This window comes from Leptinotarsa decemlineata, unplaced genomic scaffold (genome assembly GCF_025532065.1).
Source record: "Leptinotarsa decemlineata unplaced genomic scaffold, Ldec_3_MD MMD2_P_RNA_scaffold_2, whole genome shotgun sequence".
NCBI classification, from domain to species: Eukaryota; Metazoa; Arthropoda; class Insecta; order Coleoptera; family Chrysomelidae; genus Leptinotarsa; species Leptinotarsa decemlineata.
In genome coordinates this window covers 22,688,571-22,976,928 of record NW_027412529.1, presented here as the reverse complement: position 1 = coordinate 22,976,928, position 288,358 = coordinate 22,688,571, and the positions used below count along the sequence as shown (strand labels likewise).

The window sequence follows — 288,358 nt, the reverse complement described above, 5'->3', positions numbered from 1 at the left end:
CAGACACTGTGTTATCATTAGGGCTGGGTTCAATGGTACTGTCATATGTATTTTCCGATCTTATAGGCAAAGTAGGATTAGGGCATGTTCTGATAAAAGATGAATTTCTTCTCAAAATCCTACCAAATTCATCCCTCACAAGATACGACCTAGGAGCACTACATTTCCCTACTATCTCCCCTTGTTGCCAATTCCTACACTTTTCCTTTTTGAAAATTATACTCTCTCCCACCTGAAACCCATTTCTGAACTTTGCACTAGAATTGTACTTTTTGAAATTTTTTTCTCTATGAGTTACAATATTTTTCAAGTCAATCATAGGTTTTTCAGCTAATATATTTGACGTCACAGGCAAGGTTGTACGCAACAATCTGTTGTTCAATAACTCTGTTGGAGATAAATTTAGGCCAGTCAAAGGGGTTGTCCTGTAGTCTAAAAGTGCTAAATAAATATCAGTATCATTCTCAGAGCACTTCTTCAACATGCTTTTACATATCCCAACTGCACGTTCTGCTAGTCCATTAGATTTTGGATATCTTGGACTACTTGTTGTTAATGTGAAATCCCATTTTTTTGAGAATGTTTTGAATTCTATGCTGTTGTAGGGTACATTATCTGCAATAACTGTTTCAGGAATTCCAAAAGTAGAAAAAATTTGCTTAAAATGTTTAACAACTTCTTGCGCACTTTTATACTTCAGAGAACACATTTCTATCCAATTACTAAAGTAATCAACTACAATCAAATAATCGCACCCACCATATGTGAAAATATCAGAAGCAACTTTATTAAAAGGTAAGTTGGGTCTATTATGAGGCATTAACGGTTCTTTAACATTATTACGAGAATATTTCAAACATGCTGAGCATTTAGAAATAAATTTCTGTATATCTGTTGACATATTAGGCCAATAGAAAATTTTTCTGGCTCTACTTTTAGTTTTTTCAATACCTAAATGTGCAATATGTAGTTTCTCTAACATTGAATATCTCAAAGATATTGGTACCACAAGTTTATGATCTAAGAAAAGTAGATCATGTTTTGTGTGTAACGAATTTTGTATCTTGAAAAACCTTAATAATTCTGCATTATCAGGAAATTCTGATTTGAGTGGCCAACCCTCATTACAAAATGTTATTATCAAACTCAATGTAGGATCATTTTGTGTAGCATTCTTTAACTTTGTTAAAGTACTATTACTGATAGGAAGTTCTATTTCAACACTGTGAACAGTAAAATTAGTATTTGTTTGTTTAATTTTTTTAGAATTTTCTTTTAAGAAACTTCTGGATAACAAATCCGCTATGTACATGTATTTTCCTGGTAAATATTCAACATCAAAATTATATTTTAATAGTCTTAGTTTGAGTCTTTGAAGACGACCAGATACTTTATAAAAATCTTTTTTACAGATCGACACTAACGGCCGATGATCAGTGTTGATTAATATTTTTCTTCCATATATAAAATTATGGAATTTTTCAACAGAAAAACAAATAGCCAGTAACTCTTTATCAATTTGAGGATATCGAGTTTCTGTTTCTGTCATTGCTCGTGAACAAAAAGCCACGGGTTTTCCTCTTTGTAGTAGACACCCACCAAGTCCATTTTTACTTGCATCAGTCTGTATAACTATTGGATGTGCTGAATCAAATATCTGTAACTGTGGAATTTCTGTAATAAATTTTTTAATATCATTCAATATTCGTGTATGATTATCAGTCCAAGTAAAAGTCATATTTTTCTTAATAAGCTCTCTAAGTGGGTATATTAAATTAGACAAATTAGGGATGTATTTTGTTAAATAATTAAGCATGCCTAGTATGCGAAGCAGTTCTTTTTTATCATTAGGTGTTTGTATATTCAACACAGCTTGAATGTAATCATTGTCAGGAGAGACACCTGTAGAAGAGAATATTTGTCCTAGATATTTTACTTCCTGTACTTTATACTGAACTTTATCTTTATTAAATTTGATGCCAAACTTTTTCGCACGTTTTACTAATCACTCAATACAGCGTCGTGTTCTTCAACAGAAGCACCACCTATTACTAGATCATCAAAATAAATGCCTATATTGAGATCCCCAAATATTTTTTCTATTGTCCTTTGAAACACTTCTGGACTGATTTTGAGACCAAAAGGGAGTCTTCGAAAACAAAATTTACCAAAAGGTGTTAAAAAACATGTATATTTCATGCTTTCTCTCTCCAACGGTATTTGATAAAATCCCTCTTTTAAATCAAAGACTGTGTATATTGTTTTTCCTTTCAATTTTGATGCTAAATCTTCTAATGTTGGAATTGGAAATTGATCAGGAATAATATTTTTATTCAAGTGTAATGGATCTAGACAAATTCTTAAAGCACCACTTGGTTTCTCTATTATTACTATATTATTTACCCACTCTGTTGGCTCTTCAATTTTCTCAATTATCCCTCGTTTCACTAAATCTTCTAAAGTACCTTTTAATTTATTTTTAACAGTCTCAGGTATTCTTCTGCAACCACTAACATGAGGTTCAGCATTTTCTTTTAATATGATTTTATACTGAAAAGGTATCTTGCCTGTGCCTTCAAATAATTCTAAATTTTTATTAATAAAAGTATTTTTATCATCTACACTTCCTAATTCATCAATTCTTTGTATTAAATTCATTTTGATACATGCTTTCAATCCTAAAATAGGTACACTCATTGTTTCTACAAGATATACTTTGACATTGTACCGAGCCCCTTTTACAATGCACTGTACAATAGCATATCCTAAACATTTTACTTCTACTTTACCATATGTAATTATTGAAACACCTCTATCAATTATTTCATCCCTATCCAATCCCAGTTTTTCATAAGTGCAAATTGACATGCAATTACAATCAGCACCAGTATCTAACTTGAAATTTACAGTTTGTTTATTAATTATCACAGGGATACTCCAAACAGTTTTACTTCCATCTTTCACTTCCTGTACATTATCAACAAATATTTCAATACTGTCAATAAAAGTTAAATCTTCATCACTACTTTCCTTTTTATTTAATGAACCTTCTCTCGCTTCATGTACATTTCTGTTATTGTATGGATTACGAGTTGAGATGGAAGGCTGTTTGAACTTTCCCTTGTTTGATTGTCCTGACTTATTTTGATAACCTATGGCAAAGTGATTAGGTTTTGAACATAAATTACAAATTTTCCCAAAAGCTGGACAGTTTTTTGGTCCATGTGTACGACCACATTTCAAACACTCATAATGATTTTTATTATTATTATTAAACTTAGTACTAACCTGTGCACTTTTTGACCTACCACTTTTATTGTTCATTCTACTTTTATTTTGTATAAAGTCTACTTCTTTATCATTTTTCAGCTCCTTCACTTGTCTTTTACTAATTTCCGCACCTCTGCAAATCTCCTCAGCTTTTTCAAGTGTTAAATGTGAATGTTGCAGTAACCTTTCTTGTACAGACAGCTCCTGTATTCCACTCACTATCTTATCTCTAATTAACGATTTCTCCAAGTCACCAAAATTACATGAAGAAGCTAGTACTTTTATATCAGTAATGTAACTGTCAAAATTTTCCCCTTCGTCTTGCACACGGGTGAAAAACTTGTATCGTTCAAACGTTTCATTTTTAAGTGGCTTACAGTAATCTTTGAAAGCTTTTATTACATCTTCATAATTCTGCCTGCTTTCTTCTGTCATTTCAAAAGTTTGAAATTTGATTTGAGCCTCTTCGCCTGCTAGGTTTAGAAAAATTGCTATCTTAGTTTTCTCATCTTTATCAATCAGACCTGTTGCCCTCAGATATATATCCAGACTTCTTAAGAAGACATCAAAGTTTTTGTGCATATTCTTGTCGAATACCAAACTTTTTGGAGGTTTGAAACTTCCACTGTAATTATCCATTTTACAGCAGTACTCACGCTTTGGTCAAGATATTATATTAATTTGATCCAAAGTCCCATTAACCTGACACCATGTTATGTTCTTTGTCTTATTACCTTGTTCATTTTACATTCAAACTTCATTTAGAATTATTATTTATTTTATTGAGGCTCATTTTACACACGTGCCTGCAGGTTAGTTGTGTCACCTGTCTGTTCCCCATGGAACATCTAATATATTTTGTACTTGATTATAATAAAATAAATGACATATGTAACACTTGGAACTTCTCGTAAACCATATAGAGCCCTTTTTAATCTCAACGAGTTATACTTCTTGGCAATTTTGACACCTTCTGGAATATTAATATAAACATCAATGTCTAGATTTCCATTGAGAAAGGCAGTGGGAATATCTAGTTGTTTAATTTCCCAATTGTTTTGTAAGGCATAAGTAATAAATAATCTTATTGTTGAGTAGCAACTAATCTTGCTTTCTTTTGATCATTCTGTTTTGTTGTAAAAACACATTTTGTGTCTATCGCTCTTTTTTGTGATGATAATATCGCTGGCACCCAAGTTCCATGTTTTTCATGAGCTAATAACTCTTTGGTCACAGTATTTCTGTATACAGTAGTTTCACTCAGCGTCGGTCCTTTTGATGTCGGTGTCCAGGAGTTTCATTTTTTATAATGATGACGTATTTGACACTAATGACATTTCTCCCTACTACAATCTCAACCAAAGCGTGTATACACTGCTCAACATAAAAACTATTCATATAAACTGCTCAAAAAAAAAACAGTCTATGAAAACCATGTTGGGCACCTGAGAAAATTGTACAAATGATAATTTTGCATTTGTGTAATATTGAAGTAACCCAGATCATTTGGGCAATGATGAACTAAGTTTCAAGTAGATTTTAAAAATTCATGGAATCGGCAGATGTTCATATTCGAATGTGACAAAATATATTTTCATTTCAACAAGAAAAAAGACAAGATAAAGAATGTGTTTTGTTATTCATGAACCATGGTACGAATCCATGCGAAATTTCTTTGTAGTGATTTTTGGGGCCAAATATAGCATATTCATTTATTGATTGGAGAATTCAAGATGGCGGACGAGTTTGCCGATTCGATTATATTAAGGACCAATTATTAAAAATATTCCTAATCGAATTCATCACTCAAGATTAAGGAATCTGTAGAGCCTATTCTTTCTGAATTATGTAGTTACTATTCAGGACTTGAAGAAGTAAAAAAGTAATTAAGTATGTAGTGTTCAATCATACAAAAATAATTTTTTTGTAAGTATGTACTAACTATAAATGTATGTGAGAGTTTTCGGAGTCGGAAGTTATGAATTATTTACACTGTAAGATAATAATTTGTTTTGCTGCTTCCAGCTTTTATCCAAGTAAAAATTGATAATAAAATCACTGACAAGTCCAAATGCATTTTGACTATACCATTATATATGTTTTCCGACAGAAAACAACTACTTCTTTAGCTAATAACTCGACATATATTGACAAATGTTGATATTTGAATCTATACAAGTCTAGATGTCTAATCAACCCCGAATAGTTGCTGCGTAGATTAAAAACAGTTATTCTAAATGAAACATGTCCTATTAGTCAGCAACTTCTTATATAATGTAAATTTGACTATCAAAAATACCTTACGACTGTTAACCTTTCGGAATCCAAGTCGCCTCAGACATAATTGCAAAGATTCTCACTTTGAAGAAACAACTTTGCAAGAGCTCACTAGGACAAATAGTGGGACTTCGCCTGATTCGAACAAGGAACCAACTGCGAACCGTTTTGAAGTGTTCCTCATCAGTGCAGACCATGCTATCACAGTTGTATACACACAGGGACTCGTTATTCCTCCTAGAGAGCTCTTGCACAGTACCATGGTTCATGAATAACAAAACTCGTTCTTCATCTTGTCTTTTTTCTTGTTGAAATTAAAGTATATTTTGTCACATCCGATCCCATGAATTTTTAAAATCTACTTGAAACATAGTTCATCATTGTCGAAATGATCTGGGTTACTTGAATATTACACAAATGCAAAATTATCATTTGTACAATTTTCTTAGGTGCCCAACATGGATTTCATCGACTGTATTTTTTTGAGCAGTTTATATGAATATTTGTTATGTTGAGCAGTGTTTAAACGCTTTGATTGCATGCCTGTCTTAAACTCGTCGTTTGCGCAGACCTAAGACATCGACGCGTGGGTCTGCGCGTAGGAAAATTCAAACCACAAATCAGCCTTTATGAAATTACTGTATACAAAATACTGTGCTTTGGTTACGGCACTCTTCCAGTCACTTGATTTTATTGCCTCTCTATAATCTTTTGGAATCTCTGTCGAGAGATATGCATAGTACATTTCATAATCTGCAAATTTTGAGGGTAACTTTATTTTTCTTCTACTTTTGTTTTCAGGAGTATCCTCTTGAGCCTCCTCATTTGTCTCATCTTCTGCTTTATCTTTTCTTATGTCCATTTCATTTTTCTGTAGGTCTTTCTCATTATTTTCGATCCCATAAATTATGTTATTTTCATCAAATCTAACATCCCTTGACACAATTATTTGATCAGTCTGTGGATTCCATAATCTGTAACCATTTTGACTGTATCCCACCATTCTCGCAGGAACGGCTCTTGCTTCTAGTTTGTCGCCTGTGTTTGGGATATTGAGTGCCCAAGCTTTACTACCAAAAATTCTTAATTAACTTAAATTGGTTTTTCCTAGGAATACTTCTGCTGGAACATCCTCTTTTACTGTCGATGTGGGAGACCTGTTGAGTTGGTACGCAGCAGTTCGTATAGCTTCACCCCACAGATTTTTTGGTAGGTTAGTTTCTGCCAGCATAGTTCTGACTTTGTCTAGCAAGGTTCTATCCAACCTTTCACTCACTCTATTTTGTTGAGGAGTGTAAGGGAGGGTGTATTCCAATTGTATATCCTTTTGGATACAGAAATTCTTCAATTCAGCACTTGTATACTCTCCTTCATTATCCATTCTTATTCTTTGTCTTTAATTCTCTAATGTATTTCATTAAGTTGAACTTTCACTCTTCCTTTTTAGTAAATATACTGTAGTGAAGTGGGAATAGTCATCAATTATTGTTTGAAAATATTTTTCATTATTGTTTGTTGTTCTTATTGAACCTCCTACATCTGAGTATATCAACACTCCAATTACTTTTGACCTTGATAGTTGTTTATTTTTGAAAGATTGTCTAGTGGCTTTTCCTTCTCGGCATGGACTGCATACTTTCTTGGAAGTTGGTAAGTTCATTTTCTTCATATAAGCCTCTGAAATATGTCCTAGTCTCTTATGCCAAATATCTCCAGTTGTGAACAAATTACATACATTTTCTGGTAAACTGAGACTTGCATTAGTATTAGTCCTACTTTTGGTTTTGATTGTAGCCTTTTCATGTTCAAAAAAATCTCATTACCTTTTCATTTATCTTCTTGACCGACATAAATCATTACTCAAATATGGTACAATCATTGCCACAATATCAATTTTCAAATTTTTGTATCCAACCGTTAGTTTGCCTTTTATTGTCTCTGTCAGAAAATTTCCATTTGCTACTCTGATTTTTATTTCCCTTTCTAGACTCTGCAGATCTGTCATATATTTTTCCATTTCTTTAGTCACTAGATGTTCCGTTGCTCCACTTTCAAGTATGAAATCTATTCTTGAACCATTACTCATCATACAAGTTTCAGGATTGAAAACCTCAGTTAAAAATATAATTTCCTCCTCTGTTTTACTTGTTTCTCCATCGGTTGCATAATTGGCTTGCCTAGTTGAACCTTTATGAAAATAACGCCCTCGACTCCTTCTGTAATTGCCACGAAAACTTCCTCTTTTCATGTCATCTTTCTTGGGACAGTCTCTCAGGAAATGAGAGCCTCCATATCCATAACATCTCACACTGTCATGGAACTTCTTATTGTAAAATACCGCCTCTTGGTTGTTAGTATTCTTGCAATCTGGTTGTGTGTCTTTATACTTCAATTCTGCACCTAAAAGTCTACCTTTTACAAATTCCAATGTAATACTTGTTGTAACTGTCTCAATGACTGTGATGACAGTATCATATTTTTCAGGCATGGTTAGCAGTACATAGCATACTTTTGTCATCTTCATCCAATTATGCTCCTGCCGCTTCAAGTTCTCTCAATAAACTTTCTACCTGCATGAAGTGTTATTGTAATTCATTGCTGGTACACTTCAGTTTAAACAACTTTTTCATATTTAATATATAGCTTTGACAAAGTACTTTTGCATTCAAACACATTCTTCAGAAATTGTAACATTTCTCGAGATGTCTGTGCATCCTTGACATATTCTAAATACTTATCAGTCATACATTGCACAATTAAGCTTTTGCCTTGGTATCATTTTTGTCGTGATCCGCCTTTTTAGTTGCATCTAGTTTGTCATAATCTTGCTTTTCCACTGTCAATATATTCTTGACTGCTTCTTTCTCAAGTAAAATTTCTACACGAAATTTCCAATTGGAGTAATTTGTACTACTCAATTGAGGAAATGGTAAAAACGACGACATATTCTGTAAGAAGACTCCAACACTTCACTAATCTTTATTGACCTCAAAGTCTGTTTCTCTTTTCTTCCTTGTGGTTTAATAATTCTTCTATATTTCGGCGTGAATATATTTCTAGCAGCTTAAATCAGGATCTGGAAGTCCTGGGCCCATAACCTCTTGAATTATTATTTTTATACTTTAGGAAGAAAACTGGGGCAGATTAAAAGACATGTACAAAATAACAGATTATATAAATTTGAAAGGGTTATATTTTTAGGAGTGATTAATTTTTGGGAAAGAAAGTTTTTGGCTTTCTACTACTCCATCTGATACAAAAAATGGATGAGAGAATCTTCCAAAGAAAGGAAGGAAGTAATCAATTTGAAAATAAGTAACTCTATACATGGATGTGTAGATCATGCAAAGAAGTAACTTTCAGACACAAACTGAAAGAAAGTCCTCCTGAAACAGCTACTTTCATATAAACATTGAATTACACGAAAGAAAAAAAATTCTTTCGAAACAAATACTTCTATATGAACACTGAATTATATCGATATACAAACTGAATAGAGAAAAGTATCTTCTGTATAATTCAGTGTTCATATAGAAGTATTTGTTTCGAAAGAATTTTTTTTCTTTCGTGTAATTCAATGTTTATATGAAAGTAGCTGTTTCAGGAGGACTTTCTTTCAGTTTGTGTCTGAAAGTTACTTCTTTGCATGATCTACACATCCATGTATAGAGTTACTTATTTTCAAATTGATTACTTCCTTCCTTTCTTTGGAAGATTCTCTCATCCATTTTTTTGTATCAGATGGAGTAGTAGAAAGCCAAAAACTTTCTTTCCCAAAGATTATATAAAGTTCAACAAAAATGGCATATTACGCTCTATTAGATTATCACGTACGTTATGGAATACCTTTTTGGGGAATATGTAACTCAACACTTCTCAATGAAGTGCTCATTCTACAAAAAAGGTCATTACACACTACATTATTCCAGATCAGACCCCGTAAGTAATACAGTAACACAATACTTACAATCCTAGCATTATTGATTCTGGTGTTGGTCTGCTTGGTAAATAAATTTAAATAAAAATTTGCCCGAACTCCTAATCATTATGCTACCCGCAGCAATAGGCACATACTGAAACTCCCATTACCTACCTACTGAAAATCTCACATGATACTCTATTTTTTATATTGCAGGCAAGATATTTATTCACCCATCAGTTGATATTAGGACGGTGAATTGACTGAAACTCAGTTCAGAAAAACTATTAAAAAATCTGAGAGAGCCTACTACTCGTTGCAGGAATTCTTCCATTCATTGCGGTAACTGTGCCACAAACCACCTACTAGTAAGTAGTTTGTGAAATGTGCACACAATGTTTTATATTTCAGGTAGGCAGCTAACTATTTCCATGTTATCGCATTTGCTGTGAAGTGTCTGTGTCAGGTGACGCCGAATCACCTGGTTACCAACGAACAGTATTGTTTACAGCTCACGCGTTTTTTTTAAACTTACATTTAAAGTTCTTGACAATATTGAAGATGCTGCAAAAAGAGCTTCAATTGAATTGTTACCAAAAAAAATCAGCTCAGCAGTACGACATCGCATATTCTAATTTTCTTAGCTGGTGTAGACTTAAAAACGTCGAAGGAAATTTCAGCGGAACCTTCTTCTTAGCCTATCTAAAGGAGGAATCAAAAATATGGAACTCTTCAACTTTGTGGAGCAAGTTTTCAATGATAAGGTCAAGTGCGCTCGTTAAAAATGGTGTTAAATATTTCAAGGTAATAGTATTCTTAAAGCGGAAAAATGAAAGTTATAGGTCCAAAAATTCTTAGGTTTGAACAAGTCCAGAGGTTTATAAATGAGACGCCAGATGAAAAATATTTGAGGATGAAAGTTGCTACTATTTTCGGAATATATGAAGCCTGCCGGCGTTTCCTAATATACCTAATTAATAACCAGTCTGTGCCAAGCTTATTGATAAATCATCTGAAAAGAGAACTTTTAACAGGTGATGATCGACTGTATTGCCAAACATGCGTGAAACTAACTGACTGATAATAACACTTATGATCTTCAAACATGACTCAACCTCTAACGTAAGCACTAAACTCTTACGAAGTTTCGAAATAGATGAACACTTCAATCTAGCAGACCACTATTGTAATATTCATGCAGTCATTATTCACTGTGGTTTTGGCGTTGAATTTGGTCATTACTACGCCTTGGTCAAAGACGAAACGGACTGGTTTAAGTTTGACGATAGTCATGTCACGAAGTGTTCTGGCGATGCTTTGAATCTATTGGAGCCTCTGGACACACCCTACATTTTGTTTTATAAGAGAGGTGACATTGTTAGATCAAGATCTTCAGATGATGTGGTGTTGCAGGTTTTTCCGGGTTTTCCTGCAGCTGAAAAAGCAAATGCGCCACTGGAATCAATGAAGTCGCTCCGGAGCGCCAATTAATTTTTATTGTTGTTTTATAATTTCATAATTTGTATATGTATATACATTTGTAACAGAATTTAATTTTATCTATATCTATTGTTCATGATAAAACTTCCTTGAAAATTGAATAATTATGTTTTGTTTATTACTATTTGGTCGGAAAAAATCGTGTTGAAAATGCTTTTAATGCCACTTTTAATGACAATTGTACAAAAATTTCTATTTTTAGCTCATTGTGCATTTTGAAAACATCAGTATATATTGAATTCTAGTCATAATTGTTCTCTGAGAAGTTTTCAAAATTGATCCTGTATAGGGGGTCATTTTTTGTAAGATTAGATGTATCTGTTGAATGTTATGTACCTATATGTTGCTTTGAAATTTGAAAATGAGAAAACTCTTGACAAATGTCCAATGATGATGCCACTAAAGTTTTGCTCTACTCCAAAACATATGGTATTGGCTCATTTTCATGACCACGGATGGGATTGAATACCAGAGCCTTTTTCCCCCGAAAGTTTTTTCCTTATGATAAATCTGCAAATGAATCTGCTATTCAAATGCTCATACAAAAATATTCACCCATCCATTTTTTAAAATTGGAATTAATTAATATTAAAATTATTGAGAAAGAAAAAAATTAGATGATCAACTTTCATATTTATAAGTTAGTTCTTGAACTTTTTGACAAACATTCACTGGTTAACCCGCGATCGCTCTCGTTGTTAGATTTTATCTAACATTTTCATATTTTCCCCGGTTACAAAGTCACGAGAGGTCATTTGGCAACAAGGCATTGGGAATGCCACGCCCATACAATATAGGACAAATCCCTGAAATGTATACATGATGATGATTCACGGTGGATGGCACATTAGACGTTTCTGGTGAACCAGACAACGGATCACTTTGAAAATTTAATGGAGGGCATATTCGGACATTCTCTAGCCAACTAAAATATTTTCGACAATGCGGTGTTGCCGCTTCTATTAGAAAGCAGTAGCAACTTTGATTTTTCAAATGGAACACTCTGTATATAATATTATTTTTGGAATCTCCAACAATTGCCCGACAACTTTTCTTGATATTTCCCTATACCTATCTGTTACCGTTTTCGAAATAAAAATTAATTTCAATTTTTTTCTTCGAAAATCATGACTTCTAAAAATGCCGATACCTTTTAGTTAAGAAGTACTATGATATCGAAATTTGGTTTGGAGTTAGGTGATACTTGGACACTTCCCACACGTCAGCCTAATCTCCGTTACTTCAATACAGGGTGGTAAAAAATACAGTTTTTTCGTTTGCTTGAAAAAGTTGCTGAAATTTGATTATTTGAAATGGAACACCCTGTATATTATTGAAAATTCGAAAAGCTGCTGAAATTTGCTTTCTTTCTATGTATATCATACCTATACCTAACTAGTCAAGTTTCGGACTTATGAACATTTATTTGTGAAAATGTCCCTTCAGAATGGTATTTCCATTCGGTATTTGGTAAGCAGGCCATGATTACTATTTGACAGTAGCGTTGTGACATTCTCCTAATAATATCGACATTTTCGTCACTTCAGAAGTTGCAAATACCTTCAAAACGATGGAACAAAACTATTCAAACGAAGTTCTTATGAATTTGTTTATTATTTTTGGACAGTATGACAAAATTATCAGCAGAACATGTAGAAAGTTCAATGAAATGTATCCGAATCTACCGCCAATGAACCTCAAGAAATTCATACGAATTCAGAACAATTTCAATGCATTTGGATCAACTTTAAAAGCACCAAGAAACTTGCCTCGACCCGTAACTTTCGAAGACAACCAGATTAATGTCTTAGCATATTTTCACGCATTTCCCGAGTCATCGATAAGAAGTGCTGAAGAAGATTTGGGTATAAAATATTCATCGGTTCAAAGAATCTTGCGAAGACATAAAATGCATGATTATAAATTCACCAAAATTCAAGCAATGAAGCCTCAAGATCCTCCAACAGAGAGTAGAATTTTGTGAAATGTTGTTGACACGCATTCAAGAAGATCCACTTTTTTTAAATAAAATTATTTGGACTGATGAATCGAAATTTTCGAGAGAAGGGATTTTCAATAGAAAAAATCGTCATTATTGGTCCAGTGAAAATCCTCACGTCACAAAAGAAGCCGGATTTCAAGAAAAATTTAGTTTTAATGTCTTCTGCATGTTGATGGACAACAAATTGAGGTACGTGATATACGAGGAGTCATTAACATCCAGAAGCTACCTGAATATTTTGGAGAATACTGTAGACAGTTTCGTGGATAATCTGCCACTCGAAGATTATCGAAACTGTTGGTACCAACTAGACGGAGCTCCTGCACATTGCACAAGAGAAGTGAGCGCAGAACTGGATAGACTATTTGACGATCGGTGGATGAGGCGCTTGGGAATTGGCATGCGAGATCACCCGATCTTAATCCATTAGATTTTTATTTGGGGGGAATGTTTAAAGAAAAAGTTTACAAAATACCCGTGCGTTCGAGAGATGAATTGTTAGAAAGGATTGTCCAAACATTTGAAGATTTGGATCCCAATGAAATCAGATCTGCCACCACGAAAGCAGTCAACACCCGCATTTTAAAGTGCTTGGAAGTGAACGGCCAGCGATTCCATTGTTTTACTTTTTTATAATTATTCATATCAATATTTCCAATTTCAAGTTTCTTGGTGCTTTTTTAAAGTTTATCCAAACATATTGAAATTGTTCTGAATTCGTATAAATTTTTTGAGGTTCATTGGCGGTAGATTCGGATACATTTCATTGAACTTTCTACATGTTCTGCTGATAATTTTGTCACACTGTCCAAAAATAATAAACAAATTCATAAGAACTTCGTTTGAATAGTTTTGTTCCATCGTTTTGAAGGTATTTGCAACTTCTGAAGTGACGAAAATGTCGATATTATTAGGAGAATGTCACAACGCTACTGTCAAATAGTAATCATGGCCTGCTTACCAAATACCGAATGGAAATACCATTCTGAAGGGACATTTTCACAAATAAATGTTCATAAGTCCGAAACTTGACTAGTTAGGTATAGGTATGATATACATAGAAAGAAATCAAATTTCAGCAGCTTTCCGAATTTTCAATAATATACAGGGTGTTCCATTTAAAATAATCAAATTTCAGCAACTTTTTCAAGCAAACGAAAAAACTGTATTTTTTTTACCACCCTGTATTGAAGTAACGGAGATTAGGCTGACGTGTGGGAAGTGTCCAAGTATCACCTAACTCCAAACCAAATTTCGATATCATAGTACTTCTTAACTAAAAGATATCGGCATTTTTAGAAGTCATGATTTTCGAAGAAAAAAATTGAAATTAATTTTTATTTCGAAAACGGTAACAGATAGGTATAGGGAAATATCAAGAAAAGTTGTCGGGCAATTGTTGGAGATTCCAAAAATAATACTTTGAAAAATCAAAGTTGCTACTGCTTTCTAATAGAAGCGGCAACACCGCATTGTCGAAAATATTTTGGTTAGCTAGAGAATGTCCGAATATGCCCTTCATCAAATTTTCAAAGTGATCCGTTGTCTGGTTCACCAGAAACGTCTAATGTGCCATCCACCGTGAATCAGCCTCTATAGGATGCCGGTACTTGGGCGTTTGCTGCAGTGTGATTGTGACATCATAGTCAGCAATGTTAGAAGAAATCTAACACGCGAGTGATCACGCTGTCGTAAATCATTAGTTTGTTAGAAAATATCTAACTACGCGAGTGGTTGGCTTGGTCGAAATATACCATTAAATGTCTTTCAAGATGTCTTATGAAGAGGAACAAAGACGACTATTGGCATTATGGGAGGTTTCAGAGCTGGATGACAATTCGCCGAGTGTGATATGTGACGTTTCAGATGAAGACGCATTATCCGAACATAGTGACCATGAAACCGACACGGAGCAGTCTGATCTTGAAGAGTTATCAGAAAGTTCTGACCATGTAGAAACCATGTACCACTGAAGTTGCTTCCTTTCTATCAAAAGATGGTGAAACAAAGTGGCTGAAACACAAAACTAGAGTAAATTCAAAAGCGCGCTTCAAAAACATTGTTACCAAATTACCCGGAGTCAAAAATATCGCCAAACATTCAAAAACCAACATAGATACTATCAAATTATTTTTTCCCGATGAAATAATCAGCCATATTTTTGAATGCACTAATATGCAATTTGGAATGATGAAGGCATCATATCAACGCGATAGATATTGTTTGCCTGCCGATTTTGATGAAATAAATTCATTTATAGGGGTACTTTGTTTAGCAGGAGTTAAACGAGCTCAACATTTGAATACAGATGAATTGTGGAATACTGATAGTACCGCCCCAGAGTTTTTTGCAGCGGTTTTATCTGAGCATCGTTTTCATACTCTTATCCAGGCAATTCGATTTGATGACAAAACTACGAGAGAAGAAAGAGCAAAAGATGATAATTTGGCACCTGTACGTTACTTGTTCGATTCATTTGTGGAAAAATGTATCCAAAATTACAGTGTTGGTGAATATTTAACCATAGACGAAATGCTAGAAGCATTCAGAGGTCGCTGCCGTTTTAGGCAATATATTGCCAATAAACCGGCAAAATACGGTATAAAGATTTATGCGGCTGTAGATGCTCGAATGTTCTACACACATAATCTGGAAGTTTATGCTGGAAAACAACCAAATGGGCCTTACCAGTTAGCCAACGATGCAGCAAGTGTTGTCAAACGACTTTTGAAACATTGTAGTGGAAGCGGCAGAAACGTTACAGTTGATAATTACTTCACATCAATCCCTCTAGCAAAAGATCTTCTAGAACATCATAAAATTACTTTGGTGGGAACCCTAAGGAAGAATAAAAGGGAAATTCCACCCATATTTTTCAATACTAAAATTCGTAAGGAAAAAATTAGTATGTTCGCTTATGGACAAAATTCAAACCGCTGTATGCTGATATCCTATATACCAAAGCGCCATAAAAATGTTTTGATGTTATCAACCTTCCATGATGACGATGAAATTGATTTGGATACAGGAGATCAACAAAAACCTGCGGTAATTACCTTCTATAATCTTACTAAGGGGGCTGTCGACGTAGTTGATACAATGAAAACGGAATATTGTGTTACGAGGGTCAGTAACATTAACACTATTTTGCTCCTTGTTGAACATTGGGGGCATAAATTCCCAAATAATTTATACCGCTAATACAAACAAAATAATTCCACGACGTGTTTTTCTCACAGAATTGGCCAAACAACTAACCAAACCCCACTTACTAAAGCGAGCCAGAATACAAACTCTTTCAATTCCGTTTCGTCAAAAAATTAAAAATGTCCTTGATAAGCATGAAACTGCTGGTGGTAACAAAAGAGACGTGCTGGCAGTAGAACCAGGACCTAAACCCAGATGTTATTTTTGTCCTCTACGGAAAAATAGGTTTACAAACCATCATTGCAACGTGTGCTCGAAGCCTATTTGTAAGGAACATACTGGATCAACAATCATGTCATGTCAAGGGTGTGTTGTACTGCAAGATGAGTAGAAGTGAGAACTGCAAAGCGACACCATTTCCTATGAAATTTGCTTTTCGGAATGGATTTATATATTTTCTATTATATTCATATTGTAGAAATTCCTTTAAATAAATATCTTTTCTCAATATGCCCAGGATAATATAATTTCCCCATCCTTATCCAATTAATAGTCAAAAATAGATTTATTTATTTGAAATCGCTTTATTTGTCATTAGCTTATGATAAATTCGGAATGTTAGATAAAATCTAACACGCGAGTAACGACGTAATATTTCGTAACGCGAGTGATCGCGGGTTAAAACTGTCAAAATATCTAGGAAGAAAGCACCTTGGATTACAGATAACCTTAAACTCATGATGTTCAAACTCAGAGATGAAGCTCTTTCTAGATTTGAACAAACCAAGTCACCTCATCACTGGGTATACTACAAAGAGTTGAGGAATCTCACAAATCGAACGGTAAATCTCGAGAAGAAGGCATATCTTAACTATTGCCTTTCGAAAAGTAAACAATTGTGGAAAGAACTAGCTAAGCTCAATGTTTATAAGAAAAAAAGTCAGAATACAATTCCTGAATACCTCTCGGATGTTGAAAAAATCAACGTGGGTTGGGCTACCTATCGGGCGCGTCCCCAGGTGGCGGATAGGGGAACGGCCAGGGGACTGGAGGTCCTATCCGGGAAGCCAATTTGGCCTAACGGACGGGGTTGACGGACTCCTGGTCAGTGGCAGAAATAAGTAGGGTGAGGGGAACTGAAACCCCCCAAAAGCCCTGCAAAACATGCCACCGCGGACCAGCCTACCCAAGCTAAGATGTAAGGAATCGTGTCGACAGCTGAATGGCCGCAGGGTTATATGCGGTTACGAACGATCCCCTTGAGGAACCGGGCGAAACCTCATTGTAACTAGCCTTCCTCTGGTAATGCGGGGCTCTGCTAGAGGTGACCAACCCTTCCCTTGCTACTCGTGGGAACATACATGGACACTAAAGGAAAGAACAAAAAACCAACCAATCCCGAGGCTGGACAGCAATGCTCACCTCAATTTAGGGCGGGGGCTGGGGATGAACAGAAATGCTCACCCCAAGCTACCGCTCAGAAAGAGGCTGGACATAGCAGACCACCTCGCGATGCAATGCAAAGGCCAAGGCGTAAGCGAATCAGCGGCGCCGAGGCCAAGAGGAGGAAGAGAGCGAAAGAGGCAGAAGTGGCAGCAACTATGAGTGCACCCTCCACCTCCTCCACTCCATCCTCAACAACAAGGGCATCTCTTGCGGAGGGCGCCAAGAGCTCCGCCTTGAAAAAAGGCAAGGAACCGGCTGCCACCGCAGGAAAGCGCCCTCACGCGAGTACCTCCACGGAGGGAACCCCAAGAAGGTTGAAGAAGCTGCGCAGCGACAGAAATGTCGCTGCACCTTCCAAAACCTTCGTGGAGGCCGCCTTGAGACACCTCAAGGTAGCCATCATAGATGAGACTAACCCGTACGGTAAGGTTACCGCAGAACGAGAGAGTCTCATCAAAAAACAACTGTTGGAGGAGCTGGACAAGATCATCTTCTCCGCCTCCAGCAACAACAGCAAACCGCCCACGTTCAAGTCGTGGACATACTCCGGTGAAATCATCAGAGTGGTCTGCGATGACGACGTGACGTTAGAGTGGCTGAAGAAAGCCACAATGAATATCAAGCCATGGGAGGAGGCATCACTTGCGGTCGTCAGTGTGGATAAGCTCCCGAAGCTTACCAAAGCCTCACTCTGGATCCCGGAGGACGTCCACAAGACGACATCCGGTGAAAAGGAGAGGGTGCTGGGTCGGCTAAAGGCGCAGAATCCTGACCTGAAGGTAGCAAGATGGTGCACCTTCCATCATGAGGTTAAGATGAACCCACAAGGACACCTCTTCGTCTTCGGGATCGGAGAAGATGATATGGCTGTCCTGAAGAAGAAGTCGATGAGGTTAAGCTACGCGTTTACCTCACTGACTATTAGGGCAACAGTAAAAGAAACAGAGGGTACCTCGGAAGACCCTAGGTCCTTGGGAGTTGAACCACCTAAAGTGGATATTGACCCCAAGGCCACCATGGGTCCCGAAAAGGAAATCGAAGCATCTGAACAGATGACATTCGATGACCTGACGGAGGAGGCACCCAAAAACAGCGAGGCCACCTCCCCCTTAGCAGGGGAGCAGATGGACCTCTAAAGGTAACTTTGTATCCAACAACTGTCTCATGGGCAAGGACGTTGGAAAAAAAGTAAAAATAATACAATGCAACCTCCAACACAAAAAGGCGGCAACGGCAACACTATGTCGCCACCTTGATGTATTGGAGGAGGCAATAGCTTTGATCCAGGAGCCCTGGATAATAAAGACCAAAATTACTGGTTTCAGTAGTTTAACTGGTCAAATTTTCAGCTTACCAAGCAACCAGCAACCTAGGACGGCTGTCTACGTTCCTAGGAAATACAGAGCGTTTCTGATGGCACAATTCAGCACCTCAGATCTCACTGCGGTCAAAGTTGAATGTCCAGTTGGGAAAGGCAAATATATGGCGTTGATAATCGCATCGGTGTACCTCCCTTCAGATGCAGCCACCCTACCACCGACCAGAGAAATGGAAGTACTAGTGGACCACTGCCTCAATCAGAGAGTGGAGCTCATATTGGGTTGCGACTCAAACTCTCACCACGTGAGCTGGGGCAGCCAGGATATCAACGCCCGAGGTAAGTCACTATACGAATATATAATACAGAAAGATCTAACAATCTTGAACAGAGGCACGGAGCCAACATTTATTAATGCCCGTAGCCAAACGTTAATAGATATCACGCTCACGACAGCCGAAATATCAAACAAAATCCAAGACTGGCAAGTCTCGGACCATATCTCTATGTCAGACCACCGCTGGCTGACCTATACGATAAGCCAGGATCTCAGGACTACTGTAAAATCCCGTGACCCGAAGAGGACGGATGTAGCTCTCTACAATCGACTCTTAAGAGGAGCTCTGCGGGAAACAGAGGTCCTGACTCCTGGCAACAATGAAGAACTGGAAAGGTACACAGTATCTATCCACAACAATATAGACACTGCCTATAAGGAATCCTGTCCAATGAGGATGGTTCAAACGCATGGCACAACCAACACATGGTGGTGCCCTGAATTGGAACACCTCAGGAGGACATCGAGAACGACCTTTAACAAGGCAAAACGTACAAGACTCGAAGAGGACTGGGTTATATATCAAGCCAACCTCAGAGAGTTTAAAAAAGTCTGCAGGCGAAAACAAAGAGAAGCCTGGAGAGCCTATTGTGAGGCAGTCGAAGATTTTCCACTAGCTTCTAGGCTACAGAAGGCACTCTCAAATGACCACCATAAGACTATTGGCATCCTGACGAGGGAAAATGGCGACAAAGCCGCCAACCTCCAGGAGAGTGCTGAGATTCTTATGGAAACTCACTTCCCAGGTTCTGTCTTTCCTGGAACGGCGAACTGGACGGATGTATCAATAACACCCTCACAATATGACTGGCAATATGCTAGTACAGTAATTGATGAGGACAAAATAAGATGGGCTATATCGAGCTTTTCCCCCTTCAAGTCACCAGGGCCTGACGGTATAAGACCAGCCCTACTTCAGTGGGGACTGGACACTCTTATGCCACACCTGGTTGGAATATTCAGAGCCTCTCTAGCTCTGAGGTATATTCCCAGTAAGTGGAGAGAAGTAAGAGTAGTATTTATACCCAAACCAGGTAGGATGGACTACACCCTACCAAAAGCATTCCGACCAATTAGTCTCACATCGTTTTTCTTAAAAACCATGGAGAGGCTATGTGAGCGGTACATAAGAGATGAAGTACTTGTTAACAACCCACTTCATCCAAATCAGCATGCATATACCCCGGGAAGGTCTACTGATTCGGCCCTTCACCATGTGGTTGGCAGAATCGAGAGATCATTGGACAACAAAGAATCCACCCTAGGTATATTCATAGATATTGAGGGAGCGTTTGATAAAACAACCTTTCCAACAATTACCCAGCAACTACACTCCAGGAATGTACCCCTGGTAGTAGGAGAATGGATACTCCAGATGCTCTCTAGCAGAGCAATTAGTATTAATGTAGAAGACATCACAGTTAAAGGACTGGTTATGAGGGGATGTCCACAGGGAGGGGTCTTATCACCCCTTCTCTGGAACATAGTTCTGGATACCCTAATTAATCACCTTAACAAAAATGGATTCTACACAATTGCATACGCAGATGACATAGTTATCTTGCAGACCGGCAAATTTGTAAACACACTGTGCGATAGAGCGCAGGATGGGCTCAAATTGATAGAAACATGGTGTAAGGAACACTCACTGTCGATCAATCCCAAGAAGACTGAGATGGTCCTTTTCACCAGGAAAAGAAGTTTAACGGGCTTAAAACCTCCCGAAATCTTCAAAAGCCAACTAAACTTCTCTGAAGAGGTGAAATACCTTGGTATTATCCTCGACAAGAAGCTAACATGGAACTCTCATCTACAGAGTAGAGCAAAAAGAGCATACGTGGCTTATGAGCAATGTCGGAGGACAGTGGGACGCGCATGGGGTCTTTCACCCCGTGTAGTCGCCTGGATCTACACTGCAATAATAAGACCAATGTTAACGTATGGAGCCATTGCATGGGGACCGAAAGTTCTACAAGCAACGGCCATCCAAAAATTATATCAAATACAGCGACTGGCTTGTTTAAACATCACAGGAGCCATGAGAACAACACCAACCGCGGCAATGGAAGTAATCACGGGTCTGACCCCTCTGGATCTGTTCGTTAAGGAGGTTGCGTTAATGGCCATGTTACGATTGCACACGGCTGGTGTAAACCTAGAAGTAGAAATGGGTCGATTGAGGCTGGGCCTGTGGCGGGAAGCGCTTACTGCGCAACCTCTGCTGCAGGCAACAAGTGATGCAATTGAACCCAGGTTTGTGTTTAATAAACCCTACAAAATACAAATTAAGCAGAACACAGAGTCAGATGCTACAAATGCAATACGGATTTATACAGATGGCTCAAAAACCAAAGAAGGTTCAGGATGTGGAGTGTACTCCAGATCACTAAGCCTAAGGATCAAATGGGGAATGGGAAGAAATACCAGCGTGGTCCAAACAGAACTGGCTGGTATCTCAATCGCCACAAAAGAAATAACCAAGAAAAGAATTTCGGGCAAAAACATAACAATCTGCACTGATAGCAGACAAGCACTATTAGCCTTGAACAGACACCGTGTTACTTCAGGGCTAGCACTAGAGTGCCACCAAGATTTAGCCAAAGCCTCGGTAGATAATAACATTATCCTGAGGTGGATTAAAGGGCACGAAAGGAGTAAAGGTAATCGCATTGCCGACTCTTTAGCCAAGGAAGCGGCTGGACTAAGAATTTTAGGACCAAGTGGCACCCACGGCCTGATGACTTCGACAATTGCGGAACTAGTCAAATGTTACACCCATGCTCAATCTTTAAAGAGATGGGATGAAATCAAAGGATGTAATCTTGCCAGGATCACTTTGGGCGACCCTGGGAAGCTGGCGCCGAAGAAATATCTGGCGATGACCAGGAAAAATCTACGCCTTACAGTAGGATTTCTGACTGGCCACTGTCAGCTAAGGAAACACCTACATAATATGGGGCTAGTGGACACACCTCTATGCAGGATGTGTGAACAGGAAGATGAGACTGTCAGGCATGTCCTGTGTGAGTGCCCGGAGTTATCGTCAATAAGAGAGTGTGTGTTCGGCGAGTCTTGGCCTACACCTGCCGATATAAAGGAGATGTCTCCCAGCGACCTGTTCACCTTCCTGGAAAGGACAGGATGGACGACGACCTAGGAGGACAACTCCTTGGGAGGATGTACAATGGGTCACATGTGGCCTAAGTGCGTGGGCTTACACTCACCCTCCCTACTCTACAGATACAGATACAGAACTATTGCCTTTCGAAAAGTAAACAATTGTGGAAAGAACTAGCTAAGCTCAATGTTTATAAGAAAAAAAGTCAGAATACAATTCCTGAATACCTCTCGGATGTTGAAAAAATCAACCACTTTTTCGGCGATATTGTTAATAGCCTGATGCTGACACAATAAATCATTTTTTGAGCTCGAAGCTGAATAACCAAAAATTCAAATTTCATGAAACTAACGAGAATGAAATTCACACCATTCTGTTAGGTATTATATGTAATGCTGTTGGACCTGATAATATCAGCATACAAATCTTATTATATTGTTGTCCAATTATTTTACCTCACATATGCCACTTATTCAATGACTGTATTCAAAAAAATATTTATCCAACAATCTGGAAACATTCGCATATTATTCCGTTAGCCAAAATAAGCAGAGAGTCTGACTGACCTTCCCCCAATTAGTAATTTGTGTGCCATATCTAAAGCATTTGAAAAATTTGTAAACTTGCAGATACGTAACTAGGTACTTGACTCATTTCAATATACTACCTACATGTCAATCAGGGTTCCGGCCAAAGCCCAGCTGCATAACAGCTCTTTTGAAAGTTGTTGATGATTTACATTGTTCTGTCGACAATAATGAACTTTGTCCTCTAGTATTGCTGGACTACTCTAAAGCATTTGATCGTATTAACCACTCTCTACTTCTGGCAATACTGAAGTACCTGGGTTTTGCCCCTAGCGTGGTCACCCTGCTTGTAAATTATCTGCTGAACCGTTCTCAGTGTATCATACTCAATAACCAAAAATCGAATACCCTCAAAATAAATAATGGGGTCCCTCAAGGATCGATTTTAGGTCCCCTTTTCTTTGTTTAATATACTTCTCAGTTCTCACACTGCCTTCTTCACACTTCCATGCATTGTTACGTCGACGATACACAGTTGTATTTACAATTCGATGAAAATTCACTCAATATTGCGCTAGAACAAATGAGTCATGGTCTGCACTCTCTGATAACTGAATCAAGTAAATATTGTCTCTCTGTAAACCCATCTAAATCTTGTGTCATGCTCTTCGGTAGGCCAAATGCAAAGAATCTTTGCAGCGAGTTGATTAACATTTCGATGGGGTTCAATTACCAAAAAGTGACGTCACGAAAAATTCAGGCCTTTATCTCGATCATTCTCTGCGTTTCACTACACATGTTTCTCAGATTCTTAAGAAGGGTTATATGAATCTAATATTAGTATACTCGACTAAAAATCATTTGAGCAAAAAATGAAATATTACTCTGCGACACACTGGTACTATTTCATGCCAACTATTCCGATACTGTTTATGGTCCAGAACTCTTGAAATCTGACAGGCAGAGACTTCAAAAACTGCAGAATTCGTCCATAAGACTCGTCACAGGCGTAAGGAGACGTGAGCATGTGTCTCAATACTTGGAACAACTCGGCTGAACATGGATGCTAGGCGCACATTGCATTTTGCTAGTTTATTCCATAAGGTCAAATTCACTGTAAAACCTGCTTACCTATTCACGAAACTGTGCTTTAGAACCGATATACATAATCTAAATTTGAGATTTGAACATCTTTTGACTGCACTTAAACATAAAACTTCTCTTTTTGGAAGATCTTTTTCTTATAACACTGCACGCTCATTTAATCGGCTACCCATTGAATGAATCCGGTTCTCTTCTTTTATAACATTGATCAGTTGACACCTATACACAATATGTTTTTATCATAAATATGTAGAAATCATCAAATTTATCATTATGTCTGTGACATGATTTTTCACATATAAAACATAAAATTCTCATTTATTCATTTTATGCCTCTCTTTTCTGTGTTTCTTTCTTTTTCTTCTGCTTATCTCCCTTCTTTTCTTTTTTTTTCTATTTTACATTAAGTTTGATTGCAAATAATGTATATTAATATAAGTTATCTCTTAGTGGTTGGATGGAAGAGCAATTTCTGCCTTGATTTATCATGCGCAGACGTTGAATTCTGCCATTTGTTAGGTTAGATTAGTATCTCTTGTTCTTGTACTGAGTAACCTTTCAATAAAAGCATTTATAATTATAATTATTATTAAAATATTGTTATCACAGTAATCGTTACCTGCTGCTGTCTTTAGCATCATGCGGTCACGAGTTTCTTATCAACGGTTGATATAGAACCGATAGCAATTTGTAAAACGAATGTGTTCCTTGTAAAAACGGCGATGTCCAACATTACTTACCTTTCAGTAATAAATCAAAGAATGTAAACTTCCTCGGCCGGAGAGAACTGTGTCAGAGCTATTTCCTGTTTTTTGGCCATGGTCTGCAAGTTTTTATACCTGATGTTTCTCAACACAGAAACTACAATGTTCGAATTTGTCTCCGGTTTTATATCAGCATTGGTTGGCAGGGCTTCGTTTCTCTTGATTGAATTAAATAACCTTGTTTGTGTACAATCAAGCACAGGTAGCAAGATTTTATTGATGTTCAGTGCCTCTTCCTTTCAATTGAAATTATCCCTATATTTCTGAATTTCTATTTACTTTTTATCGCTTGAATAGCGATTTTGGGTTTTATAGAGTATTTGTGTATCTTCAAATCAGATAATGTCAGTGCCTTCTTTGAAAACATGTTCAGATACAGCCGATTTGTCCGAGACGACAACTTCTTTTCGTAGTTCCAATGTAGACCGGCCCGCAGCTATAAGGGGTCCGGTATACCTACCCCGAGTGTCGCTAATGTCTCTCTGGGGTCCTTAGCTGATTTGAGACTCTCCGATAGTTATCGTTGGCCTGAATAATGATTTTCTTGTCGTGTTTCTCTAAAATAATTTCAGTGGTTCTTTTTAATTTCAATTATTTGGAAACTCAACCACTCTACAAATTACTGTCAGTTTTACTATACCTCTGATGATACCAAACGACTGCAGAAAAAGTCTGTGCTATAATCGCTATAACTATTCAACCATTCACACATTTCAGCTGACTTTTGGAACACATCCTTGGGCAAAATTTTCCCGCCATTAAAAGTTGCCTATTGTTTGTGTGCAATATGGTGCCGAAGCGGTGAAGCCGATAAATTTCCAGAAATCAAAAATATAAACTGTTGTTTCTCCAATACACCAATTGGAAACTACTTAAACAATATTCTTGTGAAGAATGAGGATTTTCTATTAAATTTGTTATATCAATATCAAAAATATGGAAGGCAAAAGCAGAGAACAAAACTCTAATTTCAGGTAGGTTTATGATTTACGTCATAAGTGATAATACTGAAAAGGATACTTTTGATTTAACAAATTATTTCCAATCTGACATTTTGCATCATGGCATCAACAACATACAAGGGTTTATAACTGATAAAGAATCAGTAAATTGCATTCCAAATTGAAATAGTCAAAACAACTAACAAACCCAAAAGAGCTGGCCCTGATTCACTTTTCTTTAAAGATCTGGTCATCTTTTTCGTTTTTTTATTTTGAGGGAGTATAACGTCTTTAGTGGAGGGATTCCTTCTACGCATTTCCATTTGACTCTTGCCACTCAAAAAATGTTTACTTCTCAAGAAAATAGTTCTGAAATTCTCGATAGAGGACATTTATTTAGCAAGGTATTATTTGTTCCAATGAAGACAGTGCCATTTGTTTCAAAAGTACCTACCTATTTTAACTAGTACAGACCCATTCTTCTACATTTTACTTGGTAACCAATGTAAGTTGAAAGTAAACACCAAGTTTTGGAGCAGGAATTTCTCTCAACAAGCTGAAATACAAGTTGTCAGTGGTTAGTCTTGGGCAAGTTGTGGTGTGTGAGTGTTAAATAAGGATGATTTGTGTTTTTGTGACATTCATTTTGATTCATCACTTACTATACCAAAATGCAAATTGGTTTATCACGGTTTTAGTTTGTGTTCGTAGAATGTAGAATCGGCGTATTGAAGTATTGAAGTATTCTTTGGGTTGTGGGTGCATCGTGGACAAAAATAGAAGAAGGAGACTCAACCGAGTCTTGGGGGACTCCAGGGGGTTAGGGGGTTGGAAAGACAGGTATTCACTTTGATTCAGATTTGCTGGTTGGAGAGATAAGAGACAATTAGCCTGATAAAATAAAGAGGGAGGTTTATTTGTAGAAGTTTCCAGATAAGGCCCGCATGCTAGACCTTATGTGCGAACGTAGCGATTCACGTTGGATTGGAATTGCTGGAGATAGACAGTCCCTTCCTCCAAGATATCGACTACTTGAATTCAGGTTCATTTCATCGAGGGTGGTGTGATGAGGTTCATAACATAAGTTTGGAGCAGTTATAATATAAATGCTGATCTTTTAATGTATATATGGTATATAATCACGCTATTATGACATATTTGAAGTTTAAGGTTACTCAAAGTAATAATCTTACTAAAGGTTCAACTGGTATTCATAGTGAATTTTATTAGTTCAGACTTCCATTATCTAATATGTACTATGATTTGAAAACTATATGAAAGAACAAATGAAATTAAAATGAATAGCTAAAATATCAAATATATTGAACACTTTTAAACAAATGTATTCATAGGCATGGAACTCGTCCTCCAGTTCTCCACATTTCTTGCTACATACATATCATTAATTGGAAATCTTGTTTTTTGAATTTTGTTCCCAAAAAGTCAATACACATTGCAAATACAATCAAATCCTGATTTGAAGAATTTATAACGTATTTTTCTACATGATGAATATAAAATAACTGCTGTTTTCTAAAGAAGGTGATTATCACAGCAGCGACAAAGCCCAGTCATGGAGACACTTCACATTTATGCATTTTTTCCTTCAAGTGCTGTACGATGGAACAGTATTGTATGCAGTTTACTTTATAGCTGTCAACCATTACCAACATGAATGATAATAGAAATAAGGTCAATGAGTTATGGTGTGTTATGGTTTCTTTTGAGTTTTAAAAGTTATATAAATTTAAGCAAATAAATACCAACAAAACCCAATTTAAGTCTGTCGTATTTGATAAGTAAATTATACAATGTACTTTACATTGATAATCAATCAATTTCTATTTGCATGCAATCTTTTGAATAATGTGCAAGATGATAACATTGGCTCTGGCCCAGATGAAAAATTACTCTTGTCCAACTATAGAAGTTGCCTCAAATGCGAAAACACTCCAGAATTCATGGCGGTTGCACAAAGTGGGTGACAGAACTACATGTTAAAATCAGCTTGGGGGCGATTGCATATGATCGTATGTGTGTTGTGTCAAGGGCGCTCGCGTAAGTACGTACGTGCGTGTGTGTGGCTGGGTATTTTTTAGCACTTATCCTCAACCAATTGAGCTGAAATTTTAGTTTGAATGACAACTCATGATTCAACTGAAATCATTCTGCCCCAGATGGAGGACTAGTTTTTTGAGCATTCTTAAGGAATGGGAAGAATGCAACAAATAATCCCATATAGCGTTCCACCCAAGATGGCGGACTACAATATGGGTATCAAATGAAAGATTTGCTAATTTTTTTTTTTTTTTCATAAACTACACCTTACGATTTGATCTCCACAAACTCCAATCGAAAAGTGTAGTTTATGAAATTACTATGGATCTTCATCAAGTAACGGATGAATCAATCAGAAAACTCTAAATACAATATGGCGGACCGCTCAAGATTGTGAACTAGTTTTTTTATGCACTTTCATAATATTTGTATCAAATTGAAAAGTTTGCTGAAAGAATATGAAAAACGAGATAACTTCATCCTATATTCAATATGGCGGACTCCCAAAGATGGTAGACTAGGTTCTTTTATGCACCTCCATGATATGGGTTTCAAAAGAAAAGGTTTAAGCGTTTAAAAATACAAAATGTCAGAAAACAAAATGACTGCTATATCAATTTTAGGGTCATAATTCTGCAAAGGTTAGGAATAGGTTGGTGGTGTTCAAACAAATGCTGTAAAGATGCATTGAATGAAATAAACAAACTGAGGAATATGTTCAGTGATAACTGAAAAATAAAAAATGAATCAAACGTAAAAGTCATGTTTAAAAAATGCTGTTATTAACATGCTCTAAAGTTTTACATGATATAAAAGCTTATCGTGAGATTTACCTGTGCAGATAAATAAACAAGCACCATTGAAATTAGGTTGGACTGAACGACTCTATTCGAATAAAATGATTTTTCTACCATCACACATTACTCTTACTAATATGTCACTATATAGTTCATTTCTCAATAAAACATGTTGTTTTTCCAGGGGGCTCTTAATCAATCTGATTATTTTTAAATCAGAATTCTCAGAGAATTATGTTTTGTAGCATCATGAACAGTTGCAAATCTACAAACAGTTACTTCCGGAGTTTTCCATGGGGCCATATTGTTCAACCCTTAGTATTTAACATTTTTGTTAATAATATCGAAAATTGATTTAATAATTGTCAATTCCGATGTGTGCCTACGGTCTAAAGCTCCATTAACAATCAGAATCTCATTGAAAAATCTTTAAAGATTCCATTTTGATGCGTTATACCAATAGCTTTTTTCATAATGTGAATAAATGATATCTATAGTCAATAGGACATTTGATACGTCATATATAGAAGACAAAAAACATGGAGTTCTTTCATTAGACCTGAAGAGAGCATTTTATACTGTGAACCATAAAGTTCGTTTAAAAATGATGTATGTTATATGTCTATATGGGCGACATAATTAATTAAAAAAATATGCGGGGTACCGCAAGGGTCAATAATAGGACCTGTTTTTTATTTTTTATAAATTTCAATTCGTTGGCTACAGTAAATGTATTTGGTAAATTACAAATATTTGCTGATGACACCATTTCAAATTGCTATGAAAAAAGTGCACAAGAAATTGAAATCGATATTTCAAAAGACCTTAATCGTATTTATATTGAAAGGGGTATATTTTTAGGAGATATTCATTTTGGGAAAGAAAGGTTTTGGCTTTCTACTCCATCGTTACACAAAAAAAATGTGAGAACCTTCCACATATAGGAAGAACGCAATTGATTTCTAACTCCCTTCAAAGATGTATAGATCATGAAAAGAAGTGACTTTCAGACACAAACTGGAAGAAAAACGCCCTCTCGAAAAAACTACTTTCATATAAACATTGAATTAAACGAAATAAAAAATACTTTTGAAACAACTAATTTCATATGAACATTGAATTATACAAAAAACACTTTTTCCTATTTAGGTTTTACTCCAAACATTCGTTATGTAGTTGATTCAGATATCATTCACAGGAATGCTACGTATACGAAAGGTAATACGAAAAAAGGTAATATTTCACTAACATGAAACACTGTCATCCTCAATGGCGGACATTGATGTTTCGGAATAAGACACTTGTCTTTTTGCCATTTCAGCACCAAACTGTATAATGTTACAAAATAAAGCACTCAATCAATTAATAAAATTACGACCTTGTCACGAATGAGTTTAATCTACTTATGTCGTCGATGACATTACGTACTGTCATCGATGTAATGAGTAGGTTAAACTCATTCATGATACCTATAAGGTATCTACTTGTCTATCTCTATCAAGAAAAACAACTATGCCATATATTTTTCAGTAGCAACTCCTTAGTGACTCCTATGCACTTGACTTGATTTCAGTTTTATCATTGAGTAGATAAAGACCTTTCTGATGACAATTGTTTGAGTACAAGATTCACTTTTGTGTAAATCTCAATTACAAATTTGTTTCTGGAAAAACTGGCCTCTTCTGTAATTCCCGTCTAGATGTATCAGTTTTTGTTGCTCGAAGTAGGTACCAACTTTCTTTGAATTGTCCCCAAAACCCCGACTAGTTTTCAACATGTCCATCGGATTTCTTCAGCTTCATTCAATTAGTCCATTTGATCTTCGGGACCTTTCGTACTAGGAATTTCAGGTCAATAAGTAAGACCCCGTTAATGCTTAGCTTCAACAAGTTTTAACTTTCATGGGAATGGGGACCACAGCTTTTTAAGAAAAATCCATGTCAACAGATTTTTTCCGTGTATCATAAAAGTGACATTCACTTTTAAATTGTACAGTTTGACTTTATACTCCAGATCCATTTCGTTTCTTTCCATATTTGCCAATGAAGATGAATTCTTGATCTGCTTGCCTGAAGGGAAATATATCTCCCAACTAATTCAATTAGTATAAAAAATCTTCCTTTTGATTTTAGTGTGCCTACCTTGAAAATTGGTACAATATCTGTTTAAGAACTGATGACATTACAAGATATCAAGTTTGGACAAAATGTACGTACAAAGGTATCATTTTTAGTACTTTCTGGTAAGAGAGACAATAGTGTTACATCACTCGTTTGATAGGTACCGCAATTCTCCATACAACACAGACGCGATTCAACTCGAACTCAACGACAACACACACACACATATTATATATATATATGTATATATATATATATATATATATATATATATATATATATATATATATATATATATATATATATATATATATGTATATATAGTTTAATTGTCATTTGGCCAAGGTATTAGTAATATGTTTTGTTCACAGATATAACCATCACTCTAAAACTTCAAGAAGTACACATCGAAAATTTGATCCCAAATGTCAAGAAGCAACCCCAGAAATGCTTCGAATAGAAATAGACAATATTTTTAAAGAGTTCTTGGATAATCCAGATGCTAACGAATATATATTTTCTGCAAATCTCAACAACTTGCAGAGGAAGTATATCCACAATAAAGCTCAAAAACTGAATATTATTTCCAAATCTTTCGGGAAAGAGCCAGATAGAAAGTTACATTTGAAAAAGAGAGGTAAACAGTTGTCTAATCAATCATTTCTTCTCACACCAAGTCCAAATTCACAAAAGTTTTTACGCGATTTTGTACAAGCTCCTGCACCTTCATATCAAGAAATGGAAAATAATGTTAGAACATTATATAGGGATAAGATCGTTGGTAAGTTAATCAACTCACCTGCTGAGATCCCTCGTCAGCTGATGATTTCTGAAAATATTGAGCATATCAGATCAAATCTTCCAATTTTTGAGAAAAAACATACAATCATAGAAACTATCAGGAATAACCGAGTAGTGATTATTTCTTCTGAAACGGGTTCAGGAAAAACAACACAAGTTCCACAATTCATTATGGAAGACATGGCAGAAATGAGACAGCCATGTAAAATTATTTGCACTCAACCTAGAAGGATATCAACAATAACAGCTGCTGAACGAGTGTCTTTTGAGAGAAGTGATAAAGTTGGTGGTTCTGTAGGATATCATATTAAACTGGAACAGAAATACGGTTTGCAGACTAATTTGATATATTGTACCACAGGGGTATTTTTGAGGAACTTGATGAGTGGGCATGATGGATTGAAAAATATAACTCATATCATCTTAGACGAAGTTCACGAGAGGGATAAATTGTCTGATTTTCTTTTAATATGTTTAAAACAAGCTGTCAGCAAATACACTAACCTTAAAATTATTTTGATGTCTGCAACAGTTGATGTTAACAAATTTTTGGATTACTTTGGAGAAGGAAGAGTGCTTACTATTCCTGGACGTCTGTATATAATTGAAACCATGTTTCTAGAGAATATTCTTGTTTTAACCAAATACATGTCACAGAAGATGAAAGCATTTCTAAAAAAAGAAAAAGACAAAAAATCAGTTGCTTTGTATTCTGTAGAATCTGAAGTTGCCGGTAAAGAAGAAAATTTACTAGTAGATGATGCACTTGAGGAATATATGAATTTTAGTGAAAACTATGATTACCGAATTCACTATGAGGAAGCGACTGCTCAATTAAGCATGTATTATTTGTCTGAGGGAGTATCTGTTGATTATCAACACTCTGAAAATGGTAGAACAGCTTTGATGATTGCTGCATTTCTTGCCGATAAAGAATTCATTAGCAGATTGTGCAACATGGGTAAGTACCTTCAATTAAAATTTGAACAGTGTCAATATTGTAGAAAATATTTAGCAAATATTTTAAAAGATAAAAAGATCTAAAATTGCTTTAATATGATATAAGTATAGATCTAAAGTTGCTTTAATATGATATAAGTATTGCTTGAAAAGTAATTCGCAATTGTTTGTATAATAGGTTTGACAATATTTGTACAATATTCAGAAAAATATGATGAACAAATTCTTATCATTTATTGAAAACTTATTGATATTAGCTGCGATGTTTGTGGTTTTGAATCTCCCACCTTACAGAGTCCTGCTTTGTGTCCTACTGCACATTTACAAAGATGTTATTTTATGTTTGATATGACAGTTCTCTTCTGTAAGTTCAAGTAATGCCTATTGTATGTGTAATAGTTGTAATCCACCATGACGAAATAAGAGTTATGCCTATTGTATGTGTAATAGTTGTAATCCACCATGACGGAATAAGAGTTATTGAAAGAAAGTCATTTTTGGTGGACGAAAATCAGTTTTTTATCGACCTCTTTTGGGTATTTTCACCTTCCACGATCCGAAAAATGAAATTAAAATGAAAAACTTTATACAGGTGTAGAAAGGGTAAACTTGTTAGTTTACCCCGATAAGTTACGGCCTAAAACCAAAGTATTTTTCACAAAAAAAAGTTCTATTTTTGTGATATTTATTAATTTATACACTGAACAAAAAACTTGCATCCATTTTTGTCAGGGATAACCAGAACCACCTCAACTTACAGTTGAGTCATTTGAAATTTGAAATTTTTTATTTAAACCTTGCATAATTCTCATCAAATCATTTAGTGTAGATCCTTAGGCATACAAATACATTTATTTTCCACTGAGAATATGAGTCTCATTTAATTTATAAAGTAAAAAATTGAAACAAAACGTTAATATTGCAACAAAACTTTACTGAAGTGAATAAATATACTTGGTGAAAATCATAATTCACCTATTAAAAAATAACAAGAATAATTTCTGTTCAATTCTATTAATTGCTGGTTGACAGTTGATCCCCTCCAATTTCATAAGGAATATTGGCATTATTTAAGTATGAAAACACTAGAAATGATTGATCTTCGTTCTTTTATTCTCCTGGTTGAACATTCTTTCGCTCTATTGAATGGTATCATCACTTTTCAAATCTTCTTCAGCATGAATTTGAAATATATATCTACAGTATGAAGAATTGCATCCCTCCAACAGATCGTTTTCACTGTTATTTTATTAGGCATTAGAACCCCAACTAATACAGTTCTTCAAGAGGAGGAACCACTCTGGCATTGAACATATGCTGTTCCACCTTGTCTTCGTGTCAAAAAGTAATTGAGAGTTTTTTTTTGGAGAACACAAAATATCTTCATAATTTTTCACACTTTGGTAATTATATGGCGGGCCGAGCAGGTTGTTCGCCGCCAGCTCCCATAGAAAACGAAAATTTTACTTGTAAACATTGCTCGAAAAAAGTAGTAAACAAAGTGAAGTGTATCAATGTAATGACTACTTCCATCCAAAGTGTCTCAAGCAATCTAGTGACCAAAAAAAGCGGATGAATAGATAAACAAGCCGATGACCTACTTTATTTATCTGAAGAAGACTTCCTGAGAGAGGAAAATAAATTACTTAGGCAAATTTCTGCTGATAAGGAATCCATTATTGCAGACAAAAATTGCATTTTTGGAAGAAAAATCAATTAAAGACAGACCAACCCAAACCATAAAACAGTATAACAATTCCAACAAAAAATGAAGAATCCATTAAAGAAAAACAAATCCCTCAATAAAAAACAAAATAAATAACCAGGAAAACACATTCAACAACATATGGATGAATTAGACATTGTGAGAAATCACAACATACAGGGCGTCACAATAAACAAATCTAAAATTGAAAATAAGCCACAAACTGAAAATGAAACAAATGCTCTAGAAAATGAACAAAGGAGGTTTATGGCAGATATTATTCATTTAAATGATGATAATAAGAACAGTTAAGGTTTTCAAGAGGCGACACAGGAGTTGTGAAAATAAGAGTAAAATAAAAATCGACAGTGTTGAAGGTGTTTGTTTGAAGGTGATTGACAATGTTTCGTGATGAGTTTCACTAGTTCGGACTTCCATTGTCTATTATAATTAAAATGATTTGAAATCCCTGAAACAAGTAAAAAAGAATAATTAAAAAGAATAGTTGAAAATAACAATTATATTAAGCAACAATAAACCTGAAATGAAATGATAGTGAAATAACCTACAAGTAAAAATATAATAATTGAATAAATAAAAATTAAAGGAATGCAAAAAGAAAATAATAAAAATGAAAAAGTGTAGAGATTCCAAGTCACGTTAGTTCACGACGTTTCGATTGTTGGTATCTACAATCGTCTTCGGGTGATGACTGAAAGTGTTGAAGGTGATTAACACTGGCTATTCATAACCAAAGTACCCGATAATATAAAGGAAGAAAATATAGAAGCAGAAACAGAACAATTATCAGAAAACCATGTAATTGAAATAAAAAACTACGGACACTAAGTACAAGTAAATATAGGTTTTGAGCTATTCAACTTCAGGAGAGGCAATCATCTCCTTGAGAAACAAAATACAAAAAACAGAAATTCAAACCAGCCTGTTACTTTTTTAGAAGGAAATCAGACACAAAGTATTCCCAGGTAAAAAAAAATCTAATGCATCAAAATGTTCAAGTTTAGGAAATAGCATCAACCAACGTGATGCATAAGGTCAAATCAAATCAAAATATGCTTTAATACCAAAGATCTGAACATCTTATTGGCAAAGTCATCAGTGTGAAAGTAGCCACGAGTTCTAGCCATGGAGACCCCATTATCAGCGGTTCCAAAAATGAGTATCCATTTCGTGGCAAGCAATGACTTTACTCAATGACCGCAAAGAAAAATCCACAATTCCTTCACATCATACGTGAGTGGGGATTTTTTTCTTCGAATATATTCATTGAAGCATACAGAACAAAACCCCTATGTTGAAATATTTTGTCGCGGATAAAATCAACCCCCACTCCCTATATAATAATTTTTAAAGAAAAATCCATAATTTCTTCAAATATTTTGTAGATGAGGATTCTTTTCTTAAAATGTATTTAATTTGGCATACAGAATAAGTCCCGTATGTTGAAATATTTTGTCGGGCAGAAACGCAACCCCCACGCACCCTTATTTGTTTTCAAAATTAAATTCAATAACTACATCAAAATATTCGTGGATGGGAATTTTTTTGCATAATTACATACTATGAGAGGTGCTGAATGAGACTTATATCTCAAAATATTTTGCCGGGCAGAAAAACTACCCGCACACACCCTTTTATGTTTTCTAAATTAAATTCAATAACTCCATTAAAATATTCGTGGATGGGGATTTTTTTGCATAACTACATACTATGAGAGGTGCTGAATGAGACCTATATCTCAAAATATTTTGCCGGGTAGAAAAATTACCCCCACACACCCTTATATGTTTTCAAAATTAAATTCAATAACTCCATTAAAATATTCGATGATGGGGATTTTTTTGCATAACTACATACTATGAGAGGTGTTGAATGAGACCTATATCTCAAAATATTTCGCCGGGCAGAAACGCAACCCCCACGCACCCTTATTTGTTTTCAAAACTAAATTCAATAACTGCATCAAAATATTAGAGGATTGTTTTTTTTTTGCATAATAACATACTATGAGAGGTGCTGAATGAGACCTATGTCTCAAAATATTTTGTCGGGCAGAAAAACTACCCCCACACACCCTTTTACGTTTTCAAAATTAAATTCAATAACTCCATCACAGTATTCGTGGATGGGGATTTTTTTTCATAATTACATACTATAAGAGGTACTGAATAAGACCTATATCTCAAAATATTTTGCTGGGCAGAAACGCAACCCCCACGCACCCTTATTTGTTTTCAAAACCAAATTCAATAACTACATTAAAATATTCGTGGATGTGGATTTTTTTGCATAACTACATACTACGAGAGGTGTTGAATGAGACCTATATCTCAAAATATTTTGCCGGGCAGAAACGCAACCCCCACGCACCCTTATTTGTTTTCAAAATTAAATTCGATAACTCCATCAAAATATTCGTGGATGGGATTTTTTTTGCATAATTACATACTATGAGAGGTGCTGAATGAGACTTATATCTCAAAATATTTTGCCGGGTAGAAAAACTACCCCCACACACCCTTATATGTTTTCAAAATTAAATTAAATAACTCCATTAAAATATTCGTGGATGGGGATTTTTTTGTATAACTACATACTATGAGAGGTGTTGAATGAGACCTATATCTCAAAATATTTTGCCGGGTAGAAAAACTACCCCCACGCACCCTTATTTGTTTTCAAAACTAAATTCAATAACTCCATCAAAATATTAGAGGATGGTTTTTTTTTTGCATAATAACATACTATGAGAGGTGCTGAATGAGACCTATGTCTCAAAATATTTTGTCGGGCAGAAAAACTATCCCCACACACCCTTATATGTTTTCAAAATTAAATTCAATAACTTCATTAAAATATTCGTGGATGTGGATTTTTTTGCATAACTACATACTATGAGAGGTATTGAATGAGACCTATATCTCAAAATATTTTGCCGGGCAGAAACGCAACCCCCACGCACCCTTATTTGTTTTCAAAATTAAATTCAATAACTCCATCAAAATATTCGTGGATGGGAATTTTTTTGCATAATTACATACTATGAGAGGTGCTGAATGAGACTTAAATCTCAAAATATTTTGCCGGGCAGAAAAACTAGCCCCACACACCCTTTTATATTTTCAAAATTAAATTCAATAACTCCATCAAAATATTAGAGGATGGACTATGAGAGGTGCTGAATGAGACCTATGTCTCAAAATATTTTGTCGGGCAGAAAAACTACCCGCACACACCCTTATATGTTTTCTAAATTAAATTCAATAACTCCATTAAAATATTCGTGGATGGGGATTTTTTTGCATAACTACATACTATGAGAGGTGCTGGATGAGACCTATATCTCAAAATATTTTGCCGGGTAGAAAAATTACCCTTATATGTTTTCAAAATCAAATTCAATAACTCCATTAAAATATTCGATGATGGGGATTTTTTTGCATAACTACATACTATGAGAGGTGTTGAATGAGACCTATGTCTCAAAATATTTTGCCGGGCAGAAACGCAACCCCCACGCACCCTTATTTATTTTCAAAACTAAATTCAATAACTCCATTAAAATATTAGAGGATGGGTTTTTTTGCATAATAACATACTATGAGAGGTGCTGAATGAGACCTATGTCTCAAAATATTTTGTCGGGCAGAAAAACTACCCCCACACACCCTTTTATGTTTTCAAAATTAAATTCAATAACTATATCACAATATTCGTGGATGGGTATTTTTTTTCATAATTACATACTATGAGTGGTACTGAATAAGACTTATATCTCAAAATATTTTGCTGGGCAGAAACGCAACCCCCACACACCCTTATTTGTTTTCAAAACCAAATTCAATAACTACATTAAAATCTTCGTGGTTGTGGATTTTTTTGCATAACTACATACTATGAGAGGTGTTGAATGAGACCTATATCTCAAAATATTTTGCCGGGCAGAAACGCAACCCCCACGCACTCTTATTTGTTTTCAAAATTAAACTCAATAACTCCATCAAAATATTCGTGGATGGGATTTTTTTTTGCATAATTACATACTAACCCGCACACACCCTTTTATGTTTTCAAAATTAAATTTAATAACTCCATCAAAATATCAAGATGGAGTAGTAGAAAGCCAAAAACTTTCTTTCCTAAAAATTAATCACTCCTAAAAATATATCCCCTTCAATTCAAATAAATCTTTCTCTTTTGAATAGTTATTCATTATTCATAACTAACTCTCAGGACACATTTGACATTCGCAGACAAAATATTCCATAATATTCCATTATGTAAACTTTGGAGAGGACGAAATAAATGAAATTATTGAAAATAACCAGAAAGTGAATCCTGTTCTAGACTTTTTTGAAAATGGCCTCGTAAAAAACTCAAAATATTATAATAAATGCGGTGAATACGGAAATTATGTCGTAGCTAAGTACAAGAAAATTTTTCAGCAGAGTTACGATTTAACGATTTCAAAACTTTATATGGAAGGCAATGGTTAACAGATTTCGCAATGAATTACTGCTTATCGGCTTTGTATAAACAACACCCTCTTGAATCCATTTTATTATTTACAACAAATGAAACTTACTCCATAATGCATTGCGGCAATGAATTAGAATCTACTTTTTATGAAGAACTACCTGAAATAAAAGATAATTTAAAAATTATTCTTCCAATAATAATTGGTACTCTTCTAAATCGCGACCATTGGGTCTTAGCTTTAGCCGATTTGGAAACTAAACAGTTTACATATATTGATCCCAGATATAATAATATTTCGAATGAGGCCGACCTATATAGAGAAAAATTCCAAATTTTTATTCAAAATTATGTAAAAATCACGAACAAATGTTTACCACTTGAAATGTGTAAGTTGAAAACTGAAAGTATAGCTCATATCAAACAAAGAGATGGATATAACTGCGGGGTATATGTATTGTATTTTTTCAGTCAAATATTGAAAAATGATTCTTTGATGAAGCCAAACAATATGGATTTATTCAGGAATGATCTGATGAGAATAGTTTTAGAAAATGCAGACTTGAATCAAAAAGATTTGTGTCTAATATGTGGATTTACCATTGCACAAACTCTGAACACCAATTTCAAAATATGTCACAGATATTTTCACAACTCTTGTGTCAGTTTTAAAAACCATAAATGTTTACTGTGCCATATTTTTCTTACTGCCACATAATCAATCAATTTCAAGTTCAAGTGAATCTATAACAATAATACTCGTAGAAAGATACACACTTTGAATTCATTTTGATCCTGAGATGCTTTTCATTTTCTATTGTTTACACAAGGTGTCATTATATAAGTCTTGTCATTTCTAATTTTTCCCTTATGATTTCACCATACATTACAGTCTATACTTTTAACGAAGAAGCTAAAAGTTAATTTTGTTAAATATTATAATATATAATATTATTTATGCGTTGAGTTATATATAAGAGTTTCATTTAATTTATTATCTGAAGTTACGTTATTTTTATATTTCATTTTTGTTATATTTATTGTGGAATAGGCCTACTGGGGAAACCACAAAGAAAAATTTTTACTTTATGATTTCACCATTCATTAGAGTCTATAATTTTAACGAAGAAGCTTAAAGTTACTTTTGTTAAATATTATAATATATAATATTATTTATATGTTAAGTTATATATTCAAGAGTTTTATTTAATTTATTATCTGAAGTTACGTTATTTTTATATTTTATTTTTGTTATTTTCATTGTGGAAAAGGCCTACTGGGGAAACCACAAAGAAAAAAAACGCGTCTGTCACTCTACCTCTATTTGGGTATTTTTTTTTGCCCGACGAAATATTTCGAGACAGGTCTCATTCAGCACCTCTCATAGTACGTAGTTATGCAAAAAAAATCGCCATCCACGAATATTTTAATGTAGTTATTGAATTTAGTTTTGAAAACAAATAAGGGTGCGTGGGGGTAGTTTTTCTGCCCGACAAAATATTTTGAGACATAGACATAGGTCTCATTTAGCACTTCTTATAGTATGTTATTATGCAAAAAAATCCCCATCCACGAATATTTTAATGGAGTTATTGAATTTAATTTTGAAAATATAAAAGGGTGTGTGGGGGTAGTTTTTCTGCCCGGCATATATATTTTGAGATATAGGTCTCATTCAGCACCTCTCATAGTATGTTATTATGCAAAAAACCCCATCCTCTAATATTTTGATGGAGTTATTGAATTCAGTTTTGAAAACAAATAAGAGTGCGTGGGGGTTGCGTTTCTGCCCGGCAAAATATTTTGAGATATAGGTCTCATTCAACACCTCTCATAGTATGTAGTTATGCAAAAAAATCCCCATCCACGAATATTTTAATGGAGTTATTGAATTTAATTTAGAAAGCATAAAAGGGTGTGAGGGTGTCGTTTTTCTGCCCGACAAAATATTTTGAGACATAGGTCTCATTCAGCACCTCTCATAGTATGCTATTATGCAAAAAAAAATCCCCATCCTCTAGTATTTTGATGGAGTTATTGATCTTACTTTTGAAAACAAATAAGGGTGCGTGGGGGTTGCGTTTCTGCCCGGCAAATTATTTTGAGATATAGGTCTCATTCAGCACCTCTCATAGTATGTAATTATGAAAAAAAATCCCCATCCACGAATATTTTAATGTAGTTATTGAATTTAATTTTGAAAACATATAAGGGTGTGTGGGGGTAGTTTTTCTGCCCGACAAAATATTTTGAGACATAGGTCTCATTCAGCACCTCTCATAGTATGCTATTATGCAAAAAAAATCCCCATCCTCTAATATTTTGATGGAGTTATTGATCTTACTTTTGAAAACAAATAAGGGTGCGTGGGGGTTGCGTTTCTGCCCGGCAAAATATTTTGAGATATAGGTCTCATTCAGCACCTCTCATAGTATGTAATCATGCAAAAAAAAATCCCCATCCACGAATATTTTAATATAGTTATTTAATTTAGTTTTGAAAACAAATAAGGGTGCGTGGGGGTAGTTTTTCTGCCCAACAAAATATTTTGAGACATAGGTCTCATTCAGCACCTCTCATAGTATGCTATTATGCAAAAAAAATCCCCATCCTCTAATATTTTGATGGAGTTATTGATCTTACTTTTGAAAACAAATAGGGGTGCGTGGGGGTTGCGTTTCTGCCCGGCAAATTATTTTGAGATATAGGTCTCATTCAGCACCTCTCATAGTATGTAATTATGAAAAAAAATCCCCATCCACGAATATTTTAATGTAGTTATTGAATTTAGTTTTGAAAACAAATAAGGGTGCGTTGGGGTAGTTTTTCTGCCCGACAAAATATTCTGAGATATAGGTCTCATTCAGCACGTCTCAGAGTATGTAATTATGGAAAAAAATCTCCATCCACGAATGTTGTGATGGAGTTATTGAATTTAATTTTGAAAACATAAAAGGGTGTATGGGGGTACTTTTTCTGCCCGGCAAAATATTCTGAGATATAGGTCTCATTCAGCACCTTTCATAGTATGTAATCATGCAAAAAAAAATCCCCATCCACGAATATTCTGATGGATTTATTGAAGTTTACAGTTGTGTGAAGATAGGTTTTTTGCCTGGCAAAATATTATGAGATACAGGTCAGATCCTCTCATTAATATAATGAATCAATATTCATTTCTCGAAGAACATTTTGCAGTGAATTTTCACTAATTATTGGAAATAGTCGTAGCTGTTCTCCAATTTACAACACATTTTGGATGCCGCTGACGCCGTGTGCAGTAGGCTCACGCTACAAACTCGTGGCTGACTTCACATTCGTGGCAAAGTCTAGTAAAGTAAAACGTGTATATGGGACAATAAATCAACAAATATAAACTATAAAATAATGCTTAGAAACAAGAGCAGAGCATATGGACAGAACAAAAAATTAAGCCCAGCTGAACAGGTTCAAATATAAGTACATGAATATATGAATATTAAGTAAATGTAAATGAAATAATACTAATAAATGTCATTTATTGGTGAATACCAAAGGGCCATCGACCAAAGTCCTTCAGCCAGTGTACAATTTTTAAATATTTGCAGTGATTTTTACATATGCTTACATACTAGATACATAATATACACTAAATGTAAATATATAATGCTACGTAATGAACATTGACAGTCATTTCATGTTGATTTCAATAACTTGTTTACTCACAGCTACATGCCAATTACTCGATAGAGCCTTGGTAGAATTCGTTCACACTATAATAGGGCCTCCTAATAAGGAATTCTTTTACTTTCTTTCTGAATTTCTTTTCATTATATATTCGCCTTAAATTAATGGGAAGGTGATTAAATAACTTCTTGCTATTGAAAATAATGAATTTTGTGTAAGGGCTAGAGTAGGAGTTGGAAGGGAAACGAAGTAAGACTGACATGTATTATAAGTTGAGGTGGTATCGAATTGATTTTTATATTTTTTGTGGATAAGACACACTGTTTCCGAAATAAAAAGACATACTAAGGTCAGAATTTTTTGCTTCACAAATAATGGGCTGCATGAATCCTTGTAGCTAGCCTTGCATAAATATTTGATGGATCTTTTTTGTAGAGAGAATACCATATTGAAACGAAATTGTGCACAATTTCCCCAGAAACAAATTCCATAACGTAAATAGGACTCAATTTGTGCAAAATAAACTGATCTTGTAATAGTAGTGTCTAACTCTCTTGCAACAACTCTCACTGCATGACATCCTGCTGCTAGTCTTCTACATAAGTAGTCGACATGGGAATAAAATTTTAGATTTTCATCAATGAAGAGCCCTAAAAATTTGTTTTTCTTCAAATTTTCAATTTTTACATTTTCCAAGTATACTTCCCCTATGTTACACCTAAACGTGACATTTGTTTTGTCGATGTTGAATGATAAAAGATTGGAATCACACCACTTTTTCACCTTTCTTATGTCGACGATGATTTGATCAAGTAAATTTCGACAAACTGAACGTCTTAGCTAAAAACTATGTGTTTGAGTGCTCCAGTGCAGCCTACAAAATTGGTGAAACAAAGTTCAATATAGTTTGCATCTGCAGGTCCCCATCAAGTGAAGTTAAATTATTTATAACTAAATTTCAGAGCAGTCACTCTTTCTCTTACAAGCAATACCTGTAGACTTCAGAAATCTGTTAGCTACTTATAATTCCATTTCAACCATCAACAAACCAACAAGGGTTACTCCATTCAATTTCCTGCCTAAATAACATAATTACGAAACTCCAAGGTGATAAAAAGGGGATAGTTATTGAAACAGGTATATCTGATCACTCAGGGCAAGTGTTGTTATGTGACTTTAACAAAACCCAATCAATAACAAAAGTTCAGAGACGATATTATGATTCCAAATCAATAAGTGAATTTTGTACAAAAGCTTTCTCAAATTTCAGTAAAACTTTCAATTTTCACTTTGATCTACAATTTAAAACACATAAACACCAGAAAAGTATTGAAAATAAAATTTTCAATTCTTGGATTTATCTAAAGCCTTCGATTGCATAGATCATGACATTTTATTATGGAAACTCTATAAATATGGAATTCGTGGAAAATCTTGCGACTGGTTCAATTCATATTGAATTCATATTCCAATATTATTTATTATATTTATCAACAATATTATTGAGGTTATAGCAGACATAAACACTGCTCACATGATCAATTATGCTGATGGTATCAACCTTCTATTAATAGGCACGAACTTACCTGATATTATAAAAAAGTGTGGCAAAATAATAGAACAATTCAAATATTATTTTTTAGAGAATAAGTTAGTTCTGAACAAATTGTATAATGTTCAAAATCAATAACAATATATAGAAACACCACAAAACATTATTATGCACAATCAAAAAATCATTTGCAATACTTCAGTGAAGTTTCTAGGCATATACATTGATGACACTTTAAGTTGGCTAGTTAGATAGACTATTCTCGGTAACATACTCCATGACAGTTCTAAAAAAATGTTGATCTTGAAGCACTAGTTACAGTATATTATGCGAATTTTTACTCCACTATGAGGCGGGATAATCATCTGGGGCTCATGTCATGGGTTGAATAGAGTTTTCCTATGCCAAAAAAAATTATTAGAATAATCTGCAATATGAATACAGGATATTCCTGCAGAGGAGCTTTTAAGATCAACAAACTACTTACTGTGTCAGCAATCTATAACTGTCTGTAACATTTTGAACTCATATTTCCCTATATTTTTTCTTCTTTATCATGCATAATTTCTTATTTCATAGACATATATGGATTTGTTGACGTTAATGTTAGTTGGCATCATTGGTGAAATTAAAGAAAAAATGAGTTTTCTCTTGATATTAATTTTAATACATTATTTTGCAGGTGCGAATTTACATTTAAGGTGCAATATAGGAAAAACAGCATTTGATTATGCTAGTGATAATCCGGAAATACTTGGACTATTAAACTACATAAAAAGTAGAAGAGAAAATGATAGTAGTAGAACCGATACGAATAAGGAGGCAGAGATTTTATTACAGTTATATGATAAAAACACTCCTGATGATTTAATAGATTATGAGCTCATAGTTACATTGATTGGAAATATACATAACAGTAAACAAGAAGGGTCAATTTTGGTATTTCTTCCCGGATATGATGATATACTGATCTGTAGTGATAGGATAAGGGGATCATCTCTGTCACATGATACATACAAAATTTTTTTCCTACACAGTTCAATGAATATTAGAGATCAGCAAGACGTGTTCAAGAAGTTACATCAGAAGCGAAAAATTATTTTATCAACCAACATTGCCGAAACTAGTATTACGATAGATGATGTGGTCTTTGTTATTGACACTGGTAAAGCAAAGGAGAAATGTTATGATTCAGTGAGTAAAATACTTTCTTTACAATATTATTTATATATATCATTGTTATTGACATGATTTTTTTTTGATAACATGAAGAATTGTTCTCTCTTGTTTAGTGGGAAAGTAATTATAAAACAAAAAGAAGAAATAATTTCAATTCCTAATATTTTTACTTTTGTAAACATTTGAAAAATGTATCAAAATTTTATAAGAAATTTCACAAGATAGAATTGACAAAAGGTAGATTGAAAGAGCAAACATGTAGATACTCATTCAAATAAGGACGATGACATCTACCTCTATGGATAAGCCATCTGTGGGATGGATCTACAATTGTCGAATATCAAAGATAATCTGAAAGTAGGAACAGAAGGAACAGGAATAACAAGAAAGAAGAAAAGAACGGGGAGAACAAGAGAGAGATAAATAGAATTACACTATATTGCCTGAAGAATAATCATTCTTATCGACAAAGCTTATCTACTTATGTTAACTATCTGAATAATTCAAAATAAGGCATATAACAATTTACAATTTATTTATTCATTAACGAGTAACACCCAATTAAGTTTAAGAGATTTCACAATAAGTTATACGAATACAACAAATAATTACATCTAACTTACTTGCTAAAAGTAAAACTAATTTATTAACAAAGAATAACAGTGAGAAAATAAATTTACTGAATTGAAATAATAATTAAATAAATGAATGATTAAGATATGGAAAATTCAATAATTGAGGATGTTTATGTTTATATTTATTACCATTTATAATTTATTTCTGAGCGAGCGTAATGCAAACTTAAATTTTGTTTCGTTCAATGAAAAGAAGTCCAGATCGACTTTATTACCACCAATAACAACACTAGACAGGGGAGAATGTTTACCGTAGTTACAACGATGAAAATCTATTGCAAATGTTTCTGTATTCCTTGTACTTCTAGAAGGAAATTGTAAAACAATTTGTGCTAGCAACGCAGGGCAGTTAATAAGAGAATTCAATAAGTGGAATAAGAGTTTCAAGTCAGTTTCCACTCTACGACTACTTATTTTCATTATATCTGCAACCCTACGAATATCATCTAATGAATGGTCCTTCAAGGGCATTTTTAACTTGAACGCCAAAAATGTAAGAAATTTGTTTTGTACTCGTTCAATGTTAAGTGCAGGACTTTCATAGGTGGGTGACCAAATGGAACTGCAATAATCTAAGACTGATCTTACCAGGGTGAAATACAGCATTTTTATACATTCAATATTAGAGAAGTTCTTGGAAGTACGACAAATGAAGCCTAGCATTTTTGTTGCTTTGTTTATAAAATAATTATAATGTAGGTGAAAATTCAGTTTTTTATCCATCACTACTCCTAAATCAGTTATAAATTCGACACGTGTTGAAAGTTCTCCCGATATGTAGTAATCATAGTTTACAGGTGTATGTACTCGATAGTACGTCATACATTTACATTTATTCACGTTGAGTTTCATATCATTTTGTGAACACCATTCACTAAATCTGTTTGTAATACTAAGCAATCATCTGGTGTTTGAATTGTCTTAAACATTTTGAAATCATATGCAAAAAGTAAGATGTTAGTATATTTTAAGTTAACTCTGATATCATTAATAAAAATGTTGAAAAGAACCGGCCCTAGATGGCTTCCTTGTGGTACACCTGATAAAACATTAATTTCGTGAGATATGAATTCCTTGACTTTCACATATTGAGATCTGTTACTTACTAATATAGCTTATCAGCGATTCCAATAGTTTTCCACAAAATCCAATTGCTTTCAATTTCTCACATAAAATTGAATGGTTCACTGTGTCAAATGCTTTGGAAAAGCCAGTATAGATGACATCTACTTGATGTTTCTCCTCCAAAGCATTCAACACATACGGTGAAAATAACAGTAGGTTGAAAGTTGTTGATCTGCCTTTGGTAAAGCCATGTTGTTCATCTATAAGAACTTGATTAACTGAATCTTTGATTTTGTCACATACTGTGGACTCAAGCACTTTGGGTGTAGCACTGATAATACTTATTGGGCGATAATTCTGTATATTAGCTTTATCACCAGATTTATGAATAGGTGTTATGAAGCTTGATTTCCAATAAAGAGGAAATATACCAAATTTCAGAGAAGAGAAAAGCGCTAATAATGGTTTTGCAAGTGTAAATTGGCAGTTTCTCAATAAAATATTTGGTATTCCATCCGGACCAGGACCTTTATTAATGTTTAATTCCCCTAGCTTGGTTAGAATTGTTCCCAGACTAATGGTGCAGTTACTTATGTGGAGGGTATTATCGTAACTAATTTCTGGTATATTAGTCAGCTCATTAGGTTTATAAATAGATTGAAATTCTATAGCAAAATTATTTACAATATCATTACAATTTTCAAAATACTGATCACCCAAATACATATTTTCGGGCAGACCAGGATTTTTTCTTTTATTATTAATAAAATTCCAAAACTGTTTAAGGTTTCCTGTTGTATTTATATTTTATTCAGTGGTTCGTACAAAATTATCATAATTGTGTTTACTTAGTTCATTGCATTGTCTTTTAAGGTTGGAAAATATCAAAAAATCATCCCAATTTTGACTTTTTTTAAACCTCTTGTGTGCTATTTTCTTTTTTGTTAAGTATATTAAGTCACTTGAAAACCAATGAGGAAACTTTGATTTTCTAAATCGCACAACGTGAATAAAATTTTGCATACCATAAAACAGCACCTTGTAAAAATTATCAACTGCCTTATCTATGTCAGTTATATTACCCCATATTTCGTCCCAGTTTATTCCGGCCAAGTAATAATTTAAACCTATATAGTCTCCTTTTTCAAAATTGTATCTAAAACTATTAAAAGTTATTCTGCATGGACATTTTCAAAATTGACAACTATATTTAGAGCTGGGTGGTATGCATCACAAGGTAATAGTACATCATTTGACAATTCCACGGTGGCACTTTCATTTTCATTTGAAAAAATCAAATACAAAATACAGCCATAACAGTTTTTAATTGTGTTCATTTGAGAGAAATTATTAAGAGCAAAGTTATCTGCTATGGTTTGTGCCATATTACTTATAGTTATATTTGTGGAAGTGATACACACCCCCAACTCATCATTATACCAATCCACAATCCACATTATACACAACACATATTAGTCAATAATAAATAAAGGTACATCAAATACGATACCACATTAGACCAGGATAATTACACTAACTCCAAGTGACTTTAAATCCGATTTGAAATGTTTAAGTGAAAAAGTCAGCAGTACAATAATATGGCCTCTCACTTAGTGAAGGTTTCAGTGCTTTTTTAAAAACTATTGACCTATTTTTTTTCTGATTGATTCGGCCTTTATTTGATGAAGATCCATAGAAATTTCAAAAACTACAACTCACGATTTGATCTCCACAAACTTTGTGGAGATCAAATCGTGGAGATCGAATCGTGAGGTGTAGTTTTTGAAATTATTGAGCTATTAATTTTCCTTATCTCCATTATATATAGTAGAACCTTTTATTAGATTTGTGGTTGGAATAGGTAATATAATATTTTCAATCTGAAGAGTACTATATTTCGTTTGGTTGACTTTAAAGCTGTTAATATGTTTTCTGATTGGTTATGCGGTTTCCAATATGAATAAAGCTATTTACATGTAGCGATTATGTCGCCTTTCATGAAATTATCGAGAACGGAATGGCCTTTTACATTGCATGGATTCCAGGACATTTGAACATTGACGGCAATAAAAAAGCATTCCTAACATAACATAGCTATAAAACATTCCCTCATAGCGATAGAAGGCATCTACAATCATATGAATATAATAATAATAATAATATTTTATTTGAAATAGGAACATCCTAATTTACATACATTTATAATATTTGTAATTAGTAATAAAAGTACTTAATGCTAAACATAGATTGCTAAAATATAAAAATACATCTATAGTGTCGCAATCATCAGATATTGAAATATACACATATTATACTCATGTACTAGTACCCTCAGTAAACATGAGCAACACAACCCACTCACACACATGCCTTCCATAATTCATCTTTTTACATGTACAATGGTGAAATTCATTTAGACGAATTTAGAAAGTGTTTAGAGACGGTGAATTTTTCACTTCATTTGAGAGGTTATTGAAATCATTTAAGCCCTTGAAGAATAAGATTTTCATTGAGCTTACATTTCGAGTTTGTGCTATAAGGAAATTGTTCACGTTTTTTGTAGGATAAGTGTGGATCTTATTATTATATGTAATAAATGAACTAAGATAACTTGGGACTAACTTTTTTGTTATTTTATAAATGAACACCATTGTCGTGAAAAACAGGCGTTTATTTACAATATACCAGTTCAAAGTTCTTAACATCAGATCAATTGAAACATATTTATTGCATTGCAGAATGATTCTCATACCCCTATTTTGAAGTTTTGTAAAGTCATTAAACAGTTTTTGTCCAACAGGTAGAGTAAGCTAGCACAATAATCACAATAATCGTCCTATAGAATGGTAATTTTGGAAAAGAGATACATGTTATGGGATACTCTAGATAGAAAGAATAGCTTTTTTGATATTTTTTACAGATGTAATCGCTGTGACTTCTAAAACATAGTCTATCATCTATCATAAAACATAGATATTTAAATTCCTTAACCCATTCCAGATTTTCACCTTCTATTTTTAGGTGTAAATGTTGGTAGTTTTTTTTTTAATTTGTATTTTGTACTCATGATGATTGCCTTTGTTTTCTTTGAATTCAATTTAATCTTATTAGTTTTCAAAAATGATTTGAATGAGTTTAAAACATGGTTTAGTCTCGTTACTGTTTCAACTAGGTCAATACCATAACATGTTATTAAAGTATTGTCCTCAAAAAGGTTAAGGAAATCATAGCCTCTTACAAAATTGATATCATTCAGGTAAATAATGAATAGGAGAGGCCCCAAAACACTGCGAACAGAACACTGCTTAACTGTATCACATCTTTTTCGAATAGGATGTAGACAAAACTTATACTGTGATTGTGTACAAGTGGAAAACCTTAATCATTTGATTCTGGAATGCCCAATCGATTTGTTGTCCTGATATGGATTTATTCAAAAAATTCTTCAAAATTGGTGTGAAGTAGCATAAGAGCATAGGCTTTCATGGCTGGAGTCACGATTAGCGAATCGCGCCTCGATAGACAGTATTTTTGTTCTGGTGCGGGAAAAGTGTTTTCAATAGATTCATAACAAATCTAATCTATACATTATCACTAATAAATATCTTTGTAAGAAGTATAATCATAAAAATAGTTTCCCAATAACAGAATAAATATCGGATTTTCCGGAATCACTTTGAGTGAGAACGCCGTATGAATGGTTATAACAAAAAAATCGCCGAAGACTAGCAAATTGCTTTTTATTCTTATTCCGAGTTCGAATATGGAATTGAACAAAATAGTTGCTTTGCAGTGAAAAACAGGATTCGTCCTGTCTTTCACTGCAACGCAACTATTTTGTTTTATCTATTGTTTTACAATATATGCAAAAATAAATTTAGATAGGCAATATTGTGAAATTAATTTTTATATAGCTGAAAATTGTTTTATATACAGCTATAACAGTTAAACATATATTGTAAAATAATAGATAAGGCAAAATTGTAAAATTAATTTAGATTGGTATACCTGTATGGGTGGTACACCTGGATGGTTTACCTAAATGGGATATCTATATAGCATAATAGCGTTAGCTTCGTGTTAGTTTCCAGTTTAATCTTCCTCTTTGAAGATGATCACTTGGTGATCGAAACACGTGTCGAGGTGTTAAAAATAACGATTTGGTGTTGGAAAGAAAAACTCCAGTAATATTCATTACCACACCAAAGGTTCCAAATTGTGCATCATAAGTAAAAAAAGTATGTAAAAAATTTTAGATTTTGAAAATTTGAGATTTAAACTAGTATGTAGCCAGACAATGAACATTACATATAAAGATTTCAGTATCATATGTTAAGTAAAATTTAAATAGATAATGAAGTATAGGTACATATATACATTAAATTATTATTAAAACAGTGATATTTGGTTTCATTACAGATACAAATACCCTGGTGAACAATTAAAAACAATAAATGAAAAAACAATAAATGATAGCCAATAATGTCTCAAATAATTCCACATAACTATACAATTTATATTCTATTACTTTTTTTAAAATTCTTTGAGTGCTCTTTTGTATGGTATACAAAAGAGTATATACCAAAGAGTATATACAAAAGAGTATATACCATACAAAACTCGCCGAAGGCGAGTTTTGTATGGTATATGCGAGTTTATTAATAACCATTACATGAGAGTTGCATACGCTATTTTTTCTAAACCCGATAAATAATGAAAAACTATAAATATTTGTATTGAACACATTTACAGTAATTAACTCATATTTTTTTTAAAAACACAAACTTAATGGTATTATCATGGATATATGAAAACTATAAAGATTCTAATTATATTTATATTGAATATAACAACTGTAATTAATCTGATCTTTTAAAAATATTGGAGTCGATAGTATTCTTTCTATATCGCTATTTTCAGACATTTTGATAATATAGGTAGGTAATATGAAAACTGATTTTGACAAATAAAGCAATTAGTTACTTAGGTTAGAATCTAGGACAAACAAAGGAACAGGATTCTTGATTGAACAATTATGGGTTTCTATTGGTTGATAATCTGTATCGTTATGAAAAATCTGTATCATTATGAAACGGATTATGGTCATATAAGTGTATTGTTAGAGTACGGGTGTAGAAAAAAATAATTATGACGTACAATAATCAAAGTGTGGTTGAATAATGGCATTGTAAACTGTTACTTTGGACTGCATTGACAAATTTTGTGCTATTCTACTGAAAAAATATAGTTTTTTCGATATTTCTTTATGTATATATTCAAAGTGATTGTCAAAATTTAAAAAATTATCCAATTGAAAACCAAGGTATTTGACTGATGACACAACTTCAATTTTTTAGTTATCGATGTTGAGGTTTATATCATTGATATCTAGAGAACTGTATTCATATTTCGTGGTGAATATAATTGCTTTTTTTTGTTACGTTTAACTCCAATTTGTTAGTGCATAAATACTCATTTACCGCTCCTAAAATCCTATCCATTTTATGAATATAGCTCTATCTAAATTCATATCGCTACACATCATCAGCAAATAGGTTTATGAACTCAGATTCAATATCGTTCAAATATAAAACAAAAAGAAGTGGGCCCAGAACGCTACCTTGGAAAACACCTACATCAATCTCTTTTTCATTTGATAATGCATCTTTGAAACGGACTTTCTGTTTTCTATTGTTTAAATAATCACTGAACCATTCTAACACCTTTCCATCAATCCCATACTGAGCCAATTTCAACAACATAATTTCTATATCAATTGTCTCAAAAGCTCTTTTCAAGTATAAAAATACAGCAATAACATATTTCTGGTTATCCAAGTTAGTTTTAATATTACATATTGTGAGCTGTAATGCTGTTTCCCATGAGAAGTTTTTACGGAAACCCAATTGATTATCTATCAAAATTGAACTTTTAGTGAAGTGATGTAATAACTGATCATATACAGCAACTTCCAGAATTTTTTCAATTGGGGCCAAAGTATTAATGGGTCGAAATTCACTGGCTTTATTGGTGTTTGCTATTTTTGGAATAGGAATAACAGTATTGCTTTTCAATTTATATGGTATTTTTCCTTTATATAAAGGTGTATTAATTAAGTTTAGAATAATATGACCGATGGTTTCGAAGACCTCTTTGATCATTTTACAGTTCAGCGTTTAATATATGGAGAATTTATTGTCTAGGTTACTAACTATTTTCTGCAAATCTCTCATAGAGAGCATTTCGAAGTTTTCGAATTTACAATATAAATTATTGTTTACATTGTGCCAACTTTCAGTAATGCTAATACTTTGTATAATATCATTAATACTATGAACAAATTAACCCATAGCTTAAGTACTAATCCTTGGACTATGATGATTATTGAGAAAAATTGATATCCTTCAAATTTCTATTCATTTTATAAATAGCTTCATTCAGATTTCCATTATCAACTCCCAAATTACCTGGAAAAATAGATAAATTTACATGCGATGAAAAATGTTGATGTTATTCAGTTAGATAATGAGCATTTTCATAATACACATTAGAATATTCACTTGAAGTTAGACGTTTGAATTTGACAATTCGTTTTATTTTCAGTATAATAAAGTATCATCTTTGCAAACACGCTGGATATCCCAAGCTTGTGCCAAGCAACGAATGGGTAGAGCTGGACGAACTCAGCCGGGAATGTGTTTCAGGTTATATTCGAGACAGAGATACGAGAACATGGATGAGGAAAAAATCCCAGAAATTCTTCGAGTTTCTCTTGAAGTAAGTTACTTGATTATTATGATATAGTAATATGAATACTCTATTAACTCCTAAATACACAACTATACTACTAGAGAAAATAATACGTTTCATCTCCCTAATTGGGGCAAACTCAATAAAATCGATATTCTATAAAGGATTTGATAACCTGCAACAGAAATTTTACACATTGAATGTTACTGGAGTTTCATCCCAACACCAAACCGTTATTTTTAACACCTCGACACATGTTTCAATCACCAAGAGATCATCTCTAAGAGGAAGATTAAACTGATTAATCTTGATGATTGAAACACGTGTCGAGGTGTTCAGAATAATGATTTGGTGTTGGGAAGAAACTCCAGTAATATTCATTATTACACTAAAGGTTCCAAACAGTTCGTTACATATTGAACAAAATTTCATTGAATTGAAAGACTATTGATAGATCAATTAATAAAATATATTAACTCTTGTTCCACTAACATTTTTTTATTATTATTACTTTCTATTATTCATCAGTCATTTTTTCAAACATTTCCACGAACAAAATTTTAGTGAAACAAATAAAACATATTGTATAATCTGATACCAGTCAATTTGGTTTCTGTCATATTCGTATTTCATGCAGGATGGTTCATTAATTTACGTAACATTTTCATTATTTTAACTCATTTTGCCATTAAGTTTCATATCATTTTCATTATACCTCATAATACCCTTTACCTTACCTTCAATTACAAATCTTCATTAAGCAATCAAATCACAATTCAGTGGTGTATCATACTTGATATAAAATCTTTATTGAACTTATATAACTTTGTTACAAAATTATAGACCTGTTACCTTTGGAAGTTTTATTTCTCATTTTTCATGCTGATCTCCTTCCACGTAACAATGGCTAATCCATCAATTTATTAACACGATTTTAGACCAGGTGAATGAACATCAACCGTACTTTATAATTTTTATAATTATTTCATGAGATATATTAAAGCAGAACAGGGTCCTGTTGAAATTTTTGTGATTTGAGCAGGGCATTCGACTGTGTTAATTTCTCAATTCTCTTACATATACTGGGACAATATGATATTAGAGGTGTTGCAAATAATTGGCTTGTATCTGTTCTGAATAATCGGAGACAATATGTGTCAATTATTTCAGCCACTGAAAATGATACGAAACAGATCTCTGAAAGTCTGCTGGTGACAATGGGAATACTGTAGGATTCACTTCGAGACCAGTATTATTCATTTTGTATATCAATGCTTTCAGTAATTTAGTTACGGGGATGATATTAGTTTGCTTATATCTCACACAAATCCACAAGTTCTCATGGAAAAGTGTTCAGATTTATCATTCAATGTTTACAAAATCAAATTGAATACCAGTGTAAACCCAGTAAAGTGTTTGGGTCTATATATTGATGAGTCAATGAATTTCAGGACTCACCGAGAGAAGTTAACATCAAAATTGTACAGTTTGGATACATATTTAAAAATGAGACAGGTGTTACACAAGAATCAAGAGATCAGATTATATCATGCTCAAATTGTTAGTTTCTTAGGATATGCCAAATGTTCAGATTAGAAAGAAATTTGAGACAGAAATATAATTAGAAAATGTGTTGTTACTGGAATTGTGAGAAACCAAATAATAATAGCCTTTATCACCCAACAGCCATTTACAGGGTTAACTAAGTATGTTAAAAAAGTAATATAGGTACTTATAACTCTACACAGTTACAATCTGAGAAAATGAATAACAAAATAAAATAAAAAAAAACTATACCAGAAAATTAAAAATTTCTCATGAAAAACTGAGATGCAATTACAACAAGGGAATAAAAATTGATATCACATAAATTTGAAATTAAATTGGAAATAAATTTGAAATTGAAATTATTGCAAATGCTAAAGATAGGTGACTTGAGGTACAAATTGGTTCTGGCCAGTTGGCTGTAAAAAGTTTTTGTACTTCTAGTTCTAAAATGAGGCACACATAAATTTATAAGAGATAATACATACATAGCATCCACATTGTTATGCAGTAATTTATTTAGAAAAATTAAACCAGCAAATTTTCTGTGTAATTCAAGACCTCCAATATTGAATGTTATGGTAAGAGATTCGAATGGAAAACCTCTTATCAGCATAGATACCATAAGATTTGAAGTAAATAAACTTAAGAAAACGACATTAAACTTTTTTAATTAATGTATTATAGCAGTTGTGTTGTGGTATTGGCCGCGGTGGTAGTGCGCCTGGCACTGGTGCGCCCGACTCACGATCAGAAAAACGTGGGTTTGATTCCCGCCTCGACCAGATATTTTTCTCGAGAGAATTTATCTGGTTGAAGCTGGGATGATTCTGCAACCGTGTTAGGAATCACACGTTAAAAGTTGAGACCTTGTTAGTCCTTAACTCCCACAAGTTTCCCAACTTCTGAGAGTTGTTTGTATGGGGAACGGAAAACAGATTTTAAACAGTTGTAGAATGGAGACCATAGACCAGAGCCATATTCTAATTTTAACACTAAATAAGCTACATAAAGAGTAATTAGAGCAGATATATTTAAAAAAGATCTACAATTGCTAACTACAAAGCCATAAACTCTCAATGCTTCACTTACTTTCGATCTAATGTAACAATTGCATTTATTTTGAAATATTTCCAATTCCACATAACAAATCCGAGAATTCTATATGACTCCTTGATAATATTTAGCCAGTGTTTATTGACTTACAGTTTGTTTGAAAGATAACCCTTTATTTTTAACAATGTTTACTGTATGTATGTGGTGTGTTCGTGCGTGTGTGTGTGCTTGCGTGTTCGTGCTTGCGTGCGCATGCTTCCGTGCGCGCTTTATTAGTTTCAGTAATTTAACTGATCTTCATTTGACATGTTCGTGGTTAATGATACTAACAGTTTCACCAATAATCTCAAACAGTACAATATTTATAGTAGTTTTTTATAATACACACGCACGTAAACTCACACTCGCACCCCAGCACCCGCCTACTGACATTGTCACATCAAATGAAATTAATTTTGACTTTCTACTTTTCAGGAATTATGCTTACATACAAAAGTTTTAGCCCCCGAGGGAATGAATATTCATAATTTCCTGATGATGGCCCCTGATCCACCTTCTGCTAATTCGATCAAGGTGGCGATAGAGAATCTACAGTTCCTTGGCGCACTTGACAAAGAGGAGGATCTGACAATACTTGGTGGATATTTGGCCAAATTAACAATAGAACCTCATCTGGGAAAAATGTTGATTTATTCTGTAATATTCAGATGCATCGAACCTATTTTAACTTTAACTGCATCCATGACACATAAGTAAGATTATAAATTATACAATCATAATCATAATACCATAACTTTTTAGAGATCCCTTTCAATTACCAGCACAAGCAAATTTAAGAAGTAATGCTACTGAGAGAAGGCGTGAACTTACAGATGGTGTAATGAGTGATCATTTACTGTATTTGTCAGTGTTCCGAATGTGGCAGGTTAGTATTTCATAATATATATATATATATATATATATATATATATATATATATATATATATATAATCCGGCACTATTAAAAATCGTAAGGTGCTTGATTATTGGAATGTTCGGATTATTATTATAAATTTTAACCGAAGTATGCGCTTGTCCAGCCCTATCCCCTGAAGCCCCGACACATTCAGGAGGGCACGCCAGCATTATCAACCGACGATCATTGATCATTGGGTCCGAGAATTATGTGCCCTGAGCAAGTGCAGTGAGCCAAGAATGACAGCCTGCTGCATCTAGTAGAGTAGAGTAGAGAGGGCATTATTCCACCAAGGACTCCAATAATCAGAACAACCATCTTGACAGACTGGTCTGGATAGAGTCTGCGGAGTTCGAAGAGAAAATCTCGATATTTTATCCGTTTCTCTTCCTCTTTTTGGACGATATTCATCTCGCCAGGAGCTGAAAACTCCACGACAAATATCGTCTTGCTCTGGTGGTCGAGAAGGACTTCATCAGGCTTATTAGCTTGTATGAGCCTGAGGGTGGGGAACGAGTAGTTCCAATAAATTCGGGACTTCTCGTTCCCCACAACGGATTCAATATCCCCCCGAAGCGTAGGGCAATACCGGTGTCTCGTCAATACCGTAAGAGTGCCGTAGATGGTAATATAGCAATCTGAGGGCCGTCAGTTTTTTGGAAGTTGTAACGTATGATTTCTTCTGCTTCTGTCATTTTTTCCATGTCAAAAGATATTTTGAGAGCTAAATGATCAGATCCTAGGTCGGTGTTACCTCTACTTCTATAATATTTGATATAGTGTTATATTTGAATACATCTGGAGTTGTCTCGCTGTTGTTTGGCATAATAAATGTTGGAGGAGTTTCCCATTTTTGAAAAGGAATATTTTCCAGGAAGATATTGAGCAGTCTCTTCTTCATCCTATTGTTGACATTGAAATCTCCGATAATGATATATTTATAGAGACATGCTTTTTTAAAAATGGCCTCTTCAATACGAGCTGATGGATGTATGTACACTAAAAAAATGTGCAGTTTATCATCTAAGAAGGGGATTGTGAAGAGTATGCATTCATTTAAATGATTGTTTATGGCTGGAGGATTCGCGCGTCTGGCTTTTAGTCGGGGATGTGTTTCGACTAGAGTACCCCCTCTGGTCCGGTTATGTAATTGATTACTATATAGCTATATAACTGACCAGTCTCTGTATGATGTGTTTGAGTCATCTTTGGTCTTTGCTTTCACAAACAATGAGTAATCAATATTATCATTCTCAATATAGTTGAAAATGATGTGTTTTCTGTATGAGTAGCTGTTTATGTTGCAATATAGCAGATTAACTATTTTGGATGTGCTGGGTATTATTGTTGATTGGTTCTGTTGGAGAGATGGAGCCTTCAGATCCAAGATTGGTAAACACGGTGACCAGAAAAGACAGCTGTGGTATCTACATTGAAATTGTTTACAAATCTGTTTCATTTAGTTCTGTCTATTAGTGTTTATCGGGTTGTTCAGTTCATTGACATATGAGTTGATGATTAAGTCATGAACTGGTAGGGCTTGATGAATTCTGCAGTTTTTCTTGTCTTCTGGTATTTCATGAGATTTTTTTGTTGATAGATTTAATTTGTATATTAGGTACACTTGGAATCGGTGCGGTGGGTCTCATCGGGCATTTAAATGACCACATTTGATGTTCCTCGGAACCACATCCTGAACATTTCGGTGATAAGGTGGAGATACACTGGTTCTCTGGATGTAAACCCCGGCATTTGGGACATTTTGATTGGGTGTTACAGGTTTCTGTTGAATGAGAGGAGGAAAGGCATTTGTTGCAAGGTTTTAGAGTTGGAGGGGGAAGTTTACTTGCATAAACTGGATAGTATCGAAGTTTGTATTAGAATCCATCTTTCAGTAGGGTTTCAAATGTAGTGAGTGATCCACTGATGATTCTTATAAGTGATGTTGGTAATCCGGTTTGTCTGGAGATGATTGTTCTGCAAAATCTGTGCTCAAGTTCGTTGTTATTCAGATGGTTGCTTATATTTTCTTCGTTCTATGCCACATATAACAACAAAGTAGCTTTCTGTTTGTGAGGCTGATTTGGGGGCTGTAGAATTAGGTTGAGTTTATCTGAAATTGCTTATCTTCTTGAACAATACAAGTCTTTCAAGAGTATCTGTAACTATCTTCAAATCATTATTTGTTTTGAGAATGAATCCTTTCTGTGTTCTAATTATTTCATCAGTAACCTGAGGAAATAGTTTTTCCCGCATGTTACATGTTCTGGAAATACCCTGTATCTGCAGATAGAAAAGAAAGTGTGCTGGTATTTTTTATGGGTAATTTCTTTCATCAATGGTGAGAAGTTTTTGTATTGTTGGTTTTTTGGATTGGAATGAATTCTATTATCTGTTGTTTTCATGGATGTTGAGGGATTGGAATTAGTACAGTTGGGTGAACCCAACATAATTCGTTGGATTTCTTCTGGATTTAGATGACTTCGTTTGGAGGCACTTTCCAGGCGTCTTATTGGTTTTTGTTTATGCATCACTTTTCTCCATTGTCCATCATCCTGAATTTCCATTTCACTATAATATTCCTCTGTTTTGATATCCATAGTTTAGTTCTATATAATCACATGTACTAACTAGCAGGAGCAAAATAGGTGTTTACTCTTTGCTTGATAAATGTGAACTGAAACATTCAATTTTACAAAAAAATGAAAGTTTGTACACAAAAGTGTATGCATTACTACCCCTGTTTTCTATAGAAATAGAAAATGTGTGCAGAGGTATTTGAGGTACATGAAATTGCTTCAGTTGAATCACCAGTAGGAAAATCTGAAGTCAACCAGTTATGATTGGCTCACTCCAAGGCGTGTATTCACCCTTTGAAGCTTGATACCAAACAATTGTTGGACTAAGTAGGGATGAACTATGATGTCTAAGGCCTTCTCACAATTCACTGTCATTTGAATCATCATATGCAGAGACTCTGTCTGTCGGAAGACAGTGTTTGTCGCCTCTGCTTGGAAAATGATGAAACAGCAGAGCACATACTTTGTGCCTGCCCTGCTGGGGACCGAATCAGGTTTTTAGAGTTCGGCAGAGCCATATTCTTACCATCTGACCTGAAAGACCACTCACCATACAAACTAATTGGCTTTGTTAAAAAGCTGGGTTCGATTGGTCGAGTGTAAATAAGTGTGAGCCACAATAAACCCTTGCGGGTTGCGGTGGAGGGTCGAATAAACCCATTCACTTTTGACCTAACCTAACCAACCAGTTATGTGAAACCCACATTTTTTGCAACATTTTCAAAGAATGGAAAGTTTTTTACAAGACATTCCGTTGAAAAATATTTAAAACATGTTTTTATACATGGTAGCTTAAAACTTACTGGTACATTAAACTATTCTACAATATATTGTATATAACAATAGGTAATAACAAAACTTATCATATAAATGATAAAATCTAGTTAACCATGCAGATTTAAAAAACAATTGGATACAATACAACTTCTAGGAAAACAGAATATTGACATTTTATGTCAAAATTGAATTAGATAAATGATGAATTTTAGCAAAACAGGTAGATTTAGAGCACAATTAATACAATATTATTTCTAAACATGTTAATTATTAACATTTTATGAGAACAAGTTCAATAATGGTGAATGAATAACTTCCTGTTAGTCATTTGAAAAAATTATTTTTTGCATTTATTGACTTCCAAGTTTAATTTTTGTTATTTATTTTCTCTGTGCCAAAATTAATCATTTATCTAATAAGTTCTGTCATTTCCTGCTGTTATATAAAAAAGTATTGTAATATTTGTGGTATAAGCACCATATACATAGATTTTTCCATTGGATCACGATATATTGCCAACAAAATTAGATCATCTTGGTTCCAACACAAATCTATTGCACTTCTTTGAATTGTATCTCAGTAATCGCTGTCAATATTTGAAATATCTAGGCCATATGGCATGATTTTTATTTCAATAGTGGCGCTCCACAGAAAAATAATTTAACCCCACTTCTCTTCTCACTGCTATTTCAGTGACGTTGAAAATGTACTAGCAACATTCCTCAATTGCGAACTACTATAGAATGATAAAGACTGTTCAACAGATTGGTTTGAAAGAATTAAATTATCCCTCAACATACAGAAGTGTTATTATTTTAGTTATACATTGAAAACCAAATTTGTGGATTACAGTTATTCAATCAAACATAACGAGTTGAATCAATTTAAGCTTTTCAACTCACAAAATTGTATCAACAGCAAAAGAAATGCTGGGATTGATTTTCAGAAGCTGTATTTCAATAATGGGAAAAGTTTTACTGTTCTACTTCAGCCTTTCTCGACTTTTTTTTAGGCAGCTGGGAAAAAAAGCAAAATTTTCAAGGACTCCCTTGACAAGAAAAACACTAATAAATTTCGGATAATTCACTTTGGTATTACAAATGAAAAAAGTCGAAAAAATGTTTTTAGTGTATTAGACAGTAGAGGATGTCTTTTTATAGTTGTATGTGGTTGAGAATAGCGGTAAATGTTTCGGTGCTTCTTCTGATATATCCTTATGATATTACTTTATTTCTACCCAAAAATTTGATAAAGGGGATTCTTTCAAATTATATTTTTCAAAGAAAACAGAAAGATATACAGACAGATTACAAAAATACGGAACTCAGATCTCAGCTTTAATGAAATTCCATATTGAACTATGTCGACCAGCAACACTGTTTTTGATTTTTCTGGCATTTTTTCAGCAGCTAACGTTTCCCTATGAGTGAAGCAATGATGCCGGATAATAGATGGATTAATATTTTTCACATGCCATTGAAATTTTACTCGTGAACCAGACATAGTCTGGGCTCCATCAGTCTTAACTGCCACATATTTATTTCGCATAATTTTATGAGTGGATGTAAAATTAATACTTGAATATTGGTTTACCTGTAATGTACGGAGGCATTCAGAACAATAACTCCTCAATTATGCTCTCGTTGTGTTCGTAACGAACATATACAAACAAGATGATGCCACAAATGCATTGCTGAAGTCAACTGTCCCTGACAGAGAGACGAAGACACGTTCCCTAATGAAGACGCTATCTATGTGATCGTTTGGTGTAGGATTACGATTACTTTGTTTTTGGGTTCTATTTTCATACACTTGCCTTGCACTTAAAGCTGCGGTAACTCGTTTGCTGGTAGATCTTGAATCTTTGCTTTGCAACTTATCATCTTGGGGAACCACCTTCATTTTTGAGATATTCGTGGATTGGGCCTTCTGTCGATCTCATAGATGGCATCTTCGTAAAGGGAGATGTTATCACCTCTACATCTATACTATTACAAAAGTGAAAGTTTGTGAGGATGGATGTATGTATGTTGGTGTCTCTTTCACACCTAAACGACTGAACGGATTTAGATGAAACTTAACATAAATACAGCTTTTACATCAAAATAACATATAAGCTACGATTTACAAAGGTTCTGTGTAATTTTGGTCATGATATAACGATAAGTATTAAGTAAGTCACAAAAATTCTTGATCCGTGAGAGCTATCTTGGCGTGCGCTGTATAACTGTTGGAGTTAAAGCTTGTCAAATGTAGGAAGAGTTTTCTGAATTCCGTTATGGCTCCGCCCACTAGACCTGCATTCGTTAGAAGACAGTGACAGTGAGAGAGATATATTTCCCAATTCTCTTCCTAGATTTGACAAGCTGTACATGCAGATAATGTACCCTAAGACTGTTTATCTTGAATAGTTCTAAAAAAAAGTCAGCAATAGCATATATCTACCTCTTATGTAGTAGCCACTATATGCAAAAAAACTGAGTCATAAATACAATTGAATTGGACACTTTTTTTACAATGCAAAATTTAGAGTATCTGTTAAATTCTTATAAAAATTTATACAATTTTCGTTTTAAGTATTTAATATAGATGAACTTTGTCTTTTACACTAAGTAATTTGGACAAATCGTTTGAAAGTTATCACGATAAATTTAACTTGACGCAACGCAGTAAGGCATTACGCGTCACGTCTACTGTAAGATGACGGTAGACGATGTGCTGGGGTAGAGGGGCGGTTCGAGCAATGAAGCGCCATCGCCGAGAACGCGGGCAGACCCGTAAAGGTAGACGTCGTTGACGGTTGTGTTAGTTTTGCGAATTTCTTTATAGGTAACATAATTCGATTCTCGAAGCTATTCATTACTCAGTGCAGTTATATTTTTTCAGTTACTGTATTTTTGAAGTAAAAATATAAATAACTATCTGTTGCAAGCTCTTATATTAACGTACAGCCGAAACTACTGAACCTAGAATCTTGAAATATGTAGGTAGGTTCTTTTATAGCGTAAATAAGCATCAAGAAAGGCAGTCAGGAATTTCCACCTCCAGGGGGGAAAAATAGGGGTTCCAAGATTGTATTGAATTTCTTCAGTTCTAAAGTTGGAAATCTAAAGTTTTGGGTTAAAAAAATATTGTAACTATTTGTTTAAAATGGTCTGTCACGAAACTAATGTGACAAACTAAATTCTATGCGGGCAAAAACTAGTATGCAATAAAGTTTACATTATTGGTAACTTCGTTCTCTCATCTTATTGAGGATATTATAATCTGCTCGCGCTAACGTTTCAACATTTTTGGCATTTCATTATTTCTCTTCTTCGCTGTTCTATTCTGTGTGTTGACTTAGTTCTTTTTTCGCCATTCATATTTCAAAGTCGAAAATCTTTCATCAGCTTTGTCTAAACCGGAGTCATTTGGTTTCAACCAGATTTTCTATGTCACAATCACTCAAAAAACGTAATTTCGTATTTTTCTCATTCCGACTTATATCCATAGCAGCACCAAACTCAACATGCACTACTCATGTGAGACACGCGGACGTAATTGATGGACGCGGGCGGTACGGTAGGGAAAAAGGGACCGCGCCCCGATTGCACTTGATAGTCTCGCACCCTGCCTCCTTGCTTGGATCCCAGGTCATATGGAAATAGTGGGTAATGAGATTTCAGATAGATTGGCAAACACTAGAAGAAGTTTAATTGTATCCTTTAAAATGATTTATTACCAATTATCGGTCGGTAGCCGGTCGGTTCGACGTGGCTGCTTTGTTCACTTACTCAAATTGACCGCCGTGTTGGTCGCTGGTTCAAGCCCCAGGTTGAACAAGCGATTTTCACTTACTATATAATAATCTTGATTTGAAATAGGAAAATCATAATTTACATACATTTCTAATATTTTTGTTACAAATTTGTTACATATTGGAATTATTCAAAAAATATATGACAAACATTGGATGAATACATTCTAAAGTTGATCAATAAGATGAGCATGATAATATCTCAAGAAAGAAAATTGTATCTACAGGTAACAAACACATAATACATATCATACTTGTTCCGTCTTCACCTCCATTTTTTTTTTGTGTTCATATAATTAAGAGATATTGTGTTTGTCTGATTATTTTTTCCCATATTTTTTTTTCTCATTATCGTGAGAACGACTGTGCGTTCCATGTGCGGAGAAGGCTGGCTCGCAGAGAAGTGAACAGATGCCTTTTTGAATCGGTTGTCAACGGCTCGATAAGTGATCTACCTCGATAATAATAATTTCGCTCTACAAGTGCAAGACTTCGATAATAATAGTAATTCATATAAACACTTGTGTTTATGCCCAGTTTCCTCTCTAAGAAAAGGAATTCAATCAACGTTGGATCTGGATGCAGAACGATTCCAAGGTAGGAAAACACAGTCTCGTGTAATAAATTCTCATCATTATTCTCTGGCCATTGAAAGGCAACTTTATAAAACCGGTCAAACACTCTTTGAGATAGCGAACTCCTATTTTTTTACGGTCCATTTATCAAATACAAAACATGGTCCATTACGAACCGGATACTTTCGTTTCGTTGTGAAAGGAGTTTTTGTCTGCTTTTATATAGTTTTTCTCATATACTCAGACAAACACATCCATTTTCAGATTCTCATTTTCGATAATCAAATTATATCCAACTAGAGATTTTGAATTTTTTTTTATTGACCATCGTCTCGTTTAAAGATAGAAAAACAGAGTTGTTTTTATCTGTTCAGCTGCCGATCGTATAGAATCGTTTCGTACTCCAACGATTTGCTTTTGAACCCATTCGAATATTTTCTCTCCAAGAATATAATTCGCAGATTCTCTTCAACAAACATTTTCTATTTTGTTGAACGTATTCTACATACTCCACTCGGGAGTTTTATAGTGAATATATCTTATTTCAATTACAGTGACCGGCACAAAATATTTATTCGTGAGTGGTCGAATGCTCTGACAAAGATATATTTTTTTTTCTCATCAATTAGTTCCGGTTGATTACTGATATTTTCATATACGGGGTATTATCAGAATACAATACTATTCGTACTTCATCGAATATCGTTTTGGTATTTTAGAAAAATTTATTCAATTGATTGTTGAAATGTCGAATGCAAACAAAATAAAACAGTTTCAAGATTTACAACAAATGTCCATAGATCGCATGGGTGATTTAGTTGTAATAGCCGAAATGGCTCAAACTAATTCAGATTTACACAACCAATTCAAAGCTCGGTATTCTCATTGTGGGAGTATCTATGAAGAATTTGAAAAATATAATTCAACCCTCGTTCCACTTCTCATTTCGCCTGAAACTTATGACAACGAAGAAATGAAAAAGTTGTCAAAGAGTTTTTATCAGAACTATTATACAGTTAAATCAATTTATTCCCAGTTATTTGAATCAGGTAACACTGTAAATTCTCATACTCCAACTAAGAGTAATGTCAAGTTGCCAAAAATAGATCTTGTCAAATTTGACGGAAATCCTAGAATGTGGAAAACTTTTGTAGACCTGTTCAATAGTGTAGTGCATGAAAATTCCACTTTAACGAATATAGAAAAATTAAATTATTTGACAACATCTCTTTCTGGTTCACCATTAATTACCGTTAAAGCTATTCCCGCAACTGATGCAAATTATATTGTTGCATATAACACTCTCCTCAAAAAGTATGAGAATCAAAGGGTATTAGCTAATGCTCATTATAACGAATTAGAAAATGCTTTGAAAATTCCAGAAAACAATAAAACCTCAAATAATCTTCGAATACTTCTAGATACTTTCACAGAAAATATCGCAGCATTAAAAAATCTCGGTTTTCCAACAGAGCAATGGAGTTTTAGATAGATAGATAGATAGATTTATTGATCTCTTCGAATCATTTACATGACATGAGATAAGTCTAATAACCGTGTTCGGTTGCGAATCAGGATAAAATTACAATATATCTTAATAAAAAACGAAAAATACACCTAAAAATACTAACAATACAATAATACAATACATATTTTTTAAAAGTTCGTACATGTAGAGTTGGGAATAAAATGCCTGGTGCTATGTAGGGGATGAGAATATGTTATTTCATTTTAGTAATTGTTCAGTAAACTCTGTTAGGTAATAAAAACAATTGTCAATCAAAAATGATTTCAAGGTGGATTTGAATTTGCCTATATTTTCATTTGCTTTTATTTCATCTGGTAGCAGGTTATAGAAATATCCTCCTGCATAGAGTGGAGATTTTTTCAGGTGCAGACGGTTGAATTTGCTTAAGTGGACATTGTTTTTGTTTCGAGTGTTGTATTGGTGGACATCACTATTTTTTGAAACTTATTTTTGTGCTGGTGGGTATAATTTAATAGCTTGTAGAGGTAAATGCTTGTACAAGTCATCAAGCTATTTGTCCTAAAAGTCTCTCTACATGATTCCCTATAGTCCAAGTTGAATATCAGGCGAATAAATCGCTTTTGCAGAATGAATACTCTCGTTATCTCGGTCGCCCTGCCCCTCACGATTATGTTGCAGCTGATCGCTGAGTAGACTAAGGCATAGTATAAGTTAATCAGCTGACATCGGTAAAAATTCGATTTCAGACTATTCATCGCGAAGTAAAGTTTATTCAATTTTTTACATAGGCCGTCAATTTGTTTGTTGAAGTTCAATTTATGATCAAGTTCTATTCCAAGAAATTTGGTGCATTTGGATGAGTAAATTATAGTGTTAGTGCTAGTTAATAGTTTTAAATTGTTTTCATTCTTCAGCGGTGCAGTAAATTCGATCATCACAGTTTTTTTCTCGTTTATAATAAGATGGTTTCTTTTGCACCATTGTGCGAAGTTACTCATGACTGCTTGTGTTGACATTTCCGGCTCAGATAGGCCATCAGCTGCAACTATAATTGTTGTGTCGTCTGCGTAAATGAATACGCGTCCATGATTTATATATGAGGGTAAGTCGTTCACATATAGTAGGAATAAAAGTGAGCCTAACACCCCTCCTTGAGGGGTACCAATGAAGGTATCGAATTCACTAGAAAACTCATCCTCAATCTGAACCTTGAGTTTCCTGCCCGTCATATAAGATTGGATCCATGACTGGATTGGTCCTCTGATGCCCATCGCTTCTAATTTAATTTTTAGATATTCAGGGTTGATTGTATCGAAGGCGCGAGTCAGATCGAAGAAGATTCCTGCCACATATTTGTTCTGGTCGATATTTTCGTGGATGTATTGTGTCAGTTCTATTGAAGCGGTTTCTATCGAGTAATTGCGGCGGAAGCCTTGTTGGGATGGGGTTATTATATTATTTTGATTGAGGTAGTTGATTATCTGATTATACACGGCTGTTTCAATGATTTTGGAAAAGCAGCTAAGTATACATATCATCCTATAGTTTTCGACAGATTGGGGATCATCCTTTTTGAACACAGGGATGGTCTTGGTAGTTTTTAATTTATTTGGAAACACACCTTGGGTGACAGATAAGTTAGTGATCTCAGATAATTGAATGAAGATTTTATCAACACATTCTTCTAGTACAATAGCTGGTATTTCATCAATTCCTACAGAGTATTTCTTTTTCATTGTTAGTATTATTTGTTTTATTTCATGTTCGTTGACTGGCGCAAAAAAACATAGATTTTGCGCTTCGTATGTCGTTAGTTGTACACATATTTCTTGGTAAATTGAGGCTTTGTATGGTGTTACTGACAGAATTTGCGAAAAAATCCTCAAAGTGGTTTACTATATCGGTATTCTTTGTCAAGTTCGTCCCATTCACAGTAAGGGTGATTTCTTTTTTCTGATTGATCCTGCCCATTTTTTCATTAACTAATCTCCAGAGAGATTTGGCTTTATTATTTGATTTGTTAATTAAGTCAGAGTGATATTGTTTTTTTTCTTTGCAAATTTTTATATCCAGAGATTTTTTTACATTTTTATAATGTTCTGATATAGTAGGGTCATTAACTCTTTTCTTAAGCCAGTTCAGATCTCTCAGCTGTCTTAGTTCGGAATGTAGTTCTGCAGAAAAGGGTATTTTTCCTGGTTTTAATTGTTTTTGTAATATTATTTGTTTTGGGAATGCTTTGTCAAAACACCACTGGAAGTTCACCATGAAGTTATTGAATATGCTGTCAACATCTACTTCATGGGGATTTTCTGTCATTGTATTTTCATAAAGGTTTTTGAATCGGGCAAGAGTTTGTTTGTTAATTTTCCTTTGTACAATGTTTTGTTCCCTTCGGTCTGGTGTTTTTTCCGAAGACCAAGACATGAGTTGTGCTAGATGATCAGAGGCGCCCAGGCAGGTTAGTTTACAAAAGATATTTTCAATATTACTTACGATATAATCTAGTCCGCTAGAGCATGTTTTATTACCATATTGCGCAACACGTGTTGGTCCATCATATGGTAGTTTCAGATTGTACATTTCAAATATATCAAAGAGTTGTTTTTTATATTGACAATTCCCCATGAAATTTATATTGAAGTCACCACAGAGAATGATGTATGTGTACTTAGCTGTTACGTAATTCAAGGTACTGCTCAATTTGTCAAGGAAGGCTTGTGGGTCTGAGTCTATTGATGAACTACGGTATAGGGTGATGATACATGTACTTTTTTGGATGCTAATAGCCGAACAGTCAAAGTGAAGTTCCGAGGATGAGTCCACTAGACATTGGATATTGGCACAATTCTTGCTGATTTCGGATTTAGCAAATATTGCTGTGCCCCCATGTGTAATTTTCGTCCTACAGTAACTAGAGATAAGTTGGTAGCCTGATATGATGGTGGATCTCATTTGATCTTCGCTCATCCAGTGCTCGGATATACAGAGGAAGCTTGGGTCGTGGTTGTTACAGAATAATTCTAGAATGTTAATTTTGTTTGCTAAGCTTTGACTATTCAGATGAACTAGCTTAAATTTAAGTGTGTTTCTTATCTTGTCATGGTAATCCTGGGTGAGGCTGGATTCCGAAAATTTTCGGTGGTTTGTTTGCACTGGTTTTTTCGGGATTGGTGGCTTCGTGGATTGTCCAGAAATCGCTGCCCTAGTTTGAAGTTGAAGCGGTCGAAGTGTATGTTTCTATTCAATATGCTTATGAGACGATTGGATTCAGACACCGCTTCTCGATTCGAATTATATCATGGATCTAATGACATCCCAACCTTCGATAAGCTTCATGACTTTGTATCAAATCAATGTGATGCTTTAGATAGAGCTGCTGAATGCCAACAGAAAAAGGTGGTATCCCAGAAATTTGAAATGAAAACCCGACCCTCTCATCATTTTCCAACCCATTCTCCTCGAAGGTCTTTCCACGTTCAAGTCAGAAATACATCTTGTCCTGTGTGTAATGCTGACCATCGGATATATAAGTGCCCTCAGTTTTTGTCGATGCCTACTCGTGATAGGTTCAAGCTAGTAAAAACGCGCAAATGGTGTGTCAATTGTCTAGGTTCGGAGCATGCAATCAGAGAATGTTCCTCGAAGTCCCAATGTTTGAACTGTGGACAATTGCATCACACATTGTTGCATTTTGGTGAATCTTCCTTCTCCAAAAATCGACCTTATCAAGCCGAAAATATAGCAAGTCCATTCCGTTCGACAGAAAACTCCCAAACTCAAAATCCCAATGATGTAACTGCATCTAATTTAGTAAACACTCAAACAAATATTTCTTCTCAATCGCCCATAAGTATTCAACCTTCAACTTCATTTTTCACTCATGCAGTTGAAATAAATCATACACCTCCTCATTCACTTTCGTCTCAAATCCCAAATACAACAGTTCTTTTGGCGACTGTGCAAATTGAGGTTCTGGATTCTAGAGGTTCATATCAAAAAATGCGTTCCTTGCTTGATACAGGATCGAAAATAAATATAATAAGTCAAAAATGTTTTAATCGTTTGCGATTACATAACCAGAAACAAAATGTTTCCCTCTCTATCCTCGGCATAAACTATATGATTGTCTCTGCATCCAAAGCTGTCCCCCTTCAAATCCGCCCTCGTAACAGTTCCAAACCCACTCTCAAACTGAATGCCGTTATAATGCCCAAAGTTTGTAATAATATGCCTAGTTATACAATTGATATCAAGTCATGGTCACACATATCAAACTTGAGGCTTGCCGATCCTCAATTCCACATATCCAGTGAAGTTGATCTTCTTCTAGGTGCTGATATGTGCTCTCTTATTTTCGAAAATGGCCATATTCGTGGTAATGATAAGCAACCCAGTGCACTTCATACAATTTTCGGTTGGATTCTAATGGGAACACTATCATCTCCTGACTCTCATTCAAGAACCTCCCTACATTGTAGTTGTGATTCTCCTCTCGACTTCTCTCTCAGGCGCTTCTGGGAAATTGAAGAGGTTCCTAGAATTCTTACTTCAACACCAGAAGACACTCTTTGTGAGAATCTTTTTATCAAAACCGTTTCTAGAACCCCCTCTGGCAGATATGTGGTATCGCTTCCGTTTAAAACTTCTGAGCCGTTATTTTCTGGCTCTCGCGAAGTTGCTTTCCGGAGATTTCTCTCCCTTGAACGTAGATTATATCAGAATCCCTCTTTGCATGAGAAATATCGCAACTTCATGCAGGATTATCTCTCTCAAAATCACATGAGTCTTGATACGACCCCTTCAGATAACTCCGATAGCTACTTTATACCACATCATTGTGTAATTCGACCAGAAAGCACAAGTACCAAACTCAGAGTGGTATTTGATGCATCTGCGAAAACACCAGATGGCATTTCTCTGAATGATACATTGTTGACAGGACCAAAACTTCAAAGAGACTTAGTTACTCTTCTGTTGAACTTCAGAATGCACCCAATATCTTTTATGGTAGATATTCGTCAGATGTTTCGTCAAACTCTGCTCTCAGAAAATCATAGAAGATATCAAAAAATCCTCTGGAGATTCTTGTCGGACCAACCTGTCCAGGAGTATCTTCTGAATACCATAACTTATGGAGTGAGCTCTGCTCCATTCTTAGCTATCAGAACTCTCCATCAACTAATTCATGACGAAGGCTCAAATTTTCCCTTGGCCACTGAGGCGATAATAAACTCATCCTACGTTGATGATATCGTCACAAGTTGTGAGTCTTTACAACAAGCCCAAACTCTGAAATACCAACTCATTAATCTACTTAAACGAGGAGGATTCGAACTCCATAAATGGAGTAGTAATCATCCATCTCTTCTCTCTACTGGAGATCCCGTAATTTCCACTTCTCTTGATCTCGATAATAGCTCAACTGTCAAAGTCTTAGGCTTGCAATGGAACTCCTCTGCTGACTGTTTTTCTTTCAGTATTTTTTCCCAAAATGTTCCATGCTCTAAAAGAAATATCCTTTCTGAACTCGCTCGGATTTTTGATCCCCTTGGGTTTCTGAGCCCCCTCACTCTATCAGCTAAAAAACTCATTCAACGCCTGTGGACTCTTGGACTGAGTTGGGACGAATCTCCACCCCCCGATATCATAGACCTCTGGTGTCGATTTAAAAAGGAACTCCCAATTCTCTCAAAAATAAATATTCCAAGACATTTGTCTCTGTCATCAATGACGTCATGTACCCTGCACGGTTTTAGTGATGCCAGTGAACATGGTTACACTGCTGTTATATATTGTAGATCTGTCGCTTTCGATTGTATTCGAGTACAGCTAATTTGTGCCAAATCGAAAGTTTCTCCTTTGAAAACTCTATCCATTCCGAAACTCGAGCTATGTGCCGCTACCCTTTTATCTGATCTTTTTTCCTTCGTCTTCCCTATTTTTGAAAGGCATTTTCACATTGAAAAAATTCTCGCTTGGACTGATTCCTTAACAACCCTCTGTTGGATTCGCTCTTCCCCCCACAGGTGGAAAACTTTCGTGAGCAATCGAGTCAGTCGAATCCACGAGAAATTACCTCCCGAGATATGTTATTATGTACCATCCGAGCAAAACCCTGCTGACTGTTCCTCTCGTGGACTGTTTCCAGCCCAGATTGTAGAGCATTCCCTATGGTGGGCGGGGCCTTCCTGGCTTCTCGAACATCCTTCATTGTGGCCTTCTTTGTCAATCCCCTCTGAATTAAAGGCTGACTGTCTCACAGAAGAAAGAAAGGTGGCTCTGTTCACCCAAAAGGACGATAATAACGACTTTTTCGACACATTGTTGCAAAATTCTTGTTCCTTTCCTAAATTACGAAGAATTCTTGGCTATATTCATCGTTTCATTGAAAACTGCCGTGTCCCTCATTCCCAGCGAAATTTCTTGTACCTCACTTACATGGAGACTCACCAAGCCTCATTGTCACTGATTAAATATGTCCAGAGTCAAGTATTCCATTCAGAAATATCCTCACTTCTGAGTGGAAAATTATTACCAAAATCTTTTCGCAAATTAAATCCCTTTCTCGATATCAATGGGATTCTGAGAGTTGGCGGTAGGCTCACTCACTCACAACTTTCATATGATAAACGTCATCCGATATTACTCCCCAGTCATCACAGACTCACCGATTTGATTATCGAAAGTACCCATCGCCAATATCTTCATCCTGGTTTTCAGATGACTCACTTTCTTCTACTTCAGAAATATTGGATTATCTCTGTTAAGAGGTCCATTCGCAAAATACTTTCAAAGTGTCTCAGTTGCTGGAGACAAAATCCAATTTCGTTCAGTCCTCCGATGGGCAATCTCCCTTCACTACGTGTTTCTCAGGTTAAACCCTTCTCTTGTGTGGGTGTCGATTTTGGCGGACCTTATGCTATATCTATTGGTAGATACCGAGGTTCAAAAACACAGAAGGCTTACATTTGTCTTTTTGTGTGCTTTGCCACCAAAGCACTACATTTGGAATTAGTAACCGACCTGTCTTCTGAAACATTTTTGGCAGCTCTAAGACGATTCATTTCTCGACGCGGTAGAGTCTCAAAAATATACAGTGACAACGGAACTAATTTTGTTGGAGCATCCCGTATACTCAAAACTTTAAAGGGGTTAGCTCATCGGGAGGATATTGAATGGCACTCTATTCCACCCTCCAGTCCCCACTTTGGCGGTTTATGGGAGGCGGGAATAAAATCGGTAAAATCACATATATCAAGAGTTGTTGGAGAGCAAATTCTCACGTATGAGGAATTTAACACGCTTCTCATACAAATTGAATCGCTTTTGAATTCGAGACCAATCTGTCCAACAAGTACAGACCCCAATGACATTTCGGTCCTCACTCCAGGTCACTTTCTGACATTGGAGCCATTGAATTCTCCTCCTGATGACAACCTCTCAAATTTGAAGCTTAGCCATTTGTCTCGCTGGCAGTTAATTCAGCGCTTGCACCAAGACTTCTGGTCTCGATGGAGTAAAGAATATCTCCATACACTATACCAGCGAGGCAAGTGGACAGATCCAATTGTCAATATTAAAATTGGCACCCTGGTCTTGATAAAGCACGATTCGCTACCACCTTCCCGCTGGCAGCTTGGCCGTTTCTTAGATATTCACCCAGGTACTGACGGTGTAGTACGGGTGGTAACTGTAAAAAACCCTCAAGGAGTGTTTAAGCGATCAGTGGTAAAGATTTGTCCTTTGCCACTATCCGAATCGTTATAGTAAAATGCTTCTGCATTTTAGGTGGGCGGTTATGTTCCGTCTTCACTTCCATTTTTTTTTTGATGTTTTGATGAGTTTTTATTGAGAACTTTCTATAAAATACAGATTAAACATTAATGGAAGTCTAGAACACTACACAAACTACTTAGTTTCATACATACAAATAAAACGAGAAGATATTTGAACAAATAAACGTGAAACATTCTTGATATTAAAAAATTTTGTGAACATAAGTAACAAATAAACATGAACAAGTAAGCATAAGTAAGCAAGTAATCATTTATTGAGAATTGACAACGTTTCCATTTCTTGCAAAAATATGCTCCATTCGTTCTTGAACTTTAACTATTTCTAGATCTGGGCGTTTAGTGTGGGCATACTTCAATTCTAACGCGATTTTATACGCTTTCAATGCATCATCAAATTTTTTTCTTGAAACATTTTGTCTCCATAATTACAATAATATTCGATGGACTCAGTGATTTCCTTAATATCAGCATCGTGAAGTTCTCTGAAGCATAGCAAACACAGTCTCGGTCTTCTAGTACGTGTTATGGAAAATATGAAATCACATTTGAAAGTCTTGCAGGGAACCTTTATAACTGTTTCCAAACTTGAAGCCATAGGCCATCTCTCTAAGAATGGTACGCAAGCACATTTGAAATAAAAGTCCGTCAATAGGGTGTGCTGCCTATCTTGCAGTTTCATGAATAAGTAGTTTGGGCTATAATTATCATAAATCACTTCTCCAGCCTTTATTGGTTTTATGGTTCTCACTAACATTCTTGCTTTATCATTGTACCGGATGATACTTGGTTCACATGCATGATTGAAAAGTGCAAGAGCAGGAAATATTCCAATTCCAATAGTTTCGATTAGCTGTGTCCTTTCCTCGGCACTCTTGCAGAAAAGGTTGTAATTAACATGTTTCAGTTGATTTATACAACGTATGTTACAAGTAATCAACTGGCAATGCCTGAGTAAGAGTCGTCCAATAAAGAGTTCTTCGTCACGCAGAACTTTGGCATCTGTTTCAAAAGAAAAAAAGTTTGTTTTTTTTTAAGATTCGGAGCAAATATATTGCATCATTTTGATATTTCTCATCAAATAATATTTGATCGGCATTTCGATGCAAGAATATTATATTATCATAATCATCAAAACAATAAACTTCATTTTTAGTTAAACCTCGGTAACGCGAATCTAAGTTGACCAACAATTTATCTTTTTGCTCAGCAAAAAATTTGAATCCTCTCTGAGTGAAAATTCTTAAGGACATTAACTTATCTAAACTGCCGATGAGGGTTGGATAAACTAGACATTCAGTTTTATGGAATGATGCTTCTGCTTGTTTCTTACAGTCATTGCTACAGAAGACAACATTTGTGCATGTTGTGTTTTAGTTTTCAGGATTATAGTTGATAAGGGGAGTCACTAGAGCACGTTAAATATTTTTCTTATTATAACTTTCAGGCAAGAACAAACCCCTGATTAGAAGAACGATATAATTTCGTTAATGGTGAATATTACCAGATATTCTCCCTCCCACCTTATGTAATAAGATGAAAACATTGAAAACAAATTTCTTCAGTTCGTTTTTGAACATGTTCAGAGATGGGCTAGTTTTGCATTTGGTAATTTGTTGAACCGATCAAAATCCTTGAAAAACAAAGAATTCATGGTATTTTTGTTCTGTTTATATATAAATTATTATTATTTCGAGTGAAGTGGTGGTGAAAATTATGATGAAAGACAATGTACTCTTCGAAATAAGATGGTCCAAAATTGTTCAATATTTTGTATACAAAAATCATCGTGAAATATAAGTGGGAAGTGGATTGCCAATTTAAAACATTAAGCATAGTAGTAATAGGGGTATCTCTACGGCTCTTTAAAATGATCTTCATACCATGATTCTGAAGTTTTTGGAATTGAGACAATTTATTCTGATTGAATAGAAAGAGGAACAGTAGTCAAAGTGTGGCTAAACAATTGACTTGTAAACTGTGATACTTGATTCGGTTGAAAGATTACTGGCAATTCTAGAGAAAAAGAATAATTTTTTGAACTTTTTTTATGAATATACTCAAAATGTTCATCAAATGATAGAGTGTTATCCATCAGGAATATCGTCCAACCCGTGTTAGGAATCACACGTTAAAAGGTAAGACCTCTTCAGTCCTTAGCTCGCTTCTGAGGGTTGTCGTTCGTAGGGGTGGGACAGCTGGTTAACGGAAAACAGACAGACAGATATTAAAAAAACATATTTCATGTCAATTTGAACAGGAATGGAAAATGGATATAACGAATTGGAATACGTTTTATAGTAAAATACAAGATTACTTTCCTATAGTATCTTGGTTTGCCAGCTTTCCGTTTATCGATAAGAGACCTATAACTACCATTATTAGAATGCGAACAGGACATAATTTATCATTATGTCATTTGTGTCCAATAGGAGTAAGGGACAAGCTATTGTGTATTTGCGGACAAGTAGGTACTGTTGAACACATGATTTTCGATTACTCTCCTAATTTTAACCTGCATATGGATATTCACTCCGAGTTGATTGAATGTACCTCTTTCATAGGTCCACTATCTTTCATCACTATTCTTAGAAATTAGACACACTGGGTTTCTTTATCTATCATCAGAGGTATTATATCGGTTGTCTAATGTCTAGATTCCAAAATAGAGGTCCGCGGAACGTCAGAGTCCATAGAAGGGACACAGGGGTTCTGCGCTCTCTATCGGGATCTAAATACCTTGCAATTGTTAAAAAAGCTATTTTAGTTCTGCTTCCATTCGTGACGATGCATGACTGGATTTTCAGCTTACGCTTATACAAAACATAAATACAGAAAGAGACTGGATGCAGCTTTAGATCTTCGCATCAAACTGTTGAACATAAAGCCTAATTTTAGTACTATTAAAAAAAATATGTTAGAAAGTTTCATTCTTCACATTGAATAAAATAATCATTATAAGGTAACAAATGATTATTTTTCATTTATATATTTTTTTCTACGAGTCCTATTCAAGCTACTAGATGACGTGAAGTTTCAACAAATGTTATAGTCCCTCATTACCTCAGTTATTGACAGTCACTATACTGGCAAGCGATTCAATTGTTTCTTTACCAATATATGATTTATGTTATTCAGACAAAATAACGTTATATTGTGAGTAGATGGTCTCTCCGGTATCAGGTATCCGGTATCAGTATATCAATTTTGTAAGATACTGGTATTTGTTTCATACAAAAATAAAGTAATTTTTCAAAAAGTGACTTGAAAAAGTGAATATAACAATAACATTTTTGAATTTTCGAGGTATAACCCCATACGAGACAACAGAACTCCACAGAAGTTCATTCTTACGCCTAACAAGTGCCAACAACTTATCAGGAAGTTTCGAATTTGGTCAACCATGTCTCACATAAGAGAATATTTGCGCATTTCTACTAATAGCATATCTAATTTCTTTATACGTTGTAGTTAGGAATTCTTGTACATAATGAAGATAAAAAATATCATTGAATGGATCCTGTTTGAAATATTTTAGTGGCAACTTTGACAACACATCTGCTACATTATTTTCTGATTTTACGTACCTAATATCGAAATCATATGCTTACAAAAAAATGAATCCATCTTTGGAAGTATATTCACTGCAATGAGTGAATTCCTCTTTTTTATAAAAAAAATGCTTATTATTGGCTTGTTATCGGATACGAGAGTGAAATGGCAGGAAATTTGGATATTCCCATTTGGATAGCAAGAGTTTTCTTATCCAAGTGACCGTATTGCTTTTCTGCATCCGTTAATATTCGCAATGCAAACGCAAATGGACTGGTTAATTTTTTTTCATTTTAGTGATTGATCACCGTTGCTAGACCATAACTTGTATCTACATAAGGTAAAGTTTTCTTTCGGGATCATAGCACAACCAAACTTCCTGTTACAATTTCCTATTTTGTTTGTAAAAATGCATTTTGACAATCCACGCTCCAAAGGAATTTTCTATTTTTTAAATAAAGTATATTATGGGTGGGAAATTCGGGCAGTATTAGGTTTGAATTTTATATAAAATATGACCGTCTTTAAAAAGGATTTCAGTTCCGTTACATTTTTGGGTGCTGCTGCGCGATTGATGGCCTCAATATTTTTTTCTGAATTGGGCAGACTTTGTTCATCAATTCCATCTCCTAAATACTCTATTTTGTCTTGGAAAAATATACATACGTCACTGTTCATTTGTACAATTTTCTTTCTGTGAAATTTACTACACATTTGAGGTAAATGTTCTTTTATATCACATGTGTACACATATAGTGACAAAAATTACACTTGTCTCGTGATGTTGACCACCACAAACCTTTCAGAAACATCTATTCTTGGTCCACGTACTGCTACTCCCTCAATTTGGTCCCGGTCCTTGTTCGTTTTCCAATCTTCTATTCACACTTGGGTAACCCCTGGAAATTCCGGTACCGGAAATGAAGGACATAATTATTTCGTCATTATCAGTGTTCAGTTCAATTTAGATCTTGAAGGAACCGTGTCATGACGGAACAATCGGTTTAGTTTCAATAAACGGACACTTAAGAGAGTTTTAGATATAGAATTGTTCAGGTACCTCGCCGATATAAGCCTAACTTGCTTGAAGGATATCAGGCGGTTATGCAATCCCGTACGAAGTCTAAAGCTAACCTCATTTAAAAGGCTTACGAAAAGGCTACTATTGCCACCTCAATAAATTAACAGCAATATGATAGGTAGATACGATGGCTACAATGTAACAGTCTCCTGATCAAAACTAAAACTCATTTCAGAATATAGCTGTAAATTACAGCTATATAACTGAAATTTCGCCTTTGAATAACTTTGACTATAGTTCTTAAATAATATTCATAAATATTACTTTGATTTTTTTAGGAAGATAGCTACAAAGGAAAAGTTCAAACATTTTGTGAAAAATATTTCATAAGTCAATCTACCATGAATTCCATTTTGGCGACGAGGAGTCAGTTGTTGGGACAACTAAGATCAGCTAGATTTATACATCAATCTAATTCACTTGATGTGTACAATCAAAATGCACATTGTTGGCCATTAATCAAGGCCATAATCTGCACAGGATGCTATCCAAACCTAGCATATCCACTTCATCAGAATTTAGCTACAAGGTAACATTTCAAAGTTCATAGTGACACGATTGAAATATATTTTCTTTTTAATATATAAAGATTAAGATATTCAGATTCAGATGACAGTAACCTGTAGGTATGTTAGATCAATCACAAATAATCTCCAGTTTAATGAATAACTAGTTTCCAGTAACAAAAACAAAATTTAGCCAACATTCTTCAATGAGATCCATACAAAATAATCAAGTTTAGTACTACAACTTATTTATTTTTATAACTGCTCGCATTTTGTTTGTTTCAATAGAATTGTTGAAATAATACTCCAAATACAGTAATACAATTAAATTTCTGTATTGCTTCCTTGTTAATATATTCTTGAATATATCCACACTGATTGGTCTCCTTATTGTTTGTATCAGATTGAGAACATCGAAATCGTTCAGCACAAATTTATCAGGTATATAGCATTTAAAAAACGCTTAACTGGCACTTACCCTTATGTCGAAATATTTTCACAATTAAATCTTTAATCACTTGAAAAACGAAGACTCATCTTCGATCTTAACATTCTTCACAAACTGTTTTTAGGTAACATCAATTATCCTGAACTTTTGAGAGAGTTTGGGTTAAGTATTTCTGTAGAACAGACTAGAAATGTGTGACTTTTTCATTTAGCCATCTGTCACATTAATTATAACTTTCATGCTCTGGTTTACAGAATACAGGAATCATAGGATTTTTATAGCATTTTATCATTTACATTTTAGGAGAGGATAACTTTTGAGAAGAAAAGTTTTTGGTCTTCTATTTCTCCATCTTGACACAAAAAATATGGGAATCTTCCAAAAGGAAGGAATCAATTTCAAAAAATTAACTAAATACATAGATGTGGAGATCATGTTAAGAAGTAACTTTCAGACACATTTCTACACAATATATTGTGTAGAAATCCTGTGAATGATATCTGATTTGATTCCATCACGAATGTTTGGAATACAAACGGAATAGAGAAAAGTGTTTTTTGTATAATTCAGTGTTCATATAAAAGTTATTTGTTTCGAAAGTATTTTTCTTTTGTGTAATTCAATGTTTATATAAAAATAGCTATTTCGAGAGGGCTTTTTCTTCGAGTTTGTGTCTGAAAGTTACTTCTTTACATGATCTACGCATCTTCGTATTCCCACATTGTTTGTATCAAGATGGGGAATTAGAAGGTAAAATACTTTCTTTCCCAAAAATCATTTACATCTTCTGAAAAAAACAAATGAAACATTTTGATGACTCGGTAGGTACTTTTTAGCACTAGCACTTTTTAACTAATAGTACCAGTTATCATCAATTCTCATTTAGGCAATGAAAGACATATAAAAAACCTAGTGAACTACCTTAAAGATATTTTTTAGCCAATAGGGGACATCCTTGAGATCGTTACTTCTTGGAGCGTACATCTTTATGATATCTGGAAGGCATCTTTGTGCGGTTTGTGAATGAAGGATGCATCAAAGAACGATGGCTACAACGTGTTCAAAAATTTGTTGGTAGAAATCCTTATAGAGAACAACTCAAAAGCAAAGTGTTGCGTCGTGAGATAGAAAAAAGAAGGCTCTCAAATCTACGAAAAAAATGAAGATTTCAGAAAGAATTGTTATTAGAAATGTTCAAATAAACTCACCTAACAAGATAGCCTTCACTCTCAGAAACCAAGACTAATTCATTTCAACGGTGATAGTCTCAAGATACAGAGTGTTGTGAAAAGTATTTACAAAATGTTTAAAAAAATTTGTATTTCATTGTGGGTTGAAAAGATCACCATCACTTATTTACTTTTATTACCATAGAGTTGTTGAAAATATTCTTCATTATCATAATAATCACTTAAAATAGATTAAACTGTACAAAAGGGCTTAATAAATTTCTCTCATTTTTAATAAGTGACTTCACTTTAACTAGTGGACTATTTTGTAACGAATTTCAATGGCAATTATGCGCAAATGTAATGTTCAGAGGTGAATAAAACATTTTTGGGTTTAATCAGATTTTCTCTTTTTTTTTCAAAATATGTTATAAAAATAAAAAGTAGTTAACATTATTTTTGGAATAACCATGCAATCTTATAATTTTCAAAGTGTTTTTCTGAAGGAATTTGATTATATAAAGCAATATACATCATTTTATGAATAAAAACTCAACTTTGATAAGCTATGGTTGTAAAACTTTTATGCAGAACATTTTTCAATAACTTCACATTGATTAATTTTCTAACTTAATTTTTTTCAGATCTGAGAAAAAAGTTCATATTCAAGCTGTTAGTTCCTGCTCTAACAAAACGATAAACACATGGCTTGTTTATGATGAAATTATTAAGCATCGGAATGCTCTGATAATAAGAGGAGTGTCTGCAGTAACAACAATGACAGTAAGTAATTTGAAATATTTGTTGTTCATTTCGTTACTTATTCATTTAATGGGATAACCTACTTCACAATATATTATAACATTGAAAGCTAAATACATTTCAATTAACTTAAACTATTACTGAAGAATAACAATTTACAACACAACACATAACAAAGACGTAACTTCAGCTATATCTAAATCAATAATACACTGATATATTGAATGCCATTTTCTTAAGTGTCTACACATAAACACATCATATACAAATACATACAAGCATACCTAATATATACATATGTGGAAAGAAATATATGTACATACGATTCCCAATGCATTCTGGATTATGATAATATAGAGAGTCAAAACATAAAAACGTAATTAGGATTCTAACAATGATGGTTATCTACTTCCAATATGAGCAAAAGCCAAATTAAAATCTGTTTTTCCGTTAACCAGTTGTTTTTTGAAATAATAATACTCGCCTTTATTGTTTTCTAGATGTAGTTACATACAAATATTTACATAAATTACAGAGCTAGTTGCTGATATAACAAAAGGTGAAGTACAACTCAGTTAGCACAAGTACTATTTAGTTGTTCTTCCACTCAACCTCAAAAAGATTCTACATAAGCTAAGACAAAAAGGAAGTAATACATTAAAAAAAAATTGCGATTGTTCAAATATTTATTAAGATGCTGGAGAAGACGTCCATTACTCAGACTTATTCTGGTTTCATAATGATGAAAAATGTATAGGGTTGAGCAGTTTATACTTAAAGTTGGCAGAAGGAGTTTGAATCTTTTCCATAAAACATAAAAAATTCAGTTTTAAAACTAGGTGGAGTAAGAGTACCGTTAAATCTGACGTTCAGATTATGTACATCACTACGAAAAGTGATTTTTCTGTACAGATAAGGCGGCGTTCTGGTTTGTATAATTTTGTTATATAAATTAGCAGAATTTAATATTCGTCTATTTTCCATTGTGATCCAACCCGTAACTTATGGGATATTCTTTGATATTTCCTAATTCCGTGAATGAGCCGTAGACGCGAGTTTTGTACTTTCTGTATCTTCTGAGCATACTGTTTGGTTAAACATGGACCATATGGGATATTCTTTGATATTTCCTAATTCCGTGAATGAGCCGTAGACACGAGTTTTGTACTTTCTGTATCCTCTGAGCATACTGTTTGGATAAACATGGACCATATAAAGTATCCGAGTAGTTGAAGCGCGAATAAACCAGTGCATCACGGAGAATTATTTTCTTTCGTCTGTTTCGCGAGTACATGTCTGTGTCCATAAATAAGTTTCAACAAAGAATATTGCCAGTTGTATTTGTTTGTTTATATGTTTCTCAAACCGCAAGTCAGAGTCGATTATAACTCCACGATTATCATCGTGATTATAAGAGATTCACTTGTTTTCTGGCAATTCTTTTTTGATCCGAAAAGGATGATATTCGATTTAGTGGCATTTAGTAGTAGACAGTGATCTCTTGCCAACTTAACAAATGACTTGAGATCATTGTTAATAAGTGTACATGTGTTTGCTATACCTTGGGGAAGAAAGCTGTGATAGAGTTGAGTGTCATCAGCATAAAGGTGAAACTTACAGTGTTGTAGACTACACATGTTTGATGAATAAATTGTAAACAATAGTGGACCCAATATTGAACCCTGTGGCACATCTGACTTAAGTTTTAGATAGTTTGAATAAATTCCACCCTGGCACACTTTTTGTTCCCTGTTTTTCATGTAACATTCAAGAATTCTGATAGCACTACCCGATAATCTCATATAGTTTAAAATGGCGAGAAGTAGATCATAGTTTAGAGTGTCAAAAGCTCGACTAAAATCAAGAAGCACAAGTACAGAACAAAGACCCTCATCTGTAGCCCTAATAATGACGTCCACGATGTGCAGCAGAGCAGTGCCTCAGCTATGACCTTTGCGAAACCCAGATTGTACTTCCGGAAGTAGAGAAAACCGAGAGAAATTATTTCTCAGCTGTTCTTCAAATGCTCATTCAAAAATGTTTGATAAGTGGGTAAGACACTAATTGCACGCAGATCCTTATATTCAGTTGGATTAGATTTTATGGGCAATACTCTCACCACTGCTCTCCCCCACATCGCTGGAAATACACTATGGGTTAAACAAAAATTCACTATGTGGGTGAAATATTGCACTATATATTTTAGTTAATTTAATGTTTATATCATCACAACCTTTATCATTTGATTTTATGTTACATATAATTTTATTTACGGATAATTCATTTATTTCCTGGAAAGCAAAATCCGGTTCAACACGATGGTTTTCCTTGTAAAAAGTTATTTTTTTTATTGGTGATGTTCACTTTCTCCGAAGAATTTGTTTTATTTTCTGGCATTTCTTGATAATCTTTAGGTAAAAGCTTGTGATACTTCATGCCTCCATTTATTCTACAAGACTGTCTATTTCTGCATTACATATTTTGATGATTAGTTTTGAGGTAGGAAAACACAATTTATTATTTGTCGTCTTATACCTTCTGGTTTCTAAGTCATCGTCATTGAATTTCTGACAATTTTTCAATGTGTTAGCCCCTCTAGTGCAATAAGGATATGGATTGGTTGAATTTATGTTTGATGTCGATTTTTGTGAAGATTTTTGGATTTTTTTCTTTCCAGGTTGATAGTCATGAATATTTTCATCTGTGACTCGTGGACTGCTAAAAAATTAAGCAGCTGAGGCAATGTTTAACAACCAACTAGCAAAAACTTTCAAACCTTAATAGTGTCTGGTAGCTTTTAAATCATTTCTTTTATAAATTGTGGGTTTTCTAGATTTCAGATATTCACAATCAACAGATTAAAGATTAAACAATTGAAACTGGACATCGTACTTGACAGAAACAAAACTTCCATTAAAACTTTTGAACTTCCGAGAGTCACATATCAAAACAATGACGAATTTGTTTTCATCTATTTGCATCAGTAAGGTGAAATTTTTGATAAGCAATATTTTCAGACACTTCAGTTAGTCGCTATATATCGCAGTCAATCAGTAATATGATATCCCCTTCAATGCTTTGGTAATCTGTCATCAACATTTTCATGTTCGGTGGATTTTATGCAACGGTTGCTCTATCAGTCTGAGAAAGAGATAGAAAGAGCAATTTCTCAAAGTCTAAGCTTGAATTTGAAACGGCCCACCGTCGAAACCTTCGTTTTGTTTTTATCTCATTGATGATGCCTTCGCAAAGAGAATTGTTATCGCCACTACTCACTCAAGGTTGTCTGTCTTATAAAATAAGTCCCAACGTTCTATCCTTAATCCGATGATGACACTTATTGCATGTTGAATTGGTTCTGCCTGGTATTAGATCATAGGCTTAACGTTTTTGGGCTCTAGTATCATTTATCAAAAGGTTGATTAATTTTAACAGTTCATTCGAAATATGGATGGCTTATATAGTAATAATATATGTCCGTGACCTAGTTGAAACACATTCAGCCAAAGACCCACATAAAAACCATAGAGATTACTTAACTACCTCTGCATGACCCTCGCGTGCCCCCTGAAGTCGGAAACTGAGGGTTTAATCATTGCCTGTCGGCTTAGTTGGACGCATGCATAAGTCAGTTATTCTTGGTTCATTGTGCCTAGTCAGAGCACAAGATTTTTTGACTAAACGATTACTCACTTCACGGTGCGAGAAGTGGTCATTAGTTGATGATGCCCGCGCCCAACGAATGTATTGGAGTTTAGGGTCCGTTTGAGGCCACCTTTTGGGTATAAAAAAATAATAATCTTTATTAATTAGTTAAAAATTATGACTGTATATATGAATGAATATAATGAATGTATATATGAATGAATATAATGAATGTATATATACATCAACTGAAAATCAACAAAAATCAAAATTAATGAAAACTACCGGTGTGAAGATAGTAGTATACTAAATCTCCGGAAACGAGTATAATATCTATGAAATAGCTTATACATATGTTAAACAAGCTTGAACAAGTCAGGAGGATGACATCTACCCTTATGAAAACACTGTCTATGGCATCGACAAAGATTTCCACCCTAAAAAGATAACGAGGTTCCCCAAGGCGTTAAGTTGCAAAACCAATATTCGACATCGACCGCCGCGCTGACAAAATTCATCCCCTGTCTTTTACTGCAAGGCAAATAGTTGAAAATCAACGCATTAATGGTTCAACACCAGACAGCGCTGTTTTGGCACGCCATTGGTCTCATCTGGTTTTCAACTAGTTACCTTGCAGTGAAAGACAGATGACAAATCTCGTCGACGGTCGATGTTGACGATTATCTTTGCACCTGAACGCATTGGGGAGCCTAGTCTGTCTTTGATATTTCAGAATTGAGTCCTCTGTCGATCCCATACATGGCGTCTTCATAAGGGGAGATGCAATCGTCCTTACTTGGGATTAGCGGATGTTGATTTCAGCCCTTTTAATAAACAATACTTTTTCTATATGAGAAAAATATTGTAGCATCACTAAATTTTTACCGAATACCAACAACTGAACCTTGTTCATTTCTCATTGCAAAATTTGGTGTTCTGAGAGTTTTTGTTGGGAGTGTTGAAATCCCTTGGCAGTCGTAATATTTAATTTCAAGTCATACAAGAATTACCTGAGAATATTGTGTGAGAATTTAGTAATACTAGAAGAATGCTCTCTTTGGAAAATTTGACTTCAAACTGTGGGGGTGGGAATTACCAACTCAAGTCCCTCCGGAGGGTCGAAGTTTTCCAATGGAAGAGGAAGATTAAAGTGCTTCCTCTCGGAAGATGATCACTTGGTGATTGAAACACGTGTCGAGGTGTTAAAAATAACGGTTTGGTGCTGGGATAAATCTCCAGTAATATTCATTACTACACCAAAGGTTCCAAACAGTGCATCACAAGTACATAGAAGAATTATCAAAGAATATTCTGCCACCCCAAATCTTCGCCATTGGAAAATAAACTAGATTAAGTTTGAGATATTTTGTGATGCTATAACATTTTTTTCATATAGAAAAATCTCATTGATGATGCCTTCGCAAAGAGAATCGTTATCCCCACTACTCATTCAAGGTTGTCTGTCTTAGAATAAAATAAGTTCCAACGCTCTATCCTTGATCCGATCTAGTACGCTGATGACACTTATTGCATGTCGAATTGATTCAGCCTGGTATTAGATCATAGGCTTAACGTTTTTGGGCTCTAGTATCAATTATCAGAAGCTTAATCAAATTTAACAGTTCATTTGAAATATGAATGGCTTATAATAATAATAACATAAGTCGGATACCTAGTTGAAACTCATTCAGCCAAAGACCCACATGAAAACCATAGAGATTACTTAACTACCTTTGCAAATTCTAGGATTAGCTGATGCATGACCCTCGCGTTCCCCTTGAAGTCGGAAACTGAGGGGTTAATCATTGCCTGTCGGCTTGGCCGGATACATGCAGTAGTCAGTTATTCTTGGTTTTTGTGTCTAGTCAGAGCATAAGACATATTCTAACATCACTAAATTTTCACCGAATACCAACAACTGAACCTTGTTCATTTCTCATTGCAAAATTTGGTGTTCCGAGAGTTTTTGTTGGGAGTGTTGAAATCCCATGGCAGTCGTAATATTTAATTTCAAATCATACAAGAATTACCTGAGAATATTGTGTGAGAATTTAGTAATGCTAGAAGAATGCTTTCTTTGGAAAATTTGACTTCAAACTGTGGGGGTGGGAATTACCAACTCAAGTCCCCCTGGAGAGTCGAAATTTTCCAATGGAAGAGGAAGATTGAACTGCTTCCTCTTGAAGATGATCACTTGGTTATTGAAAATAACGGTTTGGTGCTGGGATAAATCTCCAGTAATATTCATTATTACACCAAAGGTTCCAAACAATGCATCACAAGGACATAGAAGAATTATCAAAGAATATTCTGCCACCCCAAATCTCCGCGAGCAGTCAAAAATTTTCATTGGAAAATAAACTAGATTCAGTTTGAAGTATTTTGTGATGCTATAACATTTTAGAAAAACGAATGTTTGTGAGGGTTGCAGTTAACACCCCTTAGTCGGGCAGTTTTGATTCTTCATTTCAAATTCTACATATCCCTTCCAGCAGGTTGAAATTTTCCGATGAAAATAACGGGGAATTTTTTGGGATTCTTTAAAACTTTTGTGATGCGAAGATTTTCTTTCTCTCGGAAATACTGCTTTCATTAATTATAATTATATTTTTCCATTCACAATCATATGTGAAAATACTGCTTTGCAATGTAAAATTCACGTTCTGCATTCTATAGATAAGTAAATCAATATTACACTTGTGCGCCAGGCGTTCAGGCGTTTCCAAAGATTGAGTCTACTGCCTTCAGACTGATAAAAAAACTTATGAAGCTGCAATGGAGGGTACGAATAAAACCAACAACATTGAAACACGCTGGATGTGAATATAATTTTTAGATGAAATAAGAAACGATTGGAAAGTTTATGGCCATATATGAGGATTTGATAAGAGTCATATTGTCAGATTTGGTTGAATTGATTTTTGAATTTAAATGAATATGCAGAACTTTTATTTTGAGGTGAAATTTTAAAGCTACTTGCAGAGAACTGATCTGAGAACTATGTTTAGAAAAATGAAAACAAAATTACTTGAGTTGTTGAAAAAAAAATCTGACATTGTTTTTTTTTAGGTTGCCCTTGTATGTGGAATTGACTCTGTGAGTCCACTAGCGAATATGCTTAACATTGATGATTGGATTGAATTTGAATTTCCTGATCATACTGCAATATATCTCAGGAATGCTATAGAATATTTAGTTGCAACAGTGTTACGGAATCCCCCTCATAATTTTAGTGCTCATGAAAACCGGGTTGTTGAAACACTCAGAAAGGTGTTGGAAGAAGAGGAGTTATTGGCAGATTTGAAATTTCCAGACCAAATTGGTGAAAAACCAAAATTCTTTTTTCCGCAAAATGACTTTATACACAGTTCTAAACATAATACTTGGAAGGGTCCAAAATTTAATCAGAAAATATCCAATCATAGCCCAAAAAAAAATTATGGGATGCATAGGAGTAAGCAATATATGGAAAATTCAAACAAAGTTCTGCACTATAATCAGCAATCAGATCGTTCATTAATCTCTAATTCTAACAGAAATTTTAATGCAGGACAAAAGTTATTGAGTGCTTTGCGGAATGGTTTGTCAGCCGGATGTAGTTATGAAGAATCAACATTGGATTTTCCATCCAACAGCCGAATTTCTTTCGAGAGAGAACAAAATTTCAATTTGGAGAGGGATAAGATATTTATATTAGTACGACCCAAAGAAAAGGAAAATGTACATATAGCTCAGAACACCTCCAAGTGGATATTTTCTCCTCAAACCGAGAAAAAAGTGTTGAATTTCAGCAGGGTAAGTTGCTAGAGAATTCATACATTTTCAAATTTTTATTTATTTTAATGAAGTCAACTTCTTGCCAGTTTACTCAGGCTCAGTTTCAACAATAATTCATTGAATCCAAAACCAGCACTTTTTACAATTGACTGAAATGCAATAATCCTCTCGACGCGCGTGAATAAGTTTACTTCATTTCCTGAAGATGGTTGGTGAAAAGCACGTGTAGAAGAGTTGCATTTCTGGCGACTGGGAATAGTGCTTGATTTGGATTCATTCTACAACAGAGGTTCCGGTTTTACCTTATAAAAATTCGTTAATCTCGGATTTTATTTTTAGCCGAAATTTTAATGACAATAAAAGGGGTTTGATGTTTCACCAGATTCAAAGACATTCGCTTAACTATTCTAGGATTATCTAAATTTGATATGTGTCATTTTCAATTCTAATTTCTGAATCAAATAGTATATTACAAATTAAAGACAGGTAAATTGTATTCTGTACACCAAAAATAGATTCAGTCGGTTATAGTTACGGAGTAATCTAGTTCAAAGAAAATAATAAAAATGAAACAGTGTATTTCTTTTTAAAAGTTTCATGCATCCATCTACATTCAGTGGTTTGATTAAACCTGTAAAACTACTATGAGAATATAATGGAACATGCTTAGTTAGTGATAAGTAGGCTGAATTGAAAAATGAAAACTATAGATCAACCGCAAATATTTATTTCAAATAAAGAATCGACTTTGAATTTAATGCAAACTCCTCTGATTTTAGAGAGATTAATTGATGAAACTAATTATTTTCCTTCATTTTCATTATTTTATTATCAATATATGTTTTCAAAAAGGATTTGAAGCTTTAATAACTTCTACTCATTACATGCGAGCGTTTTTGATAGCATCATCTTCATTGCTCTACTTAAACTGAACGTTTTATGTTCCTGGTTGTTTTTTTATATGGTGGGTGAAAGTTATGTTTGTTTTGTATGGCGTGTGTTGCGAGGTTTGATTAATATGTTATTGGGTTTATGTATGCTTTTTTGTGCTTGTTGTATCTTTGGATCAGTTTTTTCTTGGTTTGGCCGATATAGAATTTGTTGCAGTCCGACCATTGAATGTTGTACTCTCCGTTTAGGTTTTTGTCTTCTTCTTTTTCATAGCTGTTTATTTTTGGTGTTATTTTCGTGTTCACCTTGTAAGTGATGTCGATGTTCAAGGGTTTGAAGATGTTTGTTAACTTTTTGGTTTGATGACCTATGTATGTGCAGTCATTCGTTGTGTTGTTTTATCTGTTGGAGTAGCTTGATCTTTGTTCTGTATTTTTTGTTCGACTCTATTTTCTAATTCATCTATTGTCTTTTGGGTGTATCCGTTCTCGTTTGCTATTTGGTATATACTTTTTCTTTCCTTATTTCGGGCAAGTGGTATCCTTAGCATTCTGTATATAAATCCGTTATAGGCAGCCATTTTGTGTGATGGTGGGCGGTTTGAACTTGCGGGTATGGTTGAGCTTGTTTGTATTTGAACCATATGGTTTCATTCCACTCCATAACTAGCTTGGCGTTACTTTTTTCCCTACTGATGGATTGCTTCTTGCATACTGTTTGTTGCATACGCAGAGTATAAGAGCATATCTTCCAAATTCTTTTCCTAATATTATCGTTCCAGCGTTTTCAATTAATGTCCTTACAATTATCTTAGCGAAGTTTTAACAAATCTGTATGATAGAACTGATCGATATTTGATGTAAATTCATTATAATCTATTGAAAAAAAACATTTTAATGTGAGGTTTTCAAGTGTTTCGCTATAAGATAGCATCTTCTGGCGTCACATTAGGCCAAACGCGGTTTTGTAAACTCAAGTGAAAATTTCACATTAAAATGTATTTTTTGAATACGTTAACAAATTTGTATTGAAATATTTAGTTGCATAGAAATAAAAATCTTTGAACTTTTCGAAAATTTCTTCTAGCTTCTTTTTCTTCTAGCTATAAATGTTGAAATATTCAGTTATAAAAAAAGAAAACTTCCATAAAAAAGAATTAAAAAAATCAATAAATATCAAAGAAACCACTTTGAGAAAAAAATTCATAATTTTTTTTTTCGTATTGGTATAATAACTATATTAATTTCAGGAACGGAATTCAGTATATTTACTTTTTACTGCAAATCAAACCAAAGCCTTCCAGGGAATGGCCAAATTTTTACATATGATGAATGAACAATATGGAAAACCTACTGCTGTAATAGAATGGATTTTCAAAACAGATTTACCTCACATTAATGTAAAGTAAGTAAAGAAAGTGAAATGAATTCATTCACACATTTTTATTAGCTAATCAAACTCCTTTACTTATCCTTGGATATCAGGTGAAGCAGACTTATTGAAAACTTTTTATGAGACAAGAATAAAAATTATAGAACTTTAACTCACTTGGGCTAACCTATTGTAAATATTTAAAATTCCTTCTAGAATAAAGGTGTGTGACTAATATTGTTAGAGTATGAAATGGTTGCAAATTGAAATCAATTTATTATTTTAGCTCTAGAAAGTTCTGTCGCAGTTTTTGTAAAACCTAGTATAGTGTACTTACTGTATTAGTATTTTTTAAATTTTCGTTTACCAAACGAGGTCTGATATGGAAGTTATCTGTTAATTTATAACCTGAGAACCCAGGAAAGAGTAGAAATTGTAAACACTTAAAGTGAGTCAATGTTCAGTTGAAGATATCTTTGCCATGTGGAGATTGTTTTGAAAATGTCAAGCTGCTCATTACCACCTTCAGTTGAAGATGACTAATATTCTGGTCTGTAGAGACGACTTCTTAAATTGTCTGAAATTCAAGATAGGAATATGCTTTTGAGTCAGCAGTGATTTTGCACAGTAATAAGAGGAGAGCCTGAAAGCCTCAGTTTGTTATTTTCGAATAATGAACAAACGGCAGTTAAAATTATTTCTAATTCCCAACGGCCTGTGCTTCGATTTTTAGTGTTAATTGAAAACTTACCAGACTACCTACTCTATGAAAACACCAAGTTTACTATAATACTCAGTGTTCTCCTAGCAAGTAATCCTGACCCTTCTGACAGGTACATGCCAGGTTACAACTGAATTTCACATACTTGTGGCTGAAATAGTCCTCATATGTTTTTTTCAGACAATTAGCTGATTTAATCTTCAAAGTATTCAGAATGAGCACTTATGAAAACATGGTAGAACCAAACAGTCGACCCTATTTAAAGAAAGCTGTTCCTTTAAAGCTGTTTATCGTTAGTTCTTGAATTCATACTTGGAAACATAGACACTATGTAGAAGTTGGAGGCATAAATAAACTCCATATCTAGCATTAGATACCCTCTATTCAGAAATTACGTTTCATTCAGGTAGTTGATTACTGGTTTTGTTTTCCTGGTTTCTCGGCAGTAGCATGAAAATCCAAAATACCCTCTATAACTGTTTTCTTTCCCATTTTTCATTAAGTTGCTCTCTTTATGTGAAAGTAACATTTTATTTTTTGATAGGCATTTGCTAAATCCCTACAACTGGAATAAACCCATTTATGATGGACTGGACGGTCAGTTGGTACAAAGAAGTGTGGCTGAGGAATTCTTCAGAATTTACCAAGGCATTAATAGTAGATTTACTAATGGATGTAGAATAAGATGAAAGTAATTCGTTATTATCATTATCCTATTTTCTTATAAACGGTTTTGTCCAATCTATCAATTAATACAATTATTTATTACAACCATTTTTGAATTTTTTTGTAAATATAAAATAATTTATTAAATATTATTATACATTCTGTTTCCTGTAAATAGTATCACAGAATGCATTGAATATAACAATTATTTATTCTGATTATTTTTCTTGTAAATATAAATTAATTTGTCTAATATGTTTCATGTAAATACTATTATAATATCTACTGTGAATAATATTTAAAAGTTTATTGAATTATCTTTATTGAATTACCATAAATTATTTATGTTTGATCCATTTGTCATTTCTATTGTATGATTGTAACAATAGGAAGTCGAAATGTGATAGGTATTTTCGTAGTTTGTAATTCCTTGAAAATTGTTACGAATATGCCTATCATAAATAATGAACTGTACTATCAGTTCTCAGTGTGATAACAAAATTTCAAAATATTCATTTCCCAGTCCGCCACCTATTGTGAATGCATTGAGTATTAGAAATAATTGATAAACGATATATGTATTTTCTGCTAAGAATCGCACCTCAAAGGGGTATCTGTTCATAGTGGGACAATTGGTTAATGAAAAAACACATGTATTTTTATTTTTTCAACCTATAAAACGTATTTAATTGAATATAGTTATCTCACTGGGAATTGGGCTGAAATGTATTTATTTTACATATGTTTTCTTCTGAATTAACTGATTTTGCTTTACCGTTTGTTATGAAAACTGCATAGAGACGGAAAGCGATTTCTCATTCAGTGGCTGGCGTCAAAGTTTGACTTTGAAATAGGCCTTTAATGATATCTTAGTTATTTTTTTATATTCGTGGTTTGAATTTTTTGTGAATCACATAGTAGGTACTTTTACTGAATCTATTTAAATTTGTATTTTATAAAATTTTGTATGGAGTTATTTGAAAACAGTTATAATCTCTTGAGATTTAATATGTTTGTATATTTATATAGAACTATCAATCTCAAACATCATAAACAAATTATTACTGTTATATTAGTTTTGACTGATGATGGAATGTATATTGAAATATTATTTTAATTGATTTAGTTACAATATCACTGTTCGTTATATGAGACAGGCAGAAATTTGTATCAATTAGTTATCTGTAATCACATCATCAAATTGTTTCATTGAAATATATACCCATTATGTACTGTTTTTACAAGAGATTTTTTGTTTTATTAATTTTCCCAGCTGCTTGTTGAATGATGATAAGATGGCCAACTGATTCAAATTAATTCATCAAATCAAGAAATATATTTGAAACAATGATAAAAATAAAATAAAAACAAAAAAAATTAATTGGCAATTATAATGAATTCCTGTATTATTCAATTTTTTTTTATCACAGATAGTTTAGAATTCAGACATACAATGGTAATGACAGAGATGATGTAGAGCAATATTCCATGCACTAACTCTGGCTAAAATAATAAAGAAACTGATGATAACTGACTTTCTAAAAAAGAATAAAATGATTTAATAAAATCAGCATGGTTTTCAAAAAAAGTCTATTGATGCAATCTTCTCATTTCTACATGAATTGTATATTGACTGTATAATCGACACTCATCTGAAAACCAAATGACCCTACGAAGAGCATCACAAATTCAACAACCACCAACTCTACAACTGCTGACACCTTTCACAACTAATGTTATACCTTACCTTAGAAGATAAGACGAATTGGAAATAGATATTATGTTAGAACTCTTTAAAAACCAAAAAATACAAAAACACAGAAGAAAAAGCAAATAATTGCATTTATAAGATACTTTGTTTTTGTGGTGAAAGGTATATTGGTGAAACTTCAAGACCATTTAAAGTGCGCGAAAATTAACTTCGAGATTACATCTAAAATGGACAATTACCAGGATCAAAACAGTACAATTACCGAGTTGTTCTCAAGATTTTAATGTAATGAATGAATGTTTATTGACATAAATATGGTACAGGTACAAGTTAAAGTTGAAAACACTTCAATGAACATATATAAAACCACAGAAACTATCTGGGCAATAGTTTTTACGTGGTGAGGCAATCGAAGAATAAAATAAAATCAATAGTTATATCTAAACTTATCTAACGAACGAAAGCCCACTGAAAAAATTTCAGTAGATGTTATATATAATGGTTCAATGATTAACAAAAAAGAAAATAAGAAACTGTGCACAACTGTGGCATCACAATCAATGTATGCAATTGGTTAATTTTCAATCGAGAATTGTCAATTAATTCATGAATCTCCCCTCTTGGCCTGATCATTAAATAACTTTTAACTTCAGTCTTAAACCTTTTGAGTGTATTTTCATTTTTCACTTTATCTGGCAAGGTGTATAATTTAGTCCTTAAGTACAAATAACTTCTCTGTCTGATGTATTTGTTCATAATTGGTTTAACATAATTTTGTTTATTTCTGGTTTCATAGACGTGTGCGACATTGTAATGCACCTCTATTTGAGTGTTGTCTTATATTGACTTGCCTATAATATATATGTCGAATATGTAATACTTTCGCTTCGACAAAAAGTTGATCGGTGGGATACCTATGGTTTTTATTCAGTAGTAATTTCAAAAATGTATTTAGCAAGGTTTGTATTGCATTATAGTGTGGTCTTGAAACACCTCAGATGTGATTCTATCAAACTGTGATAGACTATTACTCTTTCTTTTTTATTCAAGAATTCAACAATTTTTTTAAACCTATACAGGGCTTTTCATGATGAGCGTTAATTAGCCGTTTCTGGCAAACTATTCAACGGATCAACCTGAAAATTCCACAGTATGCATAAGTCAATATGACCTACATGCCTAAAAGATTTTAGAGGAAGCGGCGTTGTCGCTTCTACTATAAAGTAGCGGCTTCTTTGATTTTTCAAATGAAACACCTCGTATATATATATATATATATATATATATATATATATATATATATATATATATATATATATATATATATATATATATATATATATATATATATATATATATATATATATATATATATATATATATATATATATATATATATATCATATTATGATTCATTATCATTTTGTCAACAAATTCATATACTATTTCCCTATACCTATCTATTACCGTTTAGAAGATATAAATTAATTTCGATATTTTTTTTACCAAACATGAACTTTTATAATGCTGATAATCTTGAACTCTCTTGCACTAAAACGATCAAATTTGAAATGGAGTGGAGTGATACTATGATGATCTTCACTCCGAGTCATATATTCATTTGCCTCATACAGGGTCTTCAAAAAATTCAGATACTTTGATCTCATGAAAAAATGAGTGGAACTCAATTTTTTCAAATGGAACACCCTGTATATTTCAACAATTTTTGAGCTCTACATCCAATTTTAGAGTAACTTTGTTCAGATAATACTATTTCTATTTTGAACCGTTTTCGAGATAAACTGTTTCAAACGGAAATTGACATGGTTTACTTGTTCATCACTCATTTTTGTAAAACAGATTTCGTTTGATGTTTCTCAATTAGTCACAGATAATACAATGAAAAGATAATTATTAAAATACTCCTCAACCATCGAATGAAACTTCTCTTCAAACAATAGTTTTATTAACGTTGAAACACGAACTGAAAATAATAAACCCATAAATTAATGAGTTAATTTAATCATCGGTGTATTTCAGAATATGCTCAAACACATCTCCACCCCTACTTAAACAAACATGTAATCTCTTCAAAAGATTGTCATGTGTAGCGCTTTTGATCAAGTCTGGAGTCAAACTATTGAAAGCAGTTGTAACTCTCGATTTCATATCATCCATCGTTGTTATTGGAGTAGAGTAAACCATATTTTTAATGAAACCCCACACGAAATAATCTAATGGATTGCCATCTGGTGTTCTTGGAGGCCAACGGAAAGGTCCATTATTACCAATCCATCTGTCTTCGAAGATTTCGGTTAAAGCTTCGCTGACTGAATGAGAATTATGGGGTGGAGCACCATCCATTTGGTACCATACACGTTCTCTTCCTGGTCTATTATTTAAAATCATTTGAATTCCATTCCTCAGTAAATCTTCATATTTTGATGCATTCAAATTATCATCATAAAACTCGATATAAAAAATTGACACATTCTTTATGGCACAAAATACATTGAATTGCCATCTTTCTTGAAAACCCCTTTGGCAGACAACATAGGGATTTTCTGGCGCCCAATAATGACTGTTGTGTCTATTGAAAACTCTATTTTTTGTGAACTTGATCTCATCTGTCCATATGATATTGTCAAGGAAATGTTCATCATCTTGAGTCTTGACAAGTAACCATTCAAAGAATTCCACTCTACGAGGTAAATCAGTGTCTTTCAAATGTTGGACACAGTAGAACTTATAGGGATGCCATTTATGTTTATTAAGAATTCGACAAATTGTCACGTAGGGTACACCTATCTCCCTTTCAGCCTCGTGCAGAGAAGCTTTGGAAATGCATGAAAGTATCCCAAAACTGTTATACCATTGTCATCATTATCCACTTTAGTCTTCTTACGAATGATTTTTGGACGGAAGGTTCCATTCAACCTACAGTTTTTTAAAAGTCGATTTATCACATTATTATTCGGCTTCGGAAGTTGTGGATATCTTTTTATTGCACTCACCATAAATTATTAATAAATTCAAATCTTCATTACTGTAACCTAATTTTGACATTATTCTATTATAATTGGTAGCTATCACAATCAGTCAAAACCACCAACGAAAGTCTGACGTTAAATAATTGGTTTATTTATTTTTCCAAAGCACACTATTAAAAAATATTAACGTGTATTGTTGTATGTTAGAGACCAATATCTCAATGTATACAAATTGTAACTTTTTCTAAGGTAGGTACATACCAATTTCGAATTGACTGATCTGAGACAGTTAAAAAACTGGACCAAAAAGAAATATTACTAAGTATAAAAAAATGTTGAATATCCAAAATAAGTGATGAATTCAAAAAAACGAGCAAGAAAATCACGTCAGTTTCCGTTAAAAAACAGTTTATCTCGAAAACGGTTCAAAATAGAAATAGTATTATCTGAACAAAGTTACTCTAAAATTGGATGTAGAGCTCAAAAATTGTTGAAATATACAGGGTGTTCCATTTGAAAAAATTGAGTTCCACTCATTTTTTCATGAGATCAAAGTATCTGCATTTTTTGAAGACCCTGTATGAGGCAAATGAATATATGACTCGGAGTGAAGATCCTCATAGTATCACTCCACTCCATTTCAAATTTGATCGTTTTAGTGCAAGAGAGTTCAAGATTATCAGCATTTATTAAAGTTCATGTTTGGTAAAAAAAATATCGAAATTAATTTATATCTTCTAAACGTTAATAGATAGGTATAGGGAAATAGTATATGAATTTGTTGACAAAGTGATAATGAATCATAATATGATATTATATATGGGGTGTTCCATTTGAAAAATCAAAGAAGCCGCTACTTTATAATAGAAGCGACAACGCTGCTTCGTCTGAAATATTTTAAGCGTGTAGGTCATATTGATTAATGCATACTCTGAAATTTTCAGGTTGATCCGTTAAATAGTTTGTCAGAAACGGCTAATTAACGCTGTTCAATCGCTTTCCGAATCGGAAGGGCGAAATCCCGGCCTTGTGGTTCGGAAGATTGAACGGCGGGTACACAAGATGGAGGCTAAGATCACATCGGCGAGAAAACACGCGTCTCGCATCCAATGTGTGATGAATTGATGCAAGTTTTCTATTTTGGGAAACTAATAATATCTTTTCAGATCGAGAATATCAGTGATTTTTTTTTGAAATTATTCGGCAAAAACTAAAATTGTCGATTTTGGTTATTTGACTCTACCGCTTCCATTTCGAATTATATAAAAAAATAGATAATTAGGTACTTTAAATACTGCTTCATCTCAAACAGTTTGAGGCGCACTCTCAAACAGTTTGAGGAGTGCCTAGAAGATGACAGTACTACCAACTGTCGAAAGCGCTCGCAGATAATTAATAGAAGATATAAAGCTTCAAATCCTTTGAAGCTTTGAAGAATATATATATATATATATATATATATATATATATATATATATATATATATATATATATATATATATATATATATATATATATATATACACCTACCACCTGAATGGAGTTGGCCAAAGTGATATACACTGTCCGCCACTCGCGATGGAACACCCCATTTTTACGGTAAAACATATGAGGGGGCAAAATAGGTTCAAAATTCCTTCAGATTCGTGATCAAGACTACCAACTTACTACGATTACACTTTTTACCTGGAAAAATTTCAGTCCTGAAAAATCCGAATTTGTCTCTTCTTCGAAGTACTACTTTCAAAATCACATTTTCAATTAAAAAACAAAACAATCAATTTCAAATGATTTAACTGTTGACAATTTTATATTTACGTGCCTTCTATGAAGTTTCCCTCCAATCGAACACATTTTTCTATGCCCCTTCTATTATTTCCTACAACTCTTCTCAGTTCTCTAGGTGTGATTTCTCTACACGCTTGTATAATTCTCGCACGGAGATCTTTCTTATTTGTTGGCCTATCCTTATAAACTTTATTTTTCAAGTTTCCCCATAAATAAAAATCCAGTGGAGTTAAATCTGGGGATCGTGGTGGCCATACTACGAGAGGGCTATTGGGTCTTATCCATTTCATATCCTTGTTATGCCTTGTTATTACAAAGGTAGTTCTTCCAACACATCGGAAAATGCATTTTCGAGAAAATCAACGAATAGTCGTCCGTTTAAATTTTGATCGAAAAAAAATGGCCCGATAATATTTTCGTTCAGGATACCACAGCGCACATTAACTTTCTGAGATATTTGGTCTCTACAATTCACCACCCAATTTGGATTTCGTTCAGCCCAAAACCACATGTTCTGGGAAGATACAACACCATTCGTGGTGAAGGTAGCCTCATCACTGTATAAGATATACTTTAAGAAATTCCTGTCATTGAGATAATTTCCCTGCATCCATAAACAATACTCCATACGGAAGATTTAATCTCCTTCGTGCAAAGTATGTAAAAATTTGGGTTTGAACGCATGCATTTTATGCCTCTTTAAATACCTCCATATTTTGCTGCGGCTCATATTGAGTTGAAGCGATAAGTTTCTCAAACTACTTCTAGGATCAGCTTGATGAGCCGCCAATATCATATCATCATCCTGTCCTTTGTTACTTGGCCGGTGCTCACGAATAGATTATATATTTTATGTACAGTTCCAGGGTGTACAGCTACCTCTAGCGGGTGTCTTCTATTAAATTCAGCGGCCGCTTCACGATAAGACCTCACCCCTTCACCAACAATTAAAACAATTTAAATTTTTGCTTGAAGTGACAGACGTGCCATGTTGAACTTTGTCAATCAAAATGAGCTGATATCAGTTAAAATGGGAACTTCAGAAATATTAAAATATGAACAGGAACTCACGAACAGAAAACAACTGGAACACAGGAACAATATCCAACACAAATACAGGAACAATAAACACAATGGGAACAAAAACACGGCAGAAACAATAGGAACAACGGCGATTCAAAGAACAACAATACTAGAAATAACAAATGCTATGAAAACTGGTCAATCCCTTCAAATGATTTCAGACAACAATTCAGCAAGTAGGTAAAATACCTACCTGTTCACCGAGTGCGATTTTTTCTTTAAAAATTAACATTTGTTTCGGTGTTGCAATGAGTATGAAGATTAATTTTGTTTCGGATGGTAAAATGTTACCTCGATATTTTGATAAAGGACCCCGCACATTTCTTATGAGAAATGGCTTGCCTTGAATTCTGCCGAAATTTTGATATGTTGTAGTTATTGATGTGCTGATTGAAAGTGTCCACAGCCAAAGCTCAAAATTGTACAGTTTTCGAGATGTGAACCTTTGAATATAGATTTTTTCCATTTTTTGCAGTTTTTGCTCATCAATCGAGATGTCTCACTTCTGGTTGGGATAGAATTTGAATGTTCAGCAACCAGAATTCGTTTTACGAGTAATCTTCTTCAGTTATAATAGATGCCGCCATCGATAATTTTTCATACACTGCTTCACACTATCTCGATAATCTGAGAATGTGATGCTGTGATATTTTTCTCAGATAGGCTCAAAATGGATGATAGTATCTCACAGCATCTGTATCTTCCATACTTGAGAGTACTCTTCAGATAGAATGAAGGGGTTCAGGTATTGGAAGCGAACTATTTTGCGCCGTAATATGTTTTACCGTAAAAATGGGGTGTTCCATCGCGAGTGGCGGACAGTGTATATCACTTTGGCCAACCCCATTCAGGTGGTAGGTGCATTTTGAGCATTTCCATCAGTCCTGAGAGTTTCATCGTTCCATCTCGAATATTAACAGATACCTTAACGTAAACTCCCACCATCATCCAGCACAAACCAACTCCATCTTGAATTTCCGCATTTATAGATCTACCAACCTCGCACACCAACACAGCAAACCAAAAAAGTAGATACCTCAACGCAAACTCCCACCAACATCCAGCATAAACCAACTCCGTCTTGAATTGCCTCATTCATAGATCTATCAACCTCGCAGACCAACACAACAAACCGCAAGAGCTAGCCCAACTCAAATTAGCTCTCCATCAAAATGGATTCACAGATCATCAAATTGACAGATCCATCGCCGTCAACAAACTTCTCCGTCCAGTCCCAAAGATCCAAAAGATAATAACGTTCCCCACAAAGCTTTTCTTCCCTACGTTAAAGGTGTAACTGACAAAATTGTCCGAATTCTCAAAAAATACGACATAAAAACGATATTCACCGCCAACAATCAAATTTCCCCATTCCTCCGTTCTCCCAAGGACAAAATTGTCAATGAATCCTATGGTATATATGAAATTCATTGCTCCGATTGCGATTGAATATATGTAGGCCAGACCAACAGACGTGTGACAAGTAGGGTATACGAACATCAACTTGCTGTCCGAAAGTCAGACCCATCCTCAGCCCAGTCCAAACATCATCAAGAGACAGGACACAACATAGACTTTGCGAACACCATCGCCACAGCGAAAACATTACAAACTAGCTCCATGCTTGCTGTGTTCAGCTCTAAGTTCGCACTGGTCACTTTGCTGTTCGGGGCCTCAGTTATTTTCAGGCATCTGGCATGACAATAATGACTTTCATGCTTGTGGTAGTCACTGCGAATCATCTCGTTTGTTAGGGCAGTTGGGAGGTTTTTCAATTTCGATTGCTTCCCGAATTATCCTGGCCTGAAGATTTTTCTCCATAGCAATGGTCTTGGTGTTTTCGAAACTTGTTGTGTGGCCTGTTTCCTGGTGGTGTTTGAAGAGAGATGATGCTGGGTCTGATTTGCGAACAGCCAGTTCATGTTCATAGGCTTGTTGGCAATTATTTTGTTGGTGTGGCCTATGTAAGTTCTGGGACAGTTAGAACATGGTATTTCGTATATGCCTTGTGCTTCATTACGTATAGTGTCCTTGGGTGTTCTTAAAATAGCGGAGATTTGGTTGTTAGCTGTAAATATTGTCTTTACGAATGTTTCTTCAGAATTCGGCTCACTTTGTCAGTAACTCCATGGATGTAGAGGAGAAAAGCTTTCGCCTGGTTGGTTTGTTCCTCGGGTAACTGATGGGGTGGGGTTTGTGTTTGCTGTCGTTGGATGGATCTTTGTATTTGGGAGACGGGATAGTCGGGGATAGTCGTTTTGGTGAAGGGCGGCTTTGAGTTCGTATAGTTCCCTGGATTTGTTATGGTTGTCAGTGAGTCTTATAAAACGATGTATGAGGGAATTCAAAACGGAATTCAGCTGGGCAGGATGATGATGGGACTTAGCATTGAGGTAGCGGTTAGTATGGGTAGGTTTTCGGTAGACCGTGTGTGAGATGGAATTGTTGTATTTTCTGATGAGAATATTCAAGAAAAGGCGTGTTCTTTTCAACTTCCATTGTGAACTTTAGGTCGGGGTGTGAGGAGTTGATGTGGTTCAGGAATGCATGACGATCTTCGGATCCATGGAACTCTACGAATTCAAAGCCGACCTTCACCAAAACGACTATCCCACTCATCAAATACAAAGATCCATCTTACAACAGCAAACACAAACCTCATCCCACGAGTTACCCGAGGAACAGACCAATCAGACAAACGCTTTTCTCCCCTACATCCATGTAGTTGTAACGCTCGATCACGCTACGGTGTTGGGTAGTCACTGTGACAGCCCAAGAATTCGGCTCCGGCTAACTGAGTGAAGACGGGAGTGGGGGGAAGTATGCAGGTTAAATTTTAATTGTGGGCGCCAGGTAATTTACCCCTTCCGAATGCTTGTCTGAACCCTGTTCCTAAATTACCAAATGAACTTAAACACATCTGTCACAAAAAATAATTGGCATAATCGACTGAATTATCATCAATAAGAAAAAAAAAATACCTAATGATCTGGTTTATTATGAATACTTCACGAAAACATCATATTATTTTTGAGTATATAAATTCATATCAATAAATAATATTTATGTACATACAATTTGTATTTGGAGTTGAAATATTATTAGTCACAATCAATTGTGGTAGAAATTAATGTAGGTTTCAAGATAACCAAAATAAACCATAAATAACCCCAAAATTAAACAGCCGCTAGCTTTGGATCCAGAGCGAAAGGCGCGTTTCACGTATGTCAAACATAAAATAAAATCATCAGTATGAAACTAATTTCTACCCCTTTGTACAATATATTGTCTATATATAAAAGTATTATGGCAAGTGGCGAGAAAAGAAATATTAAAAAAAAAACGACGAATCATTCACTGTCTACTTGCGTGGCTTGATATATCCTGAAGTGCCAAACTCAAGGTTGAAACCCCTGACTTCACTGAATTCAGGGAAAAAAACAAAGTCCTTCTTCTATAATTTTCCCACTATTGAGTGAACAGCTCTCATTCAGATTCGGCTAACGGATGTTCCAAATGAAAGAAAAATGCAACTTCCGCACTGCCCCATAAAACCCTAGGAAGAATTCAAAGAGTTAGAATTTCTCCCATTTGAATAAAACCAAATGCATTTAGATACAAAAAAAAGAAAATTTCCACTGGCCGTTAAAAATAATCGTTGCATGAATATTTTTTTTCCAATACACCATTACAAAATAATATAAACATAATGAATTGTTTTTTTTTTTCCACCAGGACAACAGAAGTGCTGATTCAATTCTTTAAAAAAAAATTCGATGTTCCTTTCATTTTTATTTTACGAAATTCTGTGCTTTCCATGAAATCTGGCAACCTCGCAGTGAAATATTTAACGAAACTACTCATTTAAGTAATTTCAACGTGACTAAACTCAATAATGAAAATAAAGCTGAATAATCATTTGGTAAAAAAAACAACACATTTCAGCTTACCGGTATAAGCTGAAAAACTGAGGAAAGAAAACATTAATTGTCGCCAATATTGTTCACCTTCCTTCCCTAGATTCTAAAATAAATATTCTCGGATGAAGTTTCATGTAAAAAAAATAAACTATTCAATTGAATTACCGGTCGAATGTTTTCCCTGAACGGTAAATATGATGAGAATTTAAAAAAACTAATACATATTTCGCTAGTGATTTCGATCGGAAGGTCAGGACAAAATCTATGCAGATAACGAATGAAACAAAAAGCAATTAAAAAAACATTCGGAGGACTGCAGAAATCGTGAAATTAATTATTTACCAATCAACTTCGTAGCTACCAATTCTGATAAATAAAATTCACCTTTTGATGGAAAATAATTTCCTCCGAAATTAATTAGCAACCTCTTCCTAGCTAAAAAAAATTCTAACATAAATATTAATTGAAATTTCAACCCACTAACCGAATTTATTTTAAAATTACGAATAACCCGAATGAATTGTTTCCGATTCATTAAAAAAATATATATAACCTTTGTGATTATTCTCACATGTAAAAATAAAGAAAATAAATTTACCACAAGCTCGTGAAAGTCAAACAAGTATACGTTTATTATGATATATACAGAAGGAAGAACCATAATGAAACCTACCTTCAAGTTTCGGAAGGGTTTTCCAAAAATCCCAATCGGAATTTTATTTCACAATCTTTTGGGCAATGTCTTCAATTTTTCCAGTAAATTATCAACCGATTGTATGGTGAACACCAACTGAAGAAAGTTATGAAACGATAACAGGTTCTATAAGAGGAAGGAAAAGTACATAAGTTGAAGGTACAAAATGGCGATGCTGAAAAGTCGGGGAAAATTTGGTGCCACTTACGTGAAGTTCTTTTATCCTCCAAAGAGAGTGAAAGGCCAATTTACATCAAATGCTATACCCAAGCAAGCAAAACTAGGCACGGTTTTCACTAAGTGAAGACCCTCAGAAATAATCCTCAAAGAGATGTTTCTACAAACAAATTTTCCAGGCGGGTCTTCTTAGAACATTCACCAAGCAACCTCAAAAATGGAATCCGTAGGATAATCATATTGAAACGGAATAATATGAATTCCAGCGCATGACCATACGTCATGGACAGGTGTGATGAACCAATGGGCCCTCGAATAGAGCTGTTTCAGAATATCCAAATCATTTAAATGCATTTTCCAAACTGGAACAATCTACTGAACGATTGGAAAAGCAGGGATGAATAATATGGGGAATATTTCCTCTCAGAGACAATTCCGCTAAGATATTCAAAATATAATATGAAATAAAATATCAACATTCCTTCAGGGATACGGTAGTTGATCTTTGATTATGACCTTGACTACTAGGTGTGTTGCAAGTATGAAAATATATTTTCATAGGGATCGGTTCTACAAAAAAAACTTAAAATGTGCAAGATTTCGCCAATAGGATGCCGAAATATACTTAAAAAGAGTTTGAGAGGGATATTTAAAGATTGGAGCAGGGTGGTACATCACACTCCATCTACATTGAAAGTACTTCAATAACAATTGGAAAGGTACTGTCTATTAATTTAATGAAAGTAAACAACAATAGTTCAAATCTGTAATCTCACGGCCCACCAGTTTACAAACGAAAAGGAGAGAGGGACCTACGGGTGTTTGAAAATTGTTATTCTGACGTTTACGAATGATTATACCATGTGGAACAAAATGGTACCGTTACAACACCCCCCTTACCTGAAGAAAATTTAGTCCGCTAAATTTTCTCCAGCACTAGCTGACTTCAGATCCTTAGCGTTCCATATACCCTTATAGTTCCCCTGCTCATCTCGCAGCTCATAGGTCCATGGTGACACTCTTTTATTTATATAAAATGGACCAATGAATTTAGGTGCAAGTTTTGCAGAATAAAATTTCTCAGCATTCGATAAAACAAAGTTTTTCCTGAAGACTAGCTGATTAGGAAGGAACTCTTCGTTTCTCCGTCGAAGATTATATTTCTTCATGTTTCTTCTGGCCGCTGCCGCCAACCTTTCTTCTACTTCTTTGAATAATTGCTGGAATCCTTCGCTTCTTGTTTCGGAAGAAACTGCCGGATCACTCAGCATACTTAGCCTTTGATGATGTTCCCCATTCAAGATCATACCTCTTCCAAAATTCACGAAGTACGGTGAATGGCCAATCGTCTCGTGCTTTGCTGTCCTCAGTGCGCAGGCAATTTTGGCGATGTTTTTATCCCAACTGCGGTGGTTATCCGATACATAGACTGCAAGCAATGTCTTCAAATTCCGATTCACTCTTTCCGTAGGGTTTGCCTGGGGATGGTAATGAGCATTATACCTAATTTTAACTCCATATTCTTCAGCCAATTTCCGGAATTTACTCGATTTGAACTGAGGCCCATTGTCGCAAAGAATTAGACGTGGCACTCCGTACACCAAGAACACCTCCTCTTCAATTTTTTTCATAATACCATCTGCAGAAGATGACCTCAGAGGAAATACCAAGGAGTACTTACTGTAATAATCACTGACTACAAGAATGAATTTATTTCCTTTATTGGATCTTGGTAATGGCCCCATAATATCTGTGGATATCATCTCCCAAGGCCTCCTCACGGATGGTTGTGCTGTCATTAAACCATTTGGGCCCCGTAAGTCTGGCTTGTGTAACGCACAAGTATTACAGTTCCTAATATATTTAGATACATCGTATCTCATTTTGGGCCAATAATATTTGTCACTGATGCGGTTGTAAGTTTTATAATTGCCCATATGACCAGCAGTGGGCTCGTCATGGGCCTCTTCAAGGACTTCTTTCCGATTTTCTTTAGGGACCACCAGCTTCCATTCATCACCATTGTCACCTAATCCTTTTATTGGTACCTTCACATACTTGAAAATTTTATTGTCTGCAATTCTCCAGTGGGGAAATTTAAGTGGATTTGCAGCTATCTTCTTCTTCATTGTCAGCCACCAGGGATCTTTAACTCTGTCTTCCTGAATCTCCAAGGCATCTATGACCGGAACAGCTCGTGATAATGCATCTGGGACGATATTCTCTTTACCTTTCCGATGAACAATTTTGAAATCGTATTGTTGCATCCTCACCGCCCATCTTGCCAACCTTCCGGTGGGATCCTTCAAATTCTGCAACCAAACAAGTGAATAATGGTCTGTTACCACCGTAAAACGTACACCTTCCAAGTAAGGACGCAGCTTTTCCACGGCCCATAAGACAGCCAAGCACTCTCTTTCCGTTGTGGAAAAGTTACGCTCTTGTTTTGTGAGTGAGCGACTAAGGTAACAAATAACTCTTTCCTCGCCTTCTAGACCCTGTGTTAGAACGGCACCAATACCATACGCAGATGCATCGGTTTGAAGAATAAAAGGAAGATCATAGTCAGGACAGTTCAGAACAGGTGCTGATATTAAACACTCCTTAATTTTCCGGAATGACTCCTCGCATGTACTAGTCCAATCAAACTTTTTCCCCTTCCTCAGTAGAGCGGTGATCGGAGAAATGACTGTGGCAAAATCAGGTATAAACTTTCTGTACCAGGAGAACGTACCGATAACTCTTCTGACGTCTTTAACTGACTGAGGAGAAGGTAGTCGTATCATAGCACTCACCTTATCGGGATCGACGTGTAACCCATTTCTGTCGACCACATAACCTAAGTACTTCATCTGAGGCCGGCAAAATTGACACTTTTCAATGCTTATAGTTAAGTTAGCTTCGCGAAGTCTCCTGAAGACTTCCTCCAGCACGGATAGATGCTTTTCGAAGGTTTGAGTAACGACTACCACATCATCTAGGTAGACGAATACATGAGGTTCCAATTCTGGACCAAGGACAGAGTCAATAAGTCTTTGCCAGGTAGCGGGGCTATTATGAAGACCAAATGGCATACGCTCAAACTGAAACAATCCTCTCCCAGGAACTGTGAACGCAGTGTATGGCCGAGATGCCTCAGCAACCGGCACCTGCCAGTAAGCGGACTTAATGTCGAGAGATGAAAGGTAATGCGCATTCCTCAATTTATCTAAAGTGTTTGACACATATGGAAGAGGGTAACTATCTCTCTCAGTGACAGCATTCAATTTTCGATAATCTACGCAGAATCGATAGCTCCCATCCTTCTTTTTAACCAAAAGAACTGGAGAAGACCAAGCGCTTTTTGATGGCTCCACAATATCATTGGCCAGCATTTCGTCGAGTTCTTTATTAATATGTTGTTGAATTACTGGTGAAACGGGATAATATCGCTGCTTAATAGGAGTGGAATGAGTAACAATCACATGTTCCGCCATACTGGTACACCCTAATCTGGTTCCCATCAATTCCATATTCCTACCGATCACTGCCTTCAATCTAATTTCCTCCATTTCTGTTAGGACAGTTTGACTACGTAGATGATCAACTGCACCCAGGTGATAGGTTTCCTTTGAAAACTGCCAGTCATTATGTCTTAGATCAGGTACAATTCCCATCGCTTTCCAGAAATCTATTCCAAGTATCAATGTATGATGCAACTCCGGTACCAATAATACCTTAACCAACTTGACTCGACCTCGAAGAGAGAATGGTATCTCGCACTCACCACTACTATGACAAACATTCCCATTGGCTACAGTGCATGTCGTATGCTTCGATGTGTCCAGTACTAAATTAAAGTCCTTTATGATATCCCAACCTCGACTTCCCATGATCGTAGCAGACGCTCCAGAATCAAGAAGACCCAGTACTTGCTTTCCAAATATTTCCACTTTGAGGTATGGACGTTCATCATTTTTTGCATGATCAATAATGAAATCCAATACCGGTTGGAGAGGTGTAGTCGAGTACTTTGCACGAGCATTCCTATCTCGACTTCCTAAGAATGCCCGTGTCCGTTTCCCTTATTGGAACAATTCGGACAGTTTCTTTTGGTGAATCCTTCTCTATTACATCCGTAACATTGCCGTTTCCCTGCTGAAGCACAACCTACTGCTCGATGTCCTGGCTGTTTACATCTGAAGCAAATTACTTGACAGGACCCCTGTCCACTTGTTGCAGGTTGAGTAGTAGTTACATTCATTGCACACATATTTTCAGCTAAGTCCACAAACGCCAGATCTTTTTCAATGATATTTCCCCTACGAGTCGATGGTTCGACATAACTGTTGATCACGTCTCTCCTGGACTCCATTTTCCTGCAGGTATCACGAAGTTCAGAAATACTTGTAGGTAACGGATCCCTAAGACGATCCTGATAAAATGGATGGAGATTTTTCATGATAATGGCTAACTTTGCATCTTCGGACATCGGACATCCCAAACGACTGAAGTAGTTAGACATAACCGCCAAGTAGACTCCAATGCTTTCGGTCGGGTGCTGAGTTCGCTTTTGCAACTCCTCAAACAGTGCGTCCATATGGTTCGCAGATAAGTACTCATCACGAAATTCGCCAACAAGTTCCTCCCAACTATCAACACGACCACGACAATCCTTATAAAATTGGTAAGCTTTTTCAGCAAATAAGTCCATGCCAGAATCCAGTAAAATACTCTCGGGAACGTGTCTTGCCAATCGATGCTCTTCTACCATCTCAAAAAAAGCCGTAACTGACACTCCTTTAGCATCACCAGTAAATTTCTTTATGTTCCACTTGTATGGTGGAATCATTTTTCCATCTGAAGCGACCTGATTCGGAAAGGTTACGGCAGCCAAAGACGAGTGGGCTACCGGTTGAATATTTGCATTGAGAGCCTGATTGATGATTCTATTTTGTAGTTGCGAAAGTCCGGAGGGAACTGTCCTAGAGGCTTGCTGTGCATTGTGAATTTTCTGGTTGAATTCATCCATGAGAATCAAAGCTTGTGCCACAAGATCCGCCTTAGTAGTCTTTTCTGTACAGTCCTTTGGTTCCATCCTATCAATCCGTCCCAATACATAGGAAAGTTTCGTTTGAAATTTTAGTCCTTCGCCACTATTTCTTTGTCCATCAAAATTCGCTAAGATGACTGTCAACTCATCCAAAGTCGTCTTAACCGCCGTCTCATCATCAGAAAAGATGAAAGGGTAGTCCGGGTATCGTAAGCTGTCCCCATCTTTTTCCATTTGTAAGGCTACAGAGAGCCTATGACGCATTTCATCGACAGTACCCACTGCGACACCACGAACAGTTAGTTCGTAACATAATTCGTCTTTGTCTAACCGATTGATCTGCATTTTACGAGCCATATTATACCAAATGATTATGTCAATAATAACAACTCAACAAATAAAAAAAAACTTTCAAGCTTGACAATAAACTTGAATGAATGAATCATTCAGCACAAACTGCAAGAGTAGGTTTCCAAAATATCTCCAATTTATCAAAAAAAAAATCAAAGTTTCGCAAAATTTTTTTTTTTACCCTGTTTTTTTTTCAATTCTATATTAATATTTTTTTTATACAGGCCCCACGTTGGGCGCCAAAATGTAACGCTCGATCACGCTACGGTGTTGGGTAGTCACTGTGACAGCCCAAGAATTCGGCTCCGGCTAACTGAGTGAAGACGGGAGTGGGGGGAAGTATGCAGGTTAAATTTTAATTGTGGGCGCCAGGTAATTTACCCCTTCCGAATGCTTGTCTGAACCCTGTTCCTAAATTACCAAATGAACTTAAACACATCTGTCACAAAAAATAATTGGCATAATCGACTGAATTATCATCAATAAGAAAAAAAAATACCTAATGATCTGGTTTATTATGAATACTTCACGAAAACATCATATTATTTTTGAGTATATAAATTCATATCAATAAATAATATTTATGTACATACAATTTGTATTTGGAGTTGAAATATTATTAGTCACAATCAATTGTGGTAGAAATTAATGTAGGTTTCAAGATAACCAAAATAAACCATAAATAAACCCAAAATTAAACAGCCGCTAGCTTTGGATCCAGAGCGAAAGGCGCGTTTCACGTATGTCAAACATAAAATAAAATCATCAGTATGAAACTAATTTCTACCCCTTTGTACAATATATTGTCTATATATAAAAGTATTATGGCAAGTGGCGAGAAAAGAAATATTAAAAAAAAAACGACGAATCATTCACTGTCTACTTGCGTGGCTTGATATATCCTGAAGTGCCAAACTCAAGGTTGAAACCCCTGACTTCACTGAATTCAGGGAAAAAAACAAAGTCCTTCTTCTATAATTTTCCCACTATTGAGTGAACAGCTCTCATTCAGATTCGGCTAACGGATGTTCCAAATGAAAGAAAAATGCAACTTCCGCACTGCCCCATAAAACCCTAGGAAGAATTCAAAGAGTTAGAATTTCTCCCATTTGAATAAAACCAAATGCATTTAGATACAAAAAAAGAAAATTTCCACTGGCCGTTAAAAATAATCGTTGCATGAATATTTTTTTTCCAATACACCATTACAAAATAATATAAACATAATGAATTGTTTTTTTTTTCCACCAGGACAACAGAAGTGCTGATTCAATTCTTTAAAAAAAAATTCGATGTTCCTTTCATTTTTATTTTACGAAATTCTGTGCTTTCCATGAAATCTGGCAACCTCGCAGTGAAATATTTAACGAAACTACTCATTTAAGTAATTTCAACGTGACTAAACTCAATAATGAAAATAAAGCTGAATAATCATTTGGTAAAAAAAACAACACATTTCAGCTTACCGGTATAAGCTGAAAAACTGAGGAAAGAAAACATTAATTGTCGCCAATATTGTTCACCTTCCTTCCCTAGATTCTAAAATAAATATTCTCGGATGAAGTTTCATGTAAAAAAAATAAACTATTCAATTGAATTACCGGTCGAATGTTTTCCCTGAACGGTAAATATGATGAGAATTTAAAAAAACTAATACATATTTCGCTAGTGATTTCGATCGGAAGGTCAGGACAAAATCTATGCAGATAACGAATGAAACAAAAAGCAATTAAAAAAACATTCGGAGGACTGCAGAAATCGTGAAATTAATTATTTACCAATCAACTTCGTAGCTACCAATTCTGATAAATAAAATTCACCTTTTGATGGAAAATAATTTCCTCCGAAATTAATTAGCAACCTCTTCCTAGCTAAAAAAAATTCTAACATAAATATTAATTGAAATTTCAACCCACTAACCGAATTTATTTTAAAATTACGAATAACCCGAATGAATTGTTTCCGATTCATTAAAAAAATATATATAACCTTTGTGATTATTCTCACATGTAAAAATAAAGAAAATAAATTTACCACAAGCTCGTGAAAGTCAAACAAGTATACGTTTATTATGATATATACAGAAGGAAGAACCATAATGAAACCTACCTTCAAGTTTCGGAAGGGTTTTCCAAAAATCCCAATCGGAATTTTATTTCACAATCTTTTGGGCAATGTCTTCAATTTTTCCAGTAAATTATCAACCGATTGTATGGTGAACACCAACTGAAGAAAGTTATGAAACGATAACAGGTTCTATAAGAGGAAGGAAAAGTACATAAGTTGAAGGTACAAAATGGCGATGCTGAAAAGTCGGGGAAAATTTGGTGCCACTTACGTGAAGTTCTTTTATCCTCCAAAGAGAGTGAAAGGCCAATTTACATCAAATGCTATACCCAAGCAAGCAAAACTAGGCACGGTTTTCACTAAGTGAAGACCCTCAGAAATAATCCTCAAAGAGATGTTTCTACAAACAAATTTTCCAGGCGGGTCTTCTTAGAACATTCACCAAGCAACCTCAAAAATGGAATCCGTAGGATAATCATATTGAAACGGAATAATATGAATTCCAGCGCATGACCATACGTCATGGACAGGTGTGATGAACCAATGGGCCCTCGAATAGAGCTGTTTCAGAATATCCAAATCATTTAAATGCATTTTCCAAACTGGAACAATCTACTGAACGATTGGAAAAGCAGGGATGAATAATATGGGGAATATTTCCTCTCAGAGACAATTCCGCTAAGATATTCAAAATATAATATGAAATAAAATATCAACATTCCTTCAGGGATACGGTAGTTGATCTTTGATTATGACCTTGACTACTAGGTGTGTTGCAAGTATGAAAATATATTTTCATAGGGATCGGTTCTACAAAAAAAACTTAAAATGTGCAAGATTTCGCCAATAGGATGCCGAAATATACTTAAAAAGAGTTTGAGAGGGATATTTAAAGATTGGAGCAGGGTGGTACATCACACTCCATCTACATTGAAAGTACTTCAATAACAATTGGAAAGGTACTGTCTATTAATTTAATGAAAGTAAACAACAATAGTTCAAATCTGTAATCTCACGGCCCACCAGTTTACAAACGAAAAGGAGAGAGGGACCTACGGGTGTTTGAAAATTGTTATTCTGACGTTTACGAATGATTATACCATGTGGAACAAAATGGTACCGTTACATAGTTACTGACAAAGTGAGCCGAATTCTGAAGAAACATAACGTAAAGACAGACCATGCCCGGTACTAATGATGGGGCATACACCCCGAAACCGGTCTATCGGTTGGTGGGATCGGCTAAAGGAAATTAATTTCTGCTTTCCATAGTGGGAAATAACTTGCGACGAATCTTCCAAAACTTTGAACAGGTGCCTGTTCGTTTTACTGGGTTAGTTGTTGTTTTTCTGTTGGGTATCTGCCACACGTACCTATAAAGTCGTAGGTATATACTACTATTCTGATCAGTCCCATATTGCTTTCAATTTAAGAGCCACCGGTAGACAACTGTTTCAGCCTATTGGACATCGTCAGTACCGGGCAGGTAGTCCTCGATTGAAGACAAAATGTGAATAACCAAGAAAAGCACTCGATAAAAATAACTGCGTAATCGCAAGCTAGAACATAAGTGGAACCCCCTATTTGTGTGACACCCAAGTCAACTTGCCAAGTTTTTATGTCAGTGTTGGTGGTTTGACCAATCAACCGACAACTGGGGTAGCAGAAATTTGGGAAGCTAACCTGAAATGCCATCGGAAAACGAAACCATATGTTTCTAGAAATTATATGAAATCGAGAAATGTTAATGCAGTCAAGCTGCTGGACAATAACTTCATGAAAATCAAAAGATAAATAGATAACTACTATTCTGATCACTCCCATATTGATTTCTATTTAAGAGCCACCACTTATATCTCGTTTGCGTTTACGCAGTTATTTTTATCAAGTACTTTTCTTGGTTATTCACATTTTGTCTTCAATCGAGGACCGCCTGTCCGGTACTGACGATGAACAATAGGCTGAAACAGATGTCTACCGGTGCCTCTGGAATTTAAATAAATATGGGAATGATAAATTTTCCTTAAAGAAAAATGGCTCAATTATTTGGTCGTTAAGTATCCCACACCATACATTAGTTTTAAAGGAATACTGATCACCACATTCAACTGGGAAATTGGGATTTTCTTGGGCCCACTATCGGCAATTTTGAGAACTTACCGTTCCATTTGAAGAGAACGTTGCCTCATCTGTCCATAAAATTTTATATGGAAACTTTACATTTTCTTCTCTCTCTCCTTGAAACCAGAATGAAAACCCCAAACGGCCATCAAACTCTCGTTCTTTTGATTCTTTAATAAACTTTTTCTAACACTTTCTCTCTTGTAATCGGTATTTTTTATAATATCGGTTAAGCTCGTTTGCCCGTGTTCAATAACTTTTAAACAAATGTTAAGTTGGGCCTCCTCATCATATTTACTTGGAGTGTGCTTTTTCCTAAATTGATTTGCTACTGATCCTGTTTCTCTGAATTTCGACATTATCCTTGAGTTGAACATTTTTTCCTGGATGCCCTTCATTAAAAATGTTAGCTACTTGCCGGTATGGTGTATTCTCACCACATAATAAAACTATTTCTATTCTTTCCTGAAGAGACAACATTATTGCAACAATAACTGTTAAAAATTTGACAAGTAAATCAACAACTTGACACTACCATAGCATGCATTTTGTTTGTCAAGATCTACTTAAAAATTTTATTCAACGTGGCGGTAAGCATCCTTACCGCCCTAGTTAGTGTTTATAAATAATCTGTAAATACTGAATATTGAAATTTTAATGTAATTTCAACTCTAGTGATTTTATTAATACTTATTGCAGTTTTTGAGTTGTGTCTGCTTTTTTAAAATTGAAGGTACTGACGTTTGTTTAAAAAAGTAGCCAAGTGATTGAAACTTTGCACCAGTCATGTTAACATTTTTATAGCAAATTTTTAATTTCTCTCTAAAAATGTCCGTATAAGTTAAAATGTATCAGAAAAGTTAAACTCCATGATGAGTTTGTTATTTATACATGAATTGATGACAATTAACCGAACTTGTTTTTTAAAATAAAGGGGATATCTGTCAAAAATAAGCAAAACGTTAACTTTATCCTAGTTGCATAAAATTTGGCATATGGATGTAAAATTGCCGTAGACACAACTTTTTCAAGTAACTTTTTATTAAATTCGATCTAGAAATGTACTTTTTCAATTTTTTTCAGAAAAAAGTTGAATTTGACAACTACTGAACGTCAGTGGGTCGCAGTTGGCCGCATCATTTTAAGTTAAATTTATAGCACAAACAAGTGCCGAAGTTAAACTTCATTGAAACTTTTCGAAAAGAAAGTTTCCCATATGGTGCGCACTTTAATATTTATATATATATATATATATATATATATATATATATATATATATATATATATATATATATATATATATATATATATATATATATATATATATATATATATATATATATATATATATATATATATATATATATATATATATATATATATATATATATCGTCAAAATTCAAAGTCCCCTCTGGATTTGGATTCTTTATTACTTTCAATATTCAGCTATAACAAAAATTGCCTCTTTCTCAATTTTATTTATTAACAGGTTCTTCCAATTCTTGTGAGTTCGAATTTCGTTTGGCTAGTTTACTCATTCGATCTGGACAGGCTTTCACGAATCTTGGATCTACCATAATTTCATTATACAGCCCCCTGTATATTGTTCCACAACAAATTTTCTCTTCTTTCCAGTATGACAAGTCTACAAAATCGCTAATATGAAGAATATTATTTTCTCTTTCCAATAGAGATTTTTCATTGATTTTTTCTTCGAACTTTTCAACATCCTGTCCCGCAAATTTACTAACTGGACTAACAGTTCTACTAGTATATCTACTTGTACTATCGTCGGTAAGAGAATCTACATCAACAAGTTCTAACCATTGTTCTGAGCTTTCACTCTGATCTGAGTCAATATCTACAAAAATATACTTTTCCTTTTCAGTCCTTTTATCAACACTATCCTCTTCTGATGAACCTTCTTCGTCAGAAAACTCTTTAGGATTCCATAAATGCATTTTGTTTTGGTAAGACATCCACACAATGGGTAGTATCAACGTTTGATCGACACGTGACAGCATATTGTCACTTCAATATTAAGAAAGAAACTTATTGGCATTGCAGTCTAGATCTCAATGATAAAAGATCGCAAGCCCATGCAAAGTTTTCTTGAAATGTATGGTTTTTAAAGTTCTGAAGTGAAAAATGAGTTTCAGCCCAATACCGTCAGTTGTATGTGGTGGACGTAAAAGTCTTGGAAAAGTAAAAACATTAAATAAAGAGAAGGGTACATACCTATATAATTCGGTGTTGTCCGGCTTTTTTTAATTCATAAATTTATTTCTGTTGCGATCCTCCCAACCAATCGTCGTACACAAAAATGGAACGAAAAAACAGGAGAAAATGCTCTTTTCAACACGCTTTTATTAGCTTCACTCGTATGTTTATTTGTAGCCGACTCGTTTGGACTCGATTTTGACTGACTTTAAACGGACAGATCTATTTTGAACTTTGTAGACTTATCAAGAATCGGTCACAATACAATAATTTCATAAGTTTACCTCAAGTGAGACAACCACACTGTCTGCGCATGCGTATATATTTTATTTTATAATAAATAAATAAATAGGCTTGAAACAGCGAACCAAACTGGTGAATAAATGATATTTAAAAAAAACACGCCTCAAAAGCAACACAAACTAAAAAATAATTCGAAAAAATCAATTTTGTTTTAAAAGAGCGTGGAATGCTAACTATCCATTCTTATAAATAGGAGCTATTTGCCAGATTGAAGCCATAATAAAAATATAATTTTGAGCATCCCACGCTTTTTTAAAACAAAATTATTTTTTTGAATGATTTTTTATTTTTTGGTTTGTGTTGCTATTGAAGCGTATTTTTATGGTTTTTTGAACTATTATTTATTTGAAAAAGTGTTCTTCATACGCAAAAGTTGATTAATTTCTGAACGACTTTCATGAAATTAGTTTTTTATGTGAAAAAGGATAATTTATTTGTCAGGCCGTAAAAGTTAGTTAGTTCATGAGAAGATAAACGTGAAATCAATCAATCAAAATTACTCATGAAACTTCAATACCATTTTTATTTTTGGTAATATAGGTGATGCAGATAACCTTTCACTCAAAATTTACTGAACGGCATTGGTATAGTCATATACTATGAGGGAGTTTTCGAATAAATGGACAAAACAAAACAGAAGCTAGTGTCGAATAAAACAAAACTGTAACTTTTTGAAGACCGGTGTGTTTGGCGATAGTTGGAGTTTTGTTCTTCGAGTCCCGCTGGGAAACGGTCATATCAAAAGCTTTCGACGTGCTTCAAAACTCGAGTCTTTTTGTTGGAAACCTTCGTGTTGTGTTTTATATTTTTACTTTGCTAGTTTGAAAACGAATTTTCTACCAAATTATTAAATTACTAAATAACGTGAAAACGGATACATTTATATAAGTATATACTAGGTGTCAACAAATCTATTAAACACGTCATAACTTCTAGACTATTAGGTGTATCGAAATGATATTTGGTATAGGTGAATGGTATGTAAAGATGATATTTTTCACATATTTTTCTCATTCCGGAGTAGGGTGCTAATGCCGACTGAACACCTCCCCCCTTTTGACCTTGAGACGTCACACGACCTTGAATGACGTCACCTAACCTTGAACGTCGTACACGTAGTATGAGCTTGAATGCGGTGTTTGACCATGAGTGTGGGGTTTGACCTTGACGTTCGACACTTCGACTACCTTGAGCTTGCTCCATGGCATTGAATGTTGACCTTGAATGAAATCGTGACGTGTACAGAATATAACCTTGAACAGTGGGCGTTCGGCGTTGTCCCCTCCCTTGTTGGTAATTCCTATATAAGTTCAGAATATCGTATGACGTCACCTAACCTTGAACGTCGTACACATAGTATGAGATTGAATGCGGTGTTTGACCTTGAGTGTGGGGTTTGACCTTGACGTTCGACACTTCGACTACCTTGAGCTTGCTCTGTGGCATTGCATGTTGACCTTGAATGAAATCGTGACGTGCACAGAATATAACCTTGAACAGTGGGGTTCGGCGTTGCCCCCTCCCTTGTTGGTAATTCCTATATAAGTTCAGAATATCATGCTTCCACATTCAGTTTAGACACTCTAAAATACCCAAATAGGTAAACAGAAGTATTTGTCGAATTCCAAAGTGAAGACAACGAGTATCAACCCATCCGAGAGGGCGTTTTCGTCAGTGAGGTGAATATATATTTTATTTTAATTAACCGTAATTTCACTATATTTATGAATATGGATAATTTGAAATTTGACATTGAAAAAATTAATTTTTCTATAATTCAACAAAGTGAAGCTTTAGAGCAGAAACCTATAAACGCTCTGGTTATTGATAAAGAATATAAAATTGAAAAAATGTCAATGTATTCCACACGATATGGTAAATCAATTCAAGTAGTTTTATTGGATGAGGAAAGTGATACTCCTTTTAAAGCATGGCTTCCAAAACGTGTCACAGAGCAATTACCAGAAGACTTCATTCGTGAAGTGAATTCATCCAAAGCCAAATTCACACTTACTTATATGGGTCAAAGTTCGCAGGATTATCCTGGTGCTAAAACCCGATCATTGATGAAATTCAATGTTTTAGATTGAACATTTTGAAATTATGAATTTTTTTTGTAAATAGTGAAAGTATGGTAGATTAATATAAAATATGTATCAACTTGGTCACTTCATAGACATAGTCAGATTTCAAGTGAGTATTTTTTTTATATTATTTGCAAACTAATGAATGCCATTTATGAATTTTCAGAACTCACCATTCTATAAATATGTGGATGCAATATTCAGCCCAAGAGTGGCCGGAAGCAGTGGATTTGGATTCCGCCATAAGAAAAATGGCTTGGGAGATGGCTGATCTGAGTTTTGATGCTCTACATTCATCAAATTATGATTTGAGTGTATGTTACGATGCTGAAGAGGTGCGAAAACTTTTGGAGCTTAGTGAGAAGTATGAACTCGGTGTGGCATTGTGTCATAAATATTCATATGGGAGTAGAAATTTGGATGAGTTCTGTGAGTTAATGATTGAAGCAGACTTGAAACATTTTCTTCAAGACATATGCACCTACCTACCGCAAAATATCATAGAGAAATATCAATTGGAACCACAGAGTCCCAACCCGCAACTGGAAGAAGCGATAAATGATGTTGTAAATGGTGTTGTAAATATTTGAAATCTGTTGTATATTTTTGTGAATAAAATAATGTTTCAATCCATATTTGTTTGTATCTAATTGTTTGGTGAATAAAAGATATAACATAATTATTGAGTGTTTTATTATTCATCAATATCGAATATTTCATAGCATATTACATGTCAATCTTATTACAATCCAGTTTGAACAGAGCCATTAAGAGCATTATATGATAGAACAGCATCGTGGAGGATGAGTGCATATACTTTGGTGTTTGCTGGAAATTTCACCTTGCGTGTTTCGAATTCTATTTTGATGTCGACAGTGGATGACTTCATAGCTTCGGGTTGATGGGAGCAGTCGATAATGAATAGTAGGTTGTTGCGGAAGCTACCAATATCCATCATCGGTTCACTCATAGTTTTATAATAGTAGCTACGTTGGAAGTTTTCATATGCATAGTAAGCTGATGAGTCTAACTTCTTGTCGAAATCCAGATTCCAACGCTCATATGGGTATACTTCAGAGTTCAGAGATAGTCGAATATTATTAATATTCACATGTGTGAATTTCGTTACATCTTTTGACATATTTTCGGATTGGTCGGTGTTTTGAAAGCCGATGATGATATATCGTGGTCTTTCGAGGCTGCTGGTTGTCTTCACCGCCCATATATCCGAGGATGTATCACGAAGTGTGGGTAATTCATAAAGGTCCCACATACGATAAGCCACCTTCACTTTAGCATTATTACCATTTTTATTTATGCGATTCAATAGTTTCAGTTTCTGTCGATCTTCCGGCACAATGTGCCTGATTCTCCATTCTATTTTATTGATTTCCAAATCTGCATCGACTTCCCCAATGAATGAATTTTTGAATGAGCGAGCTATAATCAAAATGAGCTCCTGCTTCACATTCATTATCCCCTTATTGTAATCTTCAGCAAAACCCATGAGATACTTCAAGGGTAATTTACCACTGAATACATTGCTAACGGGATCGAATATATCTTGTTTATTCACATCGAGTCCCCATCCTATCGGTAGTAGCGAATTTGCATGCGTTTTTCCGAATGATATCATCGTTTTCATTGTGGTAGTTATGCCGGGTTTTCGAACAACAACCACTTGCTCACCACCCATTTCATAGCGAATTTCGTCGAAGAGAAAGGCGAGAGCATTATTGGATAGGTAGCACCGCTTTGTGGCATCAGATGGTGTGAACTTCCCCTCGATATAAATGTAACTATCTGCAATATCGAGTATGAGATCTTGATAATTGATTGGAATTCGTATTTCATCTGAATTTTTGTAATATGGTGAACCATACGGCTTATATGTATGCTCATGAAGGCTGATGAGGGAATGGTCGAACATGGGCTCCTCGAACACTTCCAATTTATCACTTGTGGTGATTGTCGCCATGTTATTACTATTTTTTATATCGCACCTTCAAGCCAATAGATTTGAGAAAGTTCAGGCTACTAGCACTTATTCTATATCTTGACCGTTTGGCAGATATACGTGGAATGAATCGACTGCTGGATTTTCGCTTCTTTAAATGCACATGATCATAGCCTCCACCAAATACATTATGCTGACTCAACTGCTGCCGCTGCGGCAATCGCTGACTATTGAAGCACAACCCCATTTTTAGAAACGATAATCGCAGAATTTATAGTTCCATCAATGAATATCACCTGCTCAGCGTTAGGAAGTAACAAATACTGAGTAACAATTTGATCAACTTCAGCTTTATATTGACTTTTTCACAGATGATCATCGCTCACCATCGTTTTTGCTCGATCGTTTGAATGCTTATCGAGGGTTGTTTTTTCAAATCAGATTGCAGCGATTTGATATCCTTATCCATATGCTCATACTTTTTTACAAATTCTACTAATTTCAGTCCAAGCGTAATGAGATCTTCCCTCACTGATACGGAATATTTTTCTACTCCATCTAATTTCAAATTAATTTTGTCAATATCAGTATCTAATTCTCCTCTCATCTTTGAGATGTAAAAACCGACATATCCTCGATTAACACAATCCGTACTCTCTTCAGGCTCTGCTATATTTTTCAAACGTTTATTTTCCATATCAAAGTTTCCATCGGTTGTTAATTTAAAACCAACACCAGGCTGCCCACGCAAAACAGTATTTGAAACTGCCTTACTTCTGCGACCAAACTTATCGATGCTTCCTTTACTCATTTTCTTTATGATACACTAATGACAGTCATCGATGTTCTGAATCAACGTATGAGAAACGATGATTGTTACTAATGACTGTCGTCGATGTTGTGAATAAATATATGAGAAATGATGATTATTATAGCTTTATCAATTCCAATTTGACTATTATTTTTTCACCATTGAAATTGATCAGATTACCATTATCATCCAATATGCGAAGAGTGATATTGTCGAGGTACTGACGACCACCAGGTCGGATTGGCATATAAATAATATTTTGTGGCTCCTTGGTGAGTTTGTAACCGGGCTCTACATCAATATCAAATTCAAAGATGCTATGGATTTCATCGCCATTCGAATATGCTCCAGCTGTGACATTACAATCCACACGAATAATCCTCACCTTATTGATATTCACGGGCAATGTTGATTCATGTATTTCACCACAATTGAAAACATTGTCATAGAACCCTAGAAGTTCAGCAATGCTGTTTTCATGTTTGAGATGAATGTAATATTTCGATCGCATTTCACATTTCAGAGTGTTGTTGTTTGCACGTAGGAGAAATACTTCGTCGATATTTTCTTCAATTCCATTTTCTAGTTGCACTTCTTTGGATTTCATGAATCTTTGAATCACCTTATTAATTTCATCAATTTCATATGCCCCAGGTGGAATTTTTATAATAGTGGGGGGTGAGATAATTGTCTTCGAATAGCCGATAACATTATTCTTAGCATCTACATTGAATATGGAATTGTAGGAGTAGAAACCATGTAATCCCAGACCATAATTACTATTGGTATCCAATTCGATGGGTGGGTAGAAGTTGGCACTCAACTCGCTAGAGTATCCCGACAATGAAAACGTGCGTGACATGACTGACGAATTTTCGATGATTCATGTCTTTTTATTGCTGACAGCAGAAATTGTGGACCAATCGTCGCTTTTTCGGTGGTCTATCCATATCATTATGTGTGACTACATTCACATCATTCACTTTACAATAACAACAAAAAATTTTTCTTGTAGGTGGACCATCATTCATATCGGAATTACTACTGCTACCGCTGGAATCATTGTAATGCTCTTGACAGTACTGATACTTCAAGACATCAATATCATTTTGTAGGTTTTGTGGTAACTTATCCCATACAGATGCAATTTCATGTGATGCACACCCAATCAACACCTCTTTCGGCATATCAGCGAGTTGTTCTTTACTCATCCTCTTGATACTCTCCCTATCCTGTACTGGTGTTAACTCCATGTCTTGTTCTGAAGAAACTTCAAACACAAATGGCCACACCATACTGTGTTGAATCGTTGTTCACGCTTATAGTTATATGTGATAGTATTGATAGGATTCGAACCCATATAAAAATAGTGAATCAGTTCTTTGGGAGGGGGTAAATCGCCAAAACTATCAAAATATTTTATCGAAGTTCCCCTTTTTCTATATGCTACCCAATGTGTCCCTTGACCATGTCGACTATCCAAATTTACTATGGCAGATTCATATCGGAGTGGTCCTGATTTTGGTAAATCGTCACGCATATATACCCCCCGAAAATATGGAATCGTCATTTTCTTAGCGTAATAGTTGAGGTCGATATTGGAGAGAGCTCTTTTAGGTAGCAAATTTATGAGTTTTTTGAATTTTGAGGTTTCAAATAGACTCCTAATCCTTTGCGGTAAGGCTTCAAGTAGATACCACTTCCTTGTTTACCTATAGCAATTGCCTCCATGTGTTTATTATGGCGATTTGTCTCACTCAACTGCTCCCTACTCGCTTTTGCTGCTTGAACTGCTTTCGTTATACCAGCAGTAGCACCGGCTAAACTACCTAGTGCTGATAAACCAGCAAAAATTGGAATGAGTGGTAGTATTCCACCAATTTTAGGAATCGGTATGATTCGCGGTGTGCGAATTTTCTTTTTCCCACCTGCAGCCCTCATATATTTGCGTGCTGCTTTGAGTGCAATTTCAGCTGCTCTTTTAGAATTTTTGACAACAAATTCACTTCCACCCGCTTTGTGTAGAACATCACGCACTTTCTGAACGATCCCAGAACCAAAAGCTATCACCTTAGAAGCTTTCAATATTTTTTTAACTTTTTTTTTCTTAATAGAACGCTTTTTCTTCGGAATGTGTGACTGCTTGGGAGATGAGTCACAACCCATACCAAATCGGCGTTTCCCTTTCATTATATTCGTAACTAGCCAAGCAGCTCCTTTTTCTCCAATAGTAGCGTCTTTTGCTTTGACACGATTCCAAGCACTTTCTGCAAGCTCCTTATCCGCTATGTGTCTAGCTGCAAGATTATCGGGGTTCTGTGAATATGCAATATCGTGTTTTTTGCATGCAAAATCCAGCTGATTGACACCCGAATCACCTCTCAACAATCTTTTCTGCAATTTGGTGCCCGGACCGCAATACTGATAGCCAGGTAAGTGTAATTCAAATGGTAGATTATTGATGAGGGAATTGATCAATCCTCTACCAGTTTTATTTGAATGCAATTCAGTAGATCTGCATCGACTCATAACCCCTATTTAAATAAAGGAATCGATGTGGAACCCTGCTTATATAGTCTCCAACTGTCATACAATGCGCATATTGAAGCAGAAGCAGCAATTTTCCATCGATAATTTCGATGAAAAAGTGGGTGGTGGATCGGGAAGCGGTGTCAAACAACGTCACGGATCTTTACTTCCACTTTCTATTCGCGGCCTGATTATTGGACCTTCTAACTGTGGCAAGACAAATGTTATGATTTCTTTGCTAACGCATCCTCTAGGATTACGATTCGCAAATGTTTATCTTTATTCAAAGTCTCTTTATCAACCTAAATACGAGTATTTACGTGAAGTATTATCTCCAATCGAAGGGTTGGGTTTTTACACTTTTGCCAATAATGCAGGTGAAATAGTAGAGCCTTCAGACGCCAAACCTGATTCGATATTCATTTTTGATGATGTTATGTGCGAGAAACAGGATGTTATACGATCATATTTCAGTATGGGTCGTCATAAAAATGTGGATTGTTTCTATTTAGCCCAAACATATTCACGAGTTCCGAAACAATTGATACGAGATAATGCAAATTTTATCGTAATGTTCAAACAAGATGATATGAATCTCAATCATATTTTTTCCGACCATGTATCACCAGATGTAACATATAAGCAATTTCAAGATATGTGTGCGAGATGTTGGGAAGATAAATATGGATTTTTAGTAATTGATAAGGATCGAGAAGTGGTAAATGGACGTTATCGAAAAGGATTCGACGCTTTCATATATCCTTGACGTTCTTGAAGAATTGAATCACTTGAGTGCTAGATAGTGGAGATAACACTTCATTATACAAATTCTTGGAGTGAATTATGGAGGGAAAAAATGATGATGAAATATGTTTAAAAAGAAAGTTAATTGAAGCAACGGATGCCGTTCGGAAGAAATTCAATTATATCAAAAGTAGTCGTCTAGGTGATCAATCAGCACTCGAGAGGATCTATGAGCCAATAATAACACCTTTGAAAGTAATATCTGCCAATACTGAAGGAGCATCTCAAATGAATCAAGTGATGCAGAAAACAAAGCCTGCTACACCATTAACAGCCAAAACTATAATTGAAAGTGAGTGGAAACCGAAATTTGAAGGGGCTTCCTCGAAGGATCTTCAAACCTCTCAATTGACAACTTTAGATTCACAATCACCTAATGTATTCGATGATGGTGATGAAGTACAAAAGCATATAAAAAAGTTACTATCAGGAAATCCCTCTTACGATACAGTCTTTGGAGTACACATGAACACTGAAACGGGAAATTTACAAATGGGAGTAGCTGATGTGGAATTTATCGATGAGAGAATTGTGTTTATGAAAAATGGTAAAACTATTGGCTCTTATCAGGGCACTCCAAAACTATATAACTTGATATTCATGAAAGTACCATCGAGAAATATCCCCTCTTCCGATATGACCACATATGGTGATATACTCAAATTAACAAAGGCTGCATATAAATACAATGAGAGAAAACAAGGTCTTCTATCGAATAATTGGAAGAAATATAGAGAAATAATCCTACCATTATTATCCAATGGAAACCCTAGTAGAGAAGGTGCTGGCATGATCAAAATACCCACCCAGAAAAAATATATCAGAAATAAGCATACAGATTATGTTTATTGGAATGAACTCGAAGAATTGATTGATCGCCTTCGACTACTTTGGAGTTCACGACTGGCTGGACATACCGGACATGATAATGAAATATTAGCCATAATTGAGGAATTACGTGAAGAAGGATTAGTCTATTGACCGCAATATCATGAACATGATATGTGAAACTGGCTCAGTCGATCACAAACGATCTAACTATGCATACCACAATTGATAAATTTGGTCGTAGAAGAGGTGGTGTTAGTAAACCAATAGTTGGAAGATCTGGTGTTGGATTCATTCTCACACCAAATGGTGATTATGATATTCAGAATAAGCGGTTTCAAAATGTTGGTGAACCTGTAGACAGTAAAGATTCTGTTACTAAAGGATATGTTGACGATCACATTAGAAAAGTCAATGAGACAACTCTGAAGTATTTCCAAGAATTCATTGCATCAACGCTACGTAACATCGGAAAACATATTGATTCAAAACATAATGAGGTGCAAATAATCATTGACAAAAATGCACTCATCACTTCTGCATTAGCTGATCAATTGAATAATGTGGAAAAGCGAACTGACGTAATAGCTAAGTTGGTTGATACTTTTACTGAGCGAGTCATTGAAGTTTAATAGTCAATCGTTACACTTGCACCTGAACAGTAGAAAAGTGATTCCTCAATTTTATCATCTTGAAGAAGTCTTAGAGCAGTAATATGAGTAATGCAAAATGGCAGGTTGTGAAAGAAATACACAAGCCGGCGCGTCGAAATTTCCCCCGTCGGAAGACAATAATAAAGGGTTTTTCTGACTTGTGGCAGATGGATTTGATGGAAATGCAACCATATTCTAAAGAAAATGAGGGATGTAGGTACATCCTTATAGTTATCAACTGTTATTCAAAGTTTGTATGGTCAAGGCCGTTGAAGAATAAAACTGGTGATTCAGTTACTGCAGCTATGGCAAGCGTGTTGAAAGATGCTAAATATACTCCAAAAAATTTACAATCTGATCATGGTACTGAGTTCTATAATTCGAAATTCTCATCGTTAATGAAGAAACACAACATCAATCATTACTCAACATTCAGCACAAAAAAAGCTGCAATTGCAGAACGAGTAATCAGAACATTGAAGAGTTGGCTTTATAAGGAGTTTTCACTTCAAGGTCATTACAAGTGGTTGAACATTCTTCCTAGAATTACTCGTCAGTATAACAACAAAGTTCATCGTACGATTGGTATGAAACCTGCAGATGTGAAACAGTCTACTAAATTGTCAATGTATGCCGAATCTAAGAGTCCACATGTGAAACGTAAAAAAAGTACGTTTAACATTGGGGATAGTGTTCGAATCAGCAAATATAAAAATGCATTCGATAAAGGTTATACAGCAAATTTTACAGCTGAAATATTCAAAGTTGTGAAAGTTAATAATACAGAACCTATAACTTATGCATTAGAAGATGTGAATGGGCAACCAATCAAAGGCTGTTTTTATGGGCTGGAGTTGAATAAAACGAAAGATCCCAATACGTATTTGGTGGAGCGAGTTTTAAAAAGAAAAGGACATCGCCTCTATGTAAAGTGGCTGGGGTTCTCTGAAGATCACAACTCATGGATCGATGAAAATTCTTTAGTGTAATGACATTATCATGATTGTACTCAATATTAGATAAAAAATAAAAAAATAGTGTATTAAAATTGTTTTATTTATTAAAAACTAAATAGAATAATAACCTTAGAAATGATGCAAGTAATATGTAAACTATTGGTTTTATTTTTCATAAATTCAACATATTGAAATCACTTCAAGATGTGTATGTTAGCATAAGATTTCCATGAATCCTCCGTCTCTCTATCCGCTCTTCATGGGTTAGACACCAGCACTCTCGAAAGTGGACATCTCTGTTGGGGTGAAATTGGCCGACATTCTCACACAATTGCCAATCATTTCTACAAGCACTGCATAAATTGTTCCAACAATCCACACTATATTCACCACATTGTAGACATCGCTGGACTAATGTATCGCAAGTCGCTACACAATTTATGCATATATTCCTTGAAATGCCCATATTATTACACATAATCTCTTTCGAACATTCTCTGCACTGCTGGCGGTAGTCACTCACTTCTAGAGTTGAACCATTTATCCTCTTCCGAAGTGGGTCTGGATTCCTTGCCACAACACATCTACGACACAGGCCGGTACATGGGTTGATATATGTTTCAGGCCAATACCCATGGCAGTTGTAACACACTATATGTTTGCCAATTTTGATTGGAAAGCCGCGTATTGTCGGTTTTGTATCCCACTCTTTAGGGAAAGACATATTCACTGATAGATGTACAAATATTCAATCGATGAATTTAACTACACTCTCACGCTCCCATGTTTCCCTCTTATAAACAGGTACCGTGAAGAGTGGGGTAGAGTGGAGGGAGCTACCACCACCACTGTCAAAAATCATATAAAAATCGGTGAGTGATTGTAAACTTCAGTCAGTATTCAAGTATCACCACAAGAATACATTAATATGTCTGCCCAGAGAGCTGCTGTGTTAGCATTATTATCTCAGAGAGATATTAATAACCATGAGCTGGTGGAAGAGTTTGAAGACGTTGGACAGATAGTGGGTGTTGACGAAGAAAATGATGGTGGAGATATGCAGTATGAGGTGAATGAGCAAGGTGCAGAAGGTGGCTTAAATATCGAAGACGATGAGGCAATTGAGCAAGGTGTTGGGGATTTAGATATTGATGATGATGAAGAAGGTCTTGTTGAAGAAGAAGATGAAGGTATCGCAACAGATTCGACTCACGAGACTGACGACAGCGGAGTAGTTATTGGCAATGTTGAGTGGTTGAATATCACTGAGACATTGGATGATCCGTTAGATTTGTATTGTGTAACGGATAGCCATGTCAGGATCAAAACGATTGACGGTGAAATAGAGAAGTTGTGTTGGTGTTGCTTCCGCTTTTATTCTGTGCGGAATAACAATGGAGGGTATTATGAGCACGTCGACATTCATTACACCGCGCGCTTCAGGGAGATGGGGCAAACATGGTGTAAAGCATGTGATAGGCCTTTGACCAACTTTAGGAGAATAGCCGTCTGTATCATATGTAACAACACCCCACCTCTGGAGATGTAACCGTGGACCTTCGGGTCAACAAAAAAAAACAGCCCTTTTCAGGGCTACATTATTCAAACAAAGAGTAGATATCTCATAATGAGATTGCAACAACACCTCATCTGCGGAGCAGTTACCGTGGACTTTCGGGTCAACAAAAATACAGCTCTTTTCAGAGCTACAAACAAAGTGTAGATATCTAATAATAAGATTGATCACTCAATCAAAGAAATAGAATATTTTGAGTGTCACATAATCATGCGAAGAGTAGTTTGTAATATATGGATATACCTCTAAAATGTACATCCATATACATATGAGGTATGCACAAATGTGTTATAGAATATGTAAGTTCTCTGAATATCTTATCTTTGTAAAATAAATCACATTGAAAAATGATTGTTTAAGCGTCCGAGTGGATTTGAATCTGTTTGATAGCATACTAGCTCTCTCTTATCTGAACAATTGCAGAATTCATGTCAAGATTTGGAAATATAATTTTCATAAGACAATATTTCAAATTCGAGGGGTGTTTATTCAGAGTAGTCAATAATAGTAATTGGTATTGTAATTCAGAATATTTATTTCAAAGGTGGAAAGGAGAGAGGGAGGTAGACACTGCCCCAACCACGCAGTGTCTCGTGTACACCAACCAAACAAAATGTGTACTCCGAGGAAGGATGAAGGATGGGTGAAATAGGGAAAAAAATAGGGAAAAAAAAGGAAAGGATTACAAGTCGTCGTCGTCGTCGTCGCTGTCATCGGGTCGGGGGAAGTACTGCCACATCACCGAACCCTCAGAAAACGCCATTTCCTCCGCAAATGCGTCGTCGTCCCAGTGATCGTCATCATCATCCGAGCTGCTCGAGTCTTCGGAGTGGTCTTCGGTACTGGTCACATGCAGTACCTGGACCGAAGATGTGGAAGGGTGATGAGGCGTGGTGGTTGAATCGGCCTCCATATCTGGATTCTCCATATCGGAATCCTCCAACTGAAGATCCGGGAGTGGCGCTGTAGGTTCTTCCGCCTGGGGTCCGGTCGTGGAATCGGCTTCCTAGTATGTTGACATGCTGACGATAGCTACTCAACTGAAGATTACATTGAGGAACTCCTACATTTATACTCTTGCACAGGAGGGGGTATAGTGGGAGGCGGAGTGGGGGGGAGGTGGGGGTCGCAAAAAACGCGCCCCGGATGCAAGTGGTGGATGTTGAGCGCCCCAGGCCGCGAAGCGGCCTGCTGAGCGATCGTGAAGCGATCGCGAAGCGATCACTTCGCGATCGCCTATACAACCTTTCCCTTCGTTACTTATCCGAATATACATTGCTTGAAATTTCTTTATGATACTAATTTTTATCAACATTATTAAAATAATGTTCCAAAGATATTCAAAGATAATGATTAACTGTTTCCATTTTCTAATTAGTTCGTTTTATAGCGAAACAACTAACGTTTCACCGCAAGGGTGTACCGATATAGGCCTATTTTTTTTCACTACTACCAAATAGAGTGGTTAGGTTGAATGCTGCCCCATCCACGCAGCATTCCGTGTGCACCAACCAGGTACTATGTGCACTCCGAGGAAAACCTAACCTAACCTACCTGATCATCATCATCATCATCTATAATGATGATGTCAGGTTCGGGAGAATCAACCACCACGATGATATTTGGTGGAGCGATTTGATGATCTTCGAGCCACAGTTGATCCACAAGTTCTGGGCTGGCAAATTCATCATGTTCAAACTCATCTTCGTCTGAGGTTACATCTTGTTCTTCATTCAGCTCTATTGTTGTATCTGAATACCCATCGAATTCATCATCGGGAGATGTTGAATCAACTACAGCAACTTGAATGTCACCATAGGACCAATTCTCTGGTGGGGCAAAATGAGGTTCACTGGTGGAATCAGCTTCCCGAATAATTGGTGTTGCTTGATTCATGATGAACGAACAAGTTGAAGAATATTGAGAATACAATCTTATTTATATGATTTGAAGAAAGTGGGGTAGAGTAAGGGAGGGGGAATATGTGAAAAATAAAGACCCACTAGGTTATTTATTCAAGTATTGATGTGAGAATTGGGGAATAAATCCAATATAATATTCATTAGATTCATGATTTTAATTTTACACATTCACATAAATGAAATTTGTTTGAATAATGTTGAGAGAAGTAATGATGAGAGAAGTGTCAAAAGTTTTGGAATTATACTCAGAGCATTACTAGAATCACTTTTATTTATTCTCTAGAAAAAATAACTATTTTACAATTCACACACTTTCAAATGATGGAAATTCTATACAATTATTCTATTTAACTAATTTTATTCTATATACTACATGTGACTAGAAAATGACTAGAATGAAGGAATAAATACTGCCCCAACCACGCAGTATTTTGTGTGCAACAACCAAAATAGATATGCACTCCAATATTCCTTATTTTATTTTTTCATTCATAACATTCATAACCTTAAAATTAACATGCAAGTTTTTATTATATTCCTAAAATTACAATTTTTTTATTCTAAACATACATCTAACTTAAACTAAACAAAAATATATTTACAAAAGGGGTTAGGTATTAAGGAACCCCTGGCACATGGCATCCCATTCCTGAACAAGAGGTCCATATTTTTGGATGTAAGCCAAACTCTTTCCTTGTTGCGAATCTTCTTCTTGAAGTTTCGCCCTAAGCATAGAGAGTCGCTTCTCTAATTCCAGTTTCTGGGCCTCGATGGTGGAAATATCCGCCATCAAGGCCCTTTTTCTGGAATCAGAACCATCCACAACCTTCTTTTCCCTCAAATATCTCTTTTTCACAGACTGTGCATAGGTAATAGACTCTTTGAGTTTATTACCCTCTACCACAGTCTGTGAAAGGACATTTTCCGGGCCAACCTCTTGTTCGGAATGCTCAACACGTACCTGGGGGGTGACTGGAGGGGGTGACGCATAACACGTACCTGGGGGGTGACTGGAGGGGGTGACGCATTCCGATGGACCTGGGGGGTGACTGGAGGGGGTGACGCATCCCGATGGACCTGGGCGACGACTTCCACCAAGTTCTGCACCTCCATCACTGGAAGGGGTGCTGTAGGCCAACCAACGTAAGGTGAGTTCTTTTCACACTTTTTGCGAAAAGCACTCAACTTACCACCCCTCCCACCTTTGGCTTTGGATGCCTTCACAGGTGCGGACTTCTTCACAGGTGCGGACTTCTTCACAGGTGCGGACTTCTTCATCTTCTTGGCCCTCTTCACCGGTTTCTCGAACTCATCCCCTGAATCGATGGGGGATAATAGTTCGATGGGCGATAAGAAGCTTTGAAGATGCGATAAATCCGCCAGAGACTCGTCCAGGTCCGGGTTGTAGACATTCAGTAAATCTTCGATTTGGGGTGCTGACGAAGAAGTTGGTCCACTGAATGTCGACAAAGTTGGTGGGGGGTCAATCTCCTCCTCCTCGGGGGTTGGTTTGAAGTCCTCGAAAAAGAACTTCAAGTCAGGAGCCGCCACTTCCTGGGTGGAAGTCATCCCCGGTGGTGGAATGGGAGCCGCCACTTCCTGGGTGGAAGTCATCCCCGGTGGTGGAATGGGAGCTGCAGCTGGTGTTGCAGCTGGTGGTTGTACCATGATGTCCTGTAGGACAACCACCCTCCTCCGCTCTACATCCTCCAACTGTCTCTCACTGAGAGTGGTAATCGGGGTCATCAGAGCATTCCTCAGAAAAGACATGATTCTAGAAAGAGAAAATGAAAATATTAGACAATATAATATAAATAGTATGGAAGTGTGTACTTACATCAAGCTGCTTGGAATTTTCAACTAAGTTGGCTGGCAGGTATCTCAGGTTGGCTGCTTCTTTCGAAGGAAGACTGCAATCGAATGATGAACTGTGGCCTCCTCCTCATGTTTTATAGCCGTATGCTCCCTACCACTTCGGGTGGGAATGGGAGTGGGGGTGGAAGTGGGGTAGGATAATTCGTTTGAAATATTCGACAAGTATGAATTTTACAATTTGTTGAACAAACCAGATAATGAGTGAAAAAATTCAATTACTCGATTGCTCTTCCAATAAGGCAATGAGTAAATTTAATTTCTTGTCACTTATACTGTTTTCATCTTTCAGTACATTCAAAAGAATTCTTAAATTTTGTTCGGAACTTGTCTGATAGAATTCAATATCGTTGTGGCCCCAAGGTAATGTCTTGGTGGTATTAGGAATGATGAATCGCTTATCATCATTATGTGATAGCGCGACTTTATTGCACATCAACGTGTAAATATCATGTAAATCACTCCTGAATACATTCATCTTTCTAAATATTATACCGCCTGTTTCAACAATCCTAATGTAATCTTCAATTGAAATTTGATTTTTTATAACGGATTTTTTAATACCTTTCGCTTTCTTTATTTCATCAGACACACTTTGTACATGATATGCTTTCGCACCGGTGCCATGGAAACTGATGATGGGATCACTCGGAAGTTCATCCTTCATATTTCCAATCACCGATTTGCTAACTGGCACATTGAATTTATTATCCAACCTATAGTTAGAAGTGTCAAATTTGTCAACATTTGCAATCATAAAATTATAAAAATTATCCGTCATTATTTTCAGTATCAAAGAATCCGTATCGGTATAGAGAAGAGAAGCTTGTGGTCCGTAATGTTTTTTGATGACATCATAGAAAAAATCATAAATGACTGTTTTCGACATATCCAATATACTGAACCCCAAATACAATGGTTTATTATAACAAACCTTAACTTTATCCATATGTATGACGACAAAGTCTTCCGAAAATATGGATAATGTTTTGAAATTGGGACGAGCTATCAAAGCATTGGCACCCATACCTCTTCTTATGGATTCCCAATGTGTGACAATTCGAATGTCTCTTCTATTGTTTACATTTTCCATCGTTTTGCCAAATATGGAATTTATATTCAATTTGAAGTAACCCTTCTCAAACTTATTGGTAGCCTTATTTCTCAAATTTGTATTTAAATCGATATATTTTTTCAGCCACGGTGACTGATTGAATCTGAGAATTCTATGAGTTTTCATCACCATCAAACCATTACGGACCGCTTGTTTCAAATTCCTATAATGAACGATATATTTCTTTTTATCATTCAAATTAGGAATAAGTTTGGGTATTTTGGACTTTGAACCAGGTGGTATAATACTTTCAACCAAAAATGGTAAATCCGAATGTAGATCGTGTAACTCGACAGGATAATGCACATCTACTTCAAGTATGTATCCTTGGGGGCTATCATCTGGAATACTATTGATATCCAACTGACATATTTCACTGGCGGTCAACCAAGTGAACCCACCAAAAGGTAATGATTGAGACATGCTATGACCATACAGATTTGTTGCATCCAAATACATTATGAAAGATGAAGGTTCTTCGGGATTATAATTTGGAAGAAACTGATTGTTTGCAATATGCTTTCTCTCCGAACACTGGCTTACACCACCACGTATACCGTTTTGGAGAAAATGCACCATATCGATATCAGTTAATAATTCCAAGTTGACACCCGTATACTTCAACATAGCATCCCAAGAAAGACCTGGAGAAGTGAAATAGTGAGCAGGATCCAATTTATATGTATCTAAACTCATATTTCTAAAATTTTCAAAAATATCGCACAACAGTAGAACATCAGATTTTAGGTATATGTCAGAATATTCACCCAAATCTTGACAATTGAATGTGTTCCATACCTCCTTTACTCTATCATAATCCTCATCAGAAACATGTTTTTCATTTAATTTATCATAAAAGTCCACCTTTGATGGTATACTAGAATAATTTAATTTATCTAAAGAATCGATAAAACTGTACGGAAAAACACCTTTCTGCCTCATAAGTTTGAATTTATCCTGTTCCGGAAAATATTTTCTTGTTTCCACAAAATGTTTTTCATCTAAATTGTCACCTAACTCTTGAAGGGAAGCAGCCATAAATTTAAAACTATCGATGAACCTTAATTTCAAAAACTTATTTTTCGTCACTCCATTGTGATCTACTATTCTCTCCATAATTATATGTTTCGTGAAGGAAACATACTTTTCTTTAGTTTGAGCAATGACATCAACTTTTGTTTTGTTTGTGCATAACTCTTTTATGAACAAATGACAGTCATACCCACTGAGATTATGAAAAATTATGGGTATAAAGTTGGGCAATTTGAAATTGAGGTTACAAATACTATGTGCAGCTCCATTTCTTTTTTTCCCCGTTAGATGGCAGTGGTCACGCACCTTAATATCACCATCACCAAATGGTTCTCCACATATACCACATGTGGCGGCAATATTGAAATCATGCTCTTCCTCATCAGTCAATGGACTCATTGGAATGACTTTCTTCAAATATTTGTGATAAATATTGGTGACATCAGCCTCCAAGTTTGACACAAACACTTTAGCTGCATCAGCACCTCTATATAGTACAAATTTAGATATAGAATCATCAAAAGAGCACTTTATGAGGTAAGAAAAAGCATATGGTTCATGAAGATATGTTCGATTTGTATAAGAGTTAGCAGGATTTGGCTCATTAGTATGCACTGGTTTCAGAATAGATTCGAAATCAGCATATACAACGAATGGAACCCTCAACTGTTTCTCGATATTTTCAAATTTCAAAATATTCTCAGGTACCCTTTTACCAAATTTATCAACCCTGAAATTTGTGGATGGTGTCGTTGTCGATATGTGATTACAATCATTCAACTGATGTCGCAATAAAGTTCGTTCATTATCAAAGTACAATAAACAACCATCACAAAAATACTTTTTATGACCACGGGCAGATATTTGTGATGATACTAGTCTCGATAAATCCTTAATCCAACAATAATGACTATTACCAGAATCATCTGTAATAATCAACAGATTAACATGACTATTTAATCTACGTTTAGAATAGTGTAACGGACCCACAACTTCATATTCAATTCTACCATTTTTAAAAACATTTTCCAACCCATAAACATTGATAGAGCAATCGTTCATAACCTCAAACTTAGGAATATCTTTCAACTTAACTGGAAATTCCATACCTGCTACATTCAAGACGGTTGAGAAGTGGGGATATGATGAAATTTCATTAAGTTTCTGACTGGCAGGGTATAAAGCTGAAGTCACAGCCCACGCAAAGCAGCACTGATCTTGATTAAGAACATTCACCACACTTTTCTTCAATTCGATGAACATTGGCAATTTGATGTATGAAGACCCTCCGAAGGGGCTATACTTGTTGATATTCACCTCCAAGTACAAAATTTTCTCAATGGTCCAACCTGAAAATATGGGTTTTCTCTATAAGTCCATCATCATCAACATTTTGACTAGATCACATACCTGAATCCCGATCTTGAAATTCCGCTGCTTTAACAGTTAAACTATCTGCAAAACTGCTATAAACCACATCCAAATCATTCGATTGATCAATTACTTCATTGGGACTATTAAATGATTTGATGTCTGAAAGATCCTTAGTTTGCAGACTGTACCGCCCAAACACTTCCATGTTCACTTTCATGCATTTATGGATATCCAACACTTCTTCGAGTAGTTTCACTACTTTCTGCTTAATTTCATTGAAGAATGTTGGGTAATCCATGTGGTGGTTTTCACTGTCCACTCGGTAGCTCACAATTCGACACTTGAAAGCTGTATTGACAATTTTCACACCTTCCCCATATTGAACACATGCATTTGTTCTGTGCTGCAACGTCCTCCGATGTACATTCATCTGATCGCTTGCAATAGTCAAATTGCAGCAAACGCATGTTTGCAGTGTTGGAAGTGCTGGGGGTGTCAACCGTTGCCTCTTCGATGTTGGAGGTCCATCACCATTTGCGGGTGTGCAGGAATCCCGCTGATGACGACGTAGGTTGTCACTACGAGTGAAACTTTTTTTACAATCAACGCACGAATACATCTTGTATATAGAAATATATACCGTACGATAAGGAGAATTTGAAATGAGTGAAACGTTCACACCACACTCCTTATAAAAGCCCAACTCCTCCCCCCCACCATAACCCAAATGAGAGCTACAAGGTCAACATTCAATGCCACAGAGCAAGCTCAAGGTAGTCGAAGTGACGAACGTCAATGTCAAACCCCACACTCAAGGTCAAACACCGCAACGCCTAATCCCACTGTATATTCTGTACACGTCACGATTTCATTCAAGGTCAACATTCAATGCCATGGAGCAAGCTCAAGGTAGTCGAAGTGTCGAACGTCAAGGTCAAACCCCACACTCAAGGTCCAACACCGCATTCAATCTCATACTATGTGTACGACGTTCAAGGTTAGGTGACGTCATACGATATTCTGAACTTATATAGGAATTACCAACAAGGGAGTGGACAACGCCGAACGCCCACTGTTCAAGGTTATATTCTGTACACGTCACGATTTCATTCAAGGTCAACATTCAATGCCATGGAGCAAGCTCAAGGTAGTCGAAGTGTCGAACGTCAAGGTCAAACCCCACACTCAAGGTCAAACACCGCATTCAAGCTCATACTACGTGTACGACGTTCAAGGTTAGGTGACGTCATTCAAGGTCGTGTGACGTCTCAAGGTCAAAAGGGGTGGGGGAGGCGTTCAGTCGGCATTAGCACCCTACTTTCCGGTCATTTCTCCGGTTTCACCAGAAATGGCTTCGATCCAAAAATTTTCAAATGAAACACCCAGTATATTATAAAATTTTTTGGCCATGATCGGACGTAAAATAATCTAAGGACATCAGATGATATCAGAAATTTTCAATCGCGGAGTTTTAGTACAAGTATGTTAGATATGAACACACAAGACATACAACAAACAAATTGGCAAAATTACATTATCGTGTCTAATTATTTTTTTGCGAATGGTGACCATTTTCTGACAAACACTTTCCGAAAAAAGATTATTTGACGAATCTAACAATACTAATTTATTTGCGATTGGATTACAAATAAGAACATAAAGTGAATATTACTGGGGACAATACTTGATAATAATTTATTTACTTTTTTCAAGAGTGCCATGGATAATAATTTATTTAATTTTGTCAAGTGTGCCATGGATTATAATTTATTTACTTATGTAAGCACTCTCCGAAAGAATGATTTTTTGACGAATCTAACGTTACTTATTTATTTGCAATTGGATCAACAAATTTGATAAAATTAACTAATAATTTCAGCGATGCACTGACATTTTTTGCAATATCCTGATTTCTTCAAAATTTAACTATAGTAAATTTTCAAAGTGCATTCCTCCTTGATCAAGACACATTTCAGCTCTTTCAATTGTTTCTCTCAACACTATTCCTAACATTTGAGACGTTATACTTCCAAATGGCTGTAGAACTCTCTCTTCTGAAATTTCGAGAGATGCTAGGGTTGTTGCATAGTAGACCTTTTTTTTTAACATATTCCAAAATGAAGAAATCTAGCACAATCAGATCCGGTAAACGGGCAGGCGACCGTACTGGACCATTGGTTGCAATAACTTGATTATTGAAATGCTTTATTAATTAATCAAGAACGTCTCTGGTATCATGAGGGAATGATCCATATTGTTGGAACTAAATTTTCAGTAAGGCTGCTAAAAGTAGATGATTAAGATCATCCTCAATTTCATTTAGAAGAAAACCTAATCCTTGTTAACTGACCTTAAAACAATATTAGCCCAGTTATTCTGTTTCCAACAATACCAGCCCAGACATTTCTTGAAAATTGTCCTCCTTATCCACTTCTCCTTAACCCCCTACACTTTCCACCAATACTTCACCTGATACAGGGACTGACTGCTAAGTCTGGCAATATTTTGTAGATTATATGGCTAGAGTGATATTATCGTTTTATACACCCTCAATACTTTGTGATATAATTGGAATGAAAAATGGTGTATTGTATCGAATCGGAAGTCGCTCCTGACCGATATGCCTTCCAGCCAGCAAACACATGATATCACCGCAAAAAGAATGCAGTCGGCAACTACCGGTTAAACTTCAGTTGAGTACCGAAACAACTAGAGAATTCTAGAACGGTCGTTACCGGTTATATAAGGTCGGCTTCTCGTCCCAAGAGGGAGTTGAATTCAGAAAGTGAATCGAGCGGTTAAACAAGGAAATAAAATAGTGGAAATAAATTAAGCGTTAGTTGCTAAGTGTTGTAAATAAATTAGTTTGTAATAGTGAAACATTGTTGAAAATACATTTGTTCAAGACAGTTAATTCTTTAATTTTTTATAATATTTTATTTCATAATCTCAATTTAGAGTTTTGTGATAGAGGATCTATCATTCGAATTTATTCGGTACACTAGTCAACGTTGGTACGAACTGAGCGGTCTAGTCTCTCGTCAATTTTGAGGGCATTGATAAGAAATTTGAAATTTACCTCAGGGCTGGTTCGATAGGACTCAATATTCTGCCATGGTAATGTTATTGTGGTATTGGGGACGACGAACGCTTATCATTGTTATATGATAACGCAAACTCCATTACACATGAGAGTATACGCAACATGTAACTCACTTATACCCATTTTATGCAATATGACACCATCTGATTCGACTGTTTTTCTATAATCATCAAATGACAATTGATTTTGTATGTCAGACTTTTTTATTAATTTTGCTTTCTTCAATTTGTAGTCACTAAGGTGAGATTTGTTAAAACTGCATACACGTGACTGATAAATCAGGAAATGAATCGTATTTCGTGTGAAACATTTTTATTTGTAAATTGCAAAGCGTTTTCGGTTGTTACGCCATCATCGGTGCGATACCTGCAAGTAAGTAATATTCAATGATATTTATTTTAATGTTAGATTGAACTTCAAATTCTTTTAATATTGTAGAATTACTTACTCGTCAAGTATATACAAGAAGATACTGCTGTCTTAAGGTACAACAACTTTAGTAAAAATCACTCTGAGTGGAGGAAAAGGAAGTGAAAATTTGACATTGACACAAAGTCTTGAACTATTACAGAACATATTTGGTTTAACAAATGATATATTTAGTGACCACAGTACGTAAAGTTTTCGAAAGTGAGCAAAGAAACATTCAATTGGGATTTTGAGAAATGTTGATTTTTGAAATGATTAATTTAATCGTCTATGTAAAGGAATATATGATCTATTTAATTGTACTTGCGTATTTAGGCAAAGGAGTTTGTTGTGTAATTCTTTGTTTATTTGTAAATCTTCTAGAAAATCCAACCTATTGAATTTTTTTTTCAATTGACTTCTTTTAAAATTTGTGAATTACGATTGGGGCTGAAATTGTTTTTATTAAATTTGATATGTTGACCAAAAGCTGATTTGTCTGGTTTATTCAGGTGTTCATTTATTCGAACTTTCAAAGGTCTACAAGTCCTTCCAATGTATGAGGCCTCACAATCATTGCAATTAAGTTTGTAGATTCCACTTTTTGACAACTTATTGATTTTATCTTTTGAGTTAACTAAATGTTTACTCAAATTATTTGAACTTTTGAAGGAAATTTTAGCAACTTTTAATTTATTGCTAATTAGACTAAAGACTTTCTGGGAAATGTTTTCAATTAAAAAAGGCAATGAAATATATTTGGAAGGTTTTTCAATAATGGGATAAGTGAGATTTTGTTCTCTTTTGTTCTTAACCTTATGAATTTAATTTGTGATGATTTCAGGGTTATAGCCATTGTTGTAAGCAATCTGTTTGGGGATATTTAGCTCAATATTATAATTTCTATGTGTAAGTGGGACATCAGGCAGTCTATGAATGTAGCAATAGAAGGCTGCCATTTTATGTTGGTGAGGGTGTTTAGAAAAATAAGGTATGACATGATCAGTTTGTGTGGGCTTCCTGTAGATACTATATTCCAATCTATCTGATTTACTTATGGTCAAGTCTAAGAAATTCAATTTGTTGTCTGATTCAAGCTCAAGTGTAAAATTGGTATTGGAGTGAATTGAGTTGATTTTGTTTAAAAGAGTGTTCGCTGTATCAGAGTTGCCTTTTATGAAAACAAGACAATCATCTACATACCTGAACCAATGAAAGATTTTTATTGTTATTCATTATATGGTTAACTTCTAAGTGATTCATGAACAAATCTGCTAAAAAAAGGGATGGGCAACTACCGATTGCTAAACCATCAGGTTGTCTGTAGAATTTTTCGTTGAAGACGAAGAAATCTTGTGAGAGACAAAAATTGAGTAAAGTTGAAATTTGTGTTATGATGTCTTCATCCACAGGCTTTAATATGAGTAAATCACCTACTAGAGGTACTGTGTCTGATTTGGGGACTGAAGTGAACAGAATGCTAACGTCAAAGGAGATCATAAGACAATTTTCAACAGGTAAATTCAAGTTATTTAATTTAGTTACTAAATCTAAAGTGTTACTTACCGAAAATCTTGGCTTGAAGTTAGTTAGTTCTTTGATAAGATTGTAAATGAAAGCTGCTAGGGTTGAAACTGGAGTGTTAGTGAAACTTACTACTGGTCTGTTGGGAATGTTGACTTTATGTATCTTAGGAAGTCCATATAAACGAGGTATGACTGGATTACTGGAGATTAAGTTGTAAGAAGCATTATATTCCTTGAAAAGGTCACTGTTTACTTTGATGTGTATTTTTGTTTTATCGATAAAACTATTAAAAGGATTTGAATTGAGAAGTTTGAAGTTATGTTCAGAAAGAAATGTTTCAACTTTATTTATGTAGTCAAGTTTGTTTAGAATTACTAGACAACTGTTGTTGGTTTTGAGTTTGATTAATTTTTCCTTTTGTAAATTTGAAAAAATAATATTAATTGTTCAATGAAAAATCTTTATAATAGATTAGAAACAGTAATGGATTATATACAACTACAAACTTTTTTAATTAAATAACGTTTAGGATGAAGTATCTATTAGTAAACAAACAAAGTTTGACAAAGTGATTAAGAAACTTTCAAATTACCTTATTTTTCTAATCACCCTCACAACACAAAATGTCAGCCTTCTATTGCTACATTCATAGACTGCCTAATGTTCCACTTACACATAGAAATTATAATATTGAGCTAACTATACTCAAACAGGTTGCTTAGAACAATGGCTATAACCCTAATATCACCACAAATTTAATTCATAAGGTCAAGAACAAAAGAGAACAAAATCTCACTTATCCCATTATTGAAGAACCTTCTACATATATTTCATTGCCTTTTTTAAATTAAAACATTTCCCAGAAAGTCTCTAGTCTAATTAGCAATAAATTAAAAGTTGCTAAAATTTCCTTCAAAAGTTCAAATAATTTGAGTAAACATTTAGTTAACTCAAAAAATAAAATCAATAAGTTGTCAAAAAGTGGAATCTACAAACTTAATTGCAATGATTGTGAGGCCTCATACATTGGAAGGACTTGTAGACCTTTGAAAGTTCGAATAAATGAACACCTGAATAAACCAGACAAATCAGCTTTTGGTCAACATATCAAATTTAATAAACACAATTTCAGCCCCAATCGTAATTCACAAATTCTAAAAGAAGTCAATTGAAAACAATTTTAATAGGTTGGATTTTCTAGAAGATTTACAAATAGATAAAGAATTACACAACAACCCCCTTTGCCTGAAACGCAAGTACAATTAAATAGATCATATATTCCTTTACATAGACGATTAAATTAATCATTTCAAAAATCAACATTTCTCAAAATCCCAATTGAATGTTTCTTTGCTCACTTTGGAAAACTTTACGTACTGTGGTCACTAAATATATCATTTGTTAAACCAAATAATATGTTCTGTAATAGTTGAAGACTTTGTGTCAATGTCAAATTTTCACTTCCTTTTCCTCCTCGTACTCGGCACGTTGGAGATGGTTTTCTTTGAAAATAATTTTAAAAATATTCAAACAAAAACATTCACATTTTGTGCAAATGTTTGCTTATTGTGATGTTCATGTTCATGTCCACCCAGAGTGGTTTTTACTAAAGTTGTTGTAGACAGCAGGATCTTTTTGTGTACCTATACTTGACGAGTAAGTAATTCTACAATATTAAAAGAATTTGAAGTTCAATCTAAAATTAAAATAAATATCATTGAATATTACTTACTTGCAGGTATCGCACTGATGATGGCGTAACAGTCGAAAGCGCTTTGCGATTTACAAATAAAACATGTTTACACGAAATACGATTCCTTTACTGATTCTTCAATTTATCACTAACGGATTTGACATGATATTCTTTTGCACTGGTACCATAAAATCTTTTCGTCTTTCTTCTTTCCAATATTCTCTCAGTAATTATATTTATCGAATTTTTCCACATTTTCCTCATGAAGTCATAAAAAATATCCGTGAAGATTTGTAGAATGAGAGAGTCGGTATCAGTGTAAAGAAGAGGGTCATTTGGTTATGATGTGTTTTTATGAATTCATGAAAAAATTCGTACAAAACTGTTTTAGATAAATCAAGAATACCGAATCCAAGATATGACGGTTTATTGTATTTTATTTTCACTCTACCCATATGAACGGAAACAAAGTCTTCTGAGAGAAAGTGTTTTGAAATTGAATCGAGGAATAAGGGCATTCACACCTGTGGACGCCTCATACATTCCCAATGAGTCGTATATCGTATATCATTCCTATCATTAACATTCTCCATAGTTTTTCAAAAGATAGCGTTTGTTTTAGTCTTTAGAAATATTTTTGTGCATATGTTTTCAACCATGGTGATTGATTGAATGAGAGAGATCTCTGTGAGTTCTCATAACTATCAAACAATTTCCAATTGCTGCTTGTCTTCAAGCTCTACATTGAACAATTTATTTTCTTTTATCGTTCAGGTTAGGTATTAGGTTGGTTAGTTTGGAATCGGATCTACCAGAATGGTAGATCCGAATACTCATCGTGAAGTTCTTCAGGATAATGGACATCTACTTCCAAGACAAAACCCTTTGGACTATCATTTGGAATGCCCATGATATCCAGTTGAATGATTCTTTGTTCGAATAAGCATGAAAAGCTACCTGTCGGTATCGGTTGGGAAATATTGTCACCGTAGAGGTTGGCAGCGTCAAAATAGGTGATGATTGATGATACTTCATTTCCATCGGGATCTGGTAAAAAACCATTATTGACAATATCATCTTTTTCAAGGCAGTGACTTATACCTTTACGCGTACCCTTTTAAAAAAAAGTTACCATGTCAATGTACGTGATCCATTCTAGCTCTACACCAGTATATTTGAGCATGGCATCCCAAGAATGACCGGGAGAGATGAAATAGTGGGTTGGATAGAATATATATTTAAACAGATATATATTACGAAAAGTTTTGAATATATGACAAAAAATCAAAACATCCGATTTCAAATACAAATATGAAGAGTCTTCTGATGTTTCGTAATTGAACAAGGACCATACATGTTTTGCCCTCCCATAATCATCATCAGAATATATTTTTCATTGGATTGATCATAAAATCAGATTTTGATGGTAGTACAATCTTACCTGGTCAAATCCTTAAAACTGTAGGAGTTTTGTCGATGCCATTAACCTTTTTTATTGGTGCATAACTCTTTTTTGGACAAGTGGCTTCATAGCCGCTCAAATTATGGAAAATTTTCGGAATTAAATTTGAAAATTCATAATTCAAATTACAGCGATAATGAGCGCCTCCATACCTTCTCCTTTCCGCCAGGTGACAATGATATCTCACTCTGGCATCACCTAATCCGACAGTTTTTCACAAATACCCCAATTATCAGCTGCAAAAGATTCATTCTCCTTCTAATCTGATAATGGCTCCATTCGAATATGTATGATAGATAGCGCTCAGATCAGACTCCAGTCTGGTTACAAATCCTTTGGCAACATCAGAACCATGATATAGAACAAATTTGGAGGCTGAATCTTCGAAAGACCAACGGATCCGGTATAAAAATGAGTAAGGCTATGATTCATTCGTGAAAGAAGTGTAGTATCTGGTTTATTTGCTTCATGCTCCAAAGACAATGCAAGTTGCTCTCCAAGTCATAAAATTTTGTAAATGTTCATGAGTAACCTATGCGAAAAATATATATTTGATTTTTATTCCAGTTTTATTGTGCCACTTCCAAATAGTGATAATGAACGTTAATGTACATTTTGTTCCAGGTATTACTATTGAAACACTGGCTGATGCATTGCTGGACAAATATAAGGAAAACTATTCTGGTGAGCAAAGTTTGGATAACTTTAAGTAAGTGAAATTCATTGAAGAACCCATCATACCACTCATTTTAAATACTTCATTTGTGGGTTTATTTTTTTAAGTGAGAAACCTAACCTAACCTATTTCTTGATGTAATTCATTTTTTCTTTTTCAATGAAATGATATATTTATTATTTTTTAATTAGTGCTGATGAATTCACAGAGTTGTTATTTTAGTATATTTTTAGTACACATTTGTTTGAGAGTAGGAACATCCTAATTTGAATACATTTCTAATATTTGTAATATGACAGTGTTCAGGAATATTTTATTCAGTGAATAAATATTTTGAATTAGATTTTTTATTTTTAATGTTGGTTGAAACGTCAAATATCTCAGTGTATATTGTTTTTAAAATATATTTGTTTATGAATATCATGTGTTTTATTACTTGTCTGAATCTTGCATCAAAATGCAATATATACATGCCTAATAGCGTTTACTCGTCACATTCTTGGAATATTCCAAATATTCCTAGAATATTCATGAAATGTATTTAAAGAATATTCTATGGTGTTTCCCTATTGTATATTCCTACAATAAACTAAGAATATCCTGAATATTTTATGAATATTCCTCGGGTTCTATTCCTGGAATATTCTTAATAGAATATACCTTACATATTCTAAGAATATTATAAGATATTCCAAGAATATTCCCAAGGAATATTCTTGAAATATATCAAAGGTTCGCCAGGAGCACTTCCAGGGAATATTCTCCAGAATACAATACAATATCCTTAAATGTATATTCATGAAATATACCTGGAATATCTATTGCTATGTGGGTACTTCAATAAGGGTATTAAATGACAGGGCTTCACTAGTAGAATAGTAGTAGGTACATATTTACTTAGGTTACGCTACTCCCAATGATTTTATTATTTTGTTATCTGATCAATACCGCAGACTACCGAAGAGAGTGTTGTGATAATTGCTATCTAGGACCTTTCGAATTATTTTTTTGTCTTTAGTATATTATCTACATCATTATCTTTTTTTCCTTAAATAAAACTGTCTAACATAAAACATGTTTTTACTTATTCTATTGTTTCATGATTTTTTCGTGATTGTACAAATCTATGTCATTGTGCCTTTTTATGTGTGTATATTTTGACGACATTTATTCACTCACTTACCTAAAAAGGATTATAGTTAATATATAAATTAATTTTTTATCTACCTTTTTGTTACCTGTTTGTTGTGACATTCGTTACACCCGTTTCCTACCTTTCTTACCTCCATCTCTCGTGACACTCATGTCTCTATTTTAAACGTTGAATGTCAAGTTGCTACTACGCATGCGGTAACCGTAGTTGTTGTTGTTGTTCATCAAATATCCTTCAGTGTCTAGTTGAAGTTGAATAAATGTGGATTTAGGAAAAGAAAATCACATTAAAAATTCTGACGTTAGCTGTCAAACTGACATACAGAATATTTTTCGCTGCGATAATTTCGAAGTTTTTTCCACAAATACGACTATTTCTGGTGGATGATCAGCCATTCACCAGTAGTTACATATCTCCTATTAGTGAGTGTGTTGGTTGTAGTGCGCAAGGACCCTCCAGACTTCTGGTGAGTGCGTTCAAACTATCACTTTCACGGAACTGTTCATCGCCTACCCTTGGGATATCAAAGGGTGTGAGTTTTTTTTCGACAGCAGTATGGAGGAACTGCTTGACAGCCAGATGGCCAGGGACAGGGGTGAAGTAATTACCTTCATAGGTTTATTGCTTGATCGCCTGGGCCTGAGTCCATCAGAGCTGTTAGGAGGCAGCCCCGTGGCGGCAGTTCGGGAGCCCTCTGGCCCTCCACCATTGGCCAAGGAGCTTCTCGAGCGTCCGTCACCGAATGTATCCTCCAGAGATACTCCCGTCGGCACCACCCTCTCTGCTCAGTCTGAGACAAACAACGACGACAATACGATCGAGCCTCAAGAACCGGCCAACAAAAAGCGTCGCCTTCCAGAAGAGTTTCCTCCTCTTCCATCTAAACCAGTCGCTCCAGTAAACAAAAATACTGGCAACAAGCCCAAAAAAGTGGCTAAAAAGATGTCAAAGCTCCGGGACGAGTCTTCCGTCGAAGGTGAACATGAAATGTTGGTTGACGACAGACAATAGGTCTGAAAAATCGATTTCGACTATACAGGGTGGCCCAAAACAGCCATCCCAAAATCTAAATCAGGTTGAAAACCCCAACGATCAGGGAACTCTCCCTCTCCCTCCGCGTCCTGAGGTACCCCAAAGCATCAGAAAAACACGCGTTCCCCCAATTGTCGTTCGCCAGAAAGACAAGTGAGTTCAATTCACAAAGCTGGCTGCCTTCCATAAGGTCAACTTTACCAAGGCAGTAAATATGGTTGACGGCATCAAGGTTCAGCCTTCTTCGGCCAAGGACTACAGGAGTATGTCCAAACTATTGGTGAGGGAAAAAAATCCCCCACCACACGTATACCTTACCTGAAGACAGGCAAATAAGAACCATCTTCAAAGGAGTCACGGAACATTTGGAGACCGCTGACATCAAGGACGCCTTGGTTGAAAAAGGTTTCCAACCATCATCCGTCATCAGGATGATGCGAGGAAATCGACCGCTCCCCCTGGTTTCGGTTCAAGTGAACCAAAATCAGAAGCATATTTATGACATCCGGGATCTCCTTAACGTTAAAGTTAAGGTTGAGCCCCAACACCAAAAAACACTGGTAGGGCAGTGTCACCGATGTCAGCGGTTCAGGCATGAGTATCGAGTGATGGGTCCAGATGAGCCCACGTTCTACCGTTGGGATTTAATGCCTGACGTGCTTGATATTGCACTGCTCAGAAACGTCTCCATGTCCTGCGAAGTGTACACTTTGTTGGAACTTGACTCAAATCATAATCCAGTCATCTTGATGCTGGGTGATGATCCCCCTCCCCAGGATTATCGCATGAGATCATCCACGGATTGGGAAGCCTTCACGGCTCACCTAGTGAAGACACTTACAGACCGTGAGGCGCTTCAAACTCGCAACGGTCTCGACGCGACAGTGGCAGATTTCGAATTATCTGTGAACAACGCTTTCCGCGCAGCCACAACCAGGACAGAGTGTCCTCTGCGGAGCTATAATGAGTTTCCTCCCAGGACAAAGAACCTTATCCGGGAGAGAAATCTACTCAGACGAGTTTATCAGCGGACTCTCTACCCTGGAGATAAGGCTGCGGCTAGCAGGGGGCTCGAACCTGGGGATGACGAGCTCTGGCGAGTCATCCGCAGGAAAACCGCTCCCTCACCTCTTCACGGACAGCGCGGTATCTGCTACACCTCCGCCGAGAAGGCGTTGGCCTTTGCAGACACAATGGAGAGTCAGTTTCGACTTAACGTTGATCCGGATGATGCTATTGACCGTGATATCCGGTTGGAACTACGGGTTCGGCGCAGCCTTAGGAAAAATGATAACGACGTGATTCGTCCAGTTTCGGAGGATGACCTGAGGGGGTACATTAGGGCCTCCAAACCCAAGAAGGCTCCGGGAATTGATTCAATCAACAACAGGTTGTTGAAGCAGCTCCCAGAGAACTTCATCAGATACCTGCTGGACATTATCAACAGTCAATCACTCTCAGATACTTTCCTCGAAGATGGAAGCATGCCGTAGTTGTCATGATTCAGCTGCAGGCCCTGAGACTGGTCGAAAATTCCATCTCAGAGCTGAACAACAGGAAGACAGTACATCTTGTCCTCCTAGATATTTCGAAAGCCTTCGACCGAGTCTGGCACGAAGACCTGCTACACAAAATGCTCAATTTCGATATGCCTCGGGGATTGGTCCGGTGGATTAGGTCTTTTCTGAAAGGCAGAACATTTCAGGTCCGAGTTGAAGCAAGCCTGTGCCTCAGGGAGCTGTGCTGTCTCCACTACTGTACACCCTTTACGTGATCGACCTTCCGAGGTTCGATCACGTGAAGGTTTCCCTTTATGCCGATGATACGGCTCTCCTCGCTTCTTCTATGTATCGGGCGTTGGCGGTAGTCGACATGCAACGCGCATTAGACGACCTCGAACGCTGGTACCTTGACTGGAAGATTCGAGTGAATCCAGAAAAAACTCAGGCGATAGGCTTGGGGAGACGTAAAGTTTCTCCAAACACAAGGGTCACGATTTCAGGCAGGGAGTTCGAATGGCAATCGCGAGTCAAGTACCTAGGTCTTTGGGTAGACCGTCGACTCACCTGGGCAAATCACATTGATTATATCAAGAGCAAAGTGCAGATGAGGATAGTTAAACTTTATCCTCTGGTCAATAGAAATTCGAAACTCAATTTCAAAAATGAGATTTTACTATACAACACGATGTTCAAGCCTGTCATCTTGTATGCTTCAGGTCCTTGGGGGCAAACCGCCCCGTCAAACCTCTCCATTTTGGAAAGGTTGCAAAACAAACTTCTCAGGATGCTGGTGAATGCTCCATGGTTCGTGCGGAACTAACTATATGGCAGTCCGTTCAAGCCAGTCTCGCATATACCTACACAGTAGTTTGAATGGACTAACGCCTATCACAAAACATCTACTCCACTGGCTAATACCACGAAGCGCGTTGGATTATATCCGACAGGCGTCAGTGCAGAAATTTACTCCTATTCATGTGTGGACACATTTCTGAAATCCTACGACGATTTTATCCACTAGCTGCATTACAGCGTCTGTGGTTGATTTTCCGTTCCGGAAACCAGATTGGTAATCTGGAATGATGTTATGTACCTCAAGGTGTTCTACTAACTGCGATTTCAGAGCAGCTTCAAATATTTTGCCGATTACGGGAAGTATTGAGATGGGTCTCAGTTTACACAATTCCTCGGCATTTTTTTCTTTTGGTATTGGGATCACTTTGATAATTTTAAGGCAATCAGGAAAAGTTCCGGATTTTATTGCTTCGTTTATCAACTTTGTTAAAGGTGTGATTATGATATTTTTGATTATTTTTATTGAAAAAATATTTAGCTCGTAATAGTCAGCACTGGTTTTATTTGATGATTATATGATAGACGTCAGTCCATTCAACCTACTGTGTAGGTATATCCGAGACTGGCTTGAACGTTAACGTTGATTTCTTTAAATTTGTTTACAGCCAGTCTTTAAGTATAGCCCACTGACTAATAAGAAAATTTTTCTTGCTTATTCAGAGAAATTGGGCAAATTTCGGATATGCAGTTGGTTAGTACCTCCACTAGATGGAGTGACATTTTGCTTGTTCGCTCCAACTTAGGAAGAGGAATGAAATACTCTGAAAGAATTCCGATTTTCAATTATGGAATATCATTGACTTCAGGTCGATGATGTCCACTACCTTGCACTAACGAGTGGCTAATGAGCCCGAAACCGGTCTCCAAGTGTGCCCGTTCTGAAATTGAAGGTCGACTCTATTGCCAATTGCATATGCAGGAAATTTTCTGTGAAGATTCCTGCAGTGCAGTGGAATTAGCCAGGAGAGTAGTTGTTTTCTGATAGGCGTCAGTCCATTCAACCTACTGTGTAGGTATATCCGAGACTGGCTTGAACGTTTAAAGTTTATTTCTTTAGGTTTGTTTACTGCCAGTCTTCAAGCATAGCCCACTGACTAATAAGAAATATATACCTGACAAGACTTATTATGTTCCTGATCTCGAGATCTTTTTGAAGAAAGTTTTTCCAGTGAAAACATAATTTTGAGGCAATTTAACAAAGTTTACATAAAGGCGATGAAGTCCAAAGTTTTCGAAATAGGACCTTCTCTAAACAAAGGGAAACAAACCCAAAATAAAAACCAGACAAAAAATTATATCGTCATACGGAATTGCAAACATCTATAGATGTTACCAACAAACAAAAATTTGATAATGTATATATAATTGACTGAAAATGTAAAAAAAATCTTGCATCCACCAGCTTCCAGCAGGTGAAGCAGTTTCATTTTACCACTGTATATATGATCACTGAATTTAGGAAAGATGCAGGTCGTCAAGATTTACGATGGTGGTCTAAAGAGTTTCCGACCTAACAAGGATACAAGACATTTTTTCAGCCTTTTTTTTTAAAATTTCCAATATAGTTTTCGTTCAACTCTACACACTCCTCTCAGCAATGCTCCATCTCTGAAACTCTTCCAAATAGTATTCAGCGTTTTTCTCTGCAAAATAATTGTTGACGAAAATGTCTGTCCTCCGAGCGCAATTTTTGGATGAAGGAACAAAAAGAAGTCACTTGGGACTAAATCTGGTGAGTAAGGTGGATGGTCAAGCAGTTCAAACCTTAATTCGTGGATTTTCGCCATGGCAACCGCTGAGATGTGAGACGATGTGTCTGTCGTCTTGATGGAACAGGATTTTCTTTTTCTGCAAATGTGGCAGTTTTTCCGCAAGTTATGCGTTCAGCATTGATCCAAGGAGGATATCTGAAAGTTTTTGGGACAGCTATGTGTCAAAAATTTGTGAAAGAAGTATCCAAATAAACCTATCTATTCGGTGTAGGTGTGTAGTGGAACAATTGTAAAATGGTGGATGTTGAAAACCAGTTTATTACTATTCTATAAATCTGAACAAGAACCATTCGTTGTAGTTCGGGCATGTGAAAGATCAGAATACTTACTCGCACCAGCCTTCCAAATTTCAATGGAAATAATTCTGGGATAATGAAAAATATATTAGTCTGACGACTTCCGCAAGTCGACATAACAAAAATTTGTCGATGAAGTTTAATGCGTTCTATGTTTTTTACCACTTTTATTTGTAACTAACGTTACGGCAGTTTCGTCCTATAGGGACATTTTCAAACTTATGTAGTTTCGTCCTATAAGGACATTTTCAAACTTATTCAGTATATAAGTTTGAAAATGTCCTTATAGGACGAAACTGCAGTAACGTTAGTTACAAATAAAAGTGGTAAAAAACACAGAAAGTTTTATTTCTCCTTTCTTCATTAATGAATCAATTGATTGTAAAAAAATAATTTTTTTGAGCATTTTTTTAAAATTATTTTTTCATAAATATAAGTATTCTACTTAAAAAACATACGCTCATTCATTTGCATGCTATTTCCTGAGCTTTTCAATTAATTATGTTCAAGAATTTAAAAAAATTAAAAAAAAATATTGTTTTTGTCAGATTAAGCGAATTCCTGTAGATAATCGTCAGATTATGAGACAGCACGTCTAAACATAAAGATGAACCATATATATCTTAATCTGACGCGCTTGAGTATTTCAAAATGGCGAATTTTTTTTGCACATTATAATAATGGCCGCAAGTTTGCGTCAGATCGAAATCGTCAGATTATTGAATGAGAGTTTTTTTTTGTTGCACTTAACACCCCCTTAGAAAATCTGATGCGTTCGATTAAATTGTTTTTCTTTTCACTTTCAACCCTTACGTACAACCACCCACATCATGCAAACGATCAGATTAACATACCAACATTATCAAAAATACGTAGGACGTTGATGCTATCAATATCTGACGCGCTCGAGTATGTCTATGCAATAGTATTTTTTTACATATTCAAAAATCTATAGCCGCTTCCCCTACCGATGAAAAGGTATATATTAAATAACTTTTTTTTTCTTATCATCTAAACTTTGCAACCTAATATGTCTCAATGACGCTCGAGTAAATCCCCATTTTGCATCGTGTGCTCCCCTGCTATAATTCTGACTAGTTGGACTAGTAATAGTCCAACTGATGGAGCCGCTGTCTAGCCAAACGTGTTTCAAATGAAATTTCGAGTACCTGGTGCGATACCTCCGCACTGCTGTTTGGGTCGGATCTTTCCTGCACTGATGAGAGGTAATACTTCTGTGAGATATCTTGTATAAATGTCTGTCGGATATAATTCAATATCCATGTTGGTTATAGCCGGGGAAGTAGTTGTTTTCCGGCAGGCATTTACCAGAAGTAGGTTGGGTGATATGGATATTTCGAGATTTAATTTTGAAATATTTAATTACTAGATTCTAATTACTAGTTCTGATGAAGATAAAATGTTTTCAATAGACTCATTCCACAGAGGTTTCAAATTACACTCATCAAATATATATCATTTATATTTGAAGCAAATACATGGAAATCTCTCAAACAGAAAGTAACTTTTAAATCATTTTGCAATGGTTTGAAAAATACAAAACCATACCTACCAATAAATCATATGATTTTCTTCATTCGACAACTATATTTCTTCAAAACAACCATCAGGCAATATATCTATCTACACATGGGAACTTGAACAAATTGACCACAGCTACTCGACACGCAGTAAAAACAAATACTAGATAGATAGATATGTAGATCTACTATACTGTCCAAGAAAATACAATCTTATTGACAAAACTGTTAAAAAATCTGGTATGTGTAGCACTTCAAAGAATAAAAGAAAAGAAACAATTCAAAAACACAAATACCCAGAAACACAATTTGAGCAAAACTAAGTTCATATATTTAATAGATGAAATATAACAATAAAAAATAAAATTTAACAACGTTTGTAAAAAAATGGTTTGTATAGTCCCTTTCAAAAAATGTAAAACACAAATATAAACAATTTGAACATAAGTTCACATGTCATGGCATTAAAATAAAATATATAACAGTATAAAATATAATTTGAAGTATAGCTGTCAATATAAACAAACCAAAAAACACATATATTAAATCACAGCACAGTTCCATTGTAATATTCATCAAGATTGTAGAACGCTTTTGTAGCAAGGGCATCTTTAACAAAATTTCTGAACTTTTTAAAGCTTTTTTCTTTCCTAATTTCATAAGGTACGTGATTGTACAGCTTTTTACTTTCATAAAATGAAAAATACTTTGTCTGACTTGCTTTTGGAACAGGAAGATGAATAATAATAATGTTTTATTCGTACTATTTCATTACATATCTTAATTCTACCAATCACAAAATGAACAAAACAAAAAAAACCACAAGGAAATGAATCCGCGCGTGGCATGAAATCTTTGTCCAAACATTTAATCTAAACGATTCAATAACAAACCAAATGAATCTTTGTTTAAACATCTAACGTGAACATCATTAAAATACAAATATTCTCCAATTTTGTTTAAATATAAAAACATAGAAATCTAAAAATTGTTAATACTAGAAGATCTAAAATCCAAACCAAATACTAAACAATTTAAAATTGAATAAGATTATAAAAGCTTTAGTCAAGTCACATTTTCAAAATATTAAATTTCATATCAGATTAAAGGAAAATATTGCCACTAATATCACATTACATGTATAGAGTTACTCATTTTCAAATTGATTACTTCCTTCCTTTCTTTGGAAGATTCCCTCATACATTTTTTTGTATCAAGATGGAGTAGTAGAAAGCCAAAAACTTTCTTTCCCAAAAACATTACAATAATTACATCAGAATAATTACATCTGCAGATTATATTATGAGCAACACCTCATGCAAGTATATAACATACTCTGCTTGTAGCTATAAAGCTTTCTAGTGTTTCTGACGGAAAAGTGAACAGCCAAGATCAGACCTTTTCCTTGAACATTTCGTATGAGTTGATCGTTTTGAGTTCGAGCGGTAGCTCATTAAAAAGTTTTGGTCCCAAAAAAGTATAACATTTCTGCCCTTTCGTTTTTTTAGTTCTGGGTATCACAGCGTTGGTTTTATGCCTTGTGTTGTAATGGTGCTGAAGAGGTGCCAACGACGTTTTATGTCTATACTGCCTCAAGAGGATCTCAAAAACAAATATCTGACTTACATTCATTCATTATCGTCATATAGGCTCCATGACGGATATTCTCGCGGCTTTTTATATATCATTTTAAGAATGTACTTATGAATTTTTTTTAGATTATTGATAAGTGTTTTTGAAGCTCCTCCCCATGCAATGACTCCACAGGAAAGATGGCTTTCGACCAAAGCATGGTACAGTATTTTTAGATATTTTATATTAATGATGTTAGATATGTTTTTGAATTTATAGACCATGAATCGCAACTTTTCAATTACATAATTAATTTGATCTTCCCAATTCAAATTAGAATCTACTTATATGCCTATGTATTCAAGTTTATCGACGGACTCTGTTTTCAGAAGGGTTCCGTCGTCATGTTGTATTTCCAGTTCTTTATATGGTGGTTATGTAATTTATATGTTCCGGAGTTTCAACCATGTTATGTTTTTTGTAAATCAGGCAAACAGTTTCTAATATGAAAATACAAGTAACAGTGAGAATTTTTCTCTCAAAAATAATGGTCTGCATGACTCACGCACTCCCACCTTGCATAAGTATCTAACCACTTGCGTTTGCAAAACAAACTCTAAGTGAAAAAGTTGTTGACTGCAAAATCCCCAAAAGGCAACACCATATCTCAAGTGGGACTCAATCAGGGAATGATATACCATTTTTGTTGTGGATAAACTGAGTTCATTTGAAACTATTCGAAGTGCATAACATCCTGATGGAGAAGTAGAAGGCCAAAAAGTTTCTCTCCCAAAAATAATTCTCACCTAAAAATATCCCCTTTCAATTCAAATGTTATTTTGTGATAAATTCTCAAAAAACACTCCCCAAAGAGCTTATACTTATTTACCTCCTAGACTTCATAATAGCACTCCGTCCGATATCAAAAATAACTTCCAACTTTCATTCATTTAAACGCCATATACGAGTCGGTATTTATATATTACCCCTTATATGTATGTTTATAGGCTCAAGTGTAAACTTTACCTATCCCACGCACAGGCCTGACCTTTTTTGGGTTCCTATATTTATTTACCAAATGTCTTCATAATATACATTTCTACATTCTGTTCAGTGAATAAATATTATTATTATTAATCAAAAGGTATACTTTTCCTAAAGTTAAAAGATAACCTGCCTAATCACTGATGAAACCTATTGTGAAATATATGAATATTCACGAGATCAAATTAGTTATAAAATATACTGTCTTTCTCTTTTCTATTTTGTTCGTAATTTTTTATAATGATTTTTATACTAATGCTGTGAAAGTCACGATTATTGTGAATTTATTAATGGCTGCAGGCTTCGCAGGTAAATCACGATTCAGCTCTTCACTTTTACCCTGTATCTTAGCGGATCATTTTGAGGAACGGTATCGCCATCAAAGTATTCACCATACTGAAACTTCTGCAATTTGCGGCCTTTGGAGGCAATGCGTGAGAGTGTTGTGAAAGGTCGATGCTTGATTAAGAAACGCCGTGAGGGAGAGAGTGAATTGTTTGGGTTCATCTCGAGTTGTTCTAGTGAAGTGCAACTTTAGTCTTCCTTATACCTACCGCATTAGTTTTGCTGTGATATATTTATGTTCATTTTTTGCTGTTCTCGCAGATATATCGTAAGGATATACGTTGATCATTATTAGGTGAGTATTGTTCTGTTTTTTCATCACTAGAAATTTCTACACACCTATGAATCTTGCTATTAGAATATAATTGTGGCATACTATTTCTCTAATGGTTGTTGGTTAAGATGTATAATTTCTGGATCATTTCTCAGAGAATTTTATTTTCAGTTATCGCAATGATTCTACTGATACTTTTTCCAATCTATAAACATTTTCAGTGGAAAAAAGAGCAAAATCATATGATTATATATAATATTTATTGGTTCACATCGTGTGATATCACTATTTCTCACCAGAATATTATATAATCATAAGATTCTAATAAGTTTTATTTCAGCTTTTGGTTAGATTATAATTTATATATGTAAAAGTGGAAATTTCTCGAACAAACATATAACTTTTTAACAGAAAAGTTAACTACTATTATTTGAATTTGAATAGAAGTGTTTTAATTGACTCATCTCAGTTTTCTGTACCGTAGAAAGTTGTATGAAGTGAACTTTTACTATATTTCATAATTTGCGCCAGTGCGTTTTAAATAAGAATTGATGAACCCAGTTATTCAAATATGGTGCCTAACATCATAGTTCGCTCATTTCTAAAAATGGCATTCAGAAAACCACTTTTGAATTCAGTTGTTTTTTATGTTCATTCGAACATTATTAGAACTATAGAACTATTACAAAAATTAGGTAATTATATTGGAGATTTATTTTCTATCAAAATCTATATCAAATTATTTGTAATTCACTATGCAATCTTTATATTGTTTTTGTATTCTGAGTTTATTCTGTGAATTTCATTACTTGTAATGCCACCACACATTTTTACCAAACCTATGGAAGGAATTTTTAATATTGAGACAACTATTATTCAATTCATTGGAAGTTTCGCTGACAATAACGAAATTGTTCCAAAAACCATCTCCATATGAGGACATCTACTTCTACAATTCTTCTGTTCACCTTTATTCAGATTAGACATTTATCAAAGTCACCCAATTCATCATCATCAATGTCTTTATTTTTTATGCCATCTTACCAAATGTTACAGCCGGAGTACATGATTTACAATATTTTGTATTTTTTATTTCTATTCAAAAGGGGTGCAATTTCAAGGTGGAAGTCATTGTTACCTTCATCAACCTTGAGTCACCATTACCCCATATCAATATTTTTCATCTTTACTACATACATTTTTTGACTGTGCGTGACGTAATATGTAATATGTTCACAATTTGAAATATTATGAATCTGAAATATTTCGTATTAGGAGTTTCGTTGTTGCGATCATTATGTGTAAAAGAAAAGGTTCGTCATGTTGTTCCACGTGCAAAACAAATAATCAATTGAAGCTACTCAGAGAAGACACTCTATGCCTTTAACGAGAATATAATCTTGACATCCTTGACTTCTATTTATATGCAATCTAGACATATCAGTAGTGGTAGATAGATGATCACCAAAGGTTAAAGAATGTGAATAATATCTAGGTAAAGTTCTTGAAATACTACCAAACAACCTCAGTGAGCCTCTTATTTCTGACATAGTCATCGCATGACTGAATTTTATTAGCGTTATTTCCCCAGCACATAATACACGTTAATTGATAAAAATATGAAAACGAAGTTTTGAAGTAAGACTTAATTGTGAGATTTTCACTAAACAGTTTACAAAACCGTAACACATGTTTCACCAGACAAAAGCATCTTCAGAAGTGTTCAAATAAGTATCGATCAATTTTATTATATATGGAAACGAAGTTTTTATGTGATGAAAAGTTCAACCGAAAAATATGCTAAACTGATATTTCGGGTTATAGAATTGTTTTCACATCCAATCTATGGCTATCTTATGCATTTATGATATTATCTCCACGTTTAGCTTACCTAGTTTCAGTACTAGCGATGCGCCCCGGTTCCGAACGGGTGCAATATTGATACTAAATATACATATAAACGCGTGCGATCGCTGCTATTCATATTATTAAGCACGCGCCGCCGCCCCCCGGCCTGTACCGCCGCAACCGCTATGTCGTTGCGTTTTGAATCTGTAATATTTTCGAAAATATTCATTCGAATTAATTAAAGAATACCCGAGCCACTTCCTTCGCACTTCTTTCAGTTATGTAACTGTATTGGAATCAACACAACTAGAAAAATCTCGCGAGAAAAATATCTGGTCGTACTTGGGTTTGCTCAAACGATCGTTGTCGAGCGCAGTACCATTTTTTGATTTATTTTCTTTATTAGACAAGACAAAAATACATTTTGCATATATGCAAATGGTCAAAAGAAGTGGCTACACAAAAATCAGTTTTACAAGCGATTTTTGTCGTGTGTTCTGGCGTCTTCTAAATACTTTGTCTTTCTTATATATGCGTTTCTTTGCATCTGTCGCCTGGAATCTCTAAACGCGTCGCGACGGGCGGGACGTTTCGAAAGTGCACTGATTCAAATTGGCGCTTTTACGCATGATATTACATATCGTGTCGTTGGGTCATTAGAGTTAGTAGTTCAATATAATAATAAAGGTCTTTATTAGAGATATCATAAATAGATAGATACTATATATTAAAGACACCTCGGTATCTGCCTGTTTTTCCACTTGACCCAAACAAGTTTCAGAGGATGCAGTTCAAAATACATGATTTGTATTGTAATATTCAACACCACACACTGAAAACATTTGGTAACAAAAAGAAGAATAACATAACATTTTCTTTGGAGAATCAATACTTTTCAGTGGTTTTCTGGCTGATATAATGTGTTTCTTTGATCTCCAATATCTCGTTTATGCATTTGCTTATGTTGTATGAAAAATATCGTTTAAAAAGTGGTTAGGATGCTTTGGAAGGATGAAGATGTGTTTATGGCTGATATTGCGGTTAGGTACTACCGTTCTAAAGGTAATTTTATTATACAGATATGAAAGGGGTTCGAATCTGATGGTATCTAAGATTCACCATATTTATCCATTTCAATAATTGCAAATTGTGATTACCATGTTGATGTTTTTTGATCCCAAAACTGAGTCGAATACAGTAATTTTAAAGTTTTTGTATTCTTCTTTCATCCACAATGTTGAGGCAAGAACTGTATATTACATTACACTAATTCAATTGAGACAGTAGGCTCTACAAAGAAAAACGTTCGTGGACCTACAAAGAAACGGTATTTTACTTTTAATGAGTCATATGCTTTCTGTAAACAGTGACCGGAAAACCCTAGCTCTTGGTCAATTCCCAGTCCTGATTTTTTAATTTTTGGTTCAAAAATAATATTATCATTGATTGACATTTGGGAAGCAACAATTTTTATAAATATATATTTTCTCCATAATAATGCTATGAGTAAGATAATGCCGTAGGAAAGCTGGATTTGTAAATATGAAAAGCCCAGAATGGAGCCCTCAGGTACACCTTTAGTTGTTTAAAGAAAGCTAGAAGTATTTCCATTAAATCTAACAGTCTGTCATCTATTAACAACATGAGAATGAAACAGTTTCTTTGAATTTTCATCGAGACCAATATAATATAGAATATAATGCATTCATTCGTGATTTTGAAAAATCTAATATTAGGACAGTTATTTGCCCGTCATCATAGGCTTGAAAAATATTTGTGATCTGAGTGAGTGCAGTTGTACAACTTTATTTTATACGGTAACCTGACTGGGTGTATTGTAAAATATTATTTTCGGCAAGACATTTCCGTATTTGGAACTCAACGGCTTTTTCCAGTACTTTGGACATATAGCTAATTGGTCTTACGTCATTGATGTTTTGCAGATTGTTTCTAATTCACATGTTTTAACATGATCATGTTTAATATTATTCTTATGATGATTTATTGATAGCAATTACATTTGAAAGTGTATATCTGTATTTGATTCATTTCTCAGAAGCGATTTCAGAGTAGTCAATTTTTCTTTATGTATTTTGCTTTCTAATTCATATTTTTAGTATGTTTCTTTTCCCTTTTTTATGACTAATATTATGAGATTTCTAAGTTGCTTGTCAGTTTGAATAATTTTAATGTATTGCCTTTGTCCCTCATCATAGCTGTGAAGGCACCAGTACCTAAGTCACGGTGCATGTTTTTTTGTAACCCTGATCATCTTTATAGTGAAAAAGTCCACTTTGCCAGCAATATCACCTATTTCACAAGTTGTATTCCGAAGTATTGATTTGAGATCGGCATCAAACTGGTTATAATTTCAATTTTTGAAATTTCAGGCAGTTCAGTATTTTTGCTGATTATCCTTAGTGAAGAATATTAAATCATGATTACTTTCCTATAGGGTTTGCTTGGTTTCTATTTCTTTCACAATATCATTGAGATTAGTTGAAATGTAATTTAAGCGTGTGCAAGAATTTTGAGTGATCCAAGTACGTTCATTAACCAACTCTTTTGGATCCAGATTTTCAACACTGCCTCTGAAGATTTACTATTGCTATCCAGCATGTCGACATTAAAATCACCTAAACAGAACGAAATGTTGGTACGTTAGATGAAAGAGCAGACTCAAAAAAATCAGTTGTAATTTGGAGCTTTATAGATAACACAAATAGCTATTATCTCTGTTTTTAATTTTTTCATGACCAATAGTTGTTCAACATTTTTCAAAAAGTATATCTCGTATTTTAAATCAAAATAGATGTTCATTCCAACTCCTCCCCTCCCTCTCAGTTGTAACCACTGTAACAACTCGTTCTGTTGTTCGGATGCAAAAGTTAAACTCCATAATTTTTTATTAGCGTATTTTTTTTAAACTGAATAATTTATCATTTTCTCGTATCAATTCTTCAAAGGGAGTATATAGTGGTATATAGAATTCACACATAATTTAGTGGATGTCCTACGTCTTTGATGTCTTTTTTTATTGACATATTTGTAAAAATAAAATATACAATACTCGGTCCCATTTTGTATCACGACATACTTTTTTGTGTAGAGAACTCCTCGACTGATCTATTTCAATTGATTTTATTCCAAGCTGACAAGCGACAAGAAATCCTTGAATGAAAATGACATTTTCATTTCATTTCAAAAGAGACCTGAAAATGCCGTCACATACGTTAAAAACAACATTTAACGTATATTAGTTATAGTTTAACGATACAAAAGGAATTTCCAAGTAGATGACACTTCATATAAAATTTGAATTATCTGAGGCTCTCACTAGATTTGAGGTAGTTGAATATTCTTGGTCCACACAAATTCAAAGAACATTGAGTTGTGTTATACTCAGAAACTAGGGTGTGGATTCCATTTTTCCTAGGAGTGTTTGTGTTATGTACATCTTTGTTCGATTTGAAATTGTCTATGTTACTGAATGCATTTATCGATAATTCGTAAGTAAATAGACAAGAGAATCAAAATACAGAAGGTGGTGAATATATTTCTACAATTATCTCTTTGAGAAATGTTAAAAATATATTGTGGAATATATTTTTGGCTTATAAAGATTTGTTCAAAACCCTTTTTGACTATTACTCCTAAAAAGATAGAGTTTGATTTGAAAATGAATGAAAAAACTAAAAATGTTACTAACTACGTGTTATAGTACTACTTTTACACCTTTACACTACACCTTTACACTACATACATTTTTCTTTCCACGAGTGACATTTTTCCATTCTTATGTTTATTCATTTTCTTGACTTTCAGTTTTTTATCCTACAAGAGCTCAGCTACATCATACTTCACTCCCCTCCCTGTATTGGTCCTAAAATTAGTTATTGAATATTAGTTTGTCATGACTTAGCTATTAGAATTATAAAAACTATCAACTTGATATTTGTTACTTCCTTTATCTTCATACTGTATGAAAGTGCATTATTCATGTGATCGTCTACTAGAAATTATGCTCACTGCAAGAAAAAACTATGTTACGAGTATTTAATCATTCCAGCAATTAGGTACCAATTAGTGCTTGAAGTAGTTTTCGCATTTGACCTACTGATTATTCACTACCTTATTTACCCAATTAAATGCAGTAATAATTAAATAATATATTTTATTTTTCAAAGCCTACAGTTCACTGACTCTAATGTTTGTCTAAAATTCTTATGAACTATTTATTATTTGCGGAACTGCCATTGTCATACATCATTATCTGTTGATAGAATACTATTGAGTATTGTTTTGAAAATGTTCGTGTATTATACATTTTGATATTGAACACATGATAATAATTTTGTCAGAGGTTGCAACTTTGAGTATTTTATGCCCTGAGTAGAATTGAGTGGAAAGCGAGAAAAAGTATTCTTGTAGACAATCATGGTTAAAAGTATCCTGCATAGCTTCCTACTTTTTCTTAAGTACATATATATATATACTTAAGTACATATATATATATACTTAAGTATATATATATATATATATATATATATATATATATATATATATATATATATATATATATATATATATATATATATATATATATATATATTTGAAGAACTAAAATATATAAATTTTAAAAATTTCGATCTCTATCGTGGAGGACTGTGATCTGTCCTTTGAAAATATTTCCATCTACGCGTTGTTTTCACATGTAAAAATAACTGACAACTTGGAAATTCAAACTAGAAGCCCCTCTATATATTCAATCATTTTTGAATTCTGTTCTCACTTACACAAGGCATGTCCGGTACCTATGTCAAAGAAAGGTTTATTCTAGGTTTGTTCTGGTTCTACAAAATTCAGGTTCTAGGACGTCAGGATCATGCACAGTTGATATAGAGCGTTCTGGTTTATTGAGGATAAGTTCGGATTGATGAATCCTCTGTTCTGGTTTCGACTGTCTTGAACCGTCCCGAATCGTTGAGAACTGTTGAGAACTGCTCCCGTTGCTCATGCGCATTCATGTGGATATTTGTTTGGGCTATTTTCTTGGATGTTTTTTTAATTATTTGCATTATCTACACATTTATATATAGAGTTACTTCTTTTAAAATTAATTGCTTCCTTCCATTCGTTGGAAGATTCCCACATTTTTTTGTATCAAGATGGAGTAGTAGAAAAGCAAAAACTTTCTTTCCCAAAAATCAATCACTCTTAAAAATATAATTTTTTCGATATAAAAAATGAACATGATCAACAGTATTTTCTCGTCTTCATCTCTATATACGATAGGTGACACAGTGGTCTCCTCAAAATGCATTGTGGTTTAACCAAGTGTCCGAGACTATTTTGGACTGTTTGAGATTTTTTGCTTGTACGCATCATGTCTTGCGCAGTTTGCAAACAGTTCCGGATGTAAGAACCAGAACAAACCTTCTGGTTTTAACATCCGTATATATAAAGAGAGGAAGACGAGAAAATACTGTTGATCATGTCTATTTTGTTATGTAACGTATCCTTGTAGTCAGTTCAAATGTTATGTAACCTCAATCATTCAAAATAAATAAATAAAAAAAAATCCTAGAAAATAGCCCAAACAAATTTCCACATGAATGCGCATGAGCAACGGGAACAGTTCTCAACATTTCAGCCTCGAGAGCAAGAACGATTCGGGACCGGGACGGTTCAAAACAGTTTAGGATCATTTCGCCGTCGAAACCAGAACAGAGGATTCATTATACCGAAATTATCTTCAATAAACCAGAACGCTCTATATCAAATGCGCATGATTCTGACGTCCTAGAACTGATTTTCGTAGGACCAGAACAAATCTGATTAATTATTTTGTATATTTTTTCAAATTTAAAAAAATCAATATCTAGCATGAACCAAATTCAAACAAGACAATGTTTCCTTTCGATATGGTGGTTTTCAGAGAAAACATAGATATCATTTTATACGAGTTTCACGTCTATTCAGGTATAGAGTTTGGTATCGTTTGCATCAAAAAAAAAATGAGAGATTTTTTGAACAAGGTGTGGTGAAGTACATAAACTCACTTCATACTTTGTGTATCACAAACGCGATTATTTTGACAGTTTAAAAAACAAACAGATTTCAAAATGAAATTTGTTCAACATATGGAGTGGAGTGTTAGATAAAACACTTATGAATAATATTTAATACTTGGAATGATTTCTTAGTCATGTATTCATAGACATACAAGAACAACTACAAAGTACTTCAAAGATGTGTTCAGATACAGAAATATGTTTTTTCAATGCCACGGAAATCCGCCTACAGCCATTGATGTAAATTACATCCACATTAAGGCTCAATGATGAAGACTTTGTAGGTGTTTGATGGAGCGTCCATATCTAGACTTGAGTACATTATCTGAAATATTTACATTTACGTTTGGAAGCTACATTAACTAGGAAAGATGTCATTGGTATAGCTCAGGTGTCAGTTCATATTCGTGCGGATCAGATCTGATGAACGAAGGTTTAATTTGACTTGTATTGCATCTAACATTTTGATTGTCATTTTCCTATCTCACCCAATAAGATCTTGGTCGTTTACTTTTCTAATTACTACTTATACCAAACTTCATCCTCACAAGTTTTTATTACTATATATTATCCCGACTTTCATAGTTGATAGGTCCACTTCGAGATCGTTTATCATAGTAAGATTTTATTTTTATTTTTTCATCATACAACTATTGAAATGAGTTTGATTTTGGGTTGTAATTCACTCCCTATTATCGGTAGTTGTGTTCTCAAAAATCTACTGTTGAGGATTTGCGAAGGGGAAGATTGAAATTAATAATAAAACTATTATTGCACTCTACAACAAGATCTCTAAAATCATAGTTTTCTTCAAAACTCTTTCTCAAAATGTGTTTCCCAATATTCACAGCTTTTTCTGCAAGACTGTTACTTTGATAGTAATACGGTGAAAATGTATAGATTGTGATATCCGTACTCTTATAATATGATTTACATTTAGCTGATGTGAATGATAAGAAATCTGCTATTAGTGTTGAGGGTATCTAAATTGTCTAAATATATTTTGCATCATATCGATAATTGAATCTGAGGTTTTATCTGACATTGAAGATAGATCTAGCCAATGTGAAAAATAGTCAACAGTTGCCATATACGATTTTGCATTAAATTCAAGAATGTCCATACCTACCTTGTCAAACCTTAACTATAGTACATTATGTGGTAATATGGATTCTTTATAGTTACTATGCATGACGTTTCCATATTTTCTACATCTCTGAATGAAAGTATTGATATATGTGCTCATATTAGGACAATATAAGAGATATCGGGCCTATTTTATTGTTTTACGAATCCCTGTATAACACAAATAGAGTAACTTCATCATTGACTGTTATAATGCTTTGGGAACAATAATTTTATTGAATTGATTGATGTAGCCGTTACTACGTTCTAGCTAGAAGAAAAATGAAAAATAAAACTTTCTACGTTTTTTACCACTTTTATTTGTAACTATCGTCACTGTTGTTTCGTCCTATATGGACATTTCCAACCAATACAATGAAACTGTATATTTCTCAAAAAATATAAAACCAACTTCAATATATAAGTCATTTTTCGAAGTATAATATGGTTTTAGATATGCTGAAACTTAATTTTTATTAGGCCAACCAATAATATATTAATATTTTGGAAAGTACTTTTCCTTTGACCGTTTTATTCATGAAAAGTTGAATTTTTTCGCTCATTGGTGAACGTTTAGGAACTATTTATGCACCATATGAAATATCGGAATATAATGTATTTTATCAAACTTGATCGTGAAAGTAAATCCGCAAAATGAATATTTTCCCTGGAGTATAATAAACATTCGATGAGTACTTCCGAAGTTACCAACGTAATCTTTGTAATCTCAACGATCCTATTTCACAGGTTTATTAATAATTGAAATAATTTGTACATCAACTTCTATTTGACATAAGGAATTATGAAGTTTTTGAGTACCATAATAAATACAAAGTAACTTTTTTCTGTTTGGCTGTAATTTATTTCACGCTCGTTCATAGAACTCGATGAACAGCCTAAAAGTTTCAATATATTGTCATATTTTTGAAACGTGCAACAAACTAATTCATTATATCAAACAAAATGTATTAGGCATTAAATATTCAAAAGACAATATTTGCGAATTTACTTATATTACATCACATTCACAACTCTTTATATTTGATACTGACAAAAAGATAAAAACTTAGTAGCTCAGGTGCTTGAAATGCAGAACATGTTCCCGCAAACACCAACGATAAGTCATGGATCGGTGGATTTCCTACGGGTCAACTTCTCTAAAGATAAATTTTTATCTCTTTTTCAGTTCCTGTTTTGTATTCACATACAAAACCTTCACTTTGATTTATTCTCAGAGGCAAGAATCTGAGGAAGTAAAATCGGGTGACCGCGGAAGCCAAATTTTTAAGACCGAAACCTATAAATGCAAATTGAAATTTGATCATCAACAAAAAACAATGCAACTGAATTTTTGTGAAAAATTCCCTTTTCTCTAAAAAATTGTGGGTTTTTTATGGTAATTCACACAGTTGAATATTTCTTCATGTGATAAATGTGATACATCGGTTAAAACATTCGGATGACCATGTTATGACCATTTCGAAAACCTCTACCTTATGCAAAGTCTGATTATTGTGTTTTTGTAAAGTACACTTATGTATACTGAATACAATTATAAAAACTTACCTCTATTGTATTATTTACTTTGATACCGAAAAAATACTCTGAAAAGCATGATGCATAAGCTTTAAAATATTCCAAAAAGTGGCCATTGCACGATGTTCATCTTGGCTTTATACGGGACCAAATATGAATCGGTATTATTTTTGGATTATTGCCAATGACTTTCAAGGTTTTTGGAGTCACGATAAAAGTGTAAAGATGCTCAGCTCGTTAAATCAGATTAGGACGAATGGATGAAGGTCGAAGAATAGATCAATTTTTTTTGGCTATAATTCCATTGATCTTCGTTAGTATTTGATTGATTCCTTTCTTATTAGTCAGTGGGCTATGCTTGAAGACTGGCAGTGAACAAATCTAAAGAAATGAACTTTAAACGTTCAAGCCAGTCTCGGATATACCTACACAGTAGGTTGAATGGACTGACGCCTATCGGAAAACAACTACTCCCCTGGCTAATACCACGAAGGTCGTTGAATTATATCCGACAGGCGTCAGTGCAGGAATCTTCACAGAAAATTTCCTGCATATGCAATTGGCAATACAACTGGTGGTATTAGCCAGGGGAGTAGTTGTTTTCCGATAGGCGTCAGTCCATTCAACCTACTGTGTAGGTATATCCAAGACTGGTTTGAACGTTTAAAGTTCATTTCTTTAGATTTGTTTACTGCCAGTCTTCAAACACAGCTCACTGATTAAAATGAAAGATTTTGTTCCTTATTCAGAGGAATCGGTCAAATTTCGGATATGCAGTTGGTTAGTACCTCGTCCACTAGATGGAGTGACATTTTGTGATGTTCGCTCCAACTTCGGAAGAGGAATGAAATACTCTGAAAGAATTCAGATTTTCAATTATGAAATATCATTGACTTTAGGTCGATGATGGTCACTATCTTGCACCGACGAGTGGCTAATGAGCCCGAAACAGGTCTGTAAGTGTGCCCGTTCCAAAATTGAAGGTCGACTCTTTCAGTTGTATTGCCAATTACATATGCAGGAAATTTTCTGTGAAGATTTCTGCACTGACGCCTGTCGGATATAATCCAACGCCCTTCGTGGTATTAGCTAGGCGAGTAGTTGTTTTCCCATAGGCGGATATTCAACCTACTGTATCCGAGACTGGCTTGAACGTCTAAAGTTCATTTCTTTAGATTTCATTGATTCTTTGGATTTGAAAGTTTTTGATGCTAAACAGAGCTATGAAATAAGTAGAATTCCAAATACAACTGTCAATTTTCGTATGGAACTGAAATATTCATAGGATAATTCTATCACCAAACTGAAGTATAACTCGATGAATTTTGATGATATTATCTTGATTTGATTCCACTATATCAGGTGAGGATATATTATCATTATTACAATTTATTAGTGCAGCTAAAGAAGCAGAGAATCGACGATTATTTATGATAGATATTGTAACTCTCATAAATGACTACGAGAAAAATCCAAATTATTAATGATTATAGGTTAATCAGTGACTTATGAAAATAATTTGAAAAGTAGTCATTGAGTTATCAGATAAATTTGTCAGAAAATCAGTAAAACTACATATATGTAATACTACATATACTACATACACTAATACTACACATACACTCATGTCGCTGGAATTGCAAAGGCTGCTTCTCAAAACCTTGGAACACTGTTCTGAACCAGAAAACTGTACACACCTCAGCAACTTTTGATGATTTGTAAAGCTCAAATCAGACCTTCTTTGGAGTATTGTTCTCATGTATGGAGTTCTGTCCTCTAACATACCCTGAAGTTGCTGGATTCTATTTTTATTGTCTATTGTCGCACACATAAAAGAAATGTGGTAAACCCCTGGTGTTGCTATACATCTAACCTAACCTAACCTAACCTAACCTAACCTAACCTAACCTTAGATGACTCTAGACTCTATCTGAGATTTCATGTTGTGTTTCACCAGGACCCTCTAGGTTCAGTCCGTGAAATTCTTCATGTGAATCAGAAAAGGTTTTCCAAAAGAGGGTTTGGATTTGTAGTTAAGTTACTTTTGCATTATCTATCATTGTTTACTTGGAATCGGCTTTGCTATATCCATTTCTTTCGAAACCATTTTTCGAATGATTGATATTCTTTGCTAATGACGGTTCTGAGCCTCTCCACATAACTACCTTCCCCTCAATGCCACCACAGTGATTTTGAACTTGACATGCTTTTTCGAACATATTTGATAAAGGGGTTTGATGAACATGCCATATCTCAATATTTTATCCGTTTTTCCTCCTCTTTTCGGAAGATATTCGTCTCGCCAGGAGCTGAAAAGTCTACGACAAATATCGTCTTGCTCTGGTGGTCGAGAAGGACTACATCAGGCTTATTAGCTTGTATAAAACTGAGGGTGGGGAACGAATAGTTCAAATAAATTCGGCACTTCTCGTTCCCCATTACGGATTCAACATCCCCCGGAGCGTAGGGCAACACCTGTATATCGTAGATGGTAATATAGCACTCTTAGGGCCGCGTTATGTCGATGGATATAGGATATGGATATATGCTGGATATGCTCGTAGCAAGTGCATTAGGGTCTCGGACGCCTCGCGGCAGGCCCTGCACCTTGTGTCAGGAACCTCTATACCCATACACGACTGCGGTAGACTAAGGTGTCGAAGACACCATTCTGGCAAGCCATGATGAACCCCTCAGTTTCCGACTTCAACCCACTCGACCTGAGGAAAGCGAAAGTCAGGAGCTTTGATAAGACAAGTTCTTTAATGTTATCGAAGAAGACTCCATGCATTGGCTTGTCCTTGCGTTTCCGCAGAAGTTCCGCTTTTATATGAGATTTTTGCTGAACGTGTTACAACTCGGTGACAGAGTTGTGATCACCTCGTTCAGTGTCGAAAACTAAACCGAGATCATCAGCTGCTCGGGCAGCTGCCCTAAAGAGAAATTCTCCAATTCCTGCTTTCTCATGGTCGCGGACCATGCAGAGAAGGAGATCCGAACTCCTGACGACTTTACAGGCTACATCCAGTACCATTCTGTCATGTAGATATTCCAAACTCAAAAATCCACGGCCCCCCTGTTGTCGGGAGAAGTACAACCGTGGAAAGGACGAAAGGACTCCTATAGAGTTTGCATCCCTGATATTTACGTCAAGTTGATACAATTCCTTCCGAGTCCACTTCACTACTCCAAACGAGTAGAGCAAGATTGGAACGGCAAACATATTTGTTGCAGCAACTTTGTTCTTCCCCGACAGTTCCGATGACCAGATCTGTCGAAGTTTTGCTGATACTTGCCGCGGAGAGAGTTCTTCACTGCTGTTACCTCTTGTGAGTGGCGTTGTTCCATCCCGAGGTAAGTATATTTCTCTACGGCATCCAAATGGTGTATGATGCTTCCATCTACGAGCTGCACATTTTCTCCGTAGTCCTCGCATCGTCCTCTTTTGAGATTTACCATTACACATTTGTCTATCCCGAATTTCATACCCATAGCATGCGTGTACTCTTCCACCAGCCTCAAGGATTAATGAAGATCTTTTTCTTCAGAGGCATAAAGTTTAAAATCATTCATATAAAACAAATGGGTGACCTTGTGCCTTCGGTTTCCGGAGACACAAAATAACTTTTCATGCTAAATTCAAAGATATATCAAACAATGTCATTCAAAGTTGACTTTCAGGTGATTTTGATCCTTATCCTAATTTCTTTGGTTCGGATCTGTATTAAATTTACCTGTGGTGAAATTAACAACATGCAATTCATTTCGATAAGAAAATCAACTCACTCATCCTAAACTGATTGGAACGTATCAGAATTTTATAATTTCATAGATATACCTAATTCATTTGAAAGAAAAATTAAATTATTGTTCAAAAGTAAATGAAAATCAATATAGTTTTATAAATTTTCCGTTTCAAAGATGAGTTTTCACGAATTACACTCGTATATTTTCAAAAATGAATAACCTCACTTGTAATTTTGGTTATTAGTAGAATATTTTTTGACAATCTTAAATTATGGTTCAACATTGGTAGTGGAATATTTCTAATCTGTAGACTATAATTTCTCATTCAGTAATATGGTACGGCAAATTGAAAACATCTTATATTGCATTTATTATTTACGTAATAATTGGGGATACTCTAGTCAGGATGTCATGCAATTTAACTTTCACATAAATACGAACATCGTTACAGTTCATTCCACAGCCTCATCAGTAAATAAGAAGAAAGAAATTGTTAATATCTCCAATCATGCAAGTAACACATTTCAGTCATATTTCATAAATTCTAAGTTATTTTGCAGCAATATTGAAATGCCCTCGGTGGTGTTATTCGGAATTTAACCAAGCGAAAAATACGATATCTCTGATGTTCAACTTTTCTCAAGATTTTATGAGAATGAGTTTTGTTTGAAAACGTGTCAATTGTTGCTACTTCAAATAACTAAGTGACATTTTCAAAGACGCACTTAAACAATTGCAAAAGTTTATCGTTCCGTATAAATTTGTTTCATGTCATTAAATGTCAAAACAAATGTTTCGAATGAGAACTGAAATTTGTGATAAGATTTGTCATGAAATTTAGAAAAAAAAATTGAAACATATTTGAAACATAAATATACTTCATTGTCTCCTGGAGAACAAAATATTCGTATTTCTAATAGTTGCTGTGAATGAATAAATATAATTTTTTTAAAGTTCATTCCACATGTTACCTGAATCGAAATGAACAAAGAATTATTTATGATAAAATATTTATGTAATGATTCACGATGAATAATATATTTCTTGTAATTACGAATAATAACACGCCATTGACAAACAATTCTTATTGAACAAAGAAAAATGGAAAACGTTTTGAACAAAAAGGCATCATTCCTTATTAACAGTGGCATTATGGAAACTATTTTTGAACAAAGTTTGAAACGAATGTTGGTTTTAGCTCTTTTATATGCTGAAATGATGGTAACAATAATTAACTTTGATGAAAAGTTTTCCTGACTGTTTATAATAATAATTGCAGACGAATGAGAGCTTTTACAATTTCATGAGGGACTAGCGACCCGCTCCGGCTCCGCACGTGTGCAATGTTGATAGTAAATATAAATTCAGCCACCGGAAAATTGAGGGCATGGAGAAACGGCGATGAAAATATTAATTTTGTTTTATGGACGCCCCTTCTTCCCCCGCGGGTGATGCCCCAGTTAGAATATTTAAAAATCCTTTCTTATTGCACGTTTACAACTTTGAACGAACTTACGTACAAAATTTAAACCTCTGAAAATATACCGGTTTGGAGAAACAGTGATGAAAAATAAACTTTATTTTATGAACGCGCTTTTTCCCCCACGGCTGGCTCACCAGTTGGGATATTTAAAAATCCTATCTCATTGCATATCTACAACATAAAACTAACCCAATACAAAATTTCAGCTTCCGAAAATACAGCAGTGTGGAGAAACTTTGATGAAAAGGTAATTTTCATATGTATTCGCGTCTCTTTTATCCTCAGAGGGGGTGCCCCAGTTGGAATATTCAAAAATTCTTTCTTATTGCACATCTACAACATGAAAGAACCTACATACAAAATTTCGGCATCTGAAAATATAACGGTACGGAGAAAGGGTGATGAAAAGGTAACTTTATTTTATGAACTTCCCATTTACCCCGCGGCTGGTGCCCCAGCTGGAATATTCAAGATTCCTTTCTTATTGCTCATCTATAACATAAAGCGACACTCCATATAAAATTTCAGCTTCCGAAAATATAGTGGTACGGAAAAACAGTGCATGATGAAAAGGTGATTTTCATATGTAAACGCCCCCTTTTCATCCCCAGGAAGGGATCCCCAGTCGGAATATTCAAAAATCATCTCTTATTGTACATCTAAAACATAAAACGAATCTACGTACAAACAGTGATAAAAAGGTAAGTTCAATATGTAAACGCGTCCCTTTTACCCTCACGGACATCCCAGTTGGAATATTCGAAAATCCTTTCTAAGACCTAAGGAGCACCTTAATTCCAAATTTCAGCTTTCTAGGAATTACCCGTATGGATAAACATAGATGAATGCGTGATTGTTTAGTGTGTGATTTTCGCATTTATAGGTATAAATTACCATGTTTTTTCAAGTTTTAAATCAATATTTGGTAGTTAAAAAAGGATTTTTTATTTGGAACAACCGCTATACCCGACTTTCAATTAAAATTCCTTTTGGAGGAATTTTTGATTTTATATTTTTAGAATTGTCTTGAATGAACTGGAATTTTCTTCAATTGTTTTGAATGTCATTGCGAATTTAATGAACTCTTCAGTACTAGCGATTTCAATGGCGGGTTTCGGTTCAGATTTGATTTTATTGAATGAAGTATTACGAGTAGTAATAATTTGAAAGGAAATATGATTGATATTTTTCATTTTTCATAATTTATCATTTTCTATATCTTCATCTGTCGAAGCAATTAAATATATAATACTATATATACAATAAATATATAATACTATAATACTACCTGTGAACTTCGTTCCGCCTTAGAGGGAATAAAAAAAATCACATTTTTGATTTTATTTCTTTAATTTTTTCATTAATCAAGTATTTCAATCATTCTTTATTAGGTTGCACTCTTCAGTTAAGCATCTTGTGATACACGACATTTTTTGTTTTATTATCAGGCGCAAGTATAAACAACGCAGATGGTCTTACGACCCGTGAACATGCCACATATAATTGACCATGTGAAAAACATTGATTTTCCAGATTCAGACCACACACTTTCAAGGATTGGCCTTGTGATTTGTTAATGGTCATGCCGAATGCAAGACGAATTGGAAATTGAAGTCTTTTAAACTCAAACTGCATATCGGTTAGAATCATCGGGATCCTCGGAATGAGAACTTCCTCACCTTCGAATTTTCCTTTGAGTATCGTCGCGTAAATCACATTGTTCAAACGTGTACCGTTGTCAAGTTTTGGTGGGTTTATGTTTTGAACCATGATTACTGCGGAGCCAACCTTCAGGCGTAAATTGTGCGGTGGTAACAAGGCACATCCAAGGAGTTTGAAAATTAAATTGGATAGTTGGTGGCTTCATCTTCATTTGTTATACAGTCAATTGATTTGAATGAATTGTTCCAATGATATCATTCTGAATTATGTAGTTTAGGTCATCTACATCTTTATTCTTAGCCGCTAACACTTCTCGCTCACTCAATCATTCATTATTTTTGTAGTTAGTAATTATGTTTGGGAAAACTTTGCTGATAAGTTCGTTTTAATAGTCTCGAGTCATTGCGTACATCTTTCAATGGTCGGTTAAGTGCTTCTAATGCATGTTTGTGCACCATTGTGCATTCGTCCCATATGATGATTTTCGATGCTGATAAAGCTTTGGCCATTGCGGAGTTTTTTGAAATATTACATGTTGGTTCTTTAATAGTTTGAAGATTCAACGGAAATGTTAATGCTGAATGAGCCGTACGGCATCCTTCTAACAATGTAGCTGCTATTCCAAAAGAATCAACTGCAAGCGCAATGTTGGATCTTGCACGAACAGTACTTAAAACTAATGCCATCAGGAATGTCTTACCAGTTCCACCAGGAGCATCCAGGAAATATAAACCACCATTTCCATCATCAATTGCCTTCATTAATCTTTGACAAAATTACGTATAGCTGTTATTTACCTTTTATTGTTATTCCATGTCAAATGGGTTTTTGCTATACCACGTTTTATAGTGACTTCTTGGTGACTTCACGGAAATGCGGTCGAACGGGATAAAAAGTATCCTATGTCTTTCTCCTTGTCCTAAGCTACCTCTCCACCAATTTTCAGCCAAATCGATTCATCCGTTCTTGAGTTATAAATTTTGTAACTATATTTGTAATATATATATATATATATATATATATATATATATATATATATATATATATATATATATATATATAGATTTTGATATGATTCTGTTTCAATTCTTCGCGGTAGGTATTGATTAACTCGTAGATACAAAATTCTGAATTGAAATTTTATGACTTCTGGTTAATATTAACCTTTCGAAGACTCCTATATTGATTTATTTTATTGACCGAAGAGGTACGTGTATCGATAATCTATGTGAAAAGTAAATATTGTTTGCCAAAATTCAACAAAAATGATTTCTACGAAGCTGTATCGGGTGATATGAATCGTAAAGACAATTAATCTGATTATTTATTCAATAACGTATTCAAAAAACACTATAGGAGAATTTCACAAAACAGTTTTACAAAAACACAATACGTGTTTCGCCATACAATGGCTTCTTCGGGAGTAAAGACACGCCCGAAGCAACCACTGTATGGCGAAACAAGTGTGGATTTTTTGATATATATATATATATATATATATATATATATATATATATATATATATATATATATATATATATATATATATATATATATATATATATATATATATATATATATATATATATATATATATATATATATATATATATATATATATATATATATATATATATATATATTTATATATTTTCAGCACTTTAAAATAGTTTTCATGAGTTTCTGATAACATCGCGTTGAAAGTCTCAACTTCGGCATGATCACTTACAATCAACTTTCAATAAACCATTACTCCGTTTGTATTAGTTTTATTGGTACCATTAAACCACTACTCACGAAAAACCGTGGGTTTATTGGTTGAGAAATTGACACTTTCACTCGCGAATGATTCGAAAATAATTAACTTCTAGGAAATCATTTCATGAAAAAAAGTTGCGAAGACTTTGCTATCCATCCCTGACTCATTTTCAATGAAACATTTTTTACCCTCGAGGAGGACTAGCGTCCCACTCATAGTAAATATAACTCCCGGTACAAAGTCAAGTTTCAAGTAGAAGGTAAATGAAACCTAAATCTAAACTAGACTATTAGCCATTTTGAAAAGCTTAGTATTAGTATTTCATTTTTTCAGTAATTTATTTCATTTGTATAGGAAAAGATCGTGAATACTACACGTTACAGACTAATGGACTCTTCAGAGTAGATTCTCTACCAATTTAGCTTGGTTTTTCATACGTTTGTGGAAGGTTGAATATCAAAAACAATAACAAAAATTCACGCATCGAATTTGTCGTGAAATGACACTTTTCCGTTATTATTATCTTCTGATATATAATTTCAGGAAAGTTGTTACTATTGTTAGTGATATTTCAATCTCAATGTGTCGAGTAGAAGATCAGAAAACGATTATTTCCTTCTGTTTAAACGTAATCAGAATTCTGCCCATTCTTAGAATGAAGATTTTATTATCATTACGTTACTATTGGTAACAACAAGGTGACTCCATATTTAATGAAATTTTATGTATCGCTTTTTAGGAGACAACTCTTGGATAATTTTTTGTTACCTTTCTCAAATCATAATTTTGTAATCCTTCAAAAAAGACAAATTCCTTTCACTCTTGTTTTTCACGAACAAAGATCGTGGTAAAATGTGATTTTGAAACTGAACGAGCTACCAATCTAAACTTATCCTTAAAAACGTAACACTTTTTCCCGAGAAACGAAGGAAAATATTGCAATTTAAAAAAATATTCAAATGAAACAAAATATTGCCACCACATAATGAATCTTCAAATTCCTCGAGAAAAAAGTCAAATATATAATAATCCTCGTCTACTAGTTCTCAGCTTTTTCACAAAAGTATTCGATTTACAAAATAGCATTAGCATATCAGCAATCACCAGCACGCTACTATAATGACTTTTATGTTTCTCAAACTTGAATTGGTCTGAACTACTCAATAATAAAGATTGATTAGACAAACATTGCAATACTCCTTATTGATATTATTTGGTTACACATGGTTATCTGAGATAGTTTTGAAAAAGTGACTAAATCACTGATGAATGTGTAATTTTAAAATAATAAACAGTCTTCAATTTTCTCATCATATGACTAATAGTAATGATTTTTACTAAACAGTGTTCAATCGAGTTCAATTGTATTTCGTCATCAAAAGTATTTGTTTTTCTTTTGACATACACTTTTGACATACACTCCTAATGTTGAATAATCGAAATAAAGAACAATTTATAAGTGTTATTATTAGTTTTGAAAATCACAAAATTATTTTTCATTTGAATATACTATAATAGTATAAGTAGTTTATAGTATATTCACTGTGTTGAAGTTTAAAGTTACGATCTCATAACAATACTTGTGTGTCAATCACCTCTGTATTCGAAAAGAATAAAACGCCATGTTCAGTTTTTGCTCACTCATAGTTTGAGTAATAGGATACTGAAGAAAAATACGCAATGTCTTTTTCGTTTATATTCTATATCTATATCTTGTTTTATTGTTCATCCGGTATATTCAAAACTATCCGAAGTGAATTTCGCATTTTGGGACCAAACGCATGCGCATCCAAGGAATCACGAGTACGGAAGTAGTACGCTAACCCTAATCAGCAGATTCGAAATACACGATTTTCATGTGCTTTTTCTGAATTTTTGCTACCGCTACCGCTATTCGTTAGTGCTCATTACTTACGTCAGATAGTCCACAACCGCTCAACGCTTTCGCTTCGCTAGTTGGATTTGCAGCAATAATTCCATAATCCAAGTTATTACATCTTCAACTTGGTTTTGCTATTTATATGTATAGAAACTACTACGTTTTTGGTCCTTCGAGCCGGATTCGCTTCCCTCTCATTGTATATATTTCCCTTCAATATCATAAGTATTGAATTGATATATATATATATATATATATATATATATATATATATATATATATATATATATATATATATATATACCGGATGAACAATAAAACAAGATATAGATATAGAATATAAACGAAAAAGACATTGCGTATTTTTCTTCAGTATCCTATTACTCAAACTATGAGTGAGCAAAAACTGAACATGGCGTTTTATTCTTTTCGAATACAGAGGTGATTCACACACAAGTATTGTTATGAGATCGTAACTTTCAACTTCAACACAGTGAATATACTATAAACTACTTATACTATTATAGTATACTCAAATGAAAAATAATTTTGTGATTTTCAAAACTAATAATAACACTTATAAATTGTTCTTTATTTCGATTATTCAATATTAGGAGTGTATGTCAAAAGTGTATGTCAAAAGAAAAACAAATACTTTTGATGACGAAATACAATTGAACTCGATTGAACACTGTTTAGTAAAAATCACTACTATTAGTCATATGATGAGAAAATTGAAGACTGTTTATTATTTTGAAATTACACATTCATCAGTGATTTAGTCACTTTTTCAAAACTATCTCAGATAACCATGTGTAACCAAATAATATCAATAAGGAGTATTGCAATGTTTGTCTAATCAATCTTTATTATTGAGTAGTTCAGACCAATTCAAGTTTGAGAAACATAAAAGTCATTATAGTAGCGTGCTGGTGATTGCTGATATGCTAATGCTATTTTGTAAATCGAATACTTTTGAGAAAAAGCTGAGAACTAGTAGACGAGGATTATTATATATTTGACTTTTTTCTCGAGGAATTTGAAGATTCATTATGTGGTGGCAATATTTTGTTTCATTTGACTATTTTTTTAAATTGCAATATTTTCCTTCGTTTCTCGGGAAAAAGTGTTACGTTTTTAAGGATAAGTTTAGATTGGTAGCTCGTTCAGTTTCAAAATCACATTTTACCACGAACTTTGTAATTGAATTTTTGATAGTATCTGATATTTAATAGGATATTTGATATGTACTCGATGGCATTCCTCATACGCTGCCTGTTCAGAAAATAGGGTTAATATTCATTTTTCTAAAAAAAATATTTATTTATATTGAAAGGGTTATATTTTTAGGAGTGACTAATTTTTGGGAAAGAAAGTTTTTGACTTTCTACTACTCCATCTTGATACAAAAAATGTGGGAATCTTCCAAAGAAAGGAAGGAAGTAATCAATTTTAAAATAAGTAACTCTATACATAGATGTATAGATCATGTAAAGAAGTAAATTTCAGACACAAACTGGAAGAAAAAGCCCTCCTGAAACAGCTACTTTCATATTAACATTGAATTATACGGAAAAAAAATTCTTTCGAAACAAATAGTTTTATATGATTACTGAAATTTTTTAATTTTTACTTTCTTTCTTTGTATTTGTATCGAAATGGAGTAGTAGAAATCCAAAAACTTTCTTTCCCAAAAATTATTCACTGCTAAAAATATAACCCTTTCATTATAAACAAGATTCCTCTTAGCTGAAATTTAATCAAATGGGTGAATTAATGTCATTACGATATCATCGATGACATAAGTAGATCAAACTTATTCCGAGACATAAAAAATCGTAATTCATGAATGAACTGTGTGTTTTTTCTTATAATATTATCCAGATTGGTATTGAAGAGCCCTAAGGCAAGTGTCTTACGGCGAAACATCGATGTCTACCAGTGAGGATGGCAGTGTTCCACGTAAGTGCAATTTTTTTACCATTCATTTAGTGTAGGATTCCTGTGAATGATATCTGATTGTAGTTCATAACGAATGTTTGGAATACAAACTGAGTAGAGAATAGTGTCTTCTGTATAATTCAGTGTGGATATAAAAGTATTTGTTTCGAAATAATTTTTCTTTCGTGTAGTTCAATGTTAATATAAAATTAGCTGTTTCAGGCGGGCTTTTTCTTCCAGTTTGTGTCTGAAAATTACTTCTTCACATGATCTACACATCTATGTATAGAGTTAATTATTTTAAAATTGATTACTTCCTTCCATCCTTTGGCAGATTCCCACTTTTTTTCTATCTAGATGACGTAGTAGAACGCCAAAAACTTTATTTCCCAACGTTTATTTATTCATCAATTTCTGTTTTGTCACCTTCAAAGCAAACCACCTTGGATGTAATAGACTTGTGCCAGCGTTTATTCCAATCTACGAAGTTGTTCTGATGTGCATTTCTTGGTATGTCCTTGAGTCGCGTATGTCAGCAACTCGCTTTTCATATCTTCACTCGTCACAAAACGTCGTCTTTTCATGAGTCTCTTTGATCTTGGGAACAGAAAAATGTCACAGGGGGCCAAATTTGGTGAATATGGTGGCTGAGGCATGATTACGGCACATAACTTCAAGATGATGCTCCCTATTGACCGCACGACCAAATAGCAAGAACTCTTGATGCTCCACAATGTCATAACCATAATCCATGATTCGTTACCAGTTATGACTGGTAACATGCGATGGCTTTTTTGGTCAAAATGTAGCAATTTTTGAAAGAACTTCGTTGTCATATGCTTCATGCCCGAAATTGCATGGCATGAGCCAACCGATATCCTCTTCTTTAATTATGATTCGAAGATTCTCTATGCAAGTCTGAAAAAAATGGATTCACATGTTATAGATAGATAGATAGATAGATTTTATTTGACTACGTTATGTAAAAAGAAAAAACATTTGTAGCAAGTCATATCATTCAATATAAAATGTAAAACTAGGAAGAATGTGTCAGTTTATAGTAAAATACCGACTTAAATAAATATAACTGAAATACAAATTGCCTAAAACGCACGTACAGTCGTGCAATATTTAAAATAGAGGAAGAACTTCTTCATATATATATAAATACAATAAATGGGTTCTGCATATCAACGTACAGTGTTCTATATGTCCATGTGGGAAGATGCAAATTCTTCCACAGAGTAGAAACAATTTTTAAGAAGGTAACATTTTAGTTTTTTTTTGAAATTCTGTAGTGGAAGCTGCCTTATTCTCTCCGGTATTTTATTGTAAAGCCCTAGGGGAGGGGAGTTGTTTTTTGATTTTGTAAGTCGAAAAGACTGTGTTTTCAGGAGATTAGATGATCGGGTGTTATAGGTATGGGACTCTGACATTAGTGTAAAATTGGTTTTGTGTTTATGAATATCAATCATAGAATAGTATATGAACAGACACGGTAATGGCATTATTCCATATTTAGCAAACAAGGGTTTGCAGTGATCATTAAAATTTGCTCCAGTTATTATTCTGACACTTTTTTTTTGCAGTGTAAAAATTTGGTTGGCGGTGGATGCGTTCCCCCAGAGGATCACACCATATGTTAGGTGGGAGTGCACCAGTGAATAGTAACTAGAGAGCAGTGTGTCAATGTTCAAAACCTTTTTGAGTTGTCGTAACAGGAAAATATAACTGGATATTTTTGAGCTTAATTGATATACGTGTTCCGACCAGTTGAGTTTGTCATCTAAGGTTATACCCAATAATTTCGCGTGGTTTCCGTTTGCAACTTGGTTGTTTGTAGAAATCGTGAGGTGTTGTGTTTTCTCTCGATTCAGTTTGAGATTGTTGGAATTGTACCACGTTTCGGCTTTGATTTCTGCCTCTTCCATAGCAGTATTTAGGCTCAAAGTATCCTTGTCGAGGTTAACCAAAGTAGCGTCGTCTGCAAACATAATTAGAGTTCTTGGAAAAAGGTAGAAGAACAGGTCGTTTATGTATATAATGAACAGTAATGGGCCTAAAATAGAACCCTGTGGTACTCCATGCTTCACTGTTCTAAATTCTGATAGCTCATCCTCAACATTAACGCACTGTTCTCTGCCAACTAAATACGAACTCAGCAGCTGGAGTGGTGGACCTCTAATGCCATAGTATTCGAGTTTTTTCAATAGACTATTGTGTGAGACACAGTCGAAGGCCTTGCTAAGATCGCACATTGTGATTCCTGCGTGTTTACCAACTTCGAGGCCCTCTACGATGTTCTGTACAATCCTACAGATGGCATCAATTGTTGAACAACTCCTCCTGAAACCGAACTGATTTTCGTGTAGAAGAGAATATTTCTCAAAATATTTAATTAACCTTTGTTTCAGAATTATCTCTATGATTTTGGAAAATACTGGGACTAACGAGATAGGTCTGTAGTTATCAGGTATTTTATCGTTATCTTTTTTTAGTATAGGAATAATTTTTGAGATTTTCAGTGCGTCCGGAAACACTCCTTCACTAAAACATGCATTTATCAAAGTTGTCATAGGGGGGATTAAAAATTCTATTGACTCTTTAATTATTATACTATTTAGGTCATAAATGTCGAAACTTCTAGTTTGCTTCAAAGAACTGATTGCATTTCTAACTTCAAACGGGGTCACTGGTTCTAAATAAAAGCCTGTTATGACATGTGGAACATATCTAAGGAAGTCAGTCGCTTCCATATTCGAGGGCTGTAGAGAGTTTATCACATTGTCCGCTACAGTGGTAAAAAAATCTATAAATGTGTCTGGCTTCAAACAAACGGTCTTGCATTTATTTTTACCAGAATTCCTCTCATAATTAATGAGTTTCCAGCTATCTCTAGGTTTATTGGTTGAGTTATGTATGAAGTTGCTGAATGCATTTCTTTTTGTTTGAATCATAGATTGCGAGTACTTTTGCTTATAGTAGTTGTAAGCGGCCTTATCAATAGGGTGTTTGGTACAATCATATATATTTTTTATCGTAGCTAGAGTATTGCGCATGTTACGTAGTTCTTCATTGAACCACTTCACCGGAGGCTTCATAGTTACCTTGGTTCTTCTCTTTGGAAAGTGCTTTTTAACGAGAGATTGATAGGTACAGATTAAAAAGTTCGTAAGTCGATTTACATCAGAATAGTTGGAAATTGGAAAATGCTCATAATTTATCTGCCCAAGGTCGTCCCGGAATTTTTTTAGACTATGTTTGTTTATGAACCTCTTCCAAATGAAGTTTTCCTTGACGTTGGGTATACAAATAGCAAATGTTATGTATTGACCGTAATGATCTGATAAGCATGGATCAACAATACCCGTATCATACGTATTTTCAGAGAGATTGGTCAATATATTGTCAATGCAGGTTGATGATGAATCAGTCACCCTAGTATATTCTGTCATATTTGCAGTTAGACCAAATGTTGCCATCAAAGATGCAAGATCGGTATAGTTTTTTGATTTCTTGAGAAAATCAATATTGAAGTCTCCCATAATTATAATTTTATCTAAAGAACTAGAAACTTTCAAGAGCAATTGTTCAAATTTATCGAGGAAAATGGTAATGTCTCCATTACATGATCGGTATACTGTTACTACTAAGGTTTTTGTCGAGAGAATCTCAATTGCGCAAAATTCGGCATGGTAAGCTACACAGAATTCGTTCACCTCGATGTATTTAATATTAAAATAATTTTTTATAAAAATGGCAACTCCTCCGTGCCTGTTCATATCTCTACAGAAAAAAGAGGCTAGCTCATATCCTTTTATATTTACTGTCTGAATTTGTGCTTGATCAAGCCAATGTTCGGAAATACATAGTATGGTGTAGCTTTCATCCTCAAGAAATAATGACAGATGGTCAATCTTATTTGAAATACACTGTATATTGATATGTGGGACACTTACATTCTTTGTTTGACTAATGCTTGACTTTTCTACATATTCTACGTTTTTTGTTCCAACTCTTCCTTGGTTTAAAAATTTTTTGGGAATCTGAATCTTCGAACGGCCGCCCCTGATGGCCATATTTCGGGGTTATAAACTTCGGCAACTTTATCGATAGGAAATGATACTTTATACGAAGATGTATCTTCGTTTCTATTGAGGTCTTCGCATTCAAAGTATATCGAAGGAGCGGTAATTTTCAGAATAGCAGTGAGATCGTTGGATGTAATTTCTGGTCCAATTCTGTAGACGTGCAGGTATCCTTTTTTTGGAACTGTTTTGATCGTGTTATTCAGATTACATCCGATAATTGGTCTAAATCTGTTGGAGCTACGGTTTTTGTTGAAGGAATTCCGTTTCTTATCGTTGGTGGAGATTCCATTTTTATCTGGTGTTTTCTCGTCCGTTTTTGCTATTGCGGTTTTTTTTACTTCAGCATATGCTTCATATTTTGTGCCTTGTTTGTCCGTATTTATACTTGGGTTCGTTGTCTTACTTTTAATTTTATTTAATTCATGACCTTTACTTGTAGATGGAGTTATGTTATTGGTGTTCGAATCATATTTTTCCGACTGCTTCAACAACAAAATGAGTTCTTCCTGCTCTTGCGTTCGCTTTTCAAGATGATATGCTAGTTTGCTCACGGCTTCAAACTCCTTTCTCAATGATTTCAGTGTTAAATTCACTTCACTGCACTGCTTACAGTCGATCAAAATGGTTTCTTGACTGTCATGAAAAACGTCATTATCACTTTTAACTGAGCACTTATCACTAAGATTTTTCACATACTTCATTAATACGTTGTTGCTTACATTAGCTGGTAGTTTGAAATTAATAATAATGTCGATTAACTCGTTTTTTTTCAACTTATTTAGCTCAGCATTTACGATAGCTACATACTGGTTCGCCATGTTGCCATAATCCAATCGCCATGTTGCCATATATGAACATTTCATTTGGCAACACTAGCTTCAAATAGTCATAGAAAAACAAGAATGAAAGGAATTTGTCTTTTTTGAAGGATTACAAAATTATGATTTGAGAAAGGTAACAAAGAGTTGTCTCCTAAAAAGCGATACATAAAATTTCATTAAATATGGAGTCACCTCGTTGTTACCAATAGTAACGTAATGATAATAAAATCTTCATTCTAAGAATGGGCAGAATTCTGATTACGTTCAAACAGAAGGAAATAATCGTTTTCTGATCTTCTACTCGACACATCGAGATTGAAATATCACTAACAATAGTAACAACTTTCCTGAAATTATATATCAGAAGATAATAATACCGGAAAAGTCTCATTTCACGACAAATTCGATGCGTGAACTTTTGTTATTGTTTTTGATATTTAACCTTCCACAAACGGATGAAAAAACAAAGCTAAATTGGTAGAGAATCTACCAATCTATCTACCCACTACTATGAGTGGGACGCTAGTCCTCCTCGAGGGTAAAAAATATTTCATTGAAAATGAGTCAGGGATGGATAGCAAAGTCTTCGCAACTTTTTTTCATGAAATGATTTCCTAAAAGTCAATTCTTTTCGAATCATTCGCGAGTGAAAGTGTCAATTTCTCAACCAATAAACCCACGGTTTTTCGTGAGTAGTGGTTTAATGGTACCAATAAAACTAATACAAACGGAGTAATGGTTTGTTGAAAGTTGATTCTCAATGATCATGCCGAAGTTGAGACTTTCAACGCGATGTTATCATAAAATAATGCATTTTTCGTCAGAAACTCATGAAAACTATTTTAAAGTGCTGAAAATACTTCATTTTCATTCCTTATGAAAGTCCCTAGAGTAACAATTGAACTAATGAGTTATAACGAAAATGGCAAGTTTCTATTATTTTCGGCGATAAAAAACATGAAAATCATTCCCTAATCACCACCCCAATAAGGAATTTGAAAATAATCGATTCCATTTCAAATTCACTTTATTCATGTATCTACTGGTAATATGATATAAAAGTTTGACCGATTTATAGTGCTTATTTTCCGAAAAAATTAACCTGAAGTGAAAATAACACTTTTGGTTTTTGCAAAAAATAGCCTTTTCTTCAATATAACTCAAAAACTAATGATAATACGTATATTGGTTCATTAACGGATTCACACTACATAGTATAAAACAAATTCGCTTCCCGCTGTCTGTCCCTACGCATGTTTAGATCTTTAAAACTACGCAACGAATTTTGATGTGTTTTTTTTTTTAAATTGATATAGTGATTCAAGAGAAAGGTTTATATGTATTTAACATGCATACTATAGTAGAGAAACACTGTTAGTTTTAGAGGTTTCTAATGTGGTGTCGTAAATAAACACATTTTCATGCGATTATATTACAAACGCTAACTGAACCTTACGAGATAGATCAAAATAATGTACTACAGTATTGTACACCTTAAAAAAGTCTACAAAAAAGTCCGCGATAGTATGTCTGTCTTTTGGGGATAACCCACAATAATCATCTTTTATCCTTTACTTTTTTTACGAAGCGATTTTAAGCAACACAACATTAATCCTTATTCAATTAAGTACCTCAAATACATGGTGCAATTAATATACAGGGTGTGCCATCGAAAACTTAACATGGAGATTTTGGGTACTAATCTTGCAAATCCGAAAAAAAGCTCAGACGGATCGATTTCTATTGGGAAGGGAACCGTTTTTCCCCATTTATAGAGTCGTCCCTTCAACCCGGAGCAGAGGGGTAACCCAACCTTTGGAATTTTAATAGGGAATAGGGGCAAGTCGCACATCGTTTGAAAGATCTTGGAATTCTCTAAACAATGGTGTATATTTTTTTAAATTTGGACGTATTTAAAAGAGGTCTTTCCGATAATTAACTTTTTCAATATTGTTAAAAGCAACAAATTGTTTTATGCCACTGCTCAGTTGGAATGTATTTGGAACTCTTTCATTTGTTTCTTACGCTACTTGTTTGCTAATTTTTCAGTTCTTCTCTGATAAGAGGACTATTACAATTGAGAAATTGTTAAAAATGCTGTTTCTGTTTCTCATTTTTATGTTAAAAGTGATATCTACATTATTACTAGTAGTGAGTGCCGTAAAGTGTTGCTAAAGAAACAATGGTTTATACAACTGCAGAAAGGGTTGAGTTGATTGAACTGTACTATGGAAATAGACGTTGTGCTGCGAGAGCCGCTGAACTGTTCAATGAACAATATAGGAAGAATGTGTCGCGACAGTATGTTTTCGATTTAATTGCAAAATTTCGCGCAACTGGATCTGTAGCAAATAAAAAACGGCAAATCGAAACATCAGTAACAAATGAGGCGACACAAGTGGCAATTCTGGGCCATGTTGAGCTTGACCATACTTTGAGCACAAGAAAGTTAGCATTTGTTTCCGGGGTGTCACGAACCATCATTCGGCGTATTTTAAAAACCCACAAAATGCATCCTTACAAGATTAAATTAACGCAAGATATGAATGAAGATAATTTCCATCGACGCTTGCAATTTTGCGAGTTGATTAGTGAACGAGCGGTGGAAAATCTACATTTTGTTTTCAACATTTGCTTCAGTGATGAAAGTTCTTTTTTCTAAATGGCACAGTTAATCGCCATAATTGTCGCTATTGGGCTGATTCAAATCCTTACATTTTTAATGAAGTACATACTCAACGTCCAATTAAATGTTTGAGCTGGAATTTTTGGGGATCTATTGTTGGCCCATTGTTTTTAGAAGGCAATTTAACCGGACAAATGTATCTGGAGCTTCTGGAAGATACTATCAATCCCCTTCTTATTGATATAATTGAAAATAACCACAATTATCGGGAGGTTATGTTACTATTTCAACAAGATGGGTCTCCTCCGCACTATGCTCTGCCTGTTCGGCAGTATTTAGATCAGACTTCTCCGGATCATTGGATTGGGAGGTGGGCAGTATCGAATGGCCACCACGATCACCAGACCGTTCGCCGTTAGATTCATTTCTGTGGGGTCATTTGAAAACCAGAATTTACTGCACTCTTTCTGCATCACTCGAAGATTTACGGCAACGAATCACAAATGAATGTCGCCAAATCACTCCAGAAATGCTCTACAATGTTCGAGAACGTTTCCAGCAGAATCTCTATTATTGCATGGAAGCTGGAGGTGCCCATTTTGAGCATATGCAGTAAGTAAGTAACTTCAACTCTAAATTTAATATAGTTCGTTCAAATTTAAAAAAATGTACACCGCTGTATGGAGAATTCCAAGATCTTTCAAACGATGTGTGACTCGCCCAGGTTCCCTATTAGAATTCCAAAGGTTGTTTACCCCTCTGCTCCGTGGTTGAAGGGACGACGCTCTAAATGGGATAAAAACTGTTCCCCTAAAAAACAATCGACCTGTCTGAGGGTTTTTTAGGATTTGCAAGATTATTACCCAAAACCTCCATGTCAAGTTTTCGATGGCCCACCTTGTAGATCAATATGGCCCTTTACAGCAAGTATTTTAAATAAATATTTTCGAAGATATTACAGATATGAAATGCAGAGACATATAGGTTGCGGCGGTACCGGCAGAAGGGGCGGTACCGCCGCAGGTGTTTATATATATATATATATTTAGTATCAGCATTGCACTCGTGCGAAACCATGGTGGCTCGCTAGTATTGGTATATTTTGCATATCGATAATAATAGTTTTTGAGTTATTTTGAAGAAAATGCTCTTTTCAATTCAAGCTCAACTTTTTCTTCAAAACTAAGCATTGTATATACCGGTCAAACGTCTAGACCTAGACTATAGAGCGTATATGAGTACATGAATGAAGTGAATTGTAAAGTGGTAACTATAATTTTCAATTGAAGTAGTACTAAGGAGAGGGCTACTATCATTTTCGTATAGTTTTGATACCAGAGACTTGCATAAAAACATAAGTAAATTCTTTTTGGAATATTTCAGAAAAGGCTTTATGAATTTCCCCAGAAAAATTCATTGTTTTTTATTCAGGTTGAACTTTCAAATAATTATAAAAAATAATTTCACCATGCTTTTTTTCAGTTTGTATTGGGTCCAGAGTCATCCTAACTATACCATTCTTTTTTTGTTGTTTTTTGTTGGAAAAGTTACAGTTTCATTTGCGAATAAGTCGAAATGTATTGACAATCAGAAAAAAAGCTAAATACAAATTTATATGCAGATCGGTGCTGCATAATACGATTCGAAAAGTAATCCTATTTCATTAGTTAGTTACTTCAGCAGATTCTTCATTGATTTAGGCAGCTTGTGAACGGTAAGACAGCCAAAAACAGTATGAAAAACTCAAAGCAGTGAATTTTACCTCATCTCAATCAAACTAATTTCTACCAAAATTGTTTTGTAATCCATTTCAAGAGTCATATCGTTTTGTAATGCTTTTTTGTAGAGTTTTTTTCATTTAGTATATATTGCATTTGTAAGGTTTTTTTTGACTATTTTACGTACAGTTGAGAAAGGAATTTCGGTCAAATCTGATGTTGCTTGCAATAGTTTGTTTACCTCGAAACCAAACTTGAGATGTAAATGTTTATATACATTTAAACATACTCTCTGTGTTTCAATATTCAAATGCATCCGAATCTTGTTCACTGGCATCTCTTTTTCGCATTGTTCACCATCGCTATTGGAATCACTGCACTGGAAAAGTCTTCGTTGTTATCACCCTCGTTATTACTATTAGTACTTGTCCAAGGACGCCACATTTTAAATAGATAACAAAAATTTTAAGTAATTATAACTGTACCAATATCAAATTTCAACACCCAAATCGCGATCAGTTCCTGAACTGAACACGATGGCGATAACCTTCCCCGATTTCTATTCGTCACCATAACATGACTTCAAATTTAATTTTATGACTCTTCAGCCAATCATGAAAGTCGGTTAGTAAAAATTATCCAATACGAACCGCCCAGTCTGCAGTCTACGTGGACTAGTTCGCTGCCTGTTCATTTCTATGTATTGGTTTTTCTTGGCCTTTGAGAATGCCGTCAACTTTGACTATACCAGCAAATTTAATTCGTATTTCATCTGAAACGTAACTAGTTCCAAACATCATGTTAGGTATGAGAAGTAGACCGTGGCCAATAGTTCATTTCGGCTAATTATTTAATGGATTGTTGAGCAGCCTTTGCTCAATTCACATATTGTTTAAGGATCATAAATTTGCGTCTCACTCATCTTACTTTATTCATTATTTCATTAAATTTTTCTGCATAGGTTCTGAAAATAGGACCTTGTGGAGTTTTCTCAACATAATACTCAAAAAATTATTCTTTCATTTTGAGATACTGGGTAGGACAGCGAAAGAAATTAGCAAAGAAAATAATTGCTTCCTCACTGAATCCGACGTAATATATCATAGTAGGAGTGTACTCGTATACCTATAGAATTAATTGTATTGCGATTGAAAACATACTGAAGCTGTTGCTTTCATTATGCTATCAGTCAAATTAATTAGTTCCGTTTAGCATCTGTGATGATTTTTGAATCCTGATCGAGTGATTTGTAAAATGTCATTAAGAGCTTTTAGCGAATTGATAAAGTTTCTCATTCATAATTGTTTGTGAAGCCTTCGGCAAAAAAAGGAGATGATACTACTCACCTCCAGAAGAGGAATTCTATTACAGAAATTCAATAATTTATTAGAACTGGTAGTAGAAAAAGAACAGCTTTGATATCTATTTCATCAGTTCCTAAAGTATACTCATCCAACAAAAACAGCAACCCAAACAATGATAGGTGCATGAACAAAGCATGATCACCACACACATTTGCATCTATTGGGTGAAATAAACAAGCCTCCTTACGCTGGCCAATCAGATTTGATGGCAATCGTCTGGCGGAATTCATTGTTACAATGTCGAAGTGGTCGGTTATGTTTTAACCCCTGTGGTATGTACATATACGGTATTTTTAAGTTTAAAATTTTTAAAATGTCAAATACCAATATGGTTGAAGAAACTGCTAATTGGTGTCCCTATACACTCTACCAGAAAAAAAATCCTATACCCAGCCGCATATTATTAAAGAAATAATTGGTCGTTCTTTAGTGCAACTCTGTACAAGCAGCCTTGCCTGCGAGATCACGTGCTTGGTTGGACAGAGTATATGTATTCTCTTCCACCTATTTGTTCTACAACTCGATGGGACCATCATTCTTTCATACCTGCAAGATAGATGATAGATTGATTATGTCTTGAGAGTTATTTGAATGCGTTGTTGTCTCGCATTTTTTGCGTTTTGCCAATATTGTGATTTCGAAAATCTATTTAGATTTTGAAAAAACTGTTTTTTCAATTGAATATATTAGGGTTCAGTTTTCTCATGAATCATTATATCGTAAGTTCTTTATCTCTCAAGCGCATGATGTATTTGAGATTGTTGATGACGGTTTACTGTTTTCGACGGACGAGACCATTTCTTTGGAGCGACTAAGTCTAGAAGTTCCGGTATCTATAATATATATCATCAGATATACCATGTATATTTCTCTGAGGTGAAGTTTTCAGTGTTGAAGTGAATAGTATATGATCCATATTTCAAAAATCTCTTTATTTTACTATTTCAGGGTGCTTTTTGGGTCAAGTCATGACGACCGAACACAGGGTCTGACATGTCAGTTAGCTGGATAATTTCTAGATTTCTTGATTTTGTGATTCTGTTTCTGTAAAGAAATTCATTGGAGATTTACGAATATTGTATGGTACCGTATTGCAAAAAAGTTGTCTATATTTTTGCAATGTGAATACCATTTCAATGTAATAATGTTGAAACAAGTAAATACAAATATATTTTTTTGTGTTTGAAGAGAATATAGCAAAACTGAATAATCAGTCTTCTACTTGTTCTAGTGAATATAATAACTTGAAGCACTATTCGTTAATAAATTTATCAACAACCCAACATTAAATTTTTTTTGGGGTATAACATATTAAACCAAAAATGTTATTATACTATCAATATTATTTATTCTTTTTTCGGGAATTGTTGTTCTGAGATGAAAAAGGGGAAACTTCACACTTTGGTATTTTGCTTTTAAGTATGCTTATAAATGTAAAAGTCACTCACTTAAGAATCACTCATTCATCTGTTTCTCCATTCATCTGATACTAGGAAGCTGAAAATTGGTATATAGGTGCTCTAAGATAGGATCTTTCATATAAAGAAAATTCATTGGAACATTCCTTGTTAAGATACAGCCCCTTGAAGGGGGTACAATTTTTTTCACAAGCACTAAAAAAGTTACAATATTGAAATCAACCTGACGTTTTTTACTACCAAAAAGACACTTAGCCAGTAATTTATTTGGTTTACCCCATGGTTGTAAGGGGTGGAAAACGCAACCCCTAAAATTTATTTCTAATGTAATTTTTTGTCTTATTGTTTGTTAACCATTCAAAAATTTATTTCCGATAGCTTGTTTCATTCTAAACAAAAAATGTCTCTTGGGTTTTTTGCCCAAAATGAATCAGTTCGCAGCAAAAAATTATTTTACGAACAACTACAGAGATACATCGTCATAAAAATGCGAAAATACGAAACTAATCTATCTAGTAGGTCACTATTAGCGATAGTGACAATTAAATTGGTGTGACGCTGTCAGTTTGTGAATTTTCGAAATTGAATTGATACTAAATGCGTGTTGATGTTCTGTTCTTAATTTGTTACTTTAATAATTCACTTGTTATTAAAATGGCATACACAAATGAGGAAATTGCTGATATGCCTTACGTTTACGGTCTGTCGCAGGGGAATGGGTTAGAAGCTTCTAGAAGATATGCTGAAATGTATCCTCAACGGCAGCATCCTTCACATAGAATATTTGCTCGACTTCATCAACGATTACGAGAATATGGTTCATTTGACAAAAGAACGCAGGATTGTGGTCGCCATCGAGAAGTACGAACACCACAGCTTGAGGAAGCAGTACTTAATTTGATTGAAGAACAACCCACTACCAGTACTAGAAAGATTGCTTTCCAGCTAAATATTGATCATATGACGGTATTTCGAATTTTAAAGGAACAACTCTTATACCCTTACCATCTACAACGAGTACAGGCACTGTTACCGCGAGACTTTCCGAACCGTCTTGAATTTTGCAATTGGATGCTGGAAATGATTAGAAGAAATTGTGACTTTGTCACCTCACAAACCACAAGAGGAGACTAAATCATCTGTCGGTAACAAATAAGACAGATGGGTATCCGCGGCTAAGCTAAACAGTGGAGACGGGAGTGGGTTAAACAACTTAGCAAATTTCAAATAGATCTTAATGGGCGCCAGGTAAATTTAATCCTCCAGATACCCTAAGTAACTCACAATATCAATAACTTACCAATTAATATTGGAAATAAAAGATAAAGGTCCCCAATATGATTTATTCAGTAATCCTAACTTACATGGATTAACCAACAACGCTTCTAAGACAACAATGCAATATTCACACTACTACGCGATGTTCAAATGTCCATACAAGAGCGCGGTGTATATACCACGAATTCAATCAGCCATAAATTACGGTAGTAACGACGCTCAAAAAAAACTACAATACGTCGAGTAAAACTACCACGAAAATTGAGTAGGTGAAATCGTAAATACTAGTATCGGATGGTAAGACAAACTCGTTTGCGTCGCGTGAGCTCAGGCGTAGGCGCATCGGTGTCAATCAGCAATCGTGAAAGGAAGAATATACCTCAATTTCCGTTTCACAAATATCTATGTCAATCAGGTATCAATAACAAACTCTTAATCAATAAACGATAAACAAACACTATATCAACAGGTATCAATAAACATAAGGGCAACAATTATTCAAATATCTCAGTATATCACAAATATTCAATTAAATCAATTATAACTTGCGTGCTCCTTTTGGGCCACCCGGTATATGGTGTTAGGCTACCCCGTAGTTCGACGGAAGTGGATCACTCTGTAGTACTGCTGAGATGGATCACCCTGTAGTACGGCGGAGATGGATCACCCTGTAGCACCACCAAGATAGATCACCCTGTAGGGCACGACAAGCTGGACCAGTAATGGATCATCAAATAAGACCCAAGAAGAAAAAAAAGGAAAACAGGAACCCTTAACGAAGACAAAAAAAAGCAGGAAGAAAAACCCTACGGAAGAAAATTCTCAATCAGAATCAGATAAAAACAAGGTGAGATTCAACCCCCATTCAATAGGACTATTTGACTAATCAATACCCCTGGTATATTTTCATTTAAGCAAAGTAGCAAGATAACAAGAGTATATTTTTGGGTGCCCTGTATAACCATATGACCCGTAAAAATCAAGAAAATTGAATGAGTGTTGAAACCTCTCTTCAATACTAATATTCAGTTGAGATATAACGATGGAACCAGAAATTACTAAAATCATTTAAAACACATTTAATGGTAAAATTCTTACCCTGGTCAAGGGGTTTTCTATACGATTTTTCGTGTGCGGTGTTCTGCACGGAAGTCCTGCTGGGACTTGATGAGTGACTGAGGGCCTTCTGTTTCTTATGAATCTAGAGACGAGAAACGAAGGTTGTAGAATTGAAGAAGTGATATCATAGCTACGATCACATGAGAGATGCGACAGTGATTCAGACATACCTAATTTCGGAAATCCTTCCACCTGGCACGAGTTCGGTAACCACCACAAATCCTCAAAAGAGCTTAAGTTTCAGACTGCAAATATCCACACCAAAATGACCAATCAGTCTTCCACTATACAATCCTGACTTGTAGAAATAATCCCCGTGAAGGATGGCACAAATACAACCAAATATATCCTACAATCAGTCTGATGGTACCCTTTGAACTCCGAACCAAGCTCACCGAAGGCTAACTTCCAAATACTAAGCGACTGCCACATCTGACAGCTAACCAGTTGTTGCCACAGTGCATCCAATCTACACTACAAGCACCAAGGGGGCGCTGTGCACAACATCATACATCTATCAATTCCTCCACAGCCACTTGAGACAATATCAACAAGTCCATGACCCATCAAAACTCCTTCTCAAAGCAATGCAACCCTTAAACAACCCTTGACAACTTGAGTAACCGATCAATCCCTCACCCGTGAACAACTGTAGAACTAGTTCGGTGTAAGTCGACGGAACGACACTACGAAAGTTCGGCAGATGTCAACCAACAGCTGTCTCTTAACCTTGTTTACGAATATTTACAAAATATATTGTTCCAACCTATTTTCAACTATTTACCAATCCTTATTCATGCGATGGAATAGAAACATACAAGGTAAGTCGCCACATCCTTCCCTTTCAGTACAAATATTAGAGCATTCGTATTATTCAGATTATTTACCGAAAATATCAAACAGTATTCAGAAACCAGAGCTAACTAATATTGTTTTTCAGGCGATATGGCTCTAATATGTAGTAATCCTTCTGGAAGTGATGAATAACAATCTATGCAAGAAATATTCTCGGAAAGGTATAGAGAATAAGGCAGGCAGCGGCTGAAAAATGATAGGCGAAGTAAACTGAGAAACAAACAATAACAACTATTTCAACCTAGCGAGGAATTTCGGATCTCCAACGTCGATTGGCAAAAGGAGAATGCGTAAGTACTGGTCAAAGCAGTTAGTCAGGGAGCATACATTTATTCTTGTACATTTCAGGTATGGTTTTCTATGGAACGGAAGATTCCCATTACTATGATGTTAAATGAATAAAATGAACTTGTAACTGAATTACATTGTTAATATCCTCTGAATAAAGATCTTAAAAGGTAAGGTAGTGTTTTTGAAAGGTCACATAAGAGCAGTTTGATCTAGTGCTAAATTGAAACGTAACAACTTCTTTGAAAATGTAGGTTGGGCACACTGACAAACCAGATGTGTCCCTAGCTATGACGAAAAGTTCGTCATCAATAAATGACAATTCTGTCGATTCCATAGTAAATAAACGAACAATATCTACAATATTTACAAGTAAATTTAGACCGTTACAACTTTCTGAAGACGATAGAAATCACAGACGAATGTAGTTTTTCTCAAGACAACATTATTAATTTTCATAATTACCACATATGGGCTGATGAAAACCCTCACGCTATCGTCGAAACTAACCATCAAGAACAGTTTTCTCTTAACGTGTGGCTCGGAGTTGGGGATGATTCAATTGGACCTCATTTTCTACCTTCTCAATTAAATGGTGAGGCATACGTTCAATTTTTAAGAGAAGTGCATCCAGCGCTGCTGGAGGAAGTTCCTTTGGGCGTCAGGAGGGATATGTTTTTTGTATGATGGGGCTCCCGCCCATTTTAGTCAAGTAGCACGTCAGAATTTAACTGAAACACATGCGAATCAGTGGATAGGTCGAGGAGAACCACAGAACTGGCCCGCTCGATCCCCGGATCTCAATCCTCTCGATTTCTCTATTTGGGACCATTTACAGCATTTGGTTTATCGTACTCCTGTTCGCGATGTAGAGGACTTAAGAAACCGTATCATCGATGCGTGTAGGGTAATCAGAGAGAATATTTGAGCGAAAACGTGGCTCAATGCGCCGACGTGTAGACGCATGCGTAATGTCTGAAGGTAGACATATTGAACATTTACTATGATTTCTACATGTTGTGTGTTTTGTTATTGATAAATTAGTTTTGTTTATTACTTTTTAATCGTTTAATGCAGGTACTAACTATAAAATAACAATAAATCCAGTTCGTATTTATGACGATGTATCTCTGTAGTTGTGCATAAAATAATTTTTTGCTGCGAACTGGTTTATTGTGGGCAAAAAATCCAAGAGACATTTTTTGTTTAGAATGAAACAGGCTATCGGAAATGAATTTTAAAATGGTAAACAAATGATAAGACAAAAAGTTAAGTTGGAAATACATTTTAGGGGTTGCATTTTCCACCCCTTACAACCATGGGGTAAACCAAATAAATTACTGGCTAAGTGTCTTTTTGGTAGTACAACACGTCAGGTTAATTTCAATATTGTAACTTCTTCAGTGCTTGTGAAAAAAATTGTTATACAAATTTTATGTACCCCCTTTAAGGGGCTGTATCTTAACAAGGGACGCTCCAATGATATTTCTTTATATGAAAGATCCTTTCTTTTTTTCGATGAGTAATCACCTCCTTAAATGTCTTATACTTATTCAGTAACACCCTGTATATTCGGAGGCTGAAATTTTGTATGTAGTTTCGTTCAATATTGTAGATGTGCAATAAGAAATGATTTTTAAATATTCCAACTGGCGCGCCAGCCGCGTGGAAAAAAGACGCGTTCATAAAATAAAGTAAACTTTTCATCACTGTTTTTCCATACCGGTATATTTTCGGAGGCTGAAATTTTGTATGTAGGTTCGTTTTATATTGTAGATGTGCAATAACAAAGGATTTTTAAATATTCCAAGTGAGACGCCAACCGTGGGGGAAAGGTGCGTTTATAAAAGTATCTTCAATATATCCTCTATCTTATGTGTCCATAATATGATCAATATAGCCCCTCACAGCATGTAATTTGAATGAATATTTCCGAAGATATATTACAGATTTAAAATGCAGGAACGTAGTTGCGGCGGTACCGGTCACTCTTTCAAGAATAACCTCTAAAAACATGTTCGTACTGTCCACTGACAAAAAAGCTGTGAAAGTTGTATATAAAGACATTCTGTAGTATATTTAGTATCAGCATTGCATCCGTGCGGAGCTGGAGTGGGTCGCTAGTTTATTATACTCGTATTGTAACTACGCGATGTTTAGCGGATATAGAAATCGAACTTGCTTAAAATTCAAGGATCGTTAAGAATCTACTGCTGCTATTTGAGCATTGAGGTTTATTTTTCGATATTTTGGCTGGGAAATACGAAAAAAAAAATTACATTAGGCAACAGATTTCTTATGATTATCTAGGATGTCTGAAAAATCGAGTTTACCTAATATGTACTTCGAATGTACTTTAAAAAATGTATACCTAGAAAATACAAGAAATGAAATGATTTATTACAACATTGGTATATCTTATATCAACATATCGAAAATTTCGAGAATTTGTAATTAATTACATGAAAGAGAACAGTGACTTATGTAGCGAGCGAAAAGTGACTTACGAGTCGCTACACTTTACTTACGAATTTCATCCTCATGAAATGTTACTTGGTCCGCAGGTCCGCAAATGCAAAAAATGCATTATTCGAAAAGAAGCTGTCATCAACCTGGCAACTTCTGTGAGAGATTATTCGCCTCAACTTCAACGAATCCCTCTCAGATCATCATTATAGTACTTAAATGAAAAATTCACATAGACATCTTATAAATAATCAATCAAAATTTCATAAAGCAAGATCCAGCAAAACTGACGTTATCTTTTGTATTTAGGTGGCAAGTGATGTTTAACTTAGCACACTGTTGCCAATTGAATAAATGAATGTATTCTGCTCCTTATAATAATAATGATAACTTTATTCACTTCAATATTTCAAATACAATAATGAGTACATGGTGGAAGCAAAAAATCTGTTTTTTCGTTAACCAGCTGTCGCACTCCTACGAACGACAACCCTCAGAAGTCAAAACTTAAGGAACTTCTGCGATAAGTGCAAGCACGTGTTTCGCGTAGAAAAATATAACATATGGGAAAAATTAACTATAAAATGTTAGATGTAAAATGTAAGAATTTGAATGTAAGAGTATAAACTATAAGGAATGTAGATAATAATAATACAAATATATGAACGAGGAACAATACTATAATGCAATACAATGAAAATGATAATAAACATACGATATGATACAGTGTGTATAAAAATATAAATGAAGGAAGATATAACAAGAGTATACGATTTGAAAAATACTCATATGAATATAGTACTTAGCACCAATTCGAAGAAAATATACCACCACATTCAATATAGGTATGTAACGGTGTGATTGATAATCAGTAAAATTAATCACACATACTATTTTTTTCAGATTTGTAAAATTATTTAACGAAAAGATAATAAATCATATAAGATTTTACTTTTATAGAGGATAACGAAGCAGCCGACTTGTGACGTCAACAACTTCTGAAAAAACGTTTCGATTTGACGTTAAACCAGAATTTTGTAATCATGAATTTATGATGGGAGTAATAGGTACATATTATGTAATTTCAAAATGGCAAAGAGAAGGGTTCCATTGCCATTTGAGCGAAAATTGCGAGACATTCTGAAATATTATTTTGGACCTAACGAGTTCACGGAAACACGGAAACATGAAATTCGTGGTAAAAAAATTAAGAGAATCATCATTTTGGTGTTAATGAAAATGTATTGACTATATTGTACAAACTTGCAGTACATACTGATATAAGTATAGAATTCAAGCCGCTGCAAATATTAATGGAAACCAGAAAATAAAATTCAGAAATACGGTTTTTCGAAAGTCTATGTTTATATTAGATAAATTGGAATTATTATTCATTGAAACCCTGTCTATCAAGTCAGTATTGGAGAAAATGTTGGGTCTAGAAAGTCACGTACTGGAGTTGTTCTGTGTAAAAATATATCATTGTCTGCGAAAAGTAGAATAATTTCACTCAAATGATAAAATTTTACCTAAACCACGATCTGGATCATTTTCATTGAACTATAAACACAAAATCTATTTATATGAATGAAACCGATGCTGTTCAAACATTACGTGGAATGCCAGAAGTTACTTTGGATTTTTTGTGGCTTGAAGTTAGATTCAGCTGAACATGTTCTAAAATTGCAATCTGTGCAGCCTCGCTAGTAATATTGTGTTGACTCTCAGGTATTTTATTAGCATCAAATGCAGTGACTATGAATTCGATTAATACATTAGTCATTAACGACTTTTTATCGGAATGAATTTCATTAAAAAGTCTTTCAGCTATTCTAGTTATTTCATTTTTTGAAAAACACATGGTAATAACTTTATTCACCTGTCTTGTTATAGAACATTTGATTCAAAATAACAGATAATATAAAATTAACAAATTTTACTACATATACCTACAATGCTAATTGAAATCGTGACTAAACTAGCTGCATAACCCTCTTTTCTCTCAAAATGTTCATCGATACTTGTCAGCGACTAGGTTTTTACCATTGAAATGATCGCATAACGATAAAAAATATTTTTTTTATGTAAAGAGATTTGAATTAACTTCAAAATAATACGCTATCTGTTCTGAAAATGAGTCGAATTTTAATTTTTCTCAAAAAAGTATATTCCTCCATCAGTTTCAATTTTGTCTCCTTCAAAGAAATTCTCCTCAGTTGTGTCAGCATACACTTTTTGGTATGTCCTTGAGCTCTCTCCTCTTCGGATTTTTTCTTCTTCATCGTGCAAAACGACACCCTTCAATGTTGTTTTTGATAAGAAAATTACGAACAAGCTATGACGAGTGAGCAGATGCATTATCGTTATTAGAGTAGATTGTCGGGGAGCTAACCCATGGCCTGATCCACTGCGTCCTTTTGGACGCAGAGCTCATTGTTGTTACAGCTCATTGTCTAGCTTGATCTCTTTGATGAGACTCCAAAGCTTTGATACTGGCCCTTTATATAGCTGGCAGCCTCTGGTTTCTCTTCCCCGCATCTTGCGTGTCTCAGACTTGCTATCGCTTCGCATTCACAGAGCACATGCAGTACGGTTTCTTCCTCTTCTTGACAAAACCTGCATTGGTTTTCTTCTATCACATGTTGCTCATTTTTCCTGAGTCGGCTATGCCCCGTTAATAGACCCATCACTACCCTCACAACCTTACGGTTGTGGTTCAGCTGGTCTTTCGTGAATCTGGGCAATAAATTCTTCATGAACTCTTTCGCTTGCCTCATCCTGGGAGCTTATTCCACCAATCTAACGATTCGGCTTGAATCCATGAATTTATGGATATCTTCATACATGTTTTCGTTACCCCGCAGAAGGGGTAACCTTATTGCCCTTGTGACCCTCATCTCCGGGTACCCAAGCTAGAGTGACTCTATTTTGGATACTTAGCTCCTCGAGTGCACTCAGAAAGCTTCCCACCAGTCTTAAGAAGACTTGAAATGAGCTGAGCGCCTCAATTGCCGCCTGGCTGTCGGAGAAAATGGCAATGGTTTTATTTGTGACCTTCTGCCTGTTTATTTCCCCTATACAGTGTTCGATGGCCACTACTTCTGACTGGACAGTTGCATTATGTCCGAGGCTGAGTGCGATTCTCGTATTTGCTCTGCCTTCGTATATACTGGCTCCCACTCCTTCTTGGGTCTTTGAGCCATCTGTATACCAAATTTCTTCCGCTTTTTCCTAGTCCTCTTTACTTGGTATGATGATTTTGAAATCTTTTTGAAAGTTGTTCTGCGGAACTGTGTTATCCACGGGCATTCCTAGTATTGGATCTGCTTTCAGTCCATTGTACAGTTTCAAGTATTCTGCACCGTGTGACTCGCTGATGGGAGTTTGCCCCTGCATTAGCCAGTGTGTCACCAGTCGATCTTCTCTTTGTATGTAGATGTGCAATGGTGGAAATCCGAGTAGGACCTCACCCACACAGCACTAGATATTCTTGGAATATTCCCTGTATATCATAAAACGAACGTATATATTCCAAATATTCATAGAATATTCTTGGAATATATACATACCTTTAGAATATTCATAGAATATGCTTGAATGAATATGGCAGGATTATTCCCGAAAGAATGTGCATAGAATGTCTATAAATGGATTATTCTCCCTTGAATATTCTAAGAATATTGTCGATCGAATATACCATATGGTATATTCTTAGAATATGTCCCCACGGTATATTTTGGAATATTCTATACAATGGAATTTTGAATTATCTTATAATAACTTATTCAAATAATTCAATATTATTAAAAACAAAAATATTTGAAGATCTTAATCGAATGCATAACCTAATGTATATAACCCTGATAGTGTTAACCAGTTTTTGAACTCAAGGCAAAGATTCTGGATGAATTGCTCCAACAGCAACTGATGGAAACGACAAAAAAATTTGAATGGGCCAATAAATGAACCAATTGCATCAATAAATTGGTTAATTCTCATCCTATTTGTCTTTTTGTATTTGAAATTATTTAATTACAAAGCGAAAAATCCTGGAAACAGAGAAATGGGGAAGTGAATAATTGGAGTAAACGTTTTTCATTGGTCAATTGAAGTGTAGCGCGCGACAGTCGAATAAGCTCTGTGAAAGCGGCTGTCCCTTAATGCATGGTACATTTGCGTTTGCGTTAAATTCGACATTTGATTCAACATGGCGGTTGACGTGGCAGGTTCGCGTGTGTAATGCATGATGTGTTGGTGTTATTATCAAAGTATAATTCTGTCACGTTCAGTGTACCATTTATAATTTGGGGTTGTCCAGTTTGCAGTACAGCGAATAGTTTGATTTTGGATCTTCAAACAGGAGAGTTGCATCTATTCAGTCTTCAAGAAAAGTAAGTAAAATGCAATAGTATCGATAGTAAACTGAAAACGTAATGATTACTTTTCAACAAGACAATGCAAGTTGCTCTCCAAGTCATAAAATGTTGTAAATGTTCATGAGTAACCTATGCGAAAAATATCTATTTGATTTTTATTCCAGTTTTATTGTGCCACTTTCAAATAGTGATAATGAACGTTAATGTACATTTTGTTCCAGGTATTACTATTGAAACACTGGCTGATGCATTGTTGGACAAATATAAGGAAAACTATTCTGGTGAGCAAAGTTTGAATAACTTTAAGTAAGTGAAATTCATTGAAGAACCCATCATACCACTCATTTTAAATACTTCATTTGTGGGTTTATTTTTCTAAGTGAGAAACCTAACCTAACCTATTTCTTGATGTAATACACTTTTTCTTTTTCAATGAAATGATATATTTATTATTTTTTAATTAGTGCTGATGAATTCACAGAGTTGTTAATTTTAGTATATTTTTTAGTATACATTTGTTTGAGAGTAGGAACATCCTAATTTGAATAAATTTCTAATATTTGTAATATAACAGTATTCAGGAATATTTTATTCAGTGAATAAATATTTTGAATTAGATTTTTTATTTTTAATATTGGTTGAAACGCCAAATATTTCAGTGTATATTGTTTTTAAAATATATTTGTTTATGAATATCATGTGTTTTATTACTTGTATGAATCTTGTATCAAAATGCAATTTATACATGCCTAATAGCGGTTACTCGTCACATTCTTGGAATATTCCAAATATTCCTAGAATATTCATAAAATATATTTAAAGAATATTATATGGTGTTTCTCTATTGTATATTCTTACAATAAACTAAGAATATCCTGAATATTTTATGAATATTCCTCGGGTTCTATTCCTGGAATATTCTTAATAGAATACACCTTAGATATTCTAAGAATATTATAAGATATTCCAAGAATATTCCCAAGGAATATTCTTAAAATATATCAAAGGTTCGCCAGGAGCACTTCCAGGGAATATTCTCCAGAAGATATATATATCCATGGCATATTCATAGCATAATACAATATCCTTAAATATATATTCATGAAATATACCTGGAATATCTATTGCTATGTGGGCAAGTGCTGCAGTTGGGGTCCTTCTCATGGCTCCCGCGACACTTAAGCACACCAGCCTTTGTATGCCGTGCATTATCGTGATGCAAAAGCCATGAATTGTTTTTTCTCAACACCGGAGGTTTCCTTCGTATTACTTTCCGCAAGCGGTGCATAACTTCAAGATAATACTACTCATTGACCGTACGACCAGAAAACTGAGAAAAACCTTGACATTTGATCGAATGTGGGGTGCTATTTTGATCTTGGCTCTCCTTTGCTCTTGGTCTCCTTCCATTGGGACGATTGGACTTTTGTTTTGATGTCATGACCATACTACTATGATTCGTCACCAGTTATGACCCTGGATTGCCGTTGACGTCATTCAACAATTTCTGAGCATGCAATTATTTTTCTGATCAAAATTCAGCAATGTTGAAACGAACTTTGCTGCCACACGCTTTAGGCCCAACATTTCCAATAAAACTGCATAGCATGAGCCAACTGATATGCCGACATCCTCAGCAACTTCTCTAATAGTGATTCGATGATTCTCTATAAACATTTTCTTCACTTCCTAACATTTTCATCGGTTGTTGATGTGCTGGGGCGTTCAGGGCGAGCGTAGTCATTCACATCTTCTCGACAAAATTTTATGCAAATTCTTTGATCAATTTTTACGATTGCAGAGAATCTCCGAACACGCAAAACACTTTTATGTCTCACCAACAAACTAAACATGTTAAACAGATGGAACTGTGAATATATATTCGAAACGAGTGTATCAGCATAAAAAAATCGCTAATCGAATGTACATAGCCCGTAAAATTTGAACATTAACTTTATTTTTATACAGTCCACGTTATATAGGACCACCCTTTGTCAAATGGTCATTTTGTATTATTTCTTGATAGGTTTTTACTTACCTTTTTCTACACTTTCAATTGATTTTTCCATCCTTTCATTTTGGTCTTATTTTTGTTCTTTATATTTTCCTGTCAAACTGATTTTGTTGTGGTCTTACTGTGACCGACAATGAAAATACTTTATATTCCAAAGTTTTTTGGTTTTGCACTATACGGCGAGGAAAAGGTTAGGTTGTGGAATATTACTATTACTTTATTCAAAATGGACCTATAGAAAATTTCAAAGATCAGATCACATATAAATTATGAATCTGTCAGTAGACACAGAACCGTGGCTGAAAAAGTTAGAAGATTGTATGTGTTTTTCTCATCTCTCAGAGTTTCAGGATTTTCGAAACGATTCGGTGTCAGATTTCAACTCTTGAATATCAAAAATGATTTCATCACTCATTTGTTGTTGTTTATATGAATGTTTGTTTTACCTCAGATTGATCAAACTATTTTGAACTATACTCTCTACTATTCGGATGATAATCGAGTTCTTGAATTCATCAAAATTGTTATTTTCATTATTTAATTGATATTATTTTCATAACGTTCCCAAATCAGTGATTAGTTCCACCGGTGCCCCACTCCAAGCAATCGAAGTTTATTGCTAATGGATTTGGTTTCTTCGTCAATTGAGTCTTCCATTCTTTGATCAGCTGAGGGGTGGTTCTCTGGGATAATTCTGGTGGTTCAATAAAAATATTTAGGCTACATAATCGTGCAATAAGAACATCAGCTGGTGTTAGATAACTGCCAACTAGTATTCAAACACTAGTTGGCAATGCATATCTAAATTTGTAATAGAATTATTCAAAAAGCCGAAACATTTCTAGCCTGCATCATTACCCTATGCGCGATGACACTGCAGATGATTTAATATTGCTGCCACGTTACAGCATCTTTGAATCTGGGAAAAAATCATCAAATTTAAATTTTGAGATAAGTTGCCTTGCGAGTTCAGATTAACGAATGAAAAGTAGTTTGAATATCAATGTGAGAAATTTTCTTCCCGAACATTGGTTAAATAAATTCTATATACCTTTACAGGGTCTTTCACGACGAGCGTTCGTTAGGATTATATGAAGAACGATTCAAAATAAAAACTAGGAAATTCATGGTAGTGGGTTTTACAAAATGGCCTTCTCAACTAAAATATTTTCAACTTCCGGTCCCTTTCCGTTATACTGGAAGTTGAAGGCAACTTCCTTATTCCAAATGGAACACCCTGTATTTTATTACATTTTTGAATTTCTCAGCACATTTTAGGTCCACTTTGTATAACAATGACAGTTACAGCACCACTCCGAAAAAATCATAACTCACAGACAGTAATAGTTGAAAATGTGAAATTTCACAGAATCACACCTTAAGCATCAAGTCATGAACAGGTCCATCGAATTTTCAAAAATAATTCACAGGGTGGTCGAAATTTCCACCTTGAACATAACATCGAAAAAACTGATGAAACACGATTTTTTCAAATGGAAAACATACACTATCAAATTCATGACGAATGTCCTATACCTAAAATACACCCCCGATTTTGGGAAATAATTGAAATGTTAATCATTTGAAGCAATACCAAACCAGCTTTGAAAACAAATGAACGAATATTAACTCTGTCGTCGGTTAAAGGTAACTCAACATAAAAATGAATGGATTGAAATAAAATACTATCAGAGAGATGAATTATATCTTTGTTTATTGATATCGAATACAGTAATTTTATTTTGTTTATATTTTTTAAGGTTAAATTTTACTTTAATTTTAGAATGTAACTTAATTTCTTTAAATTCGAATAATATTGTGGTTCATTTCAACAGATATTCAAAGACATTGCCGTTTTGTTCTAAAGAAGAATATATTCTTTTTTGCATACCACTATTTGCAGCTTTTTGTATGCAGTCAGGAATCAAATTATTGAACGCTCTCAGAACCCTTCGTTTCATGCTTTCTTCATCACTCACAGGATCCGCATAAACATTTTCTTCGATATATCCCCTGATGAAGAAGTCCAGTGGTGTCAGGTCTGGGGAGCGAGGAGGAAATGTAAATGGCCCATTGCAGCAAAGCCGCTGATCTTCGAACATCCCATTCAACAACCCAGCAACGGTATCAGTACTATGTGCAAGGGCTCCATCCATCTGATACCATAACTTGAAACGGTATTATTCAGAAACATGCCTTATGGATTCACCAACCACATTCCTAGTTATATGCGAATATCTATCGCTATTCAAATTATCTTCTTAAAGATATAAACATGAAATTCAGACTTTCTGTATAGCGCAAAAAACATTATGGCGGTTGTACATACCATTCTTGGCGAATTTGGCTTCATTTGTCCATATCGTGTTCTTCATGAACTCAGCGTCCTCCTGTATCTTGATAAGAAACCATTCGCAGAATTCGACTCGTGCAGGTAAGTCGTGCGGTTTCAGATTTTGAACCTGGTGAGACGCCACTTATGTTTGATTAAAATCCGGTTTATTGATGAACATGAAATTCTAAGTGACTTTTCTGCGTCTTTCAAGGAATTTTCTGGATAGGCTGTGGCTGTGGATAGGCCAAAATTACAATTTCGATGTCCTCATTGTTTACGAGTAGTTTTTTTTTGTTGATGACAGACGAAAAAGTTCCGAAATCACGGCAGTTTCTTAGAAGTATTCTCAGAACATTTTCATTGGATCTGTGTAGATTTAGAAATCTTTCTGCAAAAACACGACAAGTTCTGTCCATTATCTTGTATGTATTCACCATGAATGATTAATAAATTCAGGAAATCTTCATTAGAATACCCCAAACGAGACATTTTGCACACAAATAGAAAACTACGAAATACACGTCAATTATATCGCATCAAATTTTGACATATTTGTTGTTACTTCATTTGTTTTCAACGCTTTCTTGGTTGTATTTTAGGTATAGGACATTCTTCATGAATTGGATATATTTTTTTCGTAGTATCCAAAAAGAATAGAATAGTGTATGGTTTCCATTTGAAAAAATCGTGTTTCATGTTTTCTCTATGTTATGTTTTAGGTGGAAATTTCGACCACCCTGTAAATTATTTTCGAAAATTCGATGGACCTGTTCATGACTTGATGATAAGGTGTGATTCTGTGAAATTTCTCATTTTCAAGTGTTACTGTCTATGAGTTATGATTTTTTCGGAGTGGTGCTGTAAATGTCAAATTTTTCAGAAAAAAATTAATATCTCGAAAACTAACAAATTTGGGTATATGCATTGTTATACAAAGTGGGCCTGAATTGTGCTAAGAAATTCAAAAATGTAATGAAATACAGGGTATTTCATTTCTAATAAGGAAGTTGCCCTCAACTTTCGGTAGAACGGAAAGAGACCGGAAGTTGAAAATATTTTGAGAAGGCCTTTTTGTAAAACCCACTACCACAAAATTTCCAGATTTTATTTTGAATCGTTCTCCATATATTCCTAACGAATGCTCTTCGCTAATATGACGTCAAATGACGTCATATCATCACTGATGGATTACTGTTGAATTTCAATTGGTTTATAATATACCAGAATATAATCTCTAAATACAATTATATCTTACACAAAGAACATTTATTACTATTTATATTTATACCTATATGATTCGATGATTTTCTTATTGTGAAGTGACCTTTCATTCGACGATTGAACACTTATCTTATTTAATTGTAACTAATCAACTCCGAGGAAAAAACCATATTTATCACGGTGTTCAAGTTTTATTCTTCAACGGTCACTGAAGATTGTGGTTTCTGTCTGAATTCGTGATGGGATTCTTCGATCCTTGACCTGAACTGTGCTGGAAATACATTCGTGATCTTCGATACTATCTATCATGCTCATCAACGATTTCTTAGTCTTGTCTTTTGTGTCTTTCTTCTTGTAGGCACTTATTATACTCAATGAACAAAAACGATTGAAGAGTTTTAGTCTGAGCAGCTATTACAAATTTTTACAGCGACCAAAGGCCTGTTTATCCGATTGAAATGAACATAGATCGAAGCTTCTATTTCATATACTCGTAGATCATAACATGCATTTTTTGAGTTAATTTCCTTGTTACCTGCTTCTGGAAATTATCTCAATACATATCACTAGTACACCGTGCTCAATCGATAAAAATGCGTGTAATCCTGCGAATCTCAAAATTTTGCTCTCATACAAATTGCTTTCGTGTATAAAAATTATCTAAAATTATGGATTTGCACACATTTTAACCGATTGAATTTGTATACTCGAGATCTGTTTTTCCGTTAAATAGCTGTCGCAACCCTACGAACTATATTCCAAAAACTTTTGTTTTTGCACTATACGGCCAGAAAAAGGTTTGTTACTTAATTCAAAATGGACGTTGATTTGCGAAATTTCACTCCGGAGATTTTAGCCTCGAAGATGAGCCCCGAAGTGGTCGACTTACAGTAATCTAGGATGAGGATTTCACGATCCTGGTGGAGACTGAACCATCACAAACGGCGTGTGGGAGAACTGAACGTCAGCTTTCATGCGGTTTTTGATGGTTTAAAAAGTATTGAAAGGTCAAAAGTCTTGAAAAGTGGGTGCTCTACGATTTGAACGATCAACGCTCGGTTCGACTTGGGTGCTTTGTTCACTCAAATCGACCGCCGTGTTGGTCGCTGGTTCAAGCCCCAGGGTGAACGATCAAGTTTCACTTGCTATCGTCCAACCCGTTAAACGGTAAGACCTCGTTATTCCTTAGCTCGCGCACGTTTCTAAACCTGTTCTTGTTTGCTTTTGCGCAACGAATACGATCCTTTTTTTGGTCCCACCGTCATGTGTGATAAAAAGTGGATCCTTTACGATAACACGAGACATTCAGTACTGTGATTGGTTATCAATGAGCCATCCAAGCACTTCTCAAAGGCGAAAACCTACTAAAAAAAGACCATGGTTAGTGTATGGTGGTCAGCGGCTGGTGGCTATAACTTTCTGCAACCGGGCCAAACCATCACAGCAGACTCCTATTGTGATGAAATCGACGAAATTGCATCAGCAGCAGCCGGCACTGGTCAACAGAAGAGGTCTGATCAACCATCTTTTCAATCACTTCGATAATTTTCTCATCAGTGAAACTCTCGCCAATCAGGAAAAGTAAAAAATGGCCTTGGTTGACTTCATCGAATCCCGAGCACATAATTTTTTTATGCTGACGGAATTAATTGACTTGTGTTATGTTGGCAAAAGTGCACGGATTCGAATGGTGCTTGTTTGGATTGAATTGAATAAGTATTCACTGAAATGTTACAGTTTGAAGTAGACTCATAAAAACGGACGAAACTTTCGAAACAACCTAATACATTATTGGAAATCTGCTCTTCAAAAATTGTTTTTCAGTGGTTTGATGGGACATGTGGTGTTGACCGTATTGGAATGACAACCCTCAAAGTCAAACCTTATGTGTACTAAGGATTCACAAGGTCTAGCGTTTTACGTACGATCCCTAGCAAGGGGATACTAATCTGAATGAATTGATAATCATATTGCAAAATACATGTGGGTTCAAAGGCTACTCTGAGAGCATTCCTGTGTTTTTTCATGACTGAAGAGAACAAAATTCGGACTAGAAGGCCGTGGTCGAATGAAACTTGATTCACTAACCTGGATTTTGTTTTTTCCAATCGCGACTCCAGCTGCGAAAGCCTATGCTCTTATATTGATAATATTAATTTTTGTGATAAATGTTATTGTCATGGATCAGTGAGAAGGCTAGAGAAAAAATTGGATGATATATTATTTGCCTGAATTTTTGAATAGTCACCTCAACTAATATTACCTTACTGTGAATATCTTTTGACCTTCAGCGCTTCATTGGTTGTCACTAATTATCACCCACAACCTACGGTATGTTGATAATACAACTGCAAAGTCATTGAGACCGGGCGATCATGAATGATTTAATCAATTTACACCTATGTGATTGTTCAATTACTCTTTCAAGTGTGTTTGAAAATTCAGAATCATGTTTTGCAGAATTTTTCAATTTACTAATATTTGCATCAGTATAATAGTGATAGTAATAGGTCCATGTGAACTATGAATCTGAGAATGTCTGTTACTGACATCCCATTGTACATAGAACCGCGGCTGAAAAAGTTGGAAAATTGTATGTGTTGTTCTTATGAGTGTTTTGGGATTTTTAACCGGATTGGGTGCGAGATTTTGGACTCTTGGGTATCAAAAATGATTTCATTACTTGTTTGTTGTTGTTTATACGAATCTTTGTTTTTACCTCAGTTTGATCAAATTATTTTAAATTATACCCTCTACTATCTGATTAATAATCGAGTTCTTGAATTCATCAAAATTGTTTATTCAGTATTTAATTGATTATGGATATGATTCTCATTACGTTCCCAAATCTGTGCCCCATTCCAAGCAATCGAAGTTTATTGCTAATGGATTTGATTTCTTCGACAATTGACATCAAAAGTTGAAACTTGGGCGAGCTAAGGATTAACGAGGTTTTATCTCTTAAATTGCGATTCCTAGCATTAGACGATAGGCAGTGAAAATCTAAAGTCCGGCTTATGGGCTCGAACCACCGTTTCACCTAGCAGTTGACTGACTGAGTGAAACAAACCACTCAGTTGAAGAACGTAAATAATAAAATGCAAGTGGTTTACCTAACTATCATTGAAATTGAAAGAATTGAATATAATATCGCAGTTTGTGACCAAACGTAGAGAAGAGGTAACAGTTGGGCTGAACAGTTCGTAGGCTAACTTAGATTTTTTTTTATAAAATTTTATCTTATTATTCAATATAGTTGCCTTCAAAGGCGATACAACAATTAAAGCTGTCATACAATTTTTCGATACCCTTTTTAGAGTACGATTTGCCTTTAATCTCAAAATTGGCCTCAGTTTCGACGATTACTCATTCTTCGGGGCTGAATTTCTTTCCAGCGACCATTCTCTTGAGATCTGAGAACAGAAAAGTCACTGGGGGCCAGATCCACAGAATACGGTGGATGCAATACATGCAATTTTACCATCGTTTTCATTTGTGACACGATGCATTTTCTTGGTGAAACCAAAGCGTTTATGCACGCTTTGGAGTCGTTTCATCATGTGCAGTCCATTCAGATGACGATCGTTTTGATTCTGGTGTGAATTGATGGAGCCATGTTCCATCTATTGTCACATTTCGACGCATAAATTCGGTTTTCTTATGATGGAACAGCTTCGAACACTACTCAGAATAATCAATTCGTTGTTGTTTTTGATTGATTGTGAGCTCGCGTGGCACCCTCTTTAAGCAGACCTTTCGCAAACCCAAATATTCATGCACGATATGTCCAACACGTTCCTTTGATATCTTTAGAGTGTTAGTTATCTCGATCAACTTCACTTTGCGGTCATCCAAAATTATTTTATGAACTTTTTTATGTTTTCATCTGTAACAGCCAGCCCTCGATGCACATTTCATCTCGTTTAAACTTAGCAAACTACTTTTCAATGGTTGATTCTCCTGGTGCAAAGTTCGAATGATGTTTATCAAGCCAAGTCTTGAATTTAACAGTATTTTCTTCGCGAAGAATAAAAACTCAGCTGATATTTTAAAATTCTACAATAAAAGAAGACCAACATAACACTAGTTAATAATTTAAAGTATAAAATACTCACATGGAGAAGAAAATTGTCACATTTCACCGTAAAATATTTTCTTCTCCATGTTAGTATTTTATACTTCATTGTCTTCAATGTATTATCTATTGTTATGTTGTTCTTCTTTTATTGTAGAATTTTAAATAATTTACTGATGATGAACCTATATAGGTTCGAAACATGTACTGATTGATGGTTTTGCCGTTCTAACATCTGATGATGATATTAAATTGTGGAGACGACTTTGAGTTTTTATTCTTCGCAAATCTACTGCACTCCACTTTGAGATATAATGGACTTCTACCAGAGGTTAGTGATATTTTTCGCCAAAAACCAATGCTTTATCAACACACGAATTTTTTTTTACATCTTCTTTAAACTAACAGAAGTTTCTTCGCTCAAAATGTCCCACAAACTAATGGTCCCACAGCTGTGGAATTTGTGCACGTGTCATTTGAATATCAGGGTTAACTGAAAATTATATAGATTTATTACTAGTAGCGCCATCTGTGTGGCCTAATACGAAACGACGAATAAGTATTTGTGTTATTCAAATCTTCACTATAAGAAAAATACTTTCAATTCTTTCTATATACAGTACGTCCATGAAGTAACGCAAAAATTGATTATAAGTTTCATAATAGTATATTATTCAAAGGCCAAGAAATGTGGCCATTGCTTGTAAGAATGAAATTTGTCGTAAACCATTCGAGAAACTTCCTTGATAACGGAATAACTATGATTTTTCAGTGACATATAACATAAATATTTTCAAATGTATTCGTTAAGGATATCCGGATTCAGAGTAATACAATTACATAACAAGATGCACCCCAAAAAGGTATTCTAAAATAAATTGATGGATGTAGCCGTTACTATGTGGTAGGAGATCATGATGAAAAGAGAAATGAAAATTTCTATATTTTTTACCACTTTCATAGAAATTTTTATTTCTCTTTTCAGTATTCAAAAATATTATATACTAGCTTTTACTCGCGGCTTCGCTCGCCTTTATGCCATTAAATGAGTGCCAGTATAATAGAAATTAATTAATATGAGACCTATATTTCAATGCTTGGCTGGAATTATCAATTTTTAAAAATTATTACATACGATGAAGTTTGGAAAATTTAAAATGATAACTGTAACAAAATTAACCTAACCTAACCTAACCTAACCTAAAAATAAAAATGACAGAAGAAAATAACAATAAATATAGAAAAATTCCAAACAGCTGAAACTATAGTGAATTAGATTGGATTGGACTGGATATTGTCGTGACTGTAAATAATACAGTCATCTGGAATGCTAGATGACGTTAAAGTAGCTAGATTTGAGATTTTTTTGAAACAATTTTTCATCTTACATAAAAAATATTTTTTAAAAATAAAAAGTATCCTATGTTACTTCTAATATCTCCAAGAACATGTGTACAACATTTCCTGATGATTGGTTGAGTACTTTTCGCGTGAAACCATAACAAATAAACTTACATTCGCATTTATAATATTAGTAGGGAAGTAGGGATTAATGCTATTTCATTAAATTTCGAATGTGGTTAGAAAATTGGGTAAAAATTAAAAAAAATTGGGTAGAATTCAGGACCACTCGCATACTAGTCTAAATTTCTAACCACTACTTTAAGAAGAAGTAAGTGTGACATAAAGCTATTTGAGTTTCTAATCATTTCAATTTTTCTATTAAGTGATGACTATATTACGTTGCTTCAAAAGTTTTGTTCGTTATCTCAATGAATACTTATTCAGTTCAATCGGAATAAGCGCTATTTGAATCAGTGCACTTTCACTAATGTAGGTTAGGTTAGGTCCAAAGTGAGTGGGTCTATTCAGCTTTCTACCACAACCCGCAAGGGTTTATTGTGGCTCACACCTATTCACACTCGACCAAATAAACCCAGCTTCTAACGAAGCCGAAGGGAGAATAAACGCCTTGAAGTGAGCCAATCCTGGAAGATTTTGCCAGAAGTCTATAAATCTTCTTGCATCCAGGTGTTTGGCAAAGCCTAAAGCGATGCTAATGACAGATTCTGGTCCGATGAAGCTGCTTGCAGCACCCTCCTTTGCAAGGGAATCAGCAGCTTCTTTACCTTCCAGGCCAGTTTGGCCAGGAACTCAGACCAGAGATAATCTGTTATGTCTTCTTATCGAGAAGAGTCGGTTTTGGCAATTGGCTACCAATTTAGACGTTGCTCGGTAGGAGTTTGGATTCTTCCAATTTCTACGCATTCAATCAAATAGCGTAAATTTCCGCTTGAAATACAGTCGCATCAACCTAGGCAGGTTGATATCTCTGTTCTGGGCCTGCGACTGAAAACACCTGCACCAGAACCGGAAGGTGTTTTTGATCCATCTGTGAACCAACAACTATCTGCTCTTAATATTTCTTTCTCCCGGAGGATCCAGTTCTCTCTACTCGGGAACAGTACTTTATAAGACAGTTCGTAGTTGACAGTCGGATGCATGAAGTCAGAGATCATTTCCAGAATGCTGTGACTTCCAGTGTCAACCAACAATCTGTTGCACTCTGCATTAAATTGATTTGTGCACTTGGCAATATGCACAAGTCTATATGCAGTCCATCTAGCGTCTCTCTCCAGAAAATGTGGAGAGGGGGTAAATCTAGAAGGATATTCATGGCCGTTGACGGTGTGGTACTGATTGCATCATAAGTGATTATTGGTCTGACAATCATCACATAAATCCAATAGATTTGTTTGGGACCTAAACCCCAAGTTTTACCACAAATCCACATGTCCATAGGACAGTCTGGCTTTGTGTAAAACTTTCTCCAAGTGAGCGTTCCAGGTGAGTTTTTTATCAAGGACAATGCCAAGATATTTCACCTTCGTTCCAAATGGAATTACCTCACCACTGAGGAAAAGTGGTGAGGTATCGTTCATATTTCATCGTTCATATTTCATCTCCTAGTGAAGACGATTATCACAGTTTTGCTGGGGTTGGCAGACATCTGCTCCCTCAGGCACCAACTGTGAACAACGTCCATCGTGCTTTGGAGGATATTACAAACTTTCCTTCCCGATGTGGACCAAGATGACAAGGTAATAATAATAATAATAATTCTTTATTCTTCAGAAGGACAATACAAGTATTGTATAGGAGTAGTCGTTTATCTGAAATTAACAGAATATGATAACATTCAGTTAAATTGTATATAACAGAACAGTAAATTTGCAGGTATTTTAGTCGTTCATCTATATTAATGATAAACAGTTGAAGTAAACATAAAACAAAATAAATAAAATGATAGTACATACTCAGTTAATTGTGTAGCACATATATAAATATACAAATATATACATATATACACATATATACATATATTCACCCAAATACACAAATAACAGACAAATCTTAAAGGATTTACAAATACTTATCATAGTGCCTGATCGACTTTATAATAGCATCTTTCAATTAAAAAATGTTTAAGACATTTTTTGAAACATGTTAAGGTTCGACTCTCTCTTACATAGTCTGGTAATTTATTAAATAATAAAGGACCTAGTGAGTTTCGAGAGTTTATAGATAATTGGACCCTAGAGAAGTGTATATTCAGCTGATTTTTTATTTTTGTGTCATGTTTACGAATGCTAGATCTGGTTGAAAAACTGTTATAGTTAGTAAATATATACACACAAACTTCAAAGATAAAGAGTGATGGTAGTGTCATGATTTTATATGTTTTGAATACATCAACACAGCTTTGTCGAGAGAATAGACTATACATTACTCAGAGTATTCTCTTTTGTGCAACAAATACATCATTAGCTCTCAAAGACCTTCCCCAGAGGGAGATGGCATATCGAAGTCTGGAGTCTACTTGGGCATAGTAGAGCATCAGCAACTGATCATTAGACAGAACCGATATCAAATTACGTAATTGATAGGAAACATAATTCAATCTATTGTTTAAGATTTTACAGTGTTCTCCCCAGGAAATATGTTCGTCTGTATATAATCCAAGAAATCGGATTATCTTATCAACTGACCGTAAGTCTCCGAAATCAACAACACTAACTTCTTTTTGTCTATTGTGAAAGCGTGGTTTGCTTGATGGAGGGCATCAAGCAAACTATCCATCAGGAGCGACCACAGAAGGGGAGATAGTATTTCACCTTGAGGGCAGCTTCTGGTGACCCTGAACCTGATGGCCTCGCCTTGAAGAGTCGTAGTTTCAGTTTTATTTACCAGCATGGCATAGATCCAGCCAGTTATGGTCGATTCTATACCTTTCCTAGCCAGAGACGATCCTATAGATTCAGTTAGTGCATTGTTAATATCGACAAATACAGCAACCGCAATCTCATTGTTGTCAAGTGACTAAGAGATTTTCTCCACAAGGTTGTTTATTGCTAAATCTGTCGATTTGTCGGTTTGATAAGCATAATGGTGGTTATTCAGGGGAATGCATATAATGCCACCCTCCTGATGTGTCCGTCCAGTATCCTCTCAAGTCCTTTCAACAGGAAGGATGTAAGGCTGATTGGTCATACCGATTTTGGTTGTGGGTGTTTCCGACTCATTTTAGGTATATATACCATCCTTGCTGCCAACCAACTGGGTGGTATATAGGTCCACGTTTACTAACGTAACACAAGAACACTAATTCCGTCAGCATGAAAATTATGTGCTCAAGATTCGATGAAGTCGACAAAGGCCGTTTCCGCCTGATCCTGAATGGCGAAGGTTCTACCGGTGAGAAAGTTATCGAAGTGCTCGAAAAGATGGAAGTCGGTTGGCGAGAGGCCTGGGGAGTATGGTGAGTGAGGCAGAATTTTGACGCTCAAACGAGTTTAACAACGAATCGTTTGGTAGTCTACACCAGGGGTCTCAAATCTTCGGCCTGGATTACTATAGGTCGACCACTTCGGGGCTTATCTTCGAGGCTAGGTTTGCGAAATTTCGCAAACCAACGTCGAACAGTGCGTTCATTAAAATTATCATTACCAAATGCCTGGTTAATTCTTCGGCAGCGCTTTGGTTCAATTTGAATTCGTAGAGAAAAATTGGCCGCAAATTGCTCCAAGACATCATATAGTTATACGCTGAAAGGAGGCAAACAATGAAAATTTTGAAAAAAAAATGAACACCATCAATGTATACAGTACAAAATTCTGTATCGATCGGTACATACCACAAAATACACAATACACAATACAGTACAAAATTCTGTATCGATCGGTATATACCACTACACAGAATAAAAAATAATTATTGAGATATGAAACTACAAAAACTATCAATACCGATAAAACTCTTGAAATAACCTGATAATTTCACAAAAAATCAGTACCTACTTGTTTGGTATTTTAAACTTGGAACAAGAGGAACGATAGTAATTACACTTATACTGCATTATTTGAATTTCTCCTTGAAGATTTTTCTCACGCTGCTCACAGATCCTCCCATATAGTAGCGGCAGTACAATATACATCCCATTTTACTATTTTTCGAAAATAGAAACCTAATAATGGTAATTCCGGCGACCTCGGCGGACAAGGAATAGGCCTTTCTTGTCGTTCTTCTCACTTATCAGGAAACATTGCATTTAACTCATCCTGAACTTTTTTCAAAAATATGTCTGGGAGGTATTCGATCAACCTGGGAAATTCTTCAATTAATTTTAGTTGGAAATAATGTAGTCTGACAACATAATTATTCGCCCCATATAATAAGACTTCATCAATATTGATAATCGTAAACATGAAATTTATGCGGATTTTCAATAATGATAGCTGTGCTTATTGAGGAATTAGTTCCTACGAACGATGATCTTCAGATATTTTTCTTTTTCCGTTATTCTATTTTCAACGTCCTACAAAACAACACTGTTTTAAAAATGAAAATAAACAAATTTTGCGTTTTATAAAAAAATAGTTAACATTAAACAGCAACACAATTACCTTTCCACATATTTCCCCAAAAATAAACAAATTTTGCGTTTTCTAAAAAAAAAATTAAGGTTGAACAGCAACACAATTACCTTTCCACATATTGGTTAACATCCAAAAGTTTATTCAGAATGTTGAAATGAGAATAGCTGCTATCATTTCAAATAAGTAATCCAATAAAAATTTCTCTTTCTATGAGAAACATTTCTCCGTTATAATTCTTACGTATGACTGAACTTACTTCACCAGAAACAATTGAAAGGAAATATAAATATACGAGTATATATATATAACACGGTGATAGTAATCACACGTTATATAAAGGTAAAATTTCTTAGTACCAGTGATTAGATACTTTCAATTCAATTGTTTTCCATAAATAATACATACTTACATCACAGAGATGTCTACATATCTAGGAGATCTGATAATCGACTTCTTTTCTCACTTGAGATGGTACATTGAAGGGTAAGTTTTCATTCAGCTTGCACAAATATTTTGAAGACTTCTGAGAGTGTCTCTGTATAAAATTAGCTGGCTAGGGGTTGAATGATTTCAAGAAAAATAGCAGGTTTTCTAGTGGAACTTATGATTCTAGATTCTAGATGAGAAAAAAAATTTCAGTTGAATTTATTACATAGTTATTTTCAGTTGAATTTTGTCAACGGTTATTTCATGGAAGGTAAATATGGGGTGACAATTATAAAATGAAGAGAAATATTAAAATTTTAGCATTAGTCACGACTGAAGAAGCTACTGGATAGCGAAACAAATCTTGCGAATTATTCAGGTGGAAAGTTTATAATAATCAGAAACAATGAATTTCTGTTGAGAGTTATATTCTAATCAGTTTGAAATTATGTCTGAAGACTGTGTCGAGGAGGGATACATACGTACATTTTTCGAAATAAAATTTCGAAATGTTCGTCTCAACCAACTACCTACACCGTAGGTTATGGTAAATTCCTGCCGAAAAACAATTAATTCTCCGGCTAGTACCACGCTGGATATTGAATTATATCCGACAGAAATTTATGCAAGATATCTCACTGAGGTTAGTCTCGCAGATGTTTCTTCTTCATCCAGTGGTAAATATAAATCATTTTCATATCATGTAAATTTGAGGTAATAAATTTCATTTGTTAGCCTACACACAGCAAATATATACAAAGCCAACTCGTTGGCTTCAAAATATTAATTTTTTGAAAGATCCTATACCTTATTTTTCCATACTCTGACCACCGTTTGGCAATCATAAATAATCCAACTCATATTTTCAATCTGACATTTTTTATTATTTTTCTAATCGCCATTTTATAATATTTCATGTTATCTTTATTATCTTTATAATCTTTTATCTCATCAGTTAGAATTCAGTAAAATTTCATTTAGCTGATGTCCATCGGCAGTTCTCATTGTTAAGGTTGAGGATTGGGTGTAATATACAAGTTTGGTAAATTAAGTATACAACGAAAGGGAGTTTTTTTAGGTTTTTAGTAGGTTTTCATATAATGAAAAAAATTCAATCATGAGAAAATAGATGCCAAAAATCAAAAAACTATTGATAAACTTATTCACGAATTGAAGGACAAATAAGATAATCATGAATTTATCTAATGTGATTCAATCCATCCCTAGTTTACGTTGGACAAATTGGGTAAGAGATTGAAAGATCTAATCACATCTCACATGAGTGTCCTTGAATGCAACGAACCAGTATTTATCCTTATTAAACACGCTATTGATTCTAATCATATATTTCCCTTTGATAATATAACATTTCAGATTCAGAGAGTAATTTACAAAAAAAAAAATTTTGAGAATTGAGTCACATTTTCGAAGAAAATATATATAGAGGATCTGAGTCTTACTTATACGTATCTTCTACATTTAAATAAATATAATAAGCTGTACAATACTAAATATTGATAATATATATGATAATAATTTGAATATCATTTTCATTTCATCATAGCAATCGACTTATTTCATCATATAATCGAAAGGTCGAACAAAAAAGAGTTTACAATCTTTCTGCCTCTGACTGCTATACCCGATACAACTTTTCAATATATTGTCAATGCAGTAATGAACTAGTACGACAAAAATCCTGAAGATTCCTCATCAACATCTTTTTACGAAATTGTGAGGCCTTTTATGAATTATTTGGAACGTGTTCGTCAAATGTTCGCCTCACGGATATTTTCTACGTGCTCTTAGCGAAATCTGGCGGGAAAATCCTCAAACAATACTTTCTATATAGCAAAATATTGTGGCGAGCTCTCTCTAGAATTGTGTGATGAGTTCTTCGGGAAATTCTCGATTACTGTTTATGTCGATGTCTCTGAGAGCTCGTAAAAAAGCTTTCTATGTGATCAACGTTGAAAATCGCTAACGATTTCCACATCTGGTTTCATGAACCCTCGATTGGGGATCATCTTGTTTTGGTTGCATTCTTGAAAATTTAAGGAACTCACAATTAGAATTTTTAATCCATTCCGTTCGGGAAAACTTAGAGAACCCAAATTGTGAATGTTTTATTTTGATTACATTTGCAAGGCTTCGAAGGCCGACTTTTGCTATCTGCAGCAGGGGTCTATCGCATACTGTGCACTTGTGGGACGGTATATATCGGAACCACCAAAAGATCTATAGGAACAAGGCTGAAGGAGCATGAGAGAAACTGCAGACTGGGTCAAACAGACAAGTCAGCTGTGGCAGAACAAGCACTCAGTGAAGAAAACCACAGGATTCTGTTTGAAAACACAGAACTCATTGCCCCCAACCAGGGATGCCATAGCCGATTGATACGGGAGGCAATAGAGATCTACAAACACACGGATAATTTCAACTGAAAAGAAGAAGCGGTGAAACTTATTTGAATGTGGAATTCCATCCTAAGAAGTTCGAGGATAACAAACAGCATGACAGATTTTTAAACAGACAGATCTTATGATTGGGAGACTAGGTGTCCTCTATTAAAACATGAGGGACCTTTTATGTGGATTAAAACACAATACCTCATTTTATGATTTTATTGATGTTCAGAGATATTAGAACAGTTTTTAGGCCCTTCCCACTATGAATTTGATGAGTTACTCATCTCAATTCAAGCAAAAAATATACACTTTTCCAAATCGTCATTTAGCTAAGTATTAAAGTTACCTTTCAATTCAAATAATGGGAATTAACTGCTTTGCACAAAATATGCACATATCCGTTTCATTCATCATCATAAAAAATATAAGAAAATCAATTATATTTCTAATATAAAATACACCTTTTTTTATTGATAAAAATTAAACGTCATTTTTCTCTTTACTGAATAACCAATTTTCAACTGTTAAGTTGTTTCTGTCTCTGAAATATCATGCGATTAATTCGACGACATTCCTGCATTGAGCCGATAAGCATCTATTTATAAGCATTTAACTTTTAACATACCATGCTCTTTCTTCTTGAAGATGATACATAATTGTTTGGTTAGAGTGAGTCTTCTATAAGGTCAAGGTAAGTACATGAAGAAGAGCTATTTTGATTTCACCACTCACTTTAATAACTTAATGTTCACACAAACGTTGAATCAATCGGTGCAACTTGTTTGGAATACACAGTATAAAGATATATTCAGAAGACAGATTTCATAACGTAAGTAGGTAGCAATTATATTGAATTTTTCCTTTTATTTGAATAGGTTCCTTGAAAACATTTCATTCGAGTTGTGACTGATACTTTGAAATTTGGACCTCATTTATTTCGAATAGATTATTTTTCTAACCAACTATTCATATACAGTGTCACCACCAAAGTATGCACCATATGGGAAACTTATATTAAGGATTTTTCAATAAAAAATTATACTTGATAAAAGTTTGTGTATCCCCTAAAACTGAACATGCACCAACTAAATATAGTATGAAGATCCTTCATATATTTGACTTTGAGACACGAGTAAAGTACTCTTATTTTTTAAAATCTTGGGAAATGTTATTTGAAACAGTTGTTCAGCATCAGGAAATACATCTAGATTTGAAGTCATGGCCATCTAAGTGAAGTTTTATTTTTTTACCCATTTGTTTCAAATGGAGACTACAAAAACATTGGTAAAACGATAAATAGACAGTAGCCTGTAACGACGGTTTATTTTAAAAGCCTGCAATATTACAAATTAAACAACTATGGTGTTAACCAAGGTCAATTCTTTTGAAGAGTAAAATAATTTTCAAAAGTTTTTTATGCAAAGTTACTTTTATTTTTTGTTAACACCGAAAATCACTCAAAATTGTACAGTATTGTGACAAGAACATAATTTTCGATAATATCAAATCACAAAACGAACTCATTGGTTTTCTGGAAAATATTTTGGAGAATTATTTTGGACAAGAAACTCTCCAGAAAATGAATGAGTTTGTTCCGAAATACTCATTATATTTTTATGTTTTGTGATTTGATATCATTGAATATTAAGTTTTTGTTACAATACTGTATAATTTTGAGTAATTCGCGCTGTTAACAAAAAATAAAAATAACTTTGCACCAAAAACTTTGAAAATTATTTTACTATTCAAAAAAATTGACCGTGGTTAACACCATAGTAAAGTAATTCGTAATATAACAGGATTTCAAAATGAACCGTCGTACACAGGATGCTGCCTATTTATCGTTTTAACAAAGTTTTTTTTCGTAGTCCCCATTTAAAAAATTTAGTAAAAAAATAAAACTCCCACTTAGATGGCCATGACTTCAAATCTAGATGTATTTTTTGAAGCTGAACAACTTTATAAAATAACATTTTCCAATATTTTTCAAAATACGAGTACTTTACTCCTGTCCCAAAATAAAATATTTGAAGGCTCCTCGTATATTACATGTGTTTTACTGTATTTTGTTAGTGTATATTCAGTTTTAGGGAATGCACAAACTTTTATAAAAAATAACATTGTGTCGAAAAACTCTTAATAAATAAGTTTTCCATATGGTGCATTCTTTGGGGATGACACTGTATGATGTGATGACAATATCAAACTAAGATGTATCTGGTGACTCTTTCGTATTACTTGTAACATAAGGCAACCAGAACTTTTGTAAGACAATGATCCAGTGAATGTCATCTCCTAATTACAGGGGTCTGAAAATTATTTATCATTTTTCATAATGATATTTGCTTCAAAAATTAGAAATTTTAATCGAAATAAATAAACGTAAACATGGATAGTACGTACGGATTGCAGATGTAAGCATCGTGGGCCATTTCGATACATATTCTTTACTTTGAGTATTACTATAAACTTCCACGGGATATCGGAAGTACTTGTGATGCAGTTTAAAACCTTTGGTGTGGTAATGAATAATACTGGAGTTTTATCCCAAAACCAAACAGTTATTCTTAACACTAATAAAGCTGATGTTACAATGAAGCTTACATTTTCAATGACCCTACTCTTTATCAGTAGTAAAATGAATGCCGAAAGGGATAAAATATGATAAAGTCCCCTCGCCGCGTTTATCTGTCTGTCTGAATGTAATAAACTCAAAGTTATTTATTTATAATTCGTCAATGTTTTGTGTTAATTTGTTGAAATATGACGAAATCCAGTCTATGATGAAACCAGTCTATCAGCTATCAACAGTTAAGTTGAATAATGCACCAATCTCAAGTTGTTGAGTAGTGTGTCGCAAGTTAAAGGTCATGAAAATTCATGAGGACCTAGATTTGTTACAATATAAAACTTATGATAAGGGCAACTTACAGTTGGTACCTGAATCCACCTTAAATCAAATACCGTTGTGGTAATAAAAAAGATATATTTAATATGGAATACATGAGTCAATTGTAATACCCAATACTTCAGGACAAAAGTGCCAAATCTCGATATTGAAAGCATATAGGTACTTAATTTGGGTAAACTTCATTGAATCAATGATGGGCATACTCAACATTTCAGAAAGGTAATGTGTGAGTAGAAAATATTATTGACAGAATCTTCATCTTGAAGTATATTCCATATTGGAATGTTACCTGCAATAGGCCTTTTTATCATGAGACGAGCGCAAGCGTAGCTGTCATATTGAAATGGCGGTAATTCAAAACATTCGTACTGTTTTAATCAACAATGGCTGGGCAAGGAATATCATCTCTACAAACAAATAAATTATTGGAAAAAACCATTGATGGTGCTTCACTTGTAAATAATTCAGTTGAAGCTCATAATTGTGAACAGTTGAAAAGGTGGTTAAAACGTCATGGGCGTCCGCAAAAACGAACAAAAGTGAGCTAATTGAGAGGTTAGGTATCAGCATTTGTTTACTATCTAAAAACATATAAAAAAAAATAGTAGTAGAGTATTACTTATGGAACTAATAAATGAATCAAGCCATTAATATTTTGAGGCTGTACATATGACATTATTAATTTGACAAATATGTAAATACTGAATTGAATATGTTCAGTAATTTTTATCAGAGGGAAATATTTAATACAACATAATATATATGAAATTTACAGTCAAAAATTCAATAAGGAATAATGTACTTATGTTGAAATTCCTGATAGCTTAAAGGATCAGGGTTTTGTTTAGTTGGTCCACTTTCTCCAATGAAATGTAGTGAGCAAATATAAGTATCCTTGGTAATATCATCAATAGATTTAAAGCCTCGGTCACTCCTGTCACATTTTTTCACCCATAATTCACATTTCGCACATTTTGCACATGCTTTATTAATATGTAATTTGCTTGATGATTTGTTTTTTTTTGCGATATTCAAGACAAGGCTTTGGAAAATTTATAAAATAGTATGTGTTGGTTTTGAAATGATTTGTATCGTGTATCACTTTTACATACTCCATAACAACACTGTTTTGTTGTTTCTTTTCTTACAGATAACATAATTATGAAATTATAAAAAAAATCCGATTATTTTCACTTACTACTTTTTTTTTCACTTTTTTTACAATTAATAAACTTCGATTTATATTATAATTTTTAAAACATGAGTTGCATGGTTGTTTACAAAAAACAGTACGAAAAAGATGGCTGATACTGACGCATGCGCACAAAAAAATTGTGATGAAAAGGCTTATCTGCCCTTGTCATGATTGGCGGCCGAATATTCGGCTATCCGGCTGCAATGTTGGCCGGTATCCGGCAAAACTGCTATCCGTTTTATATCAAATCTATGCCTACCTTATTATTTTCGTATGTGAATTACCACAAATACTTTATTTGCACAATAATAATAGTGGCACTCAGTATGCATTTGTTAAAACTCTTCATAAACTATAATGAGCCTTTTGAATATGGTGAGAACGCAATACTATATTCTGAATCTGGATATTACGAAAAAAAATTATTATAATATGTAATTGTTACTTGTTAATAAAGAACTTCAAGAGAACGTTTGGAATTATAATTACTTTATTGTAATACTCAACGAACTCTATGAAGGAATAAATTTATTTGATTATTAAAAACTGCAACTTGAAACAGTTATAAACAGCTTTATACGAAAGATATGGAACTTTTTTTGAGAAGCGGGATAACTGATTTTGTTTGTGAAATGAATGATTAATTCATTTGCTATTTCAGTTTCGTTTTTGAGTATATCACGTGTCTCTTTTTCGATTTCGTTTATTACATTTAATTTTCACTTCCAGATAAATCGTTTATCGTTTTCCATAAACTGTTGGAGTTTTACCGTTTTTATTTTTCAGTTTGTTTTTGATAGCCCTTTATCTTTACCGTATGTATAATTTTCCATTTGATTGCACTTTGTTTTATTTTCTGGTGTTGGTTGAGTTTTAAGTTTTCAATAAATATGATTTTTCTCATTCGTCAGTTCAACTATATGACTGTTAATACAAGAACTTCTTTTGAAATTTTCTTTTTTGACTTTTACTTTATTCGTACTACTTTCGGTTGCCGCTTGTATTCTTCTGACGAGTATATCTGTTGATAATTCTAGGTTTTCAGCGGGTAAATTTCATACCAATTTCCTTCCTGAAAATTTCCCAATAACATATTTTTGTTTAGGTAGTACATTATTATGGAAGGATTATTGACGTGTTTGTGGGTTAGATGACCATGGAAAGATAATCAATTATATGGTCCTGTATTATGTGAGGTGTATAAGTGAAAATTTATTTTTGATTATATAGAAAGGAGTAGTAGAAAACCAACATTTTTCTTTCCCAAAAATTAATCACTCCTGAAAATATAACCCTTTCAATATAAACAAGATTCCTTCTGGCTCGGATTTGATCAAATAAGTGATGGAATGTCATTACGATGTCATCGATGACATAAGTAGATCAAACTTATTCCGTGACATAAAAAATCGGAATTTAGGGATGAACTGTGTCCTTTTTTCTTATAATATTATCCAGATTGGTACTGAAGATCCCTAAGACAAGTGTCTTATGGCGAAACATCGATGTCTACCAGTGAGGATGACAGTGTTCTATGTAAGCGAAATTTTACCATTCATTTAGTATATTGTGTAGAAATCCTGTGAATGATATTTCATATAATTCCATAACGAATGTTTGGTCAAACTAAGTAGAAAAAAGTAGAGTATGTGTTTCGAAATAATTTTTCTTTCGTGTAATTCAATGTTTATATGAAAGTCTCTGTTTCAAGAGGGCTTTTTCCCAGTTTGCGTCTAAAAGTTACTTCTTTGCATGATCTACATATCTATATACAGGGTGTAACTGAATAAGTGTAAAACATTTAAGGAGGTGATTCTTCATCGAAAAAAAGATAGGATCTTTCATATAAAGAAACTTCATTGTTAAGATACAGCCCCTTAAAGAGAGTACATGAAATTTGCATAACAATTTTTTTCACAAGCACTGAAGAAGTTACAATATTGAAATTAACCTGACGTTTTGTACTAACAAAAAGACACTTAGCCAGTAATTTATTTGGTTTACCCCATGGTTGTAAGGGGTGGAAAACGCAACCCATAAAATTTATTTCCAATGTAACTTTTTGTCTTATTATTTGTTTACCATTCAAAAATTTATTTCCGATAGCATGTTTAATTCTAAACAAAAAAATGTCTTTAAGGTTTTTTGCCCAAAATAAACCAGTTCGCAGCAAAAAAATATTTCACGAACAACTACAGAGATACATCGTTATAAATGCGAACTGGATTTATTGTTATTTTGTAGTTAGTACCTGCATTGAACGATTAAAGGATAATAAACAAAACCAATTTATTAATAAAAAAACACACAGCATGTAGAAATCATAGTAAATGTTCAATATGTCTACCTTCAGACATTACGCACGCGTCTAGACATCGGCGCATTGAGCCACGTATTCGCTCAAATATTCCTGGAGTCTCTCTGATTACCCTGCACGCATCGATGATGCGAAAGCCCTCTACATCGGGAACAGGAGTACGATAAACCAAATGCTGTAAATGGTCCCAAATAGAAAAATCGAGAGGATTGAGATCCGGGGATCGAGCGGGCCAGTTCTGTGGTCCTCCCTTAACCTATCCACTGATTTGCATATGTTTCAGTTAAATGCTGACGTGCTACTTGACTAAAATGGGCGGGAGCCCATTTCATGCAAAAAAAGATATCCCTTCTGACGCTCAAAGGAACTTCCTTCAGCAGTGCTGGATGCACTTCTCTTAAAAATTGAACGTATTCCTCACCATTTGATCGAGGAGGTAGAAAATGAGTCCCAATAAAAATCATCCCCAATAACTCCGAGCCGCGCGTTAAGAGAAAACTGTCCTTGATGGTTAGTTTCGACAATAGCGTGAGGGTTTTCATTAGCCCATATGTGGTAATTATGGAAATTAATAATCTTGTCCCGAGAAAAATTGCATTCGTCTGTGAATTCTATCGTCTTCAGAAAGTCACAATTTCTTCTAATCATTTCCAGCATCCAATTGCAAAATTCAAGACGGTTCGGAAAGTCTCGCGGTAACAGTGCCTGATTCGAATTACCCTCATATGATCAACATTTAGTTGAAAAGCAATATTTCTAGTACTGGTAGTAGGTTGTTCTTCAATCAAATTAAGTGCTGCTTCCTCAAGCTGTGGTGTTCGTACTTCTCGATGGCGACCACAATCCTGCGTTCTTTTGTCGAATGAACCATATTATCGTAATCGTTGATGAAGTTTAGCAAATATTCTATGTGACGGATGCTGCCGTTGAGGATACATTTCAGCATATCTTCAAGAAGCTTCTAACCCATTCCCCTGCGACAGACCGTAAACGTAATGCATATCAGCAATTTCCTCATTTGTGTATGCCATTTTAATAACAAGTGAATTATTAAAGTAACAAATTAAGAACAGAACAACAACACACAATTAGTAATACTTCAATTTCGAAAATTCACAATTTAATTGTCACTATCGCTAATAGCGACCTACTAGATAGATTAGTTTCGTATTTTCGCATTTATGACGATGTATCTCTGTAGTTGTTCCTAAAATAATTTTTTGCTGCGAATTGGTTCATTTTGGGCAAAAAACCCAAGAGACATATTTTGTTTAGAATGAAACAGGCTATCGAAAATGAATTTATAAATGGTAAACAAATGATAAGACAAAAAGTTACATGGAAATAAATTTTAGGGGTTGCGTTTTCCACCCCTTACAACCATGGGGTAAACCAAATAAATTTCTGGCCAAGTGTTTTTTTGGTAATACAAAACGTCGGGTCAATATTGTAACTTTTTTAGTGCTTGTGAAAAAATTTTTATACAAATTTTATGTACCCCTTTTGAGGGGCTGTATCTTAAGAAGGGATGCTCCAATGAAATTTCTTTATATGAAAGATCCTATCTTTTTTTTGATGAGGAATCACCTCCTTAAATGTTTTACACTCATTCAGTTACACCCTGTATAGAATTACTATTTTAAAAATTGATTGCTTCTTTTTTTTGAAAGATTTCCACATTTTTTTGTATCAAGGTGAAGTAGTAGAAAGCCAAAAACTTCCTTTCCCAAAAATTAATCACTTCTGAAAATATAATCCTTTCAATATAAACAAGATTCCTTCTGGCTGGGATTTAATCAAATAAGTGAATGAATATCATAACGATGTCATCGACAACATGAGTAGATCAAACTTATTCTGTGACATAAAAAATCGTAGTGAATTGTGTGGTTTTTTCTTATAATATTATCCAGATTGGTACTGAAGAGCCCTAAGACAAGTGTCTTATGGCGAAACATCGATGTCTACCAGTGAGGATCACAGTGTTCTATGTAAGCGAAATTTTACCATTCATTCAGTATATTGTGTAGAAATCCTGAGAATGATATCTGATGTAATTACATAACGAATGTTTGGAATACAAACTAAGTAGAAAAACATGTTTTTTTGTATAATTCAGTGTTCATATGAAAGTATGTGTTTCGAAATAATTTTTCTTTCGTGAAATTCAATATTTATATGAAAGTATCTTTTTCAGGAGGGCTTTTTTCACAGTTTGCGTCTAAAAGTTACTTCTTTGCATGATTTACATATCTATATATACAGTTACTACTTTGATAATTGACTGCTTCTTTCCTTTTTCTGGAAGATTCTCACATTTTTTTGTATCAAGATGAAGTAGTAGAAAGCCAAAAACTTTCCATTCCAAAAATTGGTAACTTCTAAAAATATATACATATAAAAATATAAACATAATATTATCCAAATTGGTACTGAAGAGCCCTAAGGCAAGGGTCTTATGGCGAAACATCGATGTCTACCAGTGTGGATGACAGTGTTCCATGTCAGTGAAATTTTACCATTCATAGTATATTGTGTAGAAATCCTGTGAATGATATCTGACATAATTCCATAATGAATGTTTGGAATACAAACTGAGTAGAAAAAAGTGTTTTTTGTATAAGTCAGTGTTCATATGAAGGTATTTGTTTCGAAATAATTTTTCTTTCGTGTAATTCAATGTTTATATGAAGACAGCTGTTTCAGGAGGGCTTTTTCTTCCGGTTTGCGTCTGAAAGTTACTTCTTTGCATGATTTACATATCTTTATATAGAGTTACTACTTTAAAAATTGATTGCTTCTTTCCTTTCTTTGGAAGATTCTCACATTTTTTGTCTCAAGATGGAGTAGTAGAAAGCGAAAAATTTTTTTCCCAAAAATTATTTTTGATCTTTCATGAAAAAAATATTTATAGATGCTTTTGATATAACCCTCTACGTAAGTGTATTCATTAATGTAAGAGAGAAACCCGCTTCTGTTATCTGATATGTTAATTAATGTATGTATATCTCACATCTGTGAATGAGTAGAGCCAGTATCTAAATCTAGGAAATTCAATTCTTAACAAAATTTTGCTACACGGGTTTCCCTTTTCTCAACTAATGAAAAAGTAAAGTAATTCTATTTTTCATCAAACAAATTATGAAATCATTCAGATAATAATAAATTATATAATCCTTCAGATTTGGACATCTCAATATTTATTATCAACTTCGCTACCGGTTGGTGAAATCATCGCTTTATAAATTAATTTTATTTATGATTCATCTCAACAGTCTAAATTTATGGATGTGTTAATATATCATATAGATTTGCATTCAGAATTACTATTCGTTTGTTATGAAATCGACTGATTGCTTCGACGGATACACTTTAGGAATTCATGAGAAACAATGGATAGAATAGAACGCGCTATTCTGTAATCCATGAGAACTGAATTGACTTACATTCCCAAAAAATTGGGACATACCTTATTTTTATCCGGAGCATCACTTTTCATTCAATTGAATTTGGGTAGTTTCGCTAATTTCCTTAAATTATTCAATGCAATCTGGTGAGTATCGAAATATAGGGTGTCCCTGGACTTCCTCTTTTCCTCTCGGGAATGTATAGATGGGGTCAAAATATCACCAGTACTTCATATAACTTTTTTTTCGAAAATCCTTCGTTACCAAGTAACGGGCCCTCGAAGTTACAAAATGAAAAATTTTTTTCTTTCATAACTTTTCAAGTGAATATTCAAAAGCATCCAAATTTTGGTAATTGACTAAACAAATGAATTCCTTCGATGAGCTTTCATGCAGGAGTCAGTTGTTTTGCTACAAAGTCAGGAACGGACTACCCCCGATGGTCCACACCCCAAAACTTTGAAATGACAGATATTTTTCAATATTTTTCAACAAAATAAGGTTACTTGGACAATTTTATGAATAAAAGTACTCGTGTGGAAAGTCGATCGGAGCAACGAGTCTTGATAAAAATGTAGTTTCACTCGACGACATCAAACCCGCTCGTCCACCATTATTTGAAATGAATAATTTATCAAAGCAGAAATAATAATAATTTATCCTGAGATGTCTACCATTATTCGAAAATATTAGTTTTTAAGGAAAATGGAAATGATAGGTAAAATGTTCATAACGAATTTTTATAATGCAAACACGTTTAACTAACGAAACTCAAGAGCCTCAAGAGCAAACAGAAATGAAAAATCCGCTACATAAACTGCTCGATATGACCACCTTCTCTCTCTATACATTTTCTTAGTCTGCGAAGACACCCTCTCTGTACTTGAAATAGCATTCAAGGGTCGTTTCGTATGGCTTCACAATGTAATGTTATTCTATTCAACAATGCATCTCTTGTGTGAATAGGTGTAGCGTAAACAAGGCTTTTTAGATGCCCCCACAGAAAGAAATCCAATGGATTTAAATCCGGAGACCGCGATGGCCATGAATATGGCCCACCTCTACCAATCCATCTATTGTGGAAAATATGGTTCAGATGGTCACGCACAATCAAACTAAAATGAGGAGGAGCGCCATCATGCATAAACCACATATCTCTTCGGGTTTGCAATGGAACATGTTCCAAAAGTCCATTCAAATCGTTCTGAATGAACTCCAAATAACGTTCTCCATTCAATCGGTCCTGTAGAACGAATGGTCCTATAAGATGGTTTCCTATGATACCAGCCCAAACATTCACGTTGAATTTCCGTTGGTGTTTGGTTTGCAATATCCCAGGGGGATTTTCTTCAGCCCATATATGGAGATTATGAGAGTTGATAACTCCAACTCTACTGAAACCTGCTTCATCAGTGAATAAAACTCGATTAATAAAAGTAATATCCTCTCTTTGCCTATCCATGAACCAATTGGCATATTCCAGTCGTGCTGGAAAATCTTGAGGTGTCATGGCATGTACCTTCTGGATGTGAAATGGGTGGAGCAGTTGTTCCCTAATTATTCTATGAATAGTGGACTTGGATGTATGGAACTGTTCTGATAGATTTCTGATGCTCATTGAAGGATCATCAGCGACGGCTTCCAAAATATTTTCCTCCAATACAACGATACGTACAGTCCTAGGAGCGCCCTCACCACCTCGTTTTGGCAAAACTGTACCTACAATAATATCGAAATAAAACAACGTACTCAAATTAATTATCAATTATTACATACCTGTCTCCCTCAAGCTGCGATCGACACGCTCGAATGTTTCTCTTGACGGTACCGTTCGATTGGGAAAATGCTCGGAATACAGACGACGAGCTTCTGCAAAATGCTCGTCGTCTGTATACAAAATGCTCGTCCATAAAATACATGCATATCTGCATATTCATTGAATGTAAACTGTTCGGCCATATCAAAAAAATTCAAAATATCCTATAGAATATTGACAATACAATGATAGTCATATGACAACGCACCACTCAACAAAACAAAATCGCATTCCAGTTTCTCATTCTTTATCAAAACTTTCTAAAAGGTTTTTTTGTCAACATCTGTGAAAGAAATGGAATATAATTATTCCCTGGATATTTTTCACCTGATCATGTGCAGCCGTTTTTGTAGTTCATTCGTTTGCTTTTTATTAGTATAGTAAATATTTTTTCCGATGTGCGTTTTTTCAGCTAAATTTAGATTCATATTAAAGAATTTCTCCCATAAAATTATAATTATCAGTGAAACTCCTCAACAGTTTAGCTGTGAAGAAGAATTTGAAACATTCGAATGTTGAGTTTCATGAGATTCAGATAACTGATCAACACGAAACGTGATTATTCCACACGTATTATGTACATACAAAATATGGAATGAATTCGATATTTCATAGTAGAGTAGCTTGTTAGTTTAAAAACACCACGAATCTACAGAACTTGATATTTCTTTTGAAAAAATATCTGCTATCACAATTGTGACTTAAACTTCCATATAGGTACTGTACTTTTTGTTTACGACTTCATTTTAGCATACTTTGTATTATTCCCATTATAAATGTTGTTGAATTGACGTTATCATTATTATTTCTGCTTTGATAATTATTCATTTCAAATAATGGTGGACGAGCGGGTTTGATGTCGTCGAGTAGAACTACATTTTTATCAAGACTCGTTGCTCCGATCGACTTTCCACACGAGTACTTTTATTCATAAAATTGTCCAAGTAACCTTATTTTGTCGAAAAATATTGAAAAATATCTGTCATTTCAAAGTTTTGGGGTGTGGACCATCAGGGGTAGTCCGTTCCTGACTTTGTAGCAAAACAACTGACTCCTGCATGAAAGCTCATCGAAGGAATTCAGTTGTTTAGTCAATTACCAAAATTTGGATGATTTTGAATATTCACTTGAAAAGTTATCAAAGAAAAACATTTTTCATTTTGTAACTTCAAGAGCCCGTTACTTGGTAACGAAGGATTTTAGGAAAAAAAGTTATATGAAGTACTGGTGATATTTTGACCCCATCTATACATTCTCGAGAGGAAAAGAGGAAGTCCAAGGACACCCTGTATATTCGTCGTATATTTGTTGTCGGAATGTCCGGTGGCATGCAGCTACCGCTATGACGCTGCGTTACTTATGAACATTGTATTGTTACGTTTTTACTTGTGGGTTGACACTGAATAATCAAACTTAACTTAATTTTTCTTTAAATACAGCAAACATTTAACCAAAAATTCAATTACTATTTGAATGTCTATCGCTTTATTAGACCACTTCGCGTACCGCACCTCGTGACTAGCCTTTAAATATCGTAATCGAATGTCGTAGATATTTCGCCAAAGTTCTGTTGAAGTCGGTAGCATTATTCTCGTTGCTTCTCGAGTGGCGGGGAATCATCGTACACTGGCGGGCTCTTAGATACATCACGTTTGGTGTATGGTTCCCAGTGGCAGGCGGCGTTATTTTCTTTCAGGTATGATTTACAACACTATCATCTTTAGCACTCCTAGCCTAACGCTTCCAATTATGAGAAACCGTTACGAAGAATTGAAGAATTGAAAACAACTCATGTAATCATGGATATCATAAAGTGAAGTTAAAATATCAGTGGATCTATAGTACTACCTTTCCGTTGTTACAAACTACTCGACTAATACTGCTCTGTCTTACCTTGAAATGTCGGTTAGACAAAAAAGGAACAATACCAATGTTGAAGTCTTTGTCAGATTATTTCAATACTCAAAGTATCGAAAGCAAACGAATAGCAATTTCACAACTTTTTTCTCATTGAATGAGTCATGAATATCCTAAATCTATTCAACGAAAGTCATTTTTTGTGGAGGAAAAAATCAGTTTTTTATCGACCTTTTTTGGGTAATTGTTACCTTTCACAATCTGGAAAATATAAAAATTATAGTGGAGAACTTTATACAAGTGTAGAACGGCAAACTTTTTAGTTTACCCCGATAAGTTACTGCGTAAAAATCAAAGTATTTTCCACAAAGAAAAATCTTCTATTTATCAGTAACATATCTTTGAAATATGTCGAAGAAGTAAAGAAATAAGCTATCAAAAAAGGAATAACTGCTTATATATTCGAATTTTTTTTTATCCATTTCTGAAGACGGAGGCAGATTTTGGCCTCCGAAACGTAAAAGATAAGTATTATTTCTTAATAATTTTTTTTTGATAGGCAACATTGTAAAATACGACATATTACTGATAAATAGAAGATTTTTCTTTGTGAAAAATGCTTTGATTTTTACGCAGTAACTTATCGGGGTAAACTAAAAAGTTTGCCCTTCTACACTTGTATAAGGTTCTCCATTATAATTTTTATATTTTTCAGATTGTGGAAGGTAACAATTACCCAAAAAAGGTCGATAAAAAACTGATCCTAAATCTATGTTGAAACGCCGTTATCAAGCCGAATGTTTTGCATAGTATCAGTTTAATTCTTGACGTTTTTGAGATAAGTTACATCGGTTGCGTGTAGAATAAGAAAGTAGAAGGTGTTACGTGAATCATATCAATTCTGTCCAGCGTTATCGAATATACAGTGTGTAGAAGCCAAATGGAATAAATTCATTATTTCTTTTACTGTACACATTTAAAAAAATCCCGAAACACGCCAAATATGAATTATAATTTGACATACTTCAACGGAAAAATGCTACCCCTACCTTCAACTTCCTTCGAATGGCAGGTACAACCCCCCATTTTTTAAATGGGAAGTATTGGTTTGTGATATATCGTTTGTAAGGTATCTTCATTCTCTATTCAAAAATGTTATCGCTTTCAAGTTTATTGTAACAAACAAGATAAAATAAATTGAAATCATGTGGTTATTGAAATTCGATACAATACTCTGAAAAACAAAAATGTAATGCAAAACGTAATGAAATGTAGAAAACGAAAAAGAACTATGGATGTTAACGAAGTAGATGTTCAAAATGTTCACTGCAAACGTCTTAGCAACATTCTAATCCCAAATAAAAGTATCTTTTAACATTATTCAACATATATCAGGCGTGACCGACCTAATCGCAAGCGTTATTCGTTTTTTGAGTCATTCAAATCTAAAGGTTTAGTTTTGTACACATTACTTTTTAAGTATTCCTATAAAAAGAAATCTAATGATGAAAGATCAGGTGATCGCATTGGCCATTCAATCGATCCTCGCCCCCCTATCTACCAATTGGAAAATGTAGTATCGAGGTATTGCCGGACATTAACTTGGTAATGTGGTGGTGCTCCATCCTGCTGAAACCATATCGTATTCACTGGAACTTGAGGGTTTCCTAGATCAGGATATAAATTTGCTCAACTTGGAATGACATCATTTTTAAGTAGTGCCAAATAATTATCGCCATTCAAGTTGCCCTCAATGGAAAAGGGACCAATGATATGGTTTACTACAATTCCTGCCCAAACATCAACCTTTTGAGGGAATCGCGTGTGTTCTTCTCTCATCCAGTGATGATTTTCCATTGACCAGTAGCGGCCTTATTGACGATTAGCATAACCGTTAAGAGACAAAGTATATCATCAGAAAACATAACGTCTTCTAATTGGTTGATATTGTTATCCAACGTGTCCATCATTTCCTCACAAAAATTAGTAGTTCTTCTATCAAAGTCGTCTTCCATGAGCTCCTCAGTAGCATTTTATTTTCTTTTAATATGTTTACTATCGATGTATGGATAACATTGAATGTAGTGGATGCCTGTCTACTCGATGTATGTGGGTTTTCCTCAAACTCAAGTTCTTCTATCAAAATCGTCTTCCATGAGCTCATTGCGTTGGCAGCTGATTTTTTTATTTGTCCCACATGACCAAGCTCGCGAAACTGCTTTTCGATTTTGCTTATTGTTCCTTGAGATATGGGCGGTAAATTAAGAAACTTCTTATGAAATACGCGAGCTACTTCCTGTTGTATTCGTGTTTTATCTCCGTAACCAATCATTTGTAAAACTGTTATTTTATGCATTTCCGTTAATCTAACCATTTGTCAGACTTAAAGTTAAGGAACTATATACTTAAATTAAAATACTGACAACTAATGTTATGACATACAAAGCAATTTGACAAGGTGTTTTAAGGTTGCCACGGAAATCACAGTTTTTTGAAGGATATCATGTAAAAAGAACATTGCTATGGTTTTTGCTTACTTTCTTATTATCAATACCTCCACATGAAATAAGGTTTGAGTATATTGCCATAAGTTCTGTGTGTATTTTATCGAATTTCGGTAACCACAAGATTTTAATTCAGTTTATCTCAATTTTTGCAACAAAATTAAAAGCTATAATATTTTTGAATAGAAAATGAAGAGACCTTTCAAACGGTATATCACAAGCCTGTACTTCCCATTTAAAAAAATTGGGGTTGTACCTGTCATTCGACGGGGGTTGAAGGTAGGGGTACCATTTTTCCGTTGAAGTATGTCAAATTATTTAAATTTGATGTTTCGGGATTTTGTTAAAATATGTACCGTAACCGAAATAATGAATTTATTCCATTTGGCTTCTACACACTGTAGAATTCAATTGCAGTCGAGATATTACCAAGATTTCATCTCAGCTTGCTTTGTTTCACTATGTTTACGTTCATAAACAACTCGACGAAACTTGTTCAGCTACCTGACTGAATCATGGCCGGTGGGTGAAATCGTATCTGCGTAAAGTTTGGGTCGGTGTATGACAATGAAAGTATTAAACTCCACCACTAAGTGAATACGGTCCTGAATCTGGATGTTTGAGGCTCGAATAATATTACAGACTGATAACAGATTTCTGCACATCTACTGCACATCTTGAGGGAGGGGCTTCTCACCAGCCATGACAGCTGTAAATTGACAATAATCTCCTCAAGATTGTCTAAAAGTTCATGGTACCTATTCCGGGCTGAGTCTGTTTTGTAAGAAATAGTGTGTTCTTTATCCAAAGTGCCGTAGGTCGAGAGATTCTGTCAAAATATTTTATTTTTCTGATTGATGCGGGCGTTAGTTGATGAAGATCCATAGTAATTTCATAAACTATACCTCACGATTTGATCTCCACAAACTTTATTTCAAAAATATATCACGACATGATTCGCTAACACAATAGCTTCTTCATCAGTATTCAAATCACTGATGAAGAAGCTACTGTGTCAGAAAAACATGTGATATAGTTTTCAAATGAAGCTTGTGGAGATCAAATCGTGAGGTGTGGTTTATGGAAAAACAAAATATTTTACATAGGAAGATACTTTACGTATCTGAAATTTTCCACGTCCAATACATTCAGGGCAAATAGAAAATACTGTTCCAAACTCAAAATTTCAAAATCACAAGAACCCTTGGGTAGCACAAAATAAATGTTATATCTGAAATATTGAAAGAGATAACTTTCGAGCGATGTATCGCAATCTTTATGAATGCTAATGAATAATTCAGAAAATTATTCGTTATGGATGATCTATTATTAGAATGAAAGTATAAGGAGGATACATTTATTTGATATCTTATGCAAGAGAAAGGTGTCATCTGTGAGTATTTTTGTGAAATTTATGAAAAATGGAATATTTTATTAATTTATGAAACGATACGGTTTCACCTGTTGCAGTTCTCCATTTTTCATTATATAATGAGATGAAATTCATCAATCTTTCTCTGTAGCACTTTGACACCTAAAGTGTCTTACGTAAGGTAATCTCACTGGATGAGGTAAGTTTTTTATTTGAGTTTTCTATTTGTATTGAATTTAATTTATTCGGCTATGAAAAAGTTAAATGAGATGATGCGTTATCCTAATCCGCATAGCTATCTAAGACTCTTTTGAGTGAAAATAATCGACATCCTTAAGTTATATGGTTTGAAATTGTCATGTTTCTCTAGGTGAAAATACCTCATTTATTATCATATACCTATGTAGTATGTAAGTTTGAAAAATATATAACAAATATGTTACTGATATTTTAATTTTGAAAAAAAAATCGTATATGCAGATCTCTTAAACATCTTAACTGTCGATCTACCTACTACAAATATATCTTCATCAGTAATCCAGAAGTATTTTGTTATCATCAACGAGTTTTTGAATGAAATAATTAAGCAGGGCTGATAAAAAAGTTGTATTCAATGAACATATTCTTGAGAAGATGTTCATATAATAATCCAATGAAAATTTCAAATTAAACTTCAATTCATTGAAAAAGGCATCAGTGAATAGGAATAAGTACATTATTTTCCATTTTCCAAAAGGCAAAGGTTTTCGCATTATTATGTTATAAAGGTCTGTGGTCTAGGTCGTTTAGCGTTCGCTTCGTAATATGCAGTTTGTAGGTTTAAGGCGCAGTGGAGTACATTTCATAGTAGGTATTGCAAGGTTCGGGTATAATATAAATATGGTAAGAAGTGGTAACTTATATTAACATAACATTTTGTATGTATTTTCTGAAACGTACATATGATTCAGGTAATTTTTTGTTTATACAGTGCCGAAAATAGCGCTGTATCATCCAAAAAAAACGTATTTTGGGAACGTCATTATCATGCTGTCCATCATTTTCAAAACAAAAGTCAGTTGTTCTATGTATTCAGAAAGGATTTAATGGAGCTCCTAAGAGTGAGAAAACTGACTGAGCAATGAATTTACCTGGTAGTTAATGGATTGGAACAAGCAGTTCAAAACTGGAAAATAAGCTCTTTAGTTTTCAATAAAACTTATATTTCCACGGAACGATTATTATCGTTTTAATTTCACAAGAAATAATGAGTTCTTAATTGAATCACTCACCGAAAAGTAGTTTTTTCGTGTGGATAATATTACTATTTTAAAAACCATTAGACATACAAATGGCTTTATCTGTAATTCTGATAAGGTGGTGTCTGTTTTTTTAATCAATGGCATGAATAAAAATAACGAAAAACGGGTTTTCAGGTATTTTACGTATTACAATGAAATATGCAGTGATTAAGGCCATCGACATCTCTTATAGTGTTAACACTATTGCATTGAAGGATATGTATCCTTTTGCTCAAAAGTCTTTTGGATAAATATGGTTGAACATCTAGAATAGTTGGATGATCAAAATGAATATTCAATATAAATATTCGGTTTCTCATGTGTTCTGAAACTCGTGTTTTAAGATACCGTCCAACATAGCATTATTGACACCTTCCACAGTTCAATTTGTACACTATATATGATTGTATTTCTTGTGGTGTTTTTGTTTTTTGTTTCGGCAAGAAAACAATTGTTTTTGTAAGAAAAAATTGATCCTGTTACCCAATCAACCTTTTTCCAGAAAAACGATTGGGTCACTAAACTTGTTAACCAAAACTGATATTGCCAATTATGAAAAACTTCAAGTAGAAAGATAAAACGGATCGGGAAGATAAAAACTGCCAAAATTTCTTTTCGTCAATAACATTTTCGAAAGTGGGCATAACTGCTTAGATGTCATTCCAATAAAAAATATTTTTAACGCTTTTCGGGACACCAAGTGCCTTTTATTTGAACTCTAACGGAGGTTTCTGTTATTGGTTATTTGATATTTTGGTTGAATATCTTTCAAGATGTTTTTGGATATATTCAAGAAAATATTTTTGGAATTCTAATTCAGCACATGGAATCTGCTTTTGTTGACCGTTGTTAAAGACATGCAATTTCAATGAAATAGTAAAAGATTCCTAAGAGAAATGTGAAACCATAGCTATAGACGGAGGAATTTATTCCATGCACATTGGTCATATGTTAATCATGTGAAAGACGCAGATCACATTACAATGTTTAGATGTAATTAAAGGAAAAATAAATAATTTGTCACTCGACGAACAAAGGAATTCTGTGAGAAATATATCCCTAGCTGGTACTTCGATACTTTTAAAAACTGAACAAAATAGTTCTCTCTTTGAATGAAAAATTGAAAAATTGCATCTCCCTCGACGGAAACGTTATCGACAACAAACTCAATTGTGGAATATCAAAGAAAAACGATGCTCCCCAAGATGGTCAGTTGCAATGCCAAGCCAAGACATCAACTGCCGAACGAGATTCGTCTTCTGTCATTACTTTCCGGTTGGTTCTTTTTAGGATAGTTATGTGGTTCAGCCTAGCACCACTGATGATACCTCAGCAGGTCGAAAAGGCACTGCCTGTCGTTGGAGCACAAGTTTGTCTAGTTTCTTAGCAATGAGAGCAGCTGTGAAACAGCATTTAAACAGCGGACATTTCTAGTTCGGTGGTCAATGTCGAAGCTTGGCTTTGCAACTGACTGCCTGAGGATATTTGAGGATTGTTCTCTGTCGATCCTATGAATGTCGTCTCCGTGGAAGTATATGTCATCGGCTTACCATTACCATTATCTTGTTTAACTAGGACCACGAGTTACACCAATCTCAGTCCGATTAATGGCCACACTGATGCTATTCGGTTCAATGTGCAAAACGGCTGAGTTCCAAAACCAGAACACACAAACTAACAGAGAGAGTATACGTTTATCATCAGCACGTTTTTTATTTCCTTTCATTCGTTTCTTTCAATCCTATTTGAAAATGTTGGAGGTGATTCAGACACATAATATATTTATACACGACAAAAAATGAGAAGCTTAAGGAAGTCTTGAATATAGGCGAGACCAGGGATACATTGAATAATTTTTGGTTTCTCAAATGTCGAAAAAACTGCACTACAAATACAAAGTTGAACATGTTCAACATAACACAAATACCTACTACCTGTGCTGAAAAGTCTTGGGCCGAATACATAGATAGCGCTAGTATTATTGCATCCACCACTTTTTCAGTTAGTACTAACCTTCAAAAAAAAGCTGTTGAAATTTCATGATATTCTACTCACAAATTTGTGAGTTATTGTATTATAAGTCAGATTACTTTTGTTATTTTGTATTTTCAAAATGGATCAAAAACAATTTCGTGTTTTAATTTTATACTGCTTCTTGATGGGAAACAATACCGTTCAAGCCAAGCAATGCCTTGAAAAGTGTTATGAGGACTCCGCTCAATCAGAAGCAACAGTTAAACATTGGTTTGCTGGCTTCAAACGTGGCCGTAGAGACAACGATGATGCAGAACGCACTGGACTTCCAAATGAGGCAGTAACACCAGAAAACAAAAAAATCCATTAAATCATTTTGAATGATCAAGAAGTGAAGTGTAAAGTGTAAAGATACAAAAAAAAAACGTGTTGGCTTTATATTCCATGAGCATTTGACTATGAGAAAGGTCTGTTAAAAGTGGGTGCCGTGCGAGCTCACTATTGACCAGAAACAAGAACGTCTTGATGATTCTGGGCAGTGTTTGGCCATGTTTGATAACAAACCGAAATTTTTTCCTTGATATGTAACAATCGATGAAACATGGATCCAACACTTCACTTAGGTATCAAAACGATCGTTATCTGAGGGAGAGCCACCGGTAAACCAGTGAATATTATATAGCATTATTGGCGCGTTTGAAGACTGAAATTGAAAAGGGATGGCCGCATATGACAAAAAAAAAATTTGTTTCGTCAAGACAACGCACCGTGTGCGATCAAAACAAATTCGAAACTACATGAATTGAACTTCTTATTGCTCTCACATCCAACGTATTTGTCAGATTTAGCTGCCAGCGACTACTGGCAGTTCGCAGACCTCATGGGTAAGAAATTTTGCCCGAAAGAAGAGGTTATTGCTGAAACTGAGGCCTATTTTGAGGTAAATCGTTCTACAAAAGTGGTATTGAAATGTTAGAGCGGCACTGGAATGATCGTATGGCTTTTGATGGGGATTACGTTGAATAATGAAGCCAATTTTGAAAAATAACGCCCCTTAGGCCCGGGACTCTTCCGCCCATGTGTTATAGGCCAACGTTTGCGTGTAGTTTCAATATTGTATTATCATTATTGTTGGTTCTAGATAAGATTTCCCAAACATTTGATTTTGTCCAAAATTGCCCCGGTGACTTCCGACACAGGATAGAAATAATTTGGACAATAACAAAATACCTCATGACTTATTTATTGCTGAAAACTCAAAAATAATAATCAATGTGTAACATAAGTGAAGTAAAGTAAAGCAAACTTTATTGACTACACTGTGAATAACTTACACGAGTAGCAGGTCAGTAACAGTACACATATAAATGTAAAAATAAAAAAAATATATATATATATATAAGGAAAAAAGTGAATGTATAGCAATGGACTAGTGAATTGTGAATATTCTTCTATTGAATAAAAGCAATGTTCACTCAATGTTTTTTTAATTTTTTTCTTAAAAAGATACATGCTGAGCTTTATTAGGCCTTCATTAAGTTTATTGTACAAATTCAAGTTGGTAGAGTTGGAAGAAGACATTTTTAGTCTGAAACTGTTTGGCCTCACCTGACTATTATTTTGGATGGGATAGTTGTGGAGGTCTGAGTTCAACTTTAGATTTCCTCTATTTCTGTATAATTCAATAACTGTTTGATATAAATAGATGCAAGGAATAGACATTATTCGATTTTTGATGAAAAGTGGCCTACAAAGTTGGTCGTAGCGCGTACTTTCAATTATTCTCAATGCCCTTTTTCTCAACTTGAATACTCTTGTTGCCTGACTAGAATGCGAATGGAAGAGGGAGTGGTATGTAGTCAATAGCACATCTTTGTTCACAATATTTTTCAGTTTACGCAACAAAAATAGTTGGCTAGACAGTTTGTTGCATAGATAGATGGTTTATGTGGCTATTCCACTGCAATTCATCATCGAGAGTTATCCCCAGAAGTTTAGCAGTGGATCCATTCGAAATGTTTTTATTAGAGGAGAATATGATGTGCTGGGTCTTATCATTGTTCATTTTGAGTTTATTTGTCGTAAACCACAGTTCTGCTCTAGAGGCCGTAGTCGCCATACGTTCATTGAGTACTTGTCGACTATAATGCGAATTTATTAATGAAGTGTCGTCACCGAATGCAATACACATATCCGGAAACAAGTAATGAAATATATCATTGACATACATGGTGAACAACAATGGCCCAAGTACGGATCCCTGTGGCATGCCATGGTCAGTATGAGCCCGTAGCGAAGTAGTTCCGTTGACAGATACCACTTGTTGACGGTTTGGTTAAATAGGATTTTAAGAGATTCAGAGCCCATAGTGCTCAAGTTTTGCCAGCAGCAGCTCATGTGACACAGTCAAACGCTTTAGATAGTCCGTTGATCTCTCATCTTTCAGCCACGTCAGCGATTCTTTTCTCGTGTTCAGATGCATTTGAAACATTTCAATTATTGTCATCGGAACTGTTCGATTTCCATTCTTCACACTCATCTGACGATTTATCATCCAAAACATTCCCCTTTGCTTCATCTCTTTCGAAAACTCTCCTCTTTGACCCCTTATCAACAAGTCCAGTTTTTGCCTCCTTCATTTCCAGTTTTGATGTTTTCTGAACTTCTCTTTTCTGACAGCTATTTCAGTGACTATAAAACTTTTGTTTTTGAGTTCGACGCGCTTGTTGATGGACGCTTTTCATCATTTTTATTCTCTCCTGAAACTCCAGCAACAGCAACAGTCTGCCTGTCCTATCAAAAGGTAAAGTACCGGTGTATTTAAAACCTGATGTAACGTTCTAAAGATTTTTCACATGGTTTCGTGCAATACAGCATATTGCACAGCATAGATCATAAATTGTTGGCGTTTCACCTGAATTAGATGACACCCAAAAACTTTGATTGAAAAAGTTTTGAGCATTCCGTAATTCATTTGAAGTATGTGTCGGAAAAGTTAAGATCACCATTCCATTGGTCCTACTGTGATCGAGTATTTCAATTGAAAAATAGGTTCATAATTATCCATTATAAGGAGTACTCTATGTCATTCACAAAATGTTTCAATAACTGAACAAAATTGTTCTCGTGTCTCTGGTCACTCAACGTTTTTTATGAATCAATCTAATAGCGCCAGTTCCTGGATTGAAAGTAGATATCCTAGCTGAACTCGTGGCCTCAGGAAATCTAATAGATAACAATGGGTTTTTTCATAAATCCTGAAAACCAGTATTCACACACCGTTTGATTTATACCCCAAGTATCGACCATATTCAAATGCTAGACGTTTTACGGCTTTTGGTGTTAAACCATGGAATATGGTAGTACACTGTAACAGGTATTACACAAGTTAATTTCATATTCATTGGTGAATATTTGCCTGTGTCAAAATTGGATGGAAAGTTTTCTACACCAACCTACCTCGTTTTTTTTCACATAATTAGCGACTGCGGACTTTTTTACATCTCAGAATGTAGCAACAGCCTTTAAACTCAATTCTTCTTTTATTACAGCCGATATAGCCCTTTTTATGACATTTCCCGAAAAATCACGGTTCATCACCCTTTCGTTACAGTAGAGCTTTCTACTGTGCTTTCGTCTAGTACTGAAATAATAAAATTATTGCCCCAATCCATCCTCATGTTTCCAAAGATGATAAAAACATTTTTAAAAAGATTGCACTAACTGTACCTTTGATGTGGAATAACTATAAGATGTACTCAACTAAAAAGTGAGTCGAATGTTAATGTCCGATATCATATTATCGAAATTTCAATAAACAAACAAAACCGTATATGATTTTCCACGAATGGACTTTCTATACGTGTGGATATTCACTATAAAACATGTCACTAGAGCCATCTTTGATGGTCATTTGAAACGTTCAACTGCTACAGGGCCCGAATTATAAAACTACCTGTTATATCCCCGTGTCCAATCTATCCCCGGTCTCTCCTACCTATCTATCTTTAAATAAATCGTAGTGCTTTAGTTCCTTTGAGTTTAAACTCCGAAATATCCCATGTTGTTCTAAAATCATCACAATCCCTGAATTTATCTACTTAATATTGCTGAAATTAAGAAAGTTGAATTAGTAAAAGTTGTTACGATTTTGTGAATAATTTAACATTCATAGACTTCTAATCTTCTAGCAACATTTCTTAATTATAGAAAAACTTAAGTGCCATTATTTTTTGAAGAGATTCATTGCTAACCCTGTATACGTAAGAATCAACCGTGAGAAATAGTGAAACAATAAATATTTCGTTTCAAGTTTAAGATTCATTCTCGTAATTCAAGAAATTTCACACAGTGAAGAATAGCAACTATCACTTTTATTTCTCTCAACGTCTTAACTATCAGATTATTAACAATTTCCTCATACCTAATAACATTATGTTTATTCAGAACTTTTGTTTCAGGATCACAGTGGACATGTATAGGGATATTATTTTTAAACTGGGTAAGTACTGCAATATTTGTATTCATAAATGTTTGATAAATATTGTCGTCATTACGCACCATACTAAAATTCCATAATAGTAGGCATTACATTCTCAGAAATATCATTGCATTAAAACGAAAACATTATTGTCAGGTTGTGATTTTATAAATTTCATCATCATATATATTTTATCAGATGATGAAATATATAGAATCACAACATGACAACAATGTTCTCGTTTTAATGCAATAATATTTATTTTGTATGGTGGAATGTTCGAAATAAGACTTCAACCTTTAATTTTGTTTATAAAATGATATCATATATTTAGAAGGAACCCAAAATGGTAAAATAACTCATCTGAAATTTTAAATGGTCGAATTCTTCTTTTTAGAGGAAATCAGATTTCAATATGATTTCAGCAATTGATGATTTGAAAAAGATCTGTGGTGAAAAACTGCAAATTTCATTGCACTATAATCTTCAGATAAAGATACGTCATAGCTGGTGTCTGCAATGTACAAAATTATTTTTTTTATTATACCGGTCAATTGGGGTGACATTGCCCAATTTTAAAATTTAAGTTGATAATTTTTACACAACCCATTTTTTAAAATCCTAGATAAAATTTTTCCCTTTGGAAGGTGGTTTATAGATGTGATTTATGTAGTTATTTTATTTTTATATCTCTCCCCCTCTTAAATGAAAAATAAAATATGGATGTTTTCTTTGTATAACAAAGCTATAAATAAAAAATGGGCAAAGCCACCTCCTCAGGGTGTTACAAGAGACACAGTAAAAAAAAATTGCTCAAAAAATCGAATTTTATTCTCAAAATACAAACAAACAATTAAAATCTTGGACAAATAATGCTTAAAAGTTATGGAAAATGGGAACAAGGATAAATTATGTAAATAAAGAACAGTCCATTAAGAATAAGTGCCAAAAAAAGTCTATCGAGAACTTTGTGCAAAAATATTTCTCCAAGTCGTTCTTAAAGTGAAAAACTTGCCTCTTTTCAGTGGGCGGAGTAGGCTTCAGATCAATGTCGTCTCGTGAAATGCTGGCTTCATATGCCACCTGAGGAAAAGTGAACGAATTGCCCTTATCCTTGGTTCTCATGAATGAGACCTCCAATCTCCATCACTACATTCACTATTCACTTTCACCATTCTCTACAGTTTTTTCCCCAACATTTTCACCAAAACGAAGTCACCTTTTCTGAAAGTAATCGGTTCTTGGTGATTGCTAGAATCAGTCTCTCCTCCCACCTCCCCCATTTCAGAAAAACTTTCAGTAGCATATGAGCTTAGTAAGTCGTGCAATGATATGTCATCTTCATCTTCACTGGACTCTTCATGTCGTTTCTTTTTTGTCTTTGAAATGCTTGCTGCTGCCGATGTTGCAGAGGCGGTTAATCCTGAAGTTGATTTAGAACTTTCAGGATCCACTGCTTCCCGGAGATCAGCTAGACAAACAGCCTTCCCAGCTGCGACATGTATCTGTTTCCTACGCTTATTATTCCATTCATCAGTGTCGGGTTTCCTTTATTGCATTAAATATGCCAGCAATGTGTCACTCGCTCGTGTTTGCCTTTTCCCATCATCTGGAGTAATCCCACCAGGAATCCTCTGAAGAACTTAATTTTTATCAAGAGGGACAATGCCACAGTTTTTGAAGCCTAAAATAATGTTAGTTTCTAGGTTGTCTGAAATCGATGACATGAGAGTGCTCAAAATTCGTGGAAACCTTGACTTTTGTATTGTATTGGAACTTGAGTTTTTCATTTTGAAATCTGTCAGTATCTTCCTCCATTGACGCTTCACAGGAGCGATCACAGAAACATCAAGTGGCTGGACAAGATGGGTTGTGTTGGATGGCAACAAAATTAATTTTTCGAATGCTCACATTGTTCTATAACTCCACAACTGAAATGGCTGCTTAAGTTGTCTCCAATTATGCATTTGGTGCCCGTTTTACGTCTAGCCCATGGGACCACATTTTTCAAGAACCATTCCTCGAAGTTGGCTCCATCGAATCATTTCATTTTTGTTAGACCATTATAGGCTCCAGGTGGTCCTTCTTTAACCAACATACATTCAGCCACACATGGGGCAATATCTCACTACTTCCTGTTGTAACAAACATTATAGAGATGCAACCCTTTGATGAGTTGTTGTTTCTCTCAGGGTATTTCATACCCCTACGAAACACCATAAATTTTGAACCTGGGTCATCACTCACGTTTTGTCTCGTTATAGTTCAGTATATTTTCAGGTGATACACATCTCAAAGATTGTTCTAAATGATCGAAATACGTGTTAATGGCTTTCACACCTCCTGTAGCACGCGCACGAGATATATTTTGATATTTTCAAATTGTCAGCTCATTTCGATGACGTTCAATAAATGACCTATACTAGTCATCACCCGGTAGGACACCACCTGTGATTTTCCGAACGGTGCGACCACAGTGCTGCAAATAGTTTTGAGCTATTAATCTTACATCAATAGCTCCAAGAGGCATCTCCCAATAAGCGCAAACTAAAATTTGGTTTAGGATTTCCAATTCCTCCTGTGGGGTTAAGGAGGTCTGCCCAGCAGCCGGATTAGTAGTATGCCTACCCATTATTTTGTTTCCCAGGGTCTTTCTTGGGAAGTTGTGCTTCTACGCAGCAGTTCGTATGGACATTTTCTTGATATTCACATCCTCTATTGCCTTTTCCAGGGTTTCTGGTGAATAATTAATATAGGCACGACGACCAAGTTTCGGTTTGTAAACTCTGGGCATCACTCTGAAACAGAAAATAACTAGTACAGTTGCCAGGACTGTTGACAGAATACTTACTTTATCTGAAGGTGGAAAAAGTGAAAAAACTGAAATTACAATGTTATTTCGATCACCAATTGGTGATAGTACTTATCTGGAACGACCTACCAACTATAGAATATCTCGTTGTCATTGAGGAGGTATGTTTCATTGACTGCAGCGCCTCAAACGACCTTTCACCTATTTATTATGGAGGCGCGAAACTGTTTTTTCAAAACTGGGCAAAGCAACCCCAGATGACAAAGCCATCCCAATTGACGGCAATTTCAGAATAAAAAGTATTTTGAAGAAGGATCCGAAGTTATATGCTCTTGACACCGATTTTCTGCCAATCTGCCAAATTTCAAAATGAAAAATGTTCAGTCTAAAATGATTATTAAATGATTTCAAATTAGATGAAAAAAAATCTTGAATATATGTACACTGTATTAGTTTGAAAACTTCCTACCCTCAATATCTCCCTTCCAGTAACTAACATGAGGAATCGAAAAAGCAGTTCAATTTTATAGTCAAGAGGGACATTTTTTAAGGAATATTTCTAGGCCTCGTGGTTCTACCCCAAGGAGGGGTAGATGTTACTCTTAGAATATTAAATGGGAAAGGTGGATGAAGTGATACATAATTTTGATTTTTGTTTATTTCTGCTTCTAATGATACCCTGACGTTTTATTTTTGATGAGCAGTTTCCGAAATATTCCTTGAAAGTGTCCCCCTTTGAAAATAAAACCGACCTGGTTTTTTGATTCCTAGATTTTTTGATTGCTAGAAGGAAGCTATTAAGGGTGGGAAGTTTTCAAATTGACACCCTGAATAGATAATTCACAAGTTGGATGAGTCATTTGTATTAATATTTATGATATTTTTCATTCCAATGCTGAAGTTCTCTTCAGAATTGAAGTATAGTTATTTCAAATAAATGTTCATCAGTTTTAAGAAGTAACAGTTTTTCAAGAATGTATTCAACTTTACTACTTTCCTTGTTTTCAATTTTTGTTGTGTTTTTGTTTTCAGGAATTGTTATTTCGATCTTGGTCCCTTACTCCAATGAATCATCGGTAAGTTTGAGAAAAGTGGCATTGATTTTATTATTCGTAATGCAGAATCCAGCACATTCTGTCAAACAGTGGATGTAAAAATCTTTGTTCTACTTGTAAATTCAACCAAATGAACTGTTTTTATTAGGAGCGACTCGTGGGCAACTTTTATAAAAACTTAGAGTAGGTACAATGTTTTCAAAGTTGATTTCAACCAATGATAAATGTAAGTAGTTTTTCAATTGGCGCGGGTAGATTTTGACGCCCCGTGGCGGCCATTCTGTTTTGGTGACATCTGTCAAATCTTTTGTTTATTATTTAGTTGTTTATGCCAAATCATCATGGCAAGTTACACGATTGAACAGCACGTTCAAATGATAAAACTTTGTTATCAAAATGAGTGTTCGTTAACGCAAACGTTGCGCGCATTTCGCCCTTTTTACGGTAGAAGTGGTGGCCCTTCACAGTCGACTCTTCAACGTTTGGTGGCCAAATTTGAGACGACCGGTTCAGTAAACAATCATCCAACACCCGTACGTTCAAGGAACGCAAGATCGGCCGAGAATATCGCCGCGGTCCGTGAAAGTGTTCAGCAGAACCCGAGGCAGTCTATTCCTCGCCGTGCACAAGAACTCAGCCTTTCGCAGACTTCAACTTGGCGAATTTTGCGTCGGGACTTGGACCTACATCCGTACAAGATCCAACTGAACCAGGAGCTCAAAGTTCATGACCATAGACAACGCCGTTTGTTCCCTGACTAGACTTCGAATCGTTTGGAAGAGGACCCCAATTTTGGCCAAAAAATCATCTTTAGTGACGAGGCGCATTTTTGGATTAATGGCTGTGTTAACAAGCAAAACTGCCGTATACGGACCGACACCAACCCATGCGAAGTTCACCAGGTGATAATGCATCCTCAAAAAGTTACCGTTTGGTGTGGATTTTGGGCCGGCTGCGTAATTGTTCCGTACTTTTTTGAAAACGACGTTAGTGAGGCGGTTACCGTCAACAGCAAGCGCTACAGAACGATGATGACTAATTTATTATGGCACAAATTGAACCATATGGACCTAGACGACATGTGGCTGGCTCCATCATGACGGCGCTACGTGCCACACAGCAAACTCCACGATTGTCATTTTGCATGAACGATTTGAGGGTAAGGTTATCTCTCGCAGGGGTGATGTGAATTGGCCACCAAAGTCATGCGATTTGACCCCGCTAGACTTTTTCCTATGGGGTTTCTTGAAGTCGCAGGTTTATGCAAATAAACCACAATCGACCGATGCCCTAAATGTGAACATAACACAGGCCATCGCTCAAATTCAGCCGGATCTATGCGAAAGAGTCATTGAAAATTGGACCACTCGGATCCGTGCCACCGTAAGAAGCCGAGGCGGGCATTTGAATGATGTCATATTCCACACTTAATGGCATACATGCGCCATTCAAATAAAAAAAAATAATTTTGTTAATACCTCACACACACAGCTTGTTTTATTCCATTTCAACATCTACCCGCCCTTATTGAAAAACCTTTTATATAAAAGGACTTACATTATTCTACTGTAAGACATGGAAATCACATCACCCCTCTTACGAAGACGTCATATATGGGATTGACAGAGAACTCAATCTTTCAATTTCAAAGGTTCCTAAGCGATCATTTACAAAGTCAAGCTTCGATATCGACCGCCGAACGGGAGTCGACATATATCTTTCTCAGCAGCCTCAAATGTAAGGCAGATAGTTGAGAATAGAGCCCAAACAGAATTATGCATTCGTGATCCTTTAAGGCCAGTTGAGTCCAGCAATACATTTGTGGTTCAACCTAGCACCACTGATGAGGACATAAGGCAGTTCGAAACAGTGCGATCTGGTTTTTGATCACGAACGCATTGTGTTTCGGACACGGTTTTAACTAATTTGAATCTACATTAATAGAAATTGATAGAAACTAACCATTTTTGCTGTTAACGTATTGACAATAATGAACGTGTCAATAATGTAATTCAGAATACACATTACAACTGCATAGCTCTGTAACAGTTTTCTGCGCTATTTGTCTTAATCAATACAGTTACCGTAAGTTCTGCAGTATTGATTATTTATGTTTTCAATGACAAAACACTTTTGAAAATTTTATACAGACCATTTTGTTGGAGAATAACTTTGTTGTATAAGACTCTTTTGCTTTATTCAAATCGTGAATGTTTATCAGGACTCTATCGACAACACTGAAAGTTATAGTGCAGCTCAACGCATATTTCGTCAATAATTTTGGCTGACTATTCGTGTATTGGTAACTCTGTATCATGCAATTCATTCAGTACGTAGACGTCATTTGTTGGGGCAACCATTTCAGATTTCTTTCCAATATCAGATCATCAGATTATAATTATTTATAAACGCCCTTATTGATTACGAGATATTTGCGTTTAGAATATTTCTCACGAAAACTGTGATCCTTTCTAATTCGGGATCTTGAAGTTGTTCTTGAGTGTTGGACCTAGGAGATCGAGTCGAGAATTCAAGCATGATACTATCTATTTCAGCCTCCATTTCATTGCAGAAGTGACGTAACAGTGTGTCAACTACTTTATTGAATTTCTCTATTTATTATCAGTGCATAGGTTATATTACTTCAAAGCTAGAGACTGAAGGGCTAATCCACTACTTGGCGGCTTGAGCATCAACAGTCATTTCAGTGGCTGGTGATCTATTGAGATATTAGAATAAGATACAATAGAATAGGTTAGGTTAGATTAGGTCCAAAGTGAACGAATCTTTCCGTTATCTGATTTCGTTAATCCCCTTTTGGAAATCATTCGACTCAAAGCCATTATTGCAGAATCCGTCGTCAGAGAATGTGCAATTTCTAAGTGAATAGGTTAGGTTAGGTTCAGAATGAGTGGGTCTATTCGACCGTCCACCGCAACCCGCAAGGGTTTATTGTGGCTCATACCTATTCACACTCGACCAAATAAACCCAGCTTCTCAACGAAGCCGATTAGTTTGTATGGTGAGTGGTCTTTCAGGTCAGATGGTAAGAGTGCGGCTCCGCCGGAGTGAGCCAATCCTAGAAGATTCGACCAGAATTCCATAAATCTTCTTGCCATTCAGGTGTTAGTTACGTATGCGATATACAAAAATATATTTTTAAAAGACTTTATTTTTAACAAATACAACATTACAGTTCAAGCAAGGTAACAAGAATGCATTATTATTAAATTAACAATAATTTATAAGTCTGGTGAGAGGAGAGGAGAGGAGAGGAGAGGAGAGGAGAGGAGAGGAGAGGAGAGGAGAGGAGAGGAGAGGAGAGGAGAGGTGAGGTGAGGGGAGGGGAGGGGAGGGGAGGGAGTGGAGGAGGGGAGGGGAGGGGAGGGGAGGGGAGGGGAGGGGAGGGGAGGGGAGGGGAGGGGAGGGGAGGGGAGGGGAGGGGAGGGGAGGGGAGGGGAGGGGAGGGGAGGGGAGGGGAGGGGAGGAGAGGAGAGGAGAGGAGAGGAGAGGAGAGGAGAGGAGAGGAGAGGAGAGGAGAGGAGAGGAGAGGAGAGGAGAGGAGAGGAGAGGAGAGGAGAGGAGAGGAGAGGAGAGGAGAGGAGAGGAGAGGAGAGGAGAGGAGAGGAGAGGAGAGGAGAGGAGAGGAGAGGAGAGGAGAGGAGAGGAGAGGAGAGGAGAGGAGAGGAGAGGAGAGGAGAGGAGAGGAGAGGAGAGGAGAGGAGAGGAGAGGAGAGGAGAGGAGAGGAGAGGAGAGGAGAGGAGAGGAGAGGAGAGGAGAGGAGAGGAGAGGAGAGGAGAGGAGAGGAGAGGAGAGGAGAGGAGAGGAGAGGAGAGGAGAGGAGAGGAGAGGAGAGGAGAGGAGAGGAGAGGAGAGGAGAGGAGAGGAGAGGAGAGGAGAGGAGAGGAGAGAGAGAGAAACAGACCGGTCATTGTTAAACAGACATAATTAAATTTTTTCAAATAAAACACCCTGTATATTTTCATTTGTATAAAATGTTTATAAATTTCACTACATTTTTTATCAGAAGTATGCTATATGAAAATCTGATATTTTACAAATTATACAAAGTTTTAGTAATTGTTGTAACCACAGAAAATGTATTTTCTTACGTTCACCTACTCAAATTTGCTGACGCCTAGTTCTTTTGCCATCCGACGCACCGGTTTTGATGGGTCAGTCTCCACCACGGTACTCAAATCTTCGTTCTGGATTACTGTAGGTTGACCATATCGGGGCTCATCTTCGAGGCTAAAATCTCCGGAACGAAATTTCTCAAATCATCATCGAACGGTGCGTTCATTAACAGTATACTCACCAAATGCCTGGTTAATTCTTCGCGCTGTTTCTGCAGCGCTTTGGTTCAATTTGAGTTCGTAGAGAAAAATTGGCCGGAAATCGGCTAACGACATCATATAGTAAGTAATAAACCGAAAAGGGTCAGAAAATGAAATTTGGAAAAAATTAACAGTGACAATGTATAGAGTACAAAATTCTACATCGATAAGTATATACCACGACACAAGAAAATATATTTACTGACATATGGAGCTACAAAACACACGACATCAAAACGGACAGAACTTTTGAGCCAACCTAATAATTCAACATTGAATTTAGAGTAGTTTGATACACTCACATGAATATCGCCACAATTTTTTTCCTTTTGAAGAGCTTGTGGTACGTCTGTTTTTCCACTAAACCAACGGAATTGGCTTGTTTGCGGTGAAGTAGCGGAGCCACTTGATAACTATAACTTATAAAAAAATAGTTTGGAAAAGAGTTGCCATCCAATTGATTGGAGTGTCGTTGAAATGTCCCATTTAAAAGATGTCGTCGGTTGAAGTTGGAACGGGAACCTTTTATATTTTTTTGTCATTTAGTTCTTTGAATTGAGGTTCAACTCCAATCATAAATGGCTGATCATCATCACAAGTATTTCTGGTTGCTAATTTTGTAACCTAAACGTTACTGAACTTGTTGTGTGTTCTTCAACGAATTTCTTTATAATTTCCTCCCGGATTGCGTCCGGAACCCTGAGAATAAGAACAACTCAATTGTGTTATCTGCTTTTTCGTGACCATATAGGTTTCACTTTGAATTTCAAGCCAAGTAGCACTCTACATGTATTATAATATTTTTTTTTTCAGTTGGATTATGTAACCGATGACAGCAACAGCTACGGTGTTACTGAATCTTCTCACGTATCAAGAGAACCTCCAATATTTTATCAAGGAGTGGAAGGTACTCCTGGAGTGGACTTTCCCATTTTCTCGCATATTCCCAAAACAATATTCAGTTGCAGGGGCCTTGAATCGGGGTATTATGCAGATTTAGATACGGATTGTCAGGTAAATAACATTTTTTTGTATTACCCTAGTGAGGTTGTAACCATTAGGTTACATAAAACGTTACATAGTTCTAGAGGGTTTGGCAAAAATTCAATAAGGACTATTCCTTGGACTATTCTATAGTTAGATTTTTCATTACTTGGTAGGTCCAGTGTAGTACGCTATACTTTTCTTTCGGCTACGTGATTAATTTTAAAATTACCAACATTGTTATCGTCGAAATTCTTTTTCGCCCCGTATCTTTTAAACAAAGCACCCCATCAAAAATCACCAAAGGACAAAATATCCTTCGAATAGCCCAAGAAATAATCCCTTAATTTTTTGCCTCATGTTTAATATACACCCTGTATACATTTAGAAATTAGATTGATTCTCCGAAATAAGTCATTTCTCTCTTGGTGAAATAGAAAAAATGTGAAGTAGCTTTTGAATTGGTGCTTTCTAATGTATCACGAATTGTTCCATATTTTGGAATATTTGATATTATCGATGACGGCATTTGCCTGACAGGAATCATCAAGAAATTGGGTTAGCATCTGAACTTAAAATAAAGAATGTCCATCTTTTCATTAAACTACTTTTTATTGAAAGTAAACACTTTTTATTAAACGGTTTTATTTAGCTTGCCCTATTTGTTTGTTTTTTCTTCTCTTATGAGACATTTGTAAATCATGTATACATAGCCTTCACTTTTACATTTTGGGAAAATACGCAGATTCTTGAAACATCCACTCTCTGTGGCAGTTTACAGGCATGAAATTACGTGAAAATTTCTGTTTTTTCATTTGAACACAAAGAGAATTAATGTAGAATTCCACTCATTAGAATTACTGTTGATCTCAAACTGAAATTATGGAGTTCCAACAATTATTTTCGACTCCGCATTTATCATTCTGAACGATTACTCAGTCAAACTCATCAATATTTATCGGACATTCAATTCCGCCTAATGATATTCCAACAAACTGAGAAATATTTCTATAATTTATAATAAAAACTAGTTATTTCAATACCTGAAATTGGATCCATAAATACATTCAATGTGCAGATATTTATTTTTATTTTTCTTCATACAAGGTATAACCTCCACGTGTGTGTTCATACTCCTATTGTATAATGAATCTCGTGTTGCGGTTTTGTGAACTGTTCACTGAGAATCTCACAATGAAGTTTCTTGAAAAAAAAATATTTCCCGAATTTCCTTCAAATACTACAAATTACAAAAAAAAATGTATACGTTGGCGACATTCTTCCATGTAACCAACGTTATGTAACATAATACGTTATGGATTTTCATCAAGGATCGTTCAATTCTATCACATAATTTGAAGCTGAATCCAGAAAATGAAATCCTGGAAAAGAATTTATTCAAATAATTTTCTAATTATTCTAGTCGATAATGATATCAAGATTGCGACCCAGTTAGATGGTGAATTGAGTGTTCTCACTGTAAATGATGAAACATTCGGTCACAAAACCTTTAAATGTTGTCAAACCAAACCTAATGAGTACCTAACTTGTATAGAAGGTGGAAAATGTTATCATGTATTATGTGCTGCAAAAGCTAAGCTAAATGTATAAAAATCTGTGATAGCAGAATTAACTGCTGTGATTTCAATACGAAACTAAGATCTGAATCAAATGATTTGAATGAAAATGTAAAACTCAGGGCCTGCCGAGGGCGGCAGGCCCTTGCGGGCCTGCCGCGAGGCGCCCGAGACCCTAATGCACTTGCTATCAGCTTGTCCAGCATATGCGATCTCGGCCTATATACATCGACATAACGCGGCCCTAAGAGTGCTATATTATCATCTACGGCACTCTTACGGTATTGACGAGACACCGGTGTTGCCCTACGCTCCGGGGAATATTGAATCCGTTGTGGGGAACGAGAAGTGCCGAATTTATTGGAACTATTCGTTCCACACCCTCAGGCTCATACAAGCTAATAAGCCTGATGTAGTCCTTCTCGACCACCAGACCAAAACGATATTTGTCGTGGAGTTTTCAGCTCCTGGCGAGACGAATATCGTCAGGAAAGAGGAGGAAAAACGGATAAAATATCGAGATTTTCTCTTCGAACTCCGCAGACTCTATCCAGATCACTCTGTCAAGATGGTTGTTCTGATTATTGGAGTCCTTGGTGGAATGATGTCTTCTCTACTCTCGAATCTCAAAATCATACCGGCTTGCCGCACGAAGGCAGAAATCTTAGCCGCACAGATGCAGAAGGCTGTCATTCTTGGCTCACTGCGTTTGCTCAGGGCACATGATTCTCGGACCCAATGATCACTTACCCCACGGTGTGAGGAGTGGTCATTGGTTGATTATGCTGGCGCGCCCTCCCGAATGTATCGGGGCTTCGGGGGATAGGACCTGACCAGCGCACACTACGGTGATAATAATAATAATAATACGGCACTCTTACGGTATTGACGAGACACCGGTGTTGCCCTACGCTCCGGGGGATATTGAATCCGTTGTAGGGAACGAGAAGTGCCGAATTTATTGGAACTATTCGTTCCCCACCCTCAGACTCATGCAAGCTAATAAGCCTGATGTAGTCCTTCTCGACCACCAGACCAAAACGATATTTGTCGTGGAGTTTTCAGCTCCTGGCGAGACGAATATCGTCAGAAAAGAGGAGGAAAAACGGATAAAATATTGAGATTTTCTCTTCGAACTCCGCAGACTCTATCCAGATCACTCTGTCAAGATGGTCGTTCTGATTATTGGAGTCCTTGGTGGAATGATGTCTTCTCTACTCTCGAATCTCAAAATCATACCGGTTTGCCGCACTAAGGCAGAAATCTTAGCCGCACAGATGCAGAAGGCTGTCATTCTTGGCTCACTGCGTTTGCTCAGGGCACATGATTCTCGGGCCCAATGATCACTTACCCCACGGTGTGGGGACTGGTCATTGGTTGATTATGCTGGCGCGCCCTCCCGAATGTATCGGGGCTTCGGGGGATAGGGCGTGAGCAGGAATTGGAGCATTTCTCCTTAGGGCAGCTGCTCGAGCAGCTGATGAACTCGGTATAGCTTTCGACTCTGAACGAGGTGACTACAACTCTGTCACCGAGTTGGAACCCGTTCAGCAAAAAGCTCAGATAAAAGCCGCAGAGATCACCTTACTTCTGCGGAGACACAGGGATAAGCCGATGCATGGGGTCTTCTTCAATAACATTGAAGACTTTGGCTTATCAAAGCGCCTGACGCTCGCTTTTCTCAGGTCGAGTGGGCTGAAGTCGGAAACTGAGGGGTTCATCATGGCTTGCCAGGATGGTGTCTTTAACACCGTAGTCTACCGCAGTCGCGTGATGGGTATAGAGGTTCCTGACACAAGGTGCAGGGCCTGCCGCGAGGCGCCCGAGACCCTAATGCACTTGCTATCAGCATGTCCAGCATATGCGGTCTCGGCCTATATCCATCGACATAACGCGGCCCTAAGAGTGCTATATTACCATCTACGGCACTCTTACGGTATTGACGAGACACCGGTGTTGCCCTACGCTCCGGGGGATATTGAATCCGTTGTGGGGAACGAGAAGTGCCGAATTTATTGGAACTATTCGTTTCCCACCCTCAGGCTCATACAAGCTAATAAGCCTGATGTAGTCCTTCTCGACCACCAGAGCAAAACGATATTTGTCGTGGAGTTTTCAGCTCCTGGTGAGACGAATATCGTCAGAAAAGAGGAGGAAAAACGGATAAAATATCGAGATTTTCTCTTCGAACTCCGCAGACTCTATCCAGATCACTCTGTCAAGATGGTCGTTCTGATTATTGGAGTCCTTGGTGGAATGATGTCTTCTCTACTCTCGAATCTCAAAATCATACCGGCTTGCCGCACTAAGGCAGAAATCTTAGCCGCACAGATGCAGAAGGCTGTCAGTCTTGGCTCACTGCGTTTGCTTAGAGCACATGATTCTCGGACCCAATGATCACTTACCCCACAGTGTGGGGAGTGGTCATTGGTTGATTATGCTGGCGCGCCCTCCTGAATGTATCGGGGCTTCGGGGGATAGGGCCTGACCAGCGCACACTACGGTGAAAAAAAATTATTTGCAGTTCCAAAATACAACCAACTTTTCATAATTACAGTATTGCAAACAAAACAGAGCAGTCATTTAGGTTCTAGTGAACCTGTCCATGACAGCTTATTAAGAGCAGGAAACAATAAATGTACGAATGTCGTTGAGGTATTTAATTAATAAAAAAAAAATAATATAAAAGATAAAACGAATGAATACAAATTGAAAATTACAGAAGTTATGGATCTTACCCAAAAAAAAACAGTAACCTGACATTGTGTTCAGTTCATGCAAGGCAAACGATGTGCAAGGTATATGTTTTTTATATTCAATTTGTTTTTCTTTTTTTCCTTTCCCCTAATTTTTTCCTCTCCCCTCATTTCAATCTATTATAATATACGTTCCGAGAATCCACTTTTTCACATCTTTCTTGAATCTGATTTTATTATTATTATTTCTAATGTTTTCTGGCGAAGCATTGTATATCCTGGATTCTTTATACGAAAAGGTTCTCTGCCCTACCAATTTGTGGGCGTTTGGAATATTAAAATTATCTGCAACTATTGCCCTCGTTATGACTTATGGAAAATGAGATGTTGAAACAACTCCTCAAATAAAAGGAAGATAAGTATAATCTACTCATGGCAAATAATAAGCTGTTGCAAATCAACAATATAGTTTATTATCAGAAAAAGTAGAATCAATGAACATTGAAAGTGACAAAAAAACAAGGGCAAACCCAAAATAATACAGTAATGCGGCAAAAACAAACTCTCCGATAAATACCACTAAAAAGACATCTGGCTTTTTTTTAATAGAATCCCAGTCAGTTAGATAAAAAGGATAGTGACCTGTGGAAAACATTGTATCAATCGAGAATGCCCAACTGGAAAAAATGCAAGAAATTATTAACCTCACCAACAATGAATATGGTGATAGACCTGAAAATTATTTCAAAACGGTTTTTTACAGGAGAAGGAGAACAAACAGAAGACCAGCACACAATATTGGAGAAAATGCCTGCAATGATGAGTTCGGAGTAGAAAAGAAAGTCTGATTGTATTTGTAAAGAATCAGACGAACTATCACTGTAGAAAAAATATCTGGATATGTTAAGAATTTAGATTGCCTTAAAGGTGCAGAGACTATAATAAAGGAATTGCCCACTAATGAAAACCAAAATAAATGCTTCATGTTTGGAGTAAATGAACGCTTCAAAGATGTGGTCTACATGACCCAGTAGCATGGCTTTTAAACTATTTGATTTTCAAAAATATCACTGATACCAAAGCAATCGGGATTTTTAAATAGTGATCTACCTAACGACACTTCATCTGTTGGAAAAAAGGAATTCAGTCTTATTCACCACAATCTTCAATCGAGTTGAAACCTTATTCACTTCAGGACTATCTAGATAATTTATAAACCTTTATGTAGAAATTATGTAACGTTGTTTAATTTTATGTTTGATGTTTCTTCATGAAATGTAGAGCATTCTCTGAAATATATTATTATTATCATTATTTTTCACCGTAGTGTGCGCTGGTCAGCCCCTATCCCCCGAAGCCCCGATACATTCGGGAAGGTGCGCCAGCATTATCAACCAATGACCACTCCCCACACCGTGGGGTGAGTGATCATTGGGTCCAAGAATCATGTGCCCTGAGCAAGCGCAGTGAGCCAAGAATGACAGCCTTCTGCATCTGTGCGGCTAAGATTTCTGCCTTAGTGCGGCAAGCCGATATGATTTTAAGATTCGAGAGTAGAGAGGACATCATTCTACCAAGGACTTCAATAATCAGAACAACCATCTTGACAGAGTGATCTGGATAGAGTCTGCGGAGTTCGAATAGAAAATCTCGATATTTTATCCGTTTTTCTTCCTCTTTTCTGACGATATTCGTCTCGCCAGGAGTTGAAAACTCCACGAAAAATATCGTTTTGCTCTGGTGGTCGAGAAGGACCACAACAGGCTTATCAGCTTGTATGAGCCTGACGTTGGGGAACGGATAGTTCCAATAAATTCGGCACTTCTCGTTCCCCACAAAGGATTCAATGTCCCCCGGAGCGTAGGGCAACACCGGCGTCTCGTCAATACCGTAAGAGTGCTGTAGATGGTAATATTGCACCCCATGCATTGGCTTATCATTGTGTTTCCGGTAATCTCTGCGGCTTTTATCTGAGCTTTTTGCTGAACAGGTTCTAACTCGATGACAGAGTTGTGGCCACCTCGTTCAGTGTCAAAAACTATACCGAGTTCATCAGCTGCTCGGGCAACTGCCCGAGCAGCTGTTACCTCTGCTGTTACCTCTTGTGAGTGGCGTTGTTCCACCCCGAGGTAAGTATACGTCTCTCCGGCATCCAGATGGTGTAAGATGCTTCCATCTACAAGATGCACATCGTCTCCGTAGTCCCCGCATCGTCCTCTTTTGAGATGGACTATTGAACATTTATCTATTCCGAATTTCATACCGATAGCATGTGTTTACTCTTCCACCACCCTCAAGGACTGATGGAGATCCTTCTCTCCAGAGGCATAAAGTTTAAGATCATCCATATAAAACAAATTGGTGACCTTATGCCTCCGGTTTCCGGGGGTGCCACAGTTATACCCTCGAGTGTTTCTGAGCGCAGCGGATAATGGCAATAGTGAGATGCAGAAGAGATGGGGACTGAGGGAATCACCCTGAAATACACTCCTTCTGAAAGTGACCCAACTTTCAGAAGTTGGGTCACTTTGTTTGACCAGATGTTATGGTAAAGCGAGTTCGCCAAAGTGGTATCAGTTGTTCAATGCATCACACTATTTTGTCGGGTACCGCAAGGCATCTGAGCAAATGTAAGATGAGCTCATCATTACGCTTATATTGTATCGAGTCCTGCGTTACACATCTATCGATGAGCAGGTTCTCTTTACATTCAGTGACTCCTCTCTTCGACCCTCTCTGCTCATATATCCGTTCGAACACTCGGTCAACTGCGGTGAGTATTCGTGTGTATAAGATGCTTGTTAACAACTTATAACACGAATTCAAGCATGTTATCGGTCTGTAATTCTTAGGAATCGACAAATCTCCGTTTTTGGGGATAAGAACGATCCGCCCCTCGACAGCGAGTCGGCTGCTCTCCGTCCAGCCATGAGTTGAAAACTCTGGCCAGATGGCGGTGGGTGCTTGGTAGTTTTTTCCACCAATAAGTGTTCAGCCCATCTGGGCCCGGAGCAGCATAGTTCTTGGAACCCACAAGGGCTCTTCGAACGTCATCCGGGGTTATCGGGTTGCGCAGTTCATTGAGCTCAGGCTGTCGAAGCTCTCTGTTGAAAGCTTCGAACTGCGCTAGGGCTGGAGTGTCTAAGCTGAGTGGCTGCGGGTGTTCCTCCACCTGATCAGCGGTAGGCGGATTATCCACAACACGTGGAGGCTCTTGGAATAAGCGAGAAGGTTTCTCGCAGAACCGTAGGTTTTCCGCGATACCTCTCGCTCGCCTCACTAGTGACTTCTTAGCAGCCACTAGCATTCGTATCCTATCAAGGCAGTGCTGTTTGTCAGCAGCACGCCTTGAGTTGAAGTGTGATGGATAATTCGCCGCACTGCGGGCGTGAAAGGCTTGTTGGCCGCCTTGTTATCCATCACATATTGGATACGAGACGCGTGTTGTCTCGCCGACGTGATCTTAGCCTCCATCTTGTGTACACGCCGTTCAATCTTTCGAACCGCAAGGGCGGGATTTTGTCCTTCCGATTCGGAAACCGATTGGACGACGCTATACACGGCGGTATTGATTTGCCAGTGTTAGCCTATTCTGTTAGAACACTATGAACCTCCGCATCCAAACAAGCCAGTTCTTGTGGCTCCAGGGGCCTAATTCTGTGGAGCGCCCTGCGTGTTCTGATTGTCGTCTCCATTGGTGGTATGGTGCGAGTCTCCTCTCCAGCCGTGCCAACGGGTGGTAGAACTATCACTTCTACCTCTTCGTTAGCAGGCTGGGAAGGAGCTATATAGCCCTGGCGCCGAAGATAAGATACGTTATCCCTAAGGTTTAGGGAGAAAAGGCGGCATGCTCCGGATGTGTTTCACACCACAGTACATGCAATTTCGCCATGTACCCTCTTCGCGCAGTCTCACTAATCTCGTAGCAATGCATAAGGCTATCTCTCAGCTCATGCGTCCACTCAAAACGTCCGTTTTCATTGGCAGTGAGCCAAGAATGACAGCCTTCTGCATCTGTGCGGCAAGATTTCTGCCTTAGTGCGGCAAGCCGGTATGATCTTAAGATTCGAGAGTAGAGAGGACATAATTCTACCAAGGACTTCAATAATCAGAACAACCATCTTGACAGAACGAATAGTTCCAATATTATTATTATAATTTTTTTTTCACCGTAGTGTTCGCTGGTCAGGCCCTATCCCCCGAAGCCCCGATACATTCAGGAGGGCGCGCCAGCATAATCAACCAATGACCACTCCCCACACCGTGGGGTAAGTGATCATTGGGTCCGAGAATCATGTGCCCTGAGCAAACGCAGTGAGCCAAGAATGACAGCCTTCTGCATCTGTGCGGCTAAGATTTCTGCCTTAGTGCGGCAAGCCGGTATGATTTTGAGATTCGAGAGTAGAGAAGACATCATTCCACAAAGGAATCCAATAATCAGAACGACCATCTTGACAGAGTGATCTGGATAGAGTCTGTGGAGTTCGAATAGAAAATCTCGATATTTTATCCGTTTTTCCTCCTCTTTTCTGACGATATTCGTCTCGCCAGGAGCTGAAAACTCCACGACAAATATCGTTTTGGTCTGGTGGTCGTGAAGGATTACATCAGGCTTATTAGCTTGCATGAGCCTGAGGGTGGGGAACGAATAGTTCCAATAAATTCGGCACTTCTCGTTCCCCACAACGGATTCAATATTCCCCGGAGCGTAGGGCAACACCGGTGTCTCGTCAATACCGTAAGAGTGCCGTAGATGGTAATACAGCACTCTTAGGGCCGCGTTATGTCGATGGATATAGGCCGAGACCGCATATGCTGGACATGCTGATAGCAAGTGCATTAGGGTCTCGGGCGCCTCGCGGCAGGCCCTGCACCTTGTGTTAGGAGCCTCTATACCCATCACGCGACTGCGGTAGACTAAGGTGTTGAAGACACCATCCTGGCAAGCCATGATGAACCCCTCAGTTTCCGACTTCAGCCCAATCGACCTGAGAAAAGCGAAGGTCAGGCGCTTTGATAAGCCAAGGTCTTCAATGTTATTGAAGAAAACACAATGCATTATTGTTATTATTATTATCATCATTATTATTATTATAGAAAGTGCTTTCAAATTATGGTTCGAAACTTCTGAGAATACTTATGAGATTACTGCAAAGTCCAATCAAGTACCTACTTACCTGCTTTGGAGGTAAGTTCCACATGTAAATGTGGATAGATAGATATCCCAATGAAGTATTTCCATGTTGAATATTTAGAACGCTACATGCAAGATTATGTGAAACTGAAAGTTTCAATCAAAATGCAGAAACTGTAACAACACCTGAACCTGAAGAAGCTCTACTTAATGCGATATAAGTAGTTTTTTCAAATAGTATAAGGAAGATAGCACTGCAGTTTTTGAGTCAGTCCAAAACCCATTCATAAAGTTGTGAAAAAAAACCTCCTGTATCTATTACGAATACAGCGGATCCAAGTTCTACTACCTGATGATTTGCTGGTGGTTGATTCATACGATACACACAATAATAGTTTTTTACCGAATATTCTATTTCCAGCAGTAATTTGAGGTGAACGCTAGGCTAGGAATTAGTGGTGACTACGTAATCGGCCAATTTTTTCACTAGCAAGATTAACAGGTGAATCCCACATGAAATTTTGGAATACTGTTTAGTTGGATAAAGCACCCGTATTTGTAGGAGTCAAGCATGTGATTCATGCACGATGGGGCTACACCTTATTTAAGTTTTCTTGCTCGTCAACATTTCAACCTATCCCAAGCGCTGGCTTGGACGTACAGGACCTCAAAATTGTCTAACTCTCCAGCAATCTTCGGAATTGATAAGATGAATATTTTTTTAGTTTTTAGTACATTATCAACATCATTTTTTTTCAATAAAACCGTTCAACATAACACATTTTTTTACCTATTTCATTTTCAAGTTTTTGGTTTCTAATTTTTATCCACCCTAATGCCACACATTTTTCGGTGCGTTTTAACCATTTACCTTTATTTGGGTGGAGTATCGCTAACGACGTATCAGTTTTAGCCACTCTAACGCCACACAGTCCTCGACACGATACAAAATCTTGAATTGGGTATGAGATACATGCTTGTATCCCGATTTTGAGTTGAAAAAGTTCTTTGTATAGAATATATAGAATTTGCATCTTTCTCAAATTGTACTATTATTCTACTAGTCAAGCTCTGTCTTTTGATACCCATATCGCGTTAGTTGTGAAAAAATATGTAATCTGCCATTTTGTAGCTGCGGCCATTTTGAATTTGCATCTTTTAAAATTTTACTACTATTCTACTAATCAAGCCCTGTCATTTGATACTCATATTGAGGTAGTTGTGAAAAAATATGAAATCCGCCATTTTGTTGCTGCGGCCATCTTGTATTTCATCTTTTCCGAAGTATACTACTATTTTACTAGTCAAGCCCTGCCATTTGATCTCCATATTGGGGTAGTTGTGACCATTTTGGATTTAAAATGATACAGGGTTTATTAAGCTGTATTGTCATAAAAACTAAATGTGTGTACCAAATATCAGATCAATCTGTCAACAGAAAAGGGTCATACTTCAATTACTAAATTTGACCCAAACAAACAGGGTAAGCTGAACAAAATTGTGTAAGGATGTGTAAGTGTAGGATTTGAGAAGTCTAAAGAGATATTCGTCAACCACATTTCATTTCTCCTTGCATGATTCAATTATAGGATCATTGAAATTTGTGAAAATTCTGCAGCAACTTATATGAATATAATTTCAATCGTCCGTAATAGCATTCTAAAATATTTCGAATATTTTCTGTTTCTGGTTATTCTAGAAATTCATAAATGTGTGGAAATATCTCTTTGTAGAAAAGGACAGTGTTAAAATAACTTCTAATTTTTACAGTGAAATTATATAACATCAACCCCAAAAATAAATTTGCATAAAATATCAGAAAATGTAATATGTAATATAATATAATGATAATAACAACGATACAAATACAAATGCAATACAAATATATGCATGAATAATGAGATTATTTGTGCTAGTGCCTCTGCCTAAACCATAATGGCTTGTGCCGCAGTACCTATTACCAACACTCTCATCCCATTAATAATAGTGTGAACATAGATATGCAATTTTTTTGTTATCGTTGATAGAGTTGTGCGGGGAAGAAATAGAATCATACAGTGTTAGTTGAAAAAAGTACTTTGAAGATGGCTATGTTGAAGAATATGTGCTTTTGAGTCTGCTTTAAATTTATGAAGATTTTTACATTCTTTCAGTTCGTTTGGGAGGCTGTTGTATATTTTTGGGACAAAATAAAGGATATTTCTTTGAATGTGAGTTTTGCTGAATCTAAGAACTTTCAGTGTGAGATCAGTGGTATATCTTGTGGCTCTATATTGGTGAGCATATTGTTGAGGTTTTTGTTTAAATGTCCAGATCAAGGTTTGTAGGATATATAAATTGCGAATATTTAAAAGGTTTGTTAGTTGATGCAATTCTGATGTGGGGAATCGTCTATCTTGCATATGATTTTGAGAATGGTTTTTGAATAATCTGAGTTTTGTTTATAACGCTAGTAAATGCGCCCCCCATGCTGTGATGCAGTATCGCAATACTGATTATATTAATGAATTGTAAACTACAAGTAGAACTCTTCTACTTAAAATATCTCTGAGAGTGTAGAATTTGTTAATAAGTTTTCTTACTCTGCTGACAAGGTATTTAATGTGATCATTCCACCTCATGTGCTGGTCCAGTATTACTTCTAGATATTTGATTTTTGAGACTTTCACTATTTTTGGACACTTACAGTTATCATTTCTTTCTAAGCAGCATTCATTATGCAAGAATAAATAATCAAGTCTGGGTTGATCCGGTTCTGTAAAAGGAAAAAGTAACGAATTTAGTTTTATCAATATTTAATGTTAGTAAGTTCGTGTTTAGCCATTTTTGTATTTTAATGAATTCATATGCAGCAGTGCGATACAACTCTGACCACTCATCGTGTGTGAAGATAATGGCGGTGTCATCTGCGTATGATATTATTTTTCCCTTGAAGATTTTTTATTTTGCAAATGTAGTTAATATAAATGGGAAAAAGTAATAGAACCAGTACTGTACCCTGAGGAACACCTGTGGTAACTATAGAGGGTTTGCTTGATACATTTTCTATTTTTACTCTTTGAGTCCATCCATTCAGGTAACTGGTAAATTAATCTAGCACTGGACCTCTTATTCCTAACTTGTTAAGCAGTATATGAAGTGATACAGTGTTGAAAGCTTTGGCTAAATCGAGAAAGACAACTAAACATTTTTTTGGAAGATCTAAATTCTTCAATACATCATTCGTGAGCTCTAGTACTACGTTTTCAGTGCCTCGGTTTTTCCTGAAGCCAAATTGTTTCTCCATAATCACACAGTTTCAATGCTTGTTATCTTCTATAACCTCGAAATATTGATTTGTTTATAAGTTCAAAATTCAGTTCAAATTGTAATGTTATTATTTTGTTCTAGGTATTCCACATTTGCGAGGAAGAGAAAAAAATATCATTTTTGTGTCCAAATGGTACAATTTTCCAACAGTCAGATCTGATTTGTGAATGGTGGTTCAAAGTTGATTGTACCAACTCTCCAAATCTATACGAAGAAAGTGCTGAACAGCTGAGAAATGATAAATCAAGAAGGAAATCATATCGTCGGGTAATTTCAGGTGGACATGTCAATCATGGAGCCATCATGAGAGCAGAAGAAGTTTCATCCACTAGTGTGAAGAAATCGGGACACAAGTATGATAATTCTGACGGATTCACTGAAGAGACTTCGAAACGAACATCGTATAATTCGAATAACACTTCTAGACATATATATGAAAAAGACGGAGGAGATTCTGGGAAACTATACGAAAGTAATAAACAAGTAGTTGATGGTTCGTTAGGAAGAGCTCATAATTCCTTAAGAACATTCAACGACAATGCGCTAGCCCATTCAAAAGTTCGTAGATTCAATGATGATCAGACCGGAAATTATTTGAACCACTTTCAAGAAGACAAAAAAAATACCAATCGTAGTGATTCAAAGTCAGTGACAAATAAATTTATAGGTAATCAAAAGATGAAGAATGTTGTTCAGTTCCAGAAACATTCCAAAGAGTATCATGTACAGTTTCCCGTATCAAACACAGGTACGGATATTTATACAATTTCTGCAAGAAAGAATGAGGAACATGAATTAAAATCAAAAAAAGAATCAGTCTATCCAGATGAATCTAACGATAAGGTACGATCCGATTCTGATGAAACACAAATTACTGAAGAATCTTCATCTTTCACTAAAAATGTGTATAATAGTATTCAAGATGATAGTGCAAAAGTTTCAACTGTTAATCCATATCCGAACCATCGAATAACGTATTCTGATTTGAAAACCCCAAATCTTTCTTCATCTAAAGTTTTGAACACAATTTCGTCGGTTACACCACAATATATTACAACACAACACATCAATAATGGAAAGCCGTTTTTGGGAAGCCGAGTTGGTATCAATATTACTACTACAGAAAGCCCATCTGAGGCGTTGCCAGTTTTTCTCGACAATAACCAAAATGAATCGACTAATTCATTATATATGAACAAAAAAAGTAAAGAATCTTCGAGACACAGCAACTCAACAAATCTGCCTGTGGTAAAGGAAAGCAGTGAATATGTTCTCATCACTGGTGTAGTGAAATCTGAATCTGATGGTTTGACAATCAATTCATCGAATAATTCTCAGTTCAGCTCACCTTCGTCAACAAAACTGATTGAAAATGTTAGTTTTGCGAAAAATTCTAACTTTTCACAATCATCTACCCTGCCTACAGAATTTGGAAATGAGAGAATATCAACTACGATAAGACCCAGTCCCAATAAAGCTCCAAATCAAAAGGAAAAACTATCATCGCTCAACCCGTATGTTCCGACTTTGGAACTAACAACAAAAACTATCGATCATGCTACAGTTTATGGATCACCGGTGAAAATTAATCCAACGACACCATTTCCAAGTCGTGTTGGGAATACAGTTCAAATAAAATTTGATAAAAACGTTGACAAAGTGGGAATTCATTTGACAAAATACATAACGAGTTCATCTTCAAAACAAGTAATGAACTTGAATAATACTCCTTCCCGTGATAAAGAAGTACAGAGTTCGGTAAATTCAACCAAAGAATTCGAAGGACTCAAAAATATCATTGTTGAGGAAAATGAAATGGATTCTTTAAGAAACGAATTCGATATTGACAATAATCGTGATTCAGTTCCGGTGTCGAGATCGTTACTTGAAATTGACTTGGAAAACAAATCATCTACCATCAAAAATATTGATTCAGTTACAACGCCTACTCATTCAGAATCTCATACTTCTGACTATCCCATTCTATATGTATTATTGAGAAATTCAACTCAGCAACCCAGACCATTTGATAAATCTCATCAAGCCCTCTCGTCTTCCAGATTCAATCCTAGTGAATCATACAGTTACAAAGTATCATCGGCTAGCCCCTTCAAACTTCCACTCACACCTGAGTCAATTTTACCAATAACCGAATCGTCAGTAACACCAGAAATTTTCGAAAGGTCAAACAATATGCTGAACATTCTGAAGGAAATATCCAAAATTGAACAAGAATATCCATCCGAAACTCCTAGACCAGGTTTAGTTATTCCGCCATCTGTTGGACCACAGACCTTACACACATTGGCAATATACTTTGAAAATGCCCTTGATCAAATTGCATCCGAAAAAGGAGTATCTCCAGAGAATCCAGACAATGAAATAAGTAAAGAGAAGCTTACTCATCTATTAACCGAAATGACTAGACACGGGTATAGTCAATTGTTCACGGAAAACTTAGAAACCGATAAGTATACTACTGAATTAAGTAGCAGTACTTTAAATGCAGATGAAAACATAGATTTAGGGGCACAGACCTCAGAAAATCTTGTACAAAGTCCTAAAATACGAGAGCTAGCCAGAAATTTCACTTTAGCTTTGTCATCGTACTTGAATGACCCTGATATGTTCAGAAAGGATTTGCAAGATTTGAGGCCAACTGAACCTCCAGTAAAAAGTAACCAAGAAAGCAGTTCTGATAATGAAAAAGGTAAATTGGTCGATGAAGAGCTTCTCAATTTTTCAGACTCCGATCCTAAACTGAGTCTTCCTGCAGTATTTTCCACTACATCAACACCTTCATCCACGTGGTCTTTCCTTTTAGCGAAAAAAGCTACAGATCAGATAGAAATCGATAATTCATTGAATCCTGATTTGAATACCGCCGATACACAATCCTTTGTTCCCAGTTTCAACAATGTCAATGTTGAGAGTGATCAAAAACAAAAAAATACGTCAAACTTTCTCGGAAATCATTGGACTACTTCTCCTAGTGCCACAAAATTATGGAGAAATACTTTTTCAATAAACCCTGCCATTGTCAATGATCACTTGGAAACTGCGGTAACAGTATCAACTAGTACTGAAAGCGAATTCACAGAAGAATATCCACTGCTGGATCTGTCTCATGAAAACAACGAAAATTCTAAAGAAAATGAATATGAGATCGGGTCTCTCAATTCCACTGAAGTGCACGGGCTGTTGATAGACTTCATGAATACAACAGATAGAGACTCAAACGTACTTCATAATATATTGAGAAAGATGAATATAACAGAAGATGAATTTCTGAAGAAGATGAGAGATATTGAATCTAATCCTCTAACTAGAAGATTGATATTACTATTGATTAGCGAGTGTGGCAAAGAAGCAGCACGAAATGCCGACTTCGAAACAGACCATTTACCTCTTGAGCGAACATTACCAGAAGATGATTCACAACAGCTTATTCATCCATCATTTTCTGGAAATAATGAAGACACAAGAGCACTTCAGTTATTGAATTCTTTATACAGTATAGCTTCAAAATTTAGGAAATAATATTCGTTCATCACAAACGCTGTTTCTGCTAATCAATTTTGGTTTCCTTATTCACTCTACACATCACAGTTCGGGATTATTCCTTTGCTAATACTGGTGCAGGCATTACGAAACCTATCAAATACTCAGTTATTACTTCTCTCTTATTATTTAGTAACATTCCTATTTTCTTCAATTTTGGGAAGAGACAGATAAAATCAATATTACTGAGTGTTCCGTTCGAATTCCCTGCCCAACTGAAGGAAAATTATGATGGAGCAAAAAGAGTTCATACCTTCTTCAGGGAGTTTTTTCGTAAATAATGTGTGGTGAATTTTTAAAAAAGAGACTGTACATGTACATATTTAAAATATCTTCTGTAGATACTGGAGTTGAATCTCCTTTAATGGATTCATTTGAATAATTTGTGAATTGTCACAGAAAACGGTTTTGCACAATTATTTTTTCCTCGAAACAACTCTTTATATTAAAACTTACAGCTAGGCTTTGATGATGAATACATAATCAGACGATTTGTACAATCATACTTGCTTTTAAACCCAAAAGATTCTGCCACTGTTGATGATTGGTGGAAAATTAAAAGCAGCATTGAACTGTTTCAGAACATGAGCTAGATGGTGGATATATTTTAAATATTCTCACAATGCATACATTATAATTTGGTTCGTGACAATATACAGAAAAAACTTGTAAAATTGTGTAGAATATATAGTGCTTAGACATTTTCGTTTTGCCAGATATCATACTGATTATTTTTGTCGAATACAATGAGGGTATCATTTCAAACAATAAATGCAGAATGTGAATGTATTCTATATCAATCTTTGTATTATAGTAGTTTATTGTACTTTATTTATTATGCCGTGAGATTTTGTTGATAGATATTAATAAAGTTTAGATCAATGACAAACAGATTTTATATTTTGATCCTATTCAAATCCCAGTAGTCTTTTCACATTATAACATAATCTATACGCAAAACAAAAACTGAACTTGAACTTTAATATCTTGCAAAATCTTTCAACTGAACATAAGAATATTTTGAGCCATTTACTACGGCATTCATTTTGTCTTGAATATGAAACAACATAATAAAGTAACGAATATGAAAAAATAGATAAATATCTTCAGTTGATGTGGTGCTGCAGGTTTTTCTGGGTTTTCCTGCAGCTGAAAAAGTAAATGCGCCAATGGAATCAAAGAAATCGACCCGGAGCACCAAATAATTTTTGTTGCTTCATAATTTCATAATTTGTATTACTTTTTTTTTTCAACATATTTCAAGTAAAAATAGGACAGATTCCAAATATCAATACCAATGACGAGTAGCTGAAAAATAATTTGAATTTATTCTTTGAAATACATTTTTTGTGAAGAAGTTATCGTTATTGGCTGGTTTTCTGGTTTCTCTAAATTCATTATTATTTGAAAAAATATCGAATTAAGGTGCAGATTGTCGAATTCACAAATTTTGCCTACAAATAAAATAAATTTAACGAAAATTTTATTACTTAGTTTTCTCAAAACATCCGGAAAGTTCTCAAAATCCACTTTGAAAAAGATATTCAAGTGAATTTCAGTAGTTTGGATTTCCGTTGTCTAATAATAATAAGATGATTTGAAATCCATGAAAGATCAACTAAAAATGGAAATTAAAATGAATAGCTGAAAAGAACAATTATATTGAGCATAAAACCCTGAAATGGAATAATAACAAAATACAATTTGATTTTGATTTCATTTCAATTGTTCAATTTGCAACTATTTTGCTTGATTTTGAATGGGCACATTAGAAACCTCTAAAATTATCAGGGTTTCTCTATGATATTATGCATGTGATATACATATAAACATTCCTCTTGAATCACTTTATCTATTGAAAAAACTCTCTTCAAAAACCGTTGCGTAATTTTCAAGATCTAAACATACATAGGGAGAGACAGCGGGAAGTGACTCTGTTTTATACTAGGCAGTGATTATAAAATTGTGTTACTGCAAAGTAAATAGTCAGTAACTATTTTTCTGTTTGGTTGTAACCAATTTCAGCTTTATTCATGGTTCATGAATCTTTTGAAGCACCACATTGCAAAAGTATATTTAAGGGGAAAACGGTACAACAATTTTTATATTAATTTAAATACGTTTTTATGGGCTGAAAACCATTTCCATTTTACTCATATGTAGACATAACTGGCATGTATTGTATGATATAATTTAGAGAGTCAATAACTCTGCAATTCTTTCTTGTTTTGGTGGACATTTTATTTATTCAGGGACTCAATACGATCTGGTTCAACGTTTATCTCTGTTCAACTGTCCCATTTATTCTCTTCATTGAACTTTGCAGGTAAATAATGATCCAAATAACTTGGGTAACGGGATCACATTGAATTAGAAAAACAATCGTTTTCTTGCAAACTTTCGAATTGAATTTTTTTTCAGTATTGTATAAGAACGAGTTTCATGAAACATATAACAACTTTATAACTGTTGTAATAAAATTATAATAAAATCACCCACCGAAAATGAGTTTCTTGATGTTAAAACTATAACTGAATTTAAAAATCATCATACGTGTTAGATCGAAGATTTTCAAATTCAGTTGCAGTTTCAACATGGAAAAACTACTTTTTGGTGAGTAATTTTTATCATTATTTCTCACAACATTGAAAAAACGATAAGAGTGTTTTTCTGTTACCCAACAGATCTTTCTAAATATTGAACTTTACGTTTATTAGCCAAGCTCTATGAATAACCATTTTCAAAAATATTGGGAATGAAATGATAACACTACATATCTTGGTTGGTAAAACAATTTTTGATTTATCAGTGAGTCTTAATTGGTGATACCGTTCGAATAAATAAAATTGATGTCATCATCTTCAACAACTCATGTTTCAAAGGTTTCATTATTGCGATTCTAACTGATGGGTAACTAACATTTTAGAAAGTTTTAAATTAATTAACAGAGATACTTTAAAGGAAATTATTTTTGAAATGGCAAATAAAGGAAGTCCTGATGATATAAATGCAGAATTTTTAAAAAATTGTTTTGATAATGTTGCAATGCCCTTAATTAATGTCATAAATACTTCTATAGAAACCAGTACCATTCCATAAATCTTAAAAATTTCAACTATAACACCAATTGCTAAAGTTGCTAATTCGAATAAGGCATCTGATCTTAGACCAATCAATATGCTCTGTACTATTGAGAAAGTATTGGAAAAAGTAGTCTATAGGCAACTTGTTGAATATTTAGAAGAAAATAGTTTGTTAAATAGTGTACAGTCAGGATTTAGGGGCAAACACAGTTACGAAACAGCACTGCAGTATGTTTTAGATGAGTGGAAACTAAACCAAAATAATAAATTAATCACAGGTGCTGTTTTTTCAGATCTTCAGAGGGCATTTGAAACTGTTAACCACTCTTTACTTATTAGAAAACTAGAAAGCTTTGGTATTATTGATGATGCTTTAAAATGGATGATGGAATATTTAGATAATAGAAAACAGAAATTAAAATTAAATAACATTTTATCTTCAGAAATTATAAACGAGTGTGGTGTACCGCAAGGTAGCGTGTTAGGTCCTCTTCTATTTTTATTGTATATCGATGATATTTCATTTATAATTGATAGATGCTTTGTTCATTTGTTTGCAGATGATACTTTAATATATTATGCATCAAATGATCTGCTTGATATAATTAATGTAATAAATGAGACACTAAAATCTGTATATAACTGGTGCTGCTTCAACTCGTTAATAATTAATAAAAATAAAACAAAATTCATGATTATAGGAAATGACAAGCAGTACCATGACTTCAAAAAATATAATTACAATATTAAAATATCAAATGATAAAATTGAGTTAGTGAGAAAAATTAAATATTTGGGTGTAATTGTAGATAATAGAATGTTTTTTAAGGAACATGCTTCATATATTATTAAAACAATAGCATTCAAAATTAATTACTTAAGTAGGCAATCTAAGCACTTAAACCAATGGTCGCTTTTACTTTTGTATAAAAGCTTGATTTTACCTCATTTTACTTATTGTGGAACCATCTTGTACTTACTAAACCAAAATGAAATTGGAAGACTTCAGAAACTTCAAAATAGAGGAATGAGAGTAATATTATCTTGTGATAGAAGAACACATATAACATTAATGTTGAATACATTAAAATGGTTATCAGTAAAAAATTACTTTCGTTATTTAGCATTAATATTTATTTTTAAAATTAAAACTGGTGATGTTCCTGTATATCTACGTGACAAATTAAAGTATAACTTTGAATATCATGAATACAATACAAGAAGTCGCAATAACTTTCATATACGTCAGACTAGTAATGTCAATTCAAATAATACAGTTTTCATTAAAGGAGTTCAAGCATTCAACGAACTACCGGAGGATATTAAGAATGCTACCTCTCTAAATATATTTTAAAGAAAATTAAAAGTGCACCTTTTAGACCTACAAAGTGTTTAGTATAGGAACCTGCTGATACAGTTTTTTTTTTCTTCTTTTTATTTTATTTATTGTGCTGTTTTTATTTATATGTTTCAATGTACATGATTTTAAATTTTAAATTTTAATTGTGACATTTGAATTTTTAACCTACATTAAGACTAATATTGTAACTGCATTAGCTTGTGCTAAATAAACGATATATATATATATATATATATATATATATATATATATATATATATATATATATATATATATATATATATTATAAATAACTTTTATCCATGATTCTGTTCATTCGTAACAACATTGCTTATTCTTTTTAATAATTTCCTAGGTATTTAAATAATCTTTACCACCTAGAAGTCCTCGATTTGCTTCATCTACCATCATAAAATCCCTATAAATAGCTTCATCTTTATAATTGCATCGCAAATTAACAACACCCACTGGTTCATTAAATTGATGGATGTGGTAGAAAATCATAATGAAGAAAACTTTCTATGTTTTTTACCACTTTTATTTGTAACTAACGTTACTGTAGTGTCGTCCTATAACGACATTTTCAAACTTATACATTAAACTCAGTTTAATTGATATATTATCCTTATAGGACGAAACTGCAGTAACATTAGTTACAAATAAAAGTGGTAAAAACATAAAAAGTTTCAATTCTTTTTTCTTTTTTGCTGGTTCAACTAATGAACCTCTAAATTCTTTAAAAATATGATATGTGGATCTGATATTGAAGTTCCATCACAAAGTGAACACTTTCAGGAGCATGACACTAACACTGAGAATAATAAATTTCACTAGTTCGGACCTCCATTGTCTTATATTATATAAAATGATTCGAAATCCCTGAAATAAAAATTATATCGAACAAAAAACCTGAAATGAAATAATAGTAAATTAAAATACAAGTAAAATTGAACAAATTGAACAAAAATAAATAAAATTAAATAAAGAAGTTAAGAGATTCCAAACCAAGTTAATTCACGACGTTTCGATTGTTATTATCCACAATCGTCTTCGGGTGATGACTGGACCGATTCCTCCGTGTTACTTTACTGTCACTTCTACTTAACTACTACTACTTTTGAATGAATAATATAATTGTTATCAACTGTAGCCTGGAAATGATTCATATTTTTTTTTTCTTCTTTGAGGGTGGAAATAATACACATTTTTATTTGAGTTAACATTTAACTGATGCCTCGTGAGAGAAGAACATCAACAAATTCAATATTTCTTGGCTTATGATTATAGAAATCTTCTTCTAGATAAATATAATCCAATTATCATTTTCATGTGTAATTTAACGAATTGTTTTGTCGAAAACACTGTAATAAAGGATGATTCTTTTATTTCTCGTCAATCATAGCCATTAAAATATTTGCACAGTCATTGGATCAAACTGATCTATAGACAGAGGTATGAATTATTTCCTTTAAAATTTTTCTGAGAAGAGAATACCAATTCCACCCTGAATTATGAAAATACACTCACACACACATAGGTATGTATATATGTTACTTGTTTTGGTTTTCTGACAATTCCAAGTATCATCAGTTGGATGAGTAATTATCAATCTGATTTTTAATACTTTCGTATTAAAAATCAGAAAAATAACAAAATAACTAGTGTGGTCGTTTTCCGCTTTCGTGAAACATAGCCTGCTTTCAGGGTATTGTGATGCGCAGAATTCATTTTTGATTATTTGACCCTCTGTAGCTTAGATTTGATATGTGAAAGAATGGGGAATTTTCAAATCAACTTCTAAGAACTACTAGACCAAAATGTATTTTTCAAAGGATGGGTGATATATTATTTATCAGTATATGTTATATTCGTATACGTTTTAAATATGTTCAATATGAACTCACTTTGTGAAAATCACGATGACATGAATGAGTTAATTTTCATTTTTATTTTCTTGAATGTATCATTATCTGTATGATAGCTAGGAATGAAACTTGTCTGATTCTCTCGAATGGGATGAATGAAAAGACGAATGAACAAATATGAAGTTGATCATCGTGAAATAATGATTCAAAAAAGAGTTTTTGGAAGCCGAGCAATGGTGAATTGGAAGTAACATGATATTATTCCTCAAAATTTCTCAGTTTCATGAAGTCTTGATGTTTTTATGTAGATACTATCTATAGAATCTATTGATATACAGTGTGTAAAAGCCAAATGGAATAAATTAATTATTTCGGTTACGGTACATATTTTAACAAATTCCCGAAACAAGTTAAATTTAATTTATAATTTGACATACTTCAACGGAAAAATGCCACCCCTATCTTCAACCCTCGTCGAATGACAGGTACAACCCCCAACTTTTCAAATGGGAAGTATAGGCTTGTGATATATAGTTTGAAAGGTCTTGTCATTTTCTCTTCAAAAATGTTATCGCTCTCAAATTTATTGCAACAATTGAGATAAAATGAATCAAAATAATGTGGTTACCGAAATTCGATAATATACACTCAAAACTGCTGCTGGTGAATCAGACAACGGATCACTTTGAAAATTTAATGGAGGGCATATTCGGACATTCTCTAGCCAACTAAAATATTTTTGACAATGCGGTGTTGCCGCTTCTATTAGAAAGCAGTAGCAACTTTGATTTTTCAAATTGAACACTCTGTATATAATATTATTTTTGAAATCTCCAACAATTGCCCGACAACTTTTCTTGATATTTCCCTATACCTATCTGTTACCGTTTTCGAAATAAAAATTAATTTCAATTTTTTTCTTCGAAAATCATGACTTCTAAAAATGCCGATATCTTTTAGTTAAGAAGTACTATGATATCGTAATTTGGTTTGGAGTTAGGTGATACTTGGACACTTCCCACACGTCAGCCTAATCTCCGTTACTTCAATACAGGGTGGTAAAAAAATACAGTTTTTTCGTTTGCTTGAAAAAGTTGCTGGAATTTGATTATTTTAAATGGAACACCCTGTATATTATTGAAAATTCGAAAAGCTGCTGAAATTTGCTTTCTTTCTATGTATATCATACCTATACCTAACTAGTCAAGTTTCGGAATTATGAACATTTATTTGTGAAAATGTCCCTTCAGAATGGTATTTCCATTCGGTATTTGGTAAGCAGGCCATGATTACTATTTGACAGTAGCGTTGTGACATTCTCCTAATAATATCGACATACCTTCAAAACGATGGAACAAAACTATTCAAACGAAGTTCTTATGAATTTGTTTATTATTTTTGGACAGTGTGACAAAATTATCAGCAGAACATGTAGAAAGTTCAATGAAATGTATCCGAATCTACCGCCAATGAACCTCAAGAAATTTATACGAATTCAGAACAATTTCAATATGTTTGGATAAACTTTAAAAAAGCACCAAGAAACTTGAAATTGGAAATATTGATATGAATAATTATAAAAAAGTAAAACAATCATGTGGAATATTTCAAAATATGTTCGAATCGCTGGCCGTTCACTTCCAAGCACTTTAAAATGCGGGTGTTGACTGCTTTCGTGGTGGCAGATCTGATTTCATTGGGATCCAAATCTTCAAATGTTTGGGCAATCCTTTCTAACAATTCATCTCTCGAACGCACGGGTATTTTGTAAACTTTTTCTTTAAACATTCCCCACAAATAAAAATCTAATGGATTAAGATCGGGTGATCTCGCTGGCCAATTCCATGGTCCCAAGCGCCTCATCCACCGATCGTCAAATAGTCTATCCAGTTCTGCGCTCACTTCTCTTGTGCAATGTGCAGGAGCTCCGTCTAGTTGGTACCAACAGTTTCGATAATCTTCGAGTGGCAGATTATCCACGAAACTGTCTACAGTATTCTCCAAAATATTCAGGTAGCTTCTGGATGTTAATGACTCCTCGTATATCACGTACCTCAATCTGTTGTCCATCAACATGCAGAAGACATTGAAACTAAATTTTTCTTGAAATCCGGCTTCTTTTGTGACGTGAGGATTTTCACTGGACCAATAATGAAGATTTTTTCTATTGAAAATCCCTTCTCTCGAAAATTTCGATTCATCAGTCCAAATAATTTTATTTAAAAAAAGTGGATCTTCTTGAATGCGTGTCAACAACATTTCACAAAATTCTACTCTCTGTTGAGGATCTTGAGGCTTCATTGCTTGAATTTTGGTGAATTTATAATCATGCATTTTATGTCTTCGCAAGATTCTTTGAACCGATGAATATTTTATACCTAAATCTTCTTCAGCACTTCTTATCGATGACTCGGGAAATGCGTGAAAATATGCTAAGACATCAATCTGGTTGTCTTCGAAAGTTACGGGTCGAGGCAAGTTTCTTGGTGCTTTTAAAGTTGATCCAAATGCATTGAAATTGTTCTGAATTCGTATACATTTCTTGACGTTCATTGGCGGTAGATTCGGATACATTTCATTGAACTTTCTACATGTTCTGCTGATAATTTATTCACACTGTCCAAAAATAATAAACAAATTCATAAGAACTTCGTTTGAATAGTTTTGTTCCATCGTTTTGAAGGTATTTGCAACTTCTGAAGTGACGAAAATGTCGATATTATTAGGAGAATGTCACAACGCTACTGTCAAATAGTAATCATGGCCTGCTTACCAAATACCGAATGGAAATACCATTCTGAAGGGACATTTTCACAAATAAATGTTCATAAGTCCGAAACTTGACTAGTTAGGTATAGGTATGATATACATAGAAAGAAAGCAAATTTCAGCAGCTTTCCGAATTTCCAATAATATACAGGGTGTTCCATTTAAAATAATCAAATTTCAGCAACTTTTTCAAGCAAACGAAAAAACTGTATTTTTTTACCACCCTGTATTGAAGTAACGGAGATTAGGCTGACGTGTGGGAAGTGTCCAAGTATCACCTAACTCCAAACCAAATTTCGATATCATAGTACTTCTTAACTAAAAGATATCGGCATTTTTAGAAGTCATGATTTTCGAAGAAAAGAATTGAAATTAATTCTTATTTCGAAAACGGTAACAGATAGGTATAGAGAAATATCAAGAAAAGTTGTCGGGCAATTGTTGGAGATTCCAAAAATAATATTATATACAGAGTGTTCCATTTGAAAAATCAAAGTTGCTACTGCTTTCTAATAGAAGCGGCAACACCGCATTGTCAAAAATATTTTAGTTGGCTAGAGAATGTCCGAATATGCCCTCCATTAAATTTTCAAAGTGATCCGTTGTCTGGTTCACCAGAAACGTCTAATGTGCCATCCACCGTGAATCAGCCTGTATGTACAGTAACCGAAATAATGAATTTATTCGATTTGGCTTTTACACACTGCATAACTTATACAATAGGAAATGGAGATACCTTTCATACATAATATTACTTTATGAATACACTGACCTGTTATTTGATTAAAAATAATAACACTAGCTGTGATAATAATTATACGCTAACTGTTCAAAAAATAAGGTTAATTTTAATTTTATCAAAAAATATGTATTTATTCATCTAAATCTATTTTTTCCCATTCAATGTAGTCCAGCTCAGATATAATATAATTGTTCCAGCACTTTTTCCAGTTCTCGAAGCAGTTCGGTTATGCACTTTTTTGGTATGTCCTTGAGGTCTCTTAGCAATTAAGTTTTTATTTCCTCAATCGTTGGAAACCGCCATCTCTTTATGGGTCTCTCCAATCTAATTGATAGAAACAGGGGGGCAAATCTGGTAAATACGGTGATTGAGGTATTATTAAAGTGTTGTTTTTAGCAAAAAAATTACGAATAAGCAATGATGAGAGAGCAGGTGCATTATCGTGATACAAAAGCCCTGAATGGTTTTTCCGCAATACCAGACGTTTTATTCGTATTGCTCCTCGCAAGCGGTGTATAACTTCAAGATGATACTCCTCAAAGCAAAACCTTGACATTTGATCGAAGTTTGCGTGCTTTATTTGGTCTTGGCTCTTCTGGGCTCTTCCATTTTAACGATTGAACTTTTGGTTTCAATGTTATAACCATATACCTATGAGTCGTCACCAGTCATGGCCCTTTTGAGCAACAAACTAATCTACATAAAAACGCACATGCATTTGTATACACTTAATGGAGATACACACAATTATCTGACTAATATGAGATCCCATATCGCTATTCCAAATAACAGATTAACATCTACGAATAAAACATTTATTGGTATCAGATTATTTAACTCTCTACCAGACTTCACCAAAGAAGCCCCAATAGCCATTTTCAAAGCAAAACTGAAAACTTACTTACAATGCTCTGCCTATTATGTCATCTCTGAATTTAGATTTCGTCAATGTTAGTCGATAAACTTTGTGTATCATTATTGAACCCATTTTAACAAACATGTAAATAAATTTTATAGATTTTGAAATTTGGAATCCAAAAAACAGTGCGGTGAAAATGTATAATAATCATTATGAAATCCAATATGTATATTTTAATTATAAACAAATTTTATTTAGACTTAGGATTAGGTGTAGTCAATGACTTGTTAAAACACTATGTCGTGCATTGCTGACCAATGAAGTACAATACAATACAATACAATCTGGATCGCCGTTCACGTAATTCAAAAATTTCTAAGCGATGCTCATTCGACGGTTTTTTTGGTCGAAATTCAGCAATACTGGAACGAACTTCGCTGTCACACGCTTCATGCCCAAAATTCCAAAAAAAATTGCATGACATGAGCTAACCAATATGCCGACATCCTCAGCAACTCCTCTAATAGTGATTCGACGATTCTCCATAACAATTTTCTTCATTTTCCCAACATTTTCATCGGTTGTTGATGTACCACTTGTGAACATTTTTCTGACTCAGAGTACAACTATCGTATGCCACTGTCAACATTTGGAGAGTTTTTGAGTACTCAATTCCATTTTTACTCAAAATTTGATGCAAATTCTTTGATCCTTTTTTTTTCGATAGCAGAAAATCGCCGGGCATCCAAAACACTTGTAACTTTCATGTCTCTTACCAACAAACTGAACATGCTAAACAGCTGAAACTGTGAACATATTTTCGAGACGAGTGTACCAACATGAAAAAAAAACCCGAATCGAATGTACGTAGCCCGCAAAATTTGAACATTCACCTAATTTTTTCAATAGTCCTCGTACAGTGTTCACATAAAATTTTATTTAAGACATGTTTCGCTATAAGGTAACTTCATCAGTTGGACTGATGACGTATAACAACAGTATAACAAAAAAGAAACCAAACTGATGAAGTTAACCTAAAACGAAACGCATCTTAAATAAAATTTATTGTGAAATATGTATAATTTATTATCATGCATATGGTATAACTTGGTATGATATGGTATGATATTTTTCAACAAAATCATACAAAGTAATTAGTAGTGGTTCGAAAAACAACTGATTTAGGTATTCTGAAAACCCTACAACAGTCCAAACCATTTACCAAACTGCATGTTTCTCATTTGACCAGAAAAGGACCCAATGAGATTTTTATCGTTGTCTAATAGTTCTATCAAAATAAACAAACAACTTTGCCTGCTCAACCATATCCAATAATTTTCCAATTCAGAAGGTTTTGTTCGTCCTTGAGTGAGTTTATGAATATGTCTTCTTGAAAAATTTCGGAATACCTTTTATTGGGTCATTTCAGAGGCAATGAAGCGAATTTTTTACGTTGTCGGTGGCTGTAAAGCTCGATCAAATCCTCAGATTACAATATCTTGGCGGAGGTCCCTTTTATCAGAAATTGGATCTCTTGACAACTTTCTTAATTTCGTATATATGGAAAAAGGTCTGAGAACCATCTTCGAGGTTACTTATACGCAATATATTACTGGAAATCAATGATGACATAAGAAATGGTGGTGAATATTATTCACCGATGTGTGAAATGTGAAGTGACTTGTTTCCGCGATACTTTACACTGAAACTCGTGTAAAAGGTGCTGGATTGGAAATAACTATAATGACCTGTCAGATTTCGAAAATTTTTCAGAACTATCCCAATAGGCTGATTAAAACTCAGTAACAGATTTTTCCGATAATTTACCTCTTACAAAATTTCAGGGTTGAATACCATTATATAAGTACTATGGAAAAGTCAATTCTCAAATAGATTTTGAAACTAGCTGATCAATAATATTTTTTTTCTTCCTAACTCAATCGCAAATCTCTTTATTCTATATAACTCTTATTGATGTAAGATTGGATATCAACTTTCGAAGGGTAAATGTTGAATATCTTCATTCATAATGTTACTCTCACTATTCGTATAGAAAATAACTGCGGAAGCTCTAGATGCTAAGTATTCTTACCAAAACTACAAATTTACGACAGGCTTTTGTTGATGAATTGAGAAAATGAATATTTCGATTCAAAATTCAAAACATTCACCAGTAGTAATATTTCTACACAGAAATGTTACTATTGGTAACATTAGCAGGATCTGGCTTGCGGAAAATAACTACTTCCCTGACTGTCCCTTCGAAGGACATTGACTATATCTTGCAGTTTTTTTTGAGAAAGAAGACAAATATGGAAACAGTTTTAGTTTTGTTATATTTTAGAGAAAATAAGTAGAAACATTCATCATAATTTTCAAGAGGAGATATTGTTTGAGAAAAAATATTTTTGGCTTTCTCCTTCTCCATCTTTATATAGTACAATAAAAATGTATGTTTGAAGCCAAAACACAAAGGTTTTGTTTAATTTTGGTAACAATATAACAATAAGTATTAAGTGAGTCGGAAAAATTCTTGCTCCCTGAGAGCTACATTGGCGTGTGCTGTCTATACCGTTGGAGTTTCATGCAGACAATGTACCGTAAAAGATCGTTTATCTGAAATGGTTCTACATGAAAGTCCGTGATACCATATATCTATCTCTTATGTGGTAGCCAATATATGCAAAATACTGAGCATTGCATTACATTGGATACTTTTTTTTACAATGCACATTTCAGAATATCTGTCAAATTGTTATAAAGATTGATACAATTGTCATTTCAAATATTTACTATAGATAAACTTTGTCTTTTACACTAAGTAATTTTGAAGAATCGTTTAAAAGTTATCACAATAAAGATAAACTTGACGCAACGCAGTAAGCCACTACGCGTCGAGTATACTGTAAGACGACGGGAGATGGTGTGCGGGGGTAGAAGGACGGCCTAAGCAACGAAGCGCCATCGCCTAGAGCACAACCCGACCGCGAGCAGACACGTGAGGGCAGACGTTGTTGACGGTTGTGTTAGTTTTGCAAATTTCTTTATAGGTAACATAATTATTCATTACTTAGTGCAGTTGGCATATTTTTTTCAGTTACTGTATTTTTAAAGTAAAAATATAAATTACTAGCTGTTGCCCGCTCTTATATTAACGTACAGCCGAAACTACTGAACCTAGAATCTTGAAATGTGCAGGTAGGTTCTTTGAATAGCGTAAATAAGCATCAAGAAAGGGAATCAAAAATTTATCCTTTGAAAGGGAAAAATTAGGGGTTCAAAGATTGTATTGAATTCCGTCAGTTTTGAAGTACGAAACCTGAAGTTTTAGGTTTGAAATGGTCTGTTGCGAAACCTAATGTGACAAACCAAATTCTACGCGGAAGAAGCCGCGGGCAATGAATTATACTTTTATATAAACACTGAATTATACGAAAAACACTTTTCTCTATTCAGTTTGTATTCCAAACATTCGTTACGGAATTATATCAGATATCATTCACAAGATTGTTACACCATCTTGTGAATGAAACACAGTTTGTGTCTGAAAGTCACTTTTTTACATGATCTACGTATCTTTGTATAATTAATTGTTTTCAAATTGATTGCTTTCTTCATTTTTTCGAAAGATTCCCACATTTTTTTTGTAAAAAGATGGAGAAGTAGAAAACCAAAACCATTTTTTCTCTTCAGACTATTGCTCCAGATAAAATTATAAAATTAAAATTCTAGTAAATCATTGATAATAATTTCGACAAAGCGTAAAATTGATTATCGGAAATGGAAGTATAGTAAGCGGTAAAATGACAGTTGAAATTCACAATTCATTAATTTTAATATTTTCTTCTCTAACTATCGGCAGTTTTATTAAATTCACCGGATACATACATTGAAGTCAGACATTTATAAAAATAACTAGCGAACAGACCTGGCTCCGCACGGATGCAGTGCTAATACTGAATATACATATAAATGCTTGCGATGGCTGCTAATCATGAAGTGCTATAGGGCGAAACGCGGCCTTCGATGCGCTATTTATAGGCACGCGTCGCCAGCCCCCCGGCCGGTATCGCCGCGACAGCTATGTCTCGGCATTTTTAATCTGTGATATCTTTGAAAATATTAATTTCAATTACATGCTGTGAAAGGCCATATTGATCTTTATTGAATGCACATTGTTTTTAAGATACTCAATTGGATAAGAACTAAATGCTGTGTCGCTTAAAATCGCTTCGTTAATCAGCCATTATTTTTCGAGAATAAAAAATGGTTATTGTAGAATATCCCTAATAGATAGACATATTCCATCGCGGACTTTTTTGTAGACCTTTTTAAGGTGTACAATACTGTAGTACATTTTTTATCTTTTTATCTATCTCGTAGGGTTCAGCCAGCGTTTACAATGAAAGCGCAAAAATGTGTTTATTTACGACATCACATGAGAAATTATTAGTGTTTCTCTAATATATTATGCATGTTATCTTCTGATATATATATATATATATATATATATATATATATATATATATATATATATATATATTTATATATTTATATAATATATATATATATATATATATATATATATATATATATATATATATATATATATATATATATATATATATATATATATATATAATTTTAACGGGTAAATATTTGGGTAAGCAGCAATTGGGAAAGTGTACTCTTTTAACAATATATTCCAATCATTTCGACAATGTATATCCTCATCCTCAGGGAAAACTACAATAATAGAACATAAGACTAATTGATATTGTACAGTTGAAAATTATGTACTTACATTCTCATTTAGGTTGGACTCAGTGATGTTTAAAATAATTTTTGTTATTATTTGATTTTAATGTTTAATGAATAAATTCCTTTTTTTCAATTCTAAAATTCTGATTTTGTACCAGCCCGGTACATGTGATCACAAAATAGGTTATAATACTAATTTTGAATGAAAATGGAGAGAACTTGAACCCGATTTTAATCAATCGGGTTCAAAGTCCTTGCCCTTCAAATTCCAATCCATTGGATTTTTATACCAGCTTTAACGTATCAGTCTTCGTTCGTAAATAACAATTTCATTGTACTAAGGGGTTACGGTAGTAGAAAATCTGTCATGGAGGTCGCCATATTATTTTACGAATGGTATCTATGTAAAAAAGCATGGTGATCCCCGTGATTGATGTTCTCCTACTGTTCCTCCTAAATAGTTTACTACAATGTAATGTAACAAAAACCTTAGCCACAGCAACGCGTGACCGGGTCTGCTAGTATAGATATAAACCTTGAATACTTTCCTCTTAAATCACTCTATTTATTAAAAAACCCGCATCATAATCCGTTGCGTAGTTTTGAAAATCTAAGCATACATAGGGACAGACAGCGGGAAGCGACTTTGTTTTATACCATGTAGTTGACCTATGATAGCCGAGAGAAAAATATTCATATTCATATCAACTCGATATGCCACATACTATTAATTTTCCAGGTAGGTATAATAAAAATGATTTTGGATTGCTGCTCCGTGATAAAATTCAGAAAATAGTCAATTCGTCACCTCAATGAAATTAAAGTAATTTTGACTTGTGTTTTTAAATGACTGGCTCTGTACATGTCCTCAATAGTGAAAATAAAGTCATTACTGTAGATTTCACAATAAATAACTAGTAAACTACATTTCAGGAAACCTACAATTATGAAATTAAATACGATCGACTCTTCATGCCTACAATCCGTTCAAAAGGAACGGATTGAACGGACTAATATTAAAAAAAAAGAGGTAGCGAAACATCATGTCATGAATTATTACATAACATCTTTTGTTGCGAAAGTTACGGAGTATCAGTAGGTGAGTGGAAGAATATTGGCCACACACAAAACATGAAATGATTTATGGGTTACGTTTAAAAGTGAATAAAAGACAACAGTAGTGAAGGAATTCAGTATTTATGAAGATTAATGTTTCAGAATGTGACCACAGTGAATTTAAGTGACTTTAATTTTTTTTACAGTGGAAAGATGGAGACAATCTTTCTATACTATTCGAGGGATATGTTAGTGAAGACCAGACGATCCATCCTAGTCAAAATTATTTTGATTTAAAGAGATGTTTTGGAATTTAACATAAATTTGAACCAGGGTTCATGACACCATTTTTGCATTAACAATTATTTTTACATAGGATGATATCTACATATATTTTATACGCTTTCTTTGTGACTTCATGTCATATAACTTCTTCTGATTCATTGAGGTATTGGATGTTCAGCCTAAAGTTGTTAAATGGAGCTAGTGACTCGGTGTGAATCACAATATCTTGTGACTCGACATTATTGGCGAATTTAATAGCTTCGGCTATG

At 34.9% G+C, this 288,358-nt stretch overlaps 4 protein-coding genes and 2 long non-coding RNA genes across 13 annotated transcripts; 4 read left to right on the top strand and 2 right to left on the bottom strand.

The window, feature by feature from the left end:
- Window positions 1-2,001: 2,001 nt before the first annotated feature.
- Window positions 2,002-3,909, bottom strand: LOC141484766 (uncharacterized). The gene has a single exon (XM_074180114.1). The coding sequence runs from the start codon at window positions 3,907-3,909 to the stop codon at window positions 2,002-2,004; it is 1,908 nt and encodes a 635-aa protein (XP_074036215.1).
- Window positions 3,910-25,485: 21,576 nt separating this feature from the next.
- LOC111509500 (3'-5' RNA helicase YTHDC2) lies at window positions 25,486-93,864 on the top strand. 4 transcript variants are annotated; one of them, XM_074185791.1, is made up of 11 exons: window positions 25,486-25,703; window positions 31,017-32,407; window positions 44,509-45,020; window positions 53,309-53,482; window positions 56,531-56,808; window positions 56,858-56,981; window positions 78,939-79,189; window positions 81,428-81,566; window positions 88,260-88,985; window positions 91,108-91,262; window positions 92,495-93,864. In XM_074185791.1, the coding sequence occupies exons 1-11, from the start codon at window positions 25,666-25,668 to the stop codon at window positions 92,637-92,639; spliced, it is 3,933 nt and encodes a 1,310-aa protein (XP_074041892.1). In that variant the 5' UTR covers window positions 25,486-25,665; the 3' UTR covers window positions 92,640-93,864. The 4 variants fall into 4 exon arrangements, with proteins under 4 accessions (XP_074041892.1, XP_074041912.1, XP_074041907.1 ...); XM_074185811.1 differs by lacking the exon at window positions 25,486-25,703 and adding an exon at window positions 25,780-26,074; XM_074185806.1 differs by lacking the exon at window positions 25,486-25,703 and adding an exon at window positions 27,976-30,733.
- Window positions 93,865-131,368: 37,504 nt separating this feature from the next.
- On the bottom strand, window positions 131,369-133,164 carry LOC141487030 (uncharacterized). The gene is made up of 3 exons (XM_074185766.1): window positions 133,032-133,164; window positions 132,194-132,968; window positions 131,369-132,155 (listed from the first exon to the last, which is right to left on the bottom strand). The coding sequence occupies exons 2-3, from the start codon at window positions 132,962-132,964 to the stop codon at window positions 131,805-131,807; spliced, it is 1,122 nt and encodes a 373-aa protein (XP_074041867.1). The 5' UTR covers window positions 132,965-132,968; window positions 133,032-133,164; the 3' UTR covers window positions 131,369-131,804.
- A 23,451-nt stretch (window positions 133,165-156,615) lies between these two features.
- Cpap1-j (cuticular protein analogous to peritrophins 1-J) lies at window positions 156,616-272,198 on the top strand. Of its 5 annotated transcripts, none has more exons than XM_074185746.1 (5): window positions 156,616-156,862; window positions 245,824-245,864; window positions 249,688-249,731; window positions 254,862-255,062; window positions 267,830-272,198. In XM_074185746.1, the coding sequence occupies exons 2-5, from the start codon at window positions 245,837-245,839 to the stop codon at window positions 271,286-271,288; spliced, it is 3,732 nt and encodes a 1,243-aa protein (XP_074041847.1). In that variant the 5' UTR covers window positions 156,616-156,862; window positions 245,824-245,836; the 3' UTR covers window positions 271,289-272,198. The 5 variants fall into 5 exon arrangements, with proteins under 5 accessions (XP_074041847.1, XP_023022762.2, XP_023022761.2 ...); XM_023166994.2 differs by lacking the exon at window positions 156,616-156,862 and adding an exon at window positions 221,399-221,421; XM_023166993.2 differs by lacking the exon at window positions 156,616-156,862 and adding an exon at window positions 221,452-221,559.
- On the top strand, window positions 195,339-195,647 carry LOC141487023 (uncharacterized). Its single transcript, XR_012468165.1, has 2 exons — window positions 195,339-195,475; window positions 195,534-195,647. It is a non-coding gene; the product is annotated as an uncharacterized lncRNA (long non-coding RNA).
- On the top strand, window positions 201,744-203,010 carry LOC141487021 (uncharacterized). Its single transcript, XR_012468162.1, has 2 exons — window positions 201,744-202,330; window positions 202,537-203,010. It is a non-coding gene; the product is annotated as an uncharacterized lncRNA (long non-coding RNA).
- Window positions 272,199-288,358: the final 16,160 nt, after the last annotated feature.

Excerpts from the sequence above, each read along its gene's own strand:
- Cpap1-j (XM_074185735.1), top strand. The coding sequence starts at position 245,798 with ATGTTTATTCAGAACTTTTGTTTCAGGATCACAGTGGACATGTATAGG. Across the intron at positions 245,865-249,687 it reads GGATATTATTTTTAAACTGG|GAATTGTTATTTCGATCTTG; the intron begins GTAAGTACTGCA and ends TTTTGTTTTCAG. Across the intron at positions 255,063-267,829 it reads ATTTAGATACGGATTGTCAG|GTATTCCACATTTGCGAGGA; the intron begins GTAAATAACATT and ends ATTTTGTTCTAG.
- LOC141484766 (XM_074180114.1), bottom strand. The coding sequence starts at position 3,909 with ATGGATAATTACAGTGGAAGTTTCAAACCTCCAAAAAGTTTGGTATTC.
- LOC111509500 (XM_074185791.1), top strand. The coding sequence starts at position 25,666 with ATGGAAGGCAAAAGCAGAGAACAAAACTCTAATTTCAG. Across the intron at positions 56,982-78,938 it reads CAGTGTTCCGAATGTGGCAG|GAAGATAGCTACAAAGGAAA; the intron begins GTTAGTATTTCA and ends TGATTTTTTTAG. Across the intron at positions 79,190-81,427 it reads CATCAGAATTTAGCTACAAG|ATCTGAGAAAAAAGTTCATA; the intron begins GTAACATTTCAA and ends AATTTTTTTCAG.
- LOC141487030 (XM_074185766.1), bottom strand. The coding sequence starts at position 132,964 with ATGTCTTTTCTGAGGAATGCTCTGATGACCCCGATTACCACTCTCAGT. Across the intron at positions 132,156-132,193 it reads CCCCTCCAGTCACCCCCCAG|GTACGTGTTGAGCATTCCGA; the intron begins GTACGTGTTATG and ends GTCACCCCCCAG.